The sequence below is a fragment of the Theropithecus gelada genome, chromosome 4, assembly GCF_003255815.1.
Source record: "Theropithecus gelada isolate Dixy chromosome 4, Tgel_1.0, whole genome shotgun sequence".
Lineage (NCBI taxonomy): Eukaryota > Metazoa > Chordata > Mammalia > Primates > Cercopithecidae > Theropithecus > Theropithecus gelada.
Genome location: NC_037671.1, coordinates 156,187,332 through 156,434,689, shown reverse-complemented (window position 1 = coordinate 156,434,689; position 247,358 = coordinate 156,187,332). Strand labels below are relative to the sequence as shown.

The window sequence follows — 247,358 nt, the reverse complement described above, 5'->3', positions numbered from 1 at the left end:
AGAATAAGACTTATCTGATAGCTGTCATGAATCCAAATTCAAGCTTTTTTCTGACTATTTACACCATCACTCAGCAACCATTTAGTAATTGTCCAGTTACTGTTTCCAAGTATGTGGACCTTGGCTTGTAAAGTCAAATTGGGGAAAGAGGAAAACCTGCCCTACAAAGTTTCCATCAAATAAGTCTAACCTCCAGACAAGTCTTGAGTCACTCTGACTCTACTTGGTTATTGAATTATATGGAAACTTTTCTCTACTCGTTGGCACTGCTAAAACCTCCAGACGACGGGTTTCCAGTCTTATGGTGTGGTGTGCTGTTTTACTTTAATTGCCTTTTGAAACACAAGATAGTTTTATTTTCTACTTTCACCCTGCTGTTTTGGGGTTTCAAAATTTATATTTGCATATTATCTAGGTTATTCTTATTTTTAAATAAAGGTAATGAGATTTCAGATTTTAATATTTGATCTCTTTGTTACCCATTGCTTCTTAACATATCAGCCACCCTGACTGAGGCAGTCACATTCCATGGTTGTCCCAGACATACCTAATGAATACAGCTCCCCTGCAGCAAATATGTGAGGGAGGAGAGCGTATTTGCCCTGGTGAGCTCCAGTCTGCCATTTTGCTGATCATTCTCCCATTATCAGCATCTTATCCTCAAAGCTTTACCCACAGCACGTATTATCTCTCCATACCCCAGAAAAAACAAAACTAAGAATTGAATGCATTAATCTCTTAGGAATATATACAATTCAAAAGAAGCATAAAGAATGTGAAGAATTTATCTCCTCTCCTATGGGAATAGTTCAGGTCCCAGAAAGAAAAGTTTTCAGAAAGGGCTTTAAATCCAGTTGGTTTCACCCTGTTGGCCATCCCATACGCTGCACAGAGGGGGATGATACGTAAGACTAAAAACAATACTCTAAATTCCCTGAACCTCACTTGCTGCATCTGTACCTACTTTCAGAGTTTCTTAAAAAAGTTGGTTGTGTGAACTTTAAAAAGTAGTATCTTGTGAGTGCACGTAAGAACTGATGGAATCTGAAAAAGGTCTGTAAACTTGTTAACAGTATTGCACCAGTGACATGTCCTGGTTTTGATATTTTACCATAGCCATGTAACACGTTACCAGTGGTGGAAGCTAGCTAAAGGGTATACTGGGCCCTTTGTGCTATTTTTTTCAATTTTCTGTGAGTCTATAATAATTTCAAAAATAATAAATGTGATATATACACTTTAATTTTAAGAGCAATAGTGTCATCAGAAGTTCTGACATTAATAAGGTACAAAACATATGCAATTGACAGTATTCAACAGTTTTGGACTTACAAAAATGACAATTTCATATGGTATCCTAATACTATAAAACGTGTAAAGTGCAGTTATACTTGGGGTCATTGCCAATAGACTTGTTTTTGCTAACAGAAAACAAACAAACAAAAAACCCCCACAAAATCTGAACACTTTTTTTAGTTGACTGTAATTTTAGAAAATAAATTCCCCTCTATCTAGTTTCTTACACATTTTTTTTTTTTCTTTTTGAGACACAGTCTTCCTCTGTTCCTGTGTTGCCCCAAGTTGGAGTGCAGTGGCAACATCTTGGCTCACTGAAACCTCTGCCTCCCGGGTTCAAACGATTCTAGTGCCTCAGTCTCCTGAGTAGCTGGGATTACAGGAGTGTGCCACCATGCCCAACTAATTTGTATGTGGGTGTGTGCATATTTTTAGTAGAGATTGGTTTTGCCATGTTGCCCAGGCTGGTCTCAAGTCCTGGCCTCAGGGATGCGCCTGCCTCTGTCTCCCAAAGTGCTGGGATTACAGGCATGAGCCACTGAACCCAACCTAGTTTCTTATTCTTGAGATGGATCCTAGGAAACGGTTATAAGAGTCTGAGAGGACAAGAAATGTGTTCTAACAGCAGTGCCGGCTTCCACCGCTCCTTGAACACAGTGCATATCCCTGTGTTGACTGCTTCCCCATGTATCGGCCTGGCTAACACTTTGCCTCCTCTAAATCTTTGCTCAGATTTCAGCATCTCAAAGAGGCCTCCCTGGACTGCTCTGCTTAATATTTCTTGCAACCCACATTTCACAACGTCCCTACATTCAATTTTTCTTTCTTTCTTTCTTTGGAGATGAGGTCTCGCTGTGGTACCCAGGCTGGAGTGCAGTGGCATAGTCACGGCACACAACAGCCTAGACCTCTTGGGCTCAAGTGATCCTCCCACCTCGGCCTCTGGAGCAGCTGGGACTACACAGCTTCTTTTTACTCTTATTTACTTCTTTTCTTTTCTGTGGCATTTATCACTTTTTGTTTGTTTGTTTTTGTTTTTTGAGACAGAGTCTCCCTCTATCAGGCTGGAGTGCAATGGCACAATCACGGCTCACTACAACCTCCACCTCCTGGGTTCAGGCGATTCTCCTGTCTCAGCCTCCCAAGTAACTGGGATTACAGGCGCATGCTCCCACTACTGGCTAATTTTCTGTGTTTTAGTAGAGACGGGGTTTCACCGTCTTGTCCAGGCTGGTCTCAAACTCCTGAGCTCTGGCAATCCCCCCACCTCGGCCTCCCAAAGGATTACAGGTGTGAGCCACCGTGCCTGGCCGCATTTACCACTTTCTAACACATATAATTTAATTTTCTCATTTGCTGTACCTGTTGTTTACTGTGTCTTCCCTGCTAGAATATAAGGCTGTAAAGGGCAAGGATATTTGTCGAGTTTGTTCCCTGATTATCCAAAGCCCCCTAGAACAGTGTCTGTAACATAAAAGGAGCTCAATAAACATTCACAGAATAAATAGATTTAAGGAGATCTTGAATAGGCAAGACATGTCTAGTCTTGAAAGACTAGACATCGGAATGACTACAGAAGACAGTTGCTCCAGATTCAGAGAGAGCAAGAGAGGAAGACAGTGAGTCGTTTGATGAACTCCCTTATATCAAAGTAATCAATTGAAGATTTGATTCTAAATTTCTGTTCTCAATTTGTAGAAAACTTTGCTTAAATGCTGTAAAAGGCTGACATCAGAATCTGAGGTGAGAGTTGATGATGGAATCTCTGCAAACTAAGCCCGTTTTTTGAGATGAGATTCAGACAGATTTGGAGGATGTATCCACTGCCACAGCCTGTTGATCTGAGCCACTGTGGCCAATCTGTTGCAGTTTTTTTGTCAATATCCAAAAGTAACAATATTGCCATGGTTCCTTTTTGTAAAATTGTTAATGTGGCCACAAGATAAAAATATCCTTGGACCTAACCAATAAATGGGGATTGTAATAGAGGCCGACCAAATTTGAAGATCAGGGCAACCACAAACCATGATGAAGGATGCTATTAATGTGACTAACTCATCTGGCAGGAAATAGGGAAGTCAAACCTCCAAATCATAGGGCAAAGATCAATCTGACACAATCCACAAATTTGAATCACTTGTGCATAAATCCAAGTGAAGCAGAATTGCCTAGTTCATTCAAAAAGCCTGCTTTATATATGCCTGAGAGAGGATAATGCTACCACATGGCAGCCTCTGTTGGACACAGTTTATATCTGGTAAGTTATTGAATCCTTGCAACAACTCTCTAAGGTAGGTATTAAATGATCCCCCTTTTGCAGAAGAGAAAACCAAACTGTAGAGTTTAAGGAACCTGTTCCAGATCACACAGACAGGATTTAAACCTTGTTGTTTATAACTTAGGAACCCATGTTCTTATCAATACACTACTGCCTTCTAATACTCAAATGAGAGCAGATGATTCCTTAGGAGATGATTATAAGCAAACTTTGTGGTTATTACTCTAAGGAGACAAGACAGAAGGAAGTCATTGTGTTAATCATTACACGTATTTTCTTAATTTCAAGGAATACGAAAACTGTTGTAAAGTCTTCGTTAGAGATTGACATTATAACGCATGAACGATGTTAACAGAATGTTATTTATTTAGTCCTTAAGAAACGGACTTGCTGGCCTCTCCAGCTTTCTCCTAGACCTACAAATCTCTACACCTTAATAAACACGGTATGTTAGGATAACAGAACCAGCCCAGCTCTAAGTCCAGTGTTGCCCTTTACTATGAGTTGTTATCCAGCTGAGTTTATCCTGTGGGTTTGGATTCTCTGTCATTGGAAGGCTGAGGTTTGTTCCTGTCTGGAAGTTTGTTCAAGCGTGAGTCCATTGATTGAGGGAGAGATTGTGGTCTGCCAGGGATGCTGTGTAAAGAGGAAGTCCTTTCTTCAAACAGCCTTGTTTGTGTTTTTAAAAACTGTTAGAGTTTATGTCCTGTTTCCATTCCCATGCCCAGCCCTCCCAAAGTAAACAAATGACAAGTGGTGGTGGGAGAGTAGTGGTGATACAGGGGTGGGGACAGGGAGGAGGAAGGAAAGAGATTTCCCTAGGGGAAGAGGATTTTCAAAGAACCCAAATACAATCTGGAAATAAACTCAAGTGCCAAAACCAGATGGAGTTTACATCAAGATCAGCCCAATTTATAAGCATAAACACAGACTCCTAAAATCTTCATGTACTGGTTCTAAAATGACCAAACACTGATGGACACTCTCAGACTAAATTCCAGCTAAATGAGTGGCTAGAGGTGAATTCTTGGACCATCAATAAGTGCACCTCTTTATCCAATTTATCCCCCTCTCTCTACCTGACCCTACCTACCAGCGGGAGAAGCAGGTTTCTACTTGCCCAGAAAATTCATTTGTTTGTGACATTTTCTAGAAGAACAGACCCAGAGCATTCTTAATTCTGACTATGGCACTAAATATCCTGAAAGAGAAAAAAAATGCAAAAAAATGCATAAAAATAAAATTTCAGAATTTAAACTACATCTGGAATATAAGCCAATGTTGAGAATTTCCCCTCTTTCCAAGTCTGCTCCCAAGATCTTAGCTGACCTTACTTGAGTTAGAAAGTCCCCTTTCTACCAACAAGAATTCATTGTAATCCCTGATTCAGTACCATTGGAATTCACAAAAATATCCCTCTTATATGTGTGTCTCTCAAAATACATACAACTGAAAACTGCAGTAATACGTAGTTCCCTCTATTCAAAAGCAAGCAATTCTGTTGTATTAAATGCTCATCTATATGAAAAGCACTTGTCAAAAATTTGGCTTATTATATATTTCATTGTCATCAGAATAAAAAGGAAAAGGAATTACATTGCTTGGGATAGTTCTATCACCTGAAAGTCAAAAAACAGCTTGAGTCAGGTGATGATTGGTGATGGAAGCTGATGTTATAGATTCTTAACAACACCTGCATGACTCTACATTAATTCTCAACTACACATGTCTTGGATAATTAGTAAAAAAAATAACGCAGGTATTGAAATGTCAAGCAGTAATTTCCTTTTGCTCAGATAAGTTACACTTTCCACTAGAATAAATTTTCTAAATATCCAAGACACAAGTGTTTTCTGAAAAATCTGAAATTCCTCTGAGGAAAAAAACACTGAACCAAAGTAACATGAATCGACGTTTCCCCAAATCCCATATTAAAACACTAGATTTCAAAGAAGAGATATACCCAAGAGTCATGTATTAATAGGGTTTAGTCATTGTAATCATTGCTTGTGGGATTTTGTGTGATTTAAATATTTGCATATGTAAGTATAGATATTTATATACACATTTTGGATAGTCTTACAATGAATATGTATTACTTTTATAATTAAGAAAAATAAATTATTTTCAATGAACTAAAATTTTAAATACACCAGTTTAAGAATTACAGTTGTGCCAATATAGGACTTTTATTTTTTCTAAAATGAAGCCACAATATATGTTTACCCACTTATAGGAACTTACCCAGAAGATACACTTCCAATAATGCAAAACTGTGTGTATATATATATATATATATATATATATATATATATATATATATAATATTATTTATTACTGGATATTTGTAGTTACAAAATGTTGGAAATAACCTAAAAGGAGAGTAATGTAATGAAATGATACATCTACACAATGGAGTACTATGCAGCAATAAACTAGGATGAAGAAGACCTATATGTATGGAGTGACTTCCGGGATATACTGTCAAGTTTTTTAAAAAGTGCAAAAGAAACCCAGGTGTGGTATAATCCCAACACTTTGGGAGGCCAAAGCAGAATAATTGTTTGAGCTCAGGGGAGTTTGAGATCAGCCTGGGCAACATGGTGAGGCTTCATCTCCACAAAAAATTTTAAAAAAACCGTTAGCCAAGTTTGATGGCACATGCCTATGGTTCCAGCTACTCAGGGGGCTGAGGCAGGAGGACTACTTAAGCCTGAGAGGTCGAGGCTGCAGTGAGTCCTATTTGAGCCACTGAACTCCAGGCTGGATAACAGAGCAAGACCCTGTCTCAAAAAAAATAAATAAATAAATAAAAAAGATATATTTTTTTAAATAAAAAAGTTCAAAAGGAACATATAATATGTCTCTTTTGCATAAAAAAGGAAAATAAGAAAAATATATCTATCTGCCTATTTTTGCAAAAACAAATACAGAAATGGTAAACCAGAAACAAATGACATTGGTCATAAACACAGGGTGGATCGAAAAAGACAGAAAGAGTGGAGGGAGGACACTTCTTCTGAGTGTCCCTTTTCATGTAATTTTGGCTTTTAAAATCATGTTAATATTTTATATACTAAAACAAATAAACTTGACTCAACAAGGATGGGGAAACTCCTTAGCAGAATATAAATAGAAACAAATGAGCAGTACTATATTTCAAATGAATAATGTAACTACACTGAAGGGGGAAAATCAAGCCCAAATAATTCTAGAACAATATTCTAACTAAGTTCTTAGCCTAGAAACACTTCTTGAATTCTACTTGGTAGAGTTCCTTCTTTAAGTGGTGTTCGTCTGCAATTCTTACTCTCCATGTACTGGAGCATGTGGATAAATACATTGACAATTTTGGGAACCAAATTTCTCACTATTGGAGAAGGAAGATACAATTATAAAATAGAAAGTTGTTATGAAAACCATGCAGTATTGAATTCATGGTTTTTATTCATGTGGTGTTAACTTTAAAAAAATCACAAATCTGTGACTTTGGAAAAGGAGGAGACTTTATTTTTTGTAAATGGTTACAGCCTGCAAAATGGTCACCCCTCAGGATGGAAAGTATTCCCCAGCTAAGACCAGACAAGCACTTCAAAGCAGGAAAGATTGGAGTAGCAGTTTTATGCTGAAGAGGCTGGCTAAAAATACATATTCAACAGGTTATGGGAGAAGCTATAAATATTCATGAAGGTGGTCCTGACACATGCATACGGAGCAAATCTGCATGTAACATATGACCCATGTTCACTTGTGGGTGGAAACTTAACATTCAAAAGTATTCCAGTTATGTCTACGGCCGTAACACCTTGAATGCACCCGTTCTTGTCAAATGTGTTACAGCTGGACCCTATATATCAAAAGATCTTTTCAGGTTACAAAGTAACACAAGTGAGCAACCTCTGTAAACCAGTCAGAACCAGTCTGTGGTTGGTGGTCTCCCTATCAGAAGAAAGTCACTGAAATCAGGCCCTTGTCCAATCAAAGCTGTAGTTATAGCTGGTGGAACAGCGGTTCAATTAGTCAGCGTCTGTTAGCAAGATGAGTTGTAATTGCTTTAATACTGCTTATCTCAAAGCCAGTGCTTGAGAGAAAAAACAAAACAAACAAACCAAAAAAACCCTTGCGGCAGTTAGAACAGTTTATTCTAGGCCGGGTGCAGTGGCTCATGACTGTAATCCCAGCACTTTGGGAGGCCAAGGCAGGCGGATCACAAGGTCAGGAGCTGGAGACTGGCCTGGCCTAACATGATGAAACCCTGTCTCTACTAAAAATACAAAAATTAGCCAGGTGTAGTGTCATGTGCCTGCAATCCCAGCTATTCAGGAGGCTGAGGCAGGAGAATTGCTTGAACCTTGGATTCAGAGGTTGCCGTGAGCCAAGATCGCGCCATTGCACTCCAGTCTAGGTGACAGAGAGAGACTCCATCTCAAAATAAATAAATAAATAAATAAAACAGTTTATTCTTTAAGTGTACGGTGCATGACTTCATCCTTGCCTTGCATGGCCTTTGTTTTTGTATGTAATTTGGTATCTTATTGCCACAGAGTCTGTTCTGTCTTATGATACCTATTTCAACATGAATGCTGGTCAATTGTGTCTAAACCACGAAAGAGTGGGTAGAATGAGGCATGTCTGACCTCCCCTCTCTCCTGGTGGTGGCCAGGAACTCAGTTTTAAGGTTTTTCTGGGGTCCTCTTGGCCACAAGAGGGTCTCTTCTATCAGTGGAAGACTTAGGACTTCAAGTTTACAGTATTATGAATACAAAGATAAATATAGGCAAAGGGATGTAGATATAGATTCCATATTTGTTGACTGAAGGTGCCTAGGTGTTATGATACCCCAGAAGCAATTAGGGCACCAGTGCCCACTAAATGGAACCAGGGCTTTTTGGAGAAAGAACTGATTCCAGAATTAGTGCAGGGAAAGTACAAAATAATCCTGATTTTTTTTGTAGTAGAAAATAGTCCTCAAAAAATAATGGGGTATGTCCAAAGGACCCAGGACCCCACTTAAAGAAGCTCCTCTTGGCCAAATCTGGGACAAACTGAGTACTGACGTAAATAATGATCTTAATGTATTCTAATCCGTTGGAATAAAAAAAAATAAGTCTGTACAAACAATAATAAATAAATAAATAAACAAGAAGAGAACACTTTTGCTTATAGTAGAATGCTAATAAACGTAAAATAATGGAGTTTTTAAGAATCACTCCCTTCGCAACTGCCATCGTAAAAACTGAATCAGGGAAAGATTGTTAACAGCTACTGAAGTTGTTGGGTAAAAATTTAATGAGAATCAGGATATGTGTAGGGTCTCAATATCCTTCTACAAATAACTTATAAATTACTAATGGAAAAATATTGTCTTTACAGAAGAGAACCTTATGAACACTAACGTCACCAAGTGATCAAATCTGGCATGGATTAGTGATGGCACAAATGAACATCATGTGCTTCCAAATATGAAGCGCTGAGGACAAATGTCACTAATGTAGTGTCCCTGCCAAAAATGCACTGTGTTAATCCAGTCATCTGGAAATGCCAGACAAACCCAATTGAGGGACGGTCTACAAAATAAATGTCCTAGACTCCTCAAAAGTATCAACATTATTTGTTAAACGCTGAAGAACTGTTGAACATTACAAGAGACCAAAGAGAAAAAAGTAATACAATGAATGATTCTCTTCCAGATCCTAGACCAAAAAAGAAAACATCATTAAAAAATAGTTGAAAACATGAAAAAAATTGATAGGTTCATAAATTAGATTATTTGTAGCATCGTACCGACATTAAACTTACTGTGAGTTAATGTCCTTGATCTTTGCACACTGAAGTATTCAGTGTTAATGGGCATGATCACTACAATGTACTCCCAGAAGTACAGGGGTAGAAATAAAACTATATATAAATGTACATACTGAGAATGTTAATTGAGGTAGCTGGGTAAGGGTTATAAGGAGTTCTTTTCTTCATAGTATTCTTTTTTAAATAGAAACAGGGTCTTACCGTGTTTCCCAGGCTGGTCTTGAACTCCTGATCTCAAGTAATTTGCCCACTTCAGCCTCCCAAAAGTGCTAGCATTACAGGTGTGAGCCACAGTGCCCGGCCTATACCATTCTTGCAAACTTTGTGTACATATAAAATCCTTTCTAAATATTTTGAAGTGCAACTAACTTTATTGCTTACTTTTTCAGATTTTTAAAAATAAAACAAGTTCATTGTAAATATAGGCTACATACTCAAAGTTATTAAGTAGATGTACCAAATCCTCTATAATTTCATGATCCATTAAATCACTGGTATTCATTCATTCAAAATGGCTTTACATATACATATTTCTTTTTTAATGGAATAATGAATATGCAAAAGGAAGATATAATATTGCACAATCTCTGTGTAAAAAATATAATTTTATTAGCTGGACGTGGTGGTGGGGACCTGTAGTCCCAGCTACTCGGGAGGCTGAGGCAGGAGAATCACTTGAACCCGGGAGGCGGAGGTTGCAGTGAGCTGAGATCACACCACTGCACTCCAGCCTGGTGACAGAACGAGACTCCATCTCAAAAAAAAAAAAAATGTAGTTTTAATTTTTCTCTTTTTATTTTTATAACAACAATTTAGCCAGTTTCAGGCCAACTCAGAAGTAATGAGGAAATCCAGGGTTATTAAACTCCGTTCAGGGTTGTAAACATCCACCATCTCTCTTCCTATTGTGAGTTCTAAATTCCAGGTGATCTTATTTAGTTTCCCGGCCATGGTGGGGCAGGAGAACATTGATTGGAAAAATTGTCTCTATATGAAGAGTATTAACGTTGTTGCTGTGTATCCGGAAATAATTTCCTATTTGTGTGTTAACTTGCAGCCTCTCTGTATTGCACACTTTGCACTGCATACATCTTTGACCTAAATTCTACATGTGAAGAAACTATGTTAAAAAAAATTCAGTGGGAAAAAACTAACATCTCAATTGGTTGTAATTAATAAACATAATTCAATTGAAATTCTAATAGAAATAGAATTTGTATTCCTTGAAGCTCAGGTCACAAGATTTTTCATTAGCTACAAAGCCTGTGTCCCTGGATGAACTTATCTTTATATCAGAGAAGAATCTGGAAAATTGCCAATCTAGCGACCCCAAAATCTGACCAATAGTATTGCCCCTGAAATAATTGCTGGGATCTCTTTGGTTCATAACTCTATTTTGAAAATTCAAGAAATACATATAGAGAGTTTAAAAAAACAAAAACAAAACAAAAAAAACTTCAGGCAGTAAAAAGAGCAAAACATAAAAATGTTATCTTTTTTTCTCTTTTTTTCTGTTAATTCCTGCTTTCCCCAGCCCAGATTTTATTATATAAATCAGGGGCTGACAAACTACAGCCCGGGGACCCAATCTGGCCCTCTACTTGTTTTTGTAAATAAAGTTTCATTGGAACATAAGTGATATGGTCTGGATCTGTGTCCCCACCCAAATCTCATCTCGAATTGTAATCCCCACGTGCTGAGGGAGGGAAGTGTTTGGATCGTGGGGGCAGTTTTCCCCATGCTGTTCTCATAATAGTGAGTGAGTTCTCATGAGATCTGATTGTTTTATAAGTGTCTGGCATTTTATCTGCTTACACTCACTCCGTCCTTTCATCCTTTCGCCTTGTGAAGAAAGTGCTTGCTTCCCCTTCTCCTTCTGCCGTGATTGTAAGTTTCCTGAGGTTTCCCCAGCCATGCGAAACAGTGAATCAATTAAACCTCTTTTCTTTATACACTACCCAGTCTCAGGTATTTCTTTATAGCCGTGTGAAAGCAGACTAATAGAACAACAACTCTTATTTCTTTTTTGTATTATCTATGGCTGCTTTCTTGATGCCACAGCAGAGTAAGTAGTTGTAACAGAGATTGTATGGTCTAAAAAATTTACCATCTAGTCCCTTACAGAAAAGTTTGCTGACCCCTGAAAAATGACAGTAGACTACATACATTGTTCTACCACTTGCCTTCTCACTTAACAATAGTGATACATTCAAGATATATATCGATCTACTTCTGTCTTTATAGAGGTGGAACAATATTTGCTTAAACAAATTTCATAATTTGCTTAACCAGTCTTTTAGGTTGTTTTCTGTGTTTTGCTATCATAAAAGATGTCATTTTCATGCATTTGTGTCAAGCACATCTGTTGGGACAGTTTTTACAGGTGAAATTACAGCGTAAAAGTTCTGTGCATTTTAAATTTTAATCAGTATTGCCAATCAAATACAAAAAGTTTTACAACAAAACTGATTTAGAGCTGATTCAGTTCCCAAGTGAGACATACTTCTTTTGTTCTCCCTTTTGTTTAGATAATTCTGGGCAGAAAAATATATTCAAAGATTCTGAGATAAAACATGTAATAAGGAAGGTATAATCTGTCATGAGATTAGAGTTTAAAAATCCAACAAAAAAGGGAAGGTGTAAGATAGCATCATCTCTGTGTGAAAAATATAATTTTAATATAATACATATTCATAGAAATGAAAAAGAGAAAAGGGAATGATAAAAATTATGGCTTTTAGGGGACTTAAGGAAAAATAGAAAACTTTATTTTATAATTCTCCAGAAAAAATCATTTACATTTTTCCAAAATTACTTTATACAGTAAATTATACATTAAGTAGACATTATTAAGTTAAATAGTGGTTTCAAATGTTGGTAAATATGTCTTTAGTTGCAAAATTTCAGAGACAGGCTGCGCTTTATCCTGATAGAAGTCAAGCCCAGTGAGAAGCTCTACATCACGGACCCGGGCAATGTGAGCTGTAAATCTTTCTTCAACCCAAAGAGCTTCCGGTTTACCTTCCTGAAAAAGAAAAGCACAACACTTTCTTTTTCACAAAGTGGTACTTTTCATGAACAGAAATATTTTTATTGCTTAGAAGTTGTCTTTTTGCCGATGATATTTACCTCCTTAAATCTTAATTTGATACAGCTAAATTTAGTTTTTAAAATAAAAAGAAAAGCACAAAGTATACCATAACTAACATAGAACACAGTAGTCAAAATTTATCCATTTTTATGTTTATTTCAGATATAAATTTTTTAATGAAATTAAATATTGCAGATGAAGTTAAGTCCCCAGTGCTCCTCTGTTCAGAACTAAACTGATATCCTTATATCAGGGTGAATCCCAGTCTGTTTTTTCAAACTTTTACTGTACATCACTATACAATATGTACTATTGATGAGTTTTTAAACTTATGTTAATATTATAAGTGGTATTCTACACATTTTCTTATTCGGTATTAATGCTTGTAATCTATAGTGATATATCTAGGTCTTGTTAAGTGACTTGTTCTTAGCTGTGGTTTGATATTTCCTCATTTAAATGCAGCACAATTAAAATTTTCATTACATGTTGATAAAATTTTTATTATAAATAATGCTATAATAAATAACTTGGTATATGTCTCCTGTGTTCAAGAGCATGAGTTTCTAGGATATATTAATAAAATTGCTGGGCCATAGAGTACATTCAATTTTTTTTTTTTTTGACATTGTCACTCTGTCACCCAGGCTGGAGTGCAATGGCGTGATCTCAGCTCACTGCAACCTCCACCTCCTAGGTTCAAGCAATTCTCCAGCCTCAGCCTCCCAAGTAGCTGGGATTACAGGCACCCACCACCACATCTAGCTAATTTTTTAATATTTTTAGTAGAGATGGAGTTTCACCATGTTGGCCAGGCTAGTCTTAAACTCCTGATCTCAGGTGATCCACCTGTCTTGGCCTCCCAAAGTGCTGGGATTCCAGGCATGAGCCACTACGTGCCACCGAGTACATTAAATTTTAACTTTATCAGATATTAAACCCAGCACTCCTCAAAGTCTTCATACCAATTTACAGTTCAATAGGCAGTGAAAGATAATTCCCGTTTCCCCACATCTTTGCCAAACCATGGGTGTAAAATAGTGTTTTATGCCATTTATATTTTATTATGCTGACTATTGTTATATTTGTGCATCTTTTCAGTTATTTCTCGACCGTTTTATTTTTAATTTTTTTTAAATTATGAAAGTTAGTTCAATAATTTAGAAACATGGGTTTCTATCACATTCTTTATTCTTTATTATAAAGAATAATTTTCTGGTATTCTTATGATATTGCTAAAGTTCAGTTAACTTTTCACATAATAAGAAAGTTTCAAAGTTTGTTTAATCAGATTACTGTATTTTCATGATTCTCATTTGACTTCGACGCAGTGGTTTACTTGTTTAAGTATGCAGGCTTAATACAGATAGCCACTATCTGAGCCAGAGGAAGTGTAAGAGGAAATACTTTTTGTTCCTAACCTCTAAAGCACTTGTGTCAGATTCACAAAGCGAGCTAATATTAAAAAAAAAAAAAAAAAAAAATTCACTATGTTAGCTTGAGTTCATTCTTTCAATGGGAGTCTAATTCAAAGTCTTTCTATTCTGCCTTTACTATTGCCCATTTCAGTAGCACCTAATATCTTTGATCACTTTTTTCCATAACGTTTTCTCCCATTTGGTTTATATGACTCTACTCTCTCCTGACTTATTCGGCATCCATCCAACTAAATGTTTACCCAGCACCTGACAGTCTTCCCTCTTTTAAATTTGCAGGGAAATGACCACAAAGCATAGCACAAAACTATACTTATGCAGAGACGATACTTAAGGTATTTAACACTGAGTAAGTCGCTGGCACCAACTAATCTGAACAGAAGCCAGCTGTAGACAACTGCCCTTGCTGCACCAGTCCATGCCAACAGAATAGGCTACACAGTTTTATGAGCTATATTTGAATATACTTTGATATTAATATATGTGTGCAGAGGGGGGTACGTGTGTGTGTGTGTACAAATGACCTGTTACAGAATTAAGTGTATTGTATATCCCAAAAGTACAACTCATTTTTTGAGACAATATTGATTTCAGCATTTTTCTGTCCTGTCCACATTCTTATTCTCTCTCCTTAGCCACTACAGTCCAGTGATTGCTGCTATCATGCTAATGCAACTACTTTGTCAATGACGACCTCACTGAATGGGGTGTCCTCAGACTTTTCAATTAGTTAACTACCCCAGGCTTCTGAAGTTCCTCCTTTGTTATCCATAGTTGTACTGTTTACTTGTTTGATAATACCTTCTGTTTCCTCAGATGACTATATTTCCTGGAAGCATAGACATTTTCCTCAATTTGATTTGGGATCTTTTCTTTCCACTTTCTCCCCTTTGGCAATTGTATTTCACACCCATGATTTAATCCCAAATCTAGATCTGCAGTTCTGATTTCTCCTCCAAGTTTCATATCTATATTTTCCATATCTGCTGAGTAACTTACAAGGAAAGTCACTTGAACTCATGGCTACATTTTCATTTATCTGACAGAAATTTAACAGCACAAAGATGACAGGAGGAGGGAAAAGGAAAAAGGAGGGAAGAAAAGGTGAAAGGAACAAGGAAAGGACAAAATAAATAAGAAAATATGATCTAATTCCTTACACCAAGTGTGGGATAAAATTGTGAATCTATCATTTCTATAGCTTGATCTCAGTTCCCTCTAACCTAATAATAGTGGGAGTACTTCTGTACATTGTGTAATTCAAATACTTAAAGTACAGAGTTTTGATACAATGCAATGCTTAAAGCAAGCCATCTATTTTATCAGGTGCATCAAAGCACAATTACCTATCCAAATGCTATTGGAAATATTGGCTGGTTTAGACTAAGAAACAGTTTGTGAATGTACTATATTTTCTGCATGATTTGCATATAGGAGATTCAATTTCACTCTCCATTGACTTTATTTTATTTTATTTTATTTTGAGACAGAGTCTTGTTCTGTTGGCCAGGCTGGAGTGCAGTGGTGCGATCTCCACTCACTGTAACCTCTACTTCTCAGTTTCAATAAATTCTCCTGCCTCAGCCTCCCAAGTAGCTGGGATGACAGGCATGCACCATCATACCTGGCCTAATTTTTGTATTTTTAGTAGAGATGAGGTCTCACCATGTTGGCCAGGCTGGTCTCGACCTCCTGACCTCAGGTGATGTGCCTGCTTCGGCCTCCCAAAGTGCTGTGATTACAGGTGTGAGCCACTGTGCCTGGCCTCTGTTGACTTTAGAATGTAACTTTATCATAAGATATGATTCCTTTATAATAGCCACCTTTTTTATATTGGGAAGTCTTAGGGTTTTATATAGATTATTTTGTTTTATCTTTACAAACTTCATAAAAGAAGGTGAATATTTTATCCTTATTAGATATAACAGATGAGGAAACTAACATACTTACCCAAAGAAACCAAGTCATTCACTGAACCCAGGATGTCCAACTCCAAAATTCATGTATTTAAGTTCTATTTTATACTATTTCTCATACATCCTCCTAAATATTCAACTAGTCTGTCAAACTGAAGACCACCAAGAGCAAATCCATCCTTCTCAAAACAAAAGATTATCTATCGTATACATTTCCTGGTTAGTCATGCCCTGGATTTTTAGTCATCTTTGCCTCTCTCTCATCTTGCCTTTTCCTTACCCATATCTAATTGACAGCTACTCTTATTAACTTTGCAAACTCTTTTATAATCATAGCTTGGCTTAAGTTTGCTTTATACTCATTGCATTTTGTCTCATAATTATCTATATAGATGATGTCACATTCTTATTACTATACTGCAAATTCCTCAAAATCTTGGATATGTCCAATTTATTACTGATGATGTCCTATTCAATAGAGATGATGCTCTATTAATTTGGAGATATCACTTCTACTTTGAATAATCAAGGAGAGCTTCATATTATTTGCACTTTACCTTGACTCCCAGGTGGAATTTTTAGCAGATGGAAAAGAAGGGAATTATAGAGGAGAGAAGAACATAGGCAACAGTGATGAGGTAAGCAAACTCAAGATGTGCTCAAGAAATTTCAAGGGCTCCAGTTGGCCTGGAACATTAGTCTGTAAGGTCAACTGAGGGTAAATTGTGAAGAGACTTAAGCACAGGCTGGAAGTTGTTTTTGTTTGCTCCTATGTATTTTGTTGTTATTGTTCAGCATAATCAAAAGTTTTGGGGGGAGAGGCTATGACAAAATATAAACTAAATTTTAAGATGAGTAAGTTGGTAGTAGTGCACACTGACAAATGAGAAGAGGAGACCACAAATCTACTTAAGATTCATTTTCAAGAGTCCTAATAGAAGGTCAAAAGGGCCCAGACCAGGGATAACAAATGTTTTTTTCTTTGTGTTCTCATTGTAATCACTCCATTATGTCTACCTAGAACCTCTGTAATAACAAACAGTTTAATCCGGATTTCATGGTAGAGTACCACACCATATCGGTCATTGATGTCTGTCATTGGAAGAGGAAGTAAAGAATAATGGCTTACCCTTGTCTCAACCAAATAAAATGCTGACAGGAAAAGTAGGAAGGGATTCAGTTCAACAACATATCCTAATAGTTTCCTGTTTAGAAACTCTTCTTCCTCATTTTAAGAATAGTGAGTGGCTCACTATTCAGCCTCTAAACTTGGCCACCTTCATTAAACAATTTAAACACTCAAGTAAAATCGTATCTGCATGACCCAACTGAAATGTCACCCTCCCTGTCAGGAAATCATTCTCCTTTGAAATCCTACTATAGCAGTTTAACTGTCCCTCTCTTACATCACTTATCTCTTTCTTCTAATGTTTTACTGGATTTCTAATTGTGCGTACCTTCTATAGTGCACAGCATGGTGAAGGCACTCATGTGTTGAACACCTGAAAGATATAGATGAATCCCAATCTGGCCTAGATCCCAAGCTTTAATTCTCAGGCTCTAATTGCCTATGGGACTTTCCACATCAATACCAATTTCCACAAACTTAAAATGCCTAGCTTTAGCTTATCCTATCTACCAACCAAAAAGTTCTCATTCCTAACTTTCCTCTTTCTGCCTTTTTCCTAATTACCAACATTCAAATCTGATTCATCTTTGAGTTTTCTTTTGGGGTGGGGGCTCTTGTATCCAAGCAGTTACTAAATCCTCTTCATTCTTCGTACCCACCCTCCATGGAAGACTCTTCGTAGTCTTCTCAATATACTCAAATTCTATCCATCCTTCGGAGCACAGCCCTACTTACACCTTATTTTATGAAATCTTTTTTTTTTTTTTTTTTTTTTTTGAGACGGAGTCTCGCTCTGTAGCCCAGGCTGGAGTGCAGTGGCCGGATCTCAGCTCACTGCAAGCTCCGCCTCCCGGGTTTGTGCCATTCTCCTGCCTCAGCCTCCTGAGTAGCTGGGACTACAGGCGCCCGCCACCTCGCCCGGCTAGTTTTTTGTATTTTTAGTAGAGACGGGGTTTCACCGTGTTAGCCAGGATGGTCTCGATCTCCTGACCTCGTGATCCGCCCGTCTCGGCCTCCCAAAGTGCTGGGATTACAGGCTTGAGCCACCGCGCCCGGCCATGAAATCTTTATTGATCATTCCAGCCAAATGTGATTTTAATTTCAAATATTAAATCCTTTTAACATTAATGTAAGTTGATCCCAACTTTGCAACCTCTTTAACTTTTTAGTTTTTAGAATAATTCTTGCATTATTGACTGACTAAATTGCGTGTCTATATCTCATATATAAATTGAAGTTGTATATGAACTCTTTAAAAGCAGGGACAATGTGTTCCTCCTTTGTGCATTCTAAAGAGTTTCTATCATGATACTGTGTGCTTAATAGGTACTCAATATATTTGTTGAATGACTTCAGTAAAACCTAAGTTCCAGGATACATATTTTTTCTATAAGGAATTTATATGCAAGTTGAATTAACTACTTACATATAATCTGCCTTGATCCAAAAAGGATTTTGAGATAGCCTAATAAATGATGTTTAAAAAAAGAATGTTACTTGAACTGCGTGTATTTGTGTGTGCATGTGTATAATCAATTTCACACCTCATGGCTCAAGTTGATGGAATTTTACATGTACATACTCATTCAGAAACATTAATTTAGTGCTAACATTGGGAATAACTTTAAGATTTGTGACCAGAATAAAAATAAGTTCTGGTGTTTCTATTACGTAGTAGAGTGGCTGTAGTTAATAACAATGTATTCTATATTTCAAGACAGCTAGAAGAGAGGACTTTGAGTGTTATTACCACAAAGAAATGATAAACATTTAAAGTAGTAGATATGTTAATTATCCTGATTTCATCAGTATACAAAGTATGCATGCATTTAAACATCCCACTATACCTCATAAATACATACAATTTTCATGTTATAAATAAAAAAAGAAAAAAGAGATTAACAAGATTTCATCTCCTTCATTCTTAGTGAATGTGAATAAAACATATAAATAAAATACATGAGGTATACATATGTTCAACTATGCAGATATATGTTTAAATTGATATTAATTACATAGAGATCAATAGTCTAAGGAAAAGCCTAAAAATGAAGCATTACAACTTTTTCCATGAAACACTTAAGAAAATACATTTTAGAGTCACTTTTATGAGAGCCCAAAAGAGCTCTGACTCATTTTCTCATGTCCTGGACCCTCCCAAAGCATACTCACAGGACAGCTTTCCACGTTGGTAGGTCGGTGAGGGATGACAAAGGGTAGGACGTCCAGCCACCCAGGGCAGTTTTCCGGTGTGTGGCTCTTGTTTTTACAACTGGTCAGCACCACAAAGTAGTGCGTTGGGATGGGAATGTCAGTGTTCACTATATGTCTTACAAAACATAATTGAAAACATGTTTTGATGTTATTATACTTTTGCTTCTAAAGGTGATAAGTGTGTTTACATAGTTTTTTCATATATATGTAAAATAACAATTCATATAATTCTAAGTTTGACAGCATTTTACTATATGCTAGGTACTTTTTAAATAACTTACATGCAAAGTTTTAAGTGCAAAATCTGACTCCACCAAAGGAATACAAGCTGGTATAAATATGCAAATATATATATGAAAAAAACTATGTAAAGACACACACACACACACACACATATATATATATATCTACTTCTAATGGTACTTTGGATTTTTTTTTTTTTAAATAAAGATGGTTTCTCACTTTGTTGCCCAAGCTGGTCTTAAACTCCTGGGCTCAAATGATCCTCCCACCTCAGCCTCTCAGTGTGTTGGCATGACAGGCATGAGACACTGCACCAGGTCAATAAATGTCTTCATATAGTTTTAAAGAAATGCCAAAGTAAAAATATAGTAAAAGAAAGAAAGAAATAAAAACCACAAAGTCTTACATATTTTTTACTCCCATCAGCCAGAATAGAGATTACAGCAGAAGTCCAAGCTTGGTCATTCTAACATGAAAAAATATTAGACTACAAAAAAAAAAAAAAAAAAAAACAGAAAAAAAAGCAGCAGAGCATGATATTCTGCCTCCTGCATTTCCTCATTTTGTTGACTTCATACTTCACAGTAGCGTTTACTAATACAGCAGAAGCTGAGAATGAAGGAGCCCAGATTCCACCTCCAGCCGTGCACTTCCACAAAATGTTTGGACTTTCACTCATCCTTTAATTCTATCATTTACTGAGTTTCCTCAGCTTTCCAAGGATGTGATTCTGTGCTATCAACTTCACAGTGTAGACATGGGGATAAATCCATACAACTGATATGACAGTACTTTGGTTTCAGATAATGAACATCAAAGTGTTTTCAAAAGTTTTAAGTGCAAAATCTGACTCCACCAAAGGAACGCAAGCTGGTATAAATAGAAATGTATTACCGTGATTTAGAACATGGACTCAGAGCCAGGCCGTCCAGGTTCATATTCTGGCTTTACCACTTATTAGTTGCAGAATTTAGATAAGTTGTTTAACCTCAGTTTCTTTTTTTTTTTTTTTTTTTTGAGACGGAGTCTCGCTCTGCTGCCCAGGCTGGAGTGCAGTGGCCAGATCTCAGCTCACTGCAAGCTCTGCTTCCCGGGTTTACGCCATTCTCCTGCCTCAGCCTCCCGAGTAGCATGTGCCACCTCGCCCGGCTAGTTTTTTGTATTTTTTTTTTAGTAGAGACGGGGTTTCACCGTGTTAGCCAGGATGGTCTCGATCTCCTGACCTCGTGATCCGCCCGTCTCGGCCTCCCAAAGTGCTGGGATTACAGGCTTGAGCCACCGCGCCCGGCCAACCTCAGTTTCTTTAACTCTAACTGGGGGCTAATGGAACCTAACTAGGGTATCTTTGCGGTTTAACTGATGTATATGTGAGTTCTTTAAAAAGTACCTAGCATATAGTAAAATGCTGTCAAAGTTAGAATTATTAGAATTAAGAAATTGTGAAAGAAAGAGCCAATACTGAAATATTGATTCAGTATTCATTCAACACTGAAATAAAGAGACATGGTGAAAAAAATAGAAAAAGGCCACACACTTAGTAGTCATAAATGTTACTTTATCAGAAGGTACAGGTAGAAATCATTGCTTTACATAATCTAGGCTTAGTATAGTTGTTTAGTTTGGTCCTTCATATGTTTTGATAATAAAGAGAAATGGTAGATGAAACTTCTCTAAAACTCTATTACTGTGCTCTGCATTCAAAACTAATTCTTAGCAACCTGTTATGACCAGGCTTAGTACTACAATGTAAAGTTTAGTTAGGACTAGTTCTCTGCATCATGAAATTTACCTACATTGTCTCCTGGGAAATACTTTTATGAATTGTTCACTATTCTTGTAAAATTTACCTTAGTCTTTACTTGACTTTTTTCTCATGTATTGTTGGATTGTTTTTATATTCACTGATAGTACATCAAGTTTTCTCTACCTCCTTAGCCTTTACAAAATGTCACGTTATCTTTGCCCATTAATTTAGCAATTTTCCAAATGAAATTTTTGCTAAACTTTTCCAGGAAGTGTTTTCTTTGCCCATTAGTTTAAATTTTTTGCAATATAAGTTTTTCCTAAATATTTAGGAAAATATTTAGATTGAAAATAGTCAACAATAACATTTGTCTATGAATGTATTATGTGATATTTAAAGTATTAAACTTTACTTAAAATATTGGAATTTCCCCTCATGAGACCTATTGATAAATCAAAAAGTCAAACACTTACTTGGTAATTTCCTCTGAAGCATCAAAATGGCCATCATAATTATAATCAAATATTGGTCCACTAACCACATTTACTCCATTTCTTTCTGTGGCGTGTTTTATAAGAAGAACACTGTGGAAGTAGTCCCACATTTCTAAAAAAAATAATAATAAAGTGTTTAAAATGTCTACTTCAGTCGAACGTGACAATATTTTCTATTATAGACAAGTACATTTAAATAGCATGAAATTCTGCTTTAATCATTGTCAGTGGTGATTGGGTAATTCTCCAGAACAGGCTTCACAAGCAAAAATAAACAGCTACATTGATGACAGCTTTTTGTTGTTGTAGTTATAGTCTTGAAATTACAGTTAAATATGCCTCCAAATTTCTCCCTAGGGCTGAGTTGCTTATGGGACAGCGAGTGTTAAAAATAATCAGAACACATATGTTGCCTGATTAATTATTACTCTGGGGATGAACATTTACCTTTCATTTACTTTTAGTGAGTGGCAGTAATCAAATTAAGGGTTAAAAACAAATTATCAGAATTCTAGCAACAAGTCACTCAAAGTCAAAGTTGAAAAGAATCTATGTGAGGGATCCTTCCTGTACCTATATTTAAACCATTAGAACAAAATGACCTTAATATCAGGAACAAATTGCAATTAAAAAAATGTGTTTAGTTTGGAAGTTCAGGGAGTCACTTAACTATTTTAAAATTAATACTCTAAATACATACTTACTTCTGAACTCTTCATACATAGGTACCAAATTGCTCATAATTAAAGCATCATATTGGCTATCAGAAGTTCTATTGATGGCTGCAAAACAAATGGATCTTATTAGATCTAGCTATAAGAGAAAATATGACATACTGCACAATAGGGCTATTACTATTACATATTAGTATAAATTTATTAACAGTCAAAGCACAGAAATAGTACTTTCTAACAGAAGTCATTAATAATGCAGGCAGTTTTATGTCTGTAGTGGGTTGAAGTGTGATCCAAAAAAGCTTCATCCAAGTCCTAACCATTCCTTTCATCCCTGTGAATATAAACTTATTTGGAAATAGGTCTTTGTGGATGTAGCTAGGAGTCTCTAGATGAGACGATCCTGGATTTAGGGGTGGACTGCAAATCCAGTGACTAGTGTCTTAATAAGGAGAAGGAGATTTGGGAAGAGGAGAAACACAGGGGAGAAAGTCTTGTTAAGATGGAGGCAAAGGTTTGAGTGATACCAGTACATGCCAAGGAATGCCTGGAGCTACCAGAAGCTGGGAGAGACAAGGAAGGATTTTCCCCTAGAGCCTTCAAAAACAGCCTGGCTGTCAACACCTTGACTTTAGCCTTCTGATCTCCAGAAATGTGAGATAATACATTTTTGTTTTCACTCAATCTTTTTTGGTAATTTTTCCAGCAGTCCTACGAAACAAACAGAATGCCAGATATATATGCATAGCTATTGGATGTGCACAAAATAATGTTATTATAGATAGCTGTTTTCCAAAATAAAATTTTCTGAAGAAAATGAGTTTTTACTTGATAGAGACTGATATGGTTTGGCTGTGTCCCTCTCAGTCTCATCTTAAATTGTAGCTCCTGTAATTCCCACGTGTTGTGGAGGGACCCGGTGCGAGGTAATTGAATCAAGAGGGCGGGTCTTTCCCATGCTGTTCTCGTGATAGTGAATAAGTCTCACGAGATCTGATGGTTTTATAAAGAGGAGTTCCCCTGCACACACTGTTTCTTGCCTGCCGCCATGTAAGATGTCTCTTTGCTCTTCCTTCGCCTTCCCTAATGATTGTGAGGCATCACCAGCCATGTGGAACTGTGAGTCCATTAAACCCCTTTTCTTTATAAATTATCCAGTCTTGGGTATGCCTTTATTAGTATGAGAACTGACCAATACAGAGACTGCTGAAGGGAACACCACAAATCATGGGCTCTCAGGATTTATGGCTGTGCTGTCCAGCACAGTGAGTGTTCACAGCGAGTGTGCTCTGGAAGCAGACCACCCAGGTGGGAACCCTAGCTCTGCTGCTCACAACTGCACCCCTCGGGCAAAGTGCTGCATCCCTCTGTACTTCGTCTCATGGCATCTGACTCATAGAATTATTGTGAGGATTAAAAGCTGCAAACCTATAAATGTTTATTCAAATCCTTTTTCATTTAATTTCATTTTGGTAAGAATACTTAACATGAGATCTACTCTGTTAACAATTTTTTAAGTACTGTTGACTCTAGATACAATACTGTACAGAAGATCCCCAGAGCTTATTTATCTTGCTTAACTGAAACTTTATGCCCATTAATTAGGAACTCCCCATTTCTCCCTCCCCCAGCCCCCGGCAACCACCATTTCACTCTCTGATTCTATGAATTTGACTATTTTAGATTCTGTAATATATAAGAACATAAATGAAATTTGAGGACATTGAGTGAAATAAGGCAGTCACAGAAACACAAATAGTGCACAATTCCACTTATATTAAGTTTCTATTATAATACTTTTTATACTATAGTAAACTATACTTGGGTATCTTAACTAATTCTTTTTTTTTTAATTACTATTGAGGCAGAGTCTTGCCATTTTACCCAGGCTGATCTCGAGCTCCTGCACTCAAGTGATCCTCCTGCCTCAGCCTCCCGAGTAGGTGGGATTACAGGCATGCACCATCCTGCCTGGGTAACTAATTCTTCAATGAGAGGCCAATGAGTAGACACCAAAAGACATGAAGAAACAAGTAGCTCTTTTTTCTTAAGATTTCACATGGTGTTTATAGTTCTCCGACTCCACAAAAAGCCTCTTCTACCTTTTTAACTAAGCCCTGAAAGTTGGAAAGGCAATCAACATAACATTACCTCTGTTTTAGAGGAAAATAAGAACCTGCTAGTAATAGAACTTCTGTTTTTAATAAATAATTGGAATTTATACTGGAGAGTTAGAAGAGAGTTTCATTTTATCCTTACTATTACTATTTTTTTTTTTTAACTGAAGGTCTTACTATGTTGCCCAGGCTGGTCTCAAACTCCTGAGCCAGTGATCCTCCTGCCTCGACCTTCCAAAGTGCTGGGATTACGAGCATGAGCCACCATGTCTGGCCGTATCCTTAATTTTTTGAGACAAGTTGTTTAATTATTAATTTTATTCCTTGTCAGGCAAACATTTATGTATTAACTAATATCTTACGGCCTAACAGACACAATTTTATACACCAATTTCAAATATTTTATTAATAAAATGTTGCAACTTTTTTTTTTTTTTTTTGAGACAGAATCTCACTCTGTCACCCAGGCTGGAGTCAGTGGCTCAATCTCGGCCCACTGCAGCCTCCGCCTACCAGGTTCAAGCCATTCTCATGCCTCAGCCTCCTGAATAGCTGGTACTACAGGTACATACCAGCAAACCCAGCTAATTTTTCTATTTTTAGTAGAGATGGGACAGGGTTTCACTTATGTTGGCCAGGCTGGTCTCAAACTCCTGATCTAAGGTGATCCACCCACTTTGGCCTCCCAAAGTGCTGGGATTACAGGTGTGAGCCACCGCACCTGGCCTGTTGCAAATTTTTAATGTTTATCACAGGGCTTACATAAATTTGTTACCCCTGATTGTACCTAGATACATAAAACATATCAGTTTATTTATCCTAACTCTGTTAGGAATTTTAAATTGATAACACTACTTGCTTTCATTAAGCCTTTTTGCCCATTATACATTTCAGAATCTTTAAATTACAAATGTCTAAGAAGGTGAAATTGTTGAAAATCTCATAGGCAAGTTAATAAAAATGACATTTCCTGTTGCACAGGGAAGTGGCTTGAGTTTTAGGAAAATCACACTAGCTCTGGCAGGTTCCCAAAAGAGATCCTTTCTGAAAACAACAACAAAAAAAACTTAAATTTCATTTGGCTGCTTCACCTGCAGTTTAAAACTGTTAGCCCTACAGCATGAGCAACAGGCCAAAATTCCAGCCTGATTTCTTATTTTATTTTATTTTATTTTATTAGGTGATCTTCTCTGTATCATTCCAATTTTAGTATATGTTCTGCCAAAGCGAACACCCAGCCTGATTTCTTTTCACGGGCACAGCTGTATTCTCCAGGCAGACCTTAGCTTGGGCAGGAACCAGAAGAAATGGGTTTTTAAATGTTTGTGTCCTTCTGCAAAGAATCTTCAGTTTTAAAATTAAACTTAAACCTGCTGAGCTCTCTAAACATCTGGGCCAGATGAGAGCTGCTGTGTGGGTCCCACTGCAAAATGTCTTAGTCTTTATTACAGCCGCTGTGCTGCTCTGGCCAGCCACAACCACTGGAAGTGTCTCAGGCAGCTAGCTTAGCCCAAGCAGGTAGTTTTGGTGGGGAGTATATGTTTAAGGCATATGCCCACATCCAGCTGATGAGAGCTTTCTAAGCGACTGCTCTAAAAAAGAGTTCTACTAACCAGGAGGATAGAGGAAGCCGTGGGTGATATTCTCGTCTGCTAAATAGAAAGAACATTTTTGGCTCTCAGAAGGAGGAACCCTGACATCAGCCCGCAGACAGTCTGGGACAGTGGGAGGAAGAGGCGATGTGTCTCCCTGTTGAAAGAGAGAGAGAAAAAAATTACGCCCACAATCGCGGCTCACCCATTGCCTTATATGGTTTGTCACTTCCCTAGAATGTTTTTCATTTAAGCTTTTCCTATTTTCTTAGTGAATCAGGTCTAGGCAAGCAATGGGAATGGATGTCTTCAGCAGTGTTTTCTTCTGTGGTTCCCTGCTGGTTAAGGACATCAGGAGGGCAAATCAAATACACCTTGGAAAAAAATATTTGCACAATGAAACCCGAATTGAGAGGAGAGGAATAATGGGAACTATTCCTAAAAACTAAAATCCTTTTCAAGATCTAACTTTTTTGTGGTTATATATATTGTACTTGTAAATAAAAATTGAAAGTAAAATGTATTTACTTTTAAAATACAGATATAAATTAAGTATTAATATATTATTCTTCAGCTGTTCAAGAACTTTTTATCAACCTAAGATTAATTCAAAGAAGGTGTAGTTGTCTAAACAAATTAGTTTTTAATATAAATAAACTTACAGCCATGCTTCATTCCTCACGAAATATAAGAATTTTAAAAATAATTTCTTACGCCCGGCCGGGCGCAGTGGCTCATGCCTGTAATCCCAGCACTTCGAGAGACCAAGGCAGGCGGATCACGAGGTCAGCAGTTCAAGACCAGCCTAGCCAACATGGTGAAAATCCGTCTCTACTAAAAATACAACAATTAGCCAGGTATGGTGGCGGGCGCCTATAATCCCAGCTACTCTGGAGACTGAGTCAGGAGAATCGCTTGAACCCGGCAGGTGGAGGTGAGGTGAGACTGCGCCATTGCACTCTAGCCTGGGTGACGAGGCGAGACTCCATCTGAAATTAACAATAATAATAATAATAATAATAATGTCTTAGGCTAGGCTTGGTGGCTCACGCAAGTAATCCCAGCACGTTAGGAGGTTGAGGTGGGCGGATCACTTGAGGTCAAGAGTTCAAGGTTCAACGTAGTGGAACCCCGTCTCTACTAAATATACAAAACTCAGCCAGGTGTGGTGGTGGGTGCCTGTAATCCCAGCTACTGGGGAGGCTGAGGCATGATAATTGCTTCAACCTGGGAGGTGGAGGTTGCAGTCAGCTGAGATCGTGCCACTGCACTCCAGCCCAGGCAACAGAGCAAGGCTCTGTCTTAAAAAACAGTAATAATTTCTTTGTAACCCTATTTAAAGACTAGTACAATGATTTATTTACCAAGGGGAAATCCTATAAATGTGCTGCCTAACTTATTTAAGGTAATACTATATTATGTGGTCATCATATTTTGATTAGCATATAATCATGGGTAAGTGAACATTTTACTATTTGTTTATTTTTCTCAGACATTTTGATTTGTATGCTCTCTACTGCCTGTAATGGTTATCTTTCTTAATAAAACTTAATAAAAATTTATAAAAAAAATGAAGGTTAAGTTAAATTAGGATGACCTTCCTTTATTCACTGCACTGTGCTGAAAGCAAAATTAGCTACGTTGTCTAAAACCTCTGAGTTCAATTCACAAAGGAAGAGGCAACATACACTGTGTGCTGTCTTTGTAGCCAGGAGAGCACCATGCTGAGGTATAGAACAGGTGGGAGCTGAAGATGAGAAAAGTCCAGAAAAAGCAAGGCAGAGACTGTACTCCCTAACATAATACAAAGCTCTAGCTAGAAAAGATACAGAAGTTGAGAAAACTTCTCAACTTGATTGAACACATACACTTACCTTGCTCCCTTCTAAAATTCCATTAAGAGGACAGTAATAATGAAAACACGTAAGAGATGACAGGGAATATTCAGAAGCTGGAAATCAGATAAATAATAATCTAATTTAGTAGACCAGTAAACACTGACTACCAAGAGCTTATGTTTGGGGAAAGCACCAAGAACGTCCTACTGTAGAACCCCAGAAGGGTAGAACTTGGAGTCCTAAAGACAGGAGTTTGCATAAGGCTGGAAATAGAGGATAGATTGAAAGTCTGCAAAAAGGGCTAGACAGTATGTTTACTCTCTGGAGAGTTTAAACCAGAGGGATGATCAGACTAAAAGACACAAGGCACAGCCAAGAGCAGGTGCACCATACTGAAAACAATTAGATTAAATAAAACTATATGCTGAATAATAAGATTCCCCAATCTCATTGCCCATTTAGCCTGAAAACTTTATATGCTGAGTCAGATTAGAAGTATCCTCTCTTTGGAAAACAACCAGCCTGAAAGGAAACTAGATACTGTCAATTTGGAGTCCTCAACAAAATGGCTGGTTCTCTTCCTGATCAACCTATAGTGAAGCTTATAGACTGGAAAGACCCAGCCATAAAGTTTAGTGCCTAATTCTTAAAATAGAAGATGACAGCCAAGGACCACTAGACACTGGGGAATAAGGGAGAAGAAAAAGAGACAATGTGGAAGCCAGAAGAAAACTCTTTTCTCAGAGAGCTGAGAGTATATATGGCATCCACAAAGAAGGAACAGAGGCAATTTTTAAAAAGGGAAAAGGTAACAGAAAGAGCTCTTGGGATTTCAAAATACGACAGGCAAAATAAAACACTCAATAAGATCTAGAGGATGAAGTTGCAGATGTGACTCAAAAGGTGGAATTAAAGACAAAGAGATGGGAAAAATAGGAAAAATTCAAACACATTAGAGAATCAGACCAGGAAGTCTATTTTTTTTTGAGATGGAATCTCACTCTGTAGCCCAGGCTGGAGTGCAATGGCACAATCTTGGCTCACTACTACCTCTGCCTCCTGGGTTCAACCGATTCTCCTGCCTTAGCTTCCCAAGTAGCTGGGATTACAGGCACGCGCCACCATGCCTGGCTAATTTTTGTATTTTTAGTAGAAACAGGGTTTTGCCATGTTGACAAGGCTGGTCTCAAACTCCTGACCTCAGGTGGTCCGTTTGCCTCAGAGTCCCAAAGTGCTGGGATTACAGGTGTGGGCCACTGCGCTTGGCCTGTCTTACTAATTTTGAAGAAAAATTATTTCTAAAATTCGGAAACCAGCTAAAACACTAATTAAGTATATAGGCAGAGTAAAAACATGTTGAGACCCACAAACTCTCAAGAATCTCTCTTCACCTTTTTCTTTCTCAGGAAGCTCCTGAGTGATATAGTCCACCAAAACAAGAAGTACACCAAGAAAAACGAAGACCTTTGTGCTAAATGAGTTGGATGAGTTCTCACCATTTATTTCACTCTCCTTCAGGTGGCAGAGCTGGAAAGCTAAAAGCATTTGTTTATATTCTTTCAAAAACATATCATAGTACACAGTTCTAAGTGACCAGGTTTCTCCATTTGGTATAAGGGCCACATAAGTATGTTGTAAAATTGGAGAATAAGGAATAGTGACTGCTGACCAAGTTGGTCCCATAGACCCCTGGTATATTGCGAGTTTGATATTTCCTAACACACATCTTTATCGTTGTACTCAAACATTTCACATTAGTAAGTTTTATTTGAAGAAATATACAGTATATAAATGTAGCCCTATATGGATTTTCCATAATGTAAGGAAATTGAGATGCTTAAATTTAACAGTTAAAATTATAAAAATGTTAACAAAGAAAGTCTATTGTAATTTTTAATGAGGCTGTGGCTGTAAAAGTTGTGCTTAAACAACTTAGTTGGTCAAAATATTTATCATGTTCTCAAAGTAGCTTAGACTTTGGGCTGGGGGAAATGAACTGGGATAGCTTCAGCCAGAAAGTACTAAAAACAAAAGTCACATTTTTTGCTAACCGAAAATCTTAAGATTTATTTCTTACATACCAAACTTGAACCCTCAAATAAAAGTGCATCAATATTAGGAATGTGGATGTGGCCTCCTTTATCCAGGCAAGATTTTGCAATAAGCAGCCCTCTAGAAGGATGGAGGGGAGGTACAGGAAGGTCCTTTCTATAATAAAGAAGGCTTTAGTGAACCACCACCACCACCACCCCACACACATAAATAGCTTCAATCCTGCCATCCTGTCAGAGTTCCCTGGAATTTTTGAAGCAACAGGATAGAAAGTCAGGAAAGCAATAAATAGAATTCAGACACTCAGATAAAATATTAACTTCTTAGCTCTCAAAATATTTCTGGAGAAGTAAAGGATGAGTATAGACAGGAACGTGAGCTGCTTGTACTTTTAGTCTGGCATTGAAACAAAGTAGAACTTGAATAGAGTATAAAATTATTTCTATTGAAGTTACAGATGCTTCTTACCTGTAGGCTGAATGTACAAGCTAAAACCTACTTGTTTGAAGATTAAATAGTTACAATTTTGCCTTACGGTAAGGATAATGACTATGTATGTTTTAAATTATTTGGTTGTATGATTTATTTTCTACAGGGAAAAATAATTTTTTCATAGTTCAAAAATGTTTGCAACACACAATAATGCCCCTGTTTTAAAGACTCACAAAATAATCTTTAGAAACAAGAAAAAAAGGCTTTTTAACATGGAAAGATATGGGAGTTATGTGTGTAGATTGACAGACATATAACTATAGGTAGGTAAATAGAGAGAGAGATACATAGGGGGAGAGAGAGGCATTTTTCAAAGTACACTAGATTTCTACTCTGAAAAATTTGATTTCATATTAAATTCTGAAATACCTATTTTAAACAATAATCACAATTCTTGCTCTTATTTTCAGTTTTTCACCTAGCAACAGAAACACTAGTTCATATCTTCCTTCTGAACAGGCCCAGAAGCAAAATCTATGTACATCCTGACTAACCTTAATGGTTTTGAATCAGCTGTTCTAGGACCATGATTTCAAATCACAACTACTTCCCCAGAACTCTTCTGAGATAACAACAAAAATTACAAAACCCACCAAAACCACAGAAAAACAAAAGCTCCACAAATCTTAAAGGCTCAAGCCAATTGGGTCCATGTTCTGAAAAGTGCTTATTTAAAGTCTGATTTTTTGAAACACAGAGCTGATTTACAACATTTTTATGTGAATCCCAAAACATCCTTGTATGTAATTTTCTTGAACCACAACACACTAACAGAGTAATTTCTGAATTAGAAAGCAGAAAATTGCTAGAATTCCATCCTGTCACATGGAGGGAGAAATACACAAGTACTTCTGTGGGATCAGTGAAAGGACAGGAACTTTTGGTAACAAAGAAGCTAGTTTTAAAACAATAACAAAGAAGAATTGTACTAAACTCCTAGCCTGAGCCCACTTAGAATCTCTCCGCCTTTGGTTTCCGCCGAAGCTCATAAAAATTCAAGAATGCAAGACAGCAGGGAAAAGTATTAAAAACATAAACATTCCCTTTAATGCCACACAATCCCTCATACTTGGAATTTTCAAAATAGAAAATTAAATAATAGGACTGACCCTGAGTGTGCCACTCCTCTCGAAAACAGTAACAAAATAGAAGTTATTTTAAGGAATGTTGTATGTTGAAGAAAATCACGAATTGAACATTGTGCATATTAAGAAAGTAATGTTGCCACCAACCATACATATGAACTCAGGTAACTGTTGGTAAAATATTTTCCCACATTGGCAAACAAACATTAGTACTGTTACTAGTGACCACAATTGAACCACTGACAGCAACAGAACTGACTTTCAGAATATACAAAGTTTTAATTAGTAGTAGGAAAATACACTCATTTTTCTCCAAAAATTTTGAATTGGAATAGGAAGAGTAGGTAAACCTATGGAATCAATATTTCCTTTCCATAAAAGCGGTGGTACTCTTAGCAAAAACAGTAATAGTTATAAGTTTGTCATCAGTCTCTGGATCTAAAATACTAAGATTTTCTCTACAAAAACAGCTCCCTGATTATTTACCCGTGTGGTTGGTGGTATAGCTTTGTCATTAAAAGTCTAAAAATAATGGTTGTGGTTAATTCATTCAATGCATTTCATTCAATAAGCACTTACTGGGCAATTCTGTTGTGCTGAGGATATATTAAATAAAATCATCCCTGCCCCAGAGGAGTGTTTGGACTGACTTTTGGCATACTTTAAGTTTTGTTACTTTTTTTTTTTTTTGAGACGCAGTTTCACTTGTTACCAGGATGGACTGTAATGGCGCAATCTCGGCTCACTGCAACCTCCACCTCCCGGGTTCAAGCGATTCTCCTGCCTCAGCCTCCCAAGTAGCTGGGATTACAGGCATATGCCACCCCGCATGCCTAATTTTGTGTTTTTAGTAGAGATGGGGTTTCACCATGTTGGTCAGGCTAGTCTCAAACTCCTGACCTCAGGTGATCTGCCTGCCTCGGCCTCCCAAAGTGCTAGGATTACAGGCATAAGCCACTGCACCTGGCCCTAAGTTTTGTTTTAATTTACATTTTCCTTATTGCCATTGAGATTCAATTGCTTGGTTCCTATCCTTTGTTCACGTAGTAACTAAGATGCTTGTCATTCTGTTGTTGATTGGTGAAAACTTTTTAGCTATTCTGAATCAAATTACTATTCTGGATACTCATAACTTGTTTCTTATGTGCAATGCAAATATATTGTTCCATCTACAACTTTGTTATTTTGTCATACATTAATGTTTATGTAGTGTAATTAATCAATTTCCTCTGCATTTTTAATGTTGTTCTTCTTGTCTCCCAAGAAAGCCTTCTCTATCCCAAGATCATAAAGATATGCACAAAGGGAACATGGACTTGCTATTCCTATTTAGGTCTACAAATTCACCAGCAATTTAATTTTGTATGTGGTGTGAGGTAGGGATCTACTTTTCTTCCTGAAGGGTAGCCAACTGTCCTGGTACTACTTAGTGCAAGAGAGTTTGCCAGACAGTGAAGAGGGCGGGGGCTTTAAACAAGTGGACCTCAACCTTAGCCTGGAGATCTCTGACATAATGCATTTGTCCATGTAAGTCTAGTCTGACTTACTAGAGTTCCAGATCCTTCAGAGAAGAACTATGCCTTATTCACTTTGTGCCTACTATAACACACAGCAAATAGTAATGCACTTGTTAAATAATCAAATAAATACAAAGCCTAGTTATCATCACCTTCTATGTGCACCCATGATGTATATGGGGAATGTTAAATGAATAGTATTCCTCCGTACTTCTGTTGCTTCTGTCCTTTTCTACCTTCCTTACCAATTGGCCAGTTGGCCTGTAAACATTTTCCATTTTCTCCAGGCAAAACACAATGTGTTCCTCTTTTGCACCCATGTAGCACCTATAAAAACCTTTATGTAATACTTGCACATTGTCTTACAAGCTATAGGCCAATGAGTTCCCTCCCTCTGAATCTCTACTGCAAAACAAAATTCAGTTCTTAGAACATGAAAGGATTATAAATATTTCTTGCCTGCATGGATCAGTGGACTCAGGAACTTACCAGCTGAGGGACTGTGTATGAACTCCACATGGGCATCCTCATAGCTTTTCCAAATCCACTGACATATTCCCTGTGGTAAAGGAGACAGTTGTCCATGTTCTTCTGCAGTACCCTAGGCCTCCCAAATGGCAAATTTACTTTCACTGTTGCTGTTACTAAAATTAAAATAACATAAAATAAAAAGATTCATGAAATTAGCAAATGCTTCTTTGCATGTAATAACTACCCATATAATAACTACCACACTCTTATGGCTTATTATATGACAAGTACTCTTAACAAATATTTTACATATTTAACCTCTTTCAATTCTTACAACAATCCTATGTGTAATTATTATTAATAATAATAATAGTGGTGTTACTACTTAATTTTACAGATTATAAAACTAAGGTTTAGATAAGTAAGTTGGCCAAGCAAGAGCCTAAGCAAGGATCTGAAGCCTGCCCTCTGTGATTCCTTATATTTTACAGCTCAGAGGATGTACATGAAGAGGTAAAACCTTCAAAGTCAAAAGTACATACTTTGTAACAAAGATGACCTACTTTAGTAATTGTCATAGGGAAGATGTTGGAATTTTATAAACTTATGTCTTAGAATGTTTATGTCTTTCTAAAACGTATACGTTGAAATCCTAATCCCAAAGGTGATGGTATTAGGAGGTGGCACCTTTAAGAAGTGATTAAGTCATGAGGTAAGACCCCCATGAGCAGGATTAGAGCTTTCATCAAAGAGACCCTAGGGACACCTTCACTCCTTCCACTATATGAGCTCAGAATGAGAAGAAGGCCATTTATGAAGAATCAGGCCGTCATCAGAAATCAAATCTGCTGGCAACTTGATCTTGGGCTTCCCAGCCTCTAGAACTATGAGAAGTAAATTTCTGTTGTTTATAAGCTACCCAGTCTATTGTATCTTGTTATATTAGGATGGAGCAAAAGTAATTGCGGTTTTTGCCATTACTTTTGAGACCAAGTCTTGCTCTGTCACCCAAGCTGGAGTGCAGTGGCATGATCTCAGCTCACTGCAACCTCCATCTCCTGGGTTCAAGTGATTCTCCTACCTCAGCCTCCTCCGGAGTAACTGGGATTACAAGGATGCACCATCATGCCCAGCTAATTTTGTGTGTGTGTGTGTATTTTTAGTAGCGATGGGGGTTTCACCATGTTGGCCAGGCTGGTCTCGAACTCCTCACCTCAAGTGATCTGTCTGCCTCAGCCTCCCAAAGTGCTGGGATTACAGGCATGAGCCACCATGCCCTGCTGGGTTTTGTCATTGCTTTTAATAGAAAAAAACACAATTACTTTTGCACCAACCTAATAGCAACTGGAATGGACTAAAACAACATTCTATTTTATTTATTTACTTTTACTTGTATGCTTCTTAAAAATCCATCAATTAGTGATGGATAAAAAAACCTGCAGGCTATTCATGCCATGGAATAACACTTGGCAGATTATAAGATTATCAAAACAACTAGTACATTTACTGAGCTCTTACCTGTAGACCACGGAAAATATATTAACTCATGTAATCTTGATAGCAACTCTATAAAGTAGGTATCCCTATTTTATAAGCGATGAAACTGAAACAGAGTGAGTTTAGTACAAGAATACTTAAAAGATAACAGGTAATAATAATATTGCTACAGGCCAGGCACAATTGTAAACTCTTTCCATGTATTAACTTTCAAAATTTTTACAACTACATGAGGTGAGTACAGTTATTACAGATGAGAAGACTGAGGCACAGGAAGGCTAAGTGATTTGCCCCAGATCAAACAGCCAGGAAGCACAGAGGTAGTACTCAAACCCAGGCAGCTCAGTCTGCTTACATCTAAGGAAAGGAAATAAGAGAACTGCAGATGAGTCACAACCGCTTCAAGGAATTTGTTTTGTTGTTCCTGGAACCGCTGGAACTACCCCATGCTTATACTGTTGTCATTGTATCTGTTGTGAGGTTTTTTTTTTTGTTTTTTTTTTTGTTTTTTTTGTTTTTACCTTTTGTATATTGGCAATCAAATCTTTATGTTCAGGAACCTCTATCAGCTTATTTTGGAGAGTCCTAAAAGGGCCACGTTGTGTTTTGTTAGGTCTAAATATCAAATACTTAACATGTTTTCTATTGACTTACTTTCTTCTTGGGTGAGATTTAGCATTTGATTCACTTGTTCCAGCTGAATACTCTGCAAGATAACGAGGGATGGGAAAGGGAAGGAAATAAGTCAAAGTAACAGTACCTGTTTTAAAGGGTAATCAAGATTATCTCTGTAGTAATGAATTTAGTGTTATACTGCCAAAGAAGCTAGACTAACTTAAGATTCTGATTCTACCACTATTCAGAAATATAGAGACACTACTGCTCCCTGCACTGTGTGTGTGTGTGTGTGTGTGAGAGAGAGAGAGAGAGAGAGAGACAGAGAGAGAGAGGGAGGGAGAGAGAATTTGCAAAAAGATAATTGATAATGGGGCAAAACATTCTGATCACTGCTGGAATCAATGACTAAGTTGGGTGCCAACATCCCAGTGCTCCTTAAGCTTTAATATGCATACAATCACTTGAGGGTTTTGTTAAAATATGGATTCTGGTTCAGGAAATCTAGGGTAGGGCTTGAGATTCTGCATCTCTAACCAATTTGCAAGTGATGCAGATGCTGGTCCTGGGACCACACTCTGAATAGCAAGAGGCATTCTTCACATAGGACTTGAGGTTTGCGGTCAGATAGAACAAGCTTCTCTGGCCTCAGACAATTTATCTGACTTCTCTGAGCATGCTTTATCTCTAAAATGAGAAACAACATACCCACTAAGTAATGTTATTATTATTTTTTAATGGCAGTTTGATTGAGGTTATCAGGAGCAGTAGGTAGGAAACCCACACCCTTACTCTGATCTTTGCTGTGGATTTGATCTTCATTGAGAAGTTTGCTAGACTTTTGTCCCGTAAAGCCCCTTTGGTTGGTTATTTATTTCTGTGGCATAATGCTATTTTGAAGAATAGAGATTGTGATGTCTTCACCTACTTCTGACTATAAGGAAAAATTCTTACCTGAGGCAGCAGGTGTTTTTATTTAGTTCTACAAACACATTTGGAACTTGCCATCAAATGACCCTGGACATTAATTTTAGCTTGATGGACTCCTGATAACTGGGCTCCAATTTCACTCTGAAATCTCAACCCCATCCAGGTGCTCTGATTCTCACAGGTAGGCTTGGTCCTTATATTTTGAGCTGCTGTTATGACTCCTTGCCCTTGGGCCTCTCCTAGTACTGAAACCTCACCTTATTGAAAGTCTCCTGGAATCTGAAGTCCTGCTCCTGAACTCATCCGAGGGCCTGATCTACTAAAAAGACCTTCCCAGTGTCAACTGTCAGCCAGATTCTTCCCTGCTACCCAAAGGAATACCTTGTGGCACCTACCATAGTGGGTGTGTCAAACAGCAGGCTACAGTCCCTACACCCTCCCAGTTCTTTCTGCTCTAAATAATCAGGCATGAACATCTGATTCATAAACCACAGGAAGAATGGTTTATAAGGATAATTGGAGAGAGCTCGAAGATTACTGTATTGAATGGTGAAGGACAGTTAGTTTATAATGACATTAACAATTACCAAATAGTGCTTTCCGGTTTACAAAGCATATTTCCATACTTAATCTTATAATATATGCATTCTCACTTCTTGCTTCCAGATAAGGTTCAGAGAAACCACATATATTTACTAAGTAAATATCCAAGGCAGAACACAAACCTGGTTGTTGCTACCCCAGTTGTCGGCTACCCAGGTTAAGAATAACTTGCCCCTTTACTTTCTTATGGATGCCTGAAGTTGTTACTTACATTTTGTAGATGAGGGCATAAACAGCTAAGATTATCTGTGGGCAATGGATTAGCAAAGCCACAAACAGAAAACTCTGACACCTCCTCTGCATGGGATGGCTCATAAAAAGGCACTTTCAGAAGATGGTTTAAACTACCACGGGTTCCGTTGTTTGGTGCTGGCTGAATGCGTAGAAGATCTGTTTTTTGAAAAAACAAGTTCAAAGTTGCTTTATACTGGAAAGCAACAACTCCTTTATGGGAGATAGAAAGAAACAAACACCTACTCTTTCACTCCCTTTAATAAATTCTGCTGTAACGAAGCTATGTACTCCATATGCCATTCAGTTTACTGACTTTCTTCTCCATGGTTTCAAACACTAATCTTGCTAAAGAATAGAACTAGCCAGTTCAGCAATGCACCTGTAGTCCCAGCTACTCAAGAAGCTGAGGCAAGGGGCTTGCTTGAGCCTAAGAGTTTGAGGCCAGCTTAGGAGACACTGAAACCCCATCTCTTGAAATAAATGAGGAATAGGAACAGTTGCTGCAGAAGAACCAGAGGAACTTTCATGAACGGTTTCTGTTTCTCCAAAGAAAAGCTTCCTTAAATCACCACTTTGTTTCATAAGCATATCATGATTTTCTAGCATAAAAAGCTATATTCTTAATAAAAACAAGTTTAAATAAATTAAATAATTTATAATCTTCCTTATAGTACATTTAATTATATTAAAGTTCTCTAAAGATAGACACTTTTAAAAAATGGAACTAGTGAATTTTGCTTAATATTCAGAGAGGTTTTTTCATTTTTTTCTATGAAAATATATAATACAAAATACAATTGTATGTTTCATAGAAACATATAATTTGCATGTTTGTGTGTTTCTATGAAACATAAATATTTTACCAACATAGCCTTTTAAATAATTCCTGCCGACTGCCTGCCACTAACAGATCGCTCCTGGAACTGCAGTCCTATCTAGTTCCTTTTAGCCAGTTCTGCAAAGGGACGAGAGTCCAGACCATAAACCTAGCCGTGCGGATCAAGAATGTAAGTTTTTGGGTTTTTTTGTTTTTGTTTTTTGTTTTTTTTTTTTTTTGAGACGGAGTCTCGCTCTGTCGCCCAGGCGGGAGTGCAGTGGCCGAGAATGTAAGTTTTTAAGGCTACAACACACCATTTTAAAAACTGATAGCCGGGCAAGGTGGAGGGCGCCTGTAGTCCCAGCTACTCCAGAGGCTGAGGCAGGAGAATGGCGTGAACCCGGGAGGCGGAGCTTGCAGTGAGCTGAAATCCGGCCACTGCACTCCAGCCTGGGCGGCAGAGTGAGACTCTGTCTCAAAACAAAAACAAAAACAAAAACAAAACTGAATACCTTTTGGTCTCTAAGTCACATTCAATTACCACAAAGCAATGACAAGATTAAGAGAGACAGTTGTAAGCATGTTTATGTCCAAATTTCTAAAGCTAACAGTGAAATTGCAGCTTACTCATTGCCTTGCTGGGTAAATAAATGATTTGTTAATACAATGGCCTGCAGCAAGCACGCAGGTAAGAAGGTAGGTTAGGCTTCCTAAAATCCTAATGCTTTAAGGTTTTTCTAACATTGAGTATGATAACAAGTGTCTATCCAGCTAGGACTTTTTCCCCATATTTTTATGCCAGAGAGCTTCTCTCTGTAATTACAAGAAAATATTTGGGTTTTTAGGTATGTTTCTCTTGCTTTGAAAAGTTGGAAGTATTATTTACCTAAGTTTTATTAAGTTAAATTATCATCTAGTAACTAACTAACAGAAAAGGTTGGTGTTCTGAGATCTAAAGTTTATCATTACTGGCTGGGCTTGGTGACTCATGCCTGTAATCCTAGCACTTTGGGAGGCCAAGGTGGGCAGATCGCTTGAGGTCAGGAGTTCGAGACCAGTCTGGCCAACATGGTGAAATACCATCTCTACAAAAAAACACAAAAAAATGTAGCCGGGCCTGGCAGTTCACGCCTGTAATCCCAGTTACTTGGGAAGCTGAGACAGGAGAATAATTTGAACCTGGGAGGCAGAGGTTGCAGTGAGCCGGGATCACATCACTGCACTCCAGTCTGGGTGACAGAGCAAGACTGCATCTCAAAAATAAAAATAAAGTTTATCTGGCCGGGCGCGGTGGCTCATCCCTGTAATCCCAGCACTTTGGGAGGCCGAGGCGGGTGGATCACGAGGTCAGGAGATCGAGACCATCCTGGCTAACATGGTGAAACCCCGTCTCTACTAAAAATACAAAAAACTAGCCGGGCGTGGTGGCGGGCGCCTGTAGTCCCAGCTACTCGGAGGCTGAGGCAGGAGAATGGCGTAAACCCGGGAGGCGGAGCTTGCAGTGAGCCGAGATCGTGCCACTGCACTCCAGCCTGGGTGACACAGCGAGACTCCGTCTCAAAAAAAATAAATAAATAAATAAAAAATAAAGTTTATCATTACTAGTAAAACAAAAAGAATTCACTCTTACAGCTGAATAAGTCTGAATAATGAATAATTCTTCCTCATCTTTTTTATTGTCTGCCTTCTCACTACAGAGCATCCAGGCTCTGGGATTCAGTTTGCTACCAATTTCAAATTACATATATTTAAAACTATCCATATTTTGTTGGCAAACTTATTTAAATATACTTACCACACATTAGGTTATAGACTTCAATATTTTCAAATGGTTCAACCTCAGTCTTCTCTTTAAAACTGGGTCCATGTGCCAGAAAGATAGCCTAGGTGGTAATAGTCATATTATTATTAGATGTCATTTAAATTCAAAACCAAATATAGGAAGAGACACAATTTTCCTTCTGTAACTACTCTCCTATTTGTATTAGGCCTCTGTAGGGATTTTTTTTTTAGTTTTGAAAATGATTTTCATATTTTGCCACCTGTAATGTTGTACCAATCCCAATCAAATATAGTCAATGCTATATTTACTTCTATCTCTACCTACCTCCATAGCACCTCATATACCAATAAAGTAGGAGAATACAAACAATAGCACACAAGCAGTATCAGCATAATTCTGCAATATGAGCACAATATTTAGTAGAAATTTAATCATATAACATCATATTATCTTTTCATACTGTTTCATATCATTAATCAAATATGTTAATACATGATACAAAAATGTTAACTTTTTTTTTTTTTAGATGAAGTCTAACTTCCTGATCCACTTATACTTCTCTCTTTCACTTTTGGGATAAAAAGACCTAAATATTTTGGTTTACACTGAATTAATTAATGTTAACTTGATTGTATTATTTATAACAGATCAAATTATTTTAGACTATAAACAATTAGAAGAAAAATATCAAACATAGATAAGCAATTATGTTTTGGTAACAGGTCTGTGTGTATATACATACATATATTAAGATAATCATCAAAGAATTGGAGGCATAGATTTTTCTTGCAATAATTAATTTAACTATTATATAGTACCCCAAGTAATAGTAAAGCTCTTTCTCCAGAGATTGTTTTCAAATATTTACAAAAAGATATAACTCACCATGGCAATGTTATAATAAAAAGAAACATATTCATAAAAGGCCTAACACATTTTTTTTTCTATTTGGAAAGGAGTGTGTGTGTGTGTGTTTGTGTGTGACAAATGGAAGTAGATGAGATAACCAGGTTGCAAAGCTTTACCTATGGGGGATTATCAGCTGCCTTCTACTCATAGACTCAGGCACACTCCCAATTTTGGCCCTTTTCAGTGGCTGTTTCTTCTGCCTGGGACACTTGTCTCCTGAATATTTGAAAGGCAAATTCTTTTACCTTTTTCAAGTGTCTGCTCAATGTCAACTCAATGACTCTTACTCTTTCCACCCTATTTAACGTTGCTCACTGCCCCCAGGGTACCCCCAAATACTCCCAATTTCTCCCTTACTCTCCTTTACTTTTTCTTTATTTCCCACAGTATTTATCATCTGACATAACAAATAATATATTATTTTATTATTCCTACTGTCTGTATCCCCCTCTTAGAATAAAAGCTTCATGAGGGCAGGATCTTAATCTGTTTTGTTCACAGATGTATTCAAGAGTCTTGGACATTGCCTATGATAAAATAGGTGTGCAATAAACATCTGTTTTAAAAAAGCAGTAACTAGGCTTAACACCTGAGTAATGAAATAATCTGTATGACCAACCCCCATGACAGATGTTTACCTATGTAACAAACCTGCTCATTCTGCACATGTACCCCTGAACTTAAAATAAAAGTTAAAAAAAAACTGTAAGTTACCTCCATGCTCCTAAACTCATTGTTATAACCATGGTTGCCTCCTCCACAATTTGTATTTGATTTACTCCTATAAAGAAAAAATATTATTACATACTGATCAATATATTGATATGAGATCATATTGTAAGCTTTAATGAATTTTATATAGTTTCTGTAAAATTTTTATAAGTAAATTTTTAATCAGCAACAGAATAATATATTTTTCTATCAACAATAGAATAAGTAAATTTTTATATCAACAACAAATAAATATATTTATTTTCATGCTCAAATTCATAACCATAATGGAACAAACAGAAGGGTATGAGAGAAGAAAGGAAAATTCCAGGATCTATAAATAGAATTCAAAAGTCTCTGACTGATAGATACTGACCAAAAGCTAGTAATAAAGGTACAGATTTTTTAAAAAGTGAATTTGTCTTCAAGCCCATGTGTACCTTTACACATCAACGACTACATGCTGAAGAATAGTTTGGTTAATATGTTATTTTAGCATTTCAATGCTTTAGGAATAAATCTTTGCAACTGGGGAAAAATAGCAATTTCTGTTTTCCAGTGAAGATGTCTAGGAAAATAATATGAAAGCATGAATAAAGAATAGGCAGGGCAAATTAATTATAATCCAGTCATGTGTTGCTTAAGGGCAGGAATATGTTCTGAGAAATGCATTCTTACACAAGTTCATCATTGTGGAAACATCACAGAGTACACTTACACAAGCCTGGATGGTACAGCCTTCTATACACCTGGGCTATGTGGTCTAGCCTATTGCTCCTAGCTACAAACCTGTACAGCATGTTACTGTACTGAATACCGTAGGCAGTTGTAACACAATGGCAAGGATTTGTATATCCTAAGTACATGTAAACATAGAAAAGTTATAGTAGAAATATAGTATTATAATATTATGGGACCACCATCACATAAGCAGTTCGTTGTTGACCAAAATGTTGTTATACAACACATAACTGTACTTGGTAAAAAGAAGCTAGTATATTCCGTAAATTCAGAGACTATTATTATATAATGTTTACCTTTGTGATTTTCTTCCATAGGCTGTTGCTTTATTATTTGAATAACTTTTCAAATTTAATTAATTCGCTTTTGCCTACATTTTAATACTGTTTTGAATTGAGCAGTATTAAAAATTTTATAAGTAGCTGTTTTTCATATTTGGAAAATAGCAATAAATAATCCTAGATCTTTTAAAGCAACAGTGTTATACTGGGTCAAATTTGGTCTCTGAAGGGAACAAAGGACTCCTATTTCCAAAGGCTGGCCCTAAAAGGTTTCTCTCATTTGCTTCCCCACCCCAACCTCTCACCCCAACGGCAAACACACACACACACACACACACACACACACACAGACACACACACACAAACACACAGACACCACAGGGTTTCTGTTTTTACAAACTCGACTAACGACAGGACAGTAATTTAGTGTTTTTTAAAAATATATTAAACATAAAAACATTTAAAAAATTCATAACTGACTCTAATTCAGTTTAAATAGAAAATAAAAATAAATCACAAATTAAAAAATAAATCACAACTCTGACCAGGCCACACTCACTCAACTCTACCCAATAGAGCGAAGAAAAGAGACACCAGGTAAGTACCTGGAATGGGGAAAGCAAGACAAGTCCTGCTTCCTAAGGAAATTACGTTTGATACCCTAAGGATGTCACTTCATGTCCTTATCTTAGTTAATTTCAATAAAATTGTTGGCATGAAACTATGACAACAATAGGCTTTATTTCTTTGTTTGTTTGTTTGTTTTTGAGACTAAGTCTCGCTCTGTCGCCCAGGCTGGAGTAAAGTGGTGTGATCTTGGCTCACTGCAACCTCTGCCTCCTGGGTTCAAGCAATTCTCCTGCCTCAGCCTCCCGAGTAGCTGGGACTACAGGCATGTACCACCACACCCAACTAATATTTTTGTGTTTTTAGTAGAGACAGGGTTTTGCCATGTTGGCCAGCTGGTCTGGAACTCCTAACCTCAAGTGTTCCACCTACCTCAGCCTCTCAAAGTGCTGGGATTACAGGTGTGAGCCACCATGCCCAGCCCGAACAATAGGTTTTAAAAAGTGTTTTTATTCTCAGCTGGGAATGGTGGCTCACACCTGTAATCCCAGCACTTCAGGAATCCAAAGTGGGTGGATTGCTTGAGCCTAGGAGCTAGAGACCAGCCTGGACAACATAGCAAGACTCCATCTCTCTTTTGTTTTTGAGACGCAGTTTCACTCTTGTTGCCCAGGCTGGAGTGCAATGGCATGATCTTGGCTCACCGCAACCTCAGCCTCCTGGGTTCAAGCAATTTTCCTGCCTCAGCTTCCCGAGTAGCTGGGACTACAGGCATATGCCACCATTCCTGGCTAATTTTGTATTTTTAGTAGAGATGGAGTTTCTCCATGTTGGTCAGGCTGGTCTCGAACTCCCAACCTCAAGTGATCTGCCCCCCTCAGCCTCCCGAAGTGCTGGGATTACAGGCATGAGCCACCACGCCCGGCCTCTATTTTTTAAATTATTAATAAATAAATGTTTTTATTCTTACTGCATAGATATTTGGTTTTCCAATATTACTGGAATTATTTAGTAGGAGGTAATTAAGTTTTAAATTCTGTGTGGAAAGCTAGAATGTTCATTAATGAAAGAAAGAAAAAGGTTTTTTGAACTAAGATTTTTGGTAAATTTTCTAATGCTCATACTATGGTTATTTTTCTATTTTCAGAAAAATCTAGTTTTTACAAATATTTCCATCTCCTAATCCAGCTCAATTTAAAAACCATAGTAAATATTGCAAAATTTCATTCAGAAGGAAAAGATTAAAACATTGTTTGAAAAGCTCTAATTTCTATTTATTTCCAAGTAAAAACTTTGGAAATTTGCCCTCTACCTCCTCATGTTCATGTCTAATCATTAATTTAGCTCTGGAAGTTACATATGGAACAATGACAGCTGGCACTTGGAGAATGAGTTGATTTTATCTGTCATAAGTTAGCTCAACTTCCAAGTCCTATATGAAATATTTTGGAACAAATTCTCCATTATCTTCCCCATGTCTAATTAACACAGTTGAAATCAAGGCTGGGGTTCTCTACCACAGCTGGGTGATGGCACAGGTGGGAGATGAGCAAGACTTCTCTCCTGATGCCAGATCAGTTGCCAAGTCCTGTCTTCCTGTGCGGTATCTCTCCTGTTTGTTCTTTTCTTTCCTCTGTAACTGCCACCATTCTTTTTTTTTTTTGAGATGGAGTATCACTGTGTCACCCAGCCTGGAGTGCAATGGTGTGATCTTGGCTCACTGCAACATCCGACTTCCCCGTTCAAGCTATTCTCCTGCCTCAGCCTCCTAAGAAGCTGGAATTACAGGTGCCTGCCACCACACCCGGCTAATTTCTATATTTTTAGTAGAGACGGGGTTTCACCATGTTAGCCAGGCTGGTCTTGAACTCCTGACCTGAGGTGATCCAACCACCTCAGCCTCCCAAAGTGCTGGGATTACAGGCATGAGCCACCATGCCCGGCCTACTGCCACCATTCTAAGCTGGATCCTCTGACCTGAACAAGTTCCCGAATTGATCATCCTGCCTTCAGAACTTCTGAATCTTCCCTCTCAGACACACACACATGCACACACACACACACCCCTCCCCCCCCACACCCCTAATCTTATTTAACACTGCTGGAAATAAAAACCTATGTTCTAATGAGAACAAACGTCAGACAGAATATGATAAAAGCAAGACTATCCTAGAAACTGTGGCTTCCAAGTTAACCATAATACCTTCCCGGTGATGCACTATATACAGTTTCACCATCCCCGTGGCTTCATGGACTCCCTTGGGGCTGCCATCGTGCCCAGGAATGGATCACTACATACCTTTCTAACAGGCTTCCCTGTTTCACACTAGACTAGGGGTCCCCAACCCCTGGGCCATGGTCCCACACCTGTTAGGAACCAGGCCACACAGCAGGAGGTGAGTGGTGGGTCAGTGAGCATCACTGCCTGAGCTCCACCTCCTGTCAGATCAGCAGTGGCATTAGATTCTCACAGGACCATGAATCCTATTGTGAACTGCCCATGCAACGAATATAAGTTGTATACTCCTTATGAAAATCTAATGCCTGATGATCTGTCACTGTCTCCTATCGCCCCCAGATAGGACCATCTAGTTGCAGGAAAACAAGCTCAGGGCTCCCCGATTCTACAATATGATGAGTTGTAAAATTATTTCATTATATATTACAGTGTAATAATAACTGAAATAAAGTGCACAATAAATGTCACGCGCTTGAATCATTCTGAAGCCATCCCCCACTTCTCGCCCTGACCCTGGAAAAACTGTCTTCCATTAAACCAGTCCCTGGTGCCTAAAGGGTTGAGGACCACTGTGCTAGACCATCCTCGTCCATGTAGCATCTCGAAGGAACTCTCCAAATACAGATATCCCTGTATTCACCTCAAGCCACCTGTATCTACCAACGGCCTACTTTCTTCAAGATCAAAGTCACACTCCTTTGCCATTTCAGATAAGGTCCTTTGTACACATGACAGCTTCACGCACTCAGTGCTCCAGCAATGCAGAACTACTTGCAACTGCTGGAATCTAGTTCTTCCATCTGGAAACCTGCCTCCTTCTCTTTACCCTTCCTTGCCCTAGAGCTACTGCTGGCTTTAAAAAGGTGCTCTGGCCGGGTGCGGTGGCTCACATCTGTAATCCCAGCGCTTTGGGAAGCCAAGGAGGGCAGATGACGAGGTCAGGAGATCGAGACCATCCTGGCTAGCACGGTGAATCCTTGTCACTACTAAAAATACAAAAAATTAGCTGGGCGTGGTGGAGGGTGCCTGTAGTCCCAGGAGGTAGTACCTGTAGTACTCAGGAGGCTGAGGCAGGAGAATGGCATGAACCTGGGAGGAAGAGCTTTCAGTGAGCTGAGATCGCACCACCGCACTCCAACCTGAGCGATAGAGCGAGACTCCATCTCAAAAAAAAAAAAAAGGGTGCTCTGGGCAGATCATTGAGAGAAAAAAAGGTGCCTTTTGAAGGATGCAGCCTGGCAGTGTTCAAGGTTTGGCAAGCAGATGGCACTTTTGGCAAAAACAGTAACAACAACAACAACAACAATAACGAATCCCCTTCCTCCTGCCAATGCAGCCCCCATTAAGGCTTGGTGAGCTGAGCAAAGATTCCATTTCCACTCCCACTCACCTTGTTGGCAGGATGCTACTGTACAGCCCACAGACTGTACATGGCAGACCTGCTGTATGGCAACGTGTATCCTGTCCCATCATGAGTCTTCCAAAACCCAGTCAGCAACCACCCTTATCAGGAAGCATTCTCTGATGCTCCTTGACATTCACAGCTGGGTCTGTAATTTTTGCTTCCTTGAGCCTTGTACTTGTGCAATAGTTATCCCACCTGATTATAGTTGTTATCTTCCTACCTGGGCAAAGATCCTTTGGTTGGGTGTTTTGTTGGTTATCTCTAGTTCTTAAAAAGGTGCCTGAAATTTATTTGTCAGTTGCTGTTCCAAAATAAAAAGCTAATATTCATGTTATTTTAAAAAAGCACTTTACTAATACTTCTACTATATCAAAACATCAGGCTTCCCCAAATTAGTAAAATCTAACACATTTTAGGCAAAATAAAGATGATGATGATGATGATGAAAATAGATTATACAAACTGTTGAAATTTGCTATAATTGTGCAAAGGGGATCTAACCTAGTTATCAAATAATGCACATTATACTAAAGATGATGTACCTTCACTAGAAAATAAGTAGCCAGAGGCTTGTGTTTTAAGAGTTGGAGAGAGTGAATCCAGGATTTAATGAGATTAGATTCTTTTTTTTTTGAGACAGAGTCTTGCTCTGTTGCCCAGGCTGGAGTGCAGTGGTGCGATCTCGGCTCACTGCAGCCTCCGCCTCCCGGGTTCAAGCAATTATCTTGCCTCAGCCTCCCGAGTAGCTGGAATTACAGGCACACACCACTAGGCCTGGTTAATTTTTGTATTTTTTAAGTAGAGATGGGGTTTCACCATGTTGGCCAGGCTAGTCTCGAACTCCTGACCTTGTGATCTGCTCATCTCAGCCTCCCAAAGTGCTGGGATTACAGGCATGAGCTACTGTGCCTGGCCCAGATTAGATTCTTCACTTGCTCTCTAGTTAAGGCTGTATTCAAAATTTCCTTTGATGTAAATTAGTTTACTTCGTATGTTAATGGCAAGAAACTAATAAAACTAGGCTAATCCTGTGTTACAGATGAGAAAAATTAGACTCTAAGATATTAATTTTTCCTAGTTCCCACAACCTAGCCAGGTGGGGAGCCTGACTGTGAACTCTTGGGTTGCAGTTCTTTTAACATTTCAGTGCTGGTTTTTAAAAGAATAAACAGCTTACCATTTGAGATTGGGTATTAATGCATGATACCCAGAGGTATTTGGGTGGGTGAGCTCTCACTTTATAGCCCTTTCTCCTGTACCAGTGACCTAACTTCTTTGGTGTTAGACTCTCACCAGTAAATATTTGCAGAATGCACCCCAACTTGGACATATATTTATTTATATATTACATACCTAAGTTACTAAAAATTGTATATAGTATTAGTAGAGCTTAATTTCATTCACATATTTAAGGAAAACACTTTCTAGAATATGTCCTGAGCCACAGTACACAAAGGGTTAATGAACTTTGATCCCAAAGAGAGGGGTCCGCGCCATCTAGTGAACCAGTGTGAAACTGCACTCTCAGGCCAAACAGGTTTCCAGGTTATTTTGTAGAATAGGCTTAGCCAAATTCCCAGTTCCTGATCCTGAACGTTGGAGCCTAATTCCCTTGTCCCTTGTCTTCTTTCATCTCCTTTTCCTTTGCTTTCCTTTCCATTCTTTCCTTTTTTTTTTTTTTTTGATGGAATCAAATACTAATTTGATCTGTTGCCCAGGCTGGAGTGCAGTGGTGCCATCTTGGCTCACTGCGACCTCCGCCTCACAGGTTCAAGCAATTCTCCTGCCTCAGCCTCTCAAGTAGCTTGGATTACTGTGCCACCATGCCTGGCTAATTTTTGTATTTTTATAAATTTTTTCTCTTTTTCATCATGTAGGCCAGGCTGGTCTCGAACTCCGGGCCTAAAGTGACCTGTGCACATCGGCCTTCCAAAGTGTCATCTCCTTTTTCTTTGTCAAACATCTCTTAGCCACTGTATTGCCATTGTCATTCTATCCCCCTGGCATTACATTCATACATATTAAATAGGCTAGAAAAATGCCGTAAAGTCCAGATACTTTTTATATCTACTTATGCATGAGGAAAAAAGTGCTGGTATGAAATTCAAAAATAAGAATTGTCAGTTTAGCTATCACAAAGTGTATATTTATTTGTTTGCTGGCTTATTTTCAGTTTTTTCCACTACAGTACATGAGAGCAGGAGACAGATCTGTATCTCAAATGCTTAGAGCAGGGCCTGGCGCATACATGACAAGCATACAATAAAACGTTGAATCAATGGATTAATTGGTTATTTATGACGGAGTAAGTCATAATGTGTAATAACAATCACTTGAAATGCAGAACTGCTAAATAGCATGCACAAAGTCAAAAATGGTTTTTGTTTTCTCTAAGCACATTTAAATTTTGCAAATGTTTCAATAATCAACATAAATTACAATTATAAATAGTAATAAGAAATAAATGTTACAACTAATTCATTAGCTTGGTCTTACAGCCCTATATGTGCTCTTTTATAAAAACCACAAAGATGACAAAGGTCTTAAAGAGTTGTGTAATCACTCACTCTCTATCAGGCTGAAAGACAGCTGATATCATCTATCTGCTGCCTTAATGGACAGCATAGTGGGGGTAAGAAGGTGCTGGCACTTACAGTCCCTGGGCACAGTCTTAGCCTTACCCCTCATTCTCACCTATATTGTGAAGATAAGGATGCTAAAATCAGCAATCTAATAACAATCACTTCAAATGCAGAACTGCTAAATAGCATGCAAAAAGTCAAGAAAATATCAATGCTCAGGAAAATTCACAGTGATGATAATAGCAGGGTAAGGTTAAGTAGACTTATAATGACAGATGGTTGTTAAAGGCATTATGAGATAAGCAAATAGATACACGAACCCAACAGCCAGCCATTGTCGATCCACAAAGAGATGAACTTTGTCGATTCTGACGTTCTTGGCATAGTGTAGTCGCTTTGGCAAATCAGGAGTCAAATAGGGTTTGAAGTGCTGATCGGGTTTTCGGCACTGAAAAGCAAGTAAGTATTTCTTTATGATACATAAGATATGCAAATTAATTTTAAAAGTTCATCTTCTACGTCAATTTATGAAGCACCTTTTAAAGGTAAGGGGATTTCAGCTTGGCTAATACAATAGGAATATTAAACCTATTATCGATGTAGTCAGATTCCCTGGTTATTACTTTTATCATTGCAATGATAATCAGGTTGCAATTAAAAATCTGATTTAACACAGGAGGCAGAGGTTGCAGTGAGCCAAGATCATGCCATTGCATTCCAGCCTGGGCCATAGAATGAGACTCTCTCAAAGAAATAAAAAATCTGATTTAAATTATGAGTTAATGTTTTCAGTTTTTATTCCTGTTGGGGGGGTGTATGTGTGTATAACCATATATTATATATAATATATAACCATATATATTATATATAACTATATATCATATATAATGTATTATATATAACTATATATCATATATATCACATATCATATATGCATATCGCCATATATAATATATAATATATGACTATATATTATAAAATATATGATACATGATATATGGTTATATATTATATATTTCACATATAATGTATAATATATAACTATATATCATATATAATGTATAATATGTAACTATATATCATATCACATATATATACATATCATCATATATAATGCATAATATATTACTATATATTATAAAATATGATATATGATATATGGTTATGTATTATATATTGTATAGTAGTTATGTATTATATATTTATATTATATAATTATATATAATATATAACTATAATATATTATATGATATATAATATATAACTATATATTATATAATATATAATAAATAAACTATATTATATAATATATAATAAATAAACTATAATATATAATATATAATATATAAACTATATTATATAATATATAATATAAATAAACTATATTATATAATATATAATATAAATAAACTATATTATATAATATATAATATAAAACCATATTATATATAAAACCATATATATAATTATATATAATATATAATATAGATTATATAACCATATACCATATATCATATAGAACTATATAATATATGATATATGGCTATATCATATATTATATATAATATATGATATATGGCTATATCATATATCATATATAACCATATATATTATATATTAAACCACTATAAATTACCCTCTTTTTTAACAGAAATGGACAGACATCTAGATTTAGAGAGACAATGACAACTTTTGAGTCTAAATTACATATAAAAATAAATACCATATTAGTAGATATGAGTAAAAAAATTTAAAAGTAGTTTTAAATTACTTTAAAGTGAAATTTTTCCTATTTCCTCATCTTCTCATTTATTTTAAACCACAATATATCATATATATCAAGTATGTGTCACTTTTAATTTACTTTAATTGCACAAAAAAGTACTTTCCAACAGACTCAATTTATCTTTTAAATAACCTCCATTTGCTTAGTTTTCCAATCAAGTCAATGGCTTTTGAAACCTATTATAGTCTCTCTATTTGTAAAAAATATCGTGGGTTCCTTACAAATTGGAGTAAAATTTTGTTTCTTTAATAATTATGACTGTATGGCATATTTTAAAATTGTAGAAATGCAAATCACATTGGTATCTATTTATGTAAAAGAAAAATGAGGTAATGAGAAATAGAACTACAAAGGAACTTTCTCTCCCTCATGACCATTTTGAGAAACAAGAAGAAAAACCATAAACAAAGAAAATGAAATTTTTCCTATTTCCTCATTTTCTTATTTATTTTAAACCACAATATATCATATACATTAACAAGTGTGTGTCACTATTATCTCAGGGACAATTTAGATAAGAAAAATAAGAGAAATTATGAAGCACATAATTTACACAAACAAAATTTAAACAAAATACAGACAGTGGGAGAGCAAGGAGAGTTTAGAGAATAAAAGAGGAAAACAAAAGTATATATTGCAAACATATTTTTGCCAGTTTTTCTTATCTATTTTGGTATATTTTCCAGGCTTCTTATGCTTCTGTTTTATTTATCATTACTTCTTTCTTAAGCCAATATTTTTGTAACTTGCAGGCAGGCACAAGCTGGCAGCTGCCGAGTATGCAGCTTCCCCCAAGATGCAAGGGATCAACTATAAACTGTCCCTGTGTGTAATCCGTCACACTTTCCTGGCGTTTGTGTAGCCAGAGTAAATCCAGAGAAAACCAAAGGCACACTGCCTACCTGTGAAGAAGTACCAGTGATTCTTTGCATTCGAGAATGTGGAATGAAGTCTCCAGAGTTGAGATACAATTTTCGACTTTTTTCTTCTCTCTCTCTCTCTCTCTCTCTCTTTTTTGACTGAGTCTTGCGCTATCACCCAGGCTGGAGTGCAGTGGTGTGATCTTGGCTCACTGCAACCTCCACCTCCTGGGTTCAAGCAATTCTGCTGCCTCCACCTCCAGAATAGCTGGGATTACAGGTATCCACCACCATGCCCGGCTAATTTTTGTATTTTTAATAGAGAAGACGTTTCACTATGTTGGCCAGGATAGTCTTGAACTCCTGACCTCAAGTGATCCACCCACCTCGGTCTCCCAAAGTGCTGGAATTACAGGAATGAGCCACCAAGCCCGGCCCAGTTTTTGACATTTTATCTCAGAATAAATGGTAATGATGTCTCTCATGTAGTCAGAGTGCTGTAGAACTTAAAAAGTTGCCACTTCATGCTTGGTTATGCCTGTCCAAAATAAACTCAATATAGGTCCACAGAACAGCACTGCTGGGGATACTGTACTACCACATGAAATACTTTCCTGGGAAGGATGGACTATGTGAAACGGTAGTTCATTTCTTTGGGGCTCTGTAACTCCAGGCCCAGTCCATATCTGTGATGCCATACAATGGATTTCCAAAGCCGGCGATACTCAATCCCCTTTCACAACTGGGATTATTAGAGATTTACCCTTCCTCACCAACAGAGCTTCAGTTATGGGGATCATGAGGTGATGAAACAGAAAGAAAACCATATGTGGATTTAGAGAGTGCGCATGTTGAAACTTCTGAACTGTGCATCCACTCAGCATGAACACATTGCATGTATACACTTCACCAGAAGAGGGGGCAAGAATGTCTACAGTTTTTACTCAAGCCCAGCATACTGGAAGGTGTTGAGAGAAAAGCAGAGTGATCATCACTGCAAAGAATTTCTGCTCTAAAGGCCATTCTACTTGAAACTTGCAGTGGGTCCCAGATTATATTAACCAGTCTTTGCTCAGTGTTCATCTCCAGTCCTTCGCACTCCATCCTCAGAGATTTTACTCTACAGGCATACCTTGGAGATATTTTGAACTCAGTTCCAGACCACCACAATAAAGCAAGTTGTATGAACTGGTTTTCCAGTGCGCATAAAAGTCATGTTTACACTGTACTATAATCTTTTCAGTGTGCAACAGCACTATGTCTAAAAAGTACATACCTGAATTTTAAATTTCTTAATTGCTAAAAATGCCAATGATCCTCTGAGCCTTCAGTGAGTTGTCATCTTTTTGCTGGTAGAGGGCCTTGCTTTAATGTTGATGGCTGCTGACTGATCAAAATGGTGGTTGCTGAAGGCTGGGGTGGCTGTGGTAATTTCTTAAAATGAGACAAAAATGAAGTTGGCTGCATCAGTGGACTCTGCCTTTCACAAAGTATTTCTCTGTAGCATCCAAAACTGTTTTATAGCATTTTACCCACAGTAGAACTTCCTTCAAAATTAGGGTCAATCCTCTCAAGTCCTCTCAAAGCTGCTGCTTTATCCACTAAGTTTATGGAATATTTTAAATCCTTTGTTGTCTTTTCAACAATGTTTATGGCATCTTCACAGGGTTAGATTCCATCTCAAGAAACCACTTTCTTTACTCACCCATAAGAAGTAGCTCTTCATCTGTTCAAGTTTTCTCATGAGATTATAGCAATTCAGTCACAGCTACAGGCTCCATTTCTGATTCTAGTTCTCTCTCTCTCTTTTTTTTTTTTTTTTTTTTGAGACAGATTCTGGCTCTGTAGCCCAGGCCGGAGTGCAGTGGCGTGATCTCGGCTCACTGCAAGCTCCGCTTCCTGGGTTCACGCCATTTTCCTGCCTCAGCCTCCCTAGTAGCTGGGACTACAGGCGCCCACCACTGCGCCCAGCTAATTTTTTGTATCTTTAGTATAGACGCGGTTTCACCATGTTAGCCAGGATGGTCTCGATCTCCTGACCTCATGATCCACCCTCCTTGGTCTCCCAAAGTGCAGGGATTACAGGCATGAGCCACCACGCCTGGCCTCTCTTGCTATTTTTACCACGACTATAATTACTTCCTCTGTTGAAGTCATGAACCCCTCAAAGTTATCCAGGAGGGTTGGAATCAATTTCTTCCAAACTCCTATTAATGCCGATATTTTGACCTCCCACAAATCACAAATGTTTTTAATGGTATCTAGAGTGGTGAATCATTTCCAGAAGGTTTTCACTTTATAATACTTTGCTCAGATGAGAGGTATGATTTATGACAATAGTCTTATGAAATGTATTTCTTAAAGAATAAGACTTAAAAGTTAACATTGCTCCTTGATCCATGGCCTGCAGAATAGATGTTGTGTTAGCAGACATGAAAATATCCATCTCCTTGTACATCTCTATCAGAGCTCTTGGGTGACCAGGTTCATTCTCAGTAAGCAGCAATCTTTAGAAAGGAATCTTTTTTTCTGAGCAGAAAGTCTCAACAGTGAGTTCAAAATATTCAGGAAACGGATGCTATAAACAGGTGAGCTGTCATGCAGGCTTTGTTCTTCCATTTACAGAGCACAGGTAGAGTAGATTGAGCATAATTCATAAGGGTCCTAGGATTTTCAGAATGAGCATTGGTTCAACTTCAAGTCACCAGCTGCATTAGCCCCTAATAAAAGAGTCAGCTTGTCCTTCGAAGTTTTGAAGTCAAGCAATGACTTCTCTAGCTATGAAAGTCCTAGATGGCATCTTCTTCCAATGGAAGACTGTTTCCTCTACATTGAAAATATGTTGCTTAGTGTGGCCATTTTCATCAATGATCTTAGCTAGATCTTCTGGATAACTTGCTGCCGCTTCTATGTCATCACAAATACTTGCTGCTTCACCTTGCACTCTTCTGTTATGGAGAAGGCTTCTTTTTTTTTCTTTTTTTTTTTTTAATTTTAGATAGAGTCTCACTCTCTTGACCAGGTTGGAGTGCAGTGGCGTGATCTCAGCTCATTGCAACCTCCGCCTTCCGGGTTCAAGCATTTCTCCTGCCTCAGCCTCCCAAGTAGCTGGGATAACAGGTGCCCACTACCATGCCGGCTAATTTTTTTGTGTATTTTTAGTAGAGATGGGGTTTCACCATGTTGGCTAGGCTGGTTTCAAACTCCTGACCTCAAGTGATCCATCCGCCTTGGCCTCCCAAAGTACTAGGATTACAGGCGTGAGCCACCTCACCTGGCCAGAAGGCTTCTTTCTTTAAACCTCACTAACAAACCTCTGCTAGCTTTAAACTTTTCTTCTGCAACTTCCTCACCCATCTCAGCCTTCATAAAGTTGAATAGAGTTAGCGTCTTGCTTTGAATTAGGTTTTGGCTTAAAAGACTGTTGTGGCTGGTTGATTTTGTATCCAGCCACCAAAACTTTCTCCATGTCAGCAATGAGGCTGTTTCACTTTGTTATTATTTATATATTCACTAGAATAGCACTTCTCATTTCCTTCAAGAACTTTTCCTTTGTTTTGACAATTTGGCTAATTGTCTGGTGCAACAGGCCTAGCTTTTGGCCTATCTTAACTTTCAACATGCCTTCTTCATTAAGCTTAGTCATTTCTAGCTTTTGATTTAAAATGAGAAATGTGTAACTATTCCTTTTACTTTAACATTTAGAAGCCATTGTAGCGTTACCAATTGGCCTAATTTCAATATCGTTATGCCTCAGGGAATAGAGAGTCCAGAGGAGAGGAAGGGGACGGGAAGGGAAACAGCCAGTTTGTGAAGCAATCAGCACACACGTAACATTTATCTGTTAAGTTTGCCATCTTCTGTGGGTAGGATTCAGGAGGCCCCAAAACAATTACAAGAGTAACATCAAAGATAACTGATCACAGATCACCAGAGCATATATAATAATAATGAAAAATTTGAAGTATTGTGAGAATTAACAAAAGGTGACACATAGACATGAAGTGGGCACATGCTGTTGAAAAAATGGCACTGGATAGACGTGCTCAATGCAGAGTTGCCACAAAACCTGCAACATCTGCAAAGCACAATGCAGTGAAGCACAATAAACCAAGGTAAGCCTGTAGCTGCATACCCCCTGTACTCAAATAGTTATAGTCGCATTGCAAACAATAGTGAACTCATGAATTTCATGTAGCAGATGTATATTTGTGAATATATTTTAAATATATAACTATAAAAACTATTCCATCATGGTTTTGGCTTGCATTTTTCTGAAAATTAATGACGCTGAGTATTTTTTCACATGTTTGCTGGCTACTTGTATGTCTTCTTTTGAGAAGTGTCTCTTCATTTCTTTTGCCTGCTTTTTAATGGGGTTATTTGTTTTTTGCTTGTTGATTTGTTTAAATTCCCTATAGATTCTGGATATTAGGCCCTTCTTGGATGTGTAGTTTGTGAATATCTTCTCCCATTCTGTAGGCTGTTTGCTCTGTTGATAGTTTCTTTGGCTATGCAGAAGCTCTTAGTTTAATTAGGTCTCATCTGTCTATTTTTTGTTTTGTTGTAATTGCTTTTGGGGACTTACCCAAAAATTATTTGCCAAGACCCAGGTCAAGAAGGATATTTCCTAGGTTGCCTTCCAGGATTTTTATAGTTTGAGGTCTTACATTTAAATGTTTAACCCATTTGGAGTTAATTTTTATATATGGCAAAAGGTAGGGGTCTGGTTTCAACATCCACATGGCTGGCTAGTTATCCCAGCACCGTTTATTGAGTCCTTTCCCAATTGCTTGTTTTTGTCAGCAAATCACAACCACAATGAGATACCATCTCACACTAGTCAGAATGGCCACCCCTCAAAAGTCAAAAAACAATAGATGCTATGGTGAGGTTGCAGAGAAAAGGAACACTTATACACTGTTGGTGGAAGAGCAAATTAGTCCAGCCACTGTGGAAAGCAGTCTAGAGATTTCTCAAAGAACTTAAAACAGAGATATGATTCTACCCAGCAATTCCATTACTGTGTATATACCCCTCCGCCAAAATAAACCATTCTATCAAAAACACACATACTCTCATATGTGTATTGCTGCATTATTCATAATAGCAAAGACATGGAATCAACCCAGGTGCTCAACAATAGTAGATTGGATAAAGAAAATGTGGTACATATACACCATAGAATACTACGCAGCCATAAAAAAGAATGAAATCATGTTCTTTGGAGCGCCATGAATGGAGCTGGAGGCCGTAATCCTAAGCAAATTAACACAGGAACAGAAAACCAAATACTGCATGTTCTCACTTATAAGTGAGAGCTAAACATTGAACACACATGAACGTAAGTAGGGGAACAATAGACACTGTGGACTACTAGAGGGAAGGGGAGGTGTGTGGGTTAAAAAACTACTTATTGGGTACAATGCTCGCTACCAGGATGATAGGCTCCATATTAGAAACCTCAGACTCACACAATATTCCCATGTAACAAATCTGCACATGTACCCTCTGTATCTAACATGAAAGTTGAATTTTTTAAAAAAAAGTTAATAAAAGCAAACACTGTAAAGGTAAAATAAATATAAATAAATAAATAACAAAACTATTACAGAAGACCATTCCAGGTCTCTCCAGGAGTAGTGAATTGTACTTTCAAAAATATTGCTTTAAGATATCTGGAAGTTTCTCTACTTATTTATTTACAATTTGGGATGTGGGAACAAATCAAAAGCAGTTGCAATTATAGTAGTGAGTAAAGAGATTATCTTTTTGACTTGTAAAAAAAAAAGATCTGTAAGAGGTGTAATTCACTATCCTCTTATACTAGTCACACAAAAAATTGTGCTACCTGAAGCTAACGCCACCCTTTTGAATGGAACATCAGCCTTTTCAATATAAGCCAGGATTTAGTGCTACTATTATTGCAAACTAATTTCTTTGGATGTGTCTGCTCCAAAATGAAAACAACTAAGATAAAAGCAACTAATACACATATAAAATAATGTTGATGGAAGATTTAAAAAATAAATTCCAAGTAGCTTAGACTTAGAAATATAAAATATGAATTTCTCAAAAACCCAGATTAAGGTCATTGCATTAAGTTAAATATATGCATGAAGAATTTTGTATACTTACACTGAGGTTTCTAACAATTTCTTCAGAATTAACTGTTTCAAAAGAAAAAGAAATTAATGACATTACAATTGATAACGAACAAATGCAAAGAATGTGAACCACTCAGATGAATTTGATACATTCATTTATTAATAACTATGATCTGGTAAAATTAAATTAAAAGTTATTTCAAGCAAAGAATTATTTTAGCATTTAGAACACAGTAGGATACATTTCAACTTAACAATATTAGATATTACCATAGACTTTATAGAATGTACTTAAGCATGGGAATTTCCCACTTGTTTCTGTGTGGTCTTCTCAAGAAGTCGGTAGGGAGTCTGATAATCCCAACTTCCTCTCAGAATTAGAGAACTATGGTTATTCATTTTCAGTTTTACCCTTTTTTTCATATAGGTGTCTTCATACTTACAACTAAAAAAGTCATGAGGTACATTAAGAGCTCTGATGCGGGGGGCAGGCCCTTCGTACATGTAGAAGTTTATTCTGGGAAAATAGTCAGTCATGTATTCCATCTTGTTACAATAAGTTTGGTCCATTCCTGAATCAAAAAATAATCATAACAATCCACTGAACATATATAAATGGCAACGGTTGATTTCTGTCATGTCAAATAGAAGACATTTTATGTTACAGATCTCAAACCAAGTTTCATTGAGAAGTTACACAATTCACTCTATTACTTTACTGTGGCAGAAAATTGTGGCAGTGGAGAAGGGTCATGTTTGAGGGAAGCACAGATGGGTATTATAAACAGATCATTTGTTCAACGTATAATAGATTAATGGAAGTAATTCTTACTTTTAAAAGTATATTATTTAGGCTGTGGCTCGCACCTGTAATCCTAACACTTTGGGAGGCCGAGGTGGGCGGCTCACTTGAGGCCAGGAGTTTGAGACCAGCCTAGCCAACATGATAAACCCCATCTCTACCAAAAAATACAAAAATTAGCCAGACATGGTGGCGTGGTGGCGTGCACCTATAGTCCCATCTACTCAGGAGGCTAAGGCATGAGAATCATTTGAATCTCAAAGGTGGTGGTTGTAGTGAGCTGAGATCATGCCATTTGCATTCCAGCCTAAGTGACAGAACAAGACTCTGTCTCAAAAAAAAGTATAAAGTAATTTAAATTTATATAAGGAGTATGTGCTATAAAAAGATTTGGTAGTTAACATTTTTTATTTGAAGATTTTTCAGACTGCATGTAATTTTTTTTTTTTTAGATAGTCTTGCTGTGTTGCCCAGGCAACACAGTGGTATGATCTTGCCTCACTGCAGCCTCCGCTTCCCAGGTTCAAGCGATTCTCCTGTCTCAGCCTCCCGAATAGCTGGGACTACAGGTGTGTGCCACCACACCTGGCTAATTTTGTATTTTTAGTAGAGACGGGGTTTCACCATATTGGCCAGGCTGGTCTCGAACTCCTGACCTCAAGTGATCCACCAGCCTCGGCCTCCTAAAATGAGGGGATTACAGGCCTGAGCCATGGTGTCTGGCTTGCATATAAATTATTATTTTAATTAATTTCTTTTAACAAAATTACACAAAAAGTTTCTCTTTAATTTTAAAACAATAGGGCAAAGTGTAAGGGAACAACCTTAGAAAATTTAAAAATACATTACTATGTTTCCCATTATCTGGATGCTCTAAAATATGAACAAAAGTTCTACAGACACACTCTTTTTCCTCCTCATGCCCCATGGCTGGTCCCTTTACAGATATTGGGGCTTGACTTTAAATGTCCTCCTCAAGAAGACACTTTGACTACCCTAGCTAGGAAAGATCTACTCCGTATCTAGCAAAGTACCTAGCATTGACTAGGCACTTAAAAAATATCTGTAGAGGCCAGGCGCGGTGGCTCACGCCTGTAATCCCAGCACTTTGGGAGGCTGAGGTGGGTGGATCACGAGGTCAGGAGATCAAGACCATCCTGGCTAATATGGTAAAACCTTGTCTCTACTAAAAATACAAAAAATTAGCCAGGCGTGGTGGCAGGCGCCTGTAGTCCCAGTTACTTGGGAGGCTGAGGCAGGAAAATGGCATGAACCCGGGAGGCGGAGCTTGCAGTGAGCCAAGATCGCCCCACTGCACTCCAGCCTTGGCGACAGAGCCAGACATCATGTCAAAAAAAAAAAAAATTCTGTAGAATGAGTGCATATGTACTTCAAAACTGTTTGAATGCATTTTGCATGAGGTTGGAGAGGGTGTCCCCACTGTTTCACTTCCTTTAACATTCAGGTTAATCAAAATCAAGAGTTAACCTCAAGTAGAGAAATGTGAGGTGACAGTAACTTTAAAGATGAAAAGCTATGAATAAACACACATCTATTTACATAACTAAAAAAAATACACACGGTGTGGCAAAACTTGCCAGCTACAGTAAACTGCAGCCAATCTACATGAACGAACCATGGCTGGAATGAAGGCCCCAAAGCACTCTTTAGATTGAATAAAAACCCAACCACATCCCTGTTAAATATCATTAACTCCACTTTTACAAAACATAGTGTCTATAGGTAGGTTTTCAGGACTATTAGAATAATTAAACTAGAAATTTTAATGTAGTCCTCTTTTCATCACAATCTACCACAATTCATTCCTTGCTTCTTCAAGAGACTTTAGGTCTAGAAGTAGAGATTTTAAAATATCACTGTTATCTGTGTATGATTCCTGAAGTGATAAATTATAATCAATAATAAAATAAGAATGTTTTTAAAAGCATACCATGGTCAGCCAGAAGGATGATATTGACACAGTTGTGCAAATTCCGCTGCTTCAGGCCTTCCATCAGCATCCCAAAAGCATGATCTACTACCTGTAAGGCTTTAATTACCTAAAAAATAATTTGGAGTTAAGATTGTCATAATGAATTGTCTTAATTAGCCAAACCATTATCTAATCAAGTAAAAATTAAACACATCTCAGTCTCTGAAATTGCTGGTTTTGAAACAGAACATCAGAGCACAGGACTAGCACCCATGCTACCATATTCATCGAATACCAATTCCCTAAATTTCTGTAAACAAAAATCTAAACCATGCTTCCTACAAAGGAAGATAGACTGCTGGCCAATAAATATATGAAACCATGCTGAATGTCAACAAACACTATCCAACTGTAAAGATTTTCATAGTGATGCTCTAAGTTAGAGAGAAGAGTGGACAGATACTTCTAAGATAGCCTAAAGGTCACACACATTCCAGAGGGTCATGTGCAATAGGTTTCCAAAGAGTTAAAAACAGCATCTGTAACCCAATAATTCTACTTCTGGGCATTTGTCCTAAGTCAACACTTGGTGTACAAATAAAGACTTGCATACAAACACAGTCATCACATTATTGATTTATAATTTAAATGCAAGGAAAAATAATTTATTTATTTATTTTTAGGGACAGGGTCTTACTCTGTTGCCCAGGCTAGAGTAAAGTGGCACAATCACCACTCACTGCAGCTTTGATCTTATGGGCTAAAGCAATCCTCCTGTCTCAGCCTCCTGAGTAGCTGGCACCACAGGTGGACACCGTCATGCCTGGCTAATTCTTTAATTTTTTGTAGAGATTAGATCTCATTAAGTTTCCCAGGCTGGTCTCAAACTCCTGGGCTCAAGTGATCCTCCTGCCTCAGCCTCTCAAAGTGCTGGAATTACAGGTGTGAGCTAACACATTTGGCCACAAGGAAAAATAGATGACACATTTTTAAGAAGACTTACTCTATAGCCATGAAAAGATACTTTTAAAGAACAATGGGGCTGGGTGTGGTGGCTCAGGCCTGTAATCCTAACACTTTGGGAGGCTGAGGCGGGTGGATCACCTGAAGTCAGGAGTTCGAGACCAGCCTGGCCAACATGGCAAAACCCCATTTTTACTAAAAATGTAAAAATTAGTTGGGCATGGTGGCAGGCACCTGTAATTCCAGCTACTCAGGAAGCTGAGGCGGGAGAATCACTTGAACCCCGGGGGGGCGGTGAGCCAAGATTGCAGCACTTCACTCCAGCCTGGGCGAAAGAGCGAAACTCCCTCCCTCCATTCCCTCACACACACAAAAAACAATGGCATAGGAAAATAGTCACAAACAATGTTAAGCATTAAAAATGAAAACCAAACTGTATACATACTGCATAATCCTGATTTTGTTTTGAAATATATTTAGCATTTCTTAGTAAACATGCATGCACAGAAAATTAAAAGGAAATATATCAAAGTACTATTGACAGTGGTTGTCTCTAAACAGTAGAATTAGAGTTCATTTTATTTTATTGTTTATACTCACTGCTTTGTGTTTTTAAATTTTCTACACTTTATGAATATAATTCATGGAACTGACATAAAGTTTAAGTAAATTTCACTGATGTAAATTTTCTGTGTGTGTGTGTGTGTGTTGGTTTTTTTTCCAGAGAATAAGAAAGCATAATAGCAATGGATTGGGGAAAGAAATGTTTTATCTCTCAGAGTACTATTATAACAATGATTGCCTCTTTTTTTCTTTGAGAAGGAATTTTACAAGCCTGATAGAGTTAAGATCTTTAGTGCATTGTGTCTTAAAATCCTCACAGCAAATATTCATGGATGGAGCTACTGGAATAGTCAGTTGTAAAGGTCAGGAAACTTGAGGTTTAAAGAAGTTAAGTGACATGTTCACAGTCCTTCAGTTAATAAGGGACAGAGCAGGACTTGAACACAAGCCGCTCTCTACCTACTGCTCAATCCATCATCAACTCCAAGATGCTTTCCTGGCCTTCAGTCTTAGGGTGACCCGCACTTCGCTTTGCCAGCGAGAGTCACTGTTTCCACCTGTTGTCATGACATAATGTCCCCTTTTACATAGTCATCTGACTCACTCCCCCAACCACACCAAGAACCCCTCCTCTTCTGTCCTCTGCCAGCACCCTGGCATCTGGCTGCCACTGGACTCTTTACAGTTTTGAAATCATCTGTGTACCTGTCTGCCTCTCAAGGAGAGCATGAGTTCTCGCAGGGAAGGGATCATGCAACACAACTCATTACATATTTCTTGAACCCAGATTCTGTCATGAAGTACACACTTGATAGAACATGAAATGCCAGTCCCCTACTCTCACCCAGCCAAAGAAAAGAAACAAGAAATTCCTATAATAGGAAACAATTGAGTAGCTTTGTTAAGTTTGAGTGATAAGTTTTTCACTTAGTGAATGTGCCAAAACAAACTAAAATAGCCTTTTTACTGTCAATTTATAAGTCATATTAACTCTGATTAAAGGTATGTGATTAAAACTAACAATAATAATTAAGAAGTCACAAAACCTTCTACTTCCATTCATTTGCCTCTTCTCCTCAAGTTGTAAGTGACATTTGGTCCTAACCCTTCTATTTTCTCACTTTGCTTTCTCCTTAGGCCATCTCCACTTCCATGCACCATCTATATGCTGCCGATATCCCAGATCTTCACCTCCTTTGAGCTTTAAATCCACATTCATTTGCCTTCTGGACATCTCCATTTGGACAACACAGACACCTCAATTGCAAAACGAGCATCTCCCCAAACTTACCCTCCTTTAGTGGTCTTATTAATATAAATGGGACCACCTGCCGGCACATGATAGAAACTAGGAAATCAATCTTGATCCCCCAACCCCCTCACCCAACTCACACTAAGTCATGCCAAGTCTATCTCCTAAATGAATCTGTTATATCTTCTTCCATCCACAATTGTTGCCTCTACCTTAGTCCAAGTCACTGTTATCTCTTTTCTGGAATGTTGGGAAAGCTAACCTGTCTCTTCCCACCTGTCTTTTCCTCTTACAAAATAAAAGTGATCTCTAAATACACATAGATCTGGTCCTGTCACCTCCCTTATTACAATGCTTCTCATTTTACTTTTTCTAGCCTGCAAGGACTTGCAAGGCCCTGCAGAATTTGGTGCCTGACTCCTTCTCTGGGCTTCCTCTTAGCCCTCTTCCCTGCTTCACAATGCTGCAGACATTGGTGGGAGATAATTCTCATAGCTTGTCCAACAGCTCTGGCACAGCTGGGTGCCAGAGCACAAATAAGGGTGAGTTGCTACTATTATTCTTACCATGATCACACTGTCTACTTGCTGAGCCATCTAGCCATTTGTTTGTCAAACCATTTGCTCATTTTATGTGTTCCTCCAATGTGCACAGCTCCTTCCTCAATAAGCCCACTTGCAAATTCTGTTTTCTTTTTGTCACTCAGAGGAGAGTCTCCTAACCAGGCTAAATTTGCACCCTACTCTAGACTAGATTGAGACTGCCTAGATAGATCTCTTGGGGGAACCTTGATCTTTTCCTTTGCAGCACTTTTCAAAATTATACTTAGAACGTACTTGGGTTTTAAACTAGACCACTGAATGGGGGGAAAAAAAGGACATGCTGCCTAATCTCAAGTCAGCTCCTGAGGTGCAACGAATGCAAATACAGTGTCCCTTCTCAAATGACAAATCATATCAAACACGGCTAACAGTTAAAATAGAAAAGAATGGCTGGGCGAGGTGGTTCATGCCTGTAATCCTAGCACTTTGGGAGACCGAGGCAGGTGGATTACCTGAGGTCAGGAGTTCAAGACCATCCTGGACAACATGGTGAAACCCTGTCTCTACTAAAAATACAAAAATTAGCCTAGCACGGTGGCACGTGCCTGCAGTCCCAGCTACTCAGGAGGCTGAGACAGGAGAATTGCTTGAACTCAGGACATGGAGGTTGCAGAGCCGAGACTGCACCACTGCACTCCAGCCTGGGTGACAGAGCAAGACTCCATCTCAAAAAATAAATAAAGAAAAAATAAAATAACATAAAAAGAAGGCATGGTAAATATATTTTAGATAGTTCATGCTTAGAGTAACCTGAAAAGGCATACAATTCTGTGATACAGTCTAGAGCTGTGCAGGAATATAACAGAGGCCCAAGGCTTAAAAGTGGTGAGGCTTGAGCAAGTCCCTATATTATGAATCATTTTGGCCTAATAGGAAGGAAGGAAAAAAGTTTTTCTGAGAAATTGCAAAGGCATGGTGCCAGAACGAATATGCTTGCATTCCAATTGAGGGCAATTGTTCAACGAGTTTCCATGGGGTGGGGAAAGCCATACTCGTGGCAGCCTTTGCAACTTTCCATTGTGTCCAAGACAATAGAGGCTTTAGTGGAGTTTAGAAGACAGAATGTCTTGTTTTGCTAAAAGCAATATTTAAGGACTATGTTTGTGTAGTAAAATCATAACAGAATGGCCTAGATAATGAATAAACTTACATTAGAGAGTCCACTTCAATGATAATGGGAGCCTAGAAGGGAAATAACTGTGCCTGAGGTAATAACATGTTAAATCCAATTATAAGGAACTTATAAATGAACTGTGGGAGACTAGACAGCTGGATATACCACAATGGACTTGCAGGTGACTTAGCCTGAAATACACCACACTAGTATGAATCGGTTTATGTAATATCTAGCCTTAATGTTTTCATTATATGCAACAACAGTGCCACATCTAAGTATTCAATGATAGTTTTTCAAATGATTCAAGATATAGTTAATAACGCAGTTGTCCTTTCTAGAATTTCAACTATTTTATGGTTAAGAAGGCAGTTGAACCACGGCATCCCTTTTATACCTTTAACTATTTTGATCTTCTTGTGTATGTATCAAATACATTTGTGCTCAGTAGAAGTTAAAGAATACTATTTTGTTTTGCGGGTTAGGGTTAGATGATTTTACATTGTTTTGTTTTTTTAAAACAAAACAAAACAAACTTACTCTGGCACTGACTGGTCCACCTGCATGTCCAGAGGAATCAGGTTCTTCAAAATACATGGTATAAAAACTGGGTCTAAGGGTAAAATTGAAACAGAAATATGTTATCAGTTTGCGATAAACTTACAGGCTGGATTGGGGGATTTTGTAGATCTCAGGCTTGCCGGCCATTGCCTTTTCTTTCTCTCCAACCTCCGCCTCTTTGTTCAGACCCGGTAGTTCTACTTGGCTCCAGCAAGGATAGGTTTCCTGACAGGAATTAAATAAGACTTTCCCAGATATAAGCACTGGTACGCCCCTGTTGTGAAATTCTGTTTTGTTCTTGCAGTTAAGACCAGTTTTGGTGTGCCCCAGTCCTTTCTGTTTCCCAGTTTCTGACTTTTTGCTGATTCTTGGTTCTGTTATACTAAGTTCTTTCTTCCGGTGTCTGGTTTCTGATGCACTGTTTACCTGGAGCTCCTGGTTAGCCTTCAATGAGCCTCCATGCTCACTCCAATCTGTGGGCATGGGCTTGATGGAGCACCTCTGGCTCTTGGAGTCAGTCCTTATCACTGAGTGTCAGGCCTGCTCCCAGCTCTGCTCCATTCCACATCTGGCTTTGGTTCTGTGATACTTGCCTCTGCTCTCTGGTGTTAGCGCTACCTCTGTTGTTCAATAATGTCAACCACATTTTCGAAAACAAAAAGTTACCAGCTCTCAGGAATAATTTCCTTTATTTTATTTTTGAGACACAGTCTCACTGTGTCACCCAGGCTGAAGGGCAGTGGCATGATCATAGCTCACTGCAGCCTCAAACTTCTGAGCTCAAGTGATCATCCCACCACAGCCTCCCAAGTAGTTGGGACTACAACTGCGTACCACCATGACCAGCTAGTTTCTTTACTTTTTTTTCGAGACAGGGTTTCACTATGTTGTCCAGGCTGGTCCGGGACTCCTGGGCTCAAGTGATCCTCCTGCCCCAACCTCCCAAAGTGCTGGGATTACATGAGTGAGACCCCCCCCTGCCCAGCCAGGAATAATTCATGAAAAGTGCCCATTAAAAGGCAATGCCACATTGTTTCAAAAATAGCCAAAAATTGTAATTTAAAGTGAAGAAATAACTTCATTTTTTACCCATATATATGCCACTATGCCAGCACTTTTCTGATACTCGACATTACCTTTCAGCTTTGGGCAGGTCCAGCCATTTTAACAATGTAGAAATCCTCTCTTCATATGGGACACTTCTGAAAAAATAGAGTAGAAATAATTCTTTAAAATGAATCAAATCAAGAATAACTCCATTACATTCCTATTCAGAAAGGTTAATATCTTCAGCTATCCATTTTGTGTTCCTATATCATCACAATACTGAAAGGTATTCACTATTATTCAAAGGGATTTCTGTTTATAGATACACTTGCAGCACTATAAATGAAATGCAGATTGTTTTATTTCACCCCACCCTTCTCTCCTTCAGTTTCCCCCAAATGAAATAAAAGACAATTGATTATGATCCATTAATTCCATTTTTAAAAATTTATGCATATGCGTATATTGAACATCTATTGCCGGATACTATTTGTTCATTCAAAACAGAATTTATCAGTGAGCAAACCAAAGATTACATTCTAGTGCAGGAAGACAAGTAACAAACAATGGACCTAATATAAAAATAAGGTATAGTGTATTAAAAGGTGATAAATGCTGTGGACAAAAAAAAACAACAACAACAACACTACAGCAGAGTAACTGAGATGAAGGTGGTTTGGAATTTTAAATCTTAAGTATAACTGGGGTAAGACAATACTGAGAAGGTAATTTTTCAACAGCGCCAGAAGGCAGTGAAAGAGTAGGCATTCAGATCCATGAAGCAAATCATCTCAGGGAGGGTGAACAGCCAGTGCAATGTCCTGCAGCAGAAGCAAGCCTAGTATGTTGACATCCACCAAGGAGTTCAGAGTGAGCACCTGAGGGAGTAGCAGAAGAGGAGGTCGGAGAGGTAAGGGGACACCAGAGGTCATACCACATAGGGCCTTGTAAGCTTTTACTCTGAGTGACACAGGGAGCCACTGAAGTTTTGGTGCCAAATAATGCCATAATTGGACTTGCATTTTATTTTATTTTATTTATTTGAGATGGAGTCTCGTTCTGTCGCTCAGACTGCAGGAGTCCCTGATCTCAGCTCACTGCAACCTCTGCCTCCTGGGTTCAAGCTATTCTCCTGCCTCAGCCTCCAGAGTACCCAGGATTACAGGCAATGTGCCACAATGCCTGGCTAATTTTTGTATTTTTTCTTCTGGTAGAGATGGGGTTTCACCATGTTGGCCAGGCTGGTCTTGAACTCCTGACCTCAAGAGATCAGCCCACCTCAGCCTCCCAAACTGTTACGATTACAGGCGTGAGCCACCGCACCCGGCTGGACTTGCATTTTAAAGGAATCCCTCTGGTGGGTGGGATGAGACTAGAAGCAGAGAGATGAGTAAAGAGGCAACTGCAGTTAATAAAGGCAAGAGATGACAGCTCGAACCAGAGTGGTAATGCTAGAGGTAATAAAAAGTTCTCAGGCTACACAGATTTTTAATTAGAGCCAAAAGCATTTACTGAGAGACTGCTTGAGTGATATAAAGGAAAGGAGTCAATGGTGACTTCCAAGATTTTTGGCTTAAACAACTGGATTAATGGAATTGCCGCCAAGATTAAGACAAAAACATCCTGATCATTTCTGCCTAACTGGGAGAATATCTGAAAGTGCTTCACTTTCACTACCGGTTGTAAGGCATGTATATGGAAGGAAAGGAGCCATTTATAGCCACTTCTGATCCAGGCCAAAAGTAGGTGGCGGCTTTTAAACCTTGATACATTGCTGTCAGCCACATCTGTAAGAAGAGAAAATTTAGGATAAGCGAAAGTCAATAATTACTTTGGGTAGAAATGGTGTACCTTACCAGAAACTAAACGAGATTAACAGTTGCAACATGTATTAAAATTGAAATTTTAATCTTTGTAGCAATTAAAAGATATAATTATCTAAGAATCTGCCTCAAAAACCAAAAACATAGCAAGCTACTAAGAAGCAAGATCATTTCTTTTCAAACTGGTAAAATTGGATGGTTCCTCTCTCCCTTTAAAAGAATTACAAACTGTAATCCCAGCACTTTGGGAGGCTGAGGCAGGTGGATCACAAGGTCAGGAGATCGAGATCATCCTGGCCAACATGGTGAAACCCCATCTCTACTAAAAATACAAAAAATTTAGCTGGGTGTGGTGGTGCGTCCCTGTAGTCCCAGCTACTCAGGAGGCTGAGGCAGGAGAATTGCTTGAATCCAAGAAGCGGAGGTTACAGTAAGCTGAGATCGCACCACTGCATGCCAGCCTGATGACAGAGTAAGACTCTGTCTCAAAAAAAAAAAAAAAAAATTACAAAACAAAATGAGGAAAAACATTAACAGATAATCTTTCTGAGTAACTTCCAGATAGATACATTTATAACCCAACACCCAAGTTTAAACATAGCTATTTGAGTTAACAGCCATAAATGTTTTAAAAATTCAAGTTACAAATAGTGGTAAAACACCTTCCCACCCTCAGCCTTTAGAAACTATATGGGTGACATAGAACTTGCTCCACTGAGCAAGAAGAGTGACCTCCTGCCACACTGAGAAATGGAGGTTACTTCAGTTGGCACGTGTAGAATGCTACATACTGGTTGCCCATGCCACCAGGCTGGATTATTTTGTTCCTCTGAAGAAAGTGAAAAATTCTTGTTGAGATTTACATCATACATATTATTGTCAATGATGCCATGTGATTCTGGATACAAGCCCTAAAATGATAATTTAAAAAAAGATGTAAGATAAAATATTAGTAAAATAGATATTTAAATTAAAATAGCACACGATCTATTACTCATATCTAGGAAAGGTACTATGTATCTTTCAGTGTAAAACACCTGGACCTGAACTTAAATATTAGAAGATATTGTCATCCCTTGGCTTTCATAGGGCATGGTTCCATGACCTCCCTCAGGTACCAAAATCAGAAGATGTTTAAGTCCCTGCTAGAAAATGTCTTGGGATTTGCATATAACCTATGCATACCCTCCTATATATTTTAATCATCTCTAGATTACTTATAATAGCTAATACAATATACATGCTATGTCAATCATTGTTGTATTGTTTAGGGAATAGTGACAAAAAAAGTCTATACATGTTCAGTACAGATGCAATTTTTTTCCAAATATTTCCTTCATTCCTTCCTTCCTTCCTTCCTTCCTTCCTTCCTTCCTTCCTTCCTTACTTCCTCCCTTCCTTCCTTCCTTCCTTTCTCTTTCTTTTCTTTCTCTCTTTCTTTCTTCCACTTTTATTTTAGGTTTGGGGGTACATCTGAAGGTTTGTTACTTAGATAAACAGGTGTCATGGGGGTTTGTTGTACATATTATTTCATCACCCAGGTATTAAGCCAGTACTCAATAGTTATCTTTTCTGCTCCTCTCCCTCCTCCCATCCTCCCCACTCAAGCAGACCCCAGTGTCTGTTGTTTCCTCTTTGTGTTAATAAGTTCTTATTATTTAGCTCCCATTTATAAGTGAGAACATGTGGTATTCAGTTTGCTAAGGATGATAGTCTCCAGCTCCATTTATGTTCCCACAAAAAATATGAGCTTGCTTTTTTATGGCTGCATAATATTCCATGGTGTATATGTACCACTTTCTTTATCTAGTCTGTCATTGATGGACATTTAGGTTGATTCCACCCAAATATTTTTAATTCACAGTTAGTAGAATCCAAGGATTCAGAACCCACACATATGGAGGGCCAAGTGTGCATATATATATTTTTTCTAGTTCTACCATGTTCATAGCAGCAAATAAGAGACATTAGGCTGATGGCTTGTCCTGATGGTGTTAACATAACTTTTGTGTGCTTAGTAACTGTTTAATTCACTGTTAAACTTTCCCATATTAGAATAATGGTTAGCCACTGGTTATATTATCAATAATAGCAAATAATTTACTAGATAGAAGCTTTCTATACATCAAATATCCTGGCTAAAGTGAATTAAAGGGTGTTACCAGCATTTTAAAGGCAGCCTGCCAAGTCTCTACCCATCTTCCCTGCCATCCACCCACCTATCCAACCAATCATTTATTTAATCAAATCTCACATATTTATTTAATCATTCCACACATTTTTATTAAATGACTATAGATTTTAGGGTCTTTATTTTAGAACATTGCTAGGTATATGAATATGTATGCATATATATGTATAAAATATATAAATAGTAAATTAATTGCATTTATGCATAATCCCTTATTTTATGTATACATATATGTACATATGGTATATATTTATGTATATATGTATATACAGTCAATTATTATTTTTATAGTAGTTCTATAAAGTTGTCATGAACACTAAACTAATGATTACTGAACCATTGCTCCTAGGAAAAACACAGAATTAGGTTCCTGAGAGCCTCTGGTTACAACAGTTTTGTCTTCTGATCAATACATAACCTTGTTTTATGAGTGTTTTTGTTTGAAGTCACCTTATTTTTGTATATTGTTGGTTCACTCATGGTATAACTCAGGCCTGAGCAAAGTTTACCTAACACACATATTTCCTCTGTAAGGCAATTCACAGCCTTCTTGCTCTTAGGAACACCAGAAACCACGTCAGCACTATGCAAGGGGACCATTTTAACCAGTGAAATAACTCCCCCTAAAACATGAGCATATAAAAAGTATAACATTCAATAAACAGTAAGATTGTGAAAATGATACTTGTTTATAGTATGACAGTTAAAACAAGACAGCAGAATGTCTCCTGGTTAGACCTTAGCTAGGAACATGAGCATTGGGCAACTCAACTTTTTGTGCTTCTTTGTGATGGCCGCAAATGACGATAAATGCACCGTACTTATTGATTTGGGGGTTACAAATAAATTTTAGCAAGTAGGCAAACCCACAAATACAGAGTCTGCAAGTAATGAGAATATACACACACATTTGTGTGGGGGTTAAAATTTAAATGTCACAGTTACTGTTCCATAGTAATAAAAGATTAAAACTCAAACTAACAAAGACACAAGTATCCTTTGAGGCAGCGGATGCCTTAAATGTGTTCTAAATCCACCTGTCTTAAATAATTTAATTTTGAGTTCATTTTAATCATTCTACCTACATCTTTTTATACACCAAGGATAATTCACTTGCTTTTATTGCTTTATCTAAAGAGATGTAGACAGTGTGAATTCCTTCATGAAAAAGAAGTTCTATCAAGTTAATTGTAATGAAAAGACTAGGAAAGAACAAAATTTCCCACATCAAAGTAGTTGGCCCTATATATAGCCTACTGTTCCCAGCAGACCTTCAGATAAACAAAGGGCAATCGAAAGACCAGAGGAAAATGGTATTTCTCACATCAAAGGGTCTGTTTTGGGCTCAGCACAGGTGAATTAACCTAATGCTGGACACTTATTCATAGTTCATGCCTCACAGCCCTGGATTGGCCTCATATTGAGCCATTCCTTCCAGCCTGAATTCAGCCATGAACTATTCCCACATGTGCTCGAGAAAGGTAAGTCTCAGAACTCAGCCAGTTCCTGCCCAAACATGTCTGTCTTATGTGGTCAGTTCTGGTCTTTGGCCTGTCTTACCATGAGGTCAAGCACTCACCGTGACAATGGTGTAATGATTTGGGAAGGTTTTGGTAGGATACATAGCTCTCATGTATTTTGAATGAATTCCACATGTTTCTGCAACAGAATATGGTGAGAAATTAGGAAGTTGTTTCTTCTTCAGTTTTTTGGATAACTAAAAATCTGAACATGAAAGTCTCCCAGAAAAATAGAAAAAAGCTAAAAAGTTGATTGAAGATGGAAAGGGGTTGAAATTCTGGTCTCTAAGCTTCCTCCATTCCAGGGAATGTCAGTCTTTTAGGAGAGGAGTGAGCTAAATCAAGGTGTATATATTTTTTTTCTGGAAGAGCCAGTGATACACATGTTAGGCTTTGCAAGGCCATATGATCTTTGTTGCAACACCTCTCCACTCTGCCATTGAGGCCCCAAAGCATCCGTAGACAATAAATAAACAAATGAACATGGCCATGTTCCAATAAAACTTTCTTTATGGACATTGAAATTTGAATTTCAGGAAATTTTTACATGTCACAAAATATTCTTACTTTCTTCCAACCATTTAAAAATGTAGAACAGACTAGGCCCAGTGGCTCACACCTGTAATCCCAGCACTTTGGGAAGTTGAGACGGGCAGATCACTTGAGCTCAAGAGTTTGAGGCCAACCTGAGCAACACAGTGAAACCCCATTTCTGCATAAAAAATTAAAAATTAGCTGGGTATGGTGGCATGCGCCTGTGTAGTCCTAGCTACTCAGGAGGCTGAGGTGGGAGGATTGTTTGAGCCCAGGAGATGGAGTCTGCAGTGAGCTGTTATCGCACCACTGCACTTCAGCCTGGGTGACAGAGTGAAACCCTGTTTCAAATAAATAAATAAATGAAATAATTTTTAAAATAAGTAAAACAATTCTCAGTATATATGGCAGGCCATACACAAATGAGCAGAGTGAACCAGATTTGGCCTATGGGCCACAGCTTGTGGACCCCTGAGCTAAATGTACTCTATATTATACACTGCCAGTTTGTTTGCTTTATATAGCATTGGCATCCAGCTGATAGTTCTTACATGTAAAGTATCTAATATAACAAAAGTCAACACTACTGCCTAGACAAATGAAAAAGGATTTCACTTGTATAACTGCATAAGCCTATGTCATGTAGTACTGTTTACAAATTAAGCTAACTTCACTGCTTCTTACTTTTAGTACAGTTTCCATTAGACCAGGGAAGTTTCCTGTGATCTGTGTTTCACAAAGTACGACAGTGATTTAGCTTCATTGTTCTGTTGTTTTCAATCTGTGCAATAACCCTGTTTAAAGAGGTCAGAACCACTGGGGCACATTGCTATTTCCTCTGCACCAGTGAAGTACAAGAAATTTTCCACAGCAAAATTGTGTTGCCTCTGCTTCTAAAATAAAGCTTCACCATTATAGAGTCTCTTTAGGTCCAAACAAAACATGAAATTGCTTGTGGTCCAAAAAATCACGAGCTTTGCTGCTGAACACAATGAGTGTGTTCTCAAATAGGCATGGGGTTGGTCTCCTTCCCAGCCTCTCATTCAGGAATTTCCTCCTTCAGAATCTTCTAGGGCCCCATATCAAGTCCACTATACAGGATTCTCTGATGGGTATTGGAAGGTAGGAGATGAAGGAAAGGGAGATCAAAAAAATCTACTTTTTTTTCTTTCTTTCTTTCTTTTTTGAGATGGAGTCTCTCTCTGTCACCCAGGCCAGAGTGCAGTGGCACAATCTCGGCTCATTGCAACTTCTGCCTCTTGGGTTCAACTGCTGCCTCAGCCTCCCAAGTAGCTGGGACTGCAGGTGCCCACCACCATGCCCAGGTAATTTTTGTATTATTTAGTAGAGATGGAGTTTTGTTATGTTGGCCAGGCTAGTCTCAATCTCCTGGCCTCAGGTGATCCACCTGCCTCACCCTCCCAAAGTGCTGGGATTACAGGCATCAGCCCCTGTGCCTGGCCAAAAGTTACATTTTTAACAACCACCCCAGGTTATCCTAATGTATTTAAGTTTGAGAACTGCTCCAGGACTTAATTTATGAAACATAAGATTAAAATAACCTTTATTTTTCTTATTTAATCAATATCACCGATAAGTAAATCTTGATCTCAATTAGGGAAAGACATTTAATATTGTTGAGAAGTCATATAACAAGAAAATAAAATGCGATCTAGTCCACTTACACAATTAAAATAATTTAAGTGGGAAAAAATTCATACAATGAACAGATACATAAAGTCAGTTTCTGTTTCAATATCCTTCAAACGTGGGTGGCAAACTCAAATTCTTAAATGCTTAAAGCTAGAGGATAAAATAAAATGTAAACTAAGCTACCGGTATTGTGAAAGCATGGCACCACCCTAGTTATATGATGTCATAAATAAGACACATCTGCTGACTCTCTATAGACTCAAGCTACCGTTTTGTATCACCTGCCCTTGAACCACAGCTACTGTATGTCTTCTACCATGGTTTCTTCCAAATATGAATCATTTAAGTTATGCTTGAACAGACCACTTCTGGAAAGACACGCAGTAAACCAATGAGCGGTTGCTTTTGCAAAGGAAAAGCAGGAAGACCAGGAAAAAGGTTTTGTTCATTTATTTTTACTTATACCCTTGAATATTGCCTTAAAATGTTTATGTATGTATTTTACTTCTAAAAAAACAATTAAAAAAAAGAAAGTACTAAACAAAATATCTGAAAATATAAATGAGATAAGCCTATGCAACTAGGTTTATAGTAACTAGAAACTATGAGAAGCAGCAAAGGTCTAAATGGGTGAGTAGGTAAAGCAACCAAAGAATGCAAGGTAGGCCGGGCGTGGTGCTCATGTCTGTAATCCCAGGATTTTGGGAGGCTGAGGCAGACAGATCACCTGAGGTCAGGAGTTCAAGACCAGCCTGGCCAACATGGTGAAACCCTGGCTCTAATAAAAATATAAAAGTTAGCCCAGTTCAATGGTGCACGCCTGCAATTCCAGATACATGGGAGGCTGAAGCAAGAGAATTGCTTGAACCCGAGAAGCAGAGGTTACAGTAAGCTGAGATTGCCCCACTGCACTCCAGCCTGGGCGACAGCGAGACTCCATCTCAAAAAAAAAAAAAAAAGTGAGACTCCGACTCAAAAAAAACACAACAATGTAGTCCTTGTGAAATTCTTATAGGATTGGCCTAATGAAATAGTATTAAGGTATTTGTACAAATGGAAAAGACAGCAAACTGTTCACTAGTATTCACAGATTCACAGGCTGAAAATAGGTACTTTCATTTTATATGTAATTTAGTAGAATAACCTCTTAGAAAGAGTAGCCATAATGTTGGCCTGTATCATTTCTAGCACTCAAAAAAAAAAGGAGGAATAAGCTCTGCAGGGGCTTCATTCTTCCCAGAGTTGCAAGTATGCATTCAAGCCCTTGGCACATAAAAAAGAAGGGTCAAAAGAGAGCAAAGAGGAGTGATGTTAGCAAGATAACAGAATAGGAAATCTTAGACGACTCTTCCCACAGCAGACACTATCATTCAATAGCCACACATAAATCAATTTCCTTTGTGAGAAACCCAGAGACTACTTGACAGGCTCCTGCTTAACACGCAAGTATAACCCCAGTTGCATTGAAACCAGTAGGAAAAGCAGAACCATTTCTTTGACATAATACCCATTCCCAGAACCATGCTATATGATCAGGAGAGAACTCTCAACTTTTGGTTTCTCCCCAAGGAGGGAAAAAATTGTACCACACATCTAACACTCCAATTTTTCCAGGTGCTATCTGAAAAACTGGCTTCTATCTCACCTGAGTTAGAAGAGCTGAGATCCAACATGTATTAGTCTCCTGTGTGCTACAAAGAACAAAGAGGAGATTTGAACTAGCATGCGGGCACTCATCACAGCTTCTGCTCTTGGCTCAGCACAGAGAAATCAGACAATAACCCCAACTCCCAGCTTCTCCCAGGGGAGGAAGAGTTGCACTAAGTGTCCAATGCCCCAACTTTTCTAGGGACTGCCCAAAGGACTGGCTTTTTCGGTCTTGTCTGTATTGGAGCACTAATGGAACCTAGCATACTCTAGTCACCTGGGGGCCAGTGAGAAAAAACACAGTGGTTTGATGTAGCATATTAGTCACCATAGCCCCTCTCCCTGGTGCAGCACAGAGAAAAAAAAGCAAGAGAAAGAAGAAAAAAAAAAAGCCCCACAAAACAAAACAAAATCCAGATCCCAACTTATCTCTGGGGAGTGAAAGATTTGGACAAGACATCTAATGATCCAAATTCTCTGGTGACTGCCCAAGGAGCTGGCTTCCTTCCAAGATAAGTTTCACTCATCTTGGAACACCAATGGGACCTAGTGTGCTCTAGACACTTGGGGCCCCTAAGAACAGAAAACAAGGTTGGACTAGCATGAAGGTTTAAGGGGCCTCCAGAATCCCTGATCAGGCCTACTGATGAGGGTTTCTCCTACAAAAGCCCAGTCCATGAAAACTGAGAAAGGTGACTGTTTTGTCCAATGTGCAGATGCCAACACAGAGTAAAGGAAAATGAAGAAATAGGGAAATATGTTCAAAATAAAGGAAGAAGATAAATCTTCAGAAATTGACCTGAATGAAGCAGAGGTACAATTTTCCTAACAGACATTTCAAAATAACTGTCATAAAGATGCTCATTGAAGTGATGAGAACAATGAAGTGATGAGAATAAAGTGAAAATTTCCACAAAGAGAGGCAAACGCAGGCCTTTAAAAATTATTCAGGCAAAGGAGCAAAAAGAGAAAAGAATAGAAAGAAGTGATGAAAGATTAAGAGAACTGTGGGACACCAACAAGTGGATTAATATATGCATGATGGGGTTTCCGGAGAAGAAAAAGAGAAAGAACTAGAAAGTTAATAGAAAGAAATAATGGCTGAAAACTCCCAAATCTAGTGAGGAAAATGGGCAACCAGATCCAGGAAGCTTGAAGGATTCTAAATAAGATGAACCTAAAGAAATCCACACCAAGACATATTATAATCAAATGTCAAAAGTCAAAGACAATGAATTTTGAAAGCAGCAAAATAAAAGCAACTCACAATATACAATAGAAGCCCTATAAAACAATCAGCGGGGTTTTTTTGTTTTGTTTTGTTTTTTCAGAACCCTTACAGAACATTAAACACAACACAACACGTTTGTCTCAAGCATGCCTGGAACATTCTACAGGATAGATCACATTAGATCACAGAATAAGTCTTAACATATTTTAAAAATTGCAATCAAACCAAGTATTTTCTCCAACTACAATGAAATAACACTGGAAATCTATATCACAAGGAAAACTGAAAAATTTACAAATAATGTAGAAATTATGTAACATACTTTTGAACAACCAATGGGTCAAAGAAGAAATCAAAGGAGAAATTAGAAAATACCTTGAAACAAGATGAGTGAACATGAAAATGGAATGCAGCAAAAGGAGCTCTAAGATAGAAGTTATAGAAATAAATGCCTACATTAAGAAAGAAGAACAATTTCAAATAAACTACTTAATTTTGCACCTCAAGGAACAGAAAAAGGAACAAACTAAATCCAAGGTTAGCAGAAAAAAGAAACAAGATTAAAGAAGAAATGAAACAGAGAATAGAGAAACAATAGAATAAATCAATGAAACTAAGAGTTGGTTCTTCGAAAAGATGAACAAAATTGACATACTTTTAACTAGACCAAGAAAAAGAGAGAAAACTCAAATAAATAAAATCAGAAAGAGGAGACATTACAATTGATACTGCAAATATAAAAGGTTCGTAAGAGAATACTATGAATAATTATATGCCAACAAACTGCATAACCTAGTAGAAATGGATAAATTCATAGAAACATACAAAGTACCAAGACTGAATCTTAAATAAATAGAAAGTCTGAATAAATCTATAAACAGCAAGGAGATTAAATCAATAACTAAAATCCTCCCAAGAAAAAGACCAGGACCAAATGGCTTCACTGACAATTTCTCTACCAAAAATTTGAATAACTAATGCCAATTCTTCTCAAACTCTTCCAAAAACTGAAGACAAGAGAATGCTTTCAAATTAATAAGGCTAGCATTACCCTAATATAAAAGCTATACAGTCATCACAATAAAAGATAATTTCAGGTCAATATTCCTGATGAAAATAGATGCAAAAATCTTTAACAAAATACTAGCAAAATAAATTCAACAACACTATGAAAAGATTATACACTATGATCATCTGGGATTTATCCGTGGGGTGCAAGGATGGTTCAACACATGAAAATCAATTAATGTGATATATAGCATTAACAGAATGAGGGATAAAAATTACGTGATCTTTTCAATAGAAGCAGAAAAAGCATTTGATAAAATTCAACACCCTTTCATGATAAAAGCTCTCAACAAACTAGGAATACAGTCAGTCATGCATTGCTTAAAGACAGGGATACATTCCTAGAAATGTGTTGTTAGACAATTCCATCATTGTGCAAACATAATAGGGTGTACTTAACAAACCTAAATGGTAAAGTCTACTATGCACGTAGCCTATATAGTAAAGTCTATTGTACAAATCTGTACAGCATGTTATCCTACTCAATACTGTAAGCAATTGTAACACAGTGGTATTTGTATATTTAACCTTATCTATCTAAATATAGAAAATGTACAGTAAAAATATGATCACGTATCATGAATAAGGATTGCAAGACTGGAAGTTGCTCTGAGTAAGTCAGTGAGTGACTGGTGAGTGAATGTGAAAATCTAGGACATTACTGTAAACTACTAGAGACTTTATAAACACTGTATACTTAGGATACACTAAACTTATAAAAATATATGTTTTTCAATAATCAACCTTAGCTTACTGTAACTCTTCTACTTTATGAACTTTTAATTTTTTCAACTTTTTGACTCTTTTGTAATAACACTGATTTAAAACACAAACACATTGCACAGTTGTACAAAAATATTTTCTTTCTTTATGTCTTTATTCTATAAGCTTTTGTTTTTTAATTTTTTGTTTTTACTTTTTAAATGTTTCTGTCAAAAACTAAGACACAAACTCACACATTAGCCCACACCCACATGGGGTCAAGGTCATCAATATCACTGTCTTTTACCTCCACTTCTTGCCCTACTGAAAGGTCTTCAGGGGCAATAAAATGCATAGATAGGTTGTCTTCTATGATAACAGTACCTTCTTCTGAAATACCTACTGAAAATCTGCCTGAGGCTGTTTTATAGTTAACATTTTTTAATAAGTAGGAGTACACTCTAAAATAATGTACAAAGTATAAGTATAGTGTAAGCCGGGCACAGTGGCTCATGCCTGTAATCCCAGCACTTTGGAAGGCCAAGGTGGGAGGATCTCCTGAGCCCAGGAGTTTGAGCCAGCCTGGGCAACATAGTAAGACCCCATCTCTTTAAAAAAAAAGTATAGTATAGTAAATCATAAACCGGTAACAGTCATTTATTATCATTACCAAATATGATGTAATGTACATAAGTGTGTGTACTTTTTTATGACTGGCAGTGCAGTAGGTTTGTCTTCACCAGCATCACCACAAAAATGTGAATAATGCATTGCACTATGACATTATAATTTCTCTGACATCACTAGGTGATATAATTTTTTTTTTTTTGAGACAAGAACTCACTTTGTCACCCAGGTTGGAGTGCAGTGGTGTGATCATAGCTTACTGCAACCTTGAACTCCTAGGCTCAAGGGATCCTTCTGCCTCAGTCTCCTTAGTAGCTGGAACTACTGGCACACCCCATTGTGCTTAGCTAATTTTTTTTTTTTTTGGTAGAGACAGGGTTTCACTTTGTTGCTCAGGCTAATCTTGAACTCCTGGGCTCAAGCAGTCCTCCTTCCTTGGCCTTCTGAAGTGCCGGGATTGCAGATATAAGCAACCATGCCCAGCTGGTGATGGGAATTTCTCAACTCCATTATAATTTATGGGACCATCATTATATATGCAGTCTGTTGTTGATTGAAATGTTGTTGGGTGGCACATGGCTGTAGAAAAAATACCTCAACATAATAAAGATTATATGAAAAGTCTACAGCTAACATCCTATTCAACAGTGAAAAACTGCAAGTTTTTCCATCTAAGATCAGGAACAAAGCAAGACTGTCCACTCTCTTAGCCTGAGCAATTAGGCAAGAAAAAAAAAGGCATCCAAATCGGAAAGAAAGAAGTAAATCTGTGCCTATTTTCAGAAGAAGTGATATCTACTGAAAGCTCTAAATATGTAAAAGCTTTAAATAAATTTTAGAACTAATAAATGCAGTAAAGTTTCAGGATACAAAATCAACATAAAAAATCAGTTGCATTTCTATGTATTAATAATGAACTATTCAATCTCATTTATCAACATTGAAAATAATAAAATTCTTAGAAATAAATTTAAGAAAATGAAAGACTTCTATATGAAAACTATGAAATATTGGGAAAAGAAGTCAAGGAAGACATAAACAAATGGAAAGACACCTCATGTTCATGGACTCGAAGACTTAATATTGTTAAAATGTTTGTATTACCCACAACAATCTACAGATTCAATGCAATCTTTATCAAAACCCCAATGACAGTTTTTACAGAAATAGAAAAAAAAATTAAATTCGTTAAGACCCCAGATAACCACGACAATCTTGAAAAAGAACAAAGCTGAAAACATCAAAGCTCCTGATTTCAAAATATATTAAAAATCTTCAGTAATTAGAACAGTGTGTTTTTAAAAACAGATGTATAGACCAATGAAAAAGAATAGGGAGCCCAGGCTGGGCTCAGTGGCTCACACCTGTAATCCCAGCACCTTGGGAGGCCAAGGCAAGCTTGAGCTCAGGAGTTCAAGACCAGCCTGGACAACATGGCAAAACTACATCTGTACAAAAAATACAAAAATTAGCCAGTCATAGAGGCATACAGTGCCTGTATTCTCAACTACTCTGGAGGCTGAGGGGATCGCTTAAGCCTGGGAGGTAGATGTGGCAGTGAGCTGAGATCACACCATCACACTCCAGGCTGGGTGACAGAGTGACAGCCTATTTCAGAAAAAAGAAAAAAAAAATGGAATAGAGAGCCCAGAAATAAATCAATAAATCCATGCGTATATGGTCAACCAATCTTCAAAAAGGTTGCCAAGAAGAATACACAATGGGAAAGAATAGTTACTTCAACAAATGATGTCAGAAACTGGATATCCATATGCAGAAAAATGAACTTGAACTCTGATCTTATACCATATACAAAAATCAACTCAAAGTATATTAAAGATTTAAAAGTAAGACCTGAAACCGTAAATCTTCTGGAAGGAAACATAGGGGAAAATCTGCAGGACATTGGTCTTGGCAATGATTTCATGAACATGATGCCAAAAGCATAGGCAACAAAAGCAAAAATATACATGTAGGAGTATATCAAACCAAAAAGTTTCTGCACAGCAAAGGAAACAATCAATAAAATGAAAAAGCAATATATGAAATGGGGGAAAACACTTTCAAACCATATATCTGATAAGAAGTTAAGTTCCAAAATATATAAGGAACTTCTACAACTTGATAGCAAAAAATCCAATAGTCTCATTAAAAAATGGGCTAATGACCTAAATAGATATTTCTTCAAAGAAGAAAGATATTGTTCATCTCTAAAGACATACAAATATCCAATAGGTGTATGAAAGATGCTCAATGTCACTAATCATCAGAAAAATGCATATCAAACCAAAATGAGGCAGGGCACAGTGGCTCACACCTGCAATCCCAGCACTTTGGGAGACCGAGATGGGAGGATCACTTGAGCCCATGAGTTTGAGGCCAGCCTGGGCAACATAGCAAGACCTCATCTCTAACATAATAATAATAATTAAAAATAAAAATTAGAAAATGAGATATTATATCACATCTGTTAGGGTATCTAGTATCAAAAAAACAAAAAAAAAACAGGTGTTGATGAAGATATGCAGAAATTGGAACTCTTATACACTGTTGGTAGAAAGGCAAAATGGTATAGTTGCTATGGAAAATGGTATGGAGGTTTCTCAAAAACTTAAAAATAGAATTATATGATCCAGCTATTCTACTTTTGAGTATTTATCCAAAAGGGTTGAAATCAGGATCTCAAAGAGATTAGCACTCCCATGTTCACTGCAGCACTACTCATAAGAGCCAAGATATGGTAACAATCTATTTCTCTTTCAAAAGATAAATAGATTTTTAAGGTGGCATATACATACAATGGAATATTATTTGGCCTTAATAAAAGAGGAAAATCTTGCAACATGTGGTAACATGGATGAACCTTGAAGATATACTAAGTGAAATAAGCTAGTCACAGGAACACTAACACTGTATGATTCTACTTACATGAGGTTATCTAAAATAGTCAAAATCATAGAAGTAAAAAATAGGATGGTGGATTCCAGGGGCTGGGTAAGGGGGAAATGTGGAATCGTTGATCAATGGATATGAAATTTCAGTTTTATAAAATAAGTAAATTCTAGGGATCTGCTGTACAACATTGTGCCTATAGATAATAATACTGCATTGTACACTGAGAAATCTGTTAAGAGGATAGATCTCATGTTATGCATTCTTAACAAAATTTAAAAAGCAGACAGCAAATGATATCTGCTGTGGCCAATATAAGAGCTCTGCTGTTCATGAATGCCAAACTTGCAAACTCTAATCTCTGAAACTCTGCATATGTCACCAGCTGGATCTTTGCTGTCTACCTGCTACTTCTAGTCTTATTTGATCCACAGTTTCCCATCTAACTTTTCAGGAAGGCTGTCTTCTAAACAGGCCAAATCACTTCTATCCTACTTGACAGTTTCCTGATCTTGGCCCTTCTTTGTCTGCTGCCACCTGCACTAAGACAAGACAATGTTCTTGCCTGACTAAAGTGTGATTCAGAGAGCCACTTCCTTGTCCACTTAATAGTCACTCATATGACTCACTGCTCTGTGATATTGTTTAGGCTTGGTTTACACCACCATGATGGCCCAACTCAGGCAGCTTGATGAAACCCTAGAGTTGGGGCCTTGGACTCCCTTATTATTGTTGTGACAGCAATGCCTGCTGTCACATACCTCAGTTCAAGGCTAACATAATCCGAATCCTATTTAACCACATCTATCCTTTTCTAATTTTCCCCCAAAACAGCCTCAGGATGTCCTGAAAACATGTCCCCCTACCTACTACATCTATTCTTAATCGGGCCTCCTAGAAACTAACAGCCCCATTTTGCCTAGGTAGGCCTAGATGATCATAGCTTCACACATTTGAGGATTGAGATGTTGTTTACATGACTAAAATTTTTTTAAATGTTTTAAAATATTTTAAACATCAAAAGCAGAAAGCTCTCAGTGGCTGTATTACATTGATGTCATTTCTAATTCTCAATGGAATGAGCAAATCAAGGAATTTTACTTTAGAAAAGGTTCAGTTCACCCTGGCTAGTCAAATTCCCTTTTGACACCAGATTTGATATCCAGTTTATCAAGACAAATTTAGGTAAGAAGATAGAAACTGAGAAGTGTTAGCTAACTTTCTAGGACAAAATGACTCAGCAGAAAAGTGGCAGGTCCTGGATTTGGAAAACAATCTCTTTGCTAAAGATCTGCCTCAGGGAATGAGGGAGAAGCTGAAAAAACAATGCACCTTGAGTTGTTGGAAGTAGTGGTCTATCTTCCTACAACCACGGCATTTTAGGGCTGGAATTAACAGTAGAAATCATCAGATCTAGACATTTTGTTTTACAAATGAGGAAACTGAGGCCAAGAAAAGTCAATTGACTTACCCAGAGTCAAACAGCTATTTTTAATAATTTGCAGAAAAAGAAAAACAATAAACCAGTAAAAAATGACAGAAAATTTGAGAACTTTGGGGATATAAAACAGGGCCTCAGAGGAGGGAGAAGAAAGAGAGGAATTGCAGGGCAGTGAAAAGTGTGGGCCCTGGAGTTAGTTCTCTGGTTTTAACTATGCCACTTCTTAGCACTGTGTCATTGGGTACTCAACTTCTCTTTTAAAAAAAAAATTATTATTAAATAGAGATGAGGTCTCACTGTATTGCACAGGCCGGTCTCAAACTCCTGAGTTCAAGGGATGCTCTAGCCTCTGCCTCCCAAAGTGCTAGAGTTACAGGCACTGGCTACCATGTCCAGCCTCAACTTCTCTTTATTACTACTTTTATTAAATTATGTGAAGGCTAAGTGTCCTAACACAGAAGTATATAACATAGTAAAATTGATAATAAAAGAATTATAACAATTACTTAAATCCACCCATCATATGCCACATATCAAATAGCTATTTTTTGAAAGCTACCTGTACATTCTCACAGTAATCCTATCAGATGGGAAGTCACCATTTCACAGATGAAGAGACTAGGGCACTAAAAGATGAAGGAAACTTGTCTGAGACCTCACAGCTAGCAATTAGTAGAGTCAGATTGTAGGCAGTTTAATTCCAGGACCAGAAATAGATCCTGGACTTGACATCTGCTGAAGTGGTGGGAGGTGCTGGATCTGTCTAGCCCACCTGCCTTCAGGATCCGATTCTTGTTATATCCACCTTGCTAAGACCCAGAACCCAGGTCTGACAAACATCCCTTTCAAGGCAGTACACACGAATAGATTTCCAGAGGACAGAAGTTACATTCGAATACAAAACAAATCAAAATAAACAAACAAAAGGCTGACCATGCTACCAAAATAAAGGTAGGAGAAGCCAGCAAGTGTGAAAATACACTTCCGATTGAAAGTAGATACCACGTGGTAAAGTCAGAGAGGATCTAGGCTAAGACAAACCACTAAGGTTAAAAGTCAGAAAGAAAGTTGCATCATCTGGAGATTGACTAACTAGGTGTCTTTATCATTTTCATGCCACTAGTTATAGAAGACTTACTCAGTTTATTGATATTTGGCATTAAAGTATCCCATGTGTATAAATATTCAGCTCTAAATCCATCCATAGAAAACAAGATAACAGGTGGCAGGTCAAACCTGAAAATGAAAAACAAAATTTGTCCATTGTTTTGGATAGTTATATTTACCTCAAAAGCATTGCAATCTTTTTTTTTAGACCTGTGTTTAAGGTGAAATAATTGGGTAACTTTTGGGCCATAGCCAGACACTGTCATTTTTTTTTTTTTTTTGAGACACAGTTTCACCCTGTCACCCAGCCTCCACCTCCTGGGTTCAAGCAATTCTCGTGCCTCAGCCTCCCAAGTAGCTGGGATTACAGGTGCACGCTGCCACATCTGGCTAAATTTTAGTAGAGATGGGATTTCACCATGTTGGCCAGGCTGGTCTCCAACTCCTGACCTCAAGTGATCCACCCGCCCTGGCCTCCAAAGAGCTGGGATTACAGGCACGAGTCACTGTGCCTGGCATAAAATTTTGCTTCTGTTATACACACACACATTTCACAGATGTATAGTTTGATAAATTTTCATTAACTGAACTCCACTGTGTAGTCATCACCCAGATAAAGAAACAGAATATTATCAGGATGCTTGTGCTTCCTGTGGTCACTAAACTTTCCAAACCACACCCCACCAAGGATGATCAGTATCTTGATTTCCAACAGCATAGATTATCTTTGTCTATTTTTGTACTTACATTTATATGCAAATAAAATCATACAGTATGCATTTTGTTGAGTCTCAATTCTTTTACTCGACATTATGTTTGAGATTCCTCCATATTGTTGCAAGTAATTATGGATCATTCATTCTCATAGCTGTCTAATATTCCAGTGAATGAATAAACCAGAACTTATTCTACTGTCCACGGGCACTTGAGTACTTTCCAATGTGGAAAGTTATTAGGTTTCCAGACCTAAGAGAGCCTGTGGTTTAACTTCATTTACATAAATTCTAAAACAGGAATATATGATGATAGAAATCACAATAGTGATTGTCTTTGGGAAGTAAGCAATGGGAAGGGACATGAGGTATCTTTCTGGGATGGTGGAAATATTCTATATGTTGGAAATATTCTATATTAGTAAGTTACATCACTTAGTGAATTTCCAAATTGCATTATACTATACAATTAAGATAGGACCATTTCAATGTATATGAACTATAGGATACCTCAATTTAAAAATAAAAATGGAAAACTGGGACTGTTTGAACTGCAGTGTGCAGAAAATTCATGAAGAAATTAAAGTGGCCTAGTGCAATTTGCATGAGAAAGTATTTATTTTTTTCATAAACTCATTAACATAACTCTGATTAAAAATTTTATATTCATAAATATGCCATTAAAATAACTTTGAAGATTAAAGACAGGGTCAACTGTCTGTGGGATCAAGATCCAATGATCCAAAGATCCAATGCACTCCTTTTTTAATGGCCAGCTTGCCTGTCCAAGCTAACTAGAAAGTGCATTTTACATTCTGCTGATACGAACTTTCTTGTAGCTAAAACATCCTTAATTATTTCCTAAAGATAAATTCATAAAGATCACATTTCCTGGTCTTACGACAAACTTTCAAAGGAGACTAAAATATTGCCACAATTCATTCCCAACAGTAGATATTAACTTATACAGTACTTTCATAAACAAGACAGGTAGCTGGGACTTTATATACACAAATCACGATGTACTGATTATTTCATGGAGTAAAAGTTATATCTTCTTTTCATTTTTATTTCTCTGATTGCTAAAAAACTTGAACATTGCATCCATATTATTTTCATTGCCTGTGATGAAGCTTGAGTAAGAGCTCACTACATGCCAAGAACTGTCATCTCCGATCTGTTATTTCACTAGGATCAGGTAGCTTACCCAAGGTGTCCCACCACCAGTAGGGGCAGAGCTAGGCTATTGGCTCACATCTGTCTGATTTAAGAGTCTAAGCTCCTTACTGTGCTATGATCACTAGCAAAATAGTAAGGCAAACAAGCAAAGAGAATACTAGCATAAATGTCTGGCAAGAAGGTTTTATGTAATGTCTGTAGCCACTATAAAATTTTTACCAGCAAATATTATTCATGGTGAGCAGAATCATCATTGTCCATTTTCCTTGCAGGGATGGAAGGTATACGTAGGAATGACTTCAATGGAATAAAGAGAATGAGGGGATTGTAGGTGATGGTCAGTGTCCTACTGACCACTACCACCACCCCTTTCCTCACCAGGTTCCTTTCTAGTCTTGCCTTGCATCAAGGTTGCCAAATCAGTCCTGTAATTTCTCTGGGATGCTGCTCCAGCTCTCAAATCCTCAGGGGGACAGTGATTTGCCAGTTTGGAGAAGACCATTCTAACTAATCATTTGGGCTTAGTCATCTAGGTTTGTTGAGACTCTTTACAAAGACTTTAGTGAAAACCTTCCTGCTCACCTAATGTCTCTCTCCTCCCGGTTATCAACAGGTGAGGGAGTCTTGGTGCCTCAAACAATTCTTCCCCTTATTCAGGCCCTTACCCCTTCTTCTGATGAATCGCACAGCATCACGGGCTCAGCCTACGACTTGAGGGAGCGTTATGCCACAGAGACTCTGGGACCTTGCTGCCTGGGTTTGCTTCCTGCTTCCAGCAACCACTAGCAATGCAGCACTGGGCAAGTGATTTCACAGCTTTTGCCTCCATTTCATTCTTTGTAAAATGAGGATGGAGATAATAGAACCAAAGGGTTTTTATAAGGAATAATATGTAAGATAACTATTGTGTAATGTACATATTGGTACATAATAAGAACTATATGAATATTAGCCGGTATTAGTATGCTTTTCAGAGATGAATTGACAGGGTAATTTGACCCATGAGAAAATACCATGGGCACACCTTAATAGATTCAAGTATCAGGTTCATCCAATAAAACAAGTGACTACAGAAAAATTTCACTAGAAAAATATTAACAATTTCTTGAGTACCTACTATGCACCATGCACTAGAATTAAAATTAACCTACTGCTTGATAACTCACCAAGCATATTCCCTTGCTTTAGGTCATTTAATTCTCACATGAAATTGTCTGATCCTGGCATTGTTATTATTTCAATTTCATAGATGAAGCTCAGGGAAGTGACCAGTGCAAAAGACCCACAGGCAAAATCAGGACTCAAACTTCTCTCATTTTATTCTAATCCTTTGCTCTTCCACCCACAAGGTGGGAAGAGAGCACCTGAATCTGAGCTACAAACCAAAGTAGCACGGAAGAAAAACAGGCACATTATCCATACTCCTTTTCAAAATGAAATAACACTATTTAAAAATGCCTCCACTGGGCCAGACACAGCAGCTCATGCCTGTAATCCCAGCACTTTGGGAGGCCAAGATGGCAGGATCCCTTGAGCCCAGAAGTTCGAGATCAGACGGGGAAACGTGGAAAAACACTGTCTCTACAAAAAACACAAGAATTAGCTGAGAATGGTGGCACATGCTTGTAGTCCCAGCTACTTGGGAGGCTGAGGTGAGGGAATTGTTTGAGCCTGGGAGGTGGCAGCTGCTATGAGTCATGATCACGCCACTGCACTGCAACCTGGGCAACAGAATGAGACCCTGTCTTGAAACAAAAAATGCCTCCACTGGCCAGCACAGTAGTTCATGCCTGTTATCCCAGCACTTTGTGAAGCCAAGGCAGGAGGATCACCTGAGTTCAGGAGTTTGAGTCCAGTCTGGGCAACATAGTAAGGCCCTGTCTGTACAAAAAAATACAAAATAATGTTTAGCTGGGTGTGGGGGCCCATGCCTATAGTCTCAAATACTTGGGAGGCTGAGATGGGAGGATAGCCTGAGTCCAGGAATTTGAGGCTGTAGTGAGCTGTGATCATGCCACTGCACTCCAGCCTGGGTGACAGAGTGAGACCCTATCTCTTAATAGTAATAATAATAATAATAATAATAATACTTAAATTTAAAAACTGCCTCTACCAATTCCTCCTAAAGCCAGGTATTCATTTCTTTTTCATCCACCCTTCCACCATTCTCCCTTACTTGGCCCAGAAAAGTGTGAAGGGCAGAGGGGTGGATGGAGAAATGGGGAATCCGCGCTGGCTTGAGGTGATGCACATTTCCAGGCCCCGGCAGTCAGCGAAGCAGCCATGATAAACGTGTGGAAAAGATGCAGGGGAGAGGTGGGGCAGGAGTGTCACCTCACGTGTTCATCACCTGTGCCCCCTGACAAAGCTCTCCTCATCCACCCTTCAAAGACCTCCTTTCATTTCAAGGCCTGCACAAACCTCTTTCCCTGCTCTTAACAAGAAGAAATTTGAGGCACCAAGATGTAAAATAGAAAAGAGTTCTTGCCAGACACAGTGGCTCATGGCTGTAATTCCAACACGTTGGGAGGCCCAGGAGGGAGGACTGCTTGAAGCCAGGAGATCAAGATCAACCTAGCCAACACAGCGAGACCCTATCTTTATTTTAAAAAAGAAGGCAGGAATTAAGTTATTTAAAAAAGGAAAAGGAGTTCTGGCAGAAGTAATTTCAAGCTAATTTCAATCCTGACCACAAGACCTTTGGAATATTACTTATTTAATATTCCAACTGATTTTTAAAAGTCATTACTGTGGCTGAGTAGAGTGGTTCATGCCTGGAATCCTAGCATTTTGGGAGGCCAAGGCGAGTGGATCACTTGAACTCAAGAGTTTGAGACCAGCCTGGGCAACCTAGTGAAACCTCATCTGTACAAAAAAAAAAAAAAAAAAAAAGAGAGAGAGAAAAATAAAAAATTAGCCAAGCATAGTGGCATGCCTGTAGTCCCAGCTACTCAGGAGGCTGAGATGGGGAGGATCACCTGTGTCTGGGAGGTCAAGGCTGCAGTGAGCTGTGATTGCACCACTGCACTCCAGCTTGGACAAGAGAGCAAGACCCTGTCTCAAAGACAAAAACATAATAAAGTCGTCATTGTAAAACATGAATATAATAAATTAATATAAAAGGGCTTTGTAAAAAATAAAGCAAACAAAAGTCCATTAGAACTTGGAACCCACAAGAAATCTAATCCTTTGTGAACTATTCTGTTTTGAAATGTACATGAAGTGGAGGAAATTCTACTCTGCGTCTGAACTAACTACATTCTTATGTGCACCTTTGTTAAAGGAGGATAAAAATCCCTGTATCCGTCATGCTCACCCTTCTGGACACTGAGACTGCTGGGCTGTGTCACAGTTTTCTTCCAGCCATGAGGTTTCTCCTGAAAAGCATAAGATCGAAATCTTTATACTTGCTGCACCACAGACAAGAAACGAGAAGCAACTACTTAATTTCTGTTAGTCCCATGACTAATTTCTTCTAAAATACGTAAAGTGCATTTTCAGTTGTTGGCAAAGGCAGTGTCTCTAGTGACTTGTAGAGACCAGTAATCTGTACTAACTGAATACCAGGAAGTCTATCTTTACCAAGAGAAACAGAGGGGATTTATTTATTTATTTTATTTATTTATTTTTTTTGAGATGGACTTTCACTCTTGTTGCCCAGGCTGGAGTGCAATGGTGTGATCTCGGCTCACTGCAACCTCCACCTCCCTGGTTCAAGCGATTCTCCTGCTTCAGCTTCCCAAGTAACTGGGATTGTAGGCAAGGGCCACCATGCCCGGGTAATTTTGTATTTTTTGTAGAGACAGGGTTTCACCATTTGGTCAGGCTGGTCTTGAACTCCTGACGTCAAGTGGTCCTCCCGCCTTGGCCTCCCAAAGTGCTGGGATTACAGATGTGAGCCACCACACCCAGCCCCAAAGGGGATTCTTTTAGATGAAAAAAAGATATTTCTTCTTTTTCTTGATAATGTTTTTTGCCTCAAGAACAGTATTTCCCCAACTGCTAGAATAAATGGATTTAATAACTATAGACATACAGTCTAAAGAAGAGAAAAAGGAAAGTATCAAGAAAAAAAAAAAAGAAAGAAATAGCCAATGAGAATAACTGATATCAAATGGGGGAAATTTAACAAATTTTTAAAATCTTAACAAAAATTAGCAAAAACAAAACATTTTGCTTCATGGATATTTCTCATTGTAGAACATTCTAGCTAATTAGTGAAGTAGAAATGACAGACTATTTCATTTCTGTCTTTGTTTAAAAAAAAATTACTTGTAGATAAGAGTGAGACTGTTTCAAAAAAAAATTACTTGTAGATAATTAAGTAAAATGAGGTCATTAGGGTGGGCCTTAATCCAGTATGACTGGTGTTCTTATTAAAAGGGAAAATTTAAACATAGACACAGACAGAGAGAAGACTATGTGAAGAGACACAGATTATGTGAAGATGAAGGCAGAGTCTGGAGCTGTGCTGCCACAAGCCAAAGATTGCCAGCACCCACCAGAAGCTAGGAGAGAAGCATGGAGCAGATTCTCTTTTGGAGTCTTCAGGAGGACCCAACCCTGCCAACACCTAAAAGTTGGACTTCCAGTCTCCAGAACTGTGAGAAAACAAACTTCCGTTGGCTAAGCCACCCAGTCTGTGGTACTTTGTCATGGCAGCCCTAGGAAACTAATACACAAGGTATGTAGATGAAAATTTGGACACAGACCTGGCGCAGTGGTTCATGCCTATAATCCCAGCACTTTGGGAGGCCAAGGTGGGAGAATTGCTTGAGCCCAGGAGTTCAAGACCAGCCTAGGCAACTTGGTTAAGTTTTTTATTTTTAGTAGAGATGGGGTTAAAAACAATTAGCCAGGTGTGGTGCTGCATGCCTGTGGTCCCAGATACTCAGGAGGCTGAGGTGGAAAGATCAATTGGACTCAGGAGATTAAGAATAGAGTTAGCCATGATCATGCCACTGTACTCTAGCCTAGGCAACAGAGTGACACTCTGTCTCAAACAAAAGGAAAGAAAAGAAAAAAATTTGACATGTATTAATAGTGGCACAACCAACATGCTAATAAACTTATTCTCAGAACTCATACTTGATTCCACACAGGTGTCTTCAAAATCCCAGCAGCAATCGCCTCGGTCTTTACATGCCACATCACACCGGCAGTTCTCCAGTCCTCTAAATGATGCATCAAAGCACTTCTTCCTGCAGCTGCCTGCAAAGTAAAGGAAATAGGGCCCCAACATTTAGCAGCTATTCAATATCTCATACTTAAACAGTGGAAGCATACAGGAAGTACATGGCACAGACTACGACAGACAACTAGATGATTTTTATGGTGCTACAAGATCTACCAGTGCAATGTAATAAATAATGACACTGATATGTCCAGGCACCATGGCTCACGCCTGTAATACCAACACTTTGTGAGGCCAGGGCGGGAGAATCACTTGAGGTCAGGAGTTTGAGACCAGTCTGGCTAACATGGCAAAACCCCATGTCTACTAAAAATACAAAAGTTAACCAGGCATGGTGGTGCACACCTGTGGTCCTAGCTACTTGGGAGGCTGAGGCAGGAGAATTGCTTGAACTCGGAAGGCAGAGGTTGCAGTGAGCTGAGATTGTGCCACTGAACTCTAGCCTGGGCGACAAAGCAAGACTCTGCCTTAATAATAATAATAATAATAATAATAATAATGTGTTCAAGAAGTACATGGGAGCACATGGGGTGGGACAAAAACTAGCAAGGGGATTCAAGGACACCATTGAGTCTTGAGAAAGGATCAAGATTTTAAAAATCAGTGAAGCTAAGGAAGGCATATTTGGAGAATAGCAGATGGGTTATGATGGCTAAGGGGTAGAGTTCAAAGGTAGAGGTGGACTAGAGTGAGGAAACGTGCATATGCCATACTAAGAGGCTTGAAGCCCAATCTTTGGTAACGGGAAGTCATTAAAGAGTAAGCAGAGAGTAATGAATTAGATCTGTGTTTTAGAAAGCCACTCTGGAAAATAGGTGAGTAGGGTAGGGATGGAAACTCTTGAACTAAGCAAGAAATTTTAACCCAAACCAAAAATGATAAGGGCCTGAAGGAAGATAGTAGCAGCACACATAAGGAAGATGTAAATAGAGATAAGAGAAATTAAAGTGCAATTAGTTTGAGTTCAGGTTTATATAAAGAGTGAAGAAGAGGAATGAGCCAAAGATGACTTCCAGAATGTAAGGCTAAGGCACTAAAAAAAGGGAAGTTCAGTTTTCCAGATATCTAAGCAAATACATATTTAGGAGGGGATCTGAATATTTGAGTCTGAAACTCAGGAAAGAGAGGCATAAACTAAGGATACTGACTTGGAGTCATCAGCATATTAGCAATAAGAAGCAATGGGAATTCTGTAGTTCTCACTGTGCAAGGAGTGTGTGCGCCCAGCTAAATATCATTTCTCCTTGCTAGGGATTCCCATTGAAAATTATCTATAATTCCCTATGATACTTGCTTTCTACTTTGCATTCTAAAGGAGTTGTTTGAAGGCAAGGAGGGTATAATAGTATGTGTGGGAAAGTTCAACTATGCACAACTTGTTTCTCTCCCTTGAAAACCACTGCATAATTTTAAATTAATTTATTTACTTATTTATCCTATGAATATTTATTTTAGCATCATTATGTTTCAGGCACTGTGCTGGTAATTGCAGATTAAGTGATAAATAATGCAGATATAATTGTAGAGACTTTATATAATAAAAAATTTTAAGTGGTAACTGCAAAGTAACAGTGAATAACACACAGTAATGGGACAACTGGCTAGCTATATAGGGTAAGGAATCTCTTGACATTCTTGCCTCACAACATATACAAAAAAATTTTAGGAGCTTATCAAAATAGAAATGTCTCAGGAGTTAAGCGGTTAAGGACAGTATTTTAGAATACTCATTTTCAAAATAGGCAAGAAAGGTTAAGGACAATGAGGACTGACATAACAGGCACTAAAAGTAATAATTCTCAGAGCATTAGATCTCCTGAATTCATCCTACTATAGTTTGACCCCAAAAAACATCAAACAGAAGACTTAGACGATTTTCAAAGTACTCTGTAAAAAGTTAGTGAACATAAGAAAAATATGATCATTTTTCACTAACAAATCAATGAGATATACAGTTATTGGTAGTATAAATTCACAAAATCTTTCAGGAACGTTATTTTACAATATGAAACAAAAGCTGTAAAATGTGAATTTTAAGAAAAGAAAGATGCAGAAAGGCAGAAAGGCAAAAGGAGTACGTGAAAACACAAATACAAAGTTGCTGTTATAAAATTTCTATAAGAATATACAATAATGTGATGATAATCTTAGCTATTTCTGAGGAGGGAAACATGATAGCTATTATATGGCAGTGGAAGAAAACCTTTTAAATAAATAATGAGATTATATTACCCATGCAAAACTAATATTTGAAAAGTCTATCTACAAAGTGGAGAACATTTTCTTTAAAATATTTATCTCCAATATTATAAAACATTAAAAAAATTTTACCTTTTAGAAATACACAATGAAATGTTTATAGAAATGAAATAATGTCAAGTATTTGCTTCAAAATAATATGTAGAGGAGGTTATGGAGAAAGGTGTAAATAAAACAGGATTGGTCATGAATTCATAGAGTGGGGTGATGATACATAGACATTTATTAAATTAGTATTCCTACTTTTGTATGCTTAAAATTTTTTATTAATTAAAAAAATCTTTATATCCTTTGATTTCAGCAATTTCACTTCCAGACTTTATACTAAAGAAACATACGAAGATCTATGTTGAGAAATGTTCTCCATAGTGTTATACATAATTTCAAAAATATTTTAACAACTGAAACAGTCTTAATGTACATGAAAGAGAGGACTTATTAAATTATTATATCTACATAAAATAACATTATAAGCATTTCTGGATGCCAGTAGAAGTTATTTTAAAACATTATTGTTCACGGTTTTAATGATTTCGAGAAATGTTTATGTTATTATTGGAAAAAAGCGAACTACAAAATAGAATACAGTTTTCTTTTTAAAAGTAGCTGGTTGAGGCCTGGTGCAGTGGCTCCTGCCTGTAATCCCAGCACTTTGGGAGGCCAAGGCAGGCAGATCGCCTGGGCTCAGGAGTTTGAGACAAGCCTTGGCAAGATGACGAAACTCCGTCTCTACAAAGCATACAAAAATTAGCTGGGTGCGGTGGCACGTGCCTTTAGTCCTAGCTACTCGAGAGGCAAAAAAAAAAAAAAAAAGTAGCTGGTTGATAAAACTCATTTACCTCTTCCATCTCCTCAAATTCCACAAATCTTCACAAAAAGAAGAGGAAAATAGTTTACAAAAAGATATAAATACTCTAAATCAAATAATAGAAGATAGAAGCAGAAAAAGAATTTTGAAAGACAGAAATCGCAGAATGAAGGAAGCAACAACTAGGTGCCTAAGAGGAAGGAGTCCTGGAAATTTAAAAAAAAAAAAAAAAAAAAGCCAAGGGCTTTCCCTTAGGACCCTAGAAGGGAGGTCCCAGGGTGTCATTAGGTAAGAGAAGAGGTCATTAAGTAAGACAAACAGGGGACATTAGGTAAGAGAAGAGGGGAACAGGCACAAGGCTAAATGTAGGAGAATTGGTAAAAGCTTGGATGTGAAGCAGTGACTATTCACTCTGCCTCCCACTCCAGACTAGGAAGCTCATAATCTGGAGGAATAAGGAGTGGCTTTCATCACAGAGACAATAGACATAAAGGGGGGTAACTGTGATAAGAAAAAGCAACCCTTACTCTGAAAAGGAACAGATGGTCCCCAGACATTTGAGGATAGCAGGACAGCAACCTACATGAAAGACAAACACCCAACAAACAACATCAAAGAAAAACTTGATTGAAAAGGAAATAATGCAGGGAGCAAAAGAGTTAAAATAACAACACACACACACACACACACACACACACACACACACAGAGTACTAAGATCCTCAGAAAATAGAGAAGATACTGTGTCAACAAAATAAGAGAACTATAATTTTTTTTAAAAGACCCCACATTCAGGGTGGTCTTGGAAGTAAAAATATGAGAGAAGTAAAGAAAAATTCAGTAGAGATATGGTAAGCAGAACTGTGGTCCACAAGAAGATTCCAAGTCCTAATTGCTGAGACTTTGAGTTTGTTGTCTTGTATAACCAAGAAACTGTGCAGTTATAACTAAGGCTGCTAATTAACTGATCTTAGAACAGGGAGGTAAGGCCTCAAAGTGAAAGAGGAAATGGAGCTTATGTTATTAAAGAAATCATATTATAAAATTTTCCAGAATTGAAGAGCATAAATTATTACATCATAGTTGTCCACCAAGTTTCCCAGGGCAAAACTCACACTAAAAGATCAACAGGATTAAGAGATGTTGAAAGCCTCCACAGAGAGATTATGAGCAACCTACAAAGGATCACTAATCAGAAATGTATTAAAATACCAAATATATTAAAAGCAACACTGGATGCTATAAGACAGTAAAGTAATACCTTCAGATTTCTAGAAAAACAAATTATTTCCATCTTAGAATTCAATACCTAGCCAAACTGTCAAGTATTAGGTTAGAATGATATGTCTTTACATAGGCAAAGACTCAAGTTATCTCTTTCATGCATCCTATTTTAGAAAGCGATCAAGTTGTTCTTTAGCAAAATGAGAAAACAAGAAGAAAGAGATTTTAAAATCATGGGATCTAACACAATAGATGGGCTAATGGAAATCTCAACCATCCACCAGACCAAGAGAACAACCAACATGGATTAGAGCAACAGGACAGAGAAATAGAAACTAAAATGAAAGACTTTATTCCATACCCAACTTCACATTGCCAAAAATTAGAGAGCTGAATAATGGCAATGGCTGGTGGAGAGGTGAGGTAAAGGAAGGTAGGGTAGGCTGAAGCAGCCATTCTAGAAAGCAACCTGGGACTACATACCTGAGTTAAGAAGATAAAAACCCTAACTTCCTGAAACTTCATTCCTTGGTCTATGGCAAAGTACTTATCATACAGGTTTGTAAGGGAACTTGCAGTATTTATGTGGTGGTGAGGAACTAAAGCCAATTTGGGTATTCAGCACCAGGAGAGAGCATAGGTTGGTTGGCAAGTTGGGTACATGCCAAAAAGTAGCACACAGTAGAAGCATAAGAACAGATGTATGCATGACAATTCTGATGGGTCTCAAAAAGTGCTCAATGAAAAACTAGAAAAAAAAATATGTAGATTTAGATATATCACAACCATTTACATAGATGGTCTTTACGTTTTTTCGTACACTCTCCTCTTACGAAACCTTTCTGCACTTGGTTACTAGAATACATTAGTCACCTGGCTTTCCTCTCACATTCCTGGCTGCTCCTTCCTAGTCTTCTTCGCTTTTCCCCTTCACCTTCCCAATTCTTTAAGGTTGTTCTACCCCAGTGTCATGGTTTAAATCCCACATATGTTGACAAGCACCACAGTATATGCCCAGGCAGGACTTCACCTCTAAAGCCAGCCTCATATGTCCAACTACATTCTTGACTTCTGCACTTGGACGTCCAGTAGAATTAGCAAATTTAACAGGTCCAAAACTGAGCCCCTGATTTTTCTCCCCAAATCAGCTCCTTCTACAATCTGCCCCAACTCAGTTATGGAAATTTATATTTCCAGATGTTCATGCAAAAATTCTGGGGTCATTCTTGACCTCTCTTTCTTACTCCAAATCCAGTCTTTCAATAAAATCTATCTACCCCATCAAAATAGATCCAGAATCCAAATACTTCTTACCAGCTACAATGCTACTGCCCTGGTTTAAGACATAAGGCTTGCCCAGATTATTGGAATAATCTCCTGATTGGTCTCTCTACTTTTGCTCTCACTCTATCATCTATTCATAACACAGTAGCCCTAGGGATTCTATTAAAAAGCAAACCAGAGCATATCATTCCTCTGCCCAAATCGTGCAATCAGTTCTTGTCACACTCAGAATGAAAGTTGAAGACCAGGGTTTGACATACTAACCTTTACTTGATCGGGCTCCTCTTTATTTAATAGGTCTCATTTTATGACCACCTCTCTGTAGTGTTTTTAGTTCTAGTTCATAGCCTCTTTATTATTCCTTAAAGGGAACATGCCAGGCAAGCTCCTGCCTTTGGTCTTTGCACTTCATAGTCCTTCTGACCTGGAATGTTTCTCCCCAACAGTCCCTATGTTTCTGTCTCACTTGCTTCAGTCATTACTCAAAAATTATTTCATACACACACACACACACACACACACACACACACACACACACACGACCCTGATTCCTTCTTTTGGGCTTTACTTATTTCTTAGCACTTTATCTTATTATATATATATTTTTTTTTTATTTATATTTTTACTGTCTGTCTTGCATGCTAAAATATAAACTCCTGGAAGGATTTTGTCTCTTGTCTTCACCACTTTATCTCCAGTAATTGTAATAATACCAAGCATATAATGTTCAATCAAAAAATATGTGTAGTCATGACAGTAAATCTGTAAGAACATGCACAGATTTTAAAACTCACATTAGAAAAAAAATACATAATGTCTATGGAAGGTGAGTTAACTGGAGTGGAAAATGGTGAAAATGACTCAGGGTTGGGGTTTAGGAGAATAGATGCAGTGGAAAAATGAGTAGTAAACAGGATGACTATGTTAAGGATGCTGGCAAAAAGAGGCTGGAGTTAATTACCAATGCCCTGCTGGGTAGAGGGAAGAGAGTGCTGCCACATAGGGCTGATCAACTCAGATGAAAGGAAGAGGACAAGGAAAAATGACTCTGGGAAGCCAGCCAATGGGTGTACTAAAGTGAATGAAAGAGCTGGAACAAAAGGAGGTTTTGTTCAGACATTAGATATGCCTTTTGCAATCAATTTATGTGATTTAGGGGGTAAAATAGCCAAGAAATGATGCCCATTTGTGTGTACTAACGTCAAAACAATACCACTGAAATGGCCTGTCAACATTTCTTTGATCAAGGAATGGCACCATGGCCCAGAAACACAACAGCCAAGTGACCAAGGGAAGACAGTAATCTTCCAGCAATTATTCAACTTTTCAGTTCTACTGTGCTCCTAGGTCATATTAGGGAAACTGAGTATTTCTCAAGTAGATACATGACTGGAAAATTGCCAGTTAACCTTACTGAGGCTTCCTAATGCTGCAGCAATGAGACTTACTCCACTGGAGTCACACTAGAAGGTTTTAGTCAAATTTAAAAAGGGGTCCAGAGCTTTGTGCAGTGGCAGTATAGTAGCCAATGAGGTTTATTTGAGGCATAATTATTGCTCATAAAATTTTTAAGAAGACAAAAATGGGGTGAGGGTGCTGGGCACAGTGTCTCACACCAGCAATCCCAATGCTTCAGGAAGCCAAGGTGGGAGGATCATTTGCATCCAGGAGTTTGAGACCAGCCTGAACAACATAGTGAGACCCCATGTCTACACAAAAATAAAAAATTAACCAGGTGTGGTAGTGCATGCCTGTATACCAGGGACTTGAGGGGCCGAGGTGGGAGGATCACTTGAGCCCAGGAGATCGAGGCTGTGGTAAGCCGTGATCACGCCACTGCACTCAGCCTGAGCAACAAAGTGAGACCTTGTCTCAAAAAACAAACAACAGAAAGGGAGGGACGTGAATGATCTAGCAACTGGCCTTATACTTCACCTTAGTAAAAGTAATAAAATAATATGTAAAAAGATTATAGGTAATTCTTTTTATATTGTCATTTGTAAGTGGTGCATTTACTATTCATAATAATGAAATACAGCAAAAGGAATGTGAGGTATTTTTATATTTGGGAACATATTTCTCCTGTTTTTCTTTGCTTCTTATGAGAAACAAATTTTTTGAAGATATTATTATGTACTACTTTTCAAAAATTTGGCACTGCCCAATCAAGAACCAAGAAATTTTAAAGGTAGAACAGCTCTAGCATGGTGTCAAGGCACAGGGTAGTGGCAGGAGGTCATGAGAATGAAGCAACAAAGACTTTAAAGACTAAGTGGCTAGATACTTTGTCATCAGATGTTGAAAATGACAGTGGGAGCGGAATGAAAAGCCTGTTATCCACTTACCAAAGTCCATTATAAAGATGAAGAAGGGCCGGGCATGGTGACTCACACCTGTAATCCTATCACTTAGGGAAGCTGAAGTGGTGGGATCACTTGAGCCCAGGAGTTCCAGGCCAGCCTAGGCAACATAGTGAAGCCCCATCTCTACCAAAACTGCAAAAATTAGCCGGGTGTGGTGGCACCCACCTGTGGTGCCAGCTACTTGGGAAGCTCAAGTATGGGAGGATCACCTGAGGGCAGGGAGGAGCTGCAGTGAGCCGAGATTGTGCCACTACACTCTAGCCTGAAAGGCAGAGTGAGACCCTGCCAAAAAAAAAAAGGGGTGGAGAAAGGTAAGAGAAAAACACACTGGAATGATAATGAATCTCAAATGAGCAGGGTGAAAAAATAAAGTCCAGAAAGTACAGTGAGCAATGCCAACCACAGATGTGGGCTCCAAATAAGTAGAGTGCAGAGTGGGAGATGTCTAGGAGCAGAATGCTGCATGGAGGACAGAGGAGGCTTGGGATGGGAGATACATTTTAATGAATTAAGGCCCGAAGAGATAAGAAATAAGGGAATGCTCAGAGAAAAGACTGAGGGGTATACCTTGCTTTTCTGGTTTCCTGAGTCCAAGCCCCAAGCCTAATCCAAGTGACATGATCACCAACAAAGCAAGAAGAACCTATTGCAAAAAAGAAAAAGTAGCTTTTATAATGTTTTAAAAAATTACAGATACAAATAACCACCCTTTCTCAGTATTCTCTCTAAGTACCTGCAGCATGCTATTTATGCCAGATACCAGATCCAACAATGATCTAGTATCTGGCCTAACTAGAGGTATAGTATTTTATTTAATGCTTGAAAATAAGAAAGAATATTTTGGAAGAATTTAAAGATACCAGTTATTACAGATCTTCAAATTCAAACACATTTACCATTCAAATGCAATGAACTTAACTGCAAATTGAGTTAAAGTTAAGAATTAAAACCATAAAACCATTTTTCTGGGCCATTTTTTTTAAACCAGGCACCCATTTGTAGATCATTTATTGAAAAGAATTCCAGAACTATTAAATCCTTAACTGCCTCATTCTAAGGGAGCAGGGCTTTTTTTTCTACTCTATCACAGGATGATGATACTATTTAACATGCATAAAAATATATTGTCCAAATAGTTAACTGGCAAATGATCTGCTTTGGTCTTCCACTCATACAAACCAGTTAGGTAATTTGGAAACTGCCTGACCAAAGATTGTTTGTGTCATTCATTATCACTCTACTGACAAAGCCCTTTGGTGTAACGAACTTCATGCTATGATTAGATTAAACTCTGATACAATTAAAGAGAATTCTTCTAGCTGCCCTCTTTGATCTTACATGAAGTCCAGAGATAAGTATGCTGGATGACAGGGCTTGAATACTGTGTGTTGTCATGAAGAATGGCAAAAGGACACACAATCAAATTACTTAGGAAAGTATTTTACAATAACCTTTGTTATAGTTTCAGACACACACACAAAAAACTTTCACAAAAGAAAAAATCAGATTTTGCTTAGGTAATTAAGAACTACACGATTTTTTTTTTTTTTTTTTTTGAGGGTTGATTTCATTCTGAAAGTCAACTGGAAAATTAACACATCTAATGTTTACAATGGAAGTGAGTTCAACCACTGGGGAAGCTATGTTAAAATACTAAGAAAACAATTCTTACGTGAAGTCTCAAAGTTAGCCCAAGGGTCAGTGACCTTTCAGTATGTATTCATTCAGTGGAGAGGATGGAGGGAAAAAAATGAACATAAATATTTACTAAATAACACCATTAGCAGTTCATCCCTTGTCATGGTGCTTAGAAGACACAGGCGACTGAAACTAGAGTTACCACAAAAGAGAAAAACAACATTGGGGAACTCCTTCTGCTAAACCCCACACGTCATAGACTTACAAATTAACATATTTTGGTTTACACCTTATCTTTGGTACTTTGGCTGTTCAAACTTGCTAGAAAAATCAACAACAAACTTCACAATGTTTAATGTTAGAATCTGTTTCTTCATGATTTTGCATTTGTTCCATATATTTGTGGCTTGTTTTCTACATTATTCTGTGAGCTCCTTGAGAGTAAAAGGCTTATTTATTATTATTATTATTATTATTATTTAGAGTTGGAGGTCTCACTATGTTGATCAGGCTGGTGTGGAACTCCTGGCCTCAAGCGATCCTCTTATCTTGGCCTCCTAAAGTGCTGGGATTATAGGCACTAGCCACTGTGCTGTGCCTAAGAAGTCTATTTTTAAGCCTTTATAATCGTTTACTATAAATATGTAATTCCAAAAAAGCTTCATGATATTGGGGTGCACATATATCTAAAATGATGTTACGTGGTGAACAAAGTGGGGAGAATACTCTGAATGTCAAAAACCACTGAGAACACATCATTTGGCTTTAACTGGGCTAAACAAAGAGTGCTAGAAACACAGCAGATACCTTTAAAATGTTTAAATGAAACTTTAGTAAAAGTTTGAAGACATCAGGGTACTTTTGAAACAATGATTTAAAAATATTGAACTTCATTATATACTCAAAAACCACTAGAAAGATACAAAGAAGGGAAATTAATGATGCACAAATTTTGCTGTGGAAGATTTTATAATGTCCTGAATTGATAAGCTAGGATAAATGTAATAAACATGCTTAAAGTCCCAGCTACTCAGAAGGCTGAGATGGGAAGATCATTTGAGCCCAAGTTGGAGCCCGAGTTGCTACAGTGAGCTATGAACATGCCACTGTCTTCCAGCCTGGGCAACAGAGAAAGAATGTGTCTCCAAAAAAAAAAAACAAAACAAACAAACAAAAAATATATATATATTAGCATAACAGCTGTAAAGAATACTCTGAAATTGAAATTCCCAGAAGGATAAAGAATAAATGGAATATATTCAGGATTTATTTTGTTACTGGGCTTAATACTTACACACATTATTTTACGTTGTTTTATTTATTTCTTGAAACAATTCTGGAGAGACAGAGAATAGTGGTGACCTTAAAGTGTGGGATACAGGGAAAAACTGCAGCAAGATAGGTGTGAAAAAATAATGCAATTAGTTTTGGTATAAGGTACTGAGTCAGGAGTCAGGAAGCAGGCATTTGAAACAGGCTAGTGCACTGGGGCACACGCATAGTCCCCAGCTACGCAAGAGGCTGAGTGGGAGGATCGCTTGAGCCCAGGGTTCAGGACCAGCCTGGGCAACATAGTGAGACCCAATCTCTAAAAATATACATATTAACAAAATAATAACATCTTTTAAAAAAAGAAATTATGTGACAGAGACTGGGCAAAAAGTTGGAGCTAGTGGATTACTTGGAATTCTTGGCTGGGGATATGACTCTTAAAACCACTAGAGGCCAGGTGCAGTGGTTCATTCCTTTAGTCCCAGCACTTTGGGAGGCCAAGGTAGGTGGATCACTTGATCCAGAAGTTTGAGACCAGCCTGAGAAACATGGTGAAACCCAGTCTCCACAAAAAAAAAAAAAAAAAAAAAAAAAAAAAAGAAAAAGAAAAGAAAAGAAAAAGAAAACTCACAAAAACTTAGCTGAGCCTTGTAGCATATACTCAGGAGGCTGAGGCAGGAGGATCACCTGAGCTGGGAAACAGAGGTTGAAGTGAGTTGAGATCCCAACGGAGGGAGACCTTATCTCAAAAATAAAATAAAAATTAAAAAGACTATTAGAGAACATGAGATTTCTTAAGAGATCTTAGATAGGGTTTAGTGAAGCTTGTGTTGTAATTTTCATGAGAATAGAGAAATTGTTGGCTAAGAATGCAGAAAAAGAAAAAGTCACAAAAATGAAAATGTCAGTGTCATGGTGGAAGAATCAAGGGGAGAGAATAATTCAGAATGAGAAAGTACCAGGCAGTTATTGTTGTTATGAACATTCAAGTGGACAAAGGATGAGGAGGACTGACTTTTGAGTCGGGGACTTAGTACAGTAGAAACAAAGCTGGAGCACGAAGGAATGGTTGGGGGCTGAGAAAACTGAAGCAATGAAATGAGCTCTCTTTTCCCCAAAAGTTTGATGGTGAAGGGAAAAGAGAGAGTAATAAAATCAAGGAAATGGATAAGCGTATTTCTGGAGTAAAAAGAAAAAGAAAAAAAATTTAAAATTAAGAAAAATAAAGAAAAAAGAAAAAACCAAGGAATTTTTTTTGGGGGGCTGAGGAGTGGTGGCAGGATATCTTACCACATAAAAGGACAAGAAAGAGAAAATAGGCAAAAGAGACTATCTCTAGGAGTGAAGTAAAATAGGATAAAATTGTTGGTTCAGTAAATAATAGGACATGATTATTTTAATTTTTCACTTTCTTGTCTTAAGATACTCATGCCATAAAAAAGTGATTGAGAGGTAGTTATAATCATGCAAAAAATCAGAATCACAAAGCATTCTGTCACGGATTCCAACTTCTGAGATTAATGAAATGTTACCTTGTTGTTACTCAAATTTCTTGTAAAATATGATTTAAGATATTAATTTGCATTCGAGTTTTCATAAGGGATAATACTTAATACAGTTACTTAAAAGTTTACGTTTTAATAGCAACACAAAGCAATGTAAATGGGAAATCATACTTTTAACATTTGTCACAAAACTGGAAAGACTAAAAATAAGAATTGTACTTACAATGCAAGCTATTTTATACTTCCTAAGAGTGTTCTTCTTAACAGGTTGTTCTGTTGCTAAAGTCAACATAGATTCCATTATCCTGGTAGCTGCATAGACCTGTTTTATCAGAATGCGGTAGTGCTCCTTCTTTTGTCTAGTCTGGCAAAGATAAACTGTATGAGTTACATAGCTGTGCTTGACTTTTAACTGTTTAGGAACATCACAGCTCTTCAGTGATTGGGCAATCTGGAGAGAGGAAAAATGTAATAACAATAGTGTGAAAAGATTCAAGTTCATTTCTAGTATATTGCAGACAACTGCTCCTTTTTTCCTTATAACTTTTACTAAATACTAGTCAAGACATATATAACAAGAATAATGCAATCATCAAATTTTAATACAATCTGATCTTCTGTTTTGTTTAAAAATAACCCCAAACAAAAAGCCTTGTCACAGAAATTTTAGACTTTCTGGTTTTCTATAAACTTCATAGCAGTTGAAAATCAATATAGCAAAACGTGCTTTGACTATAGTAGAAATTCTGAAACCCTACTGAACCAATATAAAGTACATAGTTCTGTGATAATTATGCCTTGCTTTTTACAGTGTTCACAATTTGACAAGTTTGTATACACATTAGCTCAAGTCAAACTTAACAATATCCCTTATAAACATTTTATTCTTGTTTTTAGGTGAGCACATTAAGGCTCTGATTATTTAAATTATTATATATGACTTACTGCTCAAAGTTACTTATTTACTAGGTGCCAGAACTAGAACTGATACCCAAGACTTCTAACTCCCCAAATCCAAGCAATTTTCACGAATCAATTTAAATTCACTATTTTCTTATTTATCTAGACTGGTGCATCCTAGCAAGTGTACTCCATGCTGAAAAGGGGTTACAGTTTTGTGATGAAAGAAGCTAAATTAATAATTGTGTTGGCCAAAGAGAATTTTAGCAAATAGTGGATGCTAAGCTCTTCTACTTTCAGTGACCCTAAGGCAGTCATTCTCAAAGTGTGATTCCATGGAACATGAGTTCTATAATAACCCCCTTGATTAAATAAAGCTTGAGTACTCTTCTCTAATGAAAAGATTATCAGAATCCTGTAGACTGCAGTACACCCTTTGGAAAACAGTACTCTAACTAAACTCTTCCAACCCTAAAAGCAGTGAGAAAAAAAAATATGAAAAGAATCTATTCCAATATAAATACAATGACTGCGTCACTACTCTAACTAAACATGTCTGAAACATGGGATTTACACACTATTTCTGAAAATCATGGGGAAGAGGATTGCTTGAGTCCAGGAATTTGAGACCAGCCGGGGCAACATAGGGAGAATCTGTCTCTACAACAACAACAACAACAAAAATTAGCCAGGCATGGTGGCGCATGCCAATAGTCCCAGCTACTGGGGAGGCTGAGGTGTGAGGATCCCTTGAGGCCAGAGTTTGAGGCTGCAGTGAGCCATGACAGATACACAAACAAGCAGAGACAGATTTCAGACAAAGACAAGAGGGGGTAGGTACACTCAGGCAGAACAGATTCAAAACCCACTCAAAACTGATCTTAACCAAATGCAAAGTGGATATATAAGCGAGCCCTATTGGCAGTACCAGGCAAACGGCTTAACAAACCCAGATAGGAAAATAATAGGCTCCTGGTATACAATCTGGTTTTACCCTTTGAGCGTGTCCACCCTGATCTCCGTTATTCCGGGTAGGGAGAGGGACGTGTGGTTTTGCGCATGGGATAGCCCTCAGGAGGGTCCCCAGGAAAACCTCACCCGGCAGCTGCTGGGAATCTCCTGACGACTGTCTTGTCACAAGGAGTGTGAGTATTCCTTCATTATCTTCTCATGCTTCAAGGCCAGGGAAGACCTGGGCAAGAATCTTGGTCGGCCTTTGTTACTCGTTCCAGCTTTTGTGTAAGGGCAGTGGCTCTCTCAGTCTTTAATATTTAACCTAACCATTCAGTCAGTGCTGAAACAGTTGTTATGGAGGCCTGCCTGTTTGTGAGACCCGGCCTGCCACATGATCATGCCACTGAACTCCAGCCTGAGAGACAGAGTGAAGCCCTGTAACAAAAAATAAAAAATAGCCAGTTGTGGTGGCTCACACCTGTAATCCCAACACGTTGGGTGTCTGAGGCGGGAGGATTGCTTGAGTCCAGGAATTGGAGACCAGCCTGGGCAACAAGGCAAAATCCCGTCTCTATTAAAAATTCAAAAAATTGGCCAGGTGTGGTGGCACATGCCTATAGTACCAGCTACTCAGGAGGCTGAGGTGGGATGATCACTTGAGGCCAGGAAATCGAGATGATGCCACTACACTCCAGCCTGGGCAACAAGAGTGAGACCCTGTCTCAAAAATATAAAAAAATGAAAAAATAAAAATAAATAAAAAATAAATCGGCAGCACGAGAGCCACTTTTCCTTTCTGGCATTATGGCTTTGTGCTCGTCTTTTCCATCACTCCCTTGATTCAGTAGACCCCCCCACTTCACCAATTCCACCTATATCCCTAACCAGCAAAAGCATCAGCATTAGTTGTTGATACAGAAGGAATTCATTTTAGAACTAGAAGATGCCATAAAGACAACCAAATCCAGGTTCTTGCAAATTTCTTTCCGGGAACCACATGGAGTATCATGTGTTTAAAAATCGTAATAAAAAAACATTTGAATAATGTGGGCACCTGACTCTCCAGACTGGATGAACTTAGAAGTACTCAGAGAAGTTTGGGGTTTTTTTTTTCTTTCTTTTTAATTTTTAATTTTTCTAATTCTGAAGCCCAGGCTCCACTTCAGTTTAATGATCTTATGTAGTTTTGACTAAGGCAGCAGTATTTTTAAAATATCCCAGCCGGGCATGGTGGCTCACACCTGTAATCCCAGCACTTTGGAAGGCTGAGATGGGAGGATCACCTGGGTCAGGAGTTCAAGACCAGCCTTGCCAACATGGTGAAAACCGATGTCTGCTAAAAATACAAAAATTAGCCATGCATGGTGGCTCACACCTGTAACCCCAGCACTTTAGAAGGCTGAGACAGGCAGATCACATGGAGTCAGGAGTTCGAGACCAGCCTGGCCAACATGGTGAAACCCCATCTCTACTAAAAATACAAAAATTAGCCAGGCCCATGGTGGCACGTGCCTCTAATCCCAGGTACTTGGGAGGCTGAAGGTTGAGAATCGCTGGCACCTGGGAAGCAGAGGTTGCGGTGATCCAAGATCATGCCACTGCATTCCAGCCTGGGCAACAGAGTGAGACTGTCTCAAAATAAATAAATAAACAAACAAACAAATAAATAAATATCCCTCTTAGTGATTTGATATGTAGCTCAGGGCAGTCTAAACACTTTACATTCAAATTCTTTTCTGCAAACATTTTGTCATTATTCTCATCAGATGTTCAGATTTTACAGATAAGGTCAGAGGACCACCAAAGGGACTTGGTCACTTATGTACGATTCTTTTAGTTAGTGATATCTCAGAAGTGAAATGCCACCAGTTCCTTCTTCAGAGTATTTTGCTGTTGAATCATACCTATTTTTTAAAAACAAAGACCAAACCTATGTCATAATTTGTCTCAAATTTAGGGGATTCCTAGGATCTGTGGCTTTTATCTAATCATTTGTTATGTGCCTTCCATTTTTATGGGTTTCTGGGTTCTGATTGCCTACTTGCACTCATGGCAGTGCGCTGACTCTACCTTACCTTCAGTTGCTAGGAATCCTACTTTTCCTTCCTGCTGTGATGATTAGTTGTGTGTGTCAACTTGGCTAGGCCACGGTATCCTGTTATTTAATCAAACACTAATCTAGGGTGATGTTGTGATGATATTTTGTAGATGTGGTAACAACTACAATTAATTGACTTTAAAAAAGGAAATTGTCTTCAATAATGTGAGTGCACTTCATCCAATCAGCTGAAGTCCTTACAAGCAAAAACAGGCTTACCAGAGAAAAAATTCATTCCCAAAACAGCAGCATTAGCCTGAGGTGCCAGTCTGCCGGCCTGCCCTATCCTACAGATTTTGGACATTCCCCACTGCCACAATCAGGTGAGCCTGGGTTTCAGAATTAGAAAAATTAAAAATTAGTGTGGTATACCCTCAACTTCACCAATTCCATCTATAGGCCTAACCAGTGAAAGCACCAGCATTAGTTGCTGAGCTTAACCTGGTTCTTTCAATCTAGGCTAAAGTCCAATGCACTATCCATTGCACCACAGAGTTTGCTCTTAACCTGGTTCTGACACTCCAGTTGCCCTTTCAGATGCTTCTTCCTGGTATTCTCCAAAATGTAACTTGATTCTATACCAGTTTTGTACACCAAGTATATTAGTCCATTTTCACAGTGCTATAAAGAACTACCTGAGACTGGGTAATTTATAAAGAAAAGAGCTTTAAATGACTCACAGTTCCACATGGCTGGGGAGGCCTCAGTCAACTTACAATCATGGTGGAAAGCAAAGGAGAAGAAAGAACCTTCTTTACATGGTGGCAGGAGAAAGAAGAGAATGTGTGCATAGGAGGTACTGTCAAACACTTATAAAACCATCAGATCTCATGAAAATTGACTATCACAAGAACAGCATGGGGGACACCACCCCCAGAATCCAATCACTTCCCTCCCTCAACATGTGGAGATTACAATTCAAGATTAGATTTGGGTGGGGACACAAAGCCTAACCATATCACCAAGGTACTACTGACTCTTACTCTGTATCTTTACTAAGTGATTCCTTATGTCCTACACTGCCAGAATTTCACTTCTCTCTTCCTTCATCCTCATCCCTCATCCCTTTTCTTTTTTTTTAATAAAAAAAAATTGCGGGTACATAGTAAGTGTATCCCCATCCTCTTTCAACCCTGAAAAACACACCAAAAAAATCCTAGATGGGGAAGTCAGGGGGCCTCTGATAAAGGCTTAGCTTGTAGGTGACTGTCTCTGTTACAAATTAATTGATTCTGGACATTGAATTCTTCATTTTTCAGAATTATCAGAGATTATTAGATTATCTCTAAGTCACTAAATTTTGGATATGATAATAGGGACACATCCTAGTCCTTCAGGTCCTGAGATGAATAAACCTTAAGGAATCTACCTATGTATAATACAAGTAGGCATAGTGAAGATGGTTGGCAATGCATTTTCAGCTATAACAATTCCTCTAACTGAACTCTAAACCCCAACCTCTTTTGAGTCTTTCAAGCTCTAGAAACTTATTCCTGGCTGGATGCAGTGGCTCATACCTGTAATCCCAGCACTTTGGGAGGCTGAGGCAGGAGGATCACTTAAGGCCAGTTTGAGATCCACCAGGGCAACATAGTGAGACCCTGTCTCTAAAAAAAATGAAAAATAAAAAGTTATCCAGGAGTTATGGTGCATGCCTGTAGTGCTGGCTATTCAGGAGGCTGAGGTGGGAGGATGTGGTCAGGATTCCTTGAGCCCAGGAGTTTGGGGCTGTAATGAGCTATAATGGCACCACTGCATTCCAGCATGAGCAGCAGAGTAAGACCACCATCTAAAAAAAAAAAAGAAAAAGAAAAAGAAAAAACAAAAAACCTTAATCCTAACAGTTCACCTGATCAATGGACACAAGCCAAAACCACACCTTCCATGCAGCTTAGACTTTGGAATAGACTGCCTGTGTCACTTAGATCTGAACCTACACTTTCTAAGTTAACTGGACCTTGAAACCTTGCCTATTCTTTTCTTCTTTAACTTCAGAACAATCTGTACCTTCTTTTCTTTTCTTCTTCAACTTCAGAACAACCTGTACCTTCTTGGTTCCGAAAACTTTACTCTGAACATTTTAATGCTTAATGGCCCAGAACACTTGCATTCTGAGAGGCAGCTACCATTAAGTCACCCATCAATGTAAACCATAAACATTCCTCATGTTACAGAAGGTCCCAATGTCCACAGAATTCTGGCAACAAATGGGTTGTTGTTGTTTCAGAAAAGCCCTAGGGGCCTGCCAACATCTACTTCCTTAAGTCTCAGGAACCTGCCCTTCCTGGTTCCAGTGCTAGAGCTTGGGGGATAGGTGGACAAGCTAGACTGGGAGAGCCCAGAGAAACTAATCACACTGAGGAGGGTGGTGGAGGTGAGGCGGATGCTAGGCTCAGGTCCAACAGCAAAAGGAAGAAGGAGTCCACAAAGGAAGGGAGACTTCACATAATAACATAATGCCAGAGATAGATGGGCAGGTGACTAACTTCAGGGAGGGCCAGTCATGAGGAAAAAGCAGAAAAACCTACAAGGAGATTGACAAGCACACAAAGCAATCAGAAAGCTAACCAGGTAGGCAGTTGGTACAGGAAGGACAGAAGCTAATCCTCAGCAAGTGGAGATCCAACATTGAAGCTAAATTGAGAACTGGCTGTCTTGGTGAGACTGATGTCAGCAGTGCCAAACCAGGTCTGAGAGGGAATGGTATACACTGGGAGACAAAGCAAACACCTCAGCAGGGAATAAAGAGTCCAGCTCTAGTCCTCCAAACAATGACTATGGCAAAGTAGAATCAATGGTCACAGTTTGATACCACTGTTTGCCAGTACCTATGTGTGTGAAAAGATATTTTCTGACTAAATAAGTAAAAATCTCATTATTGATCAGCACAATGAACATCTATAATCAATTTGGAGACGAGGAACCTGATGTGATGACTCCTGTGGCGTAGCAATTGTTTCCTACTGAATGATCAGCATTCCTAAGGCTGTCTCTGGTTCCTGGAAGACTGTTTCTCTTACTTTGTCTCAAGGACAGACATCTTCCCTAGTAGTGTTAGATTTCTAGGAGCCCTCTCTTGTTCATTTTGAAACTCAGAAATAATTTGATTTCCAAACATTTTCCAGGTTTTCATAGGCTCTTCTCATTTTTAGTGTACTCATGAGGGCCTCATTTATGACTCAGATTCTAGAGATGTCTCCAGAAGAGACATTATAAAACAACCATGCTGCCTGGGCTCTCTGAGGTAGAGCTCAGTGTCACAGTGCTCCCACGGTGCCCGTCCATGAAGCAGAAGGTACAGGCCATGTCCTGTTTACATCTCTGAAACCTGGCATGAACCAAGTTATCTTCCCAAACCTTTAAACTCCTCTCTGCCATGTCAGCTCCGTGGTGGCAGGAACTAGGTCAGTTTGGGCTTGCAGTCTTGTTCTAGTGTCTAGCACAGTGACCAACACCTAGAAGACATTCAGTGAACACTTGCTGAAAAAATTTTGTAACAGTTTCAGAAATAACATTAGGAGTCTAAGCTACCACATACATAAATGTCCAGTGAAACCAATTGTTATAAATTGTAATAACTTTACTAGGTATTACTCTTTAGGTGTTCCAAATCTTTCTCTACATCCAGCATTCCAGAAATAGCTATTACCTCAAAGGAAGTCTTGCCCATAAAATAAAGGCACTTCGGATGTTTTTATTCTACCCAAAGTAATGAATAATGACTGAGTACCACCAAGTATCAGACTTTATGCCAGGTGTTAAGAAATGCAGGCATGTTTAGTTTCTGTATCTACTCTAAAAAGCTTTAGTCAAGTTGAAGAAGTAGACATTTTAAATGGTAATCTAGTGTAATCTGTGCAATACTAGTGGTGCTAATAAAGTGCCAGGGGGAAAGAGGAAGAAATACACATTTTTCTACAGAAAGGGATTTAGAAAGATACCTATGTGAGTTTGGTCAGACTGCTGTGAATAGCATACTATAAACTGGGGTGATTCGAGTCTGAGCAAACCATAATCTGAGAACTTAGGCTTCTTGTTTCATTTGGCTGCAAGACAGCTGGCAGCCAGTCAGTACTTTACCCACTTGTAAGAGATTAGATGTATCTTCCTTGATGATTCAGACCAACGTAAGGGGAAAGACCTGATGATACCAACTTTGGGGATTCTCCAAGAAACAACGCCCCCAGACCACACTATAATGATGCTTAAAGTTGATAAGCCCTGCCCAGTTGCTCAGAGTTTCCAGTTGGCTCTTTAGTCCCCCACTCTAAATCATGATAGGACAAGGATGGAACAAGAAGCCTGAATTATCAGCTTTCAGTTTGCTCAGACTCAAATTACCCCCCAGTTTATAGTATGCTATTCACAGCAGTCTAAGCAAACTCACGTAGGTATCTTTCTAAATCCCTTTCTGTAGAAAAATTTGTATTTCCTCCTTTTCCCCCTGGCACGTTATTAGCACCACTAGTATTGCACATATTACACTATATTACGGTTTAAAATGTCTACTTCTTCAACTAAACTAAAGCTCTTTAGAGTAGCTATATGGGCCCTAACCTGACTGGTGTCCTACTAGGAAGAGAAAATTAGGACACGCCATGTACAAAGGAAAGACCACGTGAAGACACAAGGAGAAGAAGGTCATCTACAAGCCAAGGACAGAGGGCTCTATAGAAAGTAACCCTACCAACCTCAACCTCAGACTTCTAGCCTCCAGAATTACAAGAAAAGAAATTTCTGTTGTTTAAGCCACCCAGTCTGTGGCATTTTGTTATGGCAACCCTAGCAAACAATATACGAAGCCTAACTCTTCAAGTTTTTCTCCAGCAGGGAATCTGAATTATTTCTTTTAAGCTTTTAGTAGCTATTGTGTGGGCAACGATGGTTGCATGTGCATGTTAAAGTTGTTAGAAAACTAAATTTATGCCAGGTCAGAGACTTGTATAACAAAACCACTAATGGGGACTCATCAGCTCATCACTTAGCAGCTACAAAGGAGTAGTTCATGCTTAGCAGTTTGTGGCATTTCACAACCCTCAAAGAAGTGAAAGGCCCTTTGGATGTCTATGACTCTCATCAACAATTTTCTTTTTGAGGTAAAGAAAGCTAATCATTGAAAAGGCATAACAGATGTTTTAGGGGTTGGTGATGACGGTGGCATATGAAGAAAAACACGTATTCTCAACAATATTGCCAATAGAATCCAGCAATACATTTAAAAGAATAATATATTATGACCAAGTAGCATTTATACCATAGAAGCAAAATTGGTTTGGCATTCAAAAGTCAGTCAATCGCATTTGCACTGAGGTTATCATAGTTGAGAAGACACTGTCTCTGTGGCTTCGGCTCCTGGCTGCAGGCCGCTGATGGAGGTCCAGAAGGTCAGCTGCTCACAGACATCAGCTGCGGCTCCAGCATTTTCCGCAGGCTGCAGCCTCTGGGTTTCAAGCTTTTCATTTCCCAGTCTGCAAACGGGTTAGTCCCGAGCAGGAAGCAACTCCTTCTCCAGCCGGGAGGAGGCGGCCTGCGGTCGATGACGCCTCCGGGGTCCTTGGGCTCAAGGTTCCGTTTGGGGGCGCTCTCGTCCGGCTTGCGGGCTGCCCTTCTCCACAGACGGAACCGTCTGGCGGCGCCGCTGGTTTCTGCGGGGTTTGCAAACAGAGCGTACCGGGCCCTTCCGGTCTTCGGTACAGGTTCCTCCAGTTGGCTGGGCTGCGGAGGGAAGGCTCCCCGGTAAAGCACTGGGGGAGGGAAGCGACGTCGGAGAGCTACGGTTTCCTCCGGCGGTCTCCGACCCTCTGCCCCATATATTCCCAGAGCTCGGGTCTGACCCGGGCCTTACCGGGCACCCCGGAAAGGCGGGGGTAATAGTACAGATGGAGACGCAACTGCAGAGCATTTTCGAAGAGGTGGTGGTGAGTGCAGCTGCCGGCCATCCAGGACTACGGCTCGGGGACGGGTAGACGCGGGGGCAGCAGACCAAGGAAGCTGGCCTGGGCAACTTCGTCTCACATTTCCCTTTTTATTCTCTTGTTTTGACATCGAGGTTGTGTGCGGGGAGGTTTAGTGATTCTCAAACTGCTGTCAAGTTCATTGTATCCTTTGAAATCGATACAGTGACAGGCCCGACAGGTACTGATAGTTTCAGAGCTGATTAAGGTGACTTGTCCTGTGTTACATTGTAATACTTGGCTAAGGGAGGCGCCTTTTAAAAATTAACATTGTTTACATTTTGTTTGTTTTTGTTTTTTTTACAGAAAACGGAAGTTATAGAAGAGGCTTTTCCTGGGTGAGTGTATGCGCGGCGGATTTTTGTGTTTTCATGTGATTGTATCTGTCAGATTTTACTTAGTTTCGTGTTGGAAGGTTCTAAGATCCACTATTCTGATTGTGTGTAATTACCTTTTTAAAACGAATGACAAATAATGTAATTTTTATTTTTTTAGCATGTTTATGGATACTCCTGAAGATGAGAAAACAAAACTAATTAGCTGTTTGGGTGCCTTCAGACAGTTTTGGGGTGGTCTTTCTCAGGTGAGCACTTCATTTTTAATACATTCAGCTGATGATTTTTGCCCCCTTCTTTTTTTTTTTTTTTTTTTTCCTTTAACATTTACTTTGATGTTGCTCTTAAGATCTTCCTGAGAAGGAAGAAATAAAATTGTCATCATTTTTTATTCTGGCTTACGTTTGTTTTAATTTGTATATTTCGGTGGAAAACCTATGTTGAGAAGTCAAGTTGATACTGCACAGTGTGCAACGTTAAAAAAAAAGAAAAAAACTCCCCTATGTTAGATTAATTAAGATCATTTTCATCCTATTCGGATTTATTTGGTACACTTGAAAACAGATGTGTTAAGCTTTACTTGTCAAAGATACACATTCCATTTGTTTTACTTAATAAAGGAATTGGCACAGCACTGATACAAAGATGCTACAATAGGAATACCAAGATTCTATAATAATGATAGGAAGATATTATAGTAAAAATGAGGAAACAAACTGTAAAAGTAACAAAGAACAGCTACCAGAAAATGTATCCGTGAAAAAGACAAAATGTGTCATCCTCAAAGAGCTCACATTCCAGTAGTGCCTTACTTTCTCATGGTGTATTATGGGTAGGGAAATGAGAACTGTGTGTCAGCCACTGGTGATAAGATTTGCCACTCCAGACATGGATCATATAATGCTAATACAGTCATGTTTTAACCTTTTGTTTAATTATTTTCTAATAGGTAATACATTCATATGGTTCAAAATGCACAGGTATAAAAAGGGTGGATCCAATAACTAGTCTCTTTCTCTTCTCTTACCTGTTCTTTTTTCTGTCTCTAGCCGATATCCTCAAGTTATGTTTTCTTCTAGAAGTATTTTATGCGTATAGAAACACTTTTATAGCATGATCATATACCATGTACACTGTTAATTAATTAGCACTTTTTTTCTCCTAATAATAATCTAAAGGTAATTCCCTATCAGTCCAAGAGTTACTTGTTCCTTCCTTTCTTACTTGTTTTTTATTTTTTTATTTTTTTAATTAATTAATTAATTATTATTATACTTTAAGTTCTAGGGTACATGTGCACAACGTTCAGGTTTGTTACATATGTATACTTGTGCCATGTTGGTGTGCTGCACCCATCAACTCGTCAGCACCCATCAACTCGTCATTTACATCAAGTATAACTCCCAATGCAATCTCTCCCCCCTCCCCCCTCCCCATGATAGGCCCTGGTGTGTGATGTCCCCCTTCCCGAGTCCAAGTGATCTCATTGTTCAGTTCCCACCTATGAGTGAGAACATGCAGTGTTTGGTTTTCTGTTCTTGTGATAGTTTGCTGAGAATGATGGTTTCCAGCTGCATCCATGTCCCTATAAAGGACACAAACTCATCCTTTTTTATGGCTGCATAGTATTCCATGGTGTATATGTGCCACATTTTCTTAATCCAGTCTGTCACTGATGGACATTTGGGTTGATTCCCAGTCTTTGCTATTGTGAATAGTGCCGCAATAAACATACGTGTGCATGTGTCTTTATAGCAGCATGATTTATAATCCTTTGGGTATATACCCAGTAATGGGATGGCTGGGTCATATGGTACATCTAGTTCTAGATCCTTGAGGAGTCGCCATACTGTTTTCCATAATGGTTGAACTAGTTTACAATCCCACCAACAGTGTAAAAGTGTTCCTATTTCTCCACATCCTCTCCAGCACCTGTTGTTTCCTGACTTTTTAATGATTGCCGTTCTAACTGGTGTGAGATGGTATCTCATTGTGGTTTTGATTTGCATTTCTCTGATGGCCAGTGATGATGAGCATTTTTTCATGTGTCTGTTGGCTGTATGCATGTCTTCGTTTGAGAAATGTCTGTTCATATCCTTTGCCCACTTTTTGATGGGGTTGTTTGTTTTTTTCTTGTAAATTTGTTGGAGTTCTTTGTAGGTTCTGGATATTAGTCCTTTGTCAGATGAGTAGATTGCAAAAATTTTCTCCCATTCTGTAGGTTGCCTGTTCACTCTGATGGTAGTTTCTTTTGCTGTGCAGAAGCTCTTTAGTTTAATGAGATCCCATTTGTCAATTTTGGCTTTTGCGGCCATTGCTTTTGGTGTTTTAGACATGAAGTCTTTGCCCATGCCTATGTACTGAATGGTACTACCTAGGTTTTCCTCTAGAGTTTTTATGGTATTAGGTCTAACATTTAAGTCTCTAATCCATCTTGAATTAATTTTCGTATAAGGAGTAAGGAAAGGATCCAGTTTCAGCTTTCTACTTATGGCTAGCCAATTTTCCCAGCACCATTTATTAAATAGGGAATCCTTTCCCCATTTCTTGTTTCTCTCAAGTTTGTCAAAGATCAGATGGCTGTAGATGTGTGGTATTATTTCTGAGGACTCTGTTCTGTTCCATTGGTCTATATCTCTGTTTTGGTACCAGTACCATGCTGTTTTGGTTACTGTAGCCTTGTAGTATAGTTTGAAGTCAGGTAGCGTGATGCCTCCAGCTTTGTTCTTTTGACTTAGGATTGTCTTGGAGATGCGGGCTCTTTTTTGGTTCCATATGAACTTTAAAGCAGTTTTTTCCAATTCTGTGAAGAAACTTATTGGTAGCTTGATGGGGATGGCATTGAATCTATAAATAACCTTGGGCAGTATGGCCATTTTCACGATATTGATTCTTCCTATCCATGAGCATGGTATGTTCTTCCATTTGTTTGTGTCCTCTTTTATTTTACTGAGCAGTGGTTTGTAGTTCTCCTTGAAGAGGTCCTTTACATCCCTTGTAAGTTGGATTCCTAGGTATTTTGTTCTCTTTGAAGCAGTTGTGAATGGAAGTTCATTCATGATTTGGCTCTCTGTTTGTCTGTTACTGGTGTATAAGAATGCTTGTGAGTTTTGCACATTAATTTTGTATCCTGAGACTTTGCTGAAGTTTCTTATCAGCTTAAGGAGATTTTGGGCTGAGACAATGGGGTTTTCTAAATATACAATGTCATGTCATCTGCAAAGAGGGACAATTTGACTTCTTCTTTTCCTAACTGAATACCCTTGATTTCTTTCTCTTGCCTGATTGCCCTAGCCAGAATTTCCAACACTATGTTGAATAGGAGTGGTGAGAGAGGGCATCCCTGTCTTGTGCCAGTTTTCAAAGGGAATTTTTCCAGTTTTTGCCCATTCAGTATGATATTGGCTGTGGGTTTGTCATAAATAGCTCTTATTATTTTGAGGTACGTTCCATCAATACCGAATTTATTGAGCGTTTTTAGCATGAAGTGCTGTTGAATTTTGTCAAAAGCCTTTTCTGCATCTATTGAGATAATCATGTGGTTCTTGTCTTTGGTTCTGTTTATATGCTGGATTATGTTTATTGATTTGCGAATGTTGAACCAGCCTTGCATCCCAGGGATGAAGCCCACTTGATCATGGTGGATAAGCTTTTTGATGTGCTGCTGAATCTGGTTTGCCAGTATTTTATTGAGGATTTTTACATCGATGTTCATGAGGGATATTGGTCTAAAATTCTCTTTTTTTGTTGTGTCTCTGCCAGGCTTTGGTATCAGGATGATGTTGGCCTCATAAAATGAGTTAGGGAGGATTCCCTCTTTTTCTATTGATTGGAATAGTTTCAGAAGGAATGGTACCAGCTCCTCCTTGTACCTCTGGTAGAATTCAGCTGTGAATCCATCTGGTCCTGGACTTCTTTTCGTTGGTAGGCTATTAATTATTGCCTCAATTTCAGAGCCTGCTATTGGTCTATTCACGGATTCAACTTCTTCCTGGTTTAGTCTTGGAAGAGTGTAAGTGTCCAGGAAATTACCCATTTCTTCTAGATTTTCTAGTTTATTTGCATAGAGGTGTTTATAGTATTCTCTGATGGTAGTTTGTATTTCTGTGGGGTCGGTGGTGATATCCCCTTTATCATTTTTTATTGTGTCTATTTGATTCTTCTCTCTTTTCTTCTTTATTAGTCTTGCTAGCGGTCTGTCAATTTTGTTGATCTTTTCAAAAAACCAACTCCTGGATTCATTGATTTTTTGGAGGGTTTTTTGTGTCTCTATCTCCTTCAGTTCTGCTCTGATCTTAGTTATTTCTTGCCTTCTGCTAGCTTTCAAATGTGTTTGCTCTTGCTTCTCTAGTTCTTTTAATTGTGATGTTAGAATGTCAATTTTAGATCTTTCCTGCTTTCTCTTGTGGGCATTTAGTGCTATAAATTTCCCTCTACACACTGCTTTAAATGTGTCCCAGAGATTCTGGTATGTTGTATCTTTGTTCTCATTGGTTTCAAAGAACATCTTTATTTCTGCCTTCATTTCGTTATGTACCCAGTAGTCATTCAGGAGCAGGTTGTTCAGTTTCCATGTAGTTGAGCGGTTTTGATTGAGTTTCTTAGTCCTGAGTTCTAGTTTGATTGCACTGTGGTCTGAGAGACAGTTTGTTATAATTTCTGTTCTTGTACATTTGCTGAGGAGTGCTTTACTTCCAATTATGTGGTCAATTTTGGAATAAGTGTGATGTGGTGCTGAGAAGAATGTATATTCTGTTGATTTGGGGTGGAGACTTCTGTAGATGTCTATTAGGTCTGCTTGCTGCAGAGATGAGTTCAATTCCTAGATATCCTTGTTAACTTTCTGTCTCGTTGATCTGTCTAATGTTGACAGTGGAGTGTTGAAGTCTCCCATTATTATTGTATGGGAGTCTAAGTCTCTTTGTAAGTCTCTAAGGACTTGCTTTATGAATCTGGGTGCTCCTGTATTGGGTGCATATATATTTAGGATAGTTAGCTCTTCCTGTTGAATTGATCCCTTTACCATTATGTAATGGCCTTCGTTGTCTCTTTTGATCTTTGATGGTTTAAAGTCTGTTTTATCAGAGACTAGTATTGCAACCCCTGCTTTTTTTTGTTCTCCATTTGCTTGGTAAATCTTCCTCCATCCCTTTATTTTGAGCCTATGTATATCTCTGCATGTGAGATGGGTCTCCTGAATACAGCAGACTGAGGTGTCTTGCCAGTTTGCCAGTCTGTGTCTTTTCATTGGAGCATTTAGTCCATTTACATTTAAGGTTAATATTGTTATGTGTGAACTTGATCCTGCCATTATGATATTAACTGGTTATTTTGCTTGTTAGTTGATGCAGTTTCTTCCTAGCCTCTATGGCTTTACATTTTGGCATGTTTTTGCAATGGCTGGTACCGGTTGTTCCTTTCCATGTTGAGTGCTTCCTTCAGGCAGGCCTAGTGGTGACAAAATCTCTAAGCATTTGCTTATCTGTAAAGGATTTTATTTCTCCTTCACTTATGAAACTTAGTTTGGCTGGATATGAAATTCTGGGTTTAAAATTCTTTTCTTTAAGAATGTTGAATATTGGCCCCCACTCTCTTCTGGCTTGTAGAGTTTCTGCCGAGAGATCTGCTGTTAGTCTGATGGGCTTCCCTTTGTGGGTAACCCGACCTTTCTCTCTGGCTGCCCTTAAGATTTTTTCCTTCATTTCAACTTTGGTGAATCTGGCAATTATGTGTCTTGGAGTTGCTCTTTTCAAGGAGTATCTTTGTGGTGTTCTCTGTATTTCCTGGATGTGAATGTTGGCCTGCCCTACTAGGTTGGGGAAGTTCTCCTGGATGATATCCTGAAGAGTGTTTTCCAACTTGGTTCCATTTTCCCCCTCACTTTCAGGCACCCCAATCAGACGTAGATTTGGTCTTTTTACATAATCCCATACTTCTTGCAGGCTTTGTTCATTTCTTTTTCTTCTTTTTTCTTTTGGTTTCTCTTCTCGCTTCATTTCATTCATTTGATCCTCAATTGCTGATACTCTTTCTTCCAGTTGATCGAGTCGGTTACTGAAGCTTGTGCATTTGTCACTTACTTCTCGTGTCATGGTTTTCATCTCTTTCATTTCGTTTATGACCTTCTCTGCATTAATTACTCTAGCCATCAATTCTTCCACTTTTTTTTCAAGATTTTTAGTTTCTTTGCGCTGGGTACGTAATTCCTCCTTTAGCTCTGAGAAGTTTGATGGACTGAAGCCTTCTTCTCTCATCTCGTCAAAGTCATTCTCTGTCCAGCTTTGATCCATCGCTGGCGATGAGCTGCGCTCCTTTGCCGGGGGAGATGCGCTCTTATTTTTTGAATTTCCAGCTTTTCTGCCCTGCTTTTTCCCCATCTTTGTGGTTTTATCTGCCTCTGGTCTTTGATGATGGTGACGTACTGATGGGGTTTTGGTGTAGGTGTCCTTCCTGTTTGATAGTTTTCCTTCTAACAGTCAGGACCCTCAGCTGTAGGTCTGTTGGAGATTGCTTGAGGTCCACTCCAGACCCTGTTTGCCTGGGTATCAGCAGCAGAGGCTGCAGAAGATAGAATATTGCTGAACAGCAAGTGTACCTGTCTGATTCTTGCTTTGGAAGCTTCCTCTCAGGGGTGTACTCCACCGTGTGAGGTGTGGGGTGTCAGACTGCCCCTAGTGGGGGATGTCTCCCAGTTAGGCTACTCAGGGGTCAGGGACCCACTTGAGCAGGCAGTCTGTCCCTTCTCAGATCTCAACCTCCGTGCTGGGAGATCCACTGCTCTCTTCAAAGCTGTCAGACAGAGTCGTTTGCGTCTGCAGAGGTTTCTGCTGCTTTTCTTACTTGTTTTTTAAATAGCAACGTAATATTCCATTGTATGGCTGTACCTTCCTCCATTTAACCAATCTTCTACTGACTCTTAAGTTTCTTCTTAACTTTTTCTCATTTAACCAGTGCTGTGATGAATAATATTATGCCTGAAAAATAGGATAAATTCCTAGAAATAATATTGCTGAGTCAAAAGCCTTACTGGTTTGTAAGTTTTATAGAAATTACTAAATTTTCCACAAGGGTTGTACTAGTTTATACTTCCACCAGCAGTGTTTGAGAGTATCTTTTTATTATAACCTCACAATAGAGTGTTACGCTTTTTGATCTTTGCTGATCAAAAACATGAGAAATTTTATCTCAGTATAATTTTATTTTGCATTTCTCAGTGATATTGAACATCTTTCCAAAATTTTTTTTAAAAATTCATTAAACACTTTATAAATTATGATGTGGCCCTCTAATGGAGAAACCAGGAAGAAAATAGGTATTTCCAAATCATTGTTATATGTGTCACAATAGAAGTATGTATGAGAACAGTGGTCATGGAGAGAAGCAGAACATTATAGGCTCTTTTTGGAGATATCCTAGAAGATAAACTTTGATACAGCACAACATTTGACATCATATTTAAAGTTTTGCAAGTCTAGAAATGTGACATATTATTAGATTCATAATGGGCTCTTCTTTAGGCTCTTAGGGATTAGATTCACACCTAATTCTCATAAGGCTGATACATACTGATCCGTAATGAATTTTACCCCCAGTGACAGTAATATTTATATATGCCATAAAGGGCAATGTTTACAATGCCTTACAATGATCTGTGTTAAGAGTTTTCTATTGACCATTGATATGTTAGTTAATTAATTAATACTTTTGAAGGTCCCATGTAATAAAAAGATAGCATTTTATCTATATAATTGCAAAATTTTAAGCTTAATGTGACAAATACTAAATCTGAACATTTTAATTTTCCTTTTTTAAAAAATTATTTTCATCCACAGATGCTCATAGTGAAGTATTTCATTCATAGTATTGGTATACTTCCAGTTGTAGTATTAGCTATTTCTTATAAAAATGTAACTTTAGACCCCAAATAAAATCATTCTCTAATTTTCCAGGAGTCTCATGAACAGTGTATCCAGTGGATTGTTAAGTTTATTCATGGTCAGCATAGTCCTAAAAGAATTTCTTTTCTTTATGACTGCTTAGCAATGGCAGTTGAGACTGGTCTCCTTCCACCCAGGTACGTTTAATGGGTATGAGCAATCTGACGAATTTTCTTTTCTATATGTGATTAGAAATTGGTTGAGGTTGTTGTTGTGAAACGATAAGAGAATGAAGAAGAAAGTGAGGTTCATCAAGTAATCCTTTATATAATATCTCAGGTTTTAGTTTTTAGGAGTCATAATCTTTGAATTATATAATGCTGTGGGCTCAAAATCAGATGTTTCTGCCCAGGTGCTGAGATTAATCTCTTTGATTAGTTTGTAACACTTTACTTTTGCTGCATAACCTCAACACCTCATGGCTTAAAACAATAATACTCAGGTTTTAAAATTATTCATGGTTTTGGTGGTTGACTGGGCTTAGGAGGCACTTTTTCCTCAAGGTCTTAATGATTAATGATCGATGAAGCTGGGGCTGGAGCATGGCAAAAGCTTCCCCACTCAGATATCTGGTGGTTGGTTCCTGGCTGTCATCTGGAACCTCAGCTGGGATTATTAGCCAGAACCTCCACAGGCCCTCGCCTTGTGGCCTGAACTTTCTCACCTCATGGTGGAGCCTAACAGCAAGTGTGCAAAAGAGGGCTAGACAGAAATTGTGTCACCTTGTCTTAGAAGTCATACTGCATCCTTTCGGCCATAGTCTTAGGTGTGCCCACATCTAAGGAGTGAGAACATAGACTTTCCCCCTACCTCTCCTTGGGAGAAATGTCAGTGTCACATTTCAGAAGAAGATGTGGGATCAAAAATCTTGTTGCCACCCTCTTGGAAAAATCCAGTGTACCACAAGGTGATAGATGGTAAACATGTAACTGAAAGCTCCAGATACACTTCTTTCTAGTAAAATATAACGTAGTGAATATTATTTCATTCTTACTTTGTTTTTGATCTTTCATACAAGTAAAGAATGTAAAATGCTATACATATTTATAAGTGTACTTAGTAATAATGCACTTTTATGAAAGATATTTGAGAGGATAAATATAATACAGTCCATAGACTATGGCTATATTAGTCTGTCTCATGCTGCTAACAGAGACATACCTGAGACTGGGTAATTTATAAAGGAAAGTTTAATTGACTCACAGTTCGGCATGGCTAGGGAGGCCTCAGGAAACTTAGAATCGTGGCAAAAGGCACCTCATCACACAGGGCGGCGGGAGAGAGAATGAGTGCCCAACGAAGGGGGAATCCCCATGTGAAACCGTTAGATCTTGTGAGAACTAACTCACTATCATGAGAACAGGATCGGGGAAACTGTCCCCCATGATTTAAGTGGTTTTACTCATGACACATGGAGATTATGGGAACTACAATTCAAGATGAGATTTGTGTGAGTACACAGCCAAACCATATCGGTGGCTATTAGAGAACTTGGAAAATTCTGTCTTATAACTGGAATGGCTGTTTCTTTTTTTATAGGCTGGTTTGTGAATCCCTGATAAACTCTGACACTCTTGAGTGGGAAAGAACACAGCTTTGGGCCTTAACATTTAAACTGGTTCGGAAAATAATTGGGGGAGTGGATTACAAGGTATATTTTTCTCATTATAAAAAGTGATTGTTTTCAGATATGATTGATTTTTCAGTGTGCATATCCTACTTTCAGGTGAGAGACATGATGTGGAAGCATTTACAAAATCTGTCTATTTCTTGTGATATATTTCCTGAAGAGATTTAAAATTACTCAGTTGTTCCCATGGCTCCTCTACTCCCCTCCCAACATTCTTATAAATACAGGTAGCTGATACATTTTTATGAAGAGTAGGGAAGTCACAAAGCAGAATCCATGTTCCTTCATGCTGCAAGTGTTATGATCCCTTCAAATGAAAGCACAGAGCAGGGGTGTGTGGAACTGAGAAGGGATGGTAGGCATCACTGATGAAGGGAGCAAGACCTGCTTCACCTCCCTTGGACGTGAGTCTTATCTCAACTAATATCTTCAGCACTTTGGGCTCTTGACCAAAAACAACATACACTCTCTAGTTTTGTCTCATGAAACGGCTTAGGGACTCCATAGCTAAAAAAGCCATTCTGTATCTTAATGAAAAGGAGACTTTTGTCATTGTCCTTTTCCCAAGAACTACTAGTGTCTGACTCTGTGCTTTATTTCTGCATTTTCTCTAATCTGAAATGACTTACCAGATAATGACCTAACAGATAATTATTAGTTTAAATCATGATTTATCACACAGTTAACTCTAAGAAGCTTTTGCTAATTATTTTCTCTTTACTCGGACTTATGCAATTTTTGCCTTCTTATTTGTATGGTACTTCATAATTGTTCTTTTATGTATATGTTCTGTCTTTTACAAACTTGGTTACCTAGTTCATAGTCAATAAATGCATGTTGAATGAAATTTCTTCTTTATATATCAGATAATGTAACTAGTGTTAGATATGTGGAAATGATTAACAGAATAGCCTTGGATATCCTTGAGAGATTAAGGTATGTGATGGATGAGAAGGGAGAATAGGCCAGTCACAGTGGCTCACACCTATAATCCCAGCACAAAAGGGAGTGAGCAGAAAGAGTCATCTACCAAAAAGTTTGATACTGTTACTCAAGTTTTCAGAGTGCTTTCAAGTCTTGTTAAAATATGTTTCTGTCTGTATGTATAAATTAAGGTGTTTGACCCTTGTAACAGTGGAAACCCTTCTATTGTTATGAGGACCAAAAAAGCTTGGCAAACTGTATAATGACTTTTTTTGCTCATTGTATTGTAAGACAGTCTTTAGAATTCTGTTTTGGAACATGACTCTTCTCTTGAGTTAATGTTAGGGACTTAGTAACTAGGATTCAGAAAATTTAAAGGTGTGACCTGGAAGGAATATATAACCCTGAAACCTTTGGATGTTTTAGCTAACACAGTAGACACTACTTAATTTTAACCCATGTCTTTTTTCTTACATCAGGGTGTTCGAGATCTCTTAAAAGTGATTTTGGAGAAGATTTTGACAATTCCTAATACAGTGAGCTCTGCTGTTGTACAGCAGCTTCTGGCAGCAAGAGAGGTAATTTAGACATATCTGAAATTCATGATCACAACCTCAAAAAAGTCTAGCTTTGTTTAGGTCTGTGCTTTTAATACTTATGGTATTTTGTGAGATGCTCTATTTCTTCTACAAAAAAAAAATCACTTCTATTTTAAAAGATGCTAGTTCCCTTATATTTCAAAAGGACATTTTAAATTTTAATTCATGGTTTTAAATTACAAAAACAATGAAATAGAAATTAAAATAGCTTAAACCATTACAAGACCTCAGCATGTGGACCACTTAAAAGATCTTTGTACTTTGTAACTAGTATTGCAAGAATTGTTACGTTGGTCTGTTGCTCTCCTGTTTAAGTGTGCCAATATTTAAAGCATGTGCAAGATTATTTACTAACATTGAACAATGCATTCCATTGTTTATTAATCTTTATTTTTAGATATTTTTTACATATAAATGTATTCTTTTATGCTACAGTTAAAACCCAATAAATCCAATAAATACTATCTCTACATTTTATTTTAATCGACAAGTAGCAGTTGTCTGTGTGTGTGTATATATATTATACTTATTTTTTTAATGATAACACTTAAAATCTCTCTTAGCAATTTTGAAGTATACATTATATTGTTATTAACCATAGTCATCGTAATGTCCAATAGGTCTCTTGAACTTATTCCTCTTGTCAAACTGAAATTTTGTCCTTTGACCAGCATCTCTCCAGAAAGTAACATGTCTACTTTTTAATATCTTTTTTTGTTGTCATTATCATTGTTATATTTAAAAGGCTCACATGGACCAGATTCAGTGGCCCATGTCTGTAATCCCAATGCTTTGGGAGGCCGAGGCGGGAGGCTCATTTAAGCCCATTGTCTTTACAAAAAAATTAGAAAGTTAGCCGGGCCTGCTGGCATACACCTGTAGTCCCAGCTACTCTGGAGGCTGAGGTGGGAACACCACTGGAGCCCCAGAGGTCGAGGATGGTAGTGAGCCATGATTGTGCCACAGCACTCAAAGCCTGGGCAACAGAGCAAGACCCTGTCTCAAAAAAATAAAATAAATAATGATAATAAATAAAATAAAGAGCTTATATGTGGGACTAGTCAAGAATGATGTGGCATTTTTATTTTTCTTAGGTTATAGCATATATCTTGGAAAGAAATGCCTGCTTATTACCAGCCTATTTTGCAGTCACTGAGATCAGGAAACTGTATCCTGAAGGCAAACTTCCACACTGGGTAAATTTTATATTTCCCAAATTTTTAATATAAATTTTCGGCTGGGTTTGGTGGCTCACAGCACTTTGGGAGGCAAAGGTGGGAAGATGATTTGAGGACAAGAGTTCAAGACCAACCTGGGTAACGTAACAAGACTCTGTCTCTACAAAACATTAAAAAACACACACACATATTAGCCAGGCATAGTAGCACGTGCCTATAGCCCCAGCTACTCAGGAGCTGAGGCAGGAGGATTACTTGAAACCAGGAGTTTGAGGCTGCAGTGAGCTGTACTCCAGCTTCAGCAACAGAATGAGACCCCGTCTCACACACGGAAAAGGGTATTTTGTCAAAAACAGTTATATTAATCTTATTTTTGTGTGCTTATTCTTTTAATGATGACTTTATCCTTAGATAATATGTATATTTTTAATCATGATGTATTTCTTTCATTTCTCTGCATTTCCATTGAGACAATTTATATGCCATGTGATAAAACATGCTCAGCTTCATCAAATAGCTAAGGATATGGTGGTGTGACTTGGTTTAATTCAGGGATAGATGAACTGGTGAGTGATTTTTTTAGAAGGAAGCAAAAGGGAGCTAACCTTTAAACAATTATCATCTGCCAGGGCAGTGTACTAAATCTTTACATATATTATCTCATTTTATGTAAATGTTCACGATATTTCAGGGGCAGTCTCAATTTTCCTTTTGTACTTATTTACTTGAATTCCCTCTTTCTTTCTCTCTTCAGTTACTTGGAAACCTAGTATCAGACTTTGTGGATACCTTCAGGCCCACAGCAAGGATAAACTCCATTTGTGGTAGGATTATAATTTTAAATATGCCAAATAGTACCTGATTTTTAGTAATCTTACTATTGAACAAAGCTGAGGGATGGTCTCTTAATATGTGCCTTGGTGACTTGTCATATTGGTGACTCTCTAAGAGCTTAATATAATGTCTTTCACTTGTTTTCACTTACTTTGTGTGCCAAATACAGGGAGGAAAAAGAAGCTCTCTGGAATGGGTTTCATCTTCATTTAAAACCATTCTAGAAGTGAGTTTCTTGGTGATTAGAAAGACATTTTAATACAGCTAGTAAAGCCCCATGGAATTTCTAGGCAGCTGGAAGGCTCAACAGACCTGTCCCTCTGTGGCTATAGAACGTGAAGGTGTCAAGCTCACTCAGCCCATTCTAATTCCCACTTTTGCTCTTCCTTTCATCTAATTTTCCATTTTCCCATGTTTTGTTAGAGTCTCTGAACTTTCTTTTAAAAATAACCATGTGATTTGGCAATTTTTGCAGTGCCCACATATCCTCTTGAATTATTTCTAGAAATCATGGTGACCTCAGAACCGTGTGGAAATATAGACCATTGTTTATTCAGTGATCAAATATTGAGTTCTTCCTATGAGCCAGGTGCTATTCTAGATACTGAAAATACAAAAATAATCTAAATAGACACTAGACAGATAATTATCAGATTTCTAGCTTTTGTAACTGAGTGGATATTGATATCATGTAGTGAATTATGGAAGCAAAGTAGGTTGGAGAAGGATGATGAATTTGAGACATGTTGAGTTTGAGGTGCTTGTAGGACATCCAAGTGACAATATTTGTTAGGCAGTTGGATGTATGAGCTGATAGTCATATGTGACATGTAAGGCCTCTAGGAATATCCTGCATAAAGTTTAATCATGTTGACACTGAACTAGCAGTCTTAAACTTTTTCCTGTAAATGGCCATTTAGTAAATATTTTAAGCTTTGTAGGCTACAGAATCTGTTCCAAATACTCAGCTCTGCCATTGGACTGCAAAGGCAGTTGTGTTCCAATAAAACTTTATAAAAACAGGTGCCAGGCTGGATTTGGCCCATGGATTATGGTTGGCTGATCTCTGCCCTAGACATTTAGACAAAATGCAACATTTTCAACTTCGGAAAGCCTGTGCAAATTGATCTTCAACTATCTGAACTAAAAATAAAATTCCCAAACTTCAGTCTCACTGAAACATTTTTATAAGCCATTTTTAAACCAAACCAATGCCTATTTCAGCATATATGTTCATTAAATATTTATGAAGTGAATGAAGTACTGCTGTGTTCACATTTACTTAAAAACATTTTTGTGATACGTCCAGGTCGCTGTAGTCTTCTGCCAGTTGTAAATAACTCGGGTGCCATTTGTAATTCATGGAAACTGGATCCTGCAACTCTTCGTTTTCCTTTGAAAGGCCTTTTGCCATATGATAAGGTATGTTGCTAAATATAATGACACTTTTAGTCCATCTGACAGTCTTCAACCTAGATTATGTGTGATGCTAAATTGTTGCTTCATAATCTGAAGAAGTAAATATTTAATGAAAGGTAGCTTATAGTTTATCATGTTATTCTAGTATCCAAATATACCCTGTGGTTGATGCTATTGTGGGTGTTTATGCCCCAGTGGTCCACCTCTGGCAAGGTATTTGGAGGTGGGAAACTGAAATTTTAAATTGATTCCTTGATTAAGTCCCCACATTTTAAAAGTGGTAGAGCTTTTAAATGTGAACTCAGTCTAATTCCAGAATCTACACTCTTAACACCTGTGCTATCAAGTTATTTGTCCTTCCAAATTTGGAAATAGTGTTTTTGTTTACACTTGTAAAACAGTATTTAGAAACTGTCTTCATTCTTCTTAGATTACATTTCTGAACAGAAAATTACTTCATTACAATGATACTTAAGACTAATGTGACTATATTTGAAGTCACATTTCTAAGTTTGACCCTAAAGGGAAGAGGGTATGCTTTTTCAAATCACTGAAATTTTGATATACCCTTTAAGGGGCACCAGTCCTTCTAAATTGTTGCATTAGTGAGCAGTCTTGCTGACTGGACTGATAATTTTTTGGGCCTAGTTGCTCTTTTTACAACTATATCTACACTGTCAACTCTTGCTATAAGAACGTCTTCGTAAAACAGTCACTTTGGTTATTCTGTTTTAAAATGCCTCAGGAATTCTTTAAAATTAGCACATTGAAGTGAATGTTTATGTACTCGACCCCTTTCCCAGACATTTTACTGTTAAAATGAAGAAAGAAACAGTAAACAAAGACATTCCGGTAGATGGGGTGAATAGAGAGGGATTACAGGCTGATAGAAATGAATTTAAAAGAAAAAAAAAAAAGAAATTTAATGCCATAACTGTTTCTAAGGTTTTTACATCATAGTTACAATAGCATAGTCTTTTAAAGATTATCTTAAAAATAGGTATATAAAGTGATGTTTTTTTCTTTCTATCTGTCCATCCACCTAAGGAGACATTTAAAAACATCCAGCTAACCTTATGCAAGCAGTGCTTGAGGTTTGTAAGAAGAAAAACTTTCATTAACTCTATCAAAATGTTATGTCCCCAGCAACATAGAAATGAAAACGATGTGCTCTAGAAAGCCATTAGATGACTTAGAAACCATCTAGCATCATGGAAGAGTTAAAATAAACTAGAATGAAATCCTTCTAAATTAATCTATTTAATAAACATAAATTAATATTTTAAAATTAATATCTTTTAAGTATGGGCAGGCAAAATTAACAAATATAAATAGGCTTATCGCTGTTTCATCTACTTCTCAAAAAGTTGATATGCTTTAAGCTAAAAAGCTGTTTTTTGAATCTTATTAGGAAAATAGGGAATTGATTGGTCTATATTCAAGACATTGAATAAACATTCAGCCTGTCATTTGGAAAACTCTGAAAAAGATTTTGTTTTTAATGTCGCTTTCTAGTATTATTTTTTGTTTGATTATTTGTTTCTTAAGTCAGGCTCTCACTCTGTCACCCAGGCTGGAGTATAGTGGCATGATCACAGCTCACCACACCCTTGACCTTTGGGACTCAGGTGACCTTCCCCACCTCAGCCTCCTGAGTAGCTGAGGCTACAGGCATATGCCATCATGCCTGGCTAGTTTTTTGTATTTTTTGTAGAGATGAGGTTTTGCCATATTGCCCAGGCTGGCCTCAAACTCATGGGCTCAAGAGATCTTCCCAACTTGGCCTCCCAAAGTGCTGGGATTACAGGCATGAGCCACTATGCCCGGCCTAGTACTATTTATTATAAACTGAATTTGACTATCAGAAATTGTATACTTACATGCCTAGAAAGACTTCTAGAAAATTGACTTGTTAAGTTGTAACAGAAAGGAAGCAAAGATATTATTAATGATGCTTCTTTATGTCTAAGAAACATGATCACCTAGGACAAAATCTATATAAATTGACATTAGTGAGATGCTAAAATTTAAAAAATTTAAACCTTCTGCGTTTTCAGGGAAAGTATAGTGGAAAGTACACTGGGGAAGGGGGATTGGAAGGTCTGGTTCTAGTGTTATCTTTATTGTTACCCTCTGTATGACCTTGGGGCAAACCGCTTCATCTCAGGTGTCAAATGAGGCAAATGAGGGGTGGGAACAGATGACCTGTAAGCACTAAAATCCTATGATTTTTTTCCCACTAGATACTGCCTACTCTGTGAAGGTAACGAGTGCCTTTAGAGGATTTTAAAATCTCATTTCTAATAATTTGGATTAATGTTGACATTGATCTTGAAGCAATGATTTTCTTATTTTCTTTAAAGGATCTCTTTGAACCACAGACTGCTTTGTTGAGATATGTATTGGAGCAGCCTTATTCCAGGGATATGGTCTGCAATATGCTAGGTTTAAATAAGCAGGTACTGTACTATGCTGGAAACCTAGTAAATTCTGCATAGAATCTGCACTATTCTTTTCTCTTTTCTTTGCTATAGCTAACTGAGCAAAACAGTTAAAAACTACTTAGTGACTTTCAAAAATATACATAGTTTTTTAAACAATGTATTATTCCTACCATTTATATATTACTTTAAGAATGTTTAAATCTAAAAAGAAAAATTTTTAAAGTTGGTTTATTTTGCATTGCTTTTTTTTCTATAAGGCCAGTTTCAAGTATACCTTTTGCCAGAGAAACCTACACATGACTTAACCATAATTTTTGACTTTTTTTTGTTGTTTGGGTGTCTGTTTTTATATAACCCTTGGTATCTTCAGCGTGGCCTTCTTGCTGACTTTTTTTTTTTTTTTTTTTTTGGTGTGTGTTTGCTTGTTTTTGGTGGTTTAACATGTGGGAGGGTTTGTGCTGACTCTGGGTTCCTTGAGGCTGGCCTCATAGTCACTGTTTTGTCTTTTCTTTTTTTCTTCCTTTATTTTTGTTCTGTCCTGTCTTGTCCTGCCCATCCTCCAATGCTCTAGACCTTGAACATTGCTCAGGTATGTTCACAACCTTACTGTTGTATTGTGACTAACGATACGCTGGCCGCTTTGTAGCCACTGATTCCATTTAGAGAATACGTGTATGGTCGGGGCTTGAAATTGGCAGGACCATGCTGAGACCAAGGCCACTAAAAAATGATTTCTTCTTGGGATATGAGAGTTATTTTTGGTGGATTGTTTTTGTTTTTGTTTTTTTGGTGTTTGTTTTTTTTAATATTCTTTTTTTTTTCTTTTTTCTTTTTTTTTTTTTTTTTTTTTTGGTAACAAAGAGACAACACCTGGCACTCAGTGAAGCCTGTCACTTTTTGATGATTTATTTTTCCTTCCCACTCCATTTACTTTTTCCTACTTTAGGGCTAAAGCTAGCCTGGTGGAATTTTCAGAGATGGAAAGATTTATGGTGGCCTTTATCTTTCCAGACTACTAAAACAAATAAGGAAAAATAACAACAACAGAAATACTTACGTTGCTTTGCCTTAAAACAAAAACAAAAACAACACAAAAAAGAGAAAAAAGGCACTTTAATAGAGATATGCTGCTTTTAAAAGTTGGAGTGGTAAACTTTATACAGGAAAGGCTTTTTTGGAAACATGGGGATTGACTAAGAAATGTCAGACTCTTAGGTGACCCCACACCTGCTTGACAAACACCCTTCTTTGTCAGTCTTTGCCAAAAGTGCCTTCCTCCTAGAGTGAGCTCCTCTCAACTGACGCTCACCTGCGGTGGGAGAAAAACACTATGGCCAAACTTTATAAATCAAACTCTTATACAGTCCCAAGTCTGTTCTAGGACTTTTCACCTTTGATATTTTAAACAAAATAGTGGTTCCAATTATTTTTGTTAAAAATTTTTGAGCCCAACATATTAAAATAGACCAGCTTTTTGATTTTAAAAAGACGTTCTTGTCTAGGTTATATAAAATAGCGTTACTGTTTGCAATACTATAGTGAAGGTTGTGCCAGTGCTTCCATTTATAAAGCCCTATTTTTAAGGACATATAGCTTGGCCATAAAACTTGCTCAGTGTTGAAACTTTGCATGCCAAACCTCACCCTAGTAGCAGTATCTCTTTTATTATTTTAAGTTTTTCTTCTGAAAAATTTGCCAAGTTTCCTTGTTTGGACAAGCTTTTGTACATGTGAAACTGAAACTGCTTCACACTAGAGTATCTGACAGTTACCTCATATAATCTGTCAATTTAACATCTTAAATACCAAGTCATTAATTCTGATCAACTTTCATTGAATTAGAGGTAAGTATTCAGTTAACTTTGAAAGAATGCTTCATGCTATGTTTTAAAAGTAATTTTTACAGTGAACCTTAAGTCATACTTGACTCAATTTTTTTACAGTTTGGTGGATAAATGTACCCATGGTCATCTGAGCTGCAAATACCTTCCCCCAGATATCCTTAGCTATCCTAAGCATTTTTCTTTTGGGGGCGGGCAGCTCTTGTCAAACTAGAAATTGACGAAACAATTGAGAGTATTTCTGATCTGATCATTTTGATAACAAGTTTCAACCTAAAAAGTTTATGACTAAGACATAAATCCATAAAAAATAAAGTTTATAATGGAAATGCTGACAGAACATTATTAGTATTGGTACCACTGTAGTGTAAACATTGTCAAAAATTCACAATTCATCAGTAATCGTTTTCATAGAAAACTCTTTAGTTAAGGGTTGTGTAGATAGAAGATAATATGCTCAGTTGACATGATATTTTTACCTACTGGAAAGTAGACTAGAAAACGAGAACACACAGGATAAGAAGCATATGATTAAAGATAACCAAATCATCGTATTACATCTTTTATCATTACAGAACTGCATCCTACACTATACTCTCTTGTCCTTTCTCTAGCAATGTGATAATTTACTCATAGCTTTTGAAACCTTAAGAGCTGTTCACATTACATTTTCCAGTAGGAATTGGGTTGTATTTTATGCTATTATTGGTTACATTCAGCAAGTCATAAATAGCCCAGTTCCGTGACCGGCAAGATGGAGCATTAGACTTCAACTCACAGTGGAAAAGTCTTGTTTTTTATGTGCTTACACAAGTTTGTATTCTTTCTGCCAAATAAAAGCACTGTAAAACAGATACACTCCTCAGGCTCTTACATGATGGTGTATCAGCCTTGGCTACTATAAGACAGTGAAGTATTCATCATTCATTTGATCTTATGTTAATCAGTAAGTTTCTCTTTGAAATTATTCTGATTATTGGTAACTTTCTCGGTTAAAGCAGTGAATATGATTTTGAAAGAGAAAATGACATTGAAAGGAATTTTTGTTCCCAACTTCGCCTGAATAGATATTATTTTAAAATTGATTTACATCACTGAAACAATTTAAAATTAATTTAAGCTCACCTAAGTACAGTATGTTAAAATTTTGCTGCAAAAGCATTATGAGAACTGTACATGAAAAGTGTCCAGTACTACTCAATATAGGATATGAGATGCTAAGACTGAAAAGTGCTATCATTTGTCATTTGAAATAGTGCTGGGAAGGAATCAGGCATAGGTCAAGGGTTAATATTAATGTTTCTATTAATGTCATTTGCCTGATTTTTAGCTTTTATCAAAGCTGAAAATTTTAAATGAAGTTTCAGTATAGTTTGGGCTACTAAGTAGAAATAGAATTGTTAAAATATTGAATTTAAATAGTCTTAAAACAGGTTTTAACTAAATAGGCATATAGTTATGGTGTACACTAACAAATTTAACTTTATATGTCAGTGTTTTGAAGACTTAAATTCACCAAAGCTTTCACAAAACAAGATGTGAACAGTTACAGGCATAGCATCCATTGGCTTATGAAATTATCTTAGCCTAGTGATTGACAGTTAACTTTTATTCATAGATTCTGAAACTGCTTTACAAATGGTTGTTCCACTTTGTAAAACCATCTGCTATGTAGTAGAGAGTCTTAATTTTAATGTGCCTGTCTTTAAATAATTGAAAACTAAAGCAGTTTATTATTCTGAAGTAGCAGTACAGATCATTTTGTAGCTCAGATTTTTTTTTTTTTTTGATATTACCAAAATTTGCAGATAAAGCAACATATTTAAGCTGTCTTTAAACTTGATTTGAGAAATATCCTTGGCTTTAACTAAAACCACCTGGGAAATTTATAGTTAATCCTGAGAGCTCTTCTGCTATATTCAGGTACTGGAGCATTAGGTACCGTAGAGATTCCTGACTGACTTAATTTTTGACAGAAAAGTTAAGGGTCATGGCACGTGTTGAAAGAACATCAGCTTTAACTGTAAATTTCCTAGTTCTTGCTTTGTCAAAATCGTAATATTTTTGCTTTCCTTTTAAAATCATTAACTGTATGACAGTCACTACATACCTAAAAATATGTAGGTGAAAATCCAGTTTTTTCTTAAATAGCTAATACTAAAAAGGGAAACTCCAAAATGACTCAGGTGCTAAAAACCAATTTTATTTAGTTTGCTCTTTTTTCCTAAAGCAGATTGATGGAAGACCATTATGGATGGAGAAATAGATGACAAATTGGTCAGTTTCCAAACTGGAAGCAAATTCCCATCACTAGTGAAAAATTCCTACTGGAAATCCTGGCTTTACTTCTTTTCACAATTTTTTCTGACTCTGTATACTTTGAATGATCTCACTCTAAATTTGTGTTGTCTGACACATTTCTTAGGTTGTTGGTGGTTGGCAGAACTAGTGAATTTCAAGCCCTGTACACAGTAGTTTTGCATGCTGATTTAAGAAATAGTCTGTAGTGTTGTCTGTTGCACTTTGCTCTGCTTCATAATGATAATTACATTTGGAGGAAAAGTATTGTAGTCTCAACTGGTGGTGTTAATATTGCTATTTGTAAACCTGTAATGTGGTTGAACTGTGGTCATGGCATTGTGTTTTTGGAAAAAATATGAAACAACCATTGATGCTTATCATTTGGATAGATGTTTGTTTTATTTGCATGCTTTAAGAAACTGCAGCTATATTGGAGCTTTACAAGTTTGGAGCTGGCAAAGAGCATGCAAAAGAGGGGATGCTATTCATTATGTCTTGTTTATTTCCAAATTTGTCCCCATTTTGCATTTTTTCCCTAAATTTGAAAAAATCATATCCCTTTTTCATGGCAAAAGACTGATAATCACACCTAAAGTTTAGGGGGAAAGATCTGTATTAGTAATTGTATTCACTAGAAGGGCTTCCAACTGCCTGCTACTAAGTCATATGACATATTTATAAAGGAAATATGAAAATGGCTTAAACATGGCTTAATATATTTCTTTTGGTAAAAGTATAGTTTTTAAATCACTTTTAAAAGCACAGATCTTTTTGCCTCTAGAAAGGGAAGCTGCATTCTCATTTTTAGTGTTTAAACTGAATTCTTTTTCTTGTTTTAGATTTTAAAGTGGTCTAATTTAAAATTAAAGCTGCATTATGTTTGGCTTCCAAGAAGGAAGAACAGAGATCAATTTTTTTCCCCTTGTGGAAGAAGTTTCCATTTCAGTGTCTGGACCAATACCACACATTGAAAACAGATGTTGAATAATTTGGTAGCTATTTAGGTATACCTCTGTATATAAAGTTAGTGTAAACTTATAGGGGTTACTTTAAAATAAAGAGATTCACATACCTGCTTTATTTGTTCTGTCACAATATTTGCTCCCTGTAAATCCAGAGTTTTCATCTTTTGACTTAGATTGCAAAATTAATACTGCTATCCCTGTTTCATATGCCCTTTAAAATGTTATCTTTTTCCAAAGGATAAATAACAGAATTTTCTACGATGCATTGCCCTTTGTCAAATTGAAAGAATAATGTCCATAGTGGAAGTCAAAAGTTAATGGGAAGTCTGTTTTGTAGGAAAACTAAGAACATTTTTTCTTGAAACGTATCCTGTATGATAATAGAACATGATGCAGCTTTAATAGACTAAATCTAACCTTAACTTCTTAAGTTCAACTTCATTCCATGCTTCTCAGCCTCTTGTTACAATTAATGCTCATTAACTGGTAACTTCTGAAACTAACCGAGAGGCTTTTGGAATACTGTATTTAATCTCTGCCCTACAGCACAAGCAGCGCTGCCCTGTGCTGGAGGACCAGTTGGTGGATCTGGTTGTTTATGCCATGGAGCGATCTGAGACCGAGGAGAAGTTTGACGATGGGGGAACAAGCCAACTCCTGTGGCAACATCTCTCAAGTCAGCTCATTTTCTTTGTGCTTTTCCAGTTTGCAAGTTTTCCACATATGGTGCTTTCTCTTCATCAGAAGGTATGTACTAAATCTTTTGGTCGGAGTGACTTCACCTGTTGATTACTGGATTTTAGACTGCTATGGGCATTCCCTAGTGATTTTAGAACTTGCAGAAGTTCTGAGCCCTAATTTCTGTCCTGTTCACTGCTTTTATAGTTTCTTAACTTTTTACTTTCTTGTCACTGTAAAAACAGGATTCAGTCATTCATCCTATGTATTCCCAGTGCAGGCACCAGCGGATACAAGATGAAAAGACACTGTAATATCCTCAAGAAGCACCTCACTAAAGGAGGAGATATTTTATATATACACACAACACACAAACAGTATGATTATATCTTAATAGTTATTATAATGAAAGCACATTTCCCTGCAATACAAATAGAAGGGAATAGTCCCTAAGGTTGCAGTGAGCCGAGATCACACCACTGCACTCCAGCCTTGGCGACAGAGCAAGACTCCATGTCAAAAAAAAAAAAGGAATAGTCTCTATCAGAGATATCAGGGGTGGCTGTATCAAAGAGATCTTTAAGCTAACACCTGAAGGGCAAATAGAAACTTGCTAAGAGAAAAAGAAAAGTGTTTCCTACTTATAAGACCATCATTTAGAAAGGGATAGAGATGTGTGAGAACTGGAAATAAAAATATAAAGGGGAAATGGTTGGTGAGATAAGGAAGGCGGGAAAGCAAGAGCAGACATAGAGAACTTTAAATGGCCATGTGCCTGTTCTAAGGAGTTTAGATTTTGTTTTGGAGGCAATGCAGAGGAGAATGGCATCATCATATGCAAGTTGGAAAAATGCTAGTGTCCACATGGAGAAAGTAGGTGGTGTAGCGATGGACAGGTACAAAGCCGGAGGCAAGGAAATCAGTGAGAGATACTGCAGTGGGCTAGGTGCTAAAGGCCTAAACCAGGGCAGAAAGGAGGAGCCAGAGATGGGGGATACTGAAGTGGAATAGAACTAGGTGACTGACAGTGAATAGAGGGAGTAGCAGGAGTCTAGGCTTGCTCAGTGGTTCCTACTCTGGGAATGAATAGAAGGGAGGATGATGAATCCGAAAAAGGGAGACAAGTGGAAGACTTAAGTTTGTGGGAAAAGTCGTTTTTTGTCAAAAATTTTAGACATATTGAATGGGAATAAAATAAATGTTGTTTTATATAACATCTCCACAGCATGGATTATCTTGGGGAAAATTTTTCGTAAATATTGTTAAAATCCTTTTAACCACCTTCTCCCAGAAACCACCATTAGTTTCTGTTTAATGTACAGAAAACCGGCCGGGGACGAGCGGGGTGGCTCACTCCTGTAATCCCAGCACTTTGGGAGGCGGAGGCCAGTGGATCGCTTAAGTTCAGGAGTTGGAGACCAGCCTGGGCAACACGGGAAGACCCCATCTCTATCCTTATTCTAAAAAGATATAAATAAATAAATAAGAAACAAAATGTACAGAAAACCAGGAAGCATTTTATGATAACCAGTCCATGATAATTTCAAATTTAAAAAAAAATCCTTTTGGTATGATAGAGTATTCCCCAGGTTTTGATGAGATTTTTTAAATAAGAATTATCCCATATTAAACTTGATTCTCATGCACACATGATCAACTTGACTATGTTCTAAAACTGCATTTTTTATATGCATAGTTGTTTTGGGGAGCAGGAGGAGATATAAGGAGATAATAAGGAGGAGAAATAAGCATACATATAATACTAAAATAATTTAGCAGGTTTTGCATGGTGTGTCTTGAATTGAGACTAAGTAATTACTAAGTGCCAAAATTAGATGCTGACTTTCTGAGAGCAAGAACCAGGGTTTCTCCTTAACAACAACAACAACAACAACAACAACAACAACAAAACTTCCTGTATTCATCTCTTTAAGTAGCAGCGTATACATGTATATTTAAACATCTTTTATAGTTAGCAGGGCGAGGACTGATTAAAGGCAGAGATCATCTTATGTGGGTTCTCCTGCAATTCATTTCTGGAAGTATTCAGAAAAATGCACTAGCTGATTTTCTCCCCGTGATGAAGCTCTTCGACTTGCTATACCCAGAAAAAGAAGTAAGCTTCACTGAGTAACTATTCATAACAGTGTGATGAGTAAATTATGTCTAATTTATGTTTAAGGACTTTAGTGTGATTTTGTGTATTTCTAAAGTTTATGCTAAATCACAATTGAGTATTAGGTGTAGCAAGCTCTTTCTCTACATTCTAGGTAGGTCTGCAGTTTTAGAAATGATGAAAACTGTTTTAATCTATATACATCATTGAATGGCCAGATAACAGTCTCTATTAATAGCTATTTTTTCTTTGGCAGTTGAGCCTCAGTATGTCCCCTGGGTGTTTTATCATGTAAGATATTTGAGTAAAATGTGATGTATTTTGATGATTGCCATTTTCTAGAAGTACTTTATTATGAATTGTTGTTGTTGTTGAGACGGAGTTTCACTCTTGCACCCAGGCTGGCATGCAGTGGCGTGATCTCGGCTCACTGCAACCTCCACCTCCTGGGTTCAAGTAATTCTCCTGACTCAACCTCCCGAGTAGCTGGGATTACAGGCGCATGCCACCATGCCCAATTAATTTTTGTATTTTTAGTAGAGACAGGGTTTCGCTGTGTTGGCCAGGCTGGTCTTGAACTCCTGACCTTAGGTGATCTGCCCAGAAAATTTTAAGATGGAACAAGAGTATTTCTTGATGATGGATATAACGTGGTGGGGTTACAGTAACCCCACCATGCACTAGCTGTAACCCCACCATATTATACCCATCATCAAGAAATACTGTTGTTTTGTCTTTGTCCTCCTTATCTTTTTTGTTAAAGTTGGGCAATTTTCAAGCAAATCCCAGACACCCATATCATTTTACCCATTAATAGTCAATATGTTTAATGATAATCGTTTAGGTTGCATATTTCTTAGATTTTTATATGTTCTTAAAAATTATTATGAGACTTTTAGAAAGTCTTGTTTTTAGTTACATTTATCACATTTAGTATGATTTCATGATGATGCATTTTAATTTTTAAAAAGTAAAAATTAAAAAATTATTTTTACTTGAGAATGCTCTGCGATAGTAGGAAAAGCTTGACAAAGCACCTGTGAATTTGTGTTACTTTAAGTAAAAACATATACCAAGTAAAGCACCTTGTAATAATTTCAAAATTTTATGGCTGTTAGACCTTCTGATTTGTATTATTGAATTATCAGGGCTAAAGTAAGATATGATATGCTAAAAAGAGTTATGTTAGAAATTGATTACTAAAATACACATAATTATTTAATTCTTCTCTTTCTTCTATTGTGTTATTTTTCAAATTGTTATTTTTCAGTATATTCCAGTTCCTGATATTAACAAACCCCAGTCAACCCATGCCTTTGCAATGACTTGTATTTGGATTCATCTCAATAGAAAAGCTCAAAATGACAACTCCAAGCTACAGATTCCAATACCTCATTCCTTGAGACTTCACCATGAGTAAGTTATTTGTTGCTTGATACTTATTTTTCTTGTTTAATTAATAGCGAATTGTAGACTAATATTGGTCTCGGTGTTTGTGTGAAATTTGAAAATCTCCCCATACCCACTATAGATAAGGGCAAATACTTGAGATATATGTCATAGCAAGAGAATCTGACCAGCACCTATATCAGGAAACAGCTACAAGATTAGTCTTGCTTTTATGTATAGATTTTTACAAAAAATTTTTCAAGGCTGATCTTCAGTTGTATATGTTATAAAGTTATTAATATAATGAAAGCATATCAAGTTTCATAAATGTAAAAATGTTTCAGAATTTCTCAAGTGCTTGGAACTTGAGCATGAACTGACTGAGATATTCATCTGTGGGCTGCCAGGAATGATTGAGCTGATCTGGCTGGCATGCCCCTTAATATCTCTTCCAAAGTTGTGATGACTCAAAGAAGATACCATTCTTAGATAGTATTGTATTGTATTGTAGTCAAGGGTGCTAGGAATAGCCTAACTTCCCACCTAGAACTTCTGAGAAAGACTGCCACATCTCTTCATAGGATATGGCAGGGGAGTCAGACTTGATATTTCATTTGGTTTTCATTTTATGAGATACCCCTTAACCACCTTTTCAAAGTGATATCTGTAATGAAGACATTGTTGTGTTTATACAGACAGGTAATAAGTAGAAACCTGGTTCACAGACTTGTGAGTTATTTCTTTAGTCTCCGAAACTTAGCCTAATATGGTGGCTGTATATGTAGTGCATACTTAACAGATACCCATTAATTGTTTATTTAAAATTATTTTTCTTCTGAAACACTACCCCAACTTCTATGTGTATTCCCACTATACGTTTCACACAGAAACTCGAATACGTATAGGAACAAAGATAGCATTAATAAATAATTGCATAAAATTGAACTTTTAAAAAAATACAAATTAACATTATGGAAGTAATTTTCATTTTTTCTTTTTAATGGAACATGAATTTTTAGGTTCCTGCAGCAGAGTCTGAGAAATAAAAGTTTACAGATGAATGACTATAAGATTGCTCTATTGTGTAATGCATACTCTACAAATTCAGAATGTTTTACATTACCCATGGGAGCTCTGGTAGAAACTATTTATGGAAATGGAATTATGAGGATACCTCTCCCTGGAACAAACTGTATGGCTTCAGGATCTATTACCCCCTTACCTATGAACCTCCTGGATTCACTGACAGTTCATGCCAAAATGAGGTATGTTCTTTTTATTAATTTGATTCCATGTCAGGGAATTGATACGAGTATAGTATAAACCTTTATTTCATGGTTTTATGTGTGTAATTTTTCGTAGTCAGGTACATTTAGAGAAAAAAAAAAGCTTTATTTTATTACAAAAGTAAATATTTTTTATTATAGGAATTCTAGGATAAACAAACCCAAAGAAAGTAATTGTCATAATCTCTCCATGAGAGATAAGCATTATAAAAATTTTTTGCACTTTTTTTTTTCGTTTTTTGTAGATAGTTAAGAAGGAGGACTAGTGTAGCTAGAGCTTCCAACATTTTTGAGAAGGGCTAGAAATCCAGATTTTTTATTACTAGTCTTTCAGCCTTTAAGTATTGGCTCAAATTTAAAACAACCACCGTATAGGCCACAGAGAATTTGTCTGTGGGCCTCCAAGTGGAGCATCAGTTCTGGTAAAGCTATGCTCTTTTTCAAATGGTAACCATTGTGATAGAATTACACATGTGCTTCACTTGCATGTATAACAGATTTGAGCAAAGCCCCATTAGAACCTAACATTTGGGTCTTAGCTGTGATGTATTAAAGTAAATCTGTGACAGAAGTTATTTAATTTCCCAAATGTATTTTGATGCATCATTTGAGTAACCAAAATCTCTCAAGCTTGCTCTTATAAGTTGAACCCAAAGTTTGTTTTCCCATGAGCAGGGGGATCCGTGTGCATATTGAAAGCACCATGGAAATCGGAATGAGTCTCAGGTTGTGCAGTGCATCCTTACCAAGTGTCCTGCACAGTTTAAACACATTAAATGAATCAACTTCATTTGAATCATTTAAGTTCAAATTATACTAAGTTACTTCTGAGTAGCGCCTATGTTTATGTCAAAAATATGGATTTTTATTTTCTTCCCTTTTTTTCTCCTCAGCCTTATTCACAGCATTGCAACCAGGGTGATAAAACTTGCTCATGCAAAGTCCAGTGTGGCCTTGGCTCCAGCCTTAGTGGAAACTTACAGTCGTTTATTGGTCTATATGGAAATAGAGTCTTTGGGCATCAAAGGATTTATCAGTAAGACAGGACTTTCTGGTGTTTATAACTATTAACCCATTCATTAACTCTAAAGGTACTTTTCTAGTTCCGGGGACACAGCAGAGAACAAGTCACCACTATGATGGAGCTTATGGAGGGGGACGTTAAATAAATGAAATATATAATATGTCAGGTGATACATGTTATAGAGAAAAATAAAGCAAAAAAGAATAGGAAGTTTGAGGGTGGGAGAGGGGGTTTGTTGCATTTTTAAGTAAAGTGGTAAGAAAAGGTTAATGTGCTAGGTGCCTGGGATGTGGTGAGAAGGATAGACATGGTCCCTGTCCTCATGCAAATGGATTCTGCCTGATGCAGTAATGCTGTCCTCCAGTGCATACAAAAGGCTGACTGGCAGTAAAGAAGGAATTTTCGCCGGGCGCGGTGGCTCAAGCCTGTAATCCCAGCACTTTGGGAGGCCGAGACGGGCGGATCACGAGGTCAGGAGATCGAGACCATCCTGGCTAACGCGGTGAAACCCCGTCTCTACTAAAAAATACAAAAAACTAGCCGGGCGCGGTGGCCGGCGCCTGTAGTCCCAGCTACTCGGGAGGCTGAGGCAGGAGAATGGCGTAAACCCGGGAGGCGGAGCTTGCAGTGAGCTGAGATCCGGCCACTGCACTCCAGCCTGGGCGACAGAGCGAGACTCCGTCTCAAAAAAAAAAAAAAAAAAAAAAAAAAAAAAAGAAGGAATTTTCTTAGATTGCAGAAGATACATTATAATGTCTGTTATTTATTATGTAGTTCTAAAATAATAGATACTTTCTAATATAGAAGTGTTTTTCTGATTCATCGTAATTCCAGCTTTTCATGAATACAGCATAGTTTTAATTTTAACCATAGTAAGTCTTCCTAGATAACTGATTGTTGAATAAAACTTTCTCGGGGGTAGGAGGAAACAAGGGCAGGTGTAAAAATACAGTTTTTTGTATTAAAAAGTGAACCTCATACTTCAAAAGGTATGGAACATTAACTGTCTAAAAATAAAAGATACCAGAATTGAGAAGATTAATGCTTTTTCGTATCTTGTCTCATTTTGTTTTTCCAGATAAACATGATTATCACTTGCCAAGTCCCAGGAAAAAATAATTGATATTATAGTTAGGATCTGAATTTTTCCTTACTGTTAAAGTAGAAAATAAGAAAATGTGGAGAATATGTATGTGTGTGCGTGTGTATTTTCGCAATCGAATCTTTATATTTTACTCAATGTGACTTTCTTCAACTATCTTTTAATGCATAGCCTTTACTAATTGGTACCTTAAATTGTCTTTTTCCTCCAGGTCAGCTTTTGCCAACTGTTTTCAAATCACATGCATGGGGGATCTTACATACACTCCTTGAGATGTTTAGCTACCGGATGCATCATATTCAGCCTCATTACCGAGTTCAGCTCCTGAGTCATCTTCATACTTTGGCTGCAGTTGCACAAACAAACCAGAACCAGCTCCATCTTTGGTGAGCTCATTGAAGGCCATCTTTCCTTAAGATTTACTAGAAACTTTCTTGGAGATGAGGTTCTTAATCCTTTGCCTTATAGGTTTTTTTTTTTTTTTTAATTCATCTGTCATAAAACTTCTCTGCTTCTAAAGTATTTTGTTTCCATTATAGGAGCAGAGTCCAGCTTTTTAAATAGAAACTGATTAAGATAGTTGAGTCCTTGCTTCAGGATCTTTGGACTGAGAATTAGTACTTTCAGGGTATTTATTATTATGTTGTAACTTAGCCCTTTAGAATGCTGTTTTTAAGTATACTTCAGATTATGGTTAAAGTATTATGTCACATTGATTTTGCTTTAAATTAAAATATATTTTAGATAGAAAAATATAATTTTTGAAATGCAGTATCTCCAGGTGAAATTTTTTAGTCCTATAGGCAAGTCATCTTTTTCAAATGTGTAAAAATGTCAAGATTTTCACTATAAAATTGGACACATTAGGTTTTTTAAACAAATTAAGCGACATTTATTCTCACACAAAAGTGTTTTTTTAATTAAAGAAGGGATAGTCATATAGATTGCATGTTTTTCCATTGTAATTAACCTTAGAATTAGATTTAATTCTATAATTCTGAAATTTTTTTACATTTCTTTTTTTTTCTCCCACTTTTCAGTGTCGAGAGCACTGCTCTCAGGCTTATAACAGCATTAGGTAGCTCAGAGGTACAACCGCAGTTTACACGCTTCCTTAGTGATCCCAAAACAGTGCTCTCAGCAGAATCTGAAGAACTGAACCGAGCCTTGATATTGACCTTGGCTAGAGCAACTCATGTAACAGGTACGGTGACTATGTGACTACAAACAAACAAAAACAGATGAATTAAAGTGTGCCGTGATTCTACTAATTACTATGGGTATAACATACTAAAAAGATACTTTTCATTTGTTCAAAAAAAGCCAGTTGTTTTGATATCTTCACTATTTCATTCATTTATGGAAGCTCTTTTGTGTAACATCATTCTATTAATAACTGGGTTGAGCATCAGTTTTCAGTTATCTTCCATAATTTTAAAGTAGTAATTCTTTAAGCTTTTTGGTCTCAAGACTGCTTTACACTCTTAAAATTGAAATTCCCAAAGAGTTTCTGTTTATATGGATTATATCTATGGATATTTATTCTATTAGATAGTAAAATAAAGTTTAAAAATATTTATTAATTTGTTTTTAAATAGTAATAATAAACATTACATGTTAGCATATGATGTTATGAAAAAAAGTATATTTTGTAAAGCAAAACTTTAGTGAGAAGAGATACCATTGTTTTACATTTTTGCTTCTCTAATACCTGATGTAAAGGAAGACATAGTTTGAATTCTCATCTGCTTAGACATTTAATCCATTGAAGTTTTAGTTGAAGTGAGTAAAAAATGTGGCCTCACACAGATGAGGTTAGAAAGAGAGGAGTATTTTAATAGCCTTTTCAGATCGTTGTGAATGTTCTTTGACATCACATGGAAAAATGATAGTTGCTTAAAGGTTAGTTGCAATGTGGAATCCAAAACCCTATCAGTGAACTTCACGTACTTTGTTACATTGTAATCTGAACATCTGTTTTGTACATTTAGTGGATTTTTAAATCCATGCATGTTTTGTAACTTCATGAGTTATTCATTTTGAAAATATTGGTTCACTGAGTTACGTAGATCTAGCAAATGTTGACATTTTATCATACAGTATCAGAAAATTACATTTGTTAATATCACTGCAAAGTTTATTAGAAAAATCTAAGTTTTAGAATGCTGTCATGTCATGGTGGTAGATACATGTTTTCCAAAATTTCCATTTTTACTTAAAAGGTCAAATTTTATCATTGGTAAAAGTTACTACCATTTGTTTTCCTTGAAGTGACAAGCTCATTTTGTTAATTTTCAAGAAAATGTCTGCTAAATACTTAAGTCTAGCTAACTATAGTTTTCTGTCAGACATTCTTTCAAGTAAAATTGGAATTCAAAAAAAAAAAAATGCAGCTGATTTAACTCAGTAGTCAGTCACACAAGTGTTTTTCCTCAAGACACCCATCAAACTTTGGAACACTAGGCATATGCTTCCCATTTTGTTAAATATGATATTAAAAATAAGTGTCGAGATTGACACTGGCACTTTTCTTTCACTGAGTGCATGTGATGGAGAATACAAAGCCTTTTCATCTAGTTTGGCACCACTGTTTGATTTGTGCTTAGGACCAGCAGTTTTACCACCATTGCTTTTGCACCGTCAGTGCTCATATCTAGTAAAAAAGCCAGTGATATCTTTTTTTTATTATTTGACCTCACTGAATCTTTGAAGGGCTACTGGGGAATCCCTCAGAGGTCTGAAGACCACACTTTAGAACTGATGTTTTAAAGAGATAGTTATTGATTTTAGCAACCTCAAATACGTTTATGTAAATTATGTTGTTTTATGTAAAGAACCCTCTTCAATTCTGAGATTTATACATGCATTATGTAATTATTTCACTCTCCAAAAAAGACATCTTTCTTTATTCTGTTCCCTTGGCCAAATAAAGTACTACTAAATCAGTGTCAAAATAAATGAACAGTAGTGGTGGACCTGTACCATTATCACTGGTACTCTGTAACTTCAAAAAAAGAGATTCCAAATGTCTTTTGTCATCTTTTCATAAATTGTTCTCATATTTTCTAATGTGATCATCCAGATCACTCAGAAACTAAGCAAATTTAGGTTCTAAGCTGGATATAACTAGTTAAGCAATGAATGCACTACAGTGAAATTCTCAGTGTACTTAATTACTATTTTTGCTATAATCTTTTATGAGTTGTGGACATAATCACTTATATCTGGATTACATCTATTTGTTTATGTTTAGATTTTTTTACAGGCTCTGATTCAATTCAGGGAACTTGGTGTAAAGACATACTTCAGACCATCATGAGTTTCACTCCTCATAATTGGGCTTCACACACCCTGAGCTGTTTTCCAGGCCCACTACAGGTAATTTTGTCTTGAATTACTTATTGAATACACATGAAATCCTTCTTCCCATTCACAGTGGTGTTCTAGAGTGAGTGTTGGTGACATCTGAATAAAATTAGCTTTTATTTATTTTAAAAATTATTTAGGGTCTGGGCATGGTAGCACATGCCTCTAGTCCTAACTGCTTGAGAGGCTGAGGCAAGGGGGATGACTTGAGCCCAGGAATTTAAGGTTACAGGGTACTATGGTCACACCACTGCACCACATCCTGGGTGACAGAGCCAGACCCTATCTCTAGGAAAAAAAAAAAAAAAATGTCATTACTTCCAAAATCTCTCAAGTTGTTCTGTGTCCTACTCTGGGACTGGGCATGTTTCTAAAAGTTTAATTTTTGTGGTTTCACCTTAGTTAGCAGTTTTAAGGGAAGGAAGAGTAGGAAGAGGAAAAAAAAGTGAAAAAATTTGAAAAAGAGAAAAAAATAGTTAATGGTTTCAGAATCTCATGAAAATTAACATAGTACCTGAAAATTTTTTCTCTCTCATAGAACTGAAACGGGGAGAAGTATAATGTAATGGAGCTTCACAGAGTGCACACATATGACACTTCACTGAATTTTTTTTTTAATCCCAGAAAAACTATAAACCTGGCTTTTCTAGTAGGGAGAAAGGCAAACCTGATCTGTCTTCTCCTTTTCAGAAAAAATGTTAGGCATGATGAACGTCCATTTTTCGTAACTCCTGTTAGGGCTAGAGCATTTGTTTTCAAATTTACCAAATCACCTGGGGGGCTTGCTAAGCTACAGATGGCTGGGGCCCCAGCCACAGAGCTTCTGATTCAGTAAATCTGGGATAAGGTCTGAGAATTTTGCATTTCTTGTAAGACCAGATGATGCTGATACTGCTGGTGTTGGGACCACACTCTGAGAATCACTGGGCTAGTGCAGTGGATTTTCCTTAGAGACACTAACATATGTAGCCAAAGGGTGGAGACATTTCATTCTTTTTTTTCTCTTTAAGACTGGTGGAAGTATCAACAGATGATTGAAGAAGCTTTAAATTCAGGCTTGCTTATAATTTCAGTTTAGGAAATCTAGGAAAAGGAATCTTGGAGATAATCTAGTCAAGCTTATGTATTTTCCAGATACAGAAATTCAGGCCTTAATTGCTCAATTGCTCAAGGTCACCTAAAGTTTATTAATGTCAGAATCAAGCCTAGAGCTGGTTTATTAACTGCATATCTGGTGCTCTTTCTACTATAACCAATGAAATAAACTTCTGATCCTCTTTTTAGGCGTTCTTCAAACAAAATAATGTGCCTCAGGAAAGCCGTTTTAATCTGAAAAAAAATGTGGAGGAGGAGTATAGGAAGTGGAAGTCAATGAGCAATGAAAACGACATTATTACCCACTTCTCTATGCAGGGCTCCCCTCCTCTCTTTCTTTGTCTTCTCTGGAAAATGCTCTTGGAAACAGATCATATTAATCAAATTGGCTATAGGTAAGTCAAAAACCTAATTTGCATTCCATTTGGCAAATTGTTGTATCCATACAACGATGGAGTTTATGTTTTACTCTCTGCCTTCCAGAGTATTAGAGAGAATTGGAGCCAGGGCCTTGGTAGCCCATGTGAGGACATTTGCAGATTTTCTGGTATATGAGTTTTCTACATCAGCAGGGGGTCAGCAACTCAATAAATGCATTGAAATTCTTAATGACATGGTATGGAAGTATAACATTGTTACACTGGACAGATTAATTCTCTGCCTGGTAAGAATAAATATATGTTTCTAAGCTTATTCTCTTTTAGATCAAGATGTATGACTAATATATCTTATGCCAGTCTGCTCTATATTGCTTTGAAGGATTTAATGAATTTATACTATATCAAGCATTGCTGTCACTTCCCTAAAGAACTACAAATTTTCCAATTTCTTTTTGTTTTGTTTTGTTTTTTTGTTTCTTGAGACAGAGTCTCACTCTGTCACCCAGTGCAGTGGCGTGATCATGGCTCACTGCAGCCTCAATCTCCTGTGCTCAAGCAATCTCCTCCTGCCTCAGGCTCCTGAGTAGCTGGGACTACAGGCATATGCCACCATACCCACCAAATTTTTTGTTCTTTTTAACTTTTTTGTAGAGATGGAGTTTCTCCATGTTGCCCAGGCTGGTCTCGAACTCCTGGGCTGAAGCAATCCTCCCTCCTCAGCTTCCCGAAGTGCTGAGATTACAGACGTGAGCCACTGCTTCCGGCCCCAATTTCCTTATTCATTCATTTAATAAGTACATATTGAACATCAACTGTGTTCTATGTATAGAAAGTATAGAAGTAAATAAAATAGATGTGGTCCTAGCGTTGTGATACTCTAAAAATATGAGCTATTAGACCCTGAGTTGATTCTCCAAAACTCCCACTAGAGGCAGGTAGTAGCAGTAAGTCACTGTGTTTCTTTACAGAGTGCTAATATAACCATTTCTGTACACTTTGGTAGCAAACATTCCCCAAATGTTTTTTTTTTTTCTCTCTCTCTTGACTTTGATGTCTATTTCTGGTAGATTTCTTTTTTCTTTTTTTTTTTTTTTTTTTGAGACAGAGTCTTGCTCTGTCACCCAGGCTGCGTGATCTCAGCTCACTGCAAACTCTGCCTCCCGGGTTCACATAGTTATCTTGCCTCAGCCTCCCAAGTAGCTGGGACTACAGGCTCCCACCACCATGCCTGGCTACTTTTTTGCATTTTTAGTAGAGATGGGGTTTCACCATGTTAGCGATGATGGTCTCCATCTCCTGACCTCATGATCTGCCCGCCTCGGCCTCCCAAAGTGCTGGGATTACAGGCGTGAGCCACCGCGCCTAGCCTTCCGGTAGATTTTTTAAAAAGACGCTGAAGTCGGCTGAAAAATGCCACATTGAAAAAAATTCTATGGTGGTGATATTTGGAGTGGCATAGTTTAACGTTAACCCCTTAGCTGTGGAGCATAGATATAAAAGTAGTTATTATATTTTAGGGGAAATAATGTAAGTCTATAAATCAATAAGATAACAGGATAAGGTGGAGGTGCAGAAAAAATATTTCCAGGAAACAGTGAGAAATCTTATCTGCTTAGGTGATAGATGTGAAAAATAGATTAAATTTTTAAAAATAAAGATGGACATCCCAGGCAGAAGGAATAGTAAACCAAAATAGGCAAGAAAGGTCATGTATGTTTGGGGAATACTGAACAGTTGGTTTGGGATAGACTAGACGTCTAAGGAAATTATGGTGGTGAGATTTTACTTTGTTAAAATTTAGGCTTTCAAATGGCCCTCATGGTTTCGCACAGATTGAACATTTTCATATAATTTTTCTGTTGTTCTTCAAAGGCCATGCGTAGTCATGAAGGAAATGAAGCCCAGGTTTGTTATTTCATAATTCAGTTGCTGTTACTCAAACCAAACGATTTTAGAAATCGAGTAAGTGACTTTGTGAAGGAAAATTCCCCAGAGCACTGGTTACAGAATGACTGGCACACCAAGCACATGAATTATCACAAGGTACTAGTTCTAATTAGTATTTAAAGTAATACTTTTATAAAACCATACTTGAGCATTTGATGAACTGATGTGGCCATTTTCTCTCTGGTTCTAATGTTTTTTCTCTGCTCTATATAGAAGTAGGTTAACTCTCTAAACTTCTTCAAGGTTTGAGAATATCTGTAACATTGAGAATAAATTGAAACTGCAGTTTAGTGGACATAAGTACTTGTATAAAAAGAAGTAAAGTGTAATGAGGTATAATTTAAAATGTTTCCTTGTAAAAAAAAATCTAAATGTTTTCACGTTTAGCTCTTTTAAGAGAATTTTTTTAAAAAATGCTCTAACCATTTATCATCTTCTCAATTCCACAGAAATATCCAGAGAAGTTGTATTTTGAGGGCCTTGCGGAACAGGTGGATCCTCCTGTACAGATCCAGTCTCCCTATCTGCCCATCTATTTTGGGAATGTGTGTCTTCGATTCCTTCCAGTATTTGATATAGTAATCCACAGATTTTTAGAGTTGCTTCCAGTATCCAAATCATTGGAGACTCTACTGGATCACCTAGGAGGCTTATATAAATTTCATGGTGAGCTTTTTCAAATTTTAATTTCATCGAATACCTCCATTATCAAAAGTGGGCTGGGCAGGACCAGATGGTAATAGTGGCTCTAAAGGTTTTATTTTAATTTTTTTAAATTGAAGTGTTTTGAGGATAAGTACTGTGGAGGGTGCCATGAAGTATAAAATATACAACATAAAAATACAAACTAAAGTGGTGATGTTACTATAAACTAAACAGATCTTGGCAGCCTTCTTGGATGGGTAGGATTTGAACTGTGTAGCAGTAGCAGGGAAAAGACAGCATATGAGGCAGAAGGGATCATTTGGGGGAGATCATGGAGGAGATAAAATAAGGTATATTTGAAGAAGAATTGCTATGTTGGGTTGAATTGAAAATTCTTACCAGAGAGTTCTAGAAATAAGGTTGGAAAGACAGATTGTACCTAACTTAGGTGACCTTGAATGCTAGGCTGATTTTATAATTGCAGATAATAATCAACTGGAAGTTATTGAGTATGATCATGGCATAGGAAACAGTATTTCAGAAAGCTACATCCAGTTATAGTTGGCAGCAATCTTAGGAGGAAGCCATTTCAAGGACATGTCAAAAAGCTCAGTTGTGTGATTAGTATCTAAGCAACAATGGTTGCATTGAAAATGACAGAAAAGGGACAAATGGTCACAAAAGACAGAACAGGACTTCATTGGCTGATTATAAGGAGAATATTGAAAGAAAAAGACAACTCTAAAATTGTAAGCATAGTAACTGGAGAGTGGCAGGGTCAGTGACGGAAATGTGAAGGTCCTGGAGCAGCCACTGTGGGAACAAAATGTCTGGCGGGCAGTCCTGCTTCATCTTTAATCTAAGATACCTTCCCTCAAAGCAGAAGTATGAATTGTGTGTTAACCCGATGGAATAGGCATAAAGTTCAAGTGAGCATTCTTTTAAAAACATTTTTCTTTTGGATTAGGTAATATACACACTTAGTGGGGAAGAGTATACAGTGAAAGGTAATTAGTCCCATCCTGGCCTCCAGCTAGCCAGTTTCTTTCTTTAGGAGGCAGCCAATGTTACCAGTCTCTTGCCATCCCCTCTTAGATATCCTGGATGGTTTTTTTGTTTGTTTGTTTTTAACACAAGTAAAATATATTACACATATTATTCTGTACCCTGTTTGTTTCAACTTTATAATGTATTAGCGTTGGTCATTTGTATTAGTACATAAAGAGCTACCTCATACATGCCATAATTTGCTTTATCAGTCCCCTGTTTTTGACCTTTTAGGCGATTTTTCATCTTTTGCTAGTGTAAACAGGGCTGCAGTGACATCCCTTGTTGTATGTCAAGGGATTAAAATTTATGCAGGATAAATTTTCAGAAATGGAATTGCTTCCACTTAAATAAAAACAGATACAAATACAACTGTATATTACTAGAAGCATTCTGAGCCTTCTGCTTATCCTCAGATTAAAATATTCATAGTATACAATTGCCCAGCATGTGAAGTTGTGTCATAATCTTCTGAGCTGTTTTCCAGTTATCTGGAAAGCAGTCAGTTTTTCACAGTTGTTAGTAACCAGTTAAACATTGTAGTGGTATGTTTTTTTCTTGGCAGATCGTCCAGTGACTTATCTGTATAATACTCTGCACTATTATGAAATGCACCTGAGAGACCGTGCATTTCTCAAGCGAAAACTCGTCCATGCGATCATTGGCTCTCTCAAGGATAATCGACCGCAGGGCTGGTGTCTAAGTGACACTTACCTGAAGTGCGCTATGAATGCACGAGAGGAAAATCCTTGGGTTCCAGATGACACCTACTATTGCAGATTGATTGGCAGACTAGTCGATAATATCCTTTTTATTGTGATTTTACAGATTCTCCAGAAATAATGGTATTTTGATTTATGAGAACATATTTTTGCTTTTTAAAGTAATTTTTTATATATTTCAAGGTTTTAATTTTTTTAAGATCACTTCCATTTTCATCTCTGTAAAGGTTTGAAATCTTAAATTAGCAGCATCATGCCAGATAGGCTGAAATTCTATTAAAATTTTTATTTTAGAACTTGAGGATAAGTGGTAAAAAAAATTATATTTAAAAATAGACTTTATGGAGATTCGTTTCAAAGAAAAAACCTTATTCTTAAATACTGTGTTTCTTAGCACATGCATCTGTGTGCTGCTGGAGAACGTAGGATCTTGTTACTTTAAAAAAATTAATGTTTGTATTATAATAAATGATAAATTTTTCTTTATGAAAAAGGTATATTTTAGTGAAAATATACTTGTATGTTTATTTCTTCATTTTGATTTTATGTTTTCAGTTATTAGCACTCTATACTTAATGTCTATAACCATACCACTATGTTACTAGGTAGAGAAATTCTACATAAATGAGCATGACTTATTTTCCTACACAAAGGAATTTATTTTCTGAAGCAACAGAATGACTCATTATAAAATAATTTTCATATTAATGTCTTATAACTATTAAAAGAAATAGGCTTATGAAACCTAGGTATACCTTGGTTGCATCTGTGCCTATTATGTCATATTTATAAGAACCCACCTGTAAGACCAACCATTTATGCCTGTGGTTAATCACATGGTTGCTCTTAATACATTTCAATCATGTCAAACTCATTTGCATTTGGTTTGTATTTGCCTCTTAATCTCTCTAAGTGTAGATAAATCACTTCTTGGCAGCTCATAATCAGATAAATTGATAATCAGATGAGATATTCCAGTTGTTATTGCTTTAACTGTGTGTACCTATGGCTGGCAAATCTCCTGGTCCCTTTCCAAACTGTGACTGGAGATTCAATGAGTTTCCCAACCCAGCTGCCCACGCTCTCCATGTTACTTGTGTGGAGCTCATGGCCTTGGCAGTTTCAGGCAAAGAGGTTGGGAATGCCCTTCTAAATGTTGTCCTGAAAAGGTATGTATTCTGGTTCATGCAGTAAGAATTGTTGTTTATTCGTAAACAGAATGGTATTTTATTTGGAGCTTTAAGACAAACCTGTTGCTGAAAGGCTGATGCACGTTGGATGATGACTGTTTTCTGGTTCCAAATCTTGTTTTTGTGATATAGGAGTTATGGAATGTGCCCTGGACAGGATTCTAAGATCCGGGTTTGTTCCTACTTCTGCTCATTAATAGCAGTTTGATGTTTAGTATAGGCATAATGTTAACTTGTCACTTAAAACAAGATTCTCTTCATCTTGTTTTCAAGATTCTTTTAAAAATTAGCGTGAAGTATGGGATAATGATTGGGGAGGAAGTATTTTTAAAAAGCCTTCTTGAGTTTTTATACTTATTACATTTTTATTCAATAAAAAATTCCCCATTGTTTTATTGAAATGAATTAGTTGTTGATCCTCTGAATTAGATATATTATTTAAAAATAAGATCTGTTGTCAACCATCTAAAATGTTTTTATAAATTCATACTTAAACATTGTTTTTTGCCGGTTGCAGTCAGCCTTTAGTGCCAAGAGAGAACATTACAGCATGGATGAATGCAATTGGTTTGATCATCACTGCCCTACCAGTGAGTTAATAATTGTGATTCGTGCTTAGTGATGAAATATAGCCAGCTGTTCCATGTCAGCAAAATGAAAAAGATGCATATAGGATGCAAGTTAATGAAGTATTTTATGTTTTTAAAGTTTTTTCATATTATTACTGCTTTAAAAATCTACAGTGACTAGTGTTTGCCTTTCTGTATTAGATCTAAATATATCTATGTGACTTACAGGTCTCTGCATTTTCTGGTACCACCTTACCTAGCCAACTTTAGTTTTTACATCATAGCCTGATCTACTCTTGGCCACTTAACATGTTGTATATCTACAGCTTTTGTTCCTGCACATAGTGCTTAAAACATGTTTTAGGTACTTCCGAATGTGAGTGAATAAGACATTTTTCTTATTCCAGAGCTTACTTCTTTCCGTCACCTTCTCTAAAGCCTGTTCATTCTTTGCTAGCTTAGAGCCTCCTTTCTCAGTGAATGAAGCCTTCCCTGACTTTTCCAGCTCACATGAAGACTCCTTTCTTTGACCTCCACACACATTTTTAACAAGTTTATTATTTTTAAATAAATAATAAAATTATAGATTTATTGTTTGATAAATTAATTGATTTACTGCATAGTATATATCAGGTACCTAAATGAGCTGGACAGATACATGTATGGAGCCCCCTAACTCACAGGTACTTCACCCAGGTTGTTACTGACTTAATCTGACCAGTTACAAAGTCACCCAACTGTATGTGCAGAAGCTGGAGAAATAGAAAACTTTAAAGAATGAGAAAACACTATTACTTTAGACTTTGGGGTGGAATGCTGGATAAGTGATATTTTTCACTAGCCTTCTTCCAATTTTAAAGGAGCCGTATTGGATTGTTCTTCATGATCGAATTGTGAGTGTCATCAGCAGCCCCAGCTTGACGTCTGAAACAGAGTGGGTTGGCTATCCATTCCGCCTCTTTGATTTCACTGCCTGTCATCAGTCCTACTCTGAGATGAGTTGTAGCTATACATTAGCTCTCGCACATGCTGTGTGGCACCATTCTAGCATCGGACAACTTTCTCTCATTCCAAAGTAAGTATAATAATTTCTTAAAGAAATTTGACATAGGCTGGGTGCGGTGGTTCATGCCTGTAATCCCAGCACTTTGGAAGGCCGAGGCGGGCAGATCACAAGGTCAGGCAATTGAGACCATCCTGGCCAACATGGTGAAACCCATCTCTACTAAAAATACAAAAATTAGCTGGACATGGTGGCGTGTGCCTGTAACCCCAGCTACTCAGGAGGCTGAGGCAGGAGAATCGCTTGAACCAGGGAGTTGGAAGTTGCAGTGAACCAAGATCGTGTCACTGCACTCCAGCCTGGTGACAGAGTGAGACTCCATCTGAAAAAAAAAGAAATTTGATGTATATCATTTTTTTTCTAATCTCATTAACAGATGAGGTATATACTTCATTCATTAGAACAACTCGTGGCCGGGCGCGGTGGCTCACGCCTGTAATCCCAGCACTTTGGGAGGCTGAGGTGGGTGGATCACAAGGTCAGGAGATCGAGACCATCCTGGCCAACATGGTGAAACCCTGTCTCTACTAAAAATAAAAAAATTAGCTGGGCGTGGTGGTGTGCTCCTTGTAATCCTAGCTACTCAGGAGCCTGAGGCAGGAGAATCACTTGAACCCAGGAGGCGGAGGTTGCAGTGAGCTGAGATCACGCCACTGCACTCTAGCCTGGGTGACAGAGCAAGACTGCATCTCAAAAAAACAACAAAAAAAGAACAACTTGCAAAGTAAGTTGATCAGAAAGCTCCTTTTGCTTCAGAATTGTTTTTTAAAAATTGACTTGTATGTGCTAGTAATAATCTAATAATCTAGTTTTCCACTATAGTTTGAAGAAGCTTAGTCAAATGCATGCTTTTTCCACAATATATCCCAAAAATTACCTTTTAGACTGAATAACTGATATTATCCTATTTCCTGATTATTTTTCTTGACCATAATAATGGTATTAATTAGATTGAAATTTCTTGAGAGTGGCATTTCTGTTAGGTTATTCTCTTTTTATTTCAGATAATTCACCTATCAGTAGTTTTACGATTAAGAATGACTTAAATCTGATTTAAACCCCATCTTTAGTAGAAATACAAAAAATTAGCTGAGTGTGGTGGCGGGTGCCTGTAATCCCAGCACTTAGGGAGGCCAAGGTGGGTGGATCACAAGGTCAGGAGATCAAGACCATCCTGGCCAACATGGTGAAACCCCGTCTCTACTAAAAATAAAAAAATTAGCCAGGCGTGATGGCGTGCGCCTATAATCCCAGCTACTCAGGAGACTGAGGCAGGAGAATTGCTTGAACCCGGAAGGCAGAGGTTGCAGTGAGCCGAGATCACACCACTGCACTCCATCCCGGACAACAGTGTGAGACTCCATCTCAAAAAAATAAATAAATAAAAATAATCAAATGAAAGTAATAGCCAGTGAGAGATGTGAGATTAATTAAAAACATTATTGTTACCAAAGTAAAAGGAACTTTTTAAAAAATATGTTTTGTTATAATACTTTGTAAATACTGTATTAACAAAATTCAAACAATTTAAATGATTTCAAGTCACAGGAGATTTTTATTTTTATCTTCAAATTTTAGGTTTCTCACTGAAGTGCTTCTTCCTATAGTGAAGACTGAATTCCAGTTGCTTTATGTATACCATCTTGTTGGACCATTTTTACAAAGATTTCAGCAAGAGAGAACTCGTTGTATGATAGAGGTAAAATATAATCTGGATTTCCTGTGACATGATTAAATTCTGAAGTATCTATTTAGGTTTCTTACCAGTGTTATTGAAACTGCAGGTCACAACCATTAGTAGTGAAACTAGTTTAACAGGATCCAAGAGCAACTTTAGAGGACTTAGTGTGCCAGTAATGAATTTAGGGTGGGATGTATTGAATTGGAGATGCAGGGGAAATACCCATTATGAAGGTTGAGAAGAGGTTAAGGATGGAGAAGTACACTTGAGATCTTACATGCAGAGGAACTAATTAAAATCATGAGAATGGATGAAGTCAGTCACTTCTAATAAGATGTCGAAAACAAGGAAAGCACCCAGGAGTAGAACCTTAAAGCAAGAGCTACCAAATGGAACTAAGAAAGTATAAACCAAAGGATCCCTAGGAGTGGAGTTATCCTAGACATCAAGAGATGGTGTCTAGAAAGGGGATTGTTTATCTCTTAATTTTAAGATAAATTACTAAACTATGAAGAGAAATTTTATTTAAGCCTTATCAGGGGCATTTTGTAGCACTATAGATTCTTTTATAAATGCAATCCATATCATATCTCATGTGCATAGAGGTATGTATAGTATATGACAGCTCTACAACAAAGACAGTATCCCCCAGTGTGAGTGTTATAATGGAGCCTAGCTGCATCATGCTGAATTATTGAATTGCTTTTAATCACTTAAATAATTTTACTTTATTTGTTAAATAGATTGGTGTGGCGTTTTATGACATGCTGCTGAATGTCGACCAGTGTAGCACCCATTTAAATTACATGGATCCCATCTGCGACTTCCTATATCACATGAAGTATATGTTTACTGGTGATAGCGTGAAAGAGCAAGTAAGTTGAATTTGTTTAATTATTTTTAATGATGTTTAATTTAGAAAACTTGAACATATAGTAATAGACTTTTTTGGTTTGAGTGATTATTTTTATTTTGTCTAATTTTTTTTTTAAGGAAAATGGGTGGGTTTGAGACCTTTTTAGGCAACAGAGGCATATTATTCTAGATGTAGTATTAAAGTAAATACATGTTATAATTTCTTGTACTTTTCCCCCAAAAGACCTAGAGGGTTAATTAATAATAATCTCATTAGGGAGAAACAGTGGGATGTGGCTGCTGAAATACGAGCAGAGAGGTTGTTGTGTTATGAGTAAAGGAGGTCCTACTTCTCCTAACACTCATGGTGACATTAAGACAAACCACAGCATAACTAGAAGACTAAAGTCAGGATTCTAGACTAATCCTGACTAGAGACTAACTCATGAAGAGCATTTAAAGAATATGGGAATACTTAACCTGAAGAAAAAAAGTCCTAGGGCATTATTTATGCTCTCAGCATTTTGGAAGGTTTTCATTTGGAATAGGGATTAGATTTGTTCTGTGTCACTTTAGAGGGTGTATAAATTCTGGGAAAGTTAAAGGGAGGACATCCTGACTTAGCATATGAAGAGGAACTTCCTAATAGGGATGTCTGAAAGTAGAAAAAGACCTTGAATCATAACTGATTCTTTGGGTTGAGATACCCCTCCCAATTCTTTGGGTTGAGATACCAAGGAGGTTGACTCCTTTATGTCTCAGCAGCAGTGTCAAAGAGAGTTGACCTGTTCTCTCTCATGTAAGAAAGAGAGAAATTATATCGGCTTTTGTTACAACACAGAACATGCAGAGAAACTATAAAAGAAATTGATTGCTTTTTTTAAAAAGTATTCTTTACATTTGGGCCTAAGAAACTTTAACACAAGGGAGTACAGAAAGGAAAAGGTCAAAGAGCATTTGAGTAAAGCTAAGAAAGCTGTGAAACGACTTGATGTGTTTGTCTCCTTAGTGTTTTCCAAAAGAGTAGATCTAATATTATTTAGTTAATTCCAAGTGTAAATCAAAACAAAAATAATTAGTTTTGTATATAAATGTTGCAGACATGAGTTATTCAAAGAACTTTAAAATATAATGATGCTTCATGCTTCTGTAAAGATGGCATTTTAAAAGAATGATCAGCTTGTTGGATATATGAAATTTCCAGTGTAAACTCTGCTAGCTTTTGGTAGTGGGATGACTGGCTAGCTAGATAAGTGGATATGCTTTTGTAAGTATATGCCTATATATGAATATACATATGGTTCATGTACAAACATGCATATAGAATATATAATGGGTGCGTGTGAGGGAGAATGTGTTGTTTCTCATGCAAGAAAGAATTGTATCTGCTTTTCGTAAAACACAGAACATGTTGAGAAACTTCTCATCTACCCCACGCCACTCCTTAGTTTATTGTCTCAGGATATGTGTAAATCCTGCTTTAAATGTGAGAAGTTGAAATTCTCTGATTAAAGTACGTTTTAATGTGTTTTTATTTCTTAGGTAGAGAAAATTATCTGTAACTTAAAACCAGCTTTAAAACTTCGTCTTCGATTCATCACACACATTAGCAAGATGGAACCAGCTGCAGTGCCTCCACAAGCTATGAACAGTGGGTCTCCAGCACCTCAGTCTAATCAGGTGCCCGTGTCTTTACCGGTAACTCAGTGAAGCCAGACTGTACTGTGGAGAAAGTGGAAGTACATCCATCTTTGAGAATGGACTCAAACTTTTTCAATCTGAATGTGATCACGCTATAGTGATAGAAGCAGTGATGATGTTCAGATTGTTTTATTTTGATTCAAATGATGAATCTGTGGACACCTTATAACTCCCATCTCCCTATCTATATTTTTATCTCTAAGAGATCAAGTAAGATACGTGTTGTTCATATTCATAACAACTTATTAGAGCTACATAGGAACATAGAGGTTATCTGTGATCAAAGGACTTTTGTCATTGGCACTTTCAGTCTTTCCTATTCTAGCCATTGTTTTTGTTTGTATTTTTTATTATTAATGACATATTTAGTCTTCAGATATATTATTTTAAAGGCACCGCACATGTAAAACAGTTATTACAAATATTTTATGCATAAATCTCTTGGTAGATTTTCAGAATAATAAGATTTTTATCAAGAAAAAGAATCTAGACTTTGTTGCGTTGTAGGAGCAAACAAGGCTTCATATTCTTTTTAAAATGACTTGAAATTTTGTTATAAATTTCCATAGTTTCTATCAAGGTCAGTTGGTGGTTGTATTACCTTTGCTATGGATTCGAACTTACTGTATAAAATGAGTTGGAAGCCATGTAAGAAAATAACATCTGAAAGTTCTTGAACTTGATTGATTCTCCAGTTTCTTTTTTTAAAAATACTTGCTTTTGCAGATTGACACTCTCACCTGACAGATGACGTAATTCTTCAATTTTTATAATCTTAAAATTTTTTAATTTTGTATTTGTAAATACGGTACACATTTTATTTCTTCAGAATTTCTTGGATTTTGAGAGACACTGTTAATTTTGGGGGAATTGGCATTGTGAAAGACTTAAAAACTAAGAAGTAAAGTCTGCTGAATGAATATACCACGTGATTGTTTCATGACTCCTTTGGAATGAATGTCGGCTGTGTGCCAGGCGGTGTGCTGGCTGGGGTCAGTTGGAAATGCGGTATTCTGTGGGTCCTACACTACAGTTGGTGACTGACATTGGCCTAGGAATTAAGAGTTACAGATTCTTTTAGAAAGAACTAGTGAATTTAACCAACTGTAATTCAAATTCGTATTTCTAAATACGTTCCTCCTAGAACTTTATTTTCTTTGTAGCTCATGTTATTGCCATCACTAAATCATTACTGGCCATGCAAGTCCAGCTAAAAATTTATATAATGGTAAAAGTAATTTTTGCAGACTCAGACTCATTCTTTTTGTTTGTTTGTTTGTTTTTTGTTTTTTGAGACAGAGTCTCGCTCTGTCGCTCAGGCTGGAGTACAGTGGCATGATCTCGGCTCACTGCAAGCTCTGCCTCCCTGGTTCATGCCATTCTCCTGCCTCAGCCGCCTGAGTAGCTGGGACTATAGGCGCCCGCCACCATGCCCAGCTAATTTTTTTTTGTACTTTTAGAAGCGACAGGATTTCACCATGTTAGACAGGATGGTCTCCATCTCCTGACCTCGTGATCCGCCCGCCTCAGCCTCCTAAGGTGCTGGGATTGCGCGTGAGCCATCGCGCCCGGCCCCTTTAGACTCATTCTTAAAATTACCCAGAAAAAATGCTAGAAATTATTTCAAGTATTAATCTTAACATAGTGTCAGTATATTCTTGCTGCCTTGAGGAATTTGTTGCTTTTTGATCCTAGAATGAGAATAAAATTATGACTCTAGTATTATACAAACAGAGGAAATGAAAATCAATATAATCACTTTCTCAAGGACATGAACATTCTAATTAATTTATTAAAAATTCAGTTTTCCCTCTTTAGCTTAAAAACATGGGAATGTAATTTCCCTGGATAGGCTTTTAAGTACGTTTTTAATCAGAGACTAATGGAAGACAAAAACTTTATTTGGGTTTAGAATACAGCAGAGGGGGGAAAAATGTCTTTGTATTTATCACATCCTAAAAGTTTTTCTTTTTGAAAATTAATAGTAAGTTTAGAGTGGTTCTGTCCAGTATGACTTTCGGCAGTGATGGAAATGTTCTTTACCTGTGCTATTCAATACACTAGTTAGTAGCTACATTTATCTATGTGGCATTTGAAATGTGGAACTGAATTTTTTAATTTTATTAAGCTTTAAATGACCACATGTGGTTACTGTATTAGACAATGTATCTTAGAGTGAGATCCATTATAATTGCTACCGTCTAAAAGTAATTCAATAAAATGTGTATCTTTCGAAGGCCTAGTAGTTAGAGGTAACAGTTTTTAAATTCTGTGTTACATTTGAAAAATCAGATTGTAGGGGCCCTTTATCATATACTGTTAAACCAAAAACACAGAAGAAATCCATTCATGGACCTGCCTTTTTTACAGAACCTCCTGGGGTTTTCACATTAATTGCTGGGAGGAGAAAAACTTTGCTTCACTTGTTTTGATTACTGTTTACTCTGGTTTGTTTTTTCCATTTTCCTTACTACATTGCAGAACCGAGATGAGTTTTTAGGATATGGCTAAACTGTAATTGTAGTGAGTGAAAGGTGAAACATTGGAAGCGACAGATAATTTTAGATGACATCCTCAGCTGAATTAGTAATTATTAAAAACAAACTAGCAATTTGATTTATGTGGGTCCTGAATCGATTTTGGGGAATATCTTTTTTTTTTTTTTCAGGGTCTCATTCTGTTGCCCAGGCTGGAGTGCATTGGCACAATCTGAGCTCACTGCAACTTCCGTCTCCTGGGCTCAAGCAGTCCTTCCACCTTAGCCTCCTGAGTAGCTGGGACTACAGATGTTCACCACCATGCCCAGCTAGTGTGTGTGTGTGTGTGTGTGTGTGTGTGTGTGTGTGTGTATTTTTTGTAGAGATGGGGTTTCACCATGTTGCCAGACTGGTCACAAACTCCTGGACTCAAGCTCCTTGTCCTCTCAAAGTGCTGGGATTACAGGTGCGAGCCACCACACCCAGCCAGGAATATCTTCCGTCTCCCAAAAGGCTACTTGAATAGCAACCATGCTTTGAAAATATTAACCAGAATCATGTATGAGGTTTAGAAAAAGTAAAATGTGGACATCTAGCCCAATGAACTTGGAGATTGCCCAAACCTATTATTACCCATTTTACAGTTGAAGAAACCATAGCCAGGGAGTTTAAATAGCTTCAAGGCCTCACAGTATTTTGGGGATGATGATTTCACTGTTGACTTTTAAAATGTTTTGTTTTTTAAATTTTTTTGTTTAGAGACAGTGTCTCACCTGTTACCAAAGCTGGAATACAGTGGCGCAATCATAGCTCATTGCAGCTTTGAACTCCTGAAATCAAGTGATCCTCCTGCCTCAGCCTCCAGAGTAACTGGGACTACAGGCATGTGACACCACACCCAACTAATAGTTTTATTATTTTATTTTATTTTATTTCTTAGAGACAGGGTCTTGCTGTGTTGCCCAGGCTGGTCTCAAGTTCCTGGCCTCAAGAGATCCTCCCATCTTGGCCTCCCAAAGCAGTGGGATTATGGGCATGAGCCTACAATTCTTAAATACGTCCTGCTTAGTATTTTTAAGCAGGACATATTGTGAATGTGGGGGGTGTGTGTGTATGTCTGTTGCATGTATTTAGAAATATGTGGACACAATACAATCTTCGTAGTTTTTAAGCAGGACATATTGTGAATGTGGGGGGGGTGTGTGTGTGTGTGTGTGTGTGTGTGGCATGTATTTAGAAATATGTAGACACAATACAGTCTTGTTTTAAAGAGTTTATTATAAAAAAAATCACATCTTTTGAACGACATGAACACATAGTACCTTTCCAGATGGGGTAGCTTTGTCTCCCGGTTCCAGGAGTCTCACTCTATGTATGGGGTCTTATGTAAATGTGCTTATTTTTAATGTCAGCAAATTTTTAATTGGAAATCAATGTATGCTTCTCTTTCTAAGGATAAGTCTTTTGCCAAGTTAGAAAATACAAGTTTTAAATTTTGAGAAAGTTAGAATTTCCACATCTTGAATTTTACACCAAGAGGGAATTTGTAGAGTTTTATACTAATTGGAAAAACATTTTTCTGAAAGAACAAATCTTTAGGAAGACAACTCTATGTTTAAGTAAATGATTAGATTTCTAATTATGCCATTAGCTATGAGATTTATATCGGATGTTTCCCACATTTACTTAGGTGGGTTAAGGTAGTCAATAGGCTTGTGATTACCCTCCCGAGCAACTCCAAAGCAAGCCAAGATTATTGCTACTGCTGTGTTCACTGTTCGAGTTACTTCTTCTGGTGTCTTCCCCAGGGATGGGTTCACTTCCATTATATCTAATCCCGAGAGTAGCCCTACAACAACAAATTGTAATAATGTAATTTATAAAATAGTTGACATTTTGAAATTAGCACAGACAGACTTGAAAGATTATCCACTAACAGAAAAAGGTAGTAACCAATGGAAAACACTTTAGTTATTGCATCATGTGATTGATGGACATTCTGTAAGTGTCAACTGGGACTTGTTTTCAGGTCAAGGAGGTATGAATATATATTAGTCAAGTGTACACTTGCTTCTCTATTCCCTCAGATTGTTAACTACCTGTTTTGTAGATTTCTTCCGTGATGTAGAGACCTTCTCTGTATGACAGACCTCCCACGACTGGTGTGCCAGTAGCTGGTGTGAAAGATGGGTCCAGTCCATCAACATCAAAACTCAGATGAATTGGCCTTTTCTTTCTTTTAAAAAATGGGAAAGGATTTCAGTTTAAGATTGATGGCTTCACATTTCATCAATAAATATATCTGTTACCTTGCTTTATAAAAAGTAGCAACCCATTATTTCACATAAAGACTTTATTAATAACTTACATTGGTTAATGTCAGTACCAACCTTTTATGTTACACACACGTGTGCACACACACAAGAATCCTACCTTCCTAGTAGATAGCTGAGTGTTTCTTCCATCACCTTGCCAATTCCCAGTCTGTCCACTTCAGTCATTGAAAAGTATTTAATGCCTAGAGTTTTCAAAATGTAGCTATAAAAGAGAAATTAAGATAATTAATAAGGCTGACTGTGCCTGCCTGTCTCCTTTTAAGGGAAATATCAATATAGTAAAATATATAAAATATTTAGGTTCTGTGAACCTAACTCAATATAGTTTTATTTGTATTTTAACAGCAAGTCAATTGAGATTTAATTGCCTGGATACATATGTATGTACATTTATATAAATATGTGTGTGTGGGTGTATGTGTGTGTATGTGTCTTGATGTTTAATTTTCTCTCATAGATTTGGTCAGTAAAGCACATCTAGCACACAAAGGGACAAAAATGAAGGCAAATCACATCAAGGAATAAGCTTACTGTTCCCCAGGGTCCACGTCTCTCAAGCCAATATACACAATATCCTTGGCAGATATGCAGGGCGTCACCCAGGAGAATCCTGGCACATCGGGAATCTAAAATTGCAATGTTTTCACTTGGTTATGTGTGATTCTCTTGAACAAATCCTACATTCAAAGGTAAAGACACTTATTGGACTGCAAATATCTTATATTTAGAATATAAATATAGAAGAAATCGTGTAAAAATTATACACAATTAAGAAGGGGATGTGTGCCTCCCCTTGATTGCTTTGACTTTGCCTTGAACCACTTGGCATTTACCTACTTTGTGCCCCATTCCTGCTGGGCCCTTCTTTCCCAGGGCTCCTCTATAAAGAAATGAGTGTGCTCCCATTACTTTGGTAGCTTCCTTCTTTACTTCCCTTTCTCAGTAAGTCCTTAATCCAGAGGATGGCCTAGAGCAGCTGAGGGAAATTTGTGACCTGCCCTTTGGTTATTCACATCATAATATGATGATATCTGCTTTGTCCTGGAGCCACGTTTAGTTTTTCCCATGTGCTAGGTAGATACTTTGCAAGTTTATAAACCCATCCCTTGGTCATTAGTTCAAAAGACATTATTTCTGAGCATTTAACATAAGGAGGTTTTAACCTCTTGTATCATCATAAGGACAAAATATTATAATTATATCAATAAAAACTTTATTGATACACTATGGCATATCAACAAAAGTTATAAGCTATAATATTAAATCTTAATCTGACATTTTATTTTCCATCTTTTAGAAAAGAAGTTTCTAGGGAGCAGGGAGATAGTTCTTTCTCTTATGATTTAGACAGGTTCTTCTCCCAGTAAATACATTAGTCCATAAACCATTGTATCTGAAATTTTCAAATTTCTTTTTTGGAAAGACTCTATGATATAGAAAGACTACTCGGTAAGAATGCAGGACTGTGTGGCATGTAGTGGAAAGAGGAAGGAATGAGGAGACCTGGTGCTAGCCCTTGCTTCACTATAGGCTTGGCATATATCTTGGGCAAGTTGGTCAACCTCTGAACCTCCAGTGACCTGTTTATAAATGATTACTCTCTGCCCCACTTACTAAAAGGATAGTTTAAGAATCATCAGAGAAAATATATATTAAGTCAGTTTGCAAGGCAGAGATAGAGAGCCTTACTGCCTTTTATCAACCAACCCTGTGCTTACTGGCTGCAGAGAAAATGACTTGAGATTACACCAAGAATAAGATAACATGGAATTTCTCATTTCCCTTCCACTTCCTGAATGTCTCCTAAAAAGTATTCTTCCGCACTAGAGTACCAACCAGTCTTTTACCTTTCCTTTTAGTTCCTTCAGGAGGAAAGATACAGGTTGTCCATGCAAGTTTCCAGTTGTGGTTGTCAGTGGAGTGTTGATATCAGTGTGAGCATCCACCCAGATGACTCCGAGATCAGGGTGGACGCTGGCATGGCCAGAGATGCTTCCAATTGCCAAACTTTTGGGGGAAAAATTTTGTGTGAACATCAAGTTTGCAGTGTCACTACATACATCATATTATTCACTCACTTAATGCTCCCACTTGGTTTTCCTTTAAGTCACAGTGTCTGATATTTCTGATAGATTCTAAATTGAAGATGCCAATCAGTTGTAACAATAGAGAAAACATCACTTACACTTAGTGCTTACTAACTAGTTATATTTATATCGATTGCATTACTAAAAAAACTGTGATTTTTCCCCCAAAATCCACCTTGTAAGAAAACCACAGATTAGAGCTTAGCCAAAACATAAATGAGTATAAAAACACTAGCTACACAAGAAATTCCTTAGCATGAGACACTGTTCAATTCTCAGAGTTAAATTTGGATCATTTTCTGCACACTGATCTCTCTTGGGAAATACTTAATTCTCTCAAGTGAACTATGACAAAGTCCTTCAATTTTTCTTAAAATCCAGCTCTTTTATAATTTGGGAGCATCACTCAGAAGTTCTTACATGTTCTTACTCAGAAGTTCCTCAGCCAGCGTATGGCGTGTGTGTTCACTCATTCTATTCAATGCATCTAGTTACCCACTCAACCAGGAACAAAGTTCATCCCAAATACTTCAAGCTCCAGACATTTTGCTGGAATGGAAGACATAAATGATATCTTGCACAGAAGTTAAAAGTTAGGATATATTAAGTTGGTGCAAAAGTATTGTGGTTTTGCCATTTGAAAACTGCAATTACTTTTGCACCAAGCTAATACTATACAATGCCTGTATTCTCCCATTTGTGAATGTTTAAGTATCACTCAGAGAATCATTAGCTTTTAGATTCTCGAAGTGAAAGCAATCATGCCTTCATGTTCAGGTATGGATTATTCAATGTAACGTTTGTTTTCCCTTCAGGTTTCTTGTCTTGCCATGTGCCATTCTTCAGATTTCCATTTACAAATTTCTCCACTTACAAAAGAAAACGAGCCTCGGTTTCCCAATTGCAGTTTTGATACAGAGGCCCTGGTAACAGTTTGGCTTTAGAAGAGGAAACCGAGGAGGCCTGAAGTCACTGAGCTCAAGAGCCATAGAAGTGTTTCTGGTTTTAGATCTAATCAGGCCTCTCAGGGAAAATTATCCTAGGCCTTGAGGGTAAATATTTAAAAAGGCTCATGCACAAAAATGGTCTTTGTCACATTATTTGTAATGGTGAAAATTACAATGTAACCTGAATATGTGACAATATGTACATATATAGCGATGTAACCCCTTGATGAAAAATCATGCAGCAACTAAAAAACTGATGCTTATGATGCTTATGCACATCCCATGAAGCAACAAGGAAATTTGCACTGTAGAGTGAGAACACAACATAGACATCTGTCTCTCTCTCTCTCTCTTACACACACACACACACACACACACACACTTGTTAAACAAAATCATCATGTACAAGGAAAAAAAAGATGCCATGAAAGAAATGTGCCAGATTTTCAATTCTGGTTGAAATGGTTGTTAGAGAAGTACGATTATCACTTTTTTTTCTTGTGTGTGTGTCTGATGCTTTCAAAAATGTTATAATCATTATTTTACAATGAAAAACCCATACTTTGAAATTGTTGACCTGTATGAGTTGTATATATTATCAGCAATTAAGAACAAATAAGCTATGAATTGCCTCATGTACTTATTTAGAAATGTAAGCTTGTGATGAATATTTAGATGAAATCCATTCATATTTCATACATTTTCTGCTGTACTAGGTCAAAATACAGATATTGTAAGACTTCAGATTGAGCTAAGTCTGTTTCTATAATAAAGTTAGTAACCTACAAAATTTTTTAAAGGCAGAAAATTTGATATTAAATATAGGTCAATGCTTTTCCATCTATATTTCTATATTTTCTCTCTTCTTCTGGCCTTGGTTACATTTCCTTTGTGCCAGACTCCCATAGACACAGTTATTCAACAAGACCTGTGGTCTCCACCCAGCACCAGGCTGATTCTTCCATTCTTCTTGACTTCTGCCACCTTGCCAGCCAGCTGTTCAGTCGCTTTTCCCACAGACCTTGGATTCTTCACAATTTGAAAGGGACTGTCATTAGGGATGTCAGCAAAGGACAGGTCCCCATAATCCTTCACATCACACTCTAAAATTAAAAGTTTTTAGTTACTAAATTAAAAAGTAGATTACAAATCAGTCTATGTAGGATGATCCCAATTATATAAAATAGGCATATATTCACAAGTATAAGCAAACGAAAACCCTGAAAGGTCTATAAATCCCAGGAAGGTAGACCCATGTCTGCTTTTGCTTGACATGTTACCAGTACCACACACTGGTGCAGCTGCATACCAGGCTCTCAGTAAGCACTTCTTGAATTCATCCAGTTAGACTAGACACCAAAATAGAACAGTGATAATCTTCTGGCTTGGGCTTAATAGGGAATGTCACTGTCTCTGTCTCTGTCTCTCTGTCTCTCTCTGCTTATGTACTTTTTACCTTTCTATAGTAAGCATGCTTCATTTTGATAAAAATTAAATATATATTTATCTATATATATATATGTATTCTCAGAAAATTTAAAAAGCACTGGTATATTTCCATCTGGATACACACACACACACAAAATATCCATTGAACCTGCCTCATAGTGGTATTATCATAAATAAATAAGAATATGTGAATATGTGCTTAGCACTGAACCTAACACTTTGGAAGCTTAGGAAATAAAGCTTTTTAGTTATTCTTTTTAGTAAGGAAAAATTGCGGGTAACCCCAGATTCCTAAGGACTGAGTGTGCTCCCTAAAAGGCCTTGAATTAGGCTTGAAAAGTAGAGTTTCACGTAAAACTGTTATATGGAATCAGTTCAGTGTTCTGAACTAACTGGCCATTAAATATGGTATTTGTTACATGTATGTCTGAATCTGATTTAGTAATGCCTCCAAGAAATTTCACCTGCTGTAACACATGACCAAATTATTCTTGTCAGTTAAGGGACAAGTCCATTTACCCAAGCATTCTGTTCTCAGCTGGGTGTCTGTATTTGTCTTTTTTTTTTTTTTTTTTCAAGATTTACGAGATGTAATTCTTGTTCACTAAAACTCACTGATTTTAAGTGTGCAGGTCAATGAGTTTGAAAAAATCTAGTCTTGAAACCACCACCACAATCAAGATTTAAAACATTTCCATTCTCTCTCGAATTCCAACCTGCCCCTTTAAAGGTAATTCTTGCCCCCAGCCCCAAGAACTGCTGATCTGCTTTCTTTTGCTATGCTTTTGTCTTTCCAGAATGTCGTATCAATGGAATCACACAATGTGTAGTCTTTTGTGTCTTAGCCTGCTGTTTTTCAGATCCACCATGTTCTTGCCTGTGTCTGCAGTCCATTCCTTTTTATTTTTTTTCTGGAGATGGAGTCTCGCTCCGTCACCCAGCCTGGAGTGCAGTGGCGCAATCTTGGCTCACTGCAACCTCCGCCCCCCAGGTTCAAGCAGTTCTCCTGCCTCAGCCTCCTGAGTAGCTGGGACTACAGGGACTACAGGTGCATGCCACCACGCCTGGCTAATTTTTTGTAGAGATGGAGTTTCACCGTGTTGCCCAGGTCTTGAACTCCTGAGCTCAGACAGTCCACCGCCCACCTTGGCTTCCCAAAGTGGTAGGATTACAGGCCTGGGCCACCGCGCCCAGCCAGTCCATTCCTTTTTATTGTTGAGTACTATCTCATTGCATGGATGTGACACTTTTTGTTTAACCATCTACCAGTTGATGGGCATTTTGCTGTTTCCATTTTTTGTTTATTATAAATATTGCTGCCCCCAAACATTCAAGTACAAATCTCTTACCCAAGAGAAGTGAAAACTTGTACTTGAATGTTTGTAGTTGTACTTCTCTGCACCCAGAAGTAGAACTGCTAGGTTAAAATGTAAATATATGTTTACCTAAGAAACTGCCCACCTACTTTCAAAGTGGCTGTATTATTTGCATTCCCATCAGAAATATATGAGGGTTCTAGTTGCTCCACATCCTGACCAACACTTTATCAGCATCTTATATGTAAAGATAACAGATAATTGAGCCCATACTTTAAAAATATATGTAAACTTACATTTGCATGCTTATGCATATGTATATATATACACACTGCGCAAACACTAGGCACTATTGTTATTATCATTATTACTGTTTTATTTTATTTTATTTCACAAATGGGATCCTGTTGCTAGTAGCATACTTCCTGCTGCACCTTGCTTTCCATTTGCTGTTTCCCCGGCTCCCCTACCATCCACCCCAACCCCCGTTCCTGCATATGCAATTTCTCTTATACTGTAGTTTGGCTGGAAAGACAAAATATCTGAGTGAGGATGTACATCAGCAATTCCTGAGCATTCTCCCCATGCCCTGCTGTTTTTGTAGGATGTGTTTCTCACGTTAAAGCCAGTACCGCAATTCTGGTGTAGATATTCCAGACACACTCCAGGTTGACAGGGGCCTGCTCCTTCCTTCAGAGTGGGGAGGAAATCAGGCTGATCATTTTTCAATTTAAAAATTACCTTGTTCTTCAAGTTTCTCAAGCAGACCAGCCTTTCTCAATACTGTAGGGCCTTCTTCCACCCCTCCTCGTGGCTGAACAATTAAAAAATAAAGCACTTCAGACATTATCATGACCATCAGATGCTCACAGCAGGAACCCTTTTCATTATTTAATCAGTTGAACTGTAACTATCATCTTTTGAGTTCCTACAGAGCCAGGAATTTACATCATCTCTTTTAATCTTCACAGCAAGGTAGACTGAATGACTCTTAAGCCCAATAGAAAGAACTAGAATCACAAAGGTTATACGGTTTTTAGACTGGCACACAGCTAATAAGTGGCAGAGCCTGTGTTCATATTCAGGTCTTTGGATTCCAAAACCTGCATCCCCTCTTCCCGTCAACCCATGTTATCAACATAGTGAGCACATAGTTTGTGCAAAAGCAGTCTGGTAGATGAGATCCAATAATGAAAAAGCTTTTGACTTTGAGTCCCTCATAAGCTGATAGGAGATATGGGCACTTAACCCCAATTACAATACATAGCTGCTTCAATGATGACATAAAATGTAGTAACAAAAACAGGATGCCCTTAATACTATTGGGGACAGGGTGTGTCAGTAAAGGCTGCAAGAAATAAATACTGTTTAAGCTGAGTCTTGCGACATGAGTAGGTAGTTAGGAAAACAAGACAGAGTGACGGAGAAACTCTGCAAACCAAGGGAACAATTGGGCAAAAGCATCGAAAGAGTGTGACATGAAAGAGGCCTATGTGCATGTACTCACAGCAGTAAGCTAGAGCTCTTGGGCAGAAAGCAGGCAACAGAAAAAGTCATCACCTGGGAGCTGAAAACTACAAACAAAGACCCACCCACTAATTTCAAGTTTTGGCCTGCTTAAACAGCAGATGGGAAGTTCTACCCTTGCCATTTTGACATTAGGGAAGCTAACACTCTTCCTCCAAGGGGCAAGTCTTCCTCAGCCCCCTGAACAATTAGAGGTCTAAAGGCACAGTTCTTTTCTGAATCTTTCTGATTTTAATTTCCGACGAGCTTTTAGATCAGAAAATGATTACATGTTGTCAGATGAGACAATGTGTTAAAAGACGCGTGTGTCTATCTTTCAGATTGGGGCTGTGGCATCAAAGCAAGCAAATATTTCTTCCCCATTCAAAGAAACAGAAGACTTGCCCTGGGTGCCAGGCAAATCCTTTATGTTAAATTCCTGTCCCTAGCATCAAGGCACCCACCCTATCCTCTGCCTGACACATTTTGCTTCTTTACTACCTTTTTGCTTGACACGCCTCCCTCTCCCCAGTCAAGTAGACACAATTTCTCCTTCTTTCAACCCCAATAGGGTGCTGCTTGGTTCATGTTTTGCCTTTAGTTTTGTGACTGTTTTTGTTTTTTCCTCGTTGGTAGATTTCAGTCCAGTTTGCTTTACATTTGGGGCCTATATTTTGTAGTGTAGAGCTGACATATAGTGATACTCAATCCTCAGTTTGATAAAACTCATTGGCTTTTTTACCCTTCTTCCTTTCAGACTTTAGAACAAAGCTCATAGACCCCTTAGTTGACACTCTATTTGCTATCACACAGCCATTACATTTTCTAGCATTCATTTTTATTTGTTTTATTCAAATGGCTTCTCATGATTGGGCTTTCCTCTTGCTTGCTCTATCTGCCCACTTTGGAAATTGCTTTGTCAGCTCCACTGACTTTCTAAGCTGGGCCCAATCCCTCAATGGCCACAAGTATAAAGTCACCTTTGGAGTTGAATAGTCTGAAGAGACATCAGTGCAAATCAAGGGCATAGGCATTGGAATCAGATTATCTTGTCTGGAATTATGCAGTCAAGCCTGTGTGATGTTGAGCACATTACCAAACCTCTCTGAGCCTTTTTTTAATCCAACTGCAAGGTAAAAATAATACCTACTTTATTGTTTGTTCACTGCCTTGCAAGCCTTTCAACGAGGTGAGACAGGGATGAAGCCCTTTCTCAGACTTCACATGTTAGTCATCTGCTCTCTAATCATTTCCTTTTGCCTGCCTGTCAAACCTGTAACTCCTTTAGGTGAGGACAAATACTTACATCTTGGCCATTTTATCCTCTCTACTCTGTGACTTAGTGTAAAAAAATCTCTCTCTCTTAGTCCTTACAATCATGAGACAATGAACTCCATTCTCATGACCATGTTTTAACGGGAGAAGGGTGGTAAAAGGAGGAGACTTGCTTCCCTTTTGTCAATTTTTAAAATTATATATTTATTATAACCTGTTCAAGAGTAGGTGAGAACAGTGTGGATTTTAAAAGGAGCACTTCTGTGTCAGCAAAATGTCCCTGTGTTTGGGAGAGACTTTTGGAGGATTTCCAGGAGAAGCAAAGTAGTATTTACTGACAGTTCAAATGCTGTTTGGGCCTCTAACCTCTGGCCTCTCTCAATTTGTTTTGCAGTAAAAAGTCAGAGTACACAGCAAGGGTTCCAAATTAAAAGGAAGCAAAACGCTGCCCAGATTCTGAGAAACCTGGAGAAAATCAACCTTAGCAGTTTCAACTCACACATTGTCTTGTTTGATTTTGTTCTTTGTTTTTTATCCTTTTTGAGCACAGATGTGTGTTGAAGTCTATGGTGTTCTGTCATCACACTCTCTTTACTAGAATAAGTGTGCCCAGGCAGAAAAAAAAGTGTGTTCACATGTTGCTGGCATGTGTGGATTCACAGCTGGTGGCTCTAAGGAAGTCTGGCAGTTTCATAAATCCATTAAAATCCTTTTAGAGTCGCCAAACTGCAGTAGGATTTTCTTTCTTTTCTTGTTCTTTTTTCCCCTTCCATGTGAGGCACATAAAGGATTCTATCTAGACCATGAATGAACAGTTTCATAGAATCATTAAAAACCTAACATAACATGAATTATTCACAAAGGTGCATGAAGCAATAATATTTCGGTTATCCAAATCATAAGAAGTCTGAAGGTTACTGCCAAACTATTAAATTTTTCTAGGCATTAATTATGTAACTAAACAAATGTATTTCTTAAAATTCTCTCTTCCTATACACACACACAGTAACATCAAAAACAAGAGCAACTAAACCTAAATGAGTAGCTACAATGCAGAAATAGTCCATTTCAATTCAAAGAAAAATATTTTCTCCTAAAAAGTATGAGAAAACATTCTGTAGGTTCAAATGAATTTAGCTCTAGCTGAGATCAGGAGCCGCAAGAGTAAGTGGGTATGTGAGTATAATTATACAATGTTGGAAAATGGTGAGAGGACTTTCAAATATAGGTTGTATCAGAAAACTGAACTAACTAGACAATAACACCTTACAAATTTCGAAGTCCAAAATTTTCAACGAAATTCCAGGAATTCAAAGAAAGACTTTTTTCCTTACCTGTCCCTTTGAGAAAGGAGCTCCAATAATCCCAATGGTTCTGGACTTAGCACTCATGCTCTGACACTTCTCTTTGCTGCACTTGAACTCTCCAGTCAGTCAACCCTCAATGACAGAGGGCACATCTTTTTTTTCCATTTATACTTGGGTTGAATAAACAACCTTTATTCTAATGAGGACAGCTGGCTCCACCCACTAAACTGAAGAATGACAGAGTCAACAGTCTTGCAATTTTTCATACATGGAGTAACTATAATTCCTCTGAGTCTAGGTCTCTAATTAAGTGACAATTATTCATGTTCTTACTTCACACTCTTTTTAAAAAGCCAGCCAGATGGCATTAACCTAGACTTAGACAATTGACAAGTTTCACAACTACAGAAGAAGTCCTATTGTTCTGGCTCAGCGAACTCAGGGCAAGGCACTTTCCTCCTCCAGATCTCTGAAGACCTCCTTGTAGAAGAAGGGCCAGGCTTGGCAGGATTGTCTATCACATCCCTTCCAGCCCTAATATCCTGAGTTAAGATTTCACACATGAGGTTAAACGATTAATCCATGAGACACATTTCATAAACCTTTAGGGTACACTATCATAAAGAGTATATAACTTTCTTTTTTAAAATTATTACTTTAAAAAATTAGTTACTTGATTGGTAACCCAGAGAGGTTACCATTTTTGAAATATGGTGTATAGGAAAATAATTGTGGAGTCATATCATAATCAAAGTATAGAAATAAAAATAGCTAACATTGAGTTTTTACCGTGTGTCAGATGCTGTTCTGTTTCAAAATACCTTATTTAATATTTATACCAATTTTACGTGAAGTCTTATCATTGGTGCCATTATACTAACGAAGAAACTGAAGCTCAGAGACATTGCCAACACAGGTTGTAGAAGAAAAGCTGGATTCAGCCTTTGGCATTCTGAATCCACTTAACAGTTGAGCTTATAGTCTAAACGCTGGGGAGATGTCAGCCTCTATGCCCCTGGGCTGCCATTTGTCACCATACAAAAGTATGAATTTAAAATAAAGGCACCTTAAAGATCCTTCTGACTTTAAAATTATGTAATTGTAATTTAAAGGGAAAATTCACTTAGTAGAAACTAATTTCTTTTTCCTATTGGTGGGAAAGAACATTTTGGAGTTTAAATTCCATGAGGTCAGAGAATTTTGTCTGCTGTATCCCCTGGGCATAGAAGAGTGTTGGTATACAATAGGCACTCAATAAATATTTATTGAATGGCTAACTGAGGAAAATAAAGTCTCATGAGTCCATTTTGATAGGACTGTTTTCCAAATAGGTTCCTATCTTTTTCTTGTGGGTTTGCTTGTATATCCTAAATATTTACTTGTGGTATTCCTCATAGGGCCTAGATATTAACCTCTTATGGCATTGACTTCGCAAATAACTTTTCCCAACCTGTCAGAAATCTGATAACCTTTTATGTTATCACTCAAAATCCTCAATTTTAAAATAAACATTTGCATAATTTCCCCCAATGCTTTGTGCTTTGGAAGTCTTACTAAAGTCCTGCCAACCCCCAAATTGTAGGTATGTACTTTTACATTTTCTTCCATTTGACTTAGAGCTTGTCTTTCTCACTTAGTTCTTTAATCCATCTTTGTATGTTGTGTACATTTTCCAAGTCTATTTTTCCTGTATCATCCACGCATGCGTTTCCTCAACAACACCCATTGAACGGTCATTCATTTTGCAATTGATTGGAGTGCTGTCTGTCACTAACCTCTTTCTTCTGTTCCATTGACTTATTTACCTATGGCTGCACCAGGTCCATCAGGTTATCAATACGGCTTTGTGGTACATCTTATCATTGTTTAGGCAAGAGTAACCGTTTTGCTCTTCTTTTTCAAAACTGATTTATCTTTTATGGGTCTGTATTCTCCTATAGTTGGAATAACTTAATTCCTTAAAAATATGCTGCTAGAATTTTTACTAAATTTATAAATCAATGCATAGAGATTTGCTAACTTTCAAATTTCATTGCTAGAATTTTTTCTTTGAAAAATTCACATCCTGAAAGTTCTTCGTATGCCAAGCTGAGATTGCCTTCCTGTCATTTGAACCATTGGTCACCACTCTTTAATCCAAGTAAAGTACATTATCTCTTGGCTGTCATGTCTTTCTTGGATTTCTACTGTTTAGGCTGAATATTCCCAAATACCTCACCAATTTCTTGTGTTACCTAGTTGCCACTTTCCTTCAGGTCACCAACTTGCTCGCTTTCTTCAGAACATCTTGCTTCCCTCTGCCTTTCCTAAATAGGGCATCCAGAACAAAGTGCACGCATCCAAATACAGGTGGAGTCATCTGGTCCATCAGACACAAATTTGATAACACTTGACTTTTCCAAGTCACTGACAAAAATGTTGAACAAGGCAGCACTTTACAAACACTCTGAGACATTCCACTGGAAACCTCAACCCAGATTGGCATAGCTCCATTAATTAATCATCAGGCGAGGTACAACTGATTACTAATTTCCAACTCAACCACTCCACCCTGTTCACAAAGACATCATAAGGGAATTTATCAGGTGTCTCAATAAAATCTCACCACACTTTACTGCCTTTGTCTTCTGCCAATCCGACTTCCCTGTCAAAGCTGATGAGCTGGCCTTGACAGGTCCAGTTCTTGGTGAACTCATGCTGACTTCTAGTGATTGCTGCTTCCTTTTTATTATTAACACAAGCTATTTTTTTTTTTCAATCTCCAAAGCTGTCATCTCAAGACTTCTAAAGGAAGAAGATAGGGTATGTCTCACCTATATCACTCTACCAAAGATCCACTTTTTTCAGCTCCAATTCTTTCATTTATCTTAGGGTTATGTATATTGAGGTTTCAAAAGCCCTTCTAACATTGCAGATCTCTTAACCACGTGTTGAAAGAAAAATCCTATCTGGCATTTTCCTGGGAATGAGACCACATCTTATTTGGCCTTGATCCAAAGCTACTGGAATGAGATATGACGCATAATAGGCGCTTGTATTAGTTTCCTATGGCTGCTGTGACAAAGTACTTGTACCACAAAGTGGGCGCTTAAAAAAAAAGAAAAAAAGAAAAGAAAGAAATTTTTGTCCATAGTTTAGCGGATAGAAGTCTGAAATCCAGGTGTTGGCAGAGCCATGCTCCCTCTGAGACCTGCAGGGAAATCCCTCCTGCCTCTTCCTGGCTTCTGGAGGTTTTCTGGCAGTCTTTGGTATTTCTTGGCTCATTAGATGCATCACTCCAATCCTGTGTCTTCACTTGACACACTCCCTGTGTTTCTGTGTTTTCACATGGCTGTATTCTTATAGGGACATCAGTCATATTGGGTTAAGGCCCCCCACCCCCACGGTATGACTTCATATTAACTAGTTATATCTGAAATGGCCCAGGTTCCAAATACAGCCACATTCTGAGGTACTGAAGGTTAGGACATCAACATATCTTTTGGAGGGATGTAATTCAACCCCTAGCAGCCCCAATTAATATTATCAAAATGATGAAGAAAGTATGAATTAAAAAGTTACATAATGATGCCGGGTGCGGTGGTTCATGCCTGTAATGCCAGCACTTTGGGAGGCCAAGGCAGTACCTCGACTGATGGTTAATTAATGGAGCTATGCCAATCTGGGTTAAGGTTTCCAGTGGAATGTCACAGAGTGTTTGCAAAAGTGTTGCCTTGTTCAACACTTTTGTCAGTGACTTGGAAAAGTCAAGTGTTATCAAATTTGTGTGGATCACGAGGTCAGGAGTTCAAGACCATCCTGGCCAACACAGTGAAACCCTGTCTCTACCAAAAAGATAAAAAATTAGGCAAGCGTGATGGCACATGCCTGTAATCCCAGCTACTCAGGAAGCTGAGGCAGGAGAATCGCTTGAACCCGGGACACAGAGGTTGCAGTGAGCTGAGATCGCACCATTGCACTCCACCCCAGCCTGGGTGACAAAGAAAAACTGCGTCTCAGAAAAAAAAAAAAAAAAAAAGTTGCATAATGAGAGGGACAAGAAAAAAAAATGACACACTCTTGCCCTCTACTTGTTTTTCTTTCTGATGCTCCAAACTACAGCCCATTTCTGCGTTGTCTTTTCAACAGCCAGCTAACAGATAAGAATTATTTCCAGATGAGGCCCAGGATTCTTAGCACTTTTACCAAAGACTGGAATATACACAAAATTTGAAGGACTAAATCTTGAATGGGGAGACTTCAGGGAATCATTTTATTTGGTGCATTGCCTAGACCCCTTATATCCAATACAGTAAAGTTGGACCTGGTCCTGGAACACAACACAGTATGATTTTATGGAAATGTTCAAACTGGATGATCTCTGGGTAAGTTACACAGTCATTTCTTTGAGTAGGAATTCTCTTAACCCCTTAAGGCATATTAGTAGCCTAAGCAGAGTGGGTCGCCATAAAAAGAAGGTTGATAAGAAGAAGTGTCTGGCTCCGGTTGTTTCGCAACTATATGTTAATAGAGGCCTTCTCTTTCCTTTCCTTCCTTTCTTTTCTCTTTACCCTACCAGACTTGAAGTGGCTGTCTTATGAATGTGGAGGTTATAGGAAACAAACTGTTAAAGAGCAGTGCAACTGTTCTCTCTATAAGCATAGGGAGCTCAAGGCAGCACTGCTTTGGGACCAGATGGCAGACAGGAATCCAAAGAGGGAACAACAGCCACTTTGGTGCCCTGAGGTGTCCAAAGATGTCACCCAATGTCCAAACCAGTCCCTGAACTATAGCATTGAAGTCAAGGGGAAGATATTCAAGTTTTGTTTTGGAGTCTTCAGCTACAGAACCCTAAAGACAGTCTAAAAATAGGGAAGAAGACGGAAGGTGTAAATAAAAGGGAATTAAAATCAGTAGATTCATGAGCACATGTGGATTGCCTCTTGGTATTCCTAGGAATAATTCAAAGATTTAACATTCTGCACTAGTGGGTGAGGATCGGAGCCAGGGAACTACTGTGCATGTCCATTTTTGAGATCTGGATTTATTCTAAGGTCACTGTGGCCTGGGCCATAGAATTATAGGATATGAAATAACTGTGGCCCCTGAGGTAGAGCAGCTTCTCCAAGTTTGATAGCTACTTAAGTCTAGAACTGAGAATGAAATCCACATTTCTTGGATCCTCCATGTTTCTTGGATAACACTGGATACTTCTAATGTTATTCCCACATGCTCATGTCACCTAAACCTGCAGGATTTCTTCATTCTTGTAAACAAGAGTTGACCTTTAGGTTTTAAGAGATTAAAGGGATTTTCAGAATCTTTCAGAAACTGAAACCAATGAGTAATGAACTACACACTCTGAAAAACAGAAAAAATAACCTGGAGAAAATCCAACATGTCTTCTCATAAAAGCAGATAGTCAATCAAAGTTTACATTTTATTTTTCCATGCCTTCTTTCTCTTGATTTGGTCTATTAAGTGATGGATGCCCTCAAAATCTAACTTCTCTGGAAAATAAAACTAAAACTAAAACAAAATTTTATTGTTTGCTGAAGTGTTTTACTACATCTATAAATTAGCACTTGATATCAGTTTCTTGTAATTATTAAAGAAAACCAAAACTGTATTAATTTAAGAGATAGTAGTATTTTTGCAAAATAAAATAGCTTGGCTCATGCTCTGGAAACTAATTCATCTAAACTGCCATTGAAGCATTTCTGGAGGACAGTGGTTTTGTCTAGATGGTTTTCAGATTTCTCTCTCTTACCTTGACATTCTGTAGCCTTGGTGTGATGTACCTTGGTATATATTTTTATACATCCTTTTTGGATTTCATATATCCCTCTGGGATTTTCTAGGCTTTATGGATGTGTAGATTTATATTATTTATCATTTTTTTTTACAAAAATCCTGGCTATTTTTCTTTTCTTTTCTTTTTTCTGTTGGGCAATCTTCTGAGCCAGGGTAGGCTCAGGGACTCTGGAATCCTGGCTATTTTTATGTGAGCTTCCCATTCTTAGAAGCTGAAAGTCTACAGGTGTATTTTTGAAAATAGACAAAATGCAGTGGGAAGTTTAATTTATGATCTTCCCAGTGACATTTCCCAAAAGGAGAAGTAAACGAGATATCCATCCTCCATATAGACTCTCTGAAGGTATGACATGTCTGCAAGGAGGCCTTGCTCTCTGGTTCTTCAGGGTCAAGAACAAATACACTGGAGTAATGGCTGAGATCATGAAGCATCTTCACTTGGCGGAGTCTAGCACCTTCAAAGCTATTCAGTTCTTTTTCAGCCTATGTGCTACAAATTATCTGATGAAGGACAGAACTCCTCTGGCATACCTAACTGCACACCTATATTCTGTGGGTAGTTTGGAACAAATATTCCTACCAAGGAAGAGGTGAGCTGGTGAAGTCAGAAGACTCTACACATCTAGATTCTTTAATAATCAATCAGCGAATAGGTATTTACTGAATAATCATTTTACTTAGTGCTTGCTTCCATGATGTTTGCTATTTGGGATCCAGGAAAATCATATATGATCGGTACTCTTAACTCAGGATCAGCTTGCCAAAATTTGCCATGTATCTTTAGTCTCCTTTCCCCTGGTACAGTTCCTCAGTTTTTCTCTGTCTTACATCAAATTCAGACTTTTGAAGAGTCTCTCAACTTAAATTCATCCAAGGTCTTCTTTAATTAAATTCAAGTTCCGCATTTGTTCAAGAATGCTACAAAAGCAATGTGGTGTACTTCTCAGTGTATCACATTAGGAGGGACTTGACGTTGGTCTGTCCCATTACTGTGAGTGTTAACTTTAATCACTTGGTTAAAGTAGTACCTCTCAAGTTTCTCCTCTGTAAATTTGCTATTTTTCCTCTGTAATAAATAAGTATGTTGTGGGGGCAATACTTTAATATCATATAATTATCCTGTTTCTCATCACACTTTGATCCACTAAGCTTAGCATCCATTGATGATTCTTGACTAAAGTAAATTATTTCTGTGACGTTTGCCAGATGGTAATTGTCTATTTCCATCATTTTATGTTATTTTTAAAAAAATAAATTCTAGTAATAAACTTGATTAATTTCTCAATTAAATTAAGAAAAATGTAAGCTTTATTAATATTTATCCATTTATAGTTGACATACAAAAATATACATTTCTAATGTATACTTTTTTTTTTTTGAGAGGGAGTCTTGCTCTGTCGAACAGGCTGGAGTGCAGTGGTGCTATCTCAGCTCACGCAACCTCCACCTCCCAGGTTCAAGTGATTCTCCTGCCTTTACCTCCTGAGTAGCTGGGATTGCAGGCGCGTACTAGCATGCCCGGCTAATATTTTGTATTTTTAGCAGAGATGCGGTTTCACCATGTTGGTCAGGCTGGCCTCAAACTCCTGACCTTGTGATCTGCCCGCATCGGCCTCCCAAAGTGCTGGGATTACAGGCGTGAGCCACCGCACCTGGCCTGAGGTATACATTTTAAAGAACTTGGACATATGCATACATCCATGATACCATTACCACATATAAGACACTAACTCCAAAGAAGAGAAAAAAATTGTAAATACTGTAAAGCAAAAATAAAAAAGTAAAGGAAAAAATATGTTTGAAACACTTTGAGCAACAAAGGGCCAACAGCCCTAGTGAAAAGGAGCTCTTAAAAATCATTAAGGAGACTTAAATATAAGACCTCAAAACTATGAAACTACTACAAGAAAACACTAGGGAAAATCTCCAGGATGTTAGTCTGGTCAAAAATTTCCTGAGTAATATACCCCACAAGCACAGGCACCAAAGCAAAAATAGACAAATGGGATCAGATCAAGTTAAACAGCTTCTGCACAGCAAAGGAAACAATCAACAAAGTGAAGAGATAACCCACAGAATGGGAGAAAATATTTATAAACTACCCATCTGACAAGGGATTAATAACCAGAGTATAAAAGGAGCTCAAACAACTCTAGGAAAAAAAGTCACCCCATTAAAAAATGGGCAAAAGATTTGAATAGATATTTCTCAAAAGAAGACATACAAATGACAAACAAGCCCATGAAAAGGTGCTCAACATCACTGATCATCAGTGAAATGCAAATCAAAATTAAAATATTATCTCACACCAGTTAAACGGCTTTCATCCAAAAGACAAGCTGTAACAAATGCTGGTGAGGAAGTGGACAAAAGGGAACCCTCGTACACTGCTGGTGGGAATGTAAATTAGTACAACCGCTGTGGAGAACAATTTACAGGTTCTTCAAAAAAGTAAGAATAGAGCTACCATACGATCTAGCGATCTCACAACCAAAACAAGGGAAATCGGTATATTGAAGAGATACCTGCCCTACCATGTTTATTGCAGCACTACTCATAATAACCAAGATTTGGAAACAACCTAAATGTCCATCAACAGATGAACGGATAAAGAAAATGTGTTATATACCCAATGGAGTACTATTGAGGTATAAAAAGAACGAGATCCTGTCATTTGCAATAACATGGATGGAAGTGGAGATCATTGTGTTAAGTGAAACAAGCCAGGCACAGAAAGACAAACATTGCCTATTCTCACTTATTTGTGGGCTCTGAAAATCAAAACAGTTGAACTCATGGACACAACTGAACTCGTGGACATAGAGAGTATAAAGATGGTTACCAGAGGCCGGGAAGGGTAGTAGGAGGATAGGGGGAGGTGGAGACAAAAAAAATAGAAAGAATAAGACTTACTATTTGATAGAACAACAGGATGACTATAGTCAACTTAATTTTCTACTTTTAAATAACTAAAATAATATATTTGGATTGTTTGTAAAACAAAGAATAAATGCTTGGGGAGCTGGATACCCTATTCTCCATGATGTCATTATTACACATTGCATGCCTGTATCAAAATATTTCATGTACCTCAAAATAAATATATATACCTACTATGTACCCACAAAAATTAAAAATAATTTTTTTTTTAGAAAGTCATTAAGGGAAAACAAAGGGGGAAATATGGACAAAGGACCTTACTTTCATATGGCAAGTAAATAAATTGTGGAAAAGAAAGCCAGGATTCCCACAGTCTGAAAAAGGAGTTAGATATAAGGAAAGGCAAAAGGCTAGAATACGTTCAGTGGTGTTAGGTCAGAGGATCCATATGAACTCATGGTTTTCAATATATTTTCAGGTGACTAGATATAGAAATAAGAACTGTGAGAGAGAAAGAGAGAGTGTGTGTGTGTGTGTGTGTGTGTGTACATATATTTCTCAGCTCTCTGCTGAAAAAGGCTGGAGACTGATTTCCCAGTACCAATGGGTACCTCTGCACATGCATCTTGGTCTCCATCTACCATTCTCAAATAAAAGGCACCAGGGCTTCTTAGAGAAATGGGTCATTCCAGGACTAGATGAGAGAAAGTATAAGCTGCAAGTACAAAATAAGCCTGAAATTTCTTGTGGTACCGGAAAGTAAGGAAGTGCTCGACACATGTGAGGATCAGCTGACACAGTGGTCACACCTGTAATTCCAGCACTTTGGGAGGCCAAAAAGGGTGGATCGCTGGAGCCTGGGAGTTCGAGACCAGCCTGGGCAACATGGTGAAACCACATGCTGTACAAAAATACAAAAATTAGCCGGGCATGTTGGTGCATGCTGTAGTCCCAGCTACTCAAGAGGCTGAGATGGGAGGATCACTTGACCCTGGGAGGTTGAGTCTGCACCTGGGAGGTTGAGTCTGCACTTCCTGGGGGTCAAGTGATCCTCCCATCTTGGCCTCTCGAGTAGCTGGGACTACAGGCATGCACCACCGTGGTGACAGAGCAAGACCCTGTCTCAAATAAGTAAATAAGAGGATCATGTAAAAGATATAGCAGTAAAAAGACTGGCTAAATCTGGGGCAATCAAAGCCACAAAATAAATAATGATGGTAATTGATTATAACAAGTAGAGTAAAATAAGAATTTCTGAGTCCATGGTGATGCAAGGAATAAGTAAATAAATGGGGAAGAAATAAAAGCTCTTCCTTAAAGTAGTACATGTTACCTTCAAATAAAATAGTAAATAAAAGAGCTGACATTTTTGAAGTTATAGATACATCAAACTAACACATAAACTGCAAGCAAAGGATGTTGCTAAAGCACTACTCATTTTATCTATTATTGTTACTATTATATTTTTTCTTTTTGAGACAGTCTCGTTCTGTCACCCAGGTGGGAGTGCAGTGGTCCAATTACAGCTTACTGAAGCCTCAACCTCCCTGGGCTCAGGTGATCCTCCTGCCTCAGCCTCCCAAGTAGCTGGAACTACAGGCATGTGCCACCATGCCCAGCTAATTTTTGTATTTTTTGTAGAGATGGGGTCTCGCCACGTTGCCCAGGCTGTTCTCAGACTCCTAGGCTCAAGCGATCCGCCCACCTCAGCCTCTCAAAATGTACAGGCATGAGCCTCATACTCGGCCTACTCATTTTAAATGATCTTAGTGGGGTTAAACACTCTCGTAAATAATGCATTATTTATGCTTCTAGTATATTTAGCTAGCTTTCTTCTCTACCAATAATTCTATCATAAACAAGCCCAGAAAATAAACACAAATGGGAATAAATGTTTTTCCACATGTATTGATTACATGCACTGCTTCATGATCTATATAGTTAGTTGTGCTTCTTGGAATTTTCAAACGAGCTTTTAACATCACATTTTGTTTTAAATTATTAATAGTCTATCAAAAATGTTGTGATGGGTTTTTTATTTTATTATTTATTTATTTTATTTTTTTGAGACGGAGTCTCGCTCTGTGGCCCAGGCTGGATTACAGTGGCCGGATCTCAGCTCACTGCAAGCTCTGCCTCCCGGGTTTAGGCCGTTCTCCTGCCTCAGCCTCCAGAGTAGCTGGGACTACAGGCGCCCGTCACCTCGCCCGGGTAGTTTTTTTGGTTTGTTTGTTTGTTTTGTTTTGTTTTGTTTTGTTTTGTTTTTTAGTAGAGACGGGGTTTCACCGTGTTAGCCAGGATGCTCTTGATCTCCTGACCTCGTGATCCGCCCGTCTCGGCCTCCCAAAGTGCTGGGATTACAGGCTTGAGCCACCGCGCCCGGCCATGATGGGTTTTATATAAAGTGTTTTATAGTTCTCATTTGGCTTCTGCACAAGTTAGTTGAGAGTTTTGTTTCCTCAATGTTAACTGAAAGCATATCGGAGAAAGGGGAGTGTAAAAAAAGTCTTAAAGTCAGGACATGATGCAACTTCTACCTACCTCATTTGATGTTGACAATTAAAGGATGATTGTGAAATGCATAAATAAGCATTAAGCAATTTATACTGTAAATAACTGGTCTGAGTGGCCCTGTGCGTTAGCAGGACTGCAGAGGCTGATGTTCTGTCAGGGAGAAGAGGGGAAGACTAAGTGATCCCTAAAATAATCTGTACTGTGCATGGTCATTTTGGGCAAACATTTGAAGAGATCATTCTCCAGTAGCGTGTAACATCGGAACTAGGGTTCACCATCTTTCCAGCTTTATTACTAGACATAAACAAATAAACCTTTACTACTAGGACTGGAGAAACATAATTATTTACAGATGAGGAGAGTAAACATTTTGAGACAGTAAATCTATTGTTTCCTTTTTCCTTGTATCTTTCTCTTTCCGTCTTTCCTCACCTAAGAGAGAACCAGGTTTGTGCTTCCAGCTTCAGTGCAGGGAGGTGGCAAGGCAGAGAGTTGAACAAGATTGCAAAACTTCTTGGCTTTTATTTCCTAAAGTCTTGGAGTAAAGAGAGGATTTGGGTCTAAATAGAGTATTCTGGCCAAAATTATAAAACGAAAGGGATTTCTTCTGGGAAAAACCTAGAGATACCCCTGGAAACATGGAGGCCATCAGAACAGAGGGGTTTGGTCTCTGGGAGAGAATTCGGTTTCTGGGCAGCCGGTTCTCCCCTAAGATCCTCCGCATTCCATCTTGCAACAACCAGCTGGGCATGACAGGGAGGTGTGTTTCTTCAGGTGGATGGAGAGCAATCAGAATGATTTCTGCCCCAGTCACAGCTTGGCAGCAATTGAGGACGACTGGGTGCACAGGAATTTTTCCTGTGGTTTGTGGACACCTTCATGGCCACCTGCATGGACTGAAAACCAGACGGGACACCGTTTACACTGAAACCTGGCCCTGGGCAAGACTGTGACCCAATTCAGGATAGGGGTCATGGAGGGAAATGGCAAATGATTGAGGGTGTTTCTTGCCAAGTGGGAGAGGGGCTATGAAATAGAAATCAAGATGAGTTTTAGGTAATAGAGGAAATTCTATTTTTGCAAACGTGATACAGGGAGCTGTAATGCTGATGTTGTTCTATTTTTAAATTTAAAAATTTAAATATATCACCTTTATTATTTAAAAAATGAAATCAGAACCATATGAGAAAATCTAAAAATATGGTCATTATTACTATCCTGGGGAATTCTGCTAAAATTTAAAGATTTACTGTTCATCCAACCTCTGAAGCTCTTAGATACCAGCTTCTCCTGAAGCTAAAGGTGTAACTGAGGGTAAGGAAGAGGGAAACTACCAGAGGAAACTCCAAGGGGATATGAAGGGAGTAGGCTTGATCTTTACAAACTGAAAGATGCAAATAACATGTAGAAGGGGTGTATAAGATTCTTTGTTGGACCTACTTCGATAGCCTTGGGTTGGGCTGAGCATGGTGACACATGCCTGTAATCCCAGCACTTTGGAAGGCCAAGGTGGAAGGGCTGCTTGAGCACAGGAGTTCAAGACCAGCCTGGACAACATGGTGAGACCCTGTCTCTACAAAAAAATTTTTAAGAAATAGCTGAACATGGTGGTGCACACCTGTAGTCCCGGCTACTTGGGAGGCTGAGGAGGGCGGATTGCTTGAACTCAAAAAGTTGAGGCTGCAATAAGCCATGTTTGCACCACTGTCCTCCAGCCTGGGTGACAAACTGAGACCCTGTCTGAAAAAAAAAATAACCTTAGGTTTTATTAAGGATCCTGTCATTTCTCTTATAAATGACCCATTAAATGGTATTTGAGTCTAAAACATAAAAATAAAAATAAACCTTACCATAATCCCTGACTGTAATTTTGGAGTGAATGGATGAGATTTTCTGATTGGATGGACTGATCTCAACTGGCTTGAGAAATTAGCAGGTTTATTTTTCTTCTGAATAGACCTGCTTATTTCAGTATGTCTTACACCATCTCATCTGTATGTTTTTCGGAATCAAATTTTGGTCACATTTCTTATCTATTCTAGTTTCTGAAGTAAATTGTACATATATAGATTCTGAAATTTTAAAGAAGTGGAGGAGTTTTCCAATCCCTCACACATTGTCCAATTAGTACCTTGATCTATCTTGACAGCTAGCCATCATACATAGTGCTCCCAGTGTACAGAAATAAAATTGTTTCCCCTTCTTGTGTGATATTAAAATGACTCAAACTTTGTTAAATCTTTTAAGATCTGAACTCAGGCAAAAAAATTTAATCTCACACAGAAACTAAAATATGAATCTCAATCCTGGGGAAATTTTAAAAAATACTTCATTGGACATTTTACCAGTTGTTAAATACTTAATGAAAGCTGTGTGACAAGATTACAGAGGACCTGATTAGAAGAGGAGAAGAAACACTCTATGAGGCCGGGCGCGGTGGCTCACGCCTGTAATTCCAGCACTTTGCGAGGCTCAGGTGGGCAGATCACCTGAGGTCAGGAGTTCTAGACTAGCTTGGCCAACATAGTGAAACTTCATCTCTACTAAAAATACAAAAATTAGCCTGGCATGATGGTGGGTGCCTGTAATCCCAGCTACTTGGGAGACTGAGGCAGGAGAATCACTTGAACCCAGGAGGCAGAGGTTGCAGTGACCCAAGATTGAGCTACTGCATTCCAGCCTGGGTGACAGAGTGAGATTCCATAAGAAGAAAGAAAGAAAGAGAAAGAAAGGAGAAAGAAAGAGAGAAAGAGAGAGAGAGAAGGAAGGAAGGAAGGAAAGAGAGAGAGAGAAGGAAGGAAGGAAGGAAAGAAAGAAAGAAAAAGAAAGAAAGAAAGAAAGAAAGAAAGAAAGAAAGAAAGAAAGAAAGAAAGAAAGAAAGAAAGAAAGAAAGAAAGAAAGAAAGAAAGAGAGAGAGAAGGAAGGAAGGAAAGAGAGAGAGAGAAGGAAGGAAGGAAAGGAAGGAAGGAAGGAAGGAAGGAAGGAAGGAAGGAAGGAAGGAAGGAAGGAAGGAAGGAAGGAAGGAAAATACAGAGAATCACTCTGTGGCATTCTACTGCCTCAAGAAGCTTTCCCAGTCAGCCCACAAAGGTCCCAACTCCTACAGCTCTCAACTTGCAGAATTATTATTATTGCCAGGAATGCTCACTGCATTATTTGATAACATCATCATGTAATAGAATGTAGTTCTAAAGGTTGTCTCCTAATCCCTTCTGTGTTAAGGAGCCATGTTTTCATTTCTTTTGTCTCTCTGAAAGCATTTTGTGGGTGCTCAAACAACTACATGTTAAACTGAATGGGTGCATTAGGCAGAGTAAACCAGAGACGCAGAATCAATAAAAGATATGCGGATACAGAGAAAGATATTTATTATGAAGAACTGGGTCACTAGATTATGGAGGCTGTCCTGCGATCTGCTGTCTGCCAGCTGAAAGGCTAGGAAAGCCAGTGGTGTTGGATGCGGGTCCAATCCAAATTTGAAGGCCTGAGAATCAGAGGAGCTAATGGTATAAGTCTCAGTCCAAGTCTGAAGGTCTGAGAACCAGGATTGCCAATGTCCTGCAGTGGCAGAAAATGGATGTCACAGCTCATGCAGGGAGAACAGTTGTCCTTTCTCTGCCTTTCTGTTCTCTTCATGCCTTCAGTGGATTAGACGATGCCCTGCTGCACGAGTGAGGGCTCTCTCCTTTACTCAGTCTACTGATTCAAATGCTAGGATCTCACTGAAACACCCTTACAGATACATCCAGAAGTAGTATTGTGCCAGCTCTCTGGGCGTCTCAGCCCAGATAGGTTGACACATAAAATCGTGTAACTATCACAATGGGTAAAAAACTTTAGGCAGAAATTATGAGAGTCATTTCCAGAATCTTTAGTCTGAGCGAAGTTCTGATGGTCATTTTAAAAACTTTAACAGGTGTAATGATAATCTCTGGCATCTGCCTGGTGTTTCATAGTGTAAACACACTTTTATGTTATTTATGTCATTTACTTTTTCTTTTTTGTTGTTGTTGTTGTTGTTCTTGGTTTTTTGTTTTTTTTTGGTTTGTTTGTTTTTTGGTTTTTGGTTTTTTTGAGACAGGGTCTCACTCTGCCACCCAGGCTGGAGTGACAGTGGCGCGATCTGGGCTCACTGCAACCTCCACCTCGAGTATAAGTGATTTTTCCGCCTCAGTCCCCCAAGTAGCTGGGATCACAGGTGCTCACCACTGTGCCAAGCTAATTTTTTATATGTTTTTTTGTAGAGACAAGGGTTTGCCATGCTGCCCAGGCTGGTCTCAAACTCCTGAACTCAGGCAATCCACTCACCTCAGCCTCCCAGATCTCCCAAAGAGATTACAGGCATGAGATTACTGGCTGCCATTTGACTTTTGATTATATATTCCTGTTTTCCAAAGTGGAAATAAGTTCAAAGAGGCTGGTTAACTTGCCCAAAGCTGATTTTAATGGGAAGCTAATTTTGAGCAGAGTAATTTTTAGTCCAAATACTATCATTTTACTGGATAATTTTGAAATATTTTGTCCCATTTAGTTACAGGTTTACACCATACAAACATCAAATGTTACAAGCTGACACTTTAAAAAGTGGATTTGAAAAGCAATTTGATCTACAAGTAGTACCAAGATTGGTATTTAAACAAAACTTAATTTTCTGTGCAGGTCCTTTTGTCAGTCAAGTTAGAATTACTTCTCAGGATGAACTGGCATACCCCTTGATTTTATTGAAAAATATGGGCTCACGCCTGTAATCCCAGCACTTTGGGAGGCCAAGGCAGACAGGTGACTTGAGCCCAGGAGTTTGAGGCCAGTCTGGACAGCATGGTGAAACCTCATCTCTACAAAAAGTACAAAAAATCAGCTGAGTGTAGTGTGCACCTGTAATTCCAGCAATTTGGGAAGTCAAGGCAAGCAGATCACTTAAAGTCAGGAGTTCGAGATCAGTCTGGCCAACGCGGTGAAACCCCATCTCTACTAAAAATATAAAAATTAGCCAAGTGTAGTGGCATGCCTGTAGTCCCAGCTACTTGGGTGGCTGAGGCAGGATAATCGCTTGAACTTGGGAGGTGGACGTTGCAGTGAGCTGAGATCGCACCACTGAGCTCTAGCCTGGGCGACAGAGTGAGATCTTGTCTCAAATAAAATAGAATAAAATTTATAAAAAAAGAAGGAAAAACAAAGAATATGAACCCCACCATTTGCTTCATCTTCACGTTTCACTGGAACCTCCTTTGATCAGTGATACTTCATATCTGTATCTATTAACAGGTGAATAATCGAAGGTGAAGCAATCCATGCATTCTGATTTTTAGTGTAGGGTTTATTCAGAGTTCATTCTAAGAATGTGACATCCTTGGGCACTATTTTGATTCAATGCAGACTGATGTCTCTGGCTGGTTTTTTAGTATCATGAAATTGACCTGTTTGGAAGAGCACAAGAAGCAGCTTTAAAAAATCTGTATCTGTGTATCCTGTGTGATATTGAGGTCATTGTGTACCATGTCATTAAAAAATCCCTACACAAGTATACTGAGTAATTTCTTTCAGAACTTAGTGCTATGAAATCTTTTCTTGGCCTGAGAAACTCAAGTTTTCTTTCTTTTGTACAATGAAGACTATGTAACTGAGTTTTCTTTTGGACTCTGTTTTCCAGGAAACTCAAAGCAAAATTTATTTCCTACTTGTAGCCAATTATGTCAGATTGTATTACTTGAGTGTTTGTCAGATTGGTTTGTGTGTGTGTACAGTTTGTGTGTGTACAGTTTAATTTTTCTGGTTCTGATTATTTTAACTGACAAATAATAATTGTACATATTTACAAGGCATATAGTGATATTCAGATACATATAATGTACAGTGATCAGATCAGGGTAATTAGCATATCCATCATCTCAAACATCTATTGTTTCTTTGTGTGGGAATGTTCAATATTCTCCTTCTAGCTATTTGAAACTATATATTATTGTTCATTGTAGTTCCTAAAGTGATGTAGAACCCTATAACTTATTCCTCCTATCTAGCTGTAATTTTATATTCTCTAACAAATTGACTATCACATTTTATGTGTAGCCTAAAATCACCCTCAAATTTTTTTATAATTTCAAAGCACAGGGAAAAATAAATAAACAAAGAGTCATATGAAATGTTTTGAAACAGTTTATGTTGAAATATCACAGGCTGATTTACTTATATCTGTTGAAAAAGAGGCCCTAAATTGCTTGTAAAAGTCAGTGGAAAAAAGGATCTTAAGGAATAGCCACAAATCCCCAAAAGTAAAAAAACAACTATTGTTAAGGATAAGTGGTTTCTTAAGTGGGTGAATGCAGTCACTGTTCCTTTCTTGGATTTAGGAGTTTCCATTGCTTACCATTCCCCCTAGGTCTAGCTTCTGAGCATGGTCCTTCTAGAGTTTCAACATTTTTGCCAACAAGGCAGTTGGAGGCAGGACTATGAGCAGCATTTAATGTGTAACATCCAGGAACTTGGCTGCCAAACTCTGTTACAAGTCAACATCAGGGAAAGTTTGTGCTTTGGGGAGGGGCTTCTGTTTTTGATGCTTTCAGACAATTGGATGCAAGTTCAAGGTCTGATACTCTCTTTTCTACAACAGAAAAAAAGTATGTCACACCTGTATTAAAACACCTGTAGTTTTAGTATTAGTTGGATTCATATTGCTTTGTTTATGATATATTAAAACTAATCTTCCTAGAGAAGGCTTAGAGAAAATCATGATTAAAACATTTATATGACAAGTACTTCTAGACATACGTGCTGGTTGGTAAGCTCATCCATTCATTCAAGATATATTTATTGAGAACACACTTTGTACAAGCATTTGGTACTCTACTTTCAGCACAAAAACAATGAATATAAACAAACCAATATGTTATAAGAAAAAACTTCCAAGGAAGGTATTAAGAACCTGTGGTTTTCTACAAACAAATATACTTTCATAAAAGTTTTGCATCCAAACACAAATATCTCTAATGAGACTGACTGGGGACATTTATCACTTCAATTAGTCAATTGTTAGCTATTCACTGGGTGATTTGCCAGATCCCTTATAATTTTTCTTTTTCTTCCCGCTGACAGACAAAACTAACATTTTCTTCTTATTAAAAAGTGGATAATGACTGGGTATGGTAGCTCACGCCTGTAATCTCAGCAGTTTGGGAGGCCAAGGCAGGCGGATCACCTGAGGTCGGGAGTTTGACACCAGCCTGGCCAACATGGTGAAATCCTGTCTCTACTAAAAATACAAAAATTAGCTGGGCATGGTGGTATGTGCCTGTAATCCCAGCTACTCTGGAGGCTGAAGTGGGAGAATCACGTGAACCTGGGTGGTGGAAGTTGCAGTGAGGCAAGATGGCGCCACTGCACTCCAGGCTGGGCAACAGAATGAAACTCAGTCTCAAAAATAAATAAATAAATAATTTTTTAAGTGGATATGTTTTCTTATAAAATATTTAAAACATTCAAAAGAATAAACAAGAAAATGTACATCATCCACAATCCTACATCCCATATATACAAATACGGCTAATATTCTGTCACATTACGTTCTAATATTTTGTGTATTTACATATTTTGTTCATTGGGGACTATTTTATATCTTGCTTTTTTCTCTTAGAATTATTTTATTAACACTTCCATATTATCAAAACTTATTTTAAAATGTTTCTAAAGATATACTCGTATTCTGTCAAGCGATTGTATCATAAATTCATCTGAATAATGAATATTTAGATTTCACTTTTGACTACTATTAAAAATACTGTTAAACTTTAAAAATTATTTCAGCATTTGATTTCCCAAAACAGCACAAACAGTATGCAAATGAATGACACTGGCATTTGATATAATAATTGCTGAATTTAGGCATCTCTCTTTTTACCTATACCAAGATCTTAGATCCTTGACAGGATTAATATTGTATGGATTTAAAATTCTAATTTTCTGAAAAGGTATCTTAATGTAACAAATCAACATTTATTTATGGATAGAAAAAACAGTATTCCTAACATCAGCAACCTCATCTCTTTCTTCAAAATTTGCCATTTCCACATCAGCACAAGGTACAAGCATCCAGAGGACATGGATGTGGTGAGAAAACAAGGAATCTAGGTCAAAATTGCTTTATTATTCATCTGCAAAATGGAGTATGAGAAAATTTAAAAACAGAAACAAAATTACTTTATTTTTGCTTAAGCTTTCCTTTTCCCCTAAATTTGTCACTTTATTATTTTCTAGTTTTTCTGTAACATTTACCTCTATAATCCAACATGATAAAGTTGAAAGTTTATATTACCATTTATGAATCAAATTTGCAACATAAGGAGGTGAAATTGGTGTGTGGTTATAATGCTAAACTGTGTTATTGTGTCAACTCCATGTGAACCTGAACAAGTCAATGAACTTGTGCTGCCAAAGAATTTCTAACATCTTCATAGGAACTTATAAAGTAGTCCTTCACATAGGCATTGGTAAAGATTTCATGATGAAAACACCAAAAACAATTGCAACAAAAGCCAAAATTGACAAATGGGATCTAATTAAACTAAAGAGCTCCTGCACAGCAAAAGAAACTATCATCAGAGTGAACAGGCACCCTATAGAATGGAAGAAAATTTTAGCTAACTATGCATCTGACAAAGGTCTAATATCCAAAATCCATAAGGAACTTAAATAAATTTACAAGAAACAAACAACCCCTGGGGCCGGGCGCGGTGGCTCACGCCTGTAATCCCAGCACTTTGGGAGGCCGAGGCGGGCGGATCACAAGCTCACGAGATCGAGACCATGGTGAAATCCCGTCTCTACTAAAAATACAAAAAAATTAGCCGGGCGCGGTTGTGGGCGCCTGTAGTCCCAGCTACTCGGGAGGCTGAGGCAGGAGAATGGCGTGAACCCGGGAGGCGGAGCTTGCAGTGAGCCCAGATCGGGCCACTGCACTCCAGCCTGGGCGACAGAGCGAGACTCCGTCTCAAAAAAAAGAAACAAACAACCCCATCAAAAATTGGGCAAAGATATGAACAGAGGAACAGACACTTCTCAAAAGCAGACATTTAGGCGGCCAACAAACATGAAAAAAAGCTCGACATCACTGATTATCAGAGAAATGCAAATCAAAACCACAATAAGATACCATCTCGCCAATCCGAATGGCAATTATTAAAAAGTCAAGAAACAACAGATACTGGCGAGGCTGTGGAGTAATAGAAACATTTTTACACTATTGGTGGTAATGTAATGTTCAATCACTGTGGAAGACAGTGTGATGATTCCTCAAGGATCTAGAACCAGAAATACCATTTGACCCAGCAATCCCATTACTGGGTATATACCCAAAGATTATAAATCATACTACTATAAAGACATATGTCCATGTATGTTTATTGCAACACTGTTCATAATAGCAAAGACTTGGAGCCAACCCAAATGCCCATCAGTGATAGACTGGATGAAGAAAATGTGGCATATATACAACATAGAATACTGTGCAGCCATAAAAAGGAATGAGATCATATCCTTTGCAGGGACATGGATGAAGCTGGAAGCCACCATCCTTAGCAAACTACCACAATAACAGAAAACCAAACACCGCCTGTTCTCACTCATAAGTGGGAGGTGAACAATGAGAACACATGGACACAGGGAGGGGAATGACATACACCGGGGCCAGTCAGAGGTGGGGGCAAGGGGAGGGAGAGCATTAGGACAAATAGCTAATGCATGCAGGGCTTAAAGCCTAGACGATGGGTTGATAGGTGCAGCAAACCACCATGGCACACATATACCTGTGTAACAAACCTACGTGTTCTGCACATGTATCCTGGAACTTAAAGTAAAATAAATAAATAAAGTAGTCCTTCAAGCTTTGAAGATGATGAATATATATAATATAAATTCGATGAATGTATATAATATGTATTTGATGAATATATAAAATATGTATTTGATGAATGTATATAATGTATATAATATAGATATAATATATATATTCATTTAATAAAGACCACTCCATCGAATAAGGCAATGTCTATTTTAGCTGACTTTAGTGACTCCGTGCAAATATTCCACAGGGCAGTGACTTGCAAAAATTGCTTCTCGTGTGAATTGAAAGCCTAGATACTCTTCAAAGCCAAGATTTTTCCATTAGTTGTGAAATAGATGTTTCTCACAGAAACTGTTAGCAGAGCAGCTGATCAGTAACAAAAATTGATCTATTTGCTGCTAAGGACAGCAATTGGAAGTTAAAAGTCTCCACCCCAAGAATGGATTTATTATCTTCTGGTTTCATATAGAGCACTCAGAGATTGTACTTACCCTTCCCATTAAAAAAAAAGAAAAACACAACTCTAAAAGAGAAACTAACGTTCATCAATTAACTAGAAGCAGGATTTGAGGCTCCTGCTCTTGAAGAGTAAATTAACTAGGGGGTGAAGGGGATATTAGAACACAGTCTCCTAATTGCCACATGACTGAAGTGCTGCTGCCTCTCAGACTAAACACATTGTGCTACCATGCATGCTGGGAGCCATAGATATTGATACATAGGTGTGGACAACAGACTTTCTTCTTTTGGAGGCTATAAATGTTCATCAGAAACCAGAAAGCACATCCCTAGTGTTTAAACCAAAGGGTCTCAACAATGCTTGCATGTAAGAAGTTCCTGGAGAGGTTTTAAAACACCAAAGATTGGGCTCCACACCCGACCAAATAAATCAGAGCTTCTGGGAGCAAGGCCTGAGTATGGTGTATTTTGGCTTAAGCCAGTGAATCTCTAACAAGCGTGCATCAGAATCACCGGGAGGGCTTGTTAAAACACAGATTGCTACTGCACACCTAATAGAGCTTTTGCATAGGATGGGTTCTCTAAAAATATTCTCTAAATAAATATTGCTAGATTTGCATTTTAAAAGAACAAGCTTCTATAGCAGGGTTGATTAATTGGCATCCGTGGATGGGCTCAGTGGTCCTTGAGCTTCTGAAGTTGTCTATAATATATCATGGGAATGTGTGTTCAGAAGACAGTTCCTCACTTTCATCAGATTCTTAAGGGAGGGCCTATGACCTAGAAATGTTACAAACCACTCTTAGGGGAATTAATTTCTTTTCATTTAGATTTTTGTCTTCATTAACAGAGTGAAGAATTTAAATAATCATCTGTGTCCACCAAAGAAAAGTTTTCTGGGATATTGACAAGCACAAAATGCATTTAATTTTTAAAAACATAAATCAGCCACTAAAGACACTAGTCTCTTCATCTAAGAGCCTTTTTGCAAATGAAGACCCATTATTTGAGAAATGCATCTATACTTGTTTTATTTTGAACAGAATTTATTGCAGTTTGAAAATACATTAGTGCTACAGTGTTATGTTGTATAAAATGGAATGGTAAGTATTATAATTATAATTAAGAATGGAGTTGTGATACTCAGGAGAGAAGCCCCCAACCAATGGCCATCACCCCCAATGCAGTTATTTTATTTTTCTTTTTCTCTGCCAGATATTTTCCAAATTCACATACAACTTAATTTGGAGAAATTATCTTCTGAGTGTTTTATTCCATTTAGGGTCCAGAAAAGATTCTATTGATCACTGTCGGCTCGACAGCACCTGTTCCCCAGGGCACCAGGCAAAATACCAGTAAGCTGCATCTCTCTCTCCATCTCTGTCTCTGTCCCTCTTTCCCTCTAGATGTGTAGAAGGAAGTGAACTTTCAGAGTTTTAAATTCATGCATAAACTTTTTTCTCTCATAAATGGACCATTCTCTGCATAGATTTCAGTGACTTCTTTTTAGCTTTACAATGCATCATGGACATTTTTCTATGTTAATAAAGATCTGCCTTATCCTTTTGAATGCCTGCAGAATATTGCCTGTATGGATGAATGATATATATGTATTTTAACCAGGCCACTATTGATGAGCATTTAGAGTGTTTCCACTTTTTCCCTGTGATCAACACAGCAGTGAACATTCGTATAAGTACAGCTTTGTGCCTGTATCTTACAGGAGTATAATGTACCTCTCATGAAAGTTTGATAAGTTGACCTCCAGCCCCAGCAGTCAAAAATCCTGGATATGATCCATGTGTGTCATCCAGTAGCCATAGAAACTTGGGGAAATTACTCAAGTTCTCTTCTTTTGTGTGTGAGTTGGAAATGCCAGTCTCTTTCTTGCCCCTCTCACATAGTTGATGGAAAGAGGAAGCAATGAATGTGAATATGCTTTGAAAACTGAGAAACTCCATGCAAATGCCAGATAGTGTTATACCATCAGTGTATTGTATTCTCTTTCTAATACACTGTATGCATTAGTTTTTGTTCATAATGGCCAATTCAATCATTTGCACCCAGGACATTCTCATTAAATGAAAGTAAATTATCATTAAATGAAAGGCTGTGAAGGAACCCTACCAGTGTGTCTTAGATTTTGGTCCATGGACCACCTGCCAATGAGTCGGTGCAGTAGTTTTAAGGCATATTCGTGTTGGGGGAGGAGGAGAGAGGGAAGGGGCCCTGATTCTGTCGTTTCTCAAACTTCCCAAGTGACTTTGATGCAGATGAAAATTTGAGAACCACTGAACCGGACTGACATTGTCATTGCTCATCCTCATGTAAAGCTCCCTGGTAGCAAAAGGTAACACTACCTTCTCTTCTTGAGAATAAGCAAGTTTAAGACAGGAAACTCTCCACGCATTTTCTAGACATGAATCTCATTGTCGTATCCTCAGAGATCTATCTCAGCATAGTCAGTCTGCCCAAATGAATGGTAAATTTCTTACAAATCCATTTCCCAAGAGGCGTGTCAGCTTTCTCACCAAGTTTCAGGGTTGTGTGGATGTCTAGATTTGGCTGAAAAAAAAAAAAAAAAAACCACATGCCACGGCTGCTAACAGTCAAGCTGAATGCGGGCTGTGGAAAATGTCCCTGTGGAAATAAGAAACTAGGCCAGCCTTTTCTGGGTAAAGAGGCCATGAAATGCACAGAGAACACAGTTTCTTTTCATGTAGTTTTTACTGTGTTAATATTCGAGACCATTTTAGAAAGTAGAAAATGCAGGGAAAATAAGAGAGGGAGGATACCTTAAAAATGTTAAACATGGCACGCATGTTCAACAACTTTGACATTACTTTCTCATATAATGTGGTACATGATTACATCAGAGGATGTAAAATAGGAGAACTTCTCCAAAGGTCAGGTAATAAGAAGAGCACACATTGAGAGAACTTGCCTGGTGTCAAAGCTGTGTAAAGTATGAGATATTTTACATATATTATCTCATTAAACCTCATTAATTTGCCAGTCAATACAAAGTTTTAAATAAAATTAAATGTAGAATAAAGTCAAGAAAACATGAACAAGTACTCCAGATACTTTGAGTCAACCAGTGAAGCCAGAAATCCTGGTTTGTTCTAAAGGTTATTAAGTTCAGCTTCTGTGACATCATTTTCCTGGCAAATTTATTGAATAAGGTTATGGTTTGGTGAGCCACCAGGTGAAACTTGTTAGGGAGGTGCAAGGCAGTGCTCTTGGGAAAGAAAAACAAACAAGTTTGGAACATCTAGTGCTGTTTGGTATTTTCACCTATGACGCTGAGGACAGACACTCAGCCATTCCTCCCAACAGAACTGAGAAGCATGGATGTCAGTTAACATTTCAAAATTCTCCTGTTTGCATAGCTTAAAATACAATGCCTCCTGTAGAAGGTGAATTCCCTGTCTCATAAGAGCTTCCAGTCTGTTATTGGAAGGAGTACGAATCCCCACACATTTTAATTTATAAACATGTATATGTTAATAATAAAAACCAGTTGAATTCCTATAGATTAATAAGTAGGAATTAAAAGACAAAAGCCAAAAAAATGAGACTCACTGAGCCAATCAAAGAATCCTGTACTTGGAGTCATCCCAGCTCCAAGGGAGGATTAGTGGAAGAGGAAGGAGCCATGGAAAGCATCCGAGATCACTTGTGGGCTAAAGAAGAGCAAAAGAGAAGGAACAATTAAGACCCTGGTTAGTAGCCTTGTCCAGGCCACATCAGACTTTACCCAGATCTGCATCTAGGGGTTCAGTGATGCCTGAATATCCAAGTTTTCTCTCTGTATCTCAAGCCTCCTAGGATCACCCTCTTCCTTTCCCCCTTTTCTGAATCTCTCCAGGCTAACTTCAGCTCCTTCAACATTGGACACTGGTGGAGTCACCAGCGGGATGCAGGACTCCTGGCTTCTCAGAATCCTACATTCTACTTCATTCTGAACTCTGAGCCTCCCAGGTCTGAGTGTGTGGGGGGCCCAGCTGTGCACTGATGCTCTCTAAGGAGTCAGTGGTTGCTCCTTCTAGTAGCCTACAGTAATTGTCAAGTGCTCGGTTCCAGCAGTGGCTGAGGAGTGCTCCTACCTATTCATAACAATAGTGATAATAACATGAAGCAACAACATGCTCACATAGCTCCCATAATCCAGGAAGTGGGCCAAGTCATTCATCACGAGGATCGTGGTATCAAGGGCAGGCAAGGGCCTGTCATTTGTCTTCTTTGCCGACACCTGTTGCTGATGTTCATTGTTCCTTTACTCTTTTGTTGACTGCTTCTGCTGTGTCCCTCTGCTCCTGGGCAGCCAGACGTGCAAAGCTTTCTCCTATTCTCCCGTATCAACTTAGGGATTCTCCAGGTCCACCTGCCCACTCAGCTGCATCTCCTTTAGGAGTAAGAGAAAAACCCAAACCCTTTCTTATCACATCCTTCATATGTCTAAGCTCTATGGTTTGGGTATAAATTAATCTGTGAGATCTCCAAGTTTTGCTGGTGATAATTGAAGATAAGATTTTGGACTTCCAAAAACCAATTATGAAATTAGCCAACCAGGCCAGGCGTGGTGTCTCATGCCCTTAATCCCAGCACTTTGGGAGGCCGAGGCAGGTGCATTGCTTGAACTCAGAAGTCCAAGACCAACCTGAGCAACATGGTGAAATCCCATCTCTACAAAAAACACAAGAAACTAGCCAGGTGTGGCAGCACGCACCTGTAGTCCCAACTACTTGGGAGGCTGGGGCAAGAGGATCACCTGAACATGGGAGATTAAGGCTATAGTGAGCTGTGATTGTGCCACTGCACTCTAGCCTGGACAACAGAGTGAGAATCTGTCTCAAAAAGAAAAGAAGAGAAAAGAAATTAACCAAACAAACTTCTTGGCATCTTCAAACATCTGGCTTTTGGAATAAAAGACTATGTTTTGAAGATTAACATATCCCGAATTTGACTCTCTTTTCTTTTCTCTTGAGAGCAGTCCATTCACTAAGCCATGTTTGCTGCCAGAACAAAGCAAGAATAATGGGTTCTGAGAAATGCTGACAGGTAGAGGGCTAAATTTCAGCTTCATATCTCCAGTTACCATCCTGGTACACAAGAAAGAAGCAACATAGGGAATTCAAAACTTAGGCATTTTTTAAAGCAGAGTAATGAGAAAAGAAATGTCACAGACAGACTGAGAGAGAGCAGATCAAAGTTATTACAAATGAAGGACAGCAGAACATTCCTTTTCTCACTTTCTATATTTAGTGTTGTTAATCATTATTTTCTCATAGAGTATTTAGGTCAGAGTTCTTAGATATAAGCAAGAAAAGCATACTCTAGTCAATTAAGCAGGAAAGGAATTTATTAAAAGGATCCCAGGCAGCTAAGAGATGTGTTGTGTGGTCTGGAACACCAGGCTCAAGGCTGAGTTTCTGGGAACAAGGTTCCAACATCACTGCATAGGGGGTCTGACAAGAAGACCCTCACCATGGCTTCAGCACCAGGTGCTGCTGTTTGTCCTGCTGCCGGGAAGTGGACTCTACCATATCTGCAACCGCTAAGATCACCCATGCCACTTCTCCACCAGAAACCAAGCTGAGAACCACTCAAAAGCCTAACAACCCTGCTGCCACCCACACCATCAAAATTGGCAATACGCAAAGCCTCCTTCCCCGAGAGCTCATTTCCAGGGCAGTCTGATTGAAGGAATCCAGGAAATACTCATATGCCATTGTTGCAAGGTGTGGGTGGGGTAGAGGAGACATGAAAATAATATATATATATTTTTGGCTCCATCTACACTCCTGAGGCTACATAGTCCTGAACCAGAGTGACAGTGTTTAGAAAGTGTTCAATTAGGAAACTCAGCGGAGTACTGCATGCAATCATAAAAGAAGGTAGAGACACACTATTGTGGAGAGATCGCCAAGTTATCTTGTCATGTACAAAAACAAGGGAGTATAGCAATAAATAATATGCTACCTTTTGTGTAGGAAAGGAGGGAAATAAGGCAAAAACGCACTTACAAAAATCTTTAGAAGGATAAAGAAGACACAATTAAAAATGATTACCTGTGATGAGAAGAAATGAGGTGGACGAGTAAGGAGAGAAAGGAGGGCTTTCTATTTGGATTTAATTTCTAAGTCATTATCTACTAAATAATATAATGTCATTAAAATTTCAACTGCTAAAATTGAAAGCCAAACAAAGCAAATAAACCTCTTTGTATATAAAATTATTAGGGAAGCTCCACAGAGGAAAGATATATTTTAAGTAAGTTTAAAACTAAGTAACCTGACTGTACTTTCTTAATGGGATGCATTCCTTTTTTTTTTTTTTTTTTTTTTTTTTTTTCCCCCAATGAGACATAAGGTTTATTGAGGGCTTAAATACACGGCAGTCCAGGAGTGGCAGCTGGACAGGAGAATCACTACTGTTTGTAAAAAGCATGCAGTTTACATAGCATTTTCACTTAGCAACCTCCACCTAGCAACCTTCGTTCAAACCAAAATAAAGGCCTAGATTCCTTGTACCATCTGTGTTCAAAGTAACAAACCAGGGGTTCAGAAGCCCTTCATAGATAAGGAGTGAATCTCCAGGTTCACCACTCCCGGATTCCTTAGCTCAGATTGTGAAACGCATACAGGGTCATCCTCAGAGTATGCTTGAGTTATTGCTGTCAGGCGCATCTGCCGCACACCTTGCTACACTCCTTCACCCCTATGGAATTATGATATAATTTTGGTGAGATTCATAGTCACCCTATATCATTAAGCCACGGAAATACTTTAGATCAGTTAAAAAATATAGTAAATGTCATGACTACTTTTCCTTCTCTACACAAATTTTTGTTATCCTTGAAGTTAATAATTGTCTCTCTTTTTTTTTTTTATTATACTTTTAAGTTCTGGGGTACATGCGCAGAACGTACAGGTTTGTTACATAGGTATACACGTGCCATGGCGGTTTGCTGCTCCCATCAACCCATCATCTACATTAGGTATTTCTCCTAATGCTATCCCTCCCCTAGCCCCCCACTCCCCAACAGGCCCTAGTGTGTGATGTTCCCCTCCCTGGGTCCATGTGTTCCCATTGTTCAACTCCCACTTATGAGTGAGAACATGCAGTGTTTGTTTTTTTCTGTTCTTGTGTTAGTTTGCTGAGAATGATGATTTTCAGCTTCATCCATGTCCCTGCAAAGGACATGAACTCATCCTTTTTTAAGGTTGCATAGTATTCCGTGGTGTATATGTGCCATATTTTCTTTATCCAGTCTATCATTGATGGGCATTTGGGTTGGTTCCAAGTCTTTCCTATTGTGAATTGTGCTGCAGTAAACATAAGTGTGCATGTGTCTTACAGTAGAACTATTTATAATCCTTTGAGTATACACCTAACCCAGTAATGGGATTGCTGGGTCAAATGGTATTTCTGGTTCTAGATGCTTGAGGAATCACCACACTGTCTTCCACAATGCTTGAACTAATTTACACTCCCACCAACAATGCAAAAGTGTTCCTATTTCTCCACATCCTCTCCAGAATCTGTTGTTTCCTGACTTTTTAATGATCGCCATTCTAACTGGCATGAAAGGGTATCTCACTGTGGTTTTGATTTGCATTTCTCTAATGACCAGTGATGATGAGCTTTTTTCCATATGTTTGCTGGCTGCATAAGTGTCTTCTTTTGAGAAGTATCTGTTCATATCCTTTGCCCACTTTTCGATGCAGTTGTTTGTTTTTTTCTTGTAGATTTGTTTAAGTTCTTTGTAGATTCTGGATATTAGCCCTTTGTCATATGGATAGATTGCAAAAATTTCCTCCCATTCTGTAGGTTGCCTGTTTACTCTGATGATAGTTTCTTTTGCTGTGCAGAAGTTTTTTAGTTTGATCAGATCCCATTTGTCAATTTTGGCTTTTGTTGCCATTGCTTTTGGTGTTTTAGTCATGAAGTCTTTGCTCATGCCTATGTCCTGAATGGTATTGCCTAGATTTCCTTCTAGGATTTTTATGATTTTAGGTCTTATGTTTAAGTCTCTAATCCATCTTGACTTAATTTTTGTATAAGGCATAAGGAAGGGGTCCAGTTTCAGTTTTCTACATATGGCTGGCCAGTTTTCCCACCATTTATTAAATAGGGAATCCTTTCCCCATGTCTTGTTTCTGTCCGGTTTGTCAAAGATCAGATGGTCGTAGATGTGTGGCGTTATTTCTGAGGCCTCTGTTCTGTTCCATTGGTCTATATATCTGTTTTGGTACCAGTACCATGCTGTTTGGGTTACTGTCGTAGATGTGTGGCGTTATTTCTGAGGCCTCTGTTCTGTTCCATTGGTCTATATATCTGTTTTGGTACCAGTACCATGCTGTTTGGGTTACTGTAGACTTGTAATATAGTTTGAGGTCAGGTAGCATGATGCCTCCAGCTTTGCTCTTTTTGCTTAGGATTGTCTTGGCTACGTGGGCTCTTTTTTGGTTCCATATGAAATTTAATGTAGTTTTTTCCAATTCTGTGAAGAAAGTCAATGGTAACTTGGTAGGAATAGTATTGAACCTATAAATTTCTTTAGCCATTATGGCCATTTTCACGATATTGATTCTTCCTATCCATGAGCATGGAATGTTTTTCCATTTATTTGTGTCCTCTCTTATTTCCATGAGCAGTTGTTTGTAGTTCTCCTTGAAGAGGTGCTTCACATCCCTTGTAAGTTGTATTCCTAAGTATTTTATTCTCTTTATAGCAATTGTGAATGGGAGTTCACTCATGATTTGGCTCTCTGTTTGTCTGTTACTTGTGTATAGGAACGCTTGTGATTTTTGCACATTGATTTCGTATCCTGAAACTTTGCTGAAGTTGCTTATCAGTTTAAGAAAATTTGGGGCTGAGACAATGGGGTTTTCTAAATATACAATAATGTCATCTACAAACAGAGACAATTTGACTTCCTCTTTTCTTATTTGAATACGCTTTATTTCTTTCTCTTGCCTGACTGCCCTGGCCAGAACTTCCAATATTATGTTGAATCGGAGTGGTGAGAGAAGGCAACCTTGTCTTGTGCCACTTTTCAAAGGGAATGCTTCCAGCTGTCCATTCAGTATGATATTGGCTGTGGGTTTGTCATAAATGGCTCTTATTATTTTGAGATATGTTCCATCAATAGCTAATTTATTGAGAGTTTTTAGCATAAAGGGTTGTTGAATTTTGTTGAAGGCCTTTTCTTCATCTATTGAGATAATCATGTGGTTTTTGTTATTGGTTCTGTTTATGTGATGGATTACCTTTATTGATTTGTGTATGTTGAACCAGCCTTGCATCCCAGGGATGAAGCTGACTTGATGGTGGTGGATAAGCTTTTTGATGTACTGCTGGATTCGGTTTTCTGGTATTTTATTGAGGATTTTCACATTGATGTTCATCAGGGATATTGGTCTGAACTTTTTTTGTTGTTGTGACTCTACCAGGTTTAGGTATCAGGATGATGCTGGCCTCATAAAATGAGTTGGGGAAGATTCCCTCTTTTTCCATTGTTTGGAATAGTTTCAGAAGGAATGGTACCAGCTCCTCTTTTTACCTCTGGTAGAATTCAGCTGTGAATCTGTCTTGTTCTGGACTTTTTTGGTTGGTAGGCTATTAATTACGGCCTCAATTTCAGAACTTGTTATTGGTCTATTCAGGGATTCAACATCTTCCTGATTTAGTCTTGGGAGGGTGTATGTGTCCAGGAATTTATCCATGTCTTCTAGGATTTCTAGTTTATTTGTGTAGAGGTGTTTATAGCGTTCTCTGAAGGTTGTTTATATTTCTGTGGGATCAGTGCTGATATACCCTTTACTGTTTTTTCTTGCATCTATTTGCTCCTTCACTCTTTTCTTCTTTATTACTCTGACTAGTGGTCTATTTTGTTAATCTTTTCAAAAAACTGGCTCCTGGATTCATTGATTTTTTTAAGGTTTTTTTGTGTATCTGTCTCCTTCAGTTCTGCTCTGATCTTAGTTATTTCTTGTCTTCTGCTAGCTTTTGAATTCGTTTGCTCTTGCTTCTCTAGTTCTTTTAATTGTGATGTTAGAGTGTCGATTTTAGATCTTTCCTGCTTTCTCTTGTCAGCATTTAGTGTTATAAATTTCCCTGTAAACACTGTTTTAGTTGTGTCCCAGAGATTCTGGTACGTTGTGTCTCTGTTGTCATTGGTTTCAAAGAACATCTTTATTTTTGCCTTCATTTTGTTTATTTGCCCTGTAGTCATTCAGGAGCAGGTTGTTCAGTTTCCCTGTAGTTGTGCAGTTTTGATTGAGTTTCTGAATCCTGAGTTTTAATTTGATTGCACCATGGTCTGAGAGACTTTGTTATGATTTCCATTCTTTTATATTTGCTGAGGAGTATTCTACTTCCAATTATATGGTCAATTTAAGTGTGATGAGGTGCTGAGAAGAATGTATACCCTGTTGATTTGGGGTGGAGAGTTCTATAGATGTCTATTAGGTCCGCTTGGTCTGGAGCTGAGTTCAAGTCCTAAATATCCTTGTTAATTTTCTGTCTCATTGATCTGTCTAATATTGACAGCGGGGTGTCCCACTATTATTGTGTAGGAGTCTAAGTCTCTTTGTAGGTCTCTAAGGACTTGCTTTATGAATCTGGGTGCTCCTGTATTGGATGCATGTATATTTAGGATAGTTAGCTCTTCTTGTTGAATTGATCCCTTTACCATTATGTAATGCCCTTCTTTGTCTCTTTCGATCCTTGTTGGTTTAAAGTCTGTTTTATCAGAGACTAGGATTGCAACCCCTGCCTTTTTTTTTTTTTTTTCCACTTGCTTGGTAGATATTCCTCCATCCCTTTATTTTGAGCCTATGTGTGTCTTTGCATGTGAGATGGATCTCCTGAATACAGCACACCAATGGGTCTTGACTCTATCCAACTTGCCCATCTGTGTCTTTTAATTGGGGGCACTTAGTCCATTTACATTTAAGGTTAATATTGTTATGTGTGAATTTGATCCTGTCACTATGATGCTAGCTGGTTATTTTGCCCACTAGTTGATACAGTTTCCTCATAATATCGATGGTCTTTACAATTTGGTATGTTTTTGCAGTGGTTGGTACCGGTTGTCCCTTTCTATGTTCAGTGCTTCCTTCAGGAGCTCTTGTAAGGCAGGCCTGTTGGTGACAAAATCTGTCAGAATTTGCTTGTCAGTAAAGGATTTTATTTCTCCCTCACTTACAAAACTTAGTTTGGCTGGATATGAAATTCTAAGTTGAAAATTCTTTAAGAACGTTGAGTATTGGCCCCCACTCTCTTCTGGTTTGTAGGGTTTCTGCAGAGAGATCTGCTGTTAGTCTGATGGGCTTCCCTCTGTGGGTAAACCAACCTTTCTCTCTGACTGCCCTTAACACTTTTTCCTTCATTTCAACCTTGGTGAGTCTGATGATTATGTTTCCTGGGGTTGCTCTTCTTGAGGAGTATCTTTGTGGTGTTCTCTGTATTTCCTGAATTTGAATGCTGGCCTGTCTTGCTAGGTTGTGGACGTTCTCCTGGATAATATCCTGAAGGGTGTTTTCCAACTTGATTCCATTCTCCCCTTCTCTTTCAGGTATACCAATCAGATGTAGATTGTGTCTTTTCACACAGTCCCATATTGGAGGCTTTGTTCATTCCTTTCCATTCTTTTTTTTATAATCTTATCTTCTTGCTTTATTTCATTAAGTTGATATTCAATATCTGATATCCTTTCTTCTGCTTGATTGATTTGGCTATTGATATTTGTGTATGCTTCACGAAGTTCTCTTGCTGTGTTTTTCAGCTCCATCAGGTCACTTATGTTCTCTAAACTAGTTATTCTAGTTAGGAATTCATCTAACCTTTTTTCAAGGTTCTTAGCTTTCTTGCATTGGGTTAAAACATCCTCCTTTAGCTCGGAGGAGTTTGTTATTACCCACCATCTGAAGCCTACCTCTGTCAATTCATCAAACTCATTCTCCATCCAGTTTTGTTTCCTTGCTGGCGAGAAGTTGTGATCCTTTGGAAGAGAAGAGGCATTCCTGTTTTTGGAATTTTCAGTCTTTTTGTGCTGGTTTCTCCCCATCTTCGTAAATTTATCTACCTTTGGTCTTTGAAGTTGGTCACCTTTGGAGGGGGTCTCTGAGTGGACGTCCTTTCTGTTGATGTTGATACTATTCCTGTCTGTTGATTAGTTTTTCATCTAACAGTCTGGTCCCCCTGCTGCAGGTCTACTGGTGTTTGCTGGAGGTCCACTTCAGACCCTGTTTGCCTGGGTATCACTATCAGAGGCTGCAGAACAGCAAAGATTGCTGCCTGTTCCTTTCTCTAGAAGCTTTGTCCCAAAGGGGCACCTGCCAGATGCCAGCCAGAGCTCTCCTCTATGAGGTGTCTGTTGGCCCCTTTTGGGAGGTGTCTGTCAGTCGGGAAACACAGGATCAGGGACTGACTCCAGGAGGCAGTCTGACCCTTAGCAGAGCTCAAACACGGTGCTGGGAGATCCACTGCTCTCTTTAGAGCCATCAGGCAGGGATGTTTAAGTCTGCTGAGGCTGCACCGTCAGCCGCCCCTTCCCCCAGGTGCTCTGTCCCAGGGAGATGGGGTTTTATTTAAAAGTCCCTGACTGGAGCCGCTGCCTTTTTTTCAGAGATAACCTGCACAGAGAGGAGGAATCTAGAGAGGCAGTCTGGCCAGAGTGGCCTTGCTGAGCTGCAGCGGGCTCCACTCAGTTCGAACTTCCTGGCGGTTTTGTTTACACTGCGAGGATAAAACACCCTATTCAAGCCTCAACAATGGTGGATGCCCCTTCCCCCCATCAACCTTGAGCATCTCAGGTCGACCTCAGACTGCTGTGCTGGCAGCGAGAATTTCAAGGCAGTGGATCTTAGCTTGCTGGGCTCCGTGGGGGTGGGGCCTGCCAAGCCAGACTTCTTCACTCCCTGGCTTCAGCCCCCTTTCCAGGGGAGTGAACGGTCCTGTCTTGCTGATGTTCCAGGCGCCACTTGGGTATGGAAAAACAAACAAACAAACAAACTCCTGCTGCTAGCTTGCTGTCTGTCCAAATGGCCGCCCGGTTTTGTGCTTGAAACCCAGGGCCCTGGTGGCCTAGGCACCAGAGGGAATCTCCTGGTGTGCGGCTTGTGAAGACTGTGGAAAAAGTGCAGTATCTGGGCCAGAATGCACCATTCCTCATGGCATGACACAGTCCCTCATGGCTTCCGTTGGCCAGGGGAGAGAATTCCTTGACCCCTTGTGCTTCCTGGGTGAGGCAACACCTCACCCTGCTTTGGCTCGCCCTCCGTGAGCTGCATCCTCTGTCCAACCAGTCCCAGTGAGATGAACCAGGTACCTCAGTTGGAAATGCAGAAACCACATGGATCTCACTGGAGGCTGCAGATGAGAGCTGTTTCTATTCGGCCATCTTACCAGCAGTCCTTGAGATGCATTCTAAGGACAAAATACACAGATTTTTAAAACTTTTTTCAATGGTAATATTGGTATTGTTTCTTAAAAGTATTTTCTTTACATTATAGGAAAAAATACAAAAGGAAAGAGTTACATTTATAAAATTAAAGAAATTAAGTAAAAACACTGCAATGCTAAAGCTGAAAATATCAATATGAACTCATGTTCTTAAAAAAGTGTTATCTTCCAACTTCCAACTCTGTCCATGGTATACCCAAGATACAATGTCACGGCATTAGCAATTAGCACTCTTAGAAAGGTGAGTTTGACTGTCTTAGTCTGTTTGTGCTGCTATAACAAAATGTCTGAGACCAGGTGATTTATAAAGTACACAATTCCATTTTCTCACAGTTCTGGAAGCTGGGAAATTCGAGATTAATGTGCCAGCAAGTTCAATTGTCTGGTGAGGGCTGCTCTCTGCTTCCAAGATGGCACTTTGTTGCTGTGACCTCCAGAGAGGAGGAACACTCTGTATTTATGTGGCAGAAGGGATGGAAGGGCCACAGAGGAGGAACGCTTCATCCTCACATGGCAGAAGAGTGGAAGAGAGCAAACCCACTCCCTCGAGTCCATTTATAAGGTCCATTTATAACCCCCTCCATGAAGGCTCTGCCCTCATGACTTAATAACCTCCTAAAGACCCCACCTCTTAGTACTACTACACTGGCAGTTCAGTTTCAACATAAGAATTTTGGTGAGTGCATCATCATTCAAACCAAAGTATTCATATGATTTCCCACTGAAGGGATTTAGATCTTGTGCCCAAAAGCAAGCAAGGAAACTCATAAAGATTAATGGAGTCCTATCAAAAGGACTCAGAAGGCAATTTAAAGTGTCTTCTACTGATTACATTTGTGACCATTTGAACAACCACCCCTGCCCTATGATTGTAGTTTTTTGAAATGCATTAAATGTATTAAAAATCAGAGTTTATAATGACACCAACAAAGAGAAAGTCAGGGAAAAAAGGATATCACATATCATTAATTAAAACAATTATTAAACCAGTTCTTTATTTTCAAAATTTGTGAGTAATGGGAAAGAATAAACAATTCATCTTTCTTTTAAGCAGGGACTGTATCACAGGGTAACCAGAAAGCTCCAGTTAATAAGGCATGTTCCCAATCAACACATATGAAGTGACAGGATTAGGAAATAATCATTTTGAAACACTTAATTAAATTAACCAGTCAGGCCAAGAACTGGTGTTGACACTATCAGATGAATGATGGGTAGGGAACTAGGCACCTGTATGAGGCCATGATAACCCCACAGAGATTAGTTTGTTCTTGCAACAGAGGGATCAAGATGTTATCCCCACTCTCAGTGGTCTCTCTCAGCATCCCACTGGTGGACAACCAGATACTGTGGGCCTACTGATGAGATGGAATACGAAGTAAAACACATCATCTGTGATGTAGTCTAGCCCAAATCGAATAGAGCCTTTATACCTAAATTCCAATTTACAGAACCAAGCTACATGATACCACAAGGAAACAATCAGACATCCAGAATTTGATATATTTTCTTCATTATGAGTTATTCTCTTCAGCAAGACAGTGCCATTAAAATGTGACTGGCCTGATTAAAAGGGGCAAGAAATGGCAGTTAGACGCAATGTGTGGTCTCAAATTGGATCCAGTTTTGGACAAGCCAAGTATGTGTGATTTGGGGGACTTTTAGGGAAATTTAGATGTGGACTGGCTATTAGATGACTATTTTAAAAATAATGTTTTTAAAGTGAGAAAATGTTATTTTGGCTAAATATGAAAATGCTCTTATCTTTAAGTCATGCAACTGGTATAGTGAAATGTCTTGATGGCCAGCAGTTACTTTAAAATAATGAGGCATGAAACTGGCAACGTATATGGAAGCTCTAAAAATTATATAAAAATAAACCAAATAGAAAACAAAGAATGGGCTAGGCGCGGTGGCTTATGCCTATAATCCCAGCACTTTGGGAGGCAGAGGCAGGCAGATCACTTGAGGTCAGGAGTTCAAGACCAGCCTGGCCAACATGGTAAAAACCCAACTCTACAAAAAATGCCAAAATTAGCCGTGTGTGGCAGCACACACCTATAGTCTCAGCTGCTCAGGAGGCTGAGTCAAGAGAATCCTTCGAAGCCAGCAGGCAGAGTGTGCAGTGAGCTGAGATCATGCCACTGCACTCCAGCCTGAGTGACAGAGCGAAACTCCATCTCAAAAAATAAAAATAAATAAATAAAAATAATTCTGCATAAAAATAAACATTTAGAAGACTGCTGGGCAATTAGAAAGCACTTTGTTTATTGAGATAATTATTTTATACAATAGATTATTTATTACATTATACTACAAAGTTATCCTATCTCTGGGGATTTTTAATTGTGCAGCCTAAACCTACAATCTGTGCTGACTGTACTACTTCAGCCAGCAGGAACAACCCACCATGCCACTGAGTGCGAACGTAGATTCATTTTCTAGGGCTGCCATAGTAAAGTTCCACAAACTGGATGGCTTAAAACAACAGAAATTTATTCTCTCACAGTTCTGGAGGCTAGAAGTTCAAGACCAAGATGTCAGCAGGGTGAGTTCCTTCTGAGGGCTGTAAGAGAGAGTCTGTTGCATGCCTCTTTCCTAGCTTCTGTTGGTTTGCTGGCAATATGTGGTGTTTCTCGGCTTGTAGAGACATCACCCAAACCTCCGCCTTTATCTACACCGATTTCCTCCTTTTTTTTTTTTTTTTTGTAAGGACACTAGTCGTATTACAGCCCATTCTACTGACTTCATTTTAACTTGACTTCCTTTGTTAAGGCCCTGTCTCTAAATAAGGTCACATTCTGAGGTACGAGAGGGGTTAGGAATTCAACATACAAGCTTTGTAAGATACAATTCAATTCATAACAGCACAAAAGAGCAAAGTCTATAATTGTGCTGTCAAACCATGACCCTAAGAAGCCTAAGGATTCACAAACTACACAACCCTCAGTTGCCTCCCAAGGACAGTAGACAGGGCTTCGCCTTTCCTGTCTTGGATCAGAGCAGCACTGTCTTTCCCTGTTTACATGTTGATTTTTCACATGAGAGTTCCTGAAAAAAGAAAAATGATCAGAAAACTATTTTCCGTATAAAACACTAGCAATGCCCTTTAGCTTTGTGCCAGCCCGGGCAGTGACAGCAGCATGACACAGACAAAAAGCAAGTGCCAACCACTTCCTAGCCCTCACTGGGTCGCTGCATTTTCTTCTTGCTCTAAAATTCTAAGAATTGATCCAAATGAATTGTACTGTTTTACAATGTTATTTTCCCTTTGCCTCCTGGGAGTAAATTTGACTTTCTTAAGAAATGTCCTGATTCAGAAAAGTGGTTTTTGTTTACTGACAGTCATGGGCATGACATAAGACTTGAAAATTCAGTCTTGTTCATTTCTATATTTTTTATTATGTACACTTTGGAAATACAAAAACACAAAGAAAATAAAATAATAACACTATCCAATGAGTATATTCCTTTAGAAATTAGAAATCAAAACATGGTGGCTCAAGCCTGTAATCCCAGCACTTTGGGAGGCCGAGACGGGCGGATCACGAGGTCAGGAGATCGAGACCATCCTGGCTAACATGGTGAAACCCCGTCTCTATTAAGAAATACAAAAAACTAGCCGGGCGAGGTGGCGGGCGTCTGTAGTCCCAGCTACTCAGGAGGCTGAGGCCGGAGAACGGCGTGAACCCGGGAGGCGGAGCTTGCAGTGAGCTGAGATCCGGCCACTGCACTCCAGCCCGGGCGACAGAGCGAGACTCCGTCTCAAAAAAAAAAATAAATAAATAAAAATAAATAAATAAATAAATAAATACTCTCAAACTTTGTTATTAAAACCTATTACACAAGAGGGCGCTAGATTAACATATAACAGGATGCCCCATAAAGGCTAGGCATGTAAATTAGCTATAGTATATAGTATAGCTAAAATAAAGTTTAGCCATTTTTTTTTTCAGAGCTGAGAATTGGCAATATTTACTAATTATATTTTCACATTCCATATGGAATTCAATCTCTTCACATCTGAGAATCCAAAAATTTATCTGAAGAAATTGTCCCAACAGACACACATACACACACACACACACACACACACACACACACACAGAGGGAGAGAGAGCACTCACAACATGATCCACTCCACAAATGCCTGGAGAATATATGCACACATCTCTCACTCAACCTGAAACAGCAATGAGGTTTTACATTATTAACTGTTTTTATTACCCATATAATGTGTTATATTAAGTAATTAGAAGCAGTTGTCAAAATAAATTAAGTAAGCTCTATTGGTGATTTAGCTTGTCCTTTAAAAGGTTATTCATTTACATGTTTGCTTACTTTAAATCTATAAGGAAATTTTGTGTTGTCAATGCACAGTTCATTCCAGCAGGCTTGTTCTTCCTAGCTTTACAGTTCTCCAGCCCACAGAGTTATTTATAGACATCCTCAGGACAAATCAACAAAATTTTCAGGAACGGGAAGAAATGTCCGGAAACATGCATGTCCTCATTTGAAATTTGCCCAGTTTAAACATCCAAAGTGTAAAGGTTTGAATTTATGTAGAGGAAAAAAGTCACTAAGCTCTGGTTAAAGTTCAAGGGAAAAGATGCTCACAATTCTCAATCTCATTCTACAGTCAAGTCTTTTGATAGGTATCCAACTAACAACTTTGCAAAGATAATTCCAAGTTTTACTAAGTCCCTCACCACTCCCATCACACTAGACTACATTAAAAATAGTGTGGGTTCTGGGGATAGACAGACTTGGGTTTAAATCCCAGACTGAGGCTTGATTTTCTCACCTCTAAAATGGAACCAATATTCCTGACCTATTTGGTATATCATGATGGCATTTCAAATAAGACAATGTTTGTGCATCATGCAGATCAAGTATTTATAAAGTGTTCTTTCCTGTTTCTTTTTTTCCCTTTTCTTTTCTTATTTCCCTTCCTGCTTTCCTCTGTTTCCTTCTTCCTTTTTCCCGATTTGTCTGATTTCAAAAGGTGGCAGGCTTCCAAGAGTGGTAAGCTTTATATGTTGTGCTTACAATCACGTTTAATATTTGGTTATTTTTATCTGTGAACCACTCCTAACCCCCAGGCCCATCCCACTGCCCACACCCACGTTTAGAAATTCACACAGGTAGTTCCTTGGGGGCTGTACTCTGAGCAGTGCACGCGGTGTCTGATGCACAGTAAGTGCTCTAAGCATTCTTAAATGCGCAGTTCAAAAGGGGGCATATTCTTTTCCTGTTATTGTTGATTTCAGCTCTGTGACCCACTCTAATTCACTATTAGACAGGGTTTTCTGTGTCAGGCAACAGAATCATCCACTCCACTAGTGTAAGACAGGGACTGTTTAAAGGATATGGACAGCTCATTTTTCAATTGTTGGGGTTATTGCAGAATCAGACTGAGTTTCCAAGAGCTGTTGAATCAGAAAGCCTCTGCCACGGCTGCCAGCACAAATGTGCCACCTCAGCCGTGACCTCCATTAGCAAAAGGGGACACCCCAAACCCTGCCTTTCTCTATACATAACTCAGCTATGAATCAAAATCTTATGTGAAAGCCTCTAAGGGTAGAACCTGAGTTGCATTTGGAATACTACTTTTTTTTAAAAAATACTTTAAGTTTTAGGGTACATGTGCACAACGTGCAGGTTTGTTACATAGGTATACATGTGCCGTATTGGTGTGCTGCACCCATTAACTTGTCATTTACATTAGGTATTTCTCATAATGCTATCCCTCCCCCTGTCCCCCTACACCACGACAGGCCCCGGTGTGTGATGTTCCCCACCCTGTGTCCAAGTATTCTCATTGTTCAGTTCCTACCTATGAGTGAGAACATGCAGTGTTTGGTTTTCTGTCCTTGCAATAGTTTTATCAGAATGATGATTTCCAGCTTCATCCATGTCCCTGAATAGGAACACTTCCAGTCTGCAGTTCCCAGCATGATCAACACAGAAGACGGGTGATTTCTGCATTTCCAACTGAGATGCCTGGTTCATCTTATTGGGACTGGTTGGACAGTGGGTGCAGCCCACAGAGGGTGAGCTGAAGCGGGGGGGGCCTTGCCTCACCCGGGAAGTGCAAGGGGTTGGGGGATTTCCCTTTCCTAGCCAAGAGAAGCCATGACAGATTGTAACTGGGAAAAATGGGACACACCTGCCCAAATACTGTGCGTTTCCAATGGTCTTAGCAAATGGCACACCAGGAGATTATATCCCATGACTGACTCGGCAGGTCCCATGCCCACGGAGACTTGCTCACTGCTAGCGCAGCAGTCTGAGATTGACCTGCGAGGCAGCAGCCTGGCAGGGGGTAGGGCATCCCCCATTGATGAGGCTTGAGCAGGTAAACAAAGCAGCCAGGGAAGCTCGAACTGGGGGGAGCCCACCACAGCTCAGCAAGGCCTGCTGTCTCTGAACAAAAGGCAACAGAAACTTCTGCAGACTTAAATGTCCCTGTCTGACAGCTCTGAAGAGAGCAGTGGTTCTCCCAGCATGGTGTTTGAGGTCTGAGAACGGGCAGACTGCCTCCTCAAGTGGGTCCCTGACCCTTGAGTAGCCTAACTGGGTGACACCTTCTAGTAGGGGCCAACTGACACCTCATACAGGCGGGTGCCCCTCTGGGATGAAGCTTCCAGAGGAAGGAGCAGACAGCAATATTTGCTGTTCTGCAGCCTCTGCTGGCAATACCCAGGCAAACAGGGTCTGGAGTGGACCTTCAGCAAATGCCAGCAGACCTGCAGCAGAGGGGCCTGACTGTTAGAAGGAAAACTAATAAACAGAAAGGAATAGTATCAACATCAACAAAAAGGACATCTACACCAAAATGCCATCTGTAGGTCACCAACATCAAAGACTAAAGGTAGATAAAACCACAAAGATGGGGAGAAACCAGAGTAAAAAAGCTGAAAATTCTAAACACCAGAGTGCCTCTTCTCCTCCAAAGGATCACAGCTGCTCGCCAGCAATAGAACAAAGAAGGACAGAGAATGACTTTGACAAGCTGATAGAAATAGGCTTCAGAAGGTCCGTAGTAAAAAAACTTCTTTGAGCTAAAGGAGGATGTTCAAACCCATCGCAAGGAAGCTAAAAACCTTGAAAAAAGATTAGATGAGTGACTAACTAGAATAAACAGTGTAGAGAAGAACTTAAATGACCTGATGGAGCTGAAAACCATGGCACGAGAACTACGTGGCACATGCACAAGCTACAATAGCCTGTTCAATCAAGGGCAAGAAAGAGTATCAGTGATTGAAGATCAAATTAAAGAAATAAAGCAAGAAGAGAAGTTTAGAGAAAAAAGAGTAAAAAGAAATGAACAAAGCCTCCAAGAAATATGGGGCTATGTGAAAAGACGAAATCTACTTTTGATTGGTGTACTTGAAAGTGATGGGGAGAATGGAACCAGATTGGAAAACACTCTTCAGGATATTATCCAGGAGAACTTCCCCAACCTAGCAAGACAGGCCAATATGCAAATTCAGGAAATACGGAGAACACCACGAAGATACTCCTCAAGAAAAGCAACTCCAAGAAACTTAATCATCAGATTCACCAAGGTTGAAATGAAGCAAAAAGTGTTAAGGGCAGCCAGAGAGAAAGGTCGGGTTACCCACAAAGGGAAGTCAATCAGACTAACAGTGGATCTCTTGGCAGAAACTCTACAAGCTAGAAGAGAGTGGGGGCCAATATTCAACATTCTTAAAGAAAAGAATTTTCAAACCAAAATTTCATATTCAGCCAAACTAAGCTTCATAAGCGCAGGAGGAATAAAATCCTTTACAGACAAGCAAATGCTGAGAGATTTTGTCACTACCAGGCCTGCCTTACAAGAGCTCCTGAAGGCAGCACTAAACATGGAAAGGAACAACCAGTACCAGCCACTGCAAAAACATGCCAAATTGTAAAGACCATCAATGCTAGGAAGAAACTGCATCAACTAACGGGCAAAATAACCAGCTAGCATCATAATGACAGGATCAAATTCATACATAACAATATTAACCTTAAATGTAAATCGGCTAAATGCCCCAATTAAAAGACACAGACTGGCAAATTGGATAAAGAGTCAAGACCTCTCAGTATGTTGTATTCAGGAGACCCATCTCACGTGCAGTCACACTCATAGGCTCAAAATAAAGGGTTGGAGGAAGATCTACTAAGCAAATGGAAAACAAAAAAAAAAGCAAGGGTTGCAATCCTAGTCTCTGACAAAACAGACTTTAAACAAACAAAGATCAAAAGAGACATGAAAGCCACACATAATGGTAAAGGGATCAATTCAAGAAGAACAATTAACTATTCTAAATATACATGAACCCAATACAGGAGCACCCAGATTCACAAAACAAATCCTTAGAGACCTACAAAAAGACTTAGACTCCCACACAATAATAATGGGAGACTTTAACACCCCACAGTCAATATTAGACAGATCAACAAAACAGAAGGTTAACAAGGATATCCCGGAACGTGAACTCAGCTCTGCACCAAGCAGAACTAACAGACATCTATATAACTCTCCAGCCCCAATCAATAGAATATACATTCTTCTCAGCACCACATCGCACTATTCCAAAATTGACCACATAGTTGGAAGTAAAGCACTCCTCAGCAAATGTAAAAGAACAGAAAACACAACAAACTGTCTTTCAGACCACAGTGCAATCAAATTAGAACTCAGGATTAAGAAATTCACTCAAAACCACACAACTACATGGAAACTGAACAACCTGCTCCTGAATGACTACCGGGTAAATAACGAAATGAAGGCAGACATAAAGATATTCTTTGAAACCAATGAGAACAAAGACACAATGTACCAGAATCTCTGGGACACATTTAAAGCAGTGTGTAGAGGGAAATTTATAGCACTAAATGCCCACAAGAGAAAGCTGGAAAGATCTAAAATTGACACCCTAACATCACAATTAAAAGAACTAGAGAAGCAAGAGCAAACAAATTCAAAAGCTAGTGGAAGGCAAGAAATAACTAAGATCAGAGCAGAACTGAATGAGATAGAGACACAAAAAACCCTTCAAAAACAATGAATCCAGGAGCTGGATTTTTCTTAAAAAGATCAACAAAATTGATAGGACACTAGGAAGACTAATAAAGAATAAAAAAGAGGAGAATCAAATAGACACAATAAAAAATGATAAAGGGGATATCACCACCGATCCCACAGAAATACAAACCACCACCAGAGAATACTATACACAATAAACTAGAAAATCTATAAGAAATGTATATATTCCTGGACACATACACTCTCTCAAGACTAAACCAGGAAGAAGTTTAATCTCTGAATAGATCAATAACAGGCTCTGAAAGTGAGGCAATAATTAATAGCCTACCAACCAAAAAAAGTTCAGGACCAGACGGATTCACAGCCAAATTACACCAGAGGTACAAAGAGGAGCTGGTACTATTCCTTTTGAAACTATTCCAACCAATAGAAAAAGAGAGAATCCTCCCTAATTCATTTTATGAAGCCAGCATCATCCTGATACCAAAGCCCGGCAGAAACACAACAAAAAAAGATAATTTTAAACTAATATCCTTGATGAACATTGATGCAAAAATCCTCAATAAAATGCTGGCAAACTGAATCCAGCAGCACATCAAAAAGCTTATCCACCACGATCGAGCCAGCTTCATCCCTGGGATGCAAGGCTGGTTCAACATACCCAAATCAATAAACGTAACCCATCACACAAACAGAACCAACGACAAAAACCAGATGATTATCTCAATAGATGCAGAAAGGCCTTCAACAAAATTCAACAGCCCTTCATGCTAAAAACTCTCAATAAACTAGGTATTGATGGTACATATATCAAAATAATAAGAGACATTTATGACAAGCCCACAGTTAATATCATACTGAATGGGCAAAAATCAGAAGCATTTCCTTTGAAAACCAGCACAAGACAGGGATGCCCTCTCACCAGTCCTATTTAACATAATGTTGGAAGTTCTGGCCAAGGCAATCAGGTAAGAGAAAGAAATAAAGGGTATTCAATTAGGAAAAGAGGAAGTCAAATTTTCCCTGTTTGCAGATGACATGATTGTATATTTAGAAAACCCCATCGTCTCAGCCCCAAATCTCCTTAACCTGATAAGCAGCTTCAGCAAAGTCCCAGGATACAAAATCAATCTGCAAAAATCACATGCATTCCTATACACCAATAACAGACAAACAGAGAGCCAAATCATGAATGAACTTCCATTCACAATTGCTACAAAGAGAATAAAAAACCTAGGAATCCAACTTACAAGGGATATGAAGGACCTCTTCAAGGAGAACTACAAATCACTGCTCAATGAAATAAAAGAGGACACAAACAAATGAAAGAACATTCCATGCTCATGGATAGGAAGAATCAATATCATGAAAATGGCCATACTGCCCAAATAATTTATAGATTCAATGCCATCCCCATCAAGCTACTAATGACTTTCTTCACAGAATTGGAAAAAACTACTTTAAAGTTCATATGAAACCAAAAAAAAAAAAAAAAAGCACACATTGCTGTGACAATCGTAAGCCAAACGAACAAAGCTGGAGCCATCATGCGACCTGACTTCAAACTATACTACAAGTCGATAGTAACCAAAACAGCATGGTACTGGTACCAAAACAGAGATATAGACCAATGGAACAGAATAGAGGCCTCAGAAATAATACCACACATCTACAAGCATCTGATCTTTGACAAACCGGACAAAAACAAGACATGGGGAAAGGATTCCCTATTTAATAAATGGTGCTGGGAAAATTGGATAGCCATATGTAGAAAACTGAAACTGGATCCCTTTCTTACACCTTATACAAAAATTAATTCAAGATGGATTAAAGACTTAAATGTTAGACCTAAAACCATAAAAACCCTAGAAGAAAATCTAGGCAATACCATTCAGGACATAGGCATAGGCAAGGACTTCATGACTAAAACACCAAAAGCAATGGCAACAAAAGCCAAAATTGACAAATGGGATGTAATTAAACTAAAGAGTTTCTGCAAAGCAAAAGAAAATACCATCAGAGTGAACAGGCAACCTACAGAATGGGAGAAAGTTTTGCAATCTACCCATCTGACAAAGGACAAATATCCAGAATCTACAAAGAACTCAAACAAATTTACAAGAAAAAAACACAAATGATCCCATCAAAAAGTGGGCAAAGGATATGAGCAGACACTTGTCAAAAAAAGACATTTATGCAGCCAACAGACACATGAAAAAATGCTCATCATCACTGGTCATCAGAGAAATGCAAATCAAAACCACAATGAGATACCATCTCACACCAGTTGGAATGGCAATCATTAAAAAGTCAGGAAACAACAGATGCTGGAGAGAATGTGGAGAAATAGGAATGTTTTTATACTGTTGATGGGAGTATAAAGTAGTTCAACCATTGTGGAAGATAGTGTGGCGATTCCTCAAGGAGCTAGAACTAGAAATAACATTTGACCCAGTGATCCCATTACTGGGTACATACCTAAAGGATTATAAGTCATGCTGCTATAAAGACACATGCACACTTATGTTTATTGCAGCACTATTCACAATAGCAAAGACTTGGAACCAACCCAATTGTCCATCAGCGATAGACTGCATTAAGAAAATGTGGCACATATACACCATGGAATACTATACAGCCATAAAAAAGGAATGCTACTTTTAAGAAAGACTGGGAAACACAATTGTTTTACGTAATAGGAAGGCACAATGGAATGCTGTGGAGGGATTTTAAATGAGCCAATTCAAAGAATCGCTACATTCTTTGTTTTCTATTTGGTTTATATTTATGTAATTTTTAAAGCTTCTATATTTGTTGTTAAACAAAAGTCACTATTACTTCTAGTATTACTGGTAGGAAGATGGAATGTGCAAAATCCAATAATGGGAGCCTATATTTAGGGTCTATTTTGAAACTATGTATTTTGACTATTCCTGCAAATAACCAAATTCAGTAATATCATATTGTCTATTTCCCTAAATAGGACCCTGTATTGTACCTTGTTAAAATACAGCATTTTAAACACTGAAGAAGAGATGGACCTCTGAATTATTGTTTTGAATTATTATTTTTCCCAAAGTTTTTTTTACCCCCCCAAAAAAGAGCTTAAAAACTGTAGTCTCCAGTACCTTGGACTTTAAAATTCACCTTAACTTTTAAAAAAATCTTACATAATTCAAAATATAGAAGCAATAACATCATCAAATGAATAATCGCTACAGTTTTCTCACTGGGCTGATTCAATCATTCCCCAGCTCTTTCTTAGCCTCTACCTGGACCATTATGTAGTCTATGACCTTTTACAAAACTTACAGAAGACATTCCAAAATGAGAAAGATTGTTGGCATAACCAAGAAGAAAATTAGAGTAGATGTGGGCTCCTTTTGATATGTTAAATAATTTCCCATATCTTTGCTTTCCAGATCTGACTTCTGCTCAGTAATTTCCATAATAATATCACAGAATGGAGGTAATATTGGGTTTGCAAACACAGTGAACTTCAAAATTATTGCAATAGCTCAAATTTCTACTTCTGAACCCCTTTTGTAACCCTTTCATTCTTTCTTTTAAACAAAGCAAATGTTATCGTCCTTATAACGCCTAAAGGATTGTGCTAGCCTTTTTATATACATTGCTTATTTAACTCTGATTTGAAAACTGCAAGTAGTCCAAATGATTGATAACAGAAAAAAAATTTTGACACCATTAAAGATAATAATTATTGATCTAATCATTTAAATCACCCAGGACTTAAATAGATGTTCAACTGAGCAGAAATACTTGATTTTAAAACCATCCACATCCATATCCAGGTTATAGTGGGATGAAATGAATAACCTACTTATCTCTGTATTTGGTTGCTAGCACAAAACACAGGCACAAAATAAACAATTTAAGGACAGTGAAGTAAAGGGACAATTCACAAAGGTGTGGGCAGAGTTTAATTAAGGAAACCAGTGTGAAATGGAGTATCGCTCAGAGGCTAGTAACTGTGGGTAAGAGAGGAGATCTGTCACCTGCCCAAAGAGGCAGGCGCAAAATGTGGTTAGCAGAATCTGGACCAGACAGCTGTAGACAGAGGACTGCATGATAGGAGCTAAGGTCATCTGTAGAAGGATGAAGACAACATGCTGTAGCCTAGCAAGGAGATGGTTGGAGGAATAAATACTCCAACTTCACCTTCCTCCAATCTTTCAATAGTTTGCTGCCATTTTGCATCGGCTGAACTTAACCAGAAACAAAAACAAGAGAGCCCAGTGACCATTAACATAGTCACAGGGCAGAGAGCCAGAGGGGAGAGAGGATCTGCAGGGGAACAAGAAAGGGTAGGCCTTTATTTTTTGCCTGCCTGGCAATTTTTCATAGATGCTCTCTAATTTAAACATCACAAAAATGCCACAAAGTAAAGATTATTTTCTGTATTTACATATGAGAAAACTGATCAAATCTATTACCGTAATTTACCACATCCATGAATGTAAGTCATCACAATAACAGATTGAAGAAAAAAATCTAAGTACATGCAGGAAAAAAGCACTAGAGAAAATTTAATTTCCAGTGATGATGGAATGTTTTAGCAATCTTTTTATAGGTGTAAGGGAACTTTCTTTCTTAAATTAGTAAAGAATATATATTTGTGGGGCTTGTTTTTTTTTTAAAAGACAGAATCTCACTCTGTCACCCAGGCTGGAGTGCAGTGGCGCTATCTCAGCTCACTGCAACCTCCACCTCCCGGATTCAAGGGATTCTCATGCCTCAGCCTCTTGAGTAGCTGGAACTACAAGCACATGCCACCATGCCCAGCTAATTTTATTGTATTTTTAGTAGAGACAGGATTTCATTGTGTTGGCCAAGCGGGTCTCGTACTCCTAGTTAACAAAAGTGTATAATATGTTTCTCAAGTGACCCACTGGCCTCGGCCTCCCAAAGTGCTGGGATTACAGGCATGAGCCACCATGCCCCGTATATATAGTACTATATCTAGTATATATATTATTTACAATACATAAGGATTGCTGTGGTTTGAAAGTGTTTTCCAAAATTTATGTATTGGAAACTTAATTCCCAATGCAACAGCGTTAGCAGGTGGGGCCTAATGGGAATGGAGGAATGCCATCATATAAAGGGTTTGTGGGAGTGGGTTCTCTCTCTTCCACTCTTCTGCCATGTGAGGAGACAACAGTCATCTTCTCTTGTTCTTCTGCTTACACTATGGGAGGACACAGTAAGAATAGCCACACCAGATACTGAAACTGTGATTTTGGACTTCCCAGTCTCTAGAACTATGAGAAATACCTTTTTGTTCTTTGCTTGTGCATTGTCAGTGGGAATGTAAATCAGTAAAGCAACTATGGAAAATAGTATAACGGTTCCTCAAAAAACTAAAAATGGAACTACCATGTGATCCAGCAATCCTACTGCTGGGTATATATCCAATAAAAAAGGAAATCAGTATATCAGAGAGATCTCTTCACTCTTATGATTATTGCAGCACTATTCCCAGTTGCAAAAATGCAGAATCAATGTAAGTATCCATCAACAGATGAGTGGAAAAAGAAAACATGGCATATATACACAATGAAATATTATACAGCCATAAAAAAGAATGAACTCCTGTCATTGGAGACAACAAGGATGGAACTGTAGAACATAATGTTAAGTGGAATAAATAAGACATGAACAAATGTCACATAGTTTCACTCAAATGTGGGAGCTAAAAAAAATTGATCGCATGGAGGTAGAGAGCAGAATGATGGTTACCAGAGTCTGGGAAGGTAGGAGGGAGAGGAACATAAAGAGAAGTCGGTCAATGGCTACAAAAATATAGTTAGAAGAACTGAGTTCTAGTGATTGATAGCATAATAGAGTGACTATAGTTAACAAAAGTGTATAATATGTTTCAAAATAGTTAGAAGAAAAGATTTAGAATGTTCCCAACCTAGAGAAAAAATAAATATTTAAGGTGATGGATATCTCAGTTACCTTGATTTGATAATTACACATTGTATGCATGTATCAAACTATCTCATGTACCCCATAAATATGTACAATTATGTATCAATAACAAAATAAAAAGCAAACAAATAAAATTTTTCTTCTTTAAAAATTATCCACTCTATGGCATTTTGTTATTGCTGTATGAAATAGACGAAGACAAAGATTTTTTACAAAAAACAAACATTTTCATAGACGTTATAGTTGTCTGCATAGAAAGTCCAAGAAAATCTACTGTCCACTTGTGAGACCTAAGGAGAGAATTCAGCAAGACTGATGAATATAAGAACAATATATAAAACTCATCTGCATATTTACATATCAGCAAGAGAGAGTTAAAAGATGAAGTTTTGAAATACAAGGACTTTAGAAATAATCTGAATAAAATACATGCATTACTTGTGGAGAAAATTGTAAATTTTGCTGAAAAATATTAAAGTAGGCAAATAAATAGAGAGAGGTATATGTTCATGTTTGGGTTATCAAAACATAATGGTTCTTTCAGATTAATCTACAAACGTAATGTAATTCCAATAAGAATACCAACAGGATTTGGTAGAGCTTTAAAATTCACCTTAAAATCTACCTTAAAGAAATAAAGAGTCAAGAATACAAAAAAACAGTACTGAATAAGATCAAGACATACCCTACTAGGTAATAAGATTTACAAATCTATAAAAATTAAGCAAATATGACAAGAAAGGAAAGATAAACAAATGAAAGAAAAGAGATAGCCCAGAGGCAGATTCATATGTATTTGGTTATTGAGTGTATGGCAGAGGTGGCAGTAATAATCAGTGGGTTTGAGGTGTGCTATGGCAGTTAGTTATCCATATGGAAAAATATGAAATTAGAGCTCACTTCACACCACCAACACAGATACTATCTCTAGGTGTATCATAGACCTACATTTCAATATAAAACTTCAAACATTTTAGAAGAAAATATCATTGTGGCTTTGGGGGTAAGAAAGTTTCTCTTAAATAAGATGTAAAATTCACATAACGTAAAGGAAAAGATTATACATTTGTCTGCATCAAAATTAATGACATTGGCTTAACAAAAAATAACATAAAAAATTAAAAGATACGGGGACACCCAAGGTGGCCGAATAGGAACAGCTCCAGTCTCCAGCTCCCAGCGTGAGCAACACAGAAGACGGGTGATTTCTGCATTTTCAACTGAGGTATCAGGTTCATCTCACTGGGTCGTGTCAGACAGTTGGCGCTGGACCATGGGTGCAGCCTGACCAGCAAGAGTTGAAGCAGGGCGAGGCATCACCTCACCTGGGAAGCACAAGGGGGAAGGGAATTCTTTTTCCTAGCCAAAGGAAATTGAGACACACAACACCTGGAAAATCGGGTAACTCCCACCCTAATACTGTCCTTTACCAAGGGTCTTAGCAAACAGCACACCAGGAGATTATATCCCACACCTGGCCTGGAGGGTCCCACGCCCACGAGGCCTCCCTCATTGCTAGCAAAGCAGTCTGAGATCTAACTGCAAGGTGACAGCGAGACTGGGGGAGTGGCGCCCGCCATTGCTGAGGCTTAAGTAGGTAAACAAAGCCTCCTGGAAGCTCGAATTGGGTGGAGCCCACCACAGCTCAAGGAGGCCAGCCTGCCTCTGTAGGATCCTCATCTGGGGAAAGGTCATAGCTAAACAAGAAGCAGCAGAAACTTCGACAGAGGGAAATGCCCCTATCTGACAGCTTTCAAGAGAACAGTGGATCTCCCAGCATGGAGGTTGAGATCTGAGAACGGACAGACTGCCTGCTCAAGTGGGTCCCTGACCCCTGAGTGGCCTAACTGGGAAACATCCCCCACTAGGTGCAGTCCGACACCTCACACCTCACACGGCAAGGTACACCCCTGAGACGAAGCTTCCAGAGCAAGAATCAGACAGCAGCACTCGCTGTTCAGCAATATTCTATCTTCTGCAGCCTCTGCTGCTGATACCCAGGCAAACAGGGTCTAGAGTGGACCTCAAACAAACTCCAACAGACCTACAGCTGAGAGTCCTGATTGTTAGAAGGAAAACTAACAAACAGAAAGGACACCCACACCAAAACCCCATCAGTACATCATCATCATCAAAGACCAAAGGCAGATAAAACCACAAAGATGGGGGAAAAGCAGTGCAGAAAAGCTGGAAATTCAAAAAATCAGAGCTCATCTCCCCCTCCAAAGGAAGGCAGCTCATTGCCAGCAACAGAACAAAGCTGGATGGAGAATGACTTTGACGAGTTGAGAGAAGAAGGCTTCAGTCGATCAAACTTGTCAGAGCTAAAGGAAGAACTACGTAACCAGCGCAAAGAAATTAAAAACCTTGAAGAAAGATTTGACGAATGGCTAACTAGAATAACCAATGTAGGGAAGTCCTTAAAAGAACTGATAGAGATGAAAACCATAACATGAGAACTACGTGACAAATGCACAAGCTTCAGTAACTGACTCGATCATCTGGAAGAAAGAATATCAGCGATTGAAGATCAGATGAATGAAATGAAGCGAGAAGAGAAGTGTAGAGAAAAAAGAGTAAAAAGAAATGAACAAAGCCACCAAGAAATATGGGATTATGTGAAAAGACCAAATCTACATCTGATTGGTGTGCCTGAAAGTGACGGGGAAAATGGAACCAAGTTGGAAAATACTCTGCAGGATATCATCCAGGAGAACTTCCCCAACCTAGTAAGGCAGGCCAACATTCAAATTCAGGAAATACAGAGAACGCCACAAAGATACTCCTTGAGAAGAGCAACTCCAAGACACATCATTGTCAGATTCACCAAAGTTGAAATGAAGGAAAAAATGTTAAGGGCAGCCACAGAGAAAGGTCAGGTTACCCACAAAGGGAAGCCCATCAGACTAACAGTAGATCTCTTGGCAGAAACTCTACAAGCCAGAAGAGAGTGGGGGCCAATATTCAACATTCTTAAAGAAAAGAATTTTCAACCCAGAATTTCATATCCAGCCAAACTAAGTTTCACAAGTGAAGGAGAAATAAAATCCTTTACAGACAAGCAAATGCTTAGAGATTTTGTCACCACCAGGCCTGCCCTACAAGAGACCCTAAAGGAAGCACTAAACATGGAAAGGAACAACCAGTACCAGCCATTGCAAAAACATGCCAAAATGTACAGACCATCAATGTTAGGAAGAAACTGCATCAACTAACGAGCAAAATAAGGAACATGGACATCCATGTAGGGACATGGATACAGCTGGAAACCACCATTCTCAGCAACCTGTCACAAGAACAGAAAACCAAATACTGCATGTTCTCACTCATAGGTGGGAATTAGGAGATATACCTAATGCAAATGACGAGTTAATGGGTGCAGCACACCAACATGGCACATGTATACATATGTAACAAACCTGCACATTGTGCACATGTACCCTAGAACTTAACGTATAATAATAATAATAAAAAAAAAAGAAAAGAAAGAGGAACAAAATGAGAGGAATGAAAGAAAATAATGTTTGGTTTAAAATAGGAAGAAAACACAGACGTCGAAATTGAAGTATAAAGAGATTATTTAATCTGAATCACTAGAAGTAAACAAATGTCCTTCAAAAATGACAGTGTTACCCCAAAAGTATAGATCAGCAAAAGATGAAGTCAAATGTGTAATGATAAAAAGTAAAATTGAAATACAAAAAAAATTAAAAGATAAGCTATAAACTGGGAAAATATATTTGTAACACATACAACTGACAAATCAATAAGAAAAAGGGTGTATTCTTCTTCCAAGATGGCAGATTAGAGGCTTTTAGTGTGCCTCATCCACTTGGAAACAGCAAACTATTGTGTAAAGATCCAGACAGTCAGCTTTTATTCAGGAAGGAATAGGAGAATTCACCTAAAAATGAAGGACATTTCAGATCCTGGGGAAGAGAAGACTTACAAGCAGACCGCATGATGGCATTCGGCTGATGAGAGTGAGTGAAGCCCAAATCCATGAGAGAGGCAGAGAGTCTTCCTCTGTAATTCACTTTTCTACTAGAGACCCATCCAACCAAGGCCGTGGGAGAGCACTTTATTTTTCCCAAGCCCTGGAGCTAACTTGGGGAGAGGCCAGAAGACAATGAGAGAGAAAGACACCACTTTAAGCTATAGGCATTTTCCCAGACCCAGGACTGACAGGAGGGTGCCATTTTCAATCCGGTCTCTTACAAAGTCACTTATTATTTGGCAACCTGGCAGCAGAGGCCACCACAAGCATTTTCTTCTTTGATCAGAGATTGGAGCACTTGTTCTGGAGTGGGGGAAGAGTCCCCACTGCCAGAATTGAGTGGCAAGTGTGGACTGTACCCCTAACGTATGTGCTTGAACTGGGCTGCCTCCTGTGGCCAGATTGGAGTGGGAGAGGAGTGCGGAAGCTGTGGTTTCTCCTGGGTGGTGTGATTTGAAGCCAGAAAAAACTCTGTGGCCTGGCCTTATCTGCATGTGTCATTGCTAGGTGCCCCACGCTCCTCCCTTAGTCAGTTGAAGGAATTTATCCCACGAGTTTCCAGCAACCAGTGGAGGCATGTGGACCCAGCACTGCTTGACTGGGTTTGGCGTGTGAACCACTCCTCCCTTCCCTTGCAAAGAACTTGGTGCAGCAGCACCCACTCCACTTCACAGCTGGGTATATTTCCAGTCACTCAGTGTACCTGCTGGCTGAAATAGGGGCCTGAGCTGCCTCTTCCCATCCCCACTCCCACCCCCCACTCCCTTGCCAAGATCCTGTTGTAGCAGCAGTTTTCCACTCTGCAGCAGGTACTCCTTTCCTCTCTGGGGGACATATTTCCAGACATTTGGCTCAACCTGGACATATCTCCAGGCATTTGGAGCATCCACTTTTCTAGATTAAGAGTCTAGGTTGCCCCTCCTTTCCTGGGCAGAGAACTTGGTGAAGTGGAGGTTTCTCCACTCCATGCCCAGGCACATCTATGGTCAATTGGCAGCTGCCTCCCAGACTCCCTTTTAGCCTAGCACTTAGGCCTGCCATTAGGGGATGTATAGGCAGGCTTGGCTGGTCTGGCCCTGCCCAGCTTGGTACTTCCAACTGGGGAGTGAGCAGGGAGCTTAGACCACTGTACATTCCACAAAATTGCCCACTGCCTGAGGCAACAGAAGGCATCTCAGGGTAAACAAAGATCAAGCCTATATCTGTGCCAACCTCAATTAGCTCTTATCCATAAGTGCCACCCACTGGCCTACAGGATGAACTGCACAACTCAATAGAAAATCTGTTGACACAAGCATACAGCACTAGGGAATGAGATAAGCTTCCTGAGACCTCCACCATACCAGCCTCTCAAGAGGCAGTGAGCCTGCTTACATACCCAGTACATTGCTACTACAACCAGCATCTGAGAAATCCACTACACAAAGATTACCTATAACCACAGAACCTAAACAGAGCCTTTGCCACTGAAAGCACCCAGAACCAAACCCAAAGGATGCTACAAAACACACATTACAGCTCAAGGGGGGAGAAGTCCCATTTAAGCAAAAGTAAATTCAGAAATGAGAAGAAGAAAATGCTTATTTCAGATGAGAAAGAACCAGAGAAACAATTCTGAAAGTATGAAAAAACGGAGTGTTACAATACTCCCAAAGGACCACAATAATTCTCCTGAAATGGATCCTAATCAAAATGAAATAGTTGAAAGACCAAATGAAGAATTGAAAATATTGAATTTAAAGAAACTCAATGATACCCAAGAGAAAGATAAAAACCAATACAATTAAATTAGAAAAAAACAGTGTAGGACATGAAATAAGAGATATATATTATTAACAAAAACCAAACAGAACTTCTGGAAATAAAGTATGTATTGGAGGAATTACAAAATGCAGTTGAAAGTTTAAACAATAGCCTTTACCAAGCAGAAAAAAGACTTTTAGACCTGGAAGATAGGTCTTTTGAATTAACCCAGCCAGACAAAAATAAAGAAAAAATAACTTAATGATAGTAAACAAAGACTTTGAGATATATGGAACTATGTAAAGGGACTAAGCCTACAAGTTATAGATATTCCAGAAGGAGAAGAAGAAAAAGTAAAAAGTATAAAAAATACAGTTGAGGAAACAATTCAGGAAAACCTTCCTGGTTTGCTGGATATCTAGTCACTGAGATACATGAAGTTTAGAGAACTCCTGGAAAATACATTGCAAGAAGAATCTTACTAAGACATATTGTCATCAGACTGTCCAAAGTCAACCTGAAGGAAAAAATCCTGAAAATATCATACCATCCAAAGTCAACATGAAGGAAAATATCCTGAAAGTGGCAAGAGAGAAGAGTACAATCACCTATAAAGGAAATCTCAGCAGATTAACAGCAAGGCTTCTCAGTTGAAACCTTACAAACCATTAGAGACTGGAGTCTTAATTTCATTCTTAAATAAAAGTTATGCCAGCCAAGAATTTTATGTCCTCCTTAACTAAGCTTCGTAAGTGAAGGAGAAATGAAGTCTTTCCCAGACAAACAAAGGGAATTCATCACCACTAAACTGGTCTTACAAAAAATGCTCAAAGGAATTCTAAACATGGAAATTAAAGGGTGATACCCTCATAAAAGGAGAAAAGTATACAACTCACATATCTTATAAAGCAATTACACAATCAAGAATTTAAAACAACTAGGTAATAATTAACATTATGACAAGAGCAAAACCTCACATGTCAAATGTAAATGGACTTAAACGTAAATGGAATAAATTTTCCAATTAAAAAAAATAGGTTGATGGAACAGATTAAAAACAAAATCCAACAATATGCTGTGCAAGAAATCTACCTAACTGGTAAAGATATTTACAGACTCAAAGTAAAGGAGTGGAAAAATATACTTCACACAAATGGAAAACAAAAGTGAGCAGGGATAGCTATAATTAAATCAGACAAAACCAAAACAGACTTTAAATCAACAACAATAACAACAACAAAATAATGTTATTATATAATGATAAAGGGATCAATTCAACAAGAAGAGATAATAATTCTAAATACATATGTACCCAATACCAACACGAGAGCACCCAGATTCTTAAATACTACTAGACCTGAGAAAGAAAATAGATGCCAATACAGTAATAATGGAGAACTTCAATACCACACTGGCAGCACCAGACACATCATCAAGGCAGAAAATCAACAAAGAAATTCTGAACTTAAATCAGATGTGAGACCAAATGGACCTAACAGACATTTACAGGACTTTCTACCCTACAACCACAGAATATGCATTCTTCTCTTCTGCATATGAAACATTCTCAAAAACTGACCATATTCTAGGCCATGTGGCAAGTCTCAATACATTTTTAAAAATAGAAGTCATGTCAGGTAACTTATTGGACCACAGTGGAATAAAACTGGAAAACCAGCACAAAGAGGAACTCTCGAAAGTATACAAACCCATGAAATTAAGTAATCTGCTCCTGAATGATTGTTGGATCAACAATGAAATTAAGGTGGACACAAAGAAATGGAAAAACATCTCATCCTCATGGATTGGAAGAATCAATATTGTTAAAATGACCACACTATCCAAAGTAATCTATAAATTCAATGCAATTTCTATCGAACTACCAGTGTCATTCTTCACAAGGTAAGAAAAACATCATCCTAAAATTCATGTGAAATCACAAAAGAACCTAAATAACCAAAGCAATACTAAACAAAAAGAACAGGCTGGGCACAGTGGCTCACGTCTGTAATCCCAGCACTTTGGGAGTCTGAGGCAGGTGGATCATGACGTCAGGAGTTGGAGACCAGCCTGACCAATATGGTGAAAACCCATTTCTACTAAAAACACAAAAATTAGCCATGCCTGGTTGCATACGCCTATAATCCCAGCACTCACGAGGCAGAGGCAGGAGAATCGCTTGAACCCAGGAGGCGGAGGTTGCAGTGAGCTGAGATTGTATGACTGCACCCCAGCCTGGGTGACAGAGCGAGACTCCAACTCAAAAAAAAAGAACAAAGCTTGAGGTATCAAAATTATCTGACTTTGAATTATACTACAAGGCTATAGTAACCAAAAACAGCATGGTAATGGTATAAAAATAGACACATAGATCAATAGAATAGAAATCATAAAATAGAGAACCACATACTACAATCAACTGATCTTTGACAAAGTTGACAAAAATATACAGTGGGGAAAGGACAACCTATTCAATAAATGGTGCTGAGATAATTGGAGAGCCATATGCAGATGAATGAAACTGAACCCCTATCTCTCACCATATAGAAAAACTAACTCAAGATGGATTACAGACTTAAATGTAAGGCCTGAAACTTAAAAAAAAAAAACAAAAACAAAAACAAAAAACACTTCTAGAAGAAAACCTAGGAAAAACTCTTATGAACATTGGTGTAGGCAATGAATTTGTGACTAATTCCTCAAAAGGAAATGCAACAAAAAATAGTCAAATGGGACTTAATTAAACTAAAATATTTCTGCACAGCAGAAGAAATAATCAGCAAAGTTAACAAAAAACCTACAGAAAAGGCGAAAATATTTGCAAACATTGCATCTGACAAAGGACTATTATTAAGAATCTACAAGGAACTCAAACAACTTAAGATGTAAAGAACAAGTAACCCCATTAAAAGGTGGGCAAATGACGTGTACAGACATTTTTCAAAAGAAGACATACAAACATCAAACAAACATATTAAAAATGCTTAGTATCACTGATTATCACAGAAATGCAAATTAAAACCACAATGAGACACCATCTTACTTGGATAACCAGTCAGAATGACTATGATTAAAAAGTCAAAAAAGACTATTGACAAAGCTAACAAAAACAAGCAATGGGGACAAGACTCTTTATTCAAGAAATGGTGCTGGGATAACCGGCTAGCCATATACAGAAGAAGATTGAAGCTGGACCCCTTCCTTACACCATACACAAAAATCCACTCAAGATGGATTAAAGACTTAAATGTAAAACCCAAAGCTATAAAAACCCTGGAAGACAACCTAGGCAATACCATCCTGAACATAAGAATGGGCAAAGACTTCATGACAAAGACACCAAAAGCAATTGCAACAAAGGCAGAAATTGATAAGTGGGGTCTAATCAAACTTAAGAGCTCCTGAACAGCAAAAGAAACTATCAACAGAGTGAAAAGAAAATCAATCTACAGAATGGGAGAAAATATTTGAAAACTATGCATCTGACAAAGGTCTAATATCCAACATCTATAGGGAAATTAAATAAATTTAAAAGAGAAAAACAAACAGCCCTATTAAAAAAGCAAGAAAAGGACATGAACAGACACTTCTCAAAAGAAGACATACAGGCGCCAACAAGCATATGAAAAAAAGCTCAATATCACTGATCATTAGAGAAACACAAATCAAAACCATAATAAGATGCCCTTTCACACCAGTCAGAACAGCTACTATAAAAAGCCAAAATAACAGATATTGGTGAGGTTGCAGAGAAAAGGGAACACTTATACACTGTTGGTGGGAGTGTAAATTAGTTCAACCATTGTAGAAAGCAGTATGGTGATTCCTCAAAGAGGTAAAAGCAGAACTACCATTCAACCTAGCCATCCCATTACTAGGTATATACCCTGGGGAATACAAATCATTCTACCATAAAGACACGTGCACACAAATGTTCATTGCAGCACTATTCACAATAGCAGAGACATGGATTCCACCTAAATGCCCCTCAGTGACAGATTGGATAAAGAAAATGTGGTACATATATGCTGTGGAATTCTATGCAGCTATAAAAAAGAACATTATCTTGTCTTTTGTGGGAACATGGGTCAAGCTGGAGGCTATTATCCTTAGCAAACTAATGCAGGAACAGAAAACCAAATACCACATGTTCTCACTTATAAGTGGGAGCTAAATGATAAGAACTTATGAACATAAAGAAGGAAACAACAGTCACTGGGGTCTACTTGATGGGGGAGGGTGGGAGGAGGAAGAGGAGCAGAAAAGAGAACTATTGGGTACTGGGCTTAATACCTGGGTGATGAAATAATATGAACAACAAACCCTTGTGACATATGTTTACCTATGTAACACACCTTCACATGTACCCCCAAACCTAAAATAAAAGTTTTAAAAAATACAAAGAAATAAGTATGAATTTTTTTAAGTCAAAAACTAACAGATGTTGGTGAGGATGCAGAGAAAAGGGAATGCTTTATACACTGCTGGTGGGAGAATGTAAATTAGTACGGCCACTATGGAAAACTGTATGGAGATTTGTCAAATAACTAAAAACAGAACTACTCTTTGATCCAGCAATTCCACTACTGAGTATCTACCCAAAGGAAAAGAAACTATTATATTAAAAAATATGTCTGTGCTCTTATTTTTATTGTAGCACTACTCACAGTAGCAAAGTCATGGAATCAACCCAGTGTCCATCAGTGGATGATTGGATTAAAAATGTGGTATATTTATACCATGGAATAATACTGAGCCATAAAAAGAATGAAATCATATATTTTGCAGCAACATGTGTTGAAATGGAAGCCATTATCCTTACTGAAATGACTCAGAAACAGAAAAATCAAAAACCACGTGTTCTTACTTTTAAGTGGGAGCTAAAAATGGGCATACTTGGACATACAGAGTAGAATCATAGACACTGGGGACTCCAAATGGTGGGACGGTGGCAGAGGGGTAAGAGAAGAAATACTATCTATTGGGTACTGTGTACACTATTTGGATGATGGGTACACTAAAAGCCCAGATTTCATCATTATATAATATATCCATGTAACACAGCTATATTTGTACCCCTAAATCTATAAAAATCAAAAATTTTATTTCAAAAAAATAAGAAAAAGGACAAAATAACAAATAAAAGAAACCAATATCTATAGCTAACAAAGCATGAAGTCCACATATGTAAAGAACTGCAATAAATCATTAATTTCTATGGTTTCAGCAAACAAGACACAATCACAAATAATGAATAAAAAGACTGATAGATTTAATTATATTAGAATTAAGTTTTGCGTAACAACAGACATAATAAATACAGTGAAATGACAGGCTACAGACTGCAAGATACATGATAATATATATTTGACAAAGTACTAAGTTTGGAGAAGACATGAAACAAGGAGAACTCTTACATACTTGCTTAGAGTATCTAACTTGGTATCACTTTCAAGATCAAGTTGTCAATCCCCAGTAGAATTGACCATGCTTATACTCTTCAGCAGTATCTAGATACAGTCTTCGGAGAAACAGACATGTGTGTAAGAGGATATGCACAAGAATATTAACACAGCACTATAACAGTAAAAACCTTGAAAACAGTAAAAACCTTGAAAAAGTGGATTATTAAATAAATTGACTTTTTTTATACATTGAATCCTGTACAGCAATAACGAAAGAACTAGTGCTTCATGTATCAGCACGGATAACCTCCAAAGAAAGCATTAAAGTAAATTACAGAAGAATACACATATTATGACATAATTTTATAAAGTTTAAAACTTTACAATACTCTGTATTTTTTTAGGTCAGTTACAAATATATGTAGCAAAGGTGTAAAGATATGGCAAAGGTAACACATCAGATTCAAGTTGGTAGTTACCTCTGGAGAACATGGTTTAGAGAGAGTATTGGGATCAGGAAGTAGTACAGAAGATGTTCTAATTATATTAGTAACAATTGATTTCTCAAGCAAAATGATGGATATATGGGTATTTATTCTATAATGCTCTACATCTTTGTAGATGAAAAGAGTCAAATTGTAAAATACTTGAAGAGATTTATTCTGAGCCAAATATGAGTGACCAACAGCCCATGATGCAGCCCTCGGAAGATTCTGAGAACATATGCCCAAGGTGGCTGGGCCACAACTTTGGTTTTAACATTTTAGGGAGACACAAGGCATCAGTCAAAACATGTAAGATATACATTGGTTTGGTACAGAAAGGTGGGACAACTGGAAGTGGGGCTTCTAAGTCATAGGTGGGATCAAAGATTTTCTGATTGGTAACTAGTTGAAAGAGTTATTATTAATAGTCAGAAATATCTAGGCTATGATAAGGCGTTGTGGAGACCAAGGCTTCATCATGTAGATGAAGCTTCCAGATAGCAGGCTTCAGAAAAAATAGATTGTAAATGTTTCTTGTTAGACTTAGAGTCTGTTATATCAGTAATTTCAAAAGGGAGGAGGGTATAATGAGGCATGTCCACTTCTCCCTTATCATCAAGGCCTGAAGAAGTTTTTCAGGTTGATTTTGGAGAAGGAGGTCAAGAGGAGGGGATCATTCAGATGGTTGGGGGGCCTTAGAATTTTATTTTTGGTTTACAAAACAAAAAAACTATAAGGTGGTGTAATGAAGAGGTAATTACATGAGTAATTAAAGAACACAGGCTCTGAAGTTTTGAATCTGGCTTTGAATTCCAGCTTTCCCACTCTTGAATCCTGTAACCTTGGCTAAGTGACAACTTCTCTGACCTGCATGTGTAAAATAAGGTATTCACAGTTCCTATGTCTTGCCACATGCACCTAATCTATGTATCATACGCGAAGTATTTAGCAGAGTATTTGGTGTATGGTAAATGTGCTCTCTGTTGTTAAACCATGCTAATCTTTAGAATTTTTTTTTCTACAATCCTAGGACCTATGCACATGCTAAGGGGCAGTTGTTTGATTAATATCTATCTTATCACTAGGCTGTAAATTCCGTGAATCAGAGTCAGGATTATTTTTGCTCAAAAACTGTATCCCCAGAATCTAGTAGATTTCCTGACTCCATTGGAACATTGTGGTTGAATAAGAAAATGATTAAACACTAAATAAATAACTGCTAATATTATTATTCTATAATTTGAATAAAGTTACATTGCTAGTAGATTAAAAAGTTGGGATTCAAAGCCATCTGAAGGAGTGTAAAAGTCCTTCCTACTGGGCTGATACTGATACTGTACAGATTCTCCTGAAGAAGAATCTGCTGAGGCACCAGATGAAATAGGATCTTGAAAGAGAAATGTCTTAGCTGTGGTTCTCAACTGGAGGTGGTTTTGCCCCACCAGGTAAAACTGGAGAGTTCCCTGACCCCCCTTGCAAGAGGTGTGCTCAAACCCCTTATGGTGGGGAGAGCACGCAGATGGACAGGAGCAGGAGCCCGGGCGAGCGCTTTTGGGTGCTGGCAGTAGCAAATCCTGTGCATGTGGGCTTCACAACAATGTCTAGGGGTGTGTGCCTGCAACTCTTGAAGCCCTGGTGGACCCTCTACAGTGCTCTTTTAGCTCTCCCATCAACAGACAGCTTGTTAACCAGCTCGCTGCCCTCTTGGTACCCAGGTTCTTTTCCAGTGTCAGGAAGAATCAGGTCACACACAGACTTGAAGGATGGGGAATGCGGGGATTTTACTGGGTGATGGAAGTGGCTCTAAGCGGGATGGATGGGGAACTAGAAAGGGGATGGAGTGGGAAGATGATCTTCCTCTGGAATTTGGCTGTCCCATGGCCAGTCTCCTCTCCAATCGTCCCCTACCAAACTTCTCTTGATGGTCAGATGCTCCCTTTCTTCTCTCCTTCTCTGCCTTGCCACTCTCCTGCTTTTCGATTCATCTGCTCATCTGCTTGTCTGCCCATGGAGCCTGGGTTTTGGGGTTTATATGGGCATTGGATAGGGGAACGTGGTGGGACAAAAGGCAACATTTGGGCACAAAACCAGGAATGCCTGTTGCCATTTAGGGCTGTGGGTTTCCAGTCTTGAGGGTGGGGCCTTTGCCAGGGAATGGCCCTCTTCTACCCAGTAATTCCCCGCCTCCTGTCCATATCAAGGGGACATTTGGCAACGTTTAGGGACACGTTTGACTGTCAAAGCCCAGGGATGGGATAGGCTCCTGACGTCTAGTGGGCAGAGGCCAGGGATGCTGCTAAATATGACACACAATAAAGAATTATCCAGCCAAAAACAGCAATGGTGCCAAGGTTGAGAAACCTTGGCCTAGGCCATCCAATCATGTGTTCTGGAGTTAGTCCATATATTAATTACCCTAGCAAGACACAAATCTTGTAGAGCAATGTGCCTTTTCTCCTGGTAGTCACAAATTAGAATAATTTGGTTGCTCTCTAGCTGAGTCTCAGGCTTCTAGCTGTTTATCCAAGTTGCTTTCAAGTGGTTGGGATTTTAGAGGTTTACTCATTAACTCTGAAGCACTAAAGAGCTCTGTTTTTCTTTTAAAAGTCTAATTTTTCTTTCTTGCCCCATTTACAGGACTCTGAATAAAACTTATTTTTTCCCATTAACTCAGGTTTTAGTTTCAGGATTGTTTTCTTCTGTTTTGAACATTATAAATATTTCTCAGTCACAGAAAGATGAGGATAAAATATTTTAATGAGATTTTTACAGTATGGGGTCTGTAAGGAAATAATGACTTCCAGAGTTATACTCCTAATTCTTTCCATTGCGTTCATGTACAGTATGCATTTTCATTTCACCCCAAACTGAGAGTTGTTTTCTGTTCCACCCACAGCCGTGCTGGCTGCTAATGGGCTAATTAAGCAAAGCCCATTGCATCATTGCCACCTGGAGTCATTAGCAGGCACTGTGAGGCAAGGATGCAAAATAAGTCTCTGTACATGAAAGAAGGTCTGAATAGAAACATCAACACCACAATGACCTCAGGGGTAGTTTTCTGGTTCCAGAGTCTGGCTGGAGATCTATTAGTACTATAGAGCCACAGGAAATAGGTTTTACTCATAACAAGAGAAAAATTAATAACCCAAGATATCTGGCAAGGGACTAGAATGTCTTTGCTTTAAAAAATAATCGCTCATAGTACAAATTTTGCTATTACTTTGAGAACAAATAAAAGTAGACCTTTTACTAATGAGTTTGAGTACCAATAAGATCCAGAATTTCCTTCCTTTTGCCTCTACCATTTAGGAGCTAGACAAATTATTTAATCCTTTAAAGTCCCATGTTTCTTATCTTTAAAATGGGGCTAATGGTAGAAATACATACCTCTTTAGATTATTGTAAGAATTAAATTAGTTGATAAATATAAGTAGACAGATCACCATGCCTAACACATACTAAGTGCTCAATAGTAATTATTGTTACAGGAAAGTAGTACCAATCTAGACCCCAAGAGAGGGTTCTTGGATCTCGCGCAAGAAAGAATTCAGGGCGAGTCCAAGTTTATTAGGAAAGTAGAGGAATAAAAGAAGGGCTACTCCATAGACAGAGCAGCCCCAAGGGCTGCTGGTTGCCCATTTTTATAGCTATTTCCTGATGATATGCTAAACGAGGGGTGGATTATTTATGCCTTCCCTTTTTAGACTACCTAGGGTAACTTCCTGACATTGCCATAGCATTTGTAAACTGTCATAGCGCTGGTGGGAGTGTAGAAGTGAGGATGACCAGGGTCACTCTCGTCGCCATCTTGGTTTTGGTGGGTTTTAGCCGGCTTCTTTATCGCAACCCAACCTATTTTATCAGCAAGGTCTTTATGACCTGTATCTTGTGCTGACCTCCTATCTCATCCTGAGACAGAATGCCTTAACTTCTGGGAAAGCAGCCCAGTAGGTCTCCGCCTCATTTTACCCAGCCCCTATTCAAGATGGAGTTGCTCTGGTTCAAACTCCTCTGACACTATTATTGTCATTATTATTATTACCAATCCCAGCCAGCTCTGCATACCCTCCTTATCCCTAGAAAAATCTGAAAGATGATAACTAATACTGAATATGTAATATAATTAAATAATATAGACTTTTATTTTGAAAAAACTTCCCAGAAACATTTTATTTCATGAAAGAAAGAAAGAGGTTTCTTTACCAAACGTATTTTGAAATACAACAAAGACAACTAACTGATTGGAATTAACACACTGTATTTTCTTTCCCCCTAATTTGGCTGGCTAGTCACTTGATAAGTTATAAACTCTTCAGTGTTATTTATCATTTACTCTGAAATTCTCAGAGTAAAATCTAAAACAAAATGCAAATGTAAGGACACATTGCTAATTGGTTGTGTTTGTGTTAGAGGAAATGAGTATAAAGCTATGTGACCATACTATCTCTAATCTTAAGTTTATAGATTTATATATATATGACTATATCAGCTATTGTGTTGTTATTGTCCTGAGGGAAGGAAAGGTGAATTTGCTTATCTTTGTGTTTCTGACACCTAATTTTAACACCTACCAGATAGTAGATGCTCTGGTACTTGTTAAGGGTATAAAATCATTCTTAAATGCTAAAGAATCATGAGAGGTCTCACATGACTGTGTGAACAAATTAAATAAAAAACTCATAGTATGACTTTTAAAACAAAACTTAATATTTTTGTATCTCCACTTTTATCACAAAAAAAAATTTAAGGCAAATTTGGATGGAATGAAGTTGAATATTCTATTTATAATGTATACCTAATGGTCTGAATGGGACTGAGGACAGTGTGTTGTCATGGTGACAGTATGTAGGGTTGTTAGGCACAAAGTCAGTGTCAGTATAAAAAGAGATTATTTGGAGAAATATTCAATTATTTTTATTCAAAGGTCCTAACAATCATCATCTATGGATGATGATAATGTAGTAAATTGACCAAGAACTGAAATTTAAGGCTGTGTACTGTGAAGTCTAATGTCACAATTAAAGAGGAGTGAGTCATTCACTGAATAAGTCTCCAATGAGTTCCCCAATGTACCAGGCCCTGTTTAGGTTTGGGACTAAATAATTAGGATTCACTATTAAATATGGACTTATTCACTACTAAATATGGTACTGGCAAGGAGGTAACATTGGAAAGTTACTTGGTTTCTTTGACCCTCAGTTTCCTCACTTGTTATATCATTACACCTACAGAAGAGGATATTAGAAAAATAAAACAAGATATGTATTACAGCTACTTCTTGCAGCTCATGTCTTTCCATAGTTATAATGCTGATTACTAAAATGTGCTGGGCCACAGGTAATCCCAGGTGTCCAGTGAATTGCATAGACTCTAAAGACAGTAGGCGTCCAGGGACAATGGGGGACTGACAGGTCCCTGAACTGATTCTGACAATCATTTTCTTTGTCTTTTCTCTTTTTTCCTCTTTCTTTTTCTTTTTCTCACTCTTTCTCTGTCTTTCTCACTCTTTTTCTCTTTCACTCTTCCACCCAGGCTGGAGTGCAGTGGCACGATCTCAACTCACCACAGCTTTGACCTCCTGGGCTCAGGTGATCCTCCTACCTCAGCCTCCTGAGTAGCTGGGACTACAAGCATGCTCCATCACACCTAACTAACTTTATTGTGTTTTTCTGTAGAGATGAGGTTTCACCACATTGCTCAGGCTGGTCTCAAACTCCTGGGCTCAAGTGATCTGCCTACCTCAGCCTCCCAAAGTGCTGGGACTATAGGCATGAGCCACTATACCTGGCCTCTTTAACTTTTTTTCTATTCTCAAGTCTTTATTATCTATTTCATTTGGAAATACTGTCCTTCACTCCCTGTTCCTTGTCATTATTTGATGTTGTTAAACTATTAGAAAATTATGGAGATTTTTCCTTTGAAATTAACCTAATTTGATTATGTGTGAAATATGCTCTGATGTCAAACAAAAGCCAATTATTTTAGGAAAATGATCACAGCCTTCTATGAATAATGCAATTACCCCAAACAAGTTTAGCTCTAATATTCATTTTATAGCCTTAAAGAGACTAGAGATGATTTATATTTTACTGTACATATGATGCATTCATTAGGTAGTTTTGGCTGCAAATAACAGGAAAAATAACTGAAACTGGCTTAAGAAACAAGGAAATTTATCAACTCACACAATAGTAGGATTGATTTCTGTGTTGGTTAATTTTGCAAATCAGTGATGTCACTGGGGACCCAGGTCTCCCCTGGTTCATCTACAGGGTCAGTTTCATCCCAAGGTTGGTTACACTCATATTTGTAAGACATAGAAGTAGAGCAGTATAAACTTCTTGTTTATACCCAGTGGGAAAGACAGAAAACATAGGTTCCTGTATTAGTCCATTCTCTGCTGCTATGAAAAAACACTGAGATTGGGTAATTTATGAAGGAAAGATGTTTAATTGACTCACAGTTCCACATTGCTGGAGAGGCCTCAGGAATCTTACAATCCTGGTGGAATGCAAAGGAGAAGCAGGCGCCTTCTTCACAAGGCAGCAGGGTGGGGTGACAGTGGAGGAAATGCCAGACGCTTATAAAACCATCAGATCTTGAGAGGACTCACTCACTATCACAAGAACAGCATGGGGGAACCACCCCCACGATCCAGTCACTACCCACTGGCTCCCTCCCATGACATGTAGGGATTATGGGAACTACAAATCAAGATAAGATTTGGGTAGGGACACAGCCAGACAATGTCACTATCCTTCCCATGGTTTCCGCTAAGATTCTAAAAGCTTTATTCTCCAACGACCTTGGCAAGCTTCTCCTTGCTTTTCATTTACCAAAATTGTCCTGGGCTTGGCCACCATTAAGTCTTTACTGACAAGGGAATGGGATTATCATGGTCAGTTTAGATTAATTAGTTGAGGTGGAATGGATGTTGGTGAGTAAATAACAATGTTCCACTGGTGATTTTATTTTAACGGTTAGGTTATTCCTCACTCATTTCTATTTTATTTCATTTTATTAATTGGATCAGGCCTTTGACTTAACCAACCACACCTGTGACACAGTCAAAAAGACTGCAACAAGTTCTAATATAAGAACCTCAACATTTCTTCACTACAGACACGTCTAAAATAGTGGTGGTTCAATAATACAAGAGGCCATGAAACCTTTTTTTCTTTTCTACCTACACCATTTTGGTGATCTCATGCAATCTCATGACTTTAAATATTAACTCTTTATTGATGACTTCTGAAATTTTACAACTAGCCTATAACTTTTCCAACACCAGATTTTTATCCAAGAGCTTAATAGCACTTCCATTTGGTATCTAATAGGTATCTCAAACTTCAGATGTTCATAGGTGAACTCTTCTTACCCCCAAACCCATTCCTATCCAAAATCTTGCCCATCTCATTAAGTGGCAAACATTTTAAGGTTGCCAAATTAAGAGAATATGTTTGGATTCAAACCAACTTACAAAAATTAGTAAAATTTCTCTACAGTAACAATAACCTTTCTGAAACAGAAATTAAGAAAACAAACTTGGCCGGGCGCGGTGGCTCAAGCCTGTAATCCCAGCACTTTGGGAGGCCGAGACGGGTGGATCACGAGGTCAGGAGATCGAGACCATCCTGGCTAACACGGTGAAACCCCGTCTCTACTAAAAAATACAAAAAACTAGCCGGGCGGGGTGGCGGGCGCCTGTAGTCCCAGCTACTCGGGAGGCTGAGGCAGGAGAATGGCGTAAACCCGGGAGGCGGAGCTTGCAGTGAGCCAAGATCGCGCCAATGCACTCCAGCCTGGGCGACAGAGCGAGACTCCGTCTCAAAAAAAAAAAAAAAAAAAAAAAGAAAACAAACTTACAATAGCATCAAAAAATTATTTTAGGAGTAAATTTAACCAAGGATGTGAAAAATCTATGTAGAGAAAACTACAGAACATTGAAAAACATAGAAAATGATGAAAATAAATGGAAACATATCCCATGTTCACGGATTGGAACAATTAATATTGTTAAAATGTCCATATGGCCCCTCAAAATTTACAGATTCAATGCCATCTCCATCAAAATAATATGTCATTCTTCACAGAAATATTTTTAAAAACCTTAAAATTCTTGTGGAACCACAAAAGACCCCAAATAGACAAAGCAATCTTGACTAAAAAGAGCAAAGCTAGAGACAATATACTATAGAATTTCAAAATATATTGCAAAGCTATAGTAATTAAGACAGCATGATTCTGACACATTAACCAATAAAATAGTATAGAAAGCCTAGAAACAACTCACACATTTACAGTCAATTGATTTTGGACAAAGGTGCCAAGAACATACACAATATGGAAAGGTTAGTCTCTTCAACAAATGGTATTGGGAAAACTAGATATTCACATATAAAACAATAAAATGGATTAAATACATAAACATAAGATGTGTAACTACAGAACTAGTAGAAGAAAATTCGGAGGACAAGCTCCATGACATTGGTCTGGGCAGAGATGTCTTGGATAAGACCAAGATATTATTGCACAGGCAACAAAAACAAAAATAGACAGATGAGATTGCATTACATTAAAGGGCTTCTGCACAGCAAAGGAAACAATTAATATAGAGAAGAGACAAACCATGGCTTTGGAGAAAATTTTTGTAAATCATACATCAAATAAGAGGCTGATATCCAAAATGTATAAGGAACTCAAACTACTCAATAAAAAGAAAACAAATGACTCTATTTTTAAGTATATAAAAGACTTGAATAGATATATTTCTGAAAAGAAGACATACTAATGATCAACACATACATGGAAAAATGTTCAACATCTTGAATCTTCAGAAAAATGCAAATTAAAATCTATTAGAGTGGCTACTATGAAAAAGATGAGAGATAACAAGTGTTCATTAAGATATGAAGGGAATCCTTTTTATACAACGTTGGTGTATTGCAACTTAGTACAACCATTTTTGAAAACAGTATGGAGACACCTCAAAAAAATAAAAATTTAATTACCATATGATCCAGCAACCCCTCTACTGGGTATATGCCAAAAGGAATTGAAATCAGTGTGCCAACGAGATGCCTGCACACCCATGTTCATTGCAGTATTATTCACAATAGCCAAGATATGAAAAAAAAAACTTAAGAGTTCATCAAAGGATGAATGGAATTTTAAATGTCGTATAAATACACAGTGAAGCACTATTCAGCCTTAAAAACAAACAAACAAAAAAAACAAAAACAAACAAACAAAAAAACAGGAAATTCTGTCATTTTTAACAATATAGCTGAGCCCAGAGGATATTACTTTAAGTGAAATAAGCCAGGCACAGAGAGACAAATACTGTACCATCTCACATGTGGAATCTAAAAAAGTCTAACTCCTAGAAGTAGAAAGTAGAATGGTGGTTAGCAGAGGCTGGGGAATGGAGTGTACAGAGAAAGGGGAGACATTGGTCAATGGGTACAAAGTTATAGTTAAATAGGAGGAATAAATTCTGGCCTTCTATTGCACAGCAAAGTGATTATAGTTAATAATAATGTAATGTACACTTCAAATTAGCCAAAAAAGAGGATTTTGAAATGTTTTCATCACAAAGAAATGATAAATGTTTGAGGTGACAGAGATGCTGATTAGTCTGATTTGATCATTCCATAAAATATACTATATATACCATAAAATATACTATATGTATCAAAACATCATATTGTACCCCATAAATATATACAATTACTATTTATCAATTAAAAATTAAATGTAACCATTAAAAATTTTAAATATTGCATTAAAATATTTAAGAAGAGGATCTGCTCATATTTCAGGCTAAGTTTGCATGCTTCGACCCCAGATGTCTTCAGAGTTCTGCCTTGGGACATTAGGCACCTGCGTAGGTATTGATAAAAAGATACTTCAACTTGCAAACTATTATTGATCTTTGAATGTTTAATTCCATAGAAACTCTAGGGAAGTAAGAACTCTTAGAAGGACAGGATTGAGGTCTTGCAGGTGTCTTTACAAAACCACTTAACATTTTAGCACAATTTTGACA

The 247,358-nt window shown here is 38.0% G+C and overlaps 3 protein-coding genes and 1 non-coding gene across 9 annotated transcripts; 2 read left to right on the top strand and 2 right to left on the bottom strand.

The window, feature by feature from the left end:
* Positions 1-11,786: 11,786 nt before the first annotated feature.
* ENPP3 (ectonucleotide pyrophosphatase/phosphodiesterase 3) lies at positions 11,787-105,398 on the bottom strand. Its single transcript, XM_025382382.1, has 24 exons — positions 105,087-105,398; positions 101,016-101,091; positions 92,371-92,528; positions 90,634-90,767; positions 85,457-85,554; positions 72,583-72,662; positions 69,604-69,723; positions 68,667-68,776; positions 67,079-67,144; positions 65,922-65,994; positions 60,905-61,013; positions 58,595-58,723; positions 58,183-58,214; positions 49,719-49,846; positions 41,587-41,653; positions 39,976-40,063; positions 37,341-37,519; positions 35,636-35,687; positions 33,503-33,657; positions 26,051-26,186; positions 22,351-22,428; positions 21,626-21,758; positions 19,124-19,280; positions 11,787-12,404 (listed from the first exon to the last, which is right to left on the bottom strand). The coding sequence occupies exons 1-24, from the start codon at positions 105,363-105,365 to the stop codon at positions 12,234-12,236; spliced, it is 2,808 nt and encodes a 935-aa protein (XP_025238167.1). The 5' UTR covers positions 105,366-105,398; the 3' UTR covers positions 11,787-12,233.
* Positions 99,585-99,726, top strand: LOC112623862. Its single transcript, XR_003119221.1, has one exon. It is a non-coding gene; the product is annotated as a U4 spliceosomal RNA (small nuclear RNA).
* A 9,109-nt stretch (positions 105,399-114,507) lies between the features above and the next one.
* Positions 114,508-175,150, top strand: MED23 (mediator complex subunit 23). 6 transcript variants are annotated; one of them, XM_025382556.1, is made up of 31 exons: positions 114,508-114,733; positions 115,076-115,107; positions 115,265-115,352; positions 123,054-123,178; positions 124,581-124,692; positions 126,075-126,173; positions 127,289-127,390; positions 128,127-128,196; positions 129,516-129,628; positions 131,989-132,084; positions 132,641-132,658; positions 137,722-137,922; positions 139,826-139,969; positions 141,240-141,385; positions 142,378-142,623; positions 143,538-143,680; positions 144,982-145,156; positions 145,811-145,974; positions 148,024-148,148; positions 149,421-149,626; positions 149,715-149,895; positions 151,484-151,654; positions 152,008-152,224; positions 153,816-154,052; positions 154,976-155,141; positions 155,680-155,752; positions 156,592-156,806; positions 158,373-158,493; positions 159,219-159,350; positions 160,873-161,010; positions 174,819-175,150. In XM_025382556.1, exons 1-31 carry the CDS (start codon positions 114,695-114,697, stop codon positions 174,819-174,821), a joined length of 4,098 nt encoding a protein of 1,365 aa, XP_025238341.1. In that variant the 5' UTR covers positions 114,508-114,694; the 3' UTR covers positions 174,822-175,150. The 6 variants fall into 6 exon arrangements, with proteins under 6 accessions (XP_025238341.1, XP_025238339.1, XP_025238343.1 ...); XM_025382554.1 differs by lacking the exon at positions 174,819-175,150 and adding an exon at positions 161,758-161,958; XM_025382558.1 differs by lacking the exon at positions 132,641-132,658.
* Positions 164,765-175,955, bottom strand: ARG1 (arginase 1). Its single transcript, XM_025382559.1, has 8 exons — positions 175,759-175,955; positions 172,385-172,457; positions 169,807-169,981; positions 167,692-167,851; positions 166,376-166,470; positions 165,942-166,046; positions 165,608-165,744; positions 164,765-165,357 (listed from the first exon to the last, which is right to left on the bottom strand). The coding sequence occupies exons 1-8, from the start codon at positions 175,813-175,815 to the stop codon at positions 165,191-165,193; spliced, it is 969 nt and encodes a 322-aa protein (XP_025238344.1). The 5' UTR covers positions 175,816-175,955; the 3' UTR covers positions 164,765-165,190.
* Positions 175,956-247,358: the final 71,403 nt, after the last annotated feature.

What these genes read in the sequence shown, in the direction of transcription:
- ENPP3 (XM_025382382.1), bottom strand. Translation starts at nt 105,365, where the DNA reads ATGAACTTGAATCTTTTCACACTATTGTTATTACATTTTTCCTCTCTC. An exon ending in ACCTCATGACTTTTTTAGTT is followed by an intron (nt 58,215 to 58,594) that starts GTAAGTATGAAG and finishes CTTTTGAAACAG; the next exon opens with TTAATTCTGAAGAAATTGTT. An exon ending in CATACACAGTCCCTCAGCTG is followed by an intron (nt 26,187 to 33,502) that starts GTAAGTTCCTGA and finishes CTCTTTCAACAG; the next exon opens with GGAGACACATCGCCTCTTCC.
- MED23 (XM_025382553.1), top strand. Translation starts at nt 114,695, where the DNA reads ATGGAGACGCAACTGCAGAGCATTTTCGAAGAGGTGGTG. An exon ending in TGCTATACCCAGAAAAAGAA is followed by an intron (nt 139,970 to 141,239) that starts GTAAGCTTCACT and finishes GTTATTTTTCAG; the next exon opens with TATATTCCAGTTCCTGATAT. An exon ending in CTAAATGTTGTCCTGAAAAG is followed by an intron (nt 155,142 to 155,679) that starts GTATGTATTCTG and finishes TGCCGGTTGCAG; the next exon opens with TCAGCCTTTAGTGCCAAGAG.
- ARG1 (XM_025382559.1), bottom strand. Translation starts at nt 175,815, where the DNA reads ATGAGTGCTAAGTCCAGAACCATTGGGATTATTGGAGCTCCTTTCTCA. An exon ending in TGAGAAACTTGAAGAACAAG is followed by an intron (nt 169,982 to 172,384) that starts GTAATTTTTAAA and finishes TTTTAATTTTAG; the next exon opens with AGTGTGATGTGAAGGATTAT. An exon ending in TGAAGGAACTAAAAGGAAAG is followed by an intron (nt 166,471 to 167,691) that starts GTAAAAGACTGG and finishes TTGCAATTTTAG; the next exon opens with ATTCCCGATGTGCCAGGATT.